General features: G+C 33.5%; 11 protein-coding genes, 2 long non-coding RNA genes and 3 pseudogenes across 25 annotated transcripts; 13 read left to right on the plus strand and 3 right to left on the minus strand.

Moving 5' to 3' along the window:
• The first annotated feature begins 13629 nt into the window (after nucleotides 1-13629).
• Nucleotides 13630-18968, plus strand: LOC133200659 (uncharacterized). The gene is made up of 3 exons (XR_009722985.1): nucleotides 13630-13674; nucleotides 15706-15828; nucleotides 17746-18968. It is a non-coding gene; the product is annotated as an uncharacterized LOC133200659 (long non-coding RNA).
• A 1213-nt stretch (nucleotides 18969-20181) lies between these two features.
• LOC133200661 (tyrosine--tRNA ligase, cytoplasmic-like) lies at nucleotides 20182-27333 on the plus strand. The gene is made up of 12 exons (XM_061336434.1): nucleotides 20182-20324; nucleotides 20701-20876; nucleotides 21797-21926; nucleotides 22160-22240; nucleotides 22789-22840; nucleotides 23410-23592; nucleotides 23907-23992; nucleotides 24442-24574; nucleotides 24940-25034; nucleotides 25495-25688; nucleotides 26578-26716; nucleotides 27011-27333. The coding sequence occupies exons 1-12, from the start codon at nucleotides 20286-20288 to the stop codon at nucleotides 27119-27121; spliced, it is 1419 nt and encodes a 472-aa protein (XP_061192418.1). The 5' UTR covers nucleotides 20182-20285; the 3' UTR covers nucleotides 27122-27333.
• A 3772-nt stretch (nucleotides 27334-31105) lies between these two features.
• Nucleotides 31106-32824, plus strand: LOC133200558 (uncharacterized). The gene has a single exon (XM_061336341.1). It carries the CDS (start codon nucleotides 31106-31108, stop codon nucleotides 32807-32809), a length of 1704 nt encoding a protein of 567 aa, XP_061192325.1. The 3' UTR covers nucleotides 32810-32824.
• A 27551-nt stretch (nucleotides 32825-60375) lies between these two features.
• On the plus strand, nucleotides 60376-72442 carry LOC133200559 (uncharacterized). Its single transcript, XM_061336342.1, has 4 exons — nucleotides 60376-60403; nucleotides 71196-71468; nucleotides 71565-71778; nucleotides 72100-72442. The coding sequence occupies exons 1-4, from the start codon at nucleotides 60376-60378 to the stop codon at nucleotides 72440-72442; spliced, it is 858 nt and encodes a 285-aa protein (XP_061192326.1).
• Nucleotides 72443-86686: 14244 nt separating this feature from the next.
• On the plus strand, nucleotides 86687-88441 carry LOC133200560 (E3 ubiquitin-protein ligase TRIM71-like). The gene has a single exon (XM_061336343.1). It carries the CDS (start codon nucleotides 86687-86689, stop codon nucleotides 88439-88441), a length of 1755 nt encoding a protein of 584 aa, XP_061192327.1.
• Nucleotides 88442-94880: 6439 nt separating this feature from the next.
• On the minus strand, nucleotides 94881-137862 carry LOC133200579 (acetyl-CoA carboxylase-like). 13 transcript variants are annotated; one of them, XM_061336358.1, is made up of 57 exons: nucleotides 137747-137862; nucleotides 129713-129912; nucleotides 124875-124919; nucleotides 123769-123789; nucleotides 123465-123494; nucleotides 121935-122064; nucleotides 121109-121247; nucleotides 120673-120782; nucleotides 119498-119579; nucleotides 119206-119304; nucleotides 118651-118862; nucleotides 117999-118208; nucleotides 117406-117579; nucleotides 116885-117046; nucleotides 116597-116760; nucleotides 115967-116303; nucleotides 115655-115725; nucleotides 115134-115274; nucleotides 114613-114741; nucleotides 114025-114331; nucleotides 113543-113662; nucleotides 112995-113095; nucleotides 111886-111974; nucleotides 111577-111698; nucleotides 111195-111308; nucleotides 109416-109529; nucleotides 109204-109236; nucleotides 108584-108673; nucleotides 108113-108231; nucleotides 107641-107784; nucleotides 107370-107481; nucleotides 107051-107170; nucleotides 106878-106934; nucleotides 106645-106686; nucleotides 106374-106511; nucleotides 104859-104936; nucleotides 104578-104667; nucleotides 104242-104313; nucleotides 104027-104118; nucleotides 103770-103881; nucleotides 102577-102732; nucleotides 102016-102147; nucleotides 101766-101897; nucleotides 101502-101639; nucleotides 101235-101355; nucleotides 101039-101136; nucleotides 100611-100721; nucleotides 100003-100146; nucleotides 99719-99839; nucleotides 99466-99562; nucleotides 99251-99347; nucleotides 98900-99035; nucleotides 98444-98621; nucleotides 97716-97983; nucleotides 96731-96901; nucleotides 96163-96296; nucleotides 94881-95280 (listed from the first exon to the last, which is right to left on the minus strand). In XM_061336358.1, the coding sequence occupies exons 2-57, from the start codon at nucleotides 129898-129900 to the stop codon at nucleotides 95166-95168; spliced, it is 7059 nt and encodes a 2352-aa protein (XP_061192342.1). In that variant the 5' UTR covers nucleotides 129901-129912; nucleotides 137747-137862; the 3' UTR covers nucleotides 94881-95165. The 13 variants fall into 13 exon arrangements, with proteins under 13 accessions (XP_061192342.1, XP_061192345.1, XP_061192343.1 ...); XM_061336361.1 differs by lacking the exon at nucleotides 124875-124919 and having other exon boundaries at nucleotides 94888-95280; XM_061336359.1 differs by lacking the exon at nucleotides 123465-123494 and having other exon boundaries at nucleotides 94888-95280.
• Nucleotides 137863-138282: 420 nt separating this feature from the next.
• LOC133200586 (uncharacterized) lies at nucleotides 138283-154724 on the plus strand. The gene is made up of 8 exons (XM_061336374.1): nucleotides 138283-138330; nucleotides 139715-139787; nucleotides 140065-140346; nucleotides 142510-143364; nucleotides 143510-143751; nucleotides 147306-147373; nucleotides 151051-151116; nucleotides 151436-154724. Exons 2-8 carry the CDS (start codon nucleotides 139736-139738, stop codon nucleotides 154557-154559), a joined length of 4689 nt encoding a protein of 1562 aa, XP_061192358.1. The 5' UTR covers nucleotides 138283-138330; nucleotides 139715-139735; the 3' UTR covers nucleotides 154560-154724.
• Nucleotides 154725-181559: 26835 nt separating this feature from the next.
• On the plus strand, nucleotides 181560-183667 carry LOC133200587 (tripartite motif-containing protein 2-like). The gene has a single exon (XM_061336375.1). It carries the CDS (start codon nucleotides 181560-181562, stop codon nucleotides 183306-183308), a length of 1749 nt encoding a protein of 582 aa, XP_061192359.1. The 3' UTR covers nucleotides 183309-183667.
• Nucleotides 183668-187462: 3795 nt separating this feature from the next.
• LOC133200561 (uncharacterized) lies at nucleotides 187463-190291 on the plus strand. The gene is made up of 4 exons (XM_061336344.1): nucleotides 187463-187526; nucleotides 187664-188675; nucleotides 188819-189372; nucleotides 189561-190291. The coding sequence occupies exons 1-4, from the start codon at nucleotides 187463-187465 to the stop codon at nucleotides 190289-190291; spliced, it is 2361 nt and encodes a 786-aa protein (XP_061192328.1).
• Nucleotides 190292-198422: 8131 nt separating this feature from the next.
• Nucleotides 198423-203373, minus strand: LOC133200562 (uncharacterized; annotated as a pseudogene).
• Nucleotides 203374-205943: 2570 nt separating this feature from the next.
• LOC133200563 (uncharacterized) lies at nucleotides 205944-210894 on the plus strand (annotated as a pseudogene).
• Nucleotides 210895-212497: 1603 nt separating this feature from the next.
• LOC133200613 (uncharacterized) lies at nucleotides 212498-213224 on the plus strand. The gene is made up of 3 exons (XR_009722965.1): nucleotides 212498-212584; nucleotides 212869-212939; nucleotides 213138-213224. It is a non-coding gene; the product is annotated as an uncharacterized LOC133200613 (long non-coding RNA).
• A 12176-nt stretch (nucleotides 213225-225400) lies between these two features.
• LOC133200564 (myb/SANT-like DNA-binding domain-containing protein 4) lies at nucleotides 225401-225829 on the minus strand. The gene has a single exon (XM_061336345.1). The coding sequence runs from the start codon at nucleotides 225827-225829 to the stop codon at nucleotides 225401-225403; it is 429 nt and encodes a 142-aa protein (XP_061192329.1).
• A 4106-nt stretch (nucleotides 225830-229935) lies between these two features.
• On the plus strand, nucleotides 229936-231670 carry LOC133200588 (uncharacterized). Its single transcript, XM_061336376.1, has one exon. It carries the CDS (start codon nucleotides 229940-229942, stop codon nucleotides 231647-231649), a length of 1710 nt encoding a protein of 569 aa, XP_061192360.1. The 5' UTR covers nucleotides 229936-229939; the 3' UTR covers nucleotides 231650-231670.
• Nucleotides 231671-274844: 43174 nt separating this feature from the next.
• Nucleotides 274845-277070, plus strand: LOC133200590 (uncharacterized). The gene has a single exon (XM_061336377.1). The coding sequence runs from the start codon at nucleotides 274854-274856 to the stop codon at nucleotides 276570-276572; it is 1719 nt and encodes a 572-aa protein (XP_061192361.1). The 5' UTR covers nucleotides 274845-274853; the 3' UTR covers nucleotides 276573-277070.
• A 10092-nt stretch (nucleotides 277071-287162) lies between these two features.
• Nucleotides 287163-288358, plus strand: part of LOC133200591 (uncharacterized) — a 1657-nt pseudogene continuing 461 nt past the window's right edge.

The raw sequence follows: 288358 nt of genomic DNA on the forward strand, positions 1-288358 counted from the left end.
TAGAGAGTGATTCGGTTATCATTAAATACATAAAAATAGTACTAATAATTTGCATAAGAACATTTAAACAATAAAATGCTTTCTTTGGTTGTTAGTACTGGAATTAATGTCGCAGCTGTTGCAGAAAAAATACATAACCCGCGTAAGCGGGTTATGTAAATTTTTTTCTGCAATAGCTGCGACATTCATTCCCGTACTAATAAACAAAGAAATTCATTTTATTGTTTATATTTATATCTGAATAAAACACCTTCCATTTTAACTTGATCAATTCCATTTGATCAAAAGCTCTGTGTGGTTGTTAAGTACAAAAAAGACAACTGAAATCTATGCATACTTTAAACACTTTATTTTCCAATTCTTACCAAATGCTTGTTAAAGAAACCATTATATATCTGGCATGTCTTAACAACTGTTTGTTAAGAACACGAAAAATAAGCTGAAGGAATTCTTAAGTAATTGCTTGTTAAATAAAATTAAGTAAAACTGTTACACTTTTATACAGAGTTTTAACAACTGTTTGTTAAGACTACCCAAGGAATTCCCCAAGATATATTCTTAACAACTGGTTGTTAGAAATGCAAAGGAAGACAAACAGAATAAAGTCTTAACAACTGCTTGTTAAGAATACCAAAAGAATTTCACAAGATATATTCTTAACAACTGGTTGTTAGGAATGGAAAGGAAGACAAACAGAATAAAGTCTTAACAACTGCTTGTTAAGAATACCAAAAGAATTTCACAAGGTATATTCTTAACAACTGGTTGTTAGAAATGCAAAGGAAGTCAAACAGAATAAAGTCTTAACAACTGCTTGTTAAGAATACCAAAAGAATTTCACAAGATATATTCTTAACAACTGGTTGTTAGAAATGTAAAGGAAGTCAAACGGAATAAAGTCTTAACAACTGCTTGTTAAGAATATCAAAAGAATTTCACAAGGTATATTCTTAACAACTGGTTGTTAGAAATGCAAAGGAAGTCAAACGGAATAAAGTCTTAACAACTGCTTGTTAAGGATGCTAGAAGTTGGTCCCTGGAATCCTCTTAAAATTTGTTAGAGACCAGGACAAAAATTGACAATGAATGAAAATGAATGAAGAATAGCACAAACAAGTTTAAAGAAATATTCTTAACAACTAGTCGCTAGAGGAATAAGGTTAGGCAACTCAGGAAACATAAGAAAAATGTCTTAACTTAAAAAAAAAAGATTCCTGATTCCTGAATAAGTCTAAACCCTAACAACTGGTTGTTAGAAATGTAAGATAGCTTCACGAAAAGTCTTAAACCCTAACAACTGCTTGTTAAATATAGCTTCATGAAGAAGTCTTAACAAACAGTTGTTAGAATACAAAGGGAAGTCAATTCAGAAAACTGAAAGACAAATGTCTTAACAACTGTTTGTTAAGAATTTCACAATTAAGTTAATATGTTTAATCAGTTAATTGCAAAGAAAATAAGTCTGAAAACAACTGATTGCTAAGAATAGAATATAAAGGTAATTATTCTTAACGATTGTTAGAGAGCCAAGGGAAAACAATTTAGAAAACAAATTAGAAACAAGTCTTGACAACTGCTTGTCAAGAAAATCGGTTTAAGGAATATCGATTAACTGTTTCTAATTTAATTTAAAAACAAAACAGTCTTTTAAAATATGGCTAAAATATGGCTAAAATATAAAAAAAAAATAAAGATAAAAATAAACATATTCATATCTAAAATAACCATTTGTTATGAGTATCATTAACATTAGGGGAAAAGAATCTTTAAAAACTATTTGTCAGAATATCATAAATTAGTTCGCGATATCCTCTTAATTTATTGGTCTAGAAAACCAAGATAAAAATTGTAAATTAATTACAATTTCTAGCAAGTGTCTGTTGAAAACATGATATACAAATTAAAGATGTATTCTAAACAACTCATAGGAGAAACTAGGTTAAGATCAGGAAACAGGAGTAGCTGTATACAAGTCCTAACAACTTCATATTTGCTTCTTATTACGAATATCAAAGGCCACTTTATAAAAAAAAGAAGAAAAAAAAACAAGTTAGAGAACCAAGCCTATTCAGAAAACATTTTAACAAGTATTTGTTAAGTTAAATATACAGCTTAACAAATCATTGTTCTAATTTTTAATGTACATGTCATATCTTACCAAATAATTCTGTCAATAAAAGTTTCTGTCTGTGTTTCAGATTCATATTTTATGGTCAGGAATGGAACAATTTTTAAAGATAGATTCAATAGTAAAATAAGCCTTTTCTTGCTTCTAGGTATGCTTTGATCAATAAGAATCTATTTGAATAATTTTGTATTAAGTTATATTTTTATAGACTGTTTTAATCATTGCAATCTTTCTCTTCTTAAGATGAATTAAAATGAATAAAAAACACTGGAAAATTATTATAAAAATCAAGTAATTCGATTACTTCACTGAAACAACAAAACACATTCTTGTGTAATTTATGCTTCACAGTTCTTCTTAAAAGACTTCTTTCAGGAGTGCAACACAAATGTTCGACTTACCTATTATCAAATATGAATTAATAAAAAAAGTGAAGAGTAGAATACTTCTGGATGACTTTTGATTGCATACAGTGCTTTCCAAATGATCGAAGTAACATACTGGTATCCTATAAAATATACTTTCAACTTCTAATTAGAGTTCATTTAATATTTTTAGTTAGTTTTGTGACATTAAAAGGGAACACCTTGTTTTTAAACTTGGTGTTGACAGAACTTTGAAATTTGGGGTTTTTATTTTAAATTTTACTATTGTCAGGAGTGTAACAAAACAATTTTATATTTATCAATGATCTTTATCTCTCTTCTCCAAAAAGTAATTGCAGAAAATGTTTGAGTAGTTGAAATTGTTTTATCTATCAACAAATGAAAGAGAGTTTTTGATATTTAAGGGCTAATTCACTGAAAAAAAAAAACTTAAAACCATAGCTTAGATATATATAAAAAAGCAAATAATCATTTTTTGAACTCAAGAAATTATAAAGAACTTCTTATCATTTATAAAAAATATCAAAACAACGTACCCATTTACAAACTTTAATTTGAAATTGTAACTGACCTGTGTTATAAGATTTAAAACAAAATTTAAATATGAGGGGAAAAAATATCAGATATCAGGAGTACCAAAAAAGGTGTAAATGTATAAGAATCACTGCGAAGTATTTTCTAAAAGAAAACTTGAATACCAAACTCTTCTTTGTTTTGACTTAGATTTGAAACGTTTACTAAAAAGACAGGATGTTAAATAAAGAAATCATATGTGTATGATATTTCTTTCATATCAAAACTTTTCAAATCATAAAGGAAACAATAAATGTAAATTAAAAATCAAAAAAATTAATTTTTGCACACATACAGAGACAAAAATCAAGATTTAAAGAATAAGAAAAAGAAAACTATAATTATGGTACAATAACCTTTTACATAAATTTCAATTATCTGGTAATTTTTTAAAAAATATTTTTTTGGAAACAATGCATCAAACAATCGATATTTTCTCTTGAGTGAATTTTTTATCATCGACGGAATGTTTTTGTTGTTTGTTAATTTGAACGCATATACCAAGCAAGGTCTAACGTTGACATTGATTACTTCTCCAGTGCCCTGAAAGGAATTCTTTTTTCTTCTGAATATTGCTAGTTCCATTTTCTTCTCCACAGAGGTTGCGGATTTTGCAAACAGAAAGCTTTGTGGTAGATATCTTTGATAGGACCATGCCTTCTTTGTCATATTTTCGCCAATCTTCTCCAAGTTGTTTTGTGAAAACCTGTAAATAGTGTGAAATAAAAAAGTTTCACTTAAACTGAACTGCTTTTTTCACTATATGTGACATTTAAATTTTTGTCAAAATGAAATGTCTGATGGAATAAATATAAATGAATGATTTCATTTTTTATGTTTATTTATACGAGTATATATAAAAAAGGTCTTGTTAAAAAATAAACTCGAAAAAAGTAAAATCATTTGTCTGCATATATAAATTTGTAATTATTGCATGCAAATCAATAAACTCAAGCCCATTATCCGGCATATAGGAAATCATCTAAGATCACTACCCATTCATCTACATTGCTTCTGCTCTCTCTCATACTTTTGATAACTCTTCAGGCAAGCAAATAACGCTGACGTAAAGCATGTATCATTTGCTTTTATTTTTTCAGCCCCAGTAGTAGGCTGCCTTGTGGGTCTAGTCTTTAATACAATGAAAATTAAAAAAAGAAAAAAAAGCTTTCAGCTTTTGAAATAGGCATTGTTGTCGTCTTTAAGTTTGTGGTATTTCAAAGCAAAAAAGGAGGGATGAGGGCGTTTCATCAATAGAAAAAACTGACCCATCAAATTGGAAAACAATTGGCAAAAATCCTATTCTATCAAGATGGGGGGGGGGGTCATTCACATTTTCAGGAAAATATTTAGAACAAAATCATGAGGGATTTCGTCATTGCTAAACAAAAAGAAAAGGGGGATACCAGTCTATGAATGAAGACTTTTATATGACAAAGACAAGAACTTTATTCTCATAAAACTAGTTACAGATGTAGAGAACAATAATTTAGACAAAAATATAGATGACAATGCACATTGCGTGGAAAAAATTAACCAGAACAGCGAACTCTCGAGATAGTTTTTTGTATAAATTTACAGACCCTTATCAACTGTTTCTTTTTGCGATTTTAAACAGATTCGGATTCACAGTATAATAATAAGATAAATATAATGACCTTGCTTGTTTTAATATTGCATCAGTACAATTTAATAAATAATGAAACTCATCACCAATTTCATTACAATTACATAGGTTTCGGAGTCTTAATTCTCTAGGAACACAGTGCCATCTGCTTGTTTAAATAGGCAAACCTAGTGTTATTAATTCTAAATTTCCAAAAAAAAAAAATATCTCAGTAATCTCAATGGTAAAATGTCAAAATATTTCTCAAAGGATAATGTACTTTTAAATAACCTGTAAGTAAGTGTTTTTGGTGTTGGACATTTCACTAGACCATGATTGTTTAGATTGATCTATAAGAGTATGATATAATCTATTTTTTAACCATTTGACATTTATCATATATTTCCACATATATGATAAACCACATTCATTTACGATTTGTTGTACAAATTTATTCGATGGTGTTTCGTTCATATTATTTGACAATGGATAGCTTCCCAATTCACCATATACCATTCAAATAGGAGTAGATTACTTCCACAATTTAGACATGTTTACAAGATTTAAGATATAGTTTTTCAATTAAAAAAGAAAACTCCATATTTTACAACCGTATTGCAAAATTGGTTTTAAAGCTTTATCGAAGAGGTCAAGCTTGCATTTTATAGATAAATCTTGTCCTTTACATTTACTAATTACTCCAGACTTTGCTCTTCTTGCTTTGTCATACTACTCTTTTATATTCATATTAAATGACACAATTTTACAAAATATAACATCAAGATATCTGTATTGACTAACGACTTCCAATTATGGTACTTCATTATATCAAAAAACAATACTGTGATTCACTTTACCTCTAACAAAAATAACAATTTTTGTTAATATTCACCTTTAAATGCCTTTTTAACAATATTTAGAAAAAAATTCTAACTGATGCTGAAAATCATATTGGTCTAACAAGATATACAGTTTCATCAATAAGCTAGTATTCTATTCCATTTTATCTGACAATGTTGTTAAACCATTGACATCATTTACAACAAGAAATTCTTCTAAATCATTGAGATACAGTGAAAACAGAATATGTGACAAGTTATCACTCTGTCTTACCCCATTAGTACAAGGGAAAAAAGTTGAACTCTATTCATTACAAAATTCTTCAGACGTGATATTTTTGTACATATTTTTAATTATTCTAAAACACTTTCCATCTATATTACAAAATCTTCTTCCATAAACCTATATGCCAGAAAGAATCCAAAGCTTTTTCAAAGTCAATAAATGCACAATATAATTTCTTCAATGATTTGTAAATTTCTATTTTAGAATACAAATATAAATGATCCTGAGTGGAAAAATATTTGCAGAAACCAGCTTGATTTTCCAATAAAAGAGAAATGTTTCTGTAGTAGTAGTAGTAGTAGTAGTAGTTATAGTGACATGTGTTACAAGTAGTTCTTCAGAAGTAGATATTTTCCTATACATTCTTTTTTATTGCAGTTCTTCAGAAGTAGATATTTTCCTATATATTTCTATATAAGACTTTGATCCTCCATTGTGGCCCAGCCCTAACCCCGGGGGTCATGATTTGAACAAAATAGAATCTACACTACCTGAGGATGCTTTCACATAAATATGATCAATCAGGGCTTTGCTGTTCCTGAGAAAATTTTAAATTTTTCCTTTATATTTCTATGTAAAAATTTGATCCTCCATAGTGGCCCCACCTTACCCCCGGGGGTCATAATTTGAATAAATTTGAATCTACACTACCTGAGGATGCTTCCATATAAATATTACTTAACATGGCTTTGTTGTTCTTGAGAAAAAGTTTTTTAAAGTTTTTTTCCCTTTATATTTCTATATAAAACTATGATCCTCCATTGTGGCCCCGCCCTACCCCCGGGGGTCATGATTTGAACAAACTTGAATCTACACTACCTGAGGATGCTTCCTTATAAATATAACTCATCATGGCTTTGTTTTTCTTTAGGTTTTTCCTATATATTTCTATGTAAAACTTTGATCCTCCATTGTGGCCCCGCCCTATCCCCAGGGGTATTGATTTGAACAAACATGAATCTACACTACCTGAGGATGCTTCCTTATAAATATAACTCATCATGGCTTTGCTTTTCTTTAGAAGAAGATTTTTAAAGGTTTTTCCCATATATTTCTATGTATAACTATGATCCTCCATTGTGGCCCCGCCCTACCCCCAAGGGTATTGATTTGAACAAACTTGAATCTACACTACCTGAGGATGCTTCCTTATAAATATAACTCATCATGGCTTTGCTTTTCTTCAGAAGAAGATTTTTAAAGGTTTTTTCCTATATATTTCTATGTAAAAATTTTGATCCTCTATTTTGGCCCAGGCCTACCCCGGAGGTCATGATTTGAACAAAATAAAATCTACACTACCTGAGGATGTTTCCACATAAATATGATCAATCAGGGCTTTGCTGTTCCTGAGAAAATTTTAAATTTTTCCTATATATTTCTATGTAAAACTTTGATCCTCCATAGTGGCCCCACCCTTTTCCCGGGGGTCATGATTTGAATAAATTTGAATCTACACTACCTGAGGATGTCTCCATAAAAGTATGACCAATCAGGGCTTTGCTGCTCCTGAAAAGAAAATTTTTAAAGATTTTTCCTACGTATTTCTATGTAAAAATTTTGATCCTCCATTGTGGCCCCGCCCTACCCCCGGGGGTCATGATTTGAACAAACTTGAATCTACACTACCTGAGGATGCTTCCCTATAAATATTACTCATCATGGCTTTGCTGTTCTTGAGAAAAAGATTTTTAAAGTTTTTTTCTTTTATATTTCTATGAAAACTATGATCCTCCATTGTGGCCCCGCCCTACCCCCGGGGGTCATGATTTGAACAAACTTGAATCTACACTACCTGAGGATGCTTCCATATGAGTTTCATCTTTCCTGGTCTTGTGGTTCTTGAGAAGAAGGTTTTTAAAAGATGCTATTAATTTTTCACTAATTCTTTATTATCTCCTCTTGAAAGAGGACTTGGCCCTTTATTTGAACAAATTTGAATCCCCTTCCCCCAAGGATACTCTGTGCCAAGTTTTGTTGAAATTGGCCCAGTAGTTCTAGAGAAGAAGATGAAAATGTGAAAAGTTTACGACGACGACAACGACGACGACAGACAACGGACAAATTTCGATCAGAAAAGCTCACTTGAGCCTTCGGCTAATATGATATAAAGAATTAAATAAAAAGGAATAAATAAAGGGGAAAATATATTTCGGTGTTTATTTTAGAGTGAAGCGATAAACACCATGCGATTTTATGAACATTTATTTTATGAACAATATGTCGGCACGATCTTAATGCCGTCAGCTAAAGTAACCGTATGCGTCTCTTTAAAGCACAAATCTGAATAATATTGATATAATTTTTATTTTACAGACATGTAATATTCTAAATAAAAAGAAATTGAAAGAGATAAGAATGTTCGCTAAACACGCTGAATTTCTTCTATCATGCATTTAACGGGTCAATAGATTACATGTTTAAGTAAACTGTTAATTGCATCATGTGGGTGAATCGTAACTTATTTTTAGTGAAAAAGGTAATTCGCTTTGCCGAAAGTGGTGTGCCAGTTTACATGCATGCATCACTTAAAAAATTGAAAACATTTTATGTATTTTTTTTTTCTTCTGAAAATTTCATTACCCGTGAATAAAATATTATATAAATGCTACGTTTGATTTAGTTTTAAAAAATTGCAGGATTTTCCGATTTGTTTAGTTATTTTTCAATTTTTCATAAGCGTTTTAGCCATTTGCTTTAAACAATGCATATTTAGTGGTTATTCACTACTAAATGTCAATATTTCAATATAATTTATTTATTTTATAATTTATTGTTTTACATAAAGACTATTTTCTGGAAAACTCTTAAAGAGAACTCAATATCTCTGTTTCGTCACATTTTACTATTAATTTTCCAGTCTTTACAGAAGAAAGTGTTATTTGATAGACTGGACGTAATTTATAGTCTTTCGGGGGAGAAGCACCACGCACGTTTACAACAGTCATCACGAGAAGAAAGAACGGGATTTCATTAAACCACTTTGTGTTTGAAATGCCTCATTATTTCACTTTCACATGGGACCGTACGCGAAAGCGCATCGGTATGATAGGATTTTTCACCCGAACTATAGTAAATTTTCCTTGATAAGAGTTCACAGTGAGATAGATATTTAGAGCATTGTGATCTTGCAATCTAAATAACAACTTTACAACAATTTAGTATAATGAAAAGACACTTTGCATCTCATGATCTAATGCTGCACCAGAGAAATATATCTATTTCAAAATGTGCTTCTATTTAATCGCATTACGTGTGTTCTGTGGAGATTTGCAAAATTAGCACTTGTTATTTTTACATGTAAAGATGCGAAATTAATTAACATGATGAATATAAAGAATAAGTTTTGCTATTCATATTACGAGATATACATTTAACTTTTCAACAACGGATTTTGAATTTTGAATTTTAAAAATAGTGTAGAGAGAGAGAGAGAGAGAGAGATGAAAATACTCGTCAACTCTCCGGGCCCATGAAATACATAAATACAGATACATTCGAAGTTTGTTTTTAAATTAAAATTCAGAAGAGATTCGAGACCTATGGTGGGTAGATCAAAACATTTGTTTCTGTTACATTGATACACATAAATACAGTAATTGTCCATCTCTGTGAATCATGACTTAAAAGTGAATGGAGGGCAGGAAGGGGGGGGGTGCTGTTAATCAAAACTTGCATGCTAATTATTATTCAGTGAATTTATTATCGTTAGAGGCCATGTCTCCATTAGAATAGGCTGTTTACGATATCGTAGCATTGTATAAATTAAATGTTATTGTGTATGAACTAACGTTTTTTTTTTTCTTTTAAACTGATTTCTATGTATTAAATTATCCAACAAATATTCCCCTCTCCCCCACTTTTTTTTTTTCAAACATACAAATTTGAAAAATGCGCATATCATGGAAACGGAAAAATCTAGACACTTTGAGAATGTAATTTTTTAAAATTGGAATTATATAATGCATAAGTGATCTATGAAAGGAACTCTTCAGATTTCGCCGGTACAAAATAAAATATGGTGCATATGTTGAACTTTTGAATCGTTATATCAATAAATTCACATTTTTTTTTTTTCAAAAATATATATAATTATATATATTTTCATAACAAATGTACAGATACTAGTATTTTTTGTTCGGTCAAATTAAAACATGCTTATTTTATGTGGGTGTCATGTCATTTCATGACTTTTTATGCCGGGTAAATAAAGAAATATATGTTAAGAAAAGTCTTCGATCCAAAGATACTTCACTATTACCCATCCCGTAGCAACAGCAAGGAAATTAGAAAGTTGGTACAGTGAATATTTATCAGCCGTAGAAAATGAACCATTTCAACTTGCTCCCACTCGGGAAAACACCGTGTATTTGATACTATCAGTAGAGCTATAAAACGAATAGATGATCCATTATTTTCATTCACTTAGGTAATTTGAGAGAATTTATCAATGAGTATGGAACTTTGAAAGTAATTGACTAGAAACTTGCAAGAATGCTGAAATTGCATGATCATTAAATTCTCAGTTGCTTTGACGTGGCATGTAACATTAATAAAGAAACTTTTTAAAGTTGTATGTAACGAACGTCACAAAATTTAGATCTTTCACGCTACTGTATTCTCGGGTGTCGCAAAATGCATGTACATGTTTTGTTAGAAGACGTAAGTATGAAGGATCTTATTTAAACTCGTGTTTAATAATAAATAAATCATTGAAATAATGCAATCATTAATTCTGTAGAAATGCATAAGGTTTTTTTCCTCACATCAAACAGTAACATGTATATATTTTACAGTTATCAAAACTTTACACGTTATATATTTTAACCTATCCCTTTTACATGTAAAAAAAAAAAGTTTCAACATATTTTATCAGTAATTAGCTTAGATTTTTGTAAGTTAGATTGTCCTCTCCTATATACAAAGAATATAAACAAAAATGCTCGTTACACGAAAAATGTAAATAAATATATTTAGAGTGCGGGGTATGAAATGGTTTATAAGAACAGAAAAATATTGCAGAGGGAAGAGGGTTGTAGAAGAAAGAGAAATGATCATCAAAATCAGCAAAATCTTTTCATTTTTTTTTTAGATTTACTTGTGCAAAGCTTTAAAAATGTTTGATATTCAGGCGCCCCACAAATGGGTCCTCATGGAGGATAATATCAAGGGCTAATATTCATTTATTATTTCTTATGGTGTGAAATAAAACGGATCTTAACTCATTGTACATTTTAAAATGCAGAAAATAAATCTCGGTGTTTTCGTTAATTAACCCACAGGAAGACTGCGTTTATCTAAAGGACTTATTTTAGATAAATCCGATTTTATATTTATACATTGATGGTAAATGATAAAGTTTTAGCGTAACAAGATTTCATATTCCTTGAGAAATCGTTTATTTAAACCCAAATATATTTTTATTAAAATATTTTAAGTACGTCTTTCAGATTCTAGCATTTTATGCGATGTCAATTATGCGACGAAAGAGTAACAGTTATTAGCGGAGTACCAAGCTATTCAATGTTAGGAAAATCTGACCCTTTGATGTCTGTGATGAGTGTTTCGGACATCTGTCTATACAAGTTAAAGGCGACCCGTCGAAATGATTCTAGTGCTGCCATTGGTAGAAATTAATGACAGGCTTCAGCCAGCCCATCGTATGCAAAATAAGATTAACATGGTAACATTTCCCGCGAAAACTTACACTCTTTCAGAAATTCTATTATCCTGTGTTCTGTTGGAATCTCCGAACGTTCTCTATACATCAAGGTAAGATATCTTTTAATTTCTATTTTTTTTTTATGTAAAAGTAAATTAGATAGTTCATCGATTCATTAAAATCTCTTTAGTTCATGAGGGATCAAGCTTAAATAATTTTGAGGCTTCAGGTTGTACCACATTATCAAAATTTAGGACATCGTCTTAGCAAAATTGTAGAGCTTTAGATGTTAATTTATCATTTTAAATAGATAATTTAAAACAAACGTCGTGGAAGAAGTACTCCTGTTCACATTTTTTTAAAACAATACATTATATATACATTTGTAGTATATCTCTATGATATATACATGCAGAGAGCAAATATCTTCATTTTCACAGGCCACAGGTCATTACTTGACCTAATCACACTGCGCAATCATGCACGGATCTAGAAGGGGGGGGGGGGGCGGGACCCCTGGAATTTGCAGAGTTATTAAATATATATACTATTCCAAGTAAAATTGACCTTGGACCCCCCCCCCCCGAAAACACGATCCCTCCTCGAAAACGCGGATCTATGTGAAATTGATATGAAAAGTCATAGCTCTCTATGTGAAATGGGTATGAAAAGTCATAGGTATGAAGCTTTAAATGTCAACAAACACGACCCAACCCCACCCCCCACCCCCTTCACGAAATAGGTATTTCACGTTTGGGAAAAGAGTTGAGTTTTTTCTTTTTCTTTTTTTTTTTTGTCTGTTTGTTTGTTTGTTTTTCTTTTTTAAAATATATTTCTTGGATGGAAAAGTTTTTTTTTGAATGGGGTGGGCGGGGGGGGGAGGGGTCCACCCCCGTAAAAAATTCTTGGATCCGCGCCTGGCAATAATATCTACCGGTACATAAAATGACTTGTTTAATTTAACAATGAGCATGCTTTTCATGTATAAAAAAAATAGGGATGGGTATAGCCAAAAATTTCATATCGCGATATATCACTTCAATCCTTATCATGAACTGCCATTTTTTTTACACAAGAAATTTGAAAATCTGTTGGAAAAATCAATGCATTGCAATCAAGCCAGGAACAGCTGACAAACACTTCTGTCCCTGTTTCGGGCTGACACGCCATTGATTCAAAGGGGAATTCGTAAGGTATTTTGCTTCAGCCTTGTTTCGACGTACATGTAAAACTAGGGGAAAATTCTGGTGATTAGTGTTTTACATGTATCTTCACATTTAGAGTAAGATGGGGAGGTTTTCTGAAAAGGGAGAAGTAAGTTTAGACGTTTGAAAAATAATAAAGTCGTCATGGTACGTGGTAATTAGATTCTTGATTTTCCGGCGGGGGGGGGGGGGGGGTCAAGTAATAAATTTGAAATCAAGGTCAACTCAATAGGCAAAAAAGGGTGTGGAGGATCATAAAAGTCTGTGGTGCAGAGTGCCAATATATATTTCATAGGAAACTTGAACTGTGCACATCGAATTAAAATGGACTTATATGTTAAGATGATAGAAAAGGAATAACTTTACTGGTATTTTTTTGTGTGCAATTCTTTTAAGCTTTAATGAAAAAAAAAAAAACCTGTAGAATTTCAAGTTGACACACACTCACCTAAACAACCTCCCACACAATCCCACACCCTCCCTCTCACACACAGAGACACCCTCACGCCCACACACCCACACTCACAAACATTAAAATACCATCTACTGGCCGTTTATAGTACAAACATCTTCACATTAGGTAATATGTAATTATTGTATGTAAATAGATTAGATTCACTTACTTTGATCGTCAACAGTAACTTCTATGTCCTTGCCATCAGTATCACAAAGAGGGAGTCTACTGTGCGTCGCAATTTGTGGGATCTTCTTTATAATAAAAAAAAATTAACAAAAAATCCGTCGGCATAATTGTAGAATGGCTGAAACATATCACTGGAAATCGAAATATTTGCCCTCAATAGTGTATTCGAATTCGATTGGCTATATCCCCAAAAATCACCAATCAAATTAAGAATAACTGTTTGACATGCGCAGAAATAAAGGAGCGGAAGTTAAATACTCATTCAAACATTTTGTTGCAGATCAAGAAAAACGTATTGAAGATGAAGATCTTTTGCATTCAAGTGAAACTGTCAATTCAGGACTAGGTAAGATATATGATTTTGACTTAAAAAGCATGTGCCATTTGTACAAAGTATTTAAGTTTTAAAGAATGATTGAATGTTAAAAGTTAAATGTTCAGCATACATGTATTAAACAAGACAAGATATAGAAATGATAAATAATAATAATAAAAAAAACTTGTAAAAGAGTGAATATATATACATATTTTTGGTCCTTTAATACTGGAAAATCGTAACGTTAAGACTAAAAGGACCGGCATTTCTTTTAAATTATACCAACATTGTACGTACTTAATGAATTTTTTTAATCGAAAATTTATTTTCCTGTAAGTTTTAATTGATTAATTATCAACTGAAATGAATTTTTAAAATCCTATAGTATGCCGTTTTGTTTAAATCTCTAAGCTTCCAAATTATGAAGATATCTAGACTGAATGTGTAACGAGAATTTTTGATTGCGCATTCGATAACTTCGGATAATTCCCGGCGTTACTGACATGAAACAGCCGAGATGTGTCGAATGAGTAATTGTTAATCCATTCCTTACCCTTGAGGTTATTTTTATCAGTGTCCATAAAACAAGAAGTAGTAAGGCTGATTTTTCCCATTAATATAATTTAATCCGCAACCATCGTTCTGTTCGCATCACGGAGTACACACATGTAATGAATAATGGTTCAAGGGATAATAACAACTGTGTAGATAGAAAAGACAATGCTTTCTGCCCTGTTTTAAAATTATTTTCACAAATGCCGCTTTTCTAATTTTAAACTGACAAAATGTCAGAAATACTCAAGCTGTAGAAAGTAGTTACAAAGAAGTGTCATTAATATTCATAATCTAAAGTAAGAAATAGGCTATTAAGTATTTTCACGTGCTTGATAAATATAAGAAAGAGTTAAGAATTTTTAGTAACCTTTTAACATCATACAAAACTTAATATTTCATTAATTATTCTTTTACGGACACACGTCTTTTAAAAGTTATTTTTATTGAGAATATTTCAGGAATATCCGTGGAAGCATTATTTTCTGTTGAACCCGTCCGTTTTAAGCAAATTGCTTTTCCATGAACGTATTTTTATATGCTACATGTATTTATATTATTCAATTCACTTACATGTAATATGTATATCCTAAAGACATAGCAAAATATGATCTATTACACCAGTATTAAGTTTCTTTTTTAAATGAGAACCCCCCCCCCCGAAAAAAATCCCTCAAATCGATTAAAATTGGTACATCAAATTCCAGTCATTTTTCCTTTTTTTTTTCATCATCTTCGCTTTTCTATTATTTCCTTTAAAATAGAAATTTACCAAAAAATCGGCATGCGATGATAATCCCTAAAACTTATGAATTATGTTTTATCGAATACAGCCCGAGAAATTAATAACAGTTCTATGACAGGGAAAGAATTTACGACTTTGTAATATTAAAATATGTACAAAATTGTTGTTACATGTAAACTGGAATAGAGTAGTCAGATCAATACACTGTTTTACCGACGAAAGATTAACCTGTTTCACCTTTCAACAGTAACCAATGAACTCGTCCGTTGACGGTTGTGGGAAATTCTACGAAAAGGAAAAGCAATCGTCGGTAACCAACGGGTGAATCACGTCGAATTTCTCTACCTTGTGGACTGGTTTTGATAATTTGAAATTTTGTTTTGTTTCCTTGATACCTAACAAACGTGTGAATATGTATTCAATATGCCCGGAATAGGTACTCAGAATAATTACCGTGTGTGTTGTGTGTGTGTTTGTGTTTAAATAATTGATGTGTAAAGTTTTTTTTTCATAAATAGATAAATTATTCAGTATGCTTTCAAGTAAACATCATCTGTCTCCCTCAGCCGCGCTTACTCTTTCCTCGCATATTTAATAAGGCCACCTAAAAAATAATGTTCGTTGGACTTCTCACTCAAAATGAAATCGAAGTACCGATATTCTTCACTGTCAACCGGAACTAATCCATTTACTAAATATAAATAACAATGAAATGTAATGATTCATTGAAATATCTCGTAATAAATGTATAATCTTGGTTACAGATTCTGATACCCTAAAAGAATATGAAGCAGTGAATGAAAGAATGGGATTGTCTTGTGGAGTTTTAAAAAAACGATCGAATTTATGTTATACTCGATGGCATCGACTAAGATTAAAAACCTAAGGTAATCTCTCTCTCTCTCTCTCTTTCTCTCTCGATCGACATTAGGTAATCTTTATATATAACGGACTCTTTGATCTGTTATCATGACACAGAGAAAAGATAGGACTGGACAAATATTTCCTCATATTAAGCAATACAAGTTTTTAAAGAAAAATCTGCCAAATCAAGTCTAATGCTCATTGTCATAATATAATAATAGGAAGTGGTGCCATATAAATCTATGCTTTGATTTTTAAAACATATTTACAAATTACGTTCATATGAAAAATGTTTGGTCTTTGTGAGGTAAAGCATTTGAACGCATGTAATTAATCAACAGTGTATTTCATACCCTATAAATGGAATTCGTTACAGGAACTATAATACAAAGTGACTTTACGCCCTAAAGTGGTAAAGAAACAATATTAAACAGCTATTTCTATTGACTTCTTCAAAATTGTCAAATGGACGATTTTTTACGCAGCAACTGGTTCACTAAGATGTCATAATTCTTTTCTTCTGCTGTAATAAAGCTTTCATTTTGTCAATTGAATGAGGATATTTGAAATAATAATCTGCCTGAGAATTATAATTTCATACGCTCATCTTAAGGCAGGGCATATTTTGTTATGGCGTTTATGTTTGTCCATATGTCTGTCTGTTTACTTTTTCGTGTCCGGCTCATAATTTTTATACTATGAGCATAGAATTAAGAAACTTTGTTCGCTGGTACATCTTGTGTAAAAGGTGTGTTTCACTCTAAAAATAGGTCATTGTGACCTTTAATTAAGATGTTATTGTCAAGAAAGGGGAAAATCCTGTTCGGCTCATTACTAGATAACTTTTAGACCAAGAACCGTAATACTCGGCCATTTGATGCATCTTAAATAGAGGGTTTGTCGCATCCTATTTAAAGGGCACTTTGACCTTCATTTAAGGCAAAATTTAAATATATATATATATATATATATATATATATATATATATATATATATATATGTCTTTACATTTTAAATTATACAGTCCCAAAAGATGTAAGAATATTGCAGATATTTAATAAAATGTTTCATCAAGAAAATACACAGTTTTTTTCTCATTGCTAACTTTACAACAATTTTTAATAAATATGATAACGTTTTGCTTGTGTCAAAAACAAGAGAGAAATTCCACATTGGTACAATTATCAAGCAGTTGTCAAGAAGAATTTTAATAACAAATTAGATGTTGAATTAGAGATAAATTAATGAGTTTCCTGTGAGGAATTAACTGGTAGAGCATCTCTGATCAGGCAGATGTTATCTAGATCTCTTGGGACTTAAGCAAAGGAGTTTAATTGCTCAGTCTTGGATAAAATTATCTTGTTGTCTAGCCTCTTTCATAATAAATCCAGTATAAAGTAATGGAAACTAATTTGAAATTGTACAGTGTGATTTTTTTTTAATATTGTCCAGCAAATGACAATGGTATTAATTGCTTAGATAAAGACTTTTTGCAATACACAAAGTCTGGAAAAGGGAACAAATCTGATGGCAATTTTGGCTGCTTAACGTCTATGAGAAATATTTGGGGGGGGGGGGGGGGGGATCTCCTGCAGGGTCTTGGTTTACTCATCTCTGGGACTTGTCCTAACCTCTTTTATTGGATGTTTCCATTAGGAAGTACTGGCTCATTTTGCCACATTTTTAGAAAAAAAAATAAAGATACAAAATGCAGTTCTTTATTCATATTTCTTACCTTTTTTTTAAGTATCTGAGGTCAAATTCCATGTTTACCCCATCACACTTCTCTGCCTAAATCTGTCCAGCATTATGCACAAATATAATAAATTTGTTTGGTGAATGTAAAAATTCAATTAATGGTTTATTTGATAATATATTAGATAGAAAAAAATATCAAAGAATGTGAATTTTACCACTCAAATGATGTATATTTTTTACAGGGTATTACAGAAGAGGAATAGAATATTACACTGTGGCAGTTGTTGAATACTTGGGAGTAATAGAGAAGAACAAGTAAACCTACTGCAAGACTTTTTTAGGAAAACTCGATGAACAATTTATCATGTCTAATATTAATATGAAGGTGGAGCTTAGCTCTTGCCATTTTGCCGGGAAATCTTTCTGATTCAGAATTGAACCTATTTTACTTAAATAAAAGCATCTAAATACAGAAAAGAACCTCCCATTTTTGTGAATATGCATAGGAAATATGGCCAAGTGACAGGTATCCAAAGCTGAATCTCTAAGGTGTCATATATTTCTAGCTTTGGCAGATTTTGTTGTGTAATGGGTTTTTGACTTCTACTATAAAGTAAGATCAGACAGTGTGTGGTATTATTTCAAAGGATTCAGCTCCCTTATTTATTGACCAATTTCTCTGAAAATTGGATGGGTTGCTTCTCAAATGTGTGTTCACAAAACCGTATCTCAGATTTTTGATATCTAGCTTAGTTTTGGAATTATTGAGGAAAATGTTAAATTAGGCTAATAAATTGATAATATTGAAGAGCAAATGGCTGTAACTTTTGAATTAGAAGATTTATAAAAAATCTGAGATACAGTTTTTAAGTTCAATCTTTAATCTACCTTGAGGCAAAATGACCACTTTGAGGGGTTAAATACAAAAAGGTTGATTTATAAAATATTTATGCACTAAAATTTACATTAAAATTTAAATAATTTTTAAATAAGTTATTAATTAAAGTTTAAATTAGGATAATTAAATAGTAAATTTAACAAGCTTTCAAATGATATATACCTTTATTATGTTATCTTTGATAATGAAAGAATTACATGTAAATTAAATTCTGGCATTTGGAAACCTTTGGTGTATCCTTAAAAGAATTGCATTAATTGAAACATAGCTTTCTTAACAAGCAGTTGTTAAGAAAATATCTTGAACATACTCCTAATCTTTTTATTAAAAAGTTAAGACATTTTTCCCAATGTTTCCTGAGTTGTCTAGCCTTGGTCCTCTAACAACTAGTTGTTAAGAAAAGAATATTTCATTAAACTTGTATGTGCTATATTTGCTTAATAATTTTAATTGATTGTCAATTGTCAATTTTTATCCCGGTTTTCTAGCAAATTTTAAAAGGATTCCATGGACCTACTTCTAGCATCCTTAGCAAGCAGTTGTTAAGACTTTATTCCGTTTGACTTCCTTTCCATTTCTAACAACCAGTTGTTAAGAATATATCCTGTGAAATTCTTCTGGTATTCTTAACAAGCAGTTGTTAAGACTTTATTCCGTTTGACTTCCTTTCCATTTCTAACAACCAGTTGTTAAGAATATATCTTGTGAAATTCTTTTGGTATTTTTAACAAGCAGTTGTTAGGACTTTATTCCGTTTGACTTCCTTTCCATTCCTAACAACCAGTTGTTAAGAATATACCTTGTGAAATTTTTTTGGTATTCTTAACAAGCAGTTGTTAAGACTTTATTCTGTTCATCTTCCTTTGCATTTCTAACAACCAGTTGTTAAGAATATATCTTGTGGAATTCTTTGGGTAGTCTTAACAAACAGTTGTTAAAACTCTGTATAAAAGTGTAACAGTTTTACTTAATTTTATTTAACAAGCAATTATTTAAGAATTCCTTCAGCTTATTTTTCATGTTCTTAACAAACAGTTGTTAAGACATGCCAGATATATAATGGTTTCTTTAACAAGCATTTGGTAAGAATTGGAAAATAAATTGTTTAAAGTATGCATAGATTTCAGTTGTCTTTTTTGTACTTAACAACCATACAGAGCTTTTGATCAAATGGAATTGATCAAGTTAAAATGGAAGGTGTTAGATTCAAAATTATTTGGAACAACCCACTCTGTAGTCTGTACTAGAATAACTAGATTTGATGAATTAAGAATGTAGAAAAGCAATGTAAAACTGTTGTCCTTAGAGAATTGCTATAACAACCTTGTTCTCTATAAATCTACATAACTGAAAAGATGTGACAATTTCTAATGTAAAGCCCAAGTAAATAGATATGCTCCTGCAACTTCAGTAACACTATGTTTACAAATCAGTACATGTACACATGGATTTTACTTCTTTTACGCTTCTAAACGTAAATATTGTCTGACATTTTCTTTTTCACAAAATTCACTGACAAAATAAAAATATATTTAAATGCAACTTATAAATGATTCCAATATGATCATGTTGATATACAGTCAAACCTCATTATCTTGAACTCGATGGAGCCAAGAAAAAACTTTGAGCTATCTGAGGATTTGAGATTTTAGCCTTAAGGGTAATATACTTGAAGAATAAGTGGTTGGGACTTCTCAATGACTAAGACATAACCACAGTATTTGATATATCAGTGTTTGGGATACTGAAGTTCAACTGTATTTTGAATTGTTGTAGGAAATAATAGGAGAGGAGAAGCTAACAACCATTCTTAAGGAGAGAGATGTAAAGGTTTACTGGGGGACAGCCACTACGGGGAAACCCCATGTGGCATACTTTGTCCCCATGTCTAAGATAGCCGACTTCCTCAGGGCCGGATGTGAGGTAAGTAAAAGTATCAACTGTTGCTCTTACAACTACAATGTAGTTTGAAGTGCAGTTTTCTGTAAAAGCAGGAAGAATTGGGTAAAGTGCAAATGATATGGTGCTACATAAGCTGATAATGGTTATTTACTTATTTGAATTTGTTGAAAGAAAAGTTGAGGTCATCACATTTATCATTAAGTTCATTTGTTAGTTTGCCATCTGTGTCTTTTTCTAGTAAAACAAAACATGAAAAAGATATGTCAGACTCTATGGTGACTTCTTTCAAGTTCAGCGACATAATTACATGGAATCAATGAATATTGTTAATTGATAAAACATTGTCTTTATTTGTAAACATTGAATTTAATACCTTAATTTCCTCTTTTTTTTTCAGGTGACCATTCTGTTTGCAGACTTGCATGCTTACCTAGATAACATGAAGGCCCCCTGGGATCTGCTGAGTTTACGAGTCCAGTACTATGAGAGGGTCATCAAAGCCATGCTCAAATCTATAGGGGTCCCCCTGGACAAATTGAAGTTTGTGAAGGGCTCAGACTACCAGCTCAGCAAGTAAGTAGATAAGTTCATTGTATAGGAAAGTTTAGTATAGCATTATTGTTAAGATATTTCCCATTTTTAAAATTTTAGAAATTTATAGAAAAATTTCAGAGGGTGAGAAGAACGATTAATGTTTCAACCTTAAATAATGATAAAAAAAAGTGGAGTTTTTTTTTTTTAATATTTTTTTTTCTGATTACAAGGTTGCAATAAACTCATTAGAACTTGACTTTGTCTTGACACAGTACATATGTAGACTACATGAACATGCATCGGACATGCAGATAGGGTGACATCATACTCAAAATTTTTGTATGAATGCAATCAATTATTAATAATGAATCCAATTTTAATCAGATTAATGTATTAGAAATAATTAATACATATGTTAATGTACAATATGTCCTAGGATCACAAAAAAGGTTGATTCAATCATCTTTAAGTTGTCCATATTTAAATATGAACATAAGGAAGTATACTGATTTTGACTTAAGTCTTGTTGCATGGTCTATGGCTAGACGATATTTCTTTTCTGAGAGGTTTCAGCAGTTATATGATTTATCATGTGCTTCAGTGTACATATATAACCTCTACACCAAAAAAAATGACAGGAATATCTTTTAATAATATTGCCATATTTATAACAGAAAAAATAAAGATATGAAGTGGAAACTTTTACAATGTGGAAATGTTGACAAAATTGATGAATTTCTTAAAGTCATCAAAGTTTCATCTCGCCGACTTTCATATTCCTCTTAAAGAGAGCACTGTTTAAATACTTGAAAATTGTCATTTTCTATTTTGCCTTTTTTCTTATATGGAATTTGTCAAATATTTCACAAACCTTCAACAAATTCATTATACCGGTAACCACTTTAATTTACAATATCTCTCTAATATAAGGATGAATTACATATTTATTTTCTCTGCAGAGAGTACACTCTGGATGTGTACAGAATGTCATCTATGGTAACAGAACACGATGCCAAGAAAGCGGGGGCTGAGGTAGTCAAGCAGGTGGGGAATCCCCTCCTAAGTGGCCTCCTATACCCAGGACTGCAGGTATCAGTGCTGACTGTGCTAACAAACTTAATTGATTTACAAAATTGTCTATGAATAAGGCAAATACATGTAATATGTTATTAAATACTGAAATCAGAAATAATGAAATTTAAGTATTTACAAGACCAAATTTTTAACAGACCAAGTGTAGTTTTTTAAGGCACAATTTTATAAATGTAGATTTTCTGGGTAATGTTTAAGTGAAATTTGAATTGAATTTTCATATTTGTTAGGCTCTAGATGAGGAGTACTTAAAGGTTGATGCTCAATTTGGAGGTGTAGATCAGAGGAAAATCTTCACATTTGCTGAAAAGGTTGGTTTGAGGTCTGACGACATGTTGGTCGAATATCTGTTTTGTATTTCTTCGTAAAATACAACAGATTAATCATTATTATCACTTATTTCTGTTTTTTAAATTGTTTTCAAAATGTCTAAGTAGACAAAGACACAAAAAATTGTGATATTGACAATACTAGTGATTTCCAATAGGATTCTATAGTAAATAACATCCTCAGGAGAAGAACTTGTAAGTTGTAAGAAGTTCTTAACACAAAAGGATTAGAAACAAGTTCTTAGAACTTGTTTCTAATCCTTTTGTGTTAAACAATAAAATATGTTCAAATCAAAATCCTCTGGTATCTTGCAAAAATGCCTGGTAAGGTACATTAATTTTTTGCAAGGAAACTTGATTAAGTAGCAATTATTGAGGAACTAAAATACAAATTTTAATGCAAAGAGTGAACCCCATACATGGAAAATTGAAAGGTGAATTTTCTAAAATCAGTGTTTAATGATGTGGTGTTAATCAATATTTAATGAAAAGTTGAAAATGAAATTATTTTAAATTTTATTGTTTTTCAGTACCTACCTCATTTAGGGTACACAAAAAGAATTCATCTCATGAATCCTATGGGTAAGTTAACTTCTGAAACATTGAGTTCATTCTAAATCTTTGTAACAAATAATTTATATACTGTACATGTATAATTAATTACCAGTAACGTAACAGAGAATATGATAAAATTTGAAAATATTTTCTCAGGCTGAGCTTTGTATGCTTGATTGTTATTAAAGTATAAAGATACATTTCACATATGTATTTCAGACAATCTTAAAGTTCTCGGTACTGAACTATGTGTAAGATAAAAATATTGATGTGTCTAAGATTTTTCGTTGATTGAATTTAATCATGGATTAAACTTCTACAACAAAGATTATCAATCTGAAAAGATAATATCATACATAAATGTATAAATATGTTTACTGTTGTATGAGATTTCAAGAAATCCTTATTTATAAGAATTAAATTTAACTCAATACTTGGTCTAGTACAGTTTAAATGAATGCCAGTAAATGAGAAACAAGACTCAAATAAAGTATGGGTATTTATTAATATTCTGAATTTTTGTAGAAAATTAATATTAATTTAAATGAACTTCATTTTAATGTTAATTGTTAATATCCTGTTTTGATTACCCACAGTCCCTGGGCTGACGGGGGACAAAATGAGTTCCTCCGTGGAGGATTCTAAGATTGATTTACTGGACTCCCCCGCTGCTCTGAAAAAGAAGCTAAAGAAAGCCTTCTGTGAGCCGGGCAATGTGAAGGATAATGGCGTCTTGTCCTTCTGTCAACATGTATTGTTCCCACTCAGAGCCAAAGAAGGTATTAGAGTATTGTTAAGTTTTTATGTTGTGATACAATGTATACTAGCCCAAATATCAAAATTTAAAAAATGGCGTGATGGGGTATTAAGAACTTTATTGTGAAAAACTTGGCTGACATATCATAAATGAGCTAGGGAATAGGCTTCTCTCTTGGTTTCAATTTACATCAAATTTACCACCCACTAATGTACCGATACTTGTCTTTCAATTTGAAAATTTTTTTTAAAATTAATATTGAGCGTAGATTATCTCCCTTTAACCACAGTTTGTATTTTTTTCTTGTTGACAATGTTTGTATTTGATATTCTGTAGGTTTCCTTGTAACCAGGAAGCCAGAGTTTGGTGGTGACTCACTGTACACCACCTATGATGACTTAGAAAAGGCATTTGCTAAAGAGGTATAAAATATAAAGAAAGAAAAACATTTATTGTTGATTATATCCAATAGCCTTCACTCACACAAATGGAAGACACATTTTTAGAAAACAATAATTAAGCAGCTTCCTGTAAATTATAGAATATGACAGATTTGGGACAATTGGGGTATACATCTTCATACATACATGTTTATGTTTTCTTATCAAGAAGTTATTCAAAAATATTCAAAGCATTTAAAATTGTTTTCATAGATGCAGTTTACCAAATATTTCAGACTGTTTATAAGAGTATATATCTCATAAATAATTTTAATATTTAAAGATTTCTGGATGTTGAGGATGTCTAAAAGAATTCAATATGTGTTCATGTTCTAGAATAAAGAGTTTTTATATAATTAATTATTCATCACTGAAAAAATACCTTGCAAGAATATTTATAATTGCAAATTTACACATTTTAATTTTGATAGGAAGTGCATCCTGGAGATCTGAAGGTCGCAGTGGAAGGATATTTAAATGAGTTGCTGGAACCAATCAGAAAAGAGTTTGAGTCAGCTGAGAACAAAAAACTGGTGGCCCAGGCTTACCCTGTAGAGAAGAAAAGTAAGGGAGCTTACTCTTGATACATTTGTGTTTTAGGTTTAAACTTAAAAAAAACACAACAGCTTTGTTAGTCAATATACTGTAATTATCTTAATTTGATTTCTCAAATTTTTGGTTATTCTTATAAATTTTACTGATTTTTCTGATTAAAGAAAATGATTTAATGATATCAAGAGATGGAAAAAAACCCATATTTTTAGCAGATCTTTTACGATGATTTTTTTATTATTAAACTTTTTTTGAAGCATTATGGTCAGGTTATATAAAACCTGTGTGATACTTACAGTACTTTTTTGATTGTGGGTGTGGGTGTGTTTCTTTTAATCTTTAATCTTAGATGATTAAATAGTACTTTTGTTTTATAGAGAAGGCAGGCACTCAGCCGGCAGCTGGTGGGGCAGGAGAACTCTCTCCTTCATTATTAGATCTACGAGTGGGCAAAATCCTGGAGGTCAAAAAGGTCAATTGTGTTCACATTTTTCTAGCTTCATTGATCTCATTTTTTTTCTACATTTACTGAAAGTTTTTTAGTTTGAAAAAATAAATCAGACTGAGTATTTTATGAATTGAAACCTAGAAAGTAATTAGTCACATTCTCCTAGAAGTCTTTAAATATGTTATTAAACACAGAAGGATAATAATAAAAATATTTTCTCATAATATTTTTGGAAACTTAAAAAATCATTAAATGTATCTTAAATACACATGCAGTTGTCACTATTCATTCTTTGAGTAGTATCTGGTTGTTGAGTCACTGTACACAAAAAGAAGTTTTTAAAGAAATTGTTTTTCGATAATTATTTTTGATGTTTTTTTCTTTGTGTAGCATGTAGCATCCATACACATACTCTCTGGCAATACATAGAAAAATTTGAAAAATGTTTTTTTTTAAATAATTGTTGATTTTCCCCTGTGTATAGCATCCGGACGCTGAGTCTCTGTACATAGAAACAGTGGACATTGGGGAGGAGAAGCCGCGGACAGTGGTCAGTGGTCTGGCCGGACTGTACCCCATGGAGAACCTGCATGAGAGACTTGGGGTGTTCCTGTGTAATCTCAAGGCAGTCAAAATGAGGGGCGTGGAATCCCAGGCCATGCTTATGTGTGCCTCAGTGTAAGTTTTTACCACATAAATCCCAGGCCATGCTTATGTGTGCTTCAGTGTAAGTTTTTACCACATAAATCCCAGGCCATGCTTATGTGTGCCTTGGTGTAAGTTATTACATAAATTCCAGGCCATGCTTATGTGTGCCTCAGTGTAAGTTATTGCATAAATCCCAGACCATGCTTATGTGTGCCTTAGTGTAATTTATAGCCACATAAATCCCAAGCCATGCTTATGTGTGCCTCTGTGTAAGTTATTACATAAATCCCAGGCCAAGCTTATGTGTGCCTCAGTGTAAGTTATTAAGTAAATATATATAATGAGTGTTTTTTAACAAATGTACTAATTATTTTCACATTAAAGGTGCATATATTTGTATTTGTTAATTTCATGAATTAGTGGAAGAAACTATACATGTGGGGTTTATTTTTGTGGTACCATGACAGCATATTATTAACACTAAAAGAAAGATGTTTAAAAGCATTGGCACATTGGAAATTATTGACTCACTCTCTCTGTAGGTTTTTGTGTCTCATATTTCACATATTAAATTAATCCAAGTGTAATATCCAGGTTTACAGTACAACTGACCTACACAGTTTTGTATCATTTTGAATGTATTCATTATTTATGTCAGAACCAAGCCTGCTCTGTTTTGCACAAACTTTGATTTCAATTTCTAAAAATCAGTCATCTGTCTTAATAATTCAAAAACCATTTATTAGGGGCACATTTCTTGAACTTTTCTGTTATGCCAGCATGCCTTTTCTGCATTGAATGGAATATATACAGCAGAAAAATTAATGTTCTAATAATGCTTTTTTGGTTTAATACAAAAAGTTCCTGCTAAGAATACTAGTAATAAGAAATCTCAAGTTCCCATTTCTTTGTGTTGTAGAGATGAGCCACGGGCTGTAGAACCATTGGATCCACCCCAGGGAAGCACCCCGGGGGACAGGGTTGTGTTTGAAGGATTTGAGGAGGGAACCCCTGAGGAAGAATTAAAGCCCAAGAAAAAAGTCTGGGAAAAATTACAGGTACAGTGTTAGAGTGGACTCATCACAGACTTAATATTGACATGTCGTATTGTAAACAAAATAATATTTGCAGCAACATTTATTCATTTGTAAGTTTTGAACCTTTTTGTGACTAGAGACTGTGAAGAAACATTCTACATAAAGGCACACACAATTAAATATGGAATGGTTAGCAGCAAGAGATATTCACCAAGTAAACAAAGATCGTAAAAACGTGTAAAATATCTCTCGCACATGAATAAAAGTGTATGTCTGAGTGAGATTTTGCTAAGGTAATATTTTCTTTATTTGTAGGTGGATTTGAGAGTGGATGGGGACAGCATAGCTGAATGGCAGGGTCACATAATGAAAACAAAACTAGGAAATGTCACGGCCAACAGTCTAAAATGTGTTCCTATCAAGTGATAGAAAAAAACTTCCTTTAGAGACCACAGTGCTTTGTTATTTATTATCATTTTGTTTCTTTATGACAAAATCAATTTTTGTGAAGTCACCCAATCTTATACAATCTACTTTTTTTTATTATCTCTGGGTATGACCATCATTTCTGCAAAAAATGAGAATTAAAGTGTATTCATAAATTAATATTTTTTTTACACTTTGGAGCTTGTTTTATTTTTGGTGCATATATCGAAGATATTTTGTAGATTTGTAAATTGAATTTTACTGTTTTATTTAATACATTTAAATAAATTTTTTGAAGACCACCTGGGAATGAAGCTTATTGTTTTTGATAGGTTTGTACAAATGAATGTAAGTCAAGGCTTTGGGAGGCAGTTTGTTTAATGTAATGACAGAGTAAAGTATACATGTAGGTAGCACATGTCGTGTTCTTTTATTCAGTGTAAAAAATAAAAAGTCAGAAGACATCTTCCCCAATAATATATAATTTCCACATTGAATTTGTCATTTAAGTACATGTATTGCCACTTTTACAAGTTCTCTCACAAAAAATTAAGGTACTTTATAAGGCATTTTATTTTGTGCATGATACCAGAGGATGGTGTTTTCGACATAATCCTATTGGAAATCACAAATTACCAATATCAAAATTTTTGGCGTTTTTCTTTTTAAAGACATTTTGAAAACACTTCAGAAATCAAAAGGTGATGCTAATTATCAATATTTAATACGTATATAATTTGAAGAGCTCGAACCAAGGGCCTCTGGCGTACTATACAAGTGCTTTAACCACTGAGCTGCTAAGACCTGATATATAGACTGACTTCCCACACTTGTGAACCAGGTGACACTAAAATCCCTAAAACAGCCAAACTTTTTCGTATGTCTCCATAATTCATGTATTTGAGGTTCATAACCTTGTAAATCTGAATGAGAAAGTATTTTGTGTGCTATATGTACTATGTGCATGCTATGTACCAGCATATCATTAATATCTATATTAATGTATTTTTAAAACTCGTCAAAATTAAAGTTTAATTTTTTTCTTATCCATGTAAGTGTGAATAAGAGTGAAGTGGTCCGTAACTTCACAAATCAAAGATTACATAAATAAAATTTGAATTAGACTTCTTAAACAAAGCATATTCTGTTAAATTCATGTATTTGTTGGAAATGTTATACTAGTCTTGTCTATCCATAATGAAATTGATGTTTTATTGTATTTTTATTTTATTTCGATATACTCATGCTATTCAAATTAAGGAAAAACTTCATTGCTAAAATTAAAATTCATTCTCTGGGATAGAGAGTATGTTAGGCCACAGTAAAGGAGATGGGCGAACATAGCGTGCAGAAAGCCAATAGCTTCAAATACATGTATATAAAAATCATGTTCAATTTGTGAAATCAGAGTAAAGTTCTCATTATTGAAATGTATGAAATTATGATAAACAAAACTTTAATGAGGAAAATTTTCTAGGAAAATTTATTCTTTTCAAAAAAAAAAATTAATAATATGATATTCGTGGGGGTTCGAACCCTAGCAATAAAAACCCTGAGTATCATTTTCTTTCGGGACTAGCACGCTAACCACTAGAATACGCAAGATCTGATGAATAGTGGCATTTAAATCATGTTTGTGATATGACCGTTGACTTAATTGACTTCAAGTATTTCTCGAAAAGATGCGAATGATATGTCATAAAAATATATTTTTAAGATATAGTGGGTTGTTGCTCCATATTTTAGGAAACCCAAAAATGCATATTTTTATGCAAACTTCGAGGATTAACTTTCAAAGAAATGGAGCAAAGGCCCACTCATATTCAAAAAATAGTGTTACAGTCTGAGAAAATGACTCTTTTTGCCCTCTTTAGTGTGTGTACAATATTTCATAAGCAAATAATTTCAATCTTTGTGAGATTTTTGCAGATTGTAGAGATTTTACATAAAGTATATTTTAATGTTAGATGAATTATCAAGGAAAATTTTGATATACATGTAACTGAGATTTAATTTTTCACCTTCATGTTTGTCACACTATAGGCTTTTCGCTCGTCATGTTCACCCATCTTAATTCTTTGTTTTACGTCCCTGATAGGTAGGTTTTTCAAAATATCAATTTAAAAAAAATCCCACAAGTTTGTCAATTTTCAACTATTTTTCTACATTTTTTTTTAAAAGTTTAGACAACCGTATCTATTGGTCAAAAAAGGTAATTGAACGTCACATTTTTTTTTAAACCAAGTAAATTGTTTTAATTATATAATAAATTTAAAATTTAAAAAAATAACAATACACAGCAACTTTTTTCTCATTAATTAGTCAAAATTTTGTTTATTATTGAATGTGTTTTTAGATATATGTTTGTTTTTTTAGTTGGACTGGAGGATACCTTATAGAAACATTAAAGGATGTACAATTTATATGTAAATATAGATTACAAAGACCTTACTTGAATCTGCTCGTATAATTAATTTAAATAGTTTTATATTTTTCAGGCCAAAACGAGACGATGTTAATGTGTTCAGTATATGTTATCAGCCCTTTTCTACTCGAGAATGTATGAGGACAAAATATTTCTTGTTTGTTTGTAATGCAAGATAAAGGGAACACTCAAGATCTGCGCTTAAGGAGATAGTTCCTCAACCATAACAAGGATTTGGCTTTAAAAAGATAATTCTATACTTCATAATTGACTTCAAACAAAGGCACTTAACGTTATCATATTTTTCTTATATTAAAAAAAAAATTATCACCGTATATTACCTTTTTTATAAGGTATAGGTATAATTTGTTTTTAAAGTGTATAAGAAAAATTTGTAACTTCAAGTGCCTGTGGCTTCAAATGAATAGCACTGAAACACAAATCTCTAGGCTCACCTGTGTAACTTCTACACATAATTTATGTTACTGAATATTTAAAGTATATTTAGATTATTAAAATACCGACAAGAGTCGCTTGATAGATGTGGGAATCAAAACGTCAAATTTTTAATATATTTATTTATTTAGGTGTATGTAAGCCACATTCATTTGGAATTCGGAAGACACTTTAAACGCCAAAAAAAAAATCATTATATAATGTAACATTTTTGTCAGGTTTGGTACCATGAACATGCGCGCATCTGTTCATTATGAAGAGAGGCAGATCAAGAGAAATGTACAACAACTTCTAAAATAAGATTTTTTCATCATTACTGTCATCCTGTGTATTAATTCCATATCCGGTTTCCTTTACTTACGTGTTGTCGTTCTACACTGTTATAGATAAAAAAAAAAAAAAAAAAAAAAAAAGGGTAAAAATGTCACCCTTCGATTAGAAATAAGTTTTACTTGTTCAGGAAAGTCATGGAAGGAAAATAAAAACCTTCAAACACTAATAGGTCAGGTGAGGTAAAGAGTTAAGAAAAATATTTCCTCACGGAAATCAAAATATCATGGGTTTTATACTTGAAAAGTCTTTTGTATTGAAATTTATCATTTGTAAATAACATAGGACGCGGAAGAAGGAAGAAGTACTTAAAGAAAATAAAACATATTTTGATTATTTTTCACCTGAAAATTTTCACTTCAAGTATTCTTTTTTTCGAAATGAGAGGTAAGTTATTTATCTGCTTTCAGATATGGATATATCTTTATTTGATTTTATAAGATTTCAAGTAATAATCAAAATAAATGATTAGCTCTAATTCTTTTATTTCTGTGCCTATATTTTGAAGACGCTATGTGAAGAAATGGTTCTGTCTTTGAATATTCAAAGATATTTTCGTTTATATGATCGCCCTAAGAATGGTAACTTCCATGTTTTCTCGAGAGATAAGAGTTTAATTATGTTTGAAATAACTAAGGCCGAAAATGGCATTTTCTCTGACAAGTATTTTCTGATACTGATATATATGCCAAATTAAACGAACCACATTTTTGATCAACATCATTAATGAAAATATCAATAATCTTCCATTTTAGATCTGTTATGACAAAAGTATGGAAAGATCCTGCAAGGAAACTCCGGTTCCTCGACCTAGAACCAAAGGCATCGGTGGACGTCTTGGTCAGGGAAGAAAAGGTTCCCAGGAATCAGTATGTTCAAATTCCTTATATGTTTATACACATCGCCGCCGAGCGTCTGAGCCTTCCATCAAAAATGATGTTTTGGTCGAATCTCAGTCCCGAAAAGTCTTAAACACGCCACCTCCATGTCAACATCACCCAAATCACAAGTATGATCAGTATTGCTTTCATTGTGAAGTACCAGTTTGTTTCGAATGCGTTACCTCTGGTGAGCATGACGGACACGACGTTCAAAACGTCTCAATTATGTACGATTCCTTGCGGGAACTTATCACAAAAGATACACAAGAACTTGAAAATTTCATTTCGCCATTTTATGACACAGTAATGTCGGACATTGAAGTGACGCATAAAGTCGTAGCAAACAAACATCACGACAGGAAGAAAACAATATTGGAACTAAGGAAAGATCTAAGGAAGATGGTTGATGATATTACAGAAAGACTTTTTAAAGAAGAGGAGAAGATGGAAGCAGATGACATAAGCAGTCTTCAATCGCTGGAAAAGAAATTCCTTAAAATGCGAAATCGAGTTCGACTGACAATAGAAGAGAATCATAAAATCATGAACGATGCAAATTTTCCTAGACTTATAAATCATCTCTTCCGTTACACATCCAAAAATCAATTTTTTCGAGATGTACCTGAACGATTTGAAATGGTAGTCTCCGATTTCAATCCATCTACACCTAACGAAAACGATCTGTCAGAAAAGATCGGAAAACTGGGTCCCACCATAACCAGGCCAATCCAGAGACAGAGATTGCCAGCTTTAAGAAAAGTAGCTGACAAAAACCCTAAAACGATGGGCTCAACTCATTGTGTTCTTGATCGTGTTAAAACAGGATTCGTTCGAACTGCAAGAGTTTCTTCCTCTCCTCAAACAGATGAGTTTTATGTGTGTGGAGACAACAAAGTGATTAAGCATTTTCGTAAAAAAGAGTTATTGGAAGAAATTTCCACTTTGTGTCAGAATGAGCCTTTTGATCTGACGGTCAACAAAGATGGACACCTTGTTTACAGTGACTACGACGACGGGAGTGTAAACATAGTGAAGAATGGAAAGACAGAGCGCCTACTCAAGTTACTGGAATGGAGACCACAAGCCTTGTGCTGCACTTCTGCAAATGAGTTGCTTGTCACTATGAGAATGGAAGATCGTTCGCAGAGTAAGATAGTCCGTTATTCATGTTATTCAGAGTGTAAAGTAATGCAAGAAATCCAGTATAACGAAAGTCGAACACCCTTGTATTCAAATCCAGCCTTCATAGAAGAAAACAAAAACCTGGATATTATTGTCAGTGATTGGAGTACAAGAGCTATAGTTGTGGTGACAAAAATGGGGAAGTTCCACTTTTCCTACACTGGGAACTTGCAGGCTAACAGATACCGAACATTTAACCCGTACGGTGTGGCAACAGACAATTCATGTCATATTCTGATAGCGGACTTTGACAATAATGTAGTGCACATCATTGATAAGAGTGGACATTTTCTTCTTTACTTAGACAGTTGTCATTTGTACTATCCATGGGACCTCAGTGTGGACAGTAATGATATTCTGTATGTTGCTGAGTGCTATTCTAACGACGTGAAAAGAATCAAATATCTAAAATAATTATTTGTAAATTTATATTTTCTACGATAGACTCTATATTGCAAACATAAGAAATTTGATTCCTTTTAATTTTACAGATTTATTAATGATTAAAGATTTTCTTTGTGGCATTTAAAATGTTTGGAGGGAAGACCCGGAATTACATGTACATAAAGTTTCAGACTAATTTCTATCTACAAGTCTTTATTTTGATTTTCCAATTAGTTTCAGCTTTTCGTAGTTTCCATTGTGAATTTTTTATTTCTGGGATTACTGCTTTCATGAAAATAAGACAGAAAAATTGCTATTTTATAAAATAAAGTGAAAAGGGAAGCTTCTCTATTAAAGAGAGGGGGTGGCTAATTACGTAGTGTTCCATTGAGGTAGCCTTACTAAAAGAAATTATTCTTGATATTTTTATGCCTCCGTAACTTTGATTCGGGGACAGGGAGTTTTTGGTTTGTCCGTCTTTCTGACTGTCTGTCCAAAAAAACACTTTAACTTGGTCATAACTTTTGAAGGTTGGTCTTGGGGCTTTCATAGTTTACATACTTTACATTATACCTTTCTTTTGGTACCAACATTTATACCTCATGACCTCACTTTGAAAATCTTTATCATTGGCCATAACTTTGAATGATTAAAGCTAGGTCTTCATATTTGACAGGTGTATTTCTTGTGACAAAAAGATTTTATGGCAAAAAACATTTTATACTTCATAATCTAGGCCTTAAAGTTTGATCTACTTATGAAAAATTTTATCCTGGTCATAACTTCTGAACGGCTGGTGATATGGCTTCATAATTTCCCGAGTACTAGTATTCTCTTTCACAAAACTTTTCATTGGGTAACAACATGTTTTAACTCAGGGTCCTGATCAAGGAATTTGACAATGTCATACTTTTGAAAAAATCCATTCTCGGCCATGAGTTGCCATACAGAAGCATCAATGTTATACTAGTACTCTTTCTTTCTCGGAAAAGGATTTCCTTATTCTTATCAAAATTAAGATGATATCTAAAATATTTTGTGAAAAGTCAGCTGACTTTTCAAAAAAAAAAAAAATGAGGAAAATATTTAAGTCCAGAAACATTTGGAGACACTTACATATCAATATGTAGTTTAATACAATCTATATCGTAGGGAAGGAAAAAAAAGACATCACCCCTCTTTTTCCCCATGGAAAAAGTAAAAAAAAATATGCCCAACCAATTCCTTTTTTTCCAGAAATCAGTGTGATGAAATGAGAAAAAAAATAATTTTTTCAAAATTGGATGTGCAGTTACTGATAAAATAAAATTTAAAATGTTTTATTTCATCCGATGTCTGAAAATTTCATCTTGTTACTGATGTCATGGGCGGATCTAGATTGTGAGTCGGGGGATTCTGACACCCACCCCTGGAATTAGCAGAGTTATTAAAAGTATATACTTTAGCAAATAAAAATTGACTTAAGACCCCCACCCCATCCTCGAAAACGTGGACCCCACCATCAGCACCACGAAATAGATTTTTTTTTCTCGTTATGGGAAAAAGATAGTAATTTTTTTTTTTTTTTTTTTTTTTTTTTTTTTTTTGGCTTCTCAAGAAATTTTCTTGGTTTAATAGTTTGGGAATGGAATTTAATTTTTTTTTTTTTATTTTTTTTTTTTTTTTTTTTTTTTTTTTTTTTTGGTCATCAATAATTTCTGGGTAGGTTTTTTTTTTTTGAGTGGGGAGGAACCACCCCCCCCCCCGGAAAAAAAAATCCTGAATGTTTATTTTAATTGTTGATTCATCAAAGCCGTATTCACTTAATTAAATAGATTTTTTAATCTTGTTCTTTTAGGGGGAAAAAACTCAACATAAATATCTATCACCAAGACGCGTGCAAATTACAGTGAATGGGGTGAATCAAACGATTTTTTTCTCTTCCACAGATATGGTTGTTTTTATTCGGAACTTTAGTAAACAAAGGAATGTTATTTCATTGAAATTTTCAAAAGGACACCCTTTAACAGGTGTACAGATAATCGTACAGTTATTCCCCTTTGATACTGACTGGGAGTCCAAATTTTAATTAGAGGGAAAACACACGAGGCAAAGAAACTCTCATGACATACAACAAATCTTCATCATACAAATTGATTTAATACAAAATTGTAATTTGATTGATAATGTTGTCCCCCGCTTTCACTGAAAGTGAGGGATATTAATTTGGGTCTGTCTGTCCGTCCGTCCGTCAATATAGTTGTCTGTCTGTAACACTTTCGTTTCCACGCGATATCTCTAGAAGCCTTTGAGCTTTTGAGATGAAATTTTACCTAACAACTCCCTATGGCCTAAAGAAGACCCCTCTTGATTTTGAGGTCAAAAAGTCAAAGGTCAAGGTCGTAAATTCATACATTCTGTCTTTGTATAACACTTTCGTTTCCGGCCGATATCTCAAGAAGCTTCTGAGCTTTTGCAATGAAATTTTATACCATAGGGAGTTATTGTGTATGGTGACGTCTTTATATGAATGAAAAATGCTCAAACGGGACGTACAATTAATCAATCAATCTAAATAGGCCGAGAATACAATTAGCACGCAAGGATAAAACAGTCGTTTCAGAACATTTTCGTATGTATTTTTTAAGTTGCCTGTCGCCATTATAGAATGTTATTATGCACTGTCGCCAAAATCTTATTGACTTCTGTACAGCGTTTTAAATCCGTCCAAAAGGGCACCATTTCGGCAAATTGGTTTATGTTTGATTCCAAAATAATCATTGATTATAAATCTAGCAAATTGAGTAAAATTAAAATTTACATAAGTGTGATATTAGCTTATCTGAACACAAGTTATAACGAATGTGATCTCGCCATTTAAGAGTTTAACTTAAATAATCAATATCACATCAATACCTACACAAGCGTGGAAGAATTAAACTTAAAATTTCCATCTACTATTTGTGTTATCTGAGAAGAAATAAAATAATTTGTAAACAAACAGTAAAAAAAGATATGACAGCCAAAAGTTTTAGAAAAAGTTTAACTTCCGATATCATACTCCGGAATTAGGAATTACGAGAATATTTTGTTTAAAAAAGGATCATCGAAGATGACCTACAGAGGTATACACGCAGACTGATTCCTAAACAGAAGAACACAGCTCGGCAAAAAGATTGAAAAAGTTTTAAAATAGACTCAAAAGACAAAAATTTAAAACACATAGTAAAGACATACAGGGATTGTTCGATCTGCAAAAGTTTCTTGCTCTCCTCGGACAGAAGAGTTAAACATATGTCTGTGGTGTTTAAACATTTCCGTAAAAGGGAGGTTGTGGACGAAATTTCCACCTTGTGTGAAAACGAGCCTTTTGATCTGACGGTCAACAAAGATGGACACCTGCAGGCATGTTCACGAAACTTTCCTAAGATACGTCCTAAGATTGTTCCTAAGATATGACTTAGGAAGAAAGTTAGGAACATCCTACGATCAACTTATGACATATCATAAGATGAAACTCGACGGTATCTTAGGAACATCCTAAGCTAGGATATCCTAACATACAATGAACACTATTGTTTTTAAATACATATAAATCTGGGAGATATTTGCAGCCAAATAAACTTCTATATTACATAACAAAAATTTATACATTTACATGATGAATTCAGTATAATTTTAATGTTTACATCTTTAGAATTATAAAAGATATATTTAATACCCCAAGTAAGTTGCAACGAAACAAGCGATTTTTTTTTTTATCAAAGTGAAAGATTTAGTTTCATTTTTATTTTAAAAACGTTGTTTCAGCAATAATATCTAAAGTATGTTGTATAACTCAAAAGATAAAAAATAATCTTGATCGAATTCAGTAATTTACAACAATGAGGATTATCATATGACGTACACTATTATAGAAGTATGAATTATTTTTTGAAAAATAAACTGATAAAAAATATGAATTGAATTTTCCATGTACTAAAGTATTCAAACAGGGAAATGTTTCATTATTTTAAAGGCAATGCTTAATCCCCGAGTCATGGAATTCTCAACAGTTTTAATTGATGTAAATCAAAACAATATACCCTGATTTACTTATATGAAGGCGATAGGTAAAAATAAGAGAAAATTTTCACTTTTGGTCTCTTACACATAAAACGTGTATGAATGTTTTTATTTTTTATTTGGGAGAGGGGATGGGACTGACCCCTCATTATTTTTCCGAAAATAGTCTCTTACTGTAAATTTAATATGGATTTTTTTAAAGGCTTATCCCCCACTTTCTGTTGCAGTATGGACGGACCCCCCCCCCCACACACACACACACACACACACATTAAATGTAAGGTTTTTTTTTAGCGCGGACAGCTTTTTTTTTTAATGTCAAAGTTTTTCAGGAAATTTTATTTTTTGGCTAGTCAATTATATTTTTCTACCCCTCTCCCTAAAAGTCAATTATTTTCTCTGCCCCTTTCCCAATTTGAAAAGGGGTCTGACGTGCCTGCATTATGAATAAGAAGAGGAAGTGAAATTTTTCATGTGTAAATGCGAAAATTTCCTTAGATTGTTCATAAGAAATTTTCTAAGATTAGCCTAAGATTGTCTTAAGGTGTTTTTCAAAGCTACCTTAAGAGTATCCTAAACTAAGACGTCTTAAATCATTATGACAATGAAATACGCAAAGTTATAAACCATTGTCAGGAATCAGAGAGTGGTCATTTTTGCTATATAATGCTACACGTTATGTAAATCATAATAATGAAAATATTTAAAAGAGTAAAAATTAAAAAAAAAAAAAAAGAATTTAATTTTTTTTTTTAATCTATAAATATAAATGATATTTTTTTCAAAATGATCATCTTCATTCGACAATATAATATTGGTTGTAATTAAAATCAAATAGAGTTCCATTTGATCGTTCAGAATTCTTGAACCACGAAAAGCGCGCCAATTTTCTACGTGGAACTCTTATTCATTGACAATTTCTGGTTCGACAAGAAAACACCCAGCAGTATGAGTCGAAAGAGGAGTCCTAATTTTTCTCAAATTGAAATCGAAATACTGCTTGATGAGGTGGAGAAAACAGAACCATTTTATTTTCAAAGTTTTCAAACGTATCTACAAATTCTTCAAAGAAAAGAGCATGTGAGGCAATATGTGAGAAAATCAACAAGGCAAATAACATCGACCACTGTAGGACAGTAGAAGAAGTGAAGAAGAAATGGTCCTCTTGTATGAGTGAAACGAAAAAGAAGGCTGCGCAAAATCGCAGGGAAGCAGGAAAAACTGGTGGAGCCTCCCCCCCACCCCCCACCCCAGGGACTAAATCCTACGCAGGAAAAAAATGTGGGAATAATTGGTTGTACCCCAATTTCTGGCATAGAGGGCGGTATCGACACCCGTGAGGTCACCGAAAAAAAAACGGTACAGTAATATGTTAACTCTCTCTCTCTCTCTCTCTCTCTCTCTCTCTCTCTCTCTCAGGTTAAGTGAGATTCAACAGTTTTATTTTGTTAAATCATATTATTTTTTTAAATCAAATCATAGCAGGTTAAGAGCCATTCTCTGTAATGACGTGAACTTTTATATAGGAGCTGTGGCACGCATAGTCTCAGAATTTCTCCAAACTCTCTATGATAAAAGTCTTTGATACCGTAAACTCAAATCAGGCAAAAATTGGTTGCTACGTGTCATGGTTACCATAGCAACAAGTCTTAAAGTTTGAAAAATGGCATTTTTCAACATCTTCAGAGTCCCCCAGTTAACGTTTGCAGCAAAGCAAACAAATGGCAATGACTGTTTCTGAAAGTTGAAGGCCTGGTGTCTTAAATGCACGATAAACATGTTTGGTAAATCATCTATAACATACGTTACTATGGAAACAAAGTATTCAAAAGTAATAATTTTGTTCATTTAATTTTATAAAGTTATACACTTAAGAATAAAAACAATTATAGGTTGAAATGTAAGCAAATAATAGAGAAGAGATCATTGTAAGATATACCAAGGACAAAATATGATATTTCTTATAGGTTGGCAATGGTTGCCATGGTTTTAATACCACGAAGGGATTTTAAATTTACTCTCTTAGTGTTTTAATCTTATCCTATCTTTTTAAAAAGCATATTTCTATATAACTGATGATCAATTTTTAAAGGCCTTGGTGTGACCTTAATTTTCACATTTCAAAAATTTCAATTTCAATTCTTTAAATAGTGCGTTGCTATGGAAATAAGGCGAAAAAACATGCATAAAAATCTGAAAAATACTCTGTTTCCTTGGATACGTACCGTTGTATGTAGATTCCCAAAACTTTAATGATTGATATATGTGAACAACTAACCTGACTTTCAATTTTGACTATCACCCAATCTCTAACTGGATGCAAAAAGCTGGCACATAGGGTCTAATGTTGACAAAAAATTAACAAAATCGAACATTTTCTCTTCTTGGTAACCATAGCAACAGTGTTGTATTTTTCAACAACCTTTATCAATATATGATATTCAACTTTAGTTCTACGAGATAAGTACTATTCAAGGTGATTCAAGTAATATTTTTCTTGATTAATAGGTTAGTAAATTCCTAAAGCAGCAAAAAAATATCACTTTTAACAACTTGTACGTTGTTTCCATGGTTACACTGCAAAGTAACAATTAATCTCAATTTTTCTTATGTTGTCGGTGTTGCAAGGTCCTAAAGATGCATATGTGCCAGTCGTGAATTGTATTGTTTTTCCTCACGATAGTAGCATTAACCCAATCATAGCAACAGATTTTGCATGGTGACACAGTGTTACCATGCAACCATGAAAGTTATTTTTAGAATTAATATTGCCAATACCTAATTACATGAGGTCAAATATTTTTCATTGTTTTTCTTACGTTGTTGATTGAGTTTGATCATGTAACATCTATCATTTTTGACTATAGAGGGTTTTTCAGCATATTTCAGCATCGAAAATGTATTCCAAATGTACCCATGGTTACCATATACTTAGAGATAAATTCTAAAAAGTTTCTTCATAGCATAAGTGGCGACAAGGTGTCATGTTTTTGGGAGAATGGTTTGTTTGTTTTTCTTAGTCTTCATTAAGGCTTAATAAAGATTTAAAGTAGCTGAAAATCTCAATTTTTTAAACTTTTCTGGATGTTACCATGGCAACCAAGACACATAGCAACGAAATTTTATTTGATATATGTTTCTGGTGTCAAGTTGTAATAATGGGCAAAGTTTCATCAAAATTGGTGACCATGCGTGGCAAAGAAGTTTAAGTGGTTACAGAGAATCGCTATTAATCTTACTATATTTGTTGTGCATCTGCATGAAGCACTGAATGTCGTAAGAATTATAACAATGAGTATTCTTGGAAAGTACATGCATGCAGGCACGTAACATCGGGGGGGGGGGGGGGAACCATAACTTTTTTTTACACTCTACCATTGAAAATGATCATTGAAAGACCGACCCCCTCCCTTCCCCACTTTTTGGTGCAGTATAGTAAAAAAGGGGTAATATAGTTGTGAATAAAATATGGTACTGAAAGAAGTTGGAACCTACCCCCCATCCCCATTGAAATAGGGTTTTATGAGTTAGGAAAATTTTCTTCTTTTTTTTTTTTTTTTTTTTTTTTTTTTTTTTTTTTTGTTTGACAAGTGTTGCGAACAGTCGCAATTTCAAGAACTTTAATAGAAATTTAAAAAATTAATTTTAATTATGTAAAATCTAGAATGTTCTACATGTTACCTGAATGAATGATCAAGAATTCTCTAGAATATGTGAGAATATGATGACCTAGAATTTTACAGAACTTTCTGTTTCGAGATGTTTCCTTCACAGTATATAAGTGACAGTTTTTGTGATCATAGGATCAGATTGAGAAAAAGTTTGAGATTAGATTGAAAATAAAGATTAAGAAAACATTCTGAATATCTTAGCCAATGTGGTATTGCAATAATTAACCATAGTGGATTTGTTATTTGCCTTTAATCGCCATAATAAATGATAAAGAGGATTTCCGTGTGATTCTGATTTGCCACAACAAGTTTTTTCAGGTAAGTTGAATTCTTTTTTTCTGGCTGCACCCCCCCCCCCCCCACTTTCAAAAACGATTCTACGTCCCTGGCATGTGCAATGCAGTACATGTATAACTGTGTTATAATTCAACATCTGTAGAAAGCAAATTGATGTACATACAATTGAAAAAAAATCCATGATATTCTTTTTTTTTATAGATATATTGAGCGTTGAGCCTACATGTTCAAGTGACAGTATATGTGCTAGTATTGATCTGCAGTGTGATTTGCCAGTTTCACGCGACGAGTCCGTTGAATCCGGACCCTCAAAGAAGAGGAAAAGGGAAAAAGACAGTGAGGATTTTTATGAAAACAAGTTATTGAACATTGAGGAGGAAAAGCTTTCAATCATGAGACAGATGCTAGATATCGAAAAAGAACGTTTGGAGTTAGACAGACAGAGTCTTACTATAGAGACATAGCGTCATCAAGTGTACTTAGCCAAGCATGGTGTTATTTTTGAATGAACTAATACATAATTTGTACAGATACCTACATGACAGTAAACGATTCCTTATGGTTCTTTAAAGTTATTTTTATAATTGATTTACTGGTACGTTCATCATTTGATAGAATAATACACACAGTCTAAACCTTAGAGAATGAGAGAGATAGAGAGAGAGAGAGAGATTTTGACTCGAGTACTCCTATATCACATTGATAAGAACAAGAAATACTGCCTTTTAATTTGTTATACATGTAATTAAATTATTCCTCTTGATGCGAGTCCATTGCAGAAGTGTCTGAGAGAGCAACGAATGACAGCTCTGCATATGAAATTGAGGGGCTGGTGGGGCGGGGGGAGGGGGTAGAGAAATATATACATGTACCTTTTTTAAATGAAGAGAAATAGTGCGCAATATCATTTATTAGTCATAACTGTGTTACATTTGTTTTGATAATTGCATCAACAAAAATTAATTGTCTAATCAAACGTAAAACGAAATCTCTAGTGGTAATTTTTACAGTTGATTCACATAGAAAAACGTCTGTGATAAGACGACCTCTGATTCGAGCACAGTCGTTAACGGTCCTGGCATAATCAGTCCCTCGAATTCTTCCCGTGTCTTGTGGATCTGGGTCTGGAAGGGGTATACGGCAAGAAACACAGATGTTATGCAACAGAACACAGGCTACCGTGATATCGCATGCTTTCTGAGGGGAATATAGAAGACTTCTTCCGCTTGCGTCTAGACAGCAGAAGCGTGATTTTAAAACCCCAAAAGATCTTTCAACAGAATTGCGGATGCGGATATGGGAAGTGTTGTAACGCTCTTCTGCATTTGTTGATGGATTATTTACAGGTTAAGTAACCAGGGTCGCAATGGATAACCACAGTCCCCCAGTAACCATCCTTCTGAAATCCTTCCTGTTTCAAATTAACGATTCAGCGCAGAATTTGACCAAATAAACGCATTATGTGTTCCACCGGGCCATTTTGCCACAATGTTAATAAATTTTAAGTATGTATCACGAACCCCTTGGACATTGATTGAATGGTAATTTTTGCGATTTATGTATAAATGTTCATCAACGCTTGGAGATTTAATCCTAATGTGTGTTCCATCAATACACCCAATGGTATTTGGCATATTTGCAATTAAACTGAATTCATTCATGTTTTTGGCCAATTCATTTGACGTAATAGGCACTCTTATGTGTATATTGGCCACATTAACAAGACACTGGGTCATATCTTTCACTAGTTTGCACACACTCGGTCCTGAAATGTTATGCACATCACCAACAACTGCTTGGAAACTGCATAAAATCGTAATGCAACCATTACCTGCAGTGAGACCGGTAATACATGAGATATCATGGTAGGACGTTGGAGTTCATTTTGAAATTGTTCACATAAATCGTGGATTAAGGGTCTTGAAAGCCTATACCTTCTTATTATAGCTTCATCATCAAGGTAGTCAAGAGAGTTATCAATATCTCTCAATACTCTGTCACGTCTGATACGACGATTTCGTCGAGCCAGCAACAACATGGGCGCGGCCATTTTTGCTTAAGATAGACTTAAGATATGTCAGAAGTTGTCCTAACTTTAAGATAATTCTTAAGAACTTAAGTTAGGATACTCTCGAAAACCCAACTTAGTCTTAAGAATTGTCCTAAGTATATCTTAAGACGTTTCTTAGTCCTAAGATAGCTTCGTAAACATGCCTGCAGGTGCTTTTTGATGAGGTGGAAAAAAATAGATTATCGAACATTGAAACTAATGTTGCAAAGAAGAGGGCTTTGGATAACATTTGTGAAAAAAAATGATTTGTGTAATTCCTCCGTCAGACCCGTAGGAAGCGATTTCAGGGGGGGGGGGGGGACAACCATATATTTTCATTTGAGAGAGACACTATCATCTTCCAAAAATTCCTTTACATGCAAACAAATAGGTCATCAAATGTTATTATTGAGGGGCACAAGCATATGCTTTCTATAATATTCTATATATATCGACAAAATTATTGTGTGTGTGCGTGGGGGGGGGGGGGGGGGGCACAGCTCCCTTAGTCGTGAACATGTCTGCTGGTTAACAGTGACTATGACGACGGGAGTGTAAACATAGTGAAGAGTGGTAAGATAGAACGCTTGCTTAAATTACTGGGATGGAGACCACAAGCCTTGTGCTGCACTTCTACAAATGAGTTGCTTGTCACGATGAGAATGGAAGATCGTTCACAGAGTAAGATAGTCCGTTATTCATGTTATTCAGAGTGCAAAGTAATGCAAGAAATCCAGTATAACGAAAGTTGAACGGCCTTGTATTCAAATCCAGCCTTCATAGAAGAAAACAAAAACCTGGACATCGTTGTCATTGGTTGGAGTACAAGGACTGTTGTGGTGGTAACAAAAATGGGGAAGTTCCAGTTTTCCTACACTGGGAACTTGCAGGCTAACAGATACCGAAATTTAACCCGTATGGTGTGGCAACAGACAATTCTTGTCATATTCTAATTGCGGACTTTCACAATAATGTAGTGCACATCATTGATAAGAGCGGACATTTTCTTCTTTACTTAGACAGTTGTCATCTGTACTATCCATGGGACCTCAGTGTGGACAGTAATGACATTCTCTATGTTGCCGAGTGTTATTCCAACGACGTGAAAAGAATCAAATATCTAAAATAATTATTTGTTAATTTGTATTTTCTACGATTGACTCAATATTGCAAACATAAGAAAGTGGATTCCTTTTAATTCTATAGATTTATTAATGATAAAGATTTTTCTTTTCAGCATTTGAAAATGTTTGGAGGGAAGACTAGGAATTACATGTACTTATGGTTTCCGACTAATTTCCTTCTACAAGTTATTATTATAAATTTCTTTTTATTTTCAGCTTACCTAGTGTCCATCGAAAATTTTTCATTGCTGGGTTTATTGCCTTCATGAAAATAAGACAGAAAATGGCTATTTCATATGATAAAGTGAAAAGGGAAGCTTCTCTATTAAATGGAGGGGGTGGCTAAATAGTATTCCGTTGAAGTAGCCTTACTAAAAGAAACTATGTTTGATATTTTTATGCCTCTGTAACGAAGATTCGGGAGGCATGAAATTTTTGGTCTGTCCGTCTTTCAAACTGTCTGTCCAATAGAAAAAAAAACACTTTCACTTGGTCATAACTTTTAAGGCTTATATAGTTTACATATATTGCATTATACCTTTCTTCTGGTACCAACATTTTTACCCCATGAAAACCTTAGAAGTTTCACTATGAAAATCTTTATCTTTGGCCATAACTTTGAACGTTTCAAGCAATTTCTTCATATTTGCGAGGTGTATTCCTTGTGACAAAAAATTTATGGAACAAACATTAAATTATACCTCATGATCTTGGCCTTAAGGTTTGATCTACTTATGAAAATCTTTATCCTGGTCATAACTTCTGAACGGATGGTGATATGGCTTCATAATTTCCCGAGTACTAGGGTACTTGGGTAACAACATTTTTAACTCAGGGTCCTGATCAAGGAATTTGACAGTCTCATGCTTTTGAAAAATTCTGTTCTCGGCCATGAGTTGCTATACAGAAGCATCAGCGTTATACTCTTTCTTTCTCAAGATAGGATTTCCTTACTCTTATCAAAATTAAGATGATATCTAAAATATTTTGTACAAAGCCAGCTGACTCTCTAAATAAAAGTAATGAGGAGTTTCGAAAATTGTTTAATTTTAGCAAAATCTTTCAGTCCAGAAACATTGGGAGACACTTGCACATCAATTTGTAGTTTAATATATCATTGGGAAGGGAAAAAAACATCACCCCTCTCTTTTTCCCCATGGCAAAAATGAAAAAAAAATCCAACCAATTCCCTTTTTTTGTGCAGAAATCAGTTTGATGAAATGAGTACAATTTTTTTTTTTTTCAAAAATTGGATGTTCAGTTACTGAGAAAAAAATTTAAAATGTCTTATTTCATCTGATGTCAGAAAATTTCATCGTGTTACTAATGTTTATTTTAATTGTTGATTCATAAGAGCCGTAATCACTTAATTATATAGAATTTTTAATCGTTCTTTTAGAAAAAAAAATCTCAACACAAATATCTGTCACCAAGACGCGTGCAAATTACAGTGCATTGGGTGAATCAAACGATTTTCTCTTCCATAGATATGGTAGTTTTCATTCAGAACTTTATTGAGTAGCGGTAATATGGAATGTTATTTCATTTAAATTGTCAATAGGACACATTAACAGATGTACAGATTATCCTACAGTTATTCCTCTATAATACTGACTGGGAGTCCAGATTTTAATTAGATTGAAAACACAAGAGACAATGAAAATGACAACCTCTCATGACATAATACAAAATTTCATCATACAAGTTGATTTAATACGAAACTAATTTGGTTGATTTTATTTTATTAAACGTCACATAAAAAATGTTTATGAGTTCTGATTTTCATGCTTTTAAGGTATTTCCATCCTCCTGTAAAGTTTTTGCAAAAACTGTTATCAATTTAAATTCATACCCAATGGAAAAATATCTTTTAGAAGAATGCTTTTCAATAGGTGTAATGAAAATATTGCTAAGGAAAAGAATTTTTAAAGTGTATATTTTGTTTGTTTAGTCAATTATTCAGTCTTTTAAAAATGTTGCTAAGGGCAATAACTCCTCGTGTATCTTCATTCAGGCTTTTATGTTTTTGTTTGTTTATTTATTGTTTAACGTCCCTCTCGAGAATTTTTCACTCATATGGAGACGCCACCACTTGCCGGTAAAGGACTACGAATTTTGGCCTTTACTCGGCACTCAGGGCCATTGAGCAGTGAGAGATCTTTTTCGTGCCAGTACCTACTGCGACACAGGACCTCGGTTTATACGGTCTCATCCGAAGGACCGGTCTCCACGTCCCGAAGTGGGATTCGAACCCGCGACCTAAGGATCAACTCCTTACTCCGCGACTCTAGAGCGGACACTCTAACTTCTGCGCCATGCAGGCGACCAGGCGTTTATGATACTGTTTACTAAAAAATGTACATTTTTTATATCGACATATACTTCTGTTTATTTGTGTCTTACAACTTAAATAATATGATAATATATATATCATGCAATTATTAGTTAATTTAAACTATATTTAGAGAAAATAAATGCAGTTTTTCTACTTTGAACCATTAAAACTCTATGGGTGGAAATACCTTAAAAGTTTGGAATGAATCAAGAGTAACGTAAAAGTGCTCGCTCCGTGATCGGAAGGTCTTGTATTCGATTTACGGCCTCGACTGACTAAAGTCGATAAAAAATAGGTAGCAACTGTTTCTTCGCCAAGCGCTTGGCACTTTGAAGTGAAGTTTGCTTGGCTTTCGGATAAGACCTTAAAAACTGAGGCCTCGTGTCACGGCAGGCGTTGGCACGATAAAGAACCCTCACTGCTCAATGGCCTTGAGTGCCGAGTAAAGGTCTAAATTTGAAGCCCTTCACCGGTATATAGAGACGTCTTTTTATGAGTGAAAAATTCTCGAACGGGACGTAAAAAACATACAATCAATCATTCAGTCTAAATAGGCCGAATATACAATTAGCATGCAAGGATAAAATAGTCGTTTCAGAACATTTTCGTATATATTTTTCAAGTTGCCTATCGCCATTATAGAACGATATTATGCACTGTCGCCAATATCTGATTGACTTCTATTATATCTTTTTACGAGGAGCATTTCAAAAGTTCTGGCAACTGGTATATAAAATTTTAACTAAGTTACGGATTAAAATGACTCTGATATCACTGTAAAGCTTAGGCAAATATGCATTAGTAGTGACGTCATTTTACATTCAAAATGACGCATAGGTCTGCTAAAATGACGTCATAATTAGGTATACTCTGTAAACTGGGCGTAGAAATAACTGATAAGGAGAACAATTTTTTTGTTGAGCAAAGAGCGTATTGCAAAATTCGCTCATTGCTCGGCTTTACGGCAACAGAAATAAAAGCCGATTTAGATGTAGTATATAGAGAGCATGCTCTTTCATATCGAGCAATAGCAAGATGGGTAGTTCAATTTAAAGAGGGTAGAAAATCAATTGAAGATGACCCCCGTTCGGGGCGTCCAGTTTGTGCATATGGCGAAAAAGAAATCGTCGCTGTTCAAAATACGATAGCTGATGATGCTAGATATACAGTTGAGGAAATAGCAGACTTAACTAACATTAATTCGTCAGCAGTTTTTCGTATTTTAAAGGAAAACTTAAAGCTTAGGAAAGTCTGTGCTAGATGGGTGCCGCATCTTCTCTCGGAAGCGCAAAAGCGCATCCGGGTAGAAATGGCTTCACAGTTACCAACAATTTATGAAGATTGTGACCAAAGGCGAATAAATGAGATTGTAACTGGTGATTAAACATGGATATTTTTTTTTGAACCGGAAACTAAGCTCAATAATAAAGTTTGGATCGGTGAAAATGATACAGGGCCTCAAATTGCACGCAGAAACCGGTCTGTCCGGAGAGTAATGTACGCCTTATTTTTTTATTCTAAAGGCCCTGTTGCTCAAGTTCCGGTTCCAGAACACAGCAGTGTTACTGGTCAATTTTATGCAGAGAAAGTCTTGTCTCAGGTTGTAGAGCACTATAAAACGACCCGACCAACAACCAGTACTAGAGGAATAAAGCTCCTCCATGACAACGCACCTGCCCATAGATCAGAGGTAGTAACCAAATATTTAAAGGAAAATGGTATTGCCGTTTTACCACATCCACCCTACAGTCCTGACCTAGCTCCATGCGATTTTTGGTTGAATGCCGTTAACAAAGAAGCCCTCCGAGGACGGCGATTTGAAAGTCGTCATGCAGTCGGAAGTGCCGTATTCCAGTGTATGAAGCGTATACCGAAAGAGGACTATAGGGTAGCATTTTCCACGTGGATTTCAAGACTGAAAAAGTGTGTCCAGGTCAACGGAGACTATTTTGAGGGATTGATATAATTTAATTTATGATAATGACGCTCATTAATTTACCGCACACCAGTTGCCAGAACTTTTGAAATGTCCCTCGTAAATCCGTCCATAAAGGGACCCATTTCGGCAAATTGGTTTATGTTTGATTCTAAAAAAGATAATTGATTATAAATCTTGCAAATTGAGTAAAATTAAAGTTTACATAAGTGTGATATTAGCTAACAAAATCTTTACACAAGTTATATAGATTACATTCCTTAAGTACAGTACTGTAGAAACATTCTTCCATGTACGAAGATCAGATAAAATTGTCTCGATCAATATAATACTCTGTAAATTATTAGACTTCTGTGTCAAATTTAAGATAGTGATATAATAAAAGTCAACATTTTTATTATGTCACAAATTAAAGATAATTAAATCAGAATGAAATTTTTTAAAAATGCTAAAATTAGTAAAGCCAAAATTTTGTTAGTTTACATGCATGTGTAATACACCATCAGATCTCTTGTTTTGTTTTTTTACCGTTGTACTACATGTATATGGTTGTGGGCAGTGGGTAAGGGATACATAAACTTTAGTTTAATAATATTTCTTTTAATCACCGATATTCGTTGTTTTTTTGACTGAGCTAGACCAGGCCCCAAGACCATAAACTAAGAACAGACTTAAGTCAAAATTTCAAATCTATATAACTTTCGAAATAATTTTGATAATAAAATAAAATCACCATTATACATGTATTGAATTGAAGTGTTTTGCACATTTGCAAATTTTTAATGAAACTTAAGATTTTGAAAATTAAAAAGTTGACTTAAGTCTATTCTCAGTTTATGGTCTTGGGGCCAGGAATTAAGGTGAACAAAGTACTACAAATTCAACTAATGATAGAACTGAACGAGATACATGTAGCTATCTATAACTTTACGTATCATGAAATTATGTTTGTTAAAACCACAGTTTTCATGTCGGATTCAGTTAATTTCAATGAGATAATGAAAGTCCCGGACTTACAAAAGGGCTTGGGGTAAAAAGCTGATTGGTGTGGAGTGGGGTGGAGTCATGGAGTGTCTGTATTATAACAGTACAGAAAGTTTGAGAACAAAACAATTTCTTTTGCATACAATCTCTCCCCTGCAATGTCATTTAGGATTTGTGTAACAAGAATGAAACAAGTAACAAAAGAAATCCATGCAGCCAAAAATACTAATGACCTTTAAATGTAAAACAGAGAATCACCTAGAAATGCTCTTTTTTTTTTAAACAAAGACAAGGTTATACATTAACAGCATCTAAACTACGCTCAGATATATGACCCTGCTGGCCTATCCAAAATAGACAAACCTAGTAAAAGGTGTTAACATCTTTAATATCAAACTGAGAAAGAGTAAACGGCATACTATAAAACCTGGCCTGGCCCCTCTGGCCTGGCCTGGAAGTTGGCCTGGCCTCTCTTTAGGCCTCTAATTTGGCTCCAAACCAAATTTTAGCCTGGCCTCAAAAGTTGGCATGGCCTCAAATTTGGTCTATGTAAAAATTTTTGGCCAGTATTTTGGCCTCACCCAAATTTGATTTCTTTTTCGAAATGTAATTGATTTTATCTAAGTTAAAGCAGATGAATAAGGCAGAATTGGTGATATCTACACAGTAAAAAGTTTAAAAGCATATCGAAATATAGTTACTCAACAACTCCTGTTGTTATTTTCAATTTTTGTAAGTACACATTGTGCATTTTAAACGATGATGCATTACATGTATTCACTCTTCGCAGTACAGTTAAGGCTACACATGAAGATAATATGGTAATGAGGTCATAATGAGGTTTGACGTCATGACAGTTGCTCCGCCTTGATAGATCCATATAAGGAAATAGAGCTCAAAAAAGCTATTTAATGATGATTGCGAGAATTTGTAATGAATGTCTGTATTTTCAGGTTTAAATAAATAAACATTAGTGATTTTCTCTTATATAGTAACAACACGTCTTCGAAATAATTCTCTTTTTATTGTGTCGTTTGGCTGCATTCGGCTTCAGTCAAGCGCTTGCACTCGGTGACACGGAATGTTGTTTACATCTAAAAACGTGGCGACAGCAGCTGAGATATGCAGTGGATAAATGCAACAATCAGGCAATCTTTAAAGAGAATAGGGATAAAATAAGAGACCTGGGCCTTGTTTATCTTTTTGATGAGAAGATGATGACGTTATTTCGGGAAATCATGGAAAACTGAGACGATCCGCACTACCTCCCTAGGTCCCTTTCTGTTCATTAAGGTGTGTATGTGCATAGGTATTAACATGTAGACATAATATTCTTTATATCGATGTAAAATAACCTTGAACATGTACAATAAGATGTATTGTTACAGTCCGTCACAAACTGCAATGCAATGCCTTATGTGCCCCCCCCCCCCCCCACACACATACACAAAAACACACACATTATGAAAGTTGCACACTTTTAAATATGCAATGATGTTGTCCTTTGGCATACATGTAACATAATATAAGCACAGCATGTCATGATATCAAATAGTATAATTTTGATGCAGTCACACTTACAATGTATTTGTGAAGTCAAACTGCACAGTGTACAATGTATGTGCACTGTACATACAAGAGTATAAGACCCTATAAATTTTAATTTTTACCTCTGGCAATCAAAAATATGTGAATTTTAAGATTTCAGTTTTTACCAGTGCTTCATATTTTAAATTCATCATAGAACTTTTACTATCTATATCACTAGGCTGTAAATTTGTAGAATTTCTACATTAATGAAGATAAAATGTTTGAATTTTCATTTGTCTGACTACATGTACATTAAGTCAGTCTGATATGTATATACATGTATTTATGTACTGTTTATATGTATAATTCTTTTGTCATTGTAGCTATCACAGAACTGGTTAAAACTAGCATTTACATCAGACAGAACTATCAAAATAGATGCATCAATTTCTCCACTGGGTATGGTCACACTAAAGCATTTCACATTAATTTTATAGTATGCCAGTGTTAAATATTTTTTTTCAAAATGTTGTATAGGTGAAAGAATTAATGTTATCTCTAGTATATTGATTTTTTTTTACTTAAATTAAGTATAGCTACTAATTCTACTTTTGCAAGGTTTCAATTTCCCAGAAAAGTTTTGTATCAAAAGTTTGTTTCCATTTATTTTATGAATTTCAGAAAATATAGTATAGCATGGTTTGTTTTGTACAATGCAATGTCATTTCATTCTACAATAGTAATCATTATGTTTTTCACTCATTACATATATATTGTGTTGTAGCTACATGTACTCCCAAACAATTTGAACAATTCATTCAGGCAGCAAGTGTTTCCACCAATAAAATAAAAAGGTATGCTCCATATAAGTTCTAAACCATACATATTCCTAGCAAGATTATTGAAATGTTTTTATAATAAAAACAGTAGAGTCATGTATATGCTTTCCATGTTACTCAATGCATTGTTTTGAGTATCACTTTTTTAAAACACCAATGAACCTTCCATAATGGTATTTCATTTTGTTTTCAGAATTGCTTTCATCCAGAAGAACTGTTTGAACTGTGGACTGTTTGAAATATTTTGAACCTGCTCAGAAATCCCTTCACAGCTTGTCTTTGAATTTGAAAGGCTGTTTTTAATTAAATAAATTTTCTAGATAACTAATACTTTGAATTTTTAACAGTACAATGGTGTTAAAGTTTGAAGGCTGTTAAGATTTGAGTATCTTTACTTGCATGTATTCTGACAGGCGCGTAGCTGCTTATAGGCAAATACGCAGGTGCGTACACATCGTTTACAAATTTAAAAAAATGGGGGGGGGGGGGGGGAGAGAGATTTGTGAGAAGAGAAAAAATATCAATACCATCCAGCAAATATTTGTGTGTCAAATTATTTTATCTCATACTGTTTCGATTCAAATTCAAATTCTATATTACCATGTCTTTATAAAAAAAAAAAAAAAAAAAAAAAAAAATATGGTATTGTTTTATTAAATCATTGCCAAAACCAAATAAAACATTCATTAATTTGTAATTCTTCTACAACACATTGATAATTTATTTTAAGATCTTTGAGAAAATATCAACGGTTGAATGCTGTGATCCACTAGAATATGATTTGAAATATTTTTTGTTTGTTAAAAATTGAAATTATTAATTATATTTGTTGCCAAAAGATGATTCCAATATATCTTTTAAAAAAATATTCAGCCTCTACATGTGCAATAAATTTGCACGGAAGTATTTAACTTTTTTTAAAAACAATATTACTATGTCTTGTATTTTCTAAAGAAAATCGAAATGGCATGATTTTGAATGAAATATTTGGTAAAAACCATGAGCTTCCAGGGACTTCGCCCCTGGGCCCTCATCTGGACCCACTGGGGGTCTCAAAGCAGACCCCAGCCGTTCTCTGCGTACATTTCACTTCCATTCTGGTATGCGCCTGTCTGTGCTTTGGGGTACAAGAAGATCTAAATTGCAGCATGTATATTGTGTTCACCTGTTCTTTAACAGAGTATCTGTTTCTGTTTTACAAAGTTTTTACTATGATTATCTTGTTTGCGCATTGATTGATAATTACTCAAAAATATGAGACTAAAGCCCCTCCCCCCCCCCCCCTACGCCAATATGATTTGTGCTACAATACCCAAATAAGTAAAACCTGATGTAAACACTGTTTAATAATTTATTTTTAACATGCCAGTAAGTATATGGTATCAAAGGAGCCAGAGGCAAACTGGTGAGGGGGGAGGGGGTTAGATCTGTAGAAAGGAAAACAGGTTATTAAATACAGGAGTAAGCACCCCAATCCCTTCCTTCTGTTCTTAAAACTTTTAACGTAGTCTAGAATCCATAAACAGTTGAAGGTTTGATAACTAAAATAATCACATATGAAAAAAAAAACTACCAAGTTCTGTTGGAGATATTTTTTCTGTGTGACTACTGAGGAAGAATAAATGTTTAATCATTGATAGGGGCTGTCTATGTTTTATTTTTATTACAAATGACTGAATCTTTCAATATTTTTAACCATGGGCATTTTTCAATTTATTTACATGATGGATGTTGCTGCAAATTTTAGGCGAACGGAGGAAATGCGGTAGGTGTCAAATACGTCTTGTGTAGCGTATAAAAGAACGAAGATATACAAAACAAAGTAATGTCAAAGATTTTTTATGCATACCGATTTGATTTAGTGAAATAAAGCCCAGCGCAGTCCGTAGGTATTTATTTAAAATTTGCGAGGTACACAAACTCTACTAAGTACCACAGAGTTATCTCCCATGCTGGGTCAATGATGCGTTTGAAAACTATATTTAGAACGAATGTGTTAAGATTTCAATTTTTAATCAAATAGTGCAAGGGCAAGGCGACAACCCAAGAGGTAGGTTTATATTTTAAATTCTTTATTTTACTGTATAGTTTTTAAAAAGTGATGCTCATTTCTTTGTAATTCATTAGGCAATTTAAAATTTCCGATTAAATGATGAAAAATACCCTATTTTTGAATACTGGTGTTTGTTTTCAATGACTAACTTAAATATCTCAGAAATCTGACTGAATGAGCATCAGTTTTTCGATAGGATAGTTACCAAGGGACACAATGAAACCTTGTGCAGTTCAAATATTGTTTGCCTTGCCCTTGCACTTTTTGGTTAAATTTGACATTTCATATTTTGACCTAAAATCGGAGCTCACGTGACTTTAGAGGGTCACATGATGACAAAAAATACCGATGTGAAAAGCGATGGACAAACTCTTCATAAAGCCATTAAGATATTTCAGATAGAGTTTCATGCTAAAAAATAAGACGGTTGAACTTTAAGTGTCTCGTTTTTGGTGCCTTTTTATAGAAAATGTTGCCTTAACTGTACTGCGTTAAATTTTTTTACCTTCGTTTATTGGGGAGGGGACTGTACCTGTAATTAGCTTCACCAATATTTAAAAAGTAAAGCTTATAATTATTTCATAAATGTGACTCAAAACAGAAATTATTTATATTATAGTAATTATAAAAACATTTTTAAAAACATATTATTACATTCTTACTGTTGAGTTATTGTTTTCTTTGTACTTTGCCGATCAATGTATCACATGCAGTCTATCGACCAGCAGAGTACATGTATCACTGATGCAGATGTTTGTTATTGACAATGGGGAAGACTTTCTGACAGATCTAGAATTAATTTAATTGGAGTAAAAGAACTTTAAAAGAATGCCGATCTCAATAACGATGCGCTCAAACAGGATGCTATCAACTTGATTCTGTTATTAAAATAACATGGTTTGCTACGATGGACAAAATTGTCAATGGTTTTTTTTTTTTTTTTTTTTTTTTTTTTTTTTTTTACATTACATTAAAATTTATTTTATTTTGTCTTTTTTGTGCTGAGACTGCCAATATCTCCCTTAGTGGGCACAATCTATATCTTATTTAACTTAAGTTTTATTTTCAAAAAATCCTTACATTTACCAGGGGCATATTTTACAAAAGAACTTATGACTAAGACCAAACACTTTAGATGATAATGTAATCTTGCAAAATCAATGATTCTGTTAAAAATTGATTGCATAAAAATAACTATCTAAATTAATTTTTGAAAACATTTTCAAACCAATGTTAAAAGGAAAGTTATTCGCAAAATTATATTTTGGTCTTAGTCATAAGTTCTTTTGTGAAACAGACCCAAGAAGTCTTATGAGTATTATTTGCCCTATTTCGAAGAATGTCTTAGTTTTTCCTGCAAATATGACCATGGTTTGAAATAACCAGACGTGTTATTGTCCATTGAAGAATCAGTTCTCAATTATGTGTTACAAAAATTAATTGTATCTTAATTATCAGTTATTAAATGCTTTTTTTTACTCCAGTCCATGTTTGTTGTAAAATAATAACCCAGTGGGTTTGTGTAAAACACGAAACAAGAAACGCGAAATGAGAAACAATGGAATGTCAGATTCAGCATAAAACACCTATTGACCTTAAAATGTCAACAAGGGGGGGGGGGGGGGGGGGCTTGTGCTTTTGATTTCATTTTGTTAGATAACAGATGCAGAGTGAAATGAAATATCTAACTTAGGTACGTCATATTTATCATCGACCCGCATAACAATCTCTCTCTCTTCCTCTCTCACACACACACACAAAAATAATAATAATAAAATGTTGACAGATTTAATTAATACAATACTATTACCTGAAAGAAATGCTTACTTAGTTTTTATTTTAAATCACTTACATGGAAAACTTTCGTCAACATTTTTTTGTCAACTTATATGTCTTTATTTGTGTGGACATCAGAGAGATTACATCCTACATCTGTAAGCATATGTTTTAGGTGAGAGGAAAACAAGAGGCCCATGGGCCACATCGCTCACCTGGGCACATTGGCTAGGCAAAAGCACAAATCAGTTCAGTATTGAAAAGATTACGGGGGGAGGGGAGGGGGGCTTGACTTTTAAACTACCTGATGATGCTTCCATGTCAATATAACAAATGGCTTTGTTGTACTTGAGAAGATCTTTTTTTTTTTTTTTTTTTTAAAATTCCCATATATTCCTTTGTAAAAATTTGATTGTGGCTCCTCCCTATCCAGGGGTCAGCATTTGAACAAACTCGAATCTACACTACCTGAGGATGCTTCCATATCAATATGACTAAACATAGCTTTTCTATACTTGAGAAGAATTTTTTTTTCTATATGTTCTTCTGTAAAACTTTCAATCCCCCATTATGGCCCCACCTTACCCCCGTGGGTCATCATTTGAACAAAATTGAATCTACACTATCTGAGGATGCTTCCATATCAAAATGACTAAACATGATTTTCTGTTCTTGAGAAGAAGATATTTTCCTATATGTTCCTATGTAAAATTTTTGATCCCCTATGGTTGCCCGACCCTATCCCGAGGGGTCATCATTTTAAGAAAATTGAATCTACACTACCTGAGGATGCTTCCATAACAAACTGACTCATCATGGCTTTGCAGTTCTTCAGAAGAAGATATTTTCCTGTATATTTTTATGTAAAACTTTGATCCTCCATTGTGGCCCCACCCTATCCCCAGGGGTCATGATTTGAACAAAATAGAATTTAACACTACCTGAGGATGCTTCCACATAAATACGACCAATCAGGGCTTTGCTGTTCTTGAGAAGAAGATTTTTTAAGATTTTTCCAATATATTTTTATGTATAAATTTGATCCTCCATTGTGGCCCCGCCCTACCCCCGGGGGTCATGATTTGAACAAATTTGAATCTACACTACCTGAGGATCCTTCCATATAAATATGATTAATCATGGCTTTGCTGTTCTTAAGAACATTTTTCCTATATATTTCTATGTATTGTGGCTCCGCCCTACCCCCGGGGTCATGATTTGAACAAACTTGAATCTACACTACCTGATAATACTTACATATAATTATGACTCATCATGGCGTTGCTGTTCTTGAGAAGAAGATTTTTAAAGATTTTTTCCTATATATTTCTATGTAAAACTTTGATACTCCATTGTGGCCCCGCCCTACCCCCAGGGGTCATAATTTGAACAAATTTGAATCTACACTACCTGAGGATGTTTTCACATGAGTTTCATCTTTCCTGGCCCTGTGGTTCTTGAGAAGAAGATTTTAAAAGATGCTATTAATTTTTCACTAATTCTTAATTATCTCCCCTTGAAAGAGGATGTGGCCCTTCATTTGAAGAAACTTGAACCCCCTTCACCCGAGGATGCTCTGTGGCAAGTTTGGTTGAAATTGGCCCTCTTCTGGAGAAGAAGTCGAAAATGTGAAAAGTTTACAGACGGACTATAGAAAAATGTGATCAGAAAAGCTCACTTGAGCTTTTAGCTCAGATGAGCTAAAAACTAAAACAAAGATCAGTTACCATTTACATCATTAACCATGAAAAGAAAACAAAAACATACACTTATTGATATTTTTTTAATTAAAATTCACCAACTACTAGGTGAAACATTAAATTACTTTTAAATATGTGTTCAACATACAAAATACATTTAATTCATATACACTTACTGAAATTTAATGCACACAATGGAAATTTGTTCACAAGTCAATAAATTAATGTTCAGAATATACACAACTTGGTTTAAAATTCAACACTTATCATATTTTTATATATGTGGGTCAAACTGAAAAACAGGCCGTATTTTCAATAAATACCTTACAGCCAGTGGAATAACGACTGGAATCATTCAGCAGTAATTATTCTTCAATAGAAATATCACCAGGATCATTTACGAATCGTTTAAGACGTGTTTCACAACGAAAAAAAGCCACCGTAATTCTTTAAATCGGGGAGGTGGTATGTTTTAATTGCAATTTCAAATGAGAAAGTAATTTTCGTGAAGGTTGAATCTAAAATTTGCGTTTTCCAGCTTCGGAAAGACTTCAAAATTGGAGTTGATATACGAATTTTACCTCCTTTTAGTGGATGACTTGAAGTACATCAACTTGCACGACTGGATATCGAGTTAGTATAACCCAACTTAAATGCTTTATAAATGAATGAGTTTACATTTTAAATAAAGAATAGTTATTGTAGTATGATTCCAGTTGTTATTTTATTGGTTGCAAGGTATTTTCTATACGAAACGGAATATTTTTTAGACTTACCCCGTGAAAATTCGGGCTGACTTTGGTTCCCTTTTCCTTTTTGTATATATAACGTTAGTGATTACGTAAAATAAAACTAGTATGTTACCGGCCCCTGTATATAAAGAGAGAGAGAGAGAGGGAGAGAGAGAGAGGACACAAACTTTTATCCTGATATACTATTGGTTATAATATTATTATAGATTTCAACCAGCTGTAGGTGGTTGGATCACCTTCTGCGATGTAGAATATGAAACCTGTATAATATATAATTGTAGAGCTCTTCAGAGTGTATATTAATTTGCAAACAACATATGTTACTGATATTGATCTGTCATTATTTGCATCATATGAGTTACATAATTTTTATAAAAGGGTGTAACTTGAGTAATTTCAAATGATATTAAGGCACCATCCTGAGCGATTTATTGAATAACACTTGTCACGAGCGTATGAATTGCTTGTGCAACATGTTTTAAAATATTGGATCAGGACCTGATCATGATGTCTTAAATACTTTAGACTGCATGGTTTTTAATAGGTAAAAAATATTTCATTATCCACAATACTAAATGCGTACATAAAATGAATGTTGTGGGGGGGGGGGGGGGGTTACTTAGGTGGTATAGCTGTTTGAAATGTTCATATATTTACCATTTAAAACATGACAACCTGTAAGCAATCATTTTTTAAATGTCCAAAATTCAGAAGCCCCGGTCTTACAAATGGCAACAAAGCTTCATTTTTTTTTATGAATTCCTTCAAGAAGTACATCAGATGATGTGTTAAATATGGAAGGTAAAACCTTGACACATTGTCAGAATGGATAAAATGTTCTACAAGAAATGAAAAGATAACGAACAGTAATCATACTAAAGATACCAATTAAACAATAGAAATTGTTCACAGAGCAAATTTACACGGACCTTTAAAACAGATGTGGGATCAGGTGCCATGGAGGAGTGAGCGTCCCCTGTCGATCTGTCACATTCGCCATGTGCTCGTTGTTATGATCGGGTAAACGGAGAAATCTGAAGACAATTCACTGTGAAAAGGATGGCCTAACAATTGGTATGAAAGACATCAGTCAAGGATCAACCTTGCGATAGATTGAAGGGGTTCAAAATCCCTCAAGCCCGACGTCTGTGACTTGATAAATTCAGTTTCGGACTCGGCATTTAGAATCGCAGAACTTCCGAGGACTTGGCATTATTGTAATAAATAATTTTATACCCCCAGAAATCTTAAATAGTATGAACATCTCTTGATTATTTCATAAAGGAATAAGAACTGCGAACGATAGTATTGTTCTGCCGCTTACCTACAAGTCAATTTATAAAAGTTAACATCTTTGAATGATTTTTCATATTTATATAGATATTTATGTGAATGTTCATAAAACATGACTTATTTGGGAAAAAAAAGAGAGATAATCTATAATTTTGGTAAAACTAGTGTTTTTCACTTTAGAAATCAACAGAAAAGTATTCTAAAACATTCCCCCTCCTCTCCCCTTGAAACAAAAATTCCTTTTTAAAGGTATTAGCATTAAAACAACAGCTTTACTGAAATAAATTGAATCTATTGCTTTCTCGCTCGCTTTGTTTTTATTTTCTCTCTGGCTCTCTCTCTGATTTAATGAGGCCATTTCAAATATCTTCAAATTATATTTTATTTAATTAAAAGTAAATATCTTGCCATGTGGGATAACATGTTGGTTGCGATTTTAAATAATTTTACTCATATATTTTCCGTACATTCCTTATAGCTAACTGACACAGTCGTATATTTGTATGCAGGAAAATTGGAGGCAATGTACATGTGCTAGGTCATACACTCAGTGAATTATGATAAGCTATTACATATAAATTCTAGAAGTATTAACTATTTAAAGTGCTGCGAGTCTTGTGAAATTTTGAAAATGAACTATTCTATCTGTAATGCAGTTGATCAACAAAAAATTCAGCATATGATCTAACAAATATAATTTTAACAATGAAATAGTAGAATCTATATCGAATCGCAGCACTTTTAACAAACTACAATGGGTGCCCAGAATATTTCATAATATTTTATAAACTGTGCTTAAAATTTTAACTTGGTTATGCCCTTCCATTATCGAAATTTATAGGTGACCATGACCTCAATACTGCAAGTATATTTGCTAAAATTACGTGACTACCACTTAAATTGGCAAGTCAAATAGAAAATCAAATCGCCCTCAATAGTCATATCTACATTTTTTCAAAATATATTTCCATTTGCGGGGTCAACAAAAGGTTGATAGGGAAAAAAGCATTGTTTCTCTTTGCACGACCAAACTTTTGTGCGTTCTGCGATAAATTCAACGTGTTCGATTTTTTTCTCTTTCTTTGTATCTGTAGCACTATCCAGGGGCATTCAAAACACAAAGTCCAACATTTATTTTTAAGTAAAATGACAAAGTTACAAACCTGAAAGTTACAAACGCCTGTGTGAGAATTCTATGGGTTTCCCCCAAAGATGGCGGTCAAGGAACAACTTTTGGAAAGTGTGGATTCAACTTTACGTAGTTACTAACCATATTACGTTTACATTTATTACATGTGTTCGATATTAGTTAGTACTAAAAAGAATCGCCATCCTGATTAAAAATTTATTTTTTATCACAAAAAACTTCGATAATTCCATTGAGCACCTTCATTGAATTGCGTAAAACAAAGTAAAATGGATCGACTACGTTGATAACTATTATGTCTAAATTTATTTTGAGAAATATTGAACTATCTTTCAAAAGATTTGAACAATGTTTCAATGAATAAATCACAGATTTCTAGTTGAGAAAGGTCTTTTAATTGGGGGTGTTGCGAGAGATAATCGAATATGTCTTTGTACATCTAAAGACTGAGATTGATTGTATGTTGTTTTACGTCCCATTCGAGAATTTTTTCATATAGAGACGTCACCATATAACGGTGAAGGGCTTCAAATTTTGACCTTTACTCGGCACTTAGGGCCATTGAGCAGTGAGGGATCTTTATCGTGCCAACGCCTGCCGTGACACGGGGCCTCGGTTTTTAAGGTCTCATTCGAAGGACCCGCAACTTTCACTTCAAAGTGCCGAGCGCATGGCGAAGGAACAGTTGCTACCCATTTTTTATCGACTTAGGTCAGTCACGGCCGAGATTCGAACCTCCCGATCAAGCAGCGAGCGCTCTACCGACTGAGCTACCGTGAACGGTTCTAAAGATTGAGAAAAAAATAAAACCAGACACCTTTTGTGAATCTTAAGGTTTTTTAATACCTTTTCTTAATACTTTTTTCCGAAAATTTAAAAGAAAAATACATTATAATCAGCATTCCATTAATAAGAATTATAAATGATGGCTGTAATACATGTACATGTATGGAGAACCATTAGATATACTTTGATATTATGGAGACACCAATGATATGAATGTTTTCGTATTAGTTAACAAATACAATGTATGTTTATTTGTATCGGCGTATAACCCAGTTGGTCTTTCTCTTAAAATAAAACTTACTACTATCTACTATGTAAATATGGTTTATTTCGAAAGTATTTACAAAGAAATATAACTCTAACTTAGATTCCCCCAGCGAGTGTTTTTAAAATACCGGTAAGTTGCATGCCTCGTTTTTCTTTGTAATAAAAGGAATGTAACTTGAATTCTAGATGAAATGTAGTTGGTGTTTTCTTTTTTATTGAATACTAAAACCTTTTATCCCCGTCGCCACTGATAACTGTATATGAGAAACCTTCAGTAACAATGTGTCTGAAGTAACCATTCACAGGCTTACAGTGCGAACCTCAAGATAAACAACACTCTTACCTTCTTAGCAAATAAAAGATTTATTATGCTCTTTATTCCGTTTAAAATCTCCATTTCATGTTGGAAGCGATACCATTTTTATTGGGGATTTAATACTTCGCCGAAGATATTTCGTGTAACAAATTCTGTTATAAAGTTCATTGTAAAGAAGCTCTGTTCCTTGACCAGATTACTTGAAAAAATCAATTTCAAGGGGTTTTTGAGGACCATCTTAAAAGAAGGTAAAAATGAACACCATATTTACACTTCTTTAAGGGATGAGAAGGTTAAATTGACGCTACTTGGTGCGCCTGTGGATACGGAAGTAAGCAGTGTATGGTGCACACATTGTACACATTGCACAACTCTAATATACCAACTTGTTTTCTTTGATAAAAAAAAAATAGTTGAAGCCTGAGTGAATGGTTTTTAATGGCTACGAAGAAAGGTTGGCTACATCTCATTTTATGACATAGAGGAGTGCTTTATGTATTTATAAGTCACACTTGTGTAGTTACAAAAATAGACTGAAAAATTGCAACAAAGATTTCATGATTTCATGCAAGCATTAGTGTGAGAATTTCTTTATTACACATTCAACAATGGAATAATGTAATTTGTTTATTGAATAAGACTGATATTTTGTCACAGTGTAAAAGAATATCAGAAGTGCAGCAAATCTATCGATTTTCCTTCCTTTCCTTTCCTTCCCTTCTGACATTCTGTTATAAGATAGATGAAGTAAATAAACCATCCTTGCTGTCAAAGTTTTTCCAGATATGATCTTGAACTCCATGTTTACAATGTTTTCAATCTCAAAATCGCTAAGCTATGACATCTCGACTGCTCAGCTTTGAGGTCACAGTCTATGACACCGAGTTTCGAAAACAGAGGCAAAGGGAAAAATCAAAGAAAATGTAATAAACAGAAAAATTAATTCAATATTTTGTAGTTGTGTGTGGAATTTATTTTATGCATGAGACAGGACTTTTTGATATTTTCACTCCTGCTTCGTACTCGTGAAAATATTTTAAAAAATCCTGTTCCGCTCCTGATATTCCATATCCAACTACAAAACACTGAATATCCTCTATTTAGACTATAAAATGAATTCAAAGCAGTAGTGTCACAGTTTTGTCAGCGACATGGTTTGGATTACCAGTCGCGATCTTGAAGCATGTTACAGCCGTTCGTTGCTCGATTACGACTGAGTCAACCATTTTTTTTTTTTGTCACAAGTCATCTACGTATTGACGTCAGTTTCACATTGTGACGTCACAAACATGGAGCAAACCATTACATATGATAAGCTATTTATAGAACATGTGTATGACTATATGTATGCCAAATTTCATTCTGGTCTGAATTGTGGTTTTGTGGGGGGAATCATTTATCACACCCTCTAAAGAGGTTGTGCTGCATCCAGATATTGCATCTCATTGATATTATTAACATATTGGATTTATACTCAATAAGCATGGCAAACCAAAATCACTTGTTCTCAGTTATTATAGGTACATGTACAAATGAAAGTATCATTGATCTTTGATGGCATACAATATTGACTTTGTACAAAGGTAACAATTAAAAATTAAATATTTATTGTACTGAAGTCTATGAAAGGTACATATGCATCAGAAAAAAGTAAACGTTGCATAGTTAATAAGTTCTTTTCCCGAATATGATTACATCATGGAAATGAAACATATTTTTTTAAGTAAGTTCTAAAAAGACTATACATGACTAAAAAAGACCCTTGAGTGCCTAAATTGACCAGCAAAGTTATATAAAAACAACATCTATTGTTGATTATTCTAACTGACTCACCTAAGTTATAGGCTCATTATAATATACAAACAATTATCAGTGTCTTTCTTATATCCGTCATAGATAACTTATGAGACCTTATCTGTTTTAAGGATCTAAATTGTTTATTTAAATTTAGACCACAATCCTATCACGTGGTTTTTCTAAAACCATTTTTCGAACATTCAACAAATGTTCCTTCAGTTTGTAAATACGTTATTGTTTTTGTTGAATTTATATGCACAGTTTTCATATATGTGTATATCTCCTTTGAAACCTGGAATTGAAAGTAATAAGTGTCTGAAGACCTACAAATATGGGTGTAATGTCGCAGTCTTTCCTATCACATGTCTGATCCTCATTATTGATCGTTCTATATGTTTGTGTAGTTATCACACACCTATTACATAAATGCCTGTTAGTAATATTATACATAGGATCAGGATAGGATCATACTATGATTTTTCCAAGAAACTGCAATTTAAGCATTCTTTGGATGTACTAACAATATTTATGGTGAATTTATTAATATATCACGGAATCAAGGCATTACCTGTAGTAATGTTTGTAATGCTCACTCATTCAATATTAGGTGACAAAGAGTTGATAATTAAGTATAATACTGGGACACACCAATTTTACGAAAACCCCTTTCTAAATAAATGTAACCTTTCGATCCACAGGTTAGCAGTTCTTCTAGAGTATCCACTATTTCTACTAGATAAACTTATATACTGCATTATAGACTTATTATTATTATGTGGTGATATTGAAGAAAACCCTGGTCCATCTGAATTATCCACTTCTACATCAGATGTATCCTTTGAAAATTCTACAGATTCTCTCGAACTTCTTTTGGAAAACTCAGTTTCTATAGTACATCTTAATGTACAAAGTCTTAAGCATAAATTAGATATTATTCAAGCTGAGCTTGGGGGATTCGATGTATTGACTTTTAACGAAACCTGGTTAGATAACAGCATTGATACTCAAAGTATACTGTTGAACAGTTTTCAAGAACCTTTTCGACGAGATAGAAAAGGAAATAATTATGGTGGTGTTATAATTTACTTGAAAGATAACATTCCGAGTAAAAGACGATTTGACTTAGAGCTTGAGGAAATTGAATGTATTTGGGTTGAATGTAATATATATCATAGGAAATTCTTAATAGGAACTTTCTATCGCCCCCCAAATTTAGAGACTAGTAAGTGGGATTACATTGCTTATTCCATAGAAAAAGCGAAGGATACTGGAATTAAAAATATAGTTATTACGGGAGATTTTAATGACAACATATATAATACGACTAATTCCAAGGTACTTGATATAATAAAAGACCTATGCATGTCGCAACTTATTACCGAATGTACACATTTTACCGAAAATTCTGAAACGCTATTAGATCTCTTGATAGTTAATAATTTAGATGTAATCGAGTTCTCGGGAGTTGGTGATAATATATTACCGAGTAATATTAGGTATCATTGTCCAATATTTTGTGTACTCAAATTTCCTAAATCATATGCAAGAACTTTTAAGCGTAAAATTTGGTCTTTTTCAAATACCGATTTTCATGATTACCAAATAAATCTAAGTAATAAAAACTGGGACAATTTGATATGTAATGATGTTGAACGAGCTTGTCATAATGTTACAGACGCAATAATTGAAACTGCCACTGAAAATATACCGAATAAAACTATTATTTCCCGTCCAAACGATCCACCATGGATGCACAACGAACTCAGGTTATTTATTAGAAAACGTAAACGTTTACACAAAATTGCCAAACGAACAAAATCTTCTGACGACTGGGCTAAGTTTAGAAAAATGAGAAATATTTGCGTGAATAAAACAAGAAATGCTAGGCAAAATTATTTCATAAAACTAAGTGATCAACTTAGATCAGGTACATTATCTCCTAAGCAGTGGTGGTTAACATTAAAAAGAGTTACCGATTTTTCAAATACAACTAGAAGCTCTTATCCTCCAATGATAAAAAGCGATAACGATTTACCAGTGAGTGAAATCAAAGGTAAAGCTAATTTGTTTAATTCTTATTTTTGTTCACAATCTATAGTCAACGACGCAGGAAGGGAACTACCACCACTCCCCGATGCAAATGAAAATAAGAATGTGTTAAATAATATTATTATTTCCGTTGAAGATGTTTTGGACGTTTTACAACTTTTAAATTCTAATACGAGGGCTATTCATTAAATAATGACACTAAATGTACTCCTTTTAAATTTTACACTTGATTGAATTGGAACATCTCTTGAAATGTTTATTGTCTTCCATACTATTGATTTGACACGTAGTCACAACCTATTTATAAAGCAATTTTCAAAGAAAGCATCTTTTTCGGACCCACCCTGAGGACACTGTTAACATGAAGACAGAAGGAAAGTCCCGAAAGGACATTTTGAACACCAGGTCGTATATTAAGTATCGCTTTCTAATGAATATTACGGGAAAAGAAATTTTCAAAGAACTCGTGTCATTATATGGGAACTCTGTTGTATCTATCAAAACCGTTTATCGATGGATAAAGCATTTCAAACTTGGTAGGGAGGCAGTTGAAAATATCAAACAGCCCGGAAGGCCAAGATCAGTTATCAATGAGAAATCAGTTGCAGCAGTAAAAAAACATTATCGACAGAGACGGCAGACTGACCGTGAAGCAGATTGCCAAGAAGCTGAACATTTCATCGGGTAGCATTTTTAAGATTTTAAAAGAACTTTTAGGAGTCAGGAAAGTATCTGCGAGGTGGATCCCACACATTTTAAATGATGAGCAAAAAAGAAAGCGATTGCAAATTTCTCGAAAACTATTGAAAATTTACGGAAAATGTGATAAAAGACGTCTACATGAAATTGTTACGGGGGATAAAACTTGGCTACATTTTTATGAACCTGAGAGAAAACTGGGAAACAAAATATGGCTCCTTAAACAAAGTAAACGACCTACCATTGCTAAACGCGGCAAGACAGCAAGGAAGGTTTTGTATGCAATCTTTTTTTATTCTAACGGGGTAGTCGCTCAAATTCCAATTAAAAAGGGCAGAAGTTGTTTACGTGAAAAAAATATTGTCTGAGGTACAAAAACATTACAAAAATAGAAGATCAAAGTCAGGAATGAGGGGGATCAAGCTTTTACATGATAATGCTCCAGCACACACTGCAAAGTACACACAAGATTTCTTGTGTGAAAATGGAATACAGCAACTGGATCACCCCCCTTATTCACCAGATTTATCCCCATGTGACTTTTTCTTATTCCCTAAATTGAAAAAAATGCTATCTGGACGGCGTTTCCATTCCCGTTCTGCATTAGGTTCAGCGGTGTATCAGTGTCTAAAGAGTATACCTCTTTCGGAGTATAGAGGCGCGTTCCAAAGCTGGATAAAACGACTTCAAAGATGTGTTGAAGTAAAGGGTGATTATTTTGAAGGAATGTAAATAAAATAGAAAATAATACTATGTTATTTCTTACTGTATTGAAGAAGTCTCACTATTTAATGAATAGCCCTCGTAAAGCCAATGGGCCGGATGAAATAAACCCTACCTTGCTTAAACAAGCTGCTACAAAACTTGCAGAACCTTTAAGTAAACTATTTAATTTATCTTTGCAACAGTCAATAGTTCCAGATCAGTGGAAAATTGCAAATGTAACCCCCGTGTATAAAAATGGCGCAAAGAATGTCGTTAGTAATTATAGACCTATATCTTTACTTAGTGTCCTAGGGAAATGTATGGAGCGATGTGTTTTTAAATATTTATATAACTTCATTCATACAAATGATATTTTAACACCAAAGCAATCTGGTTTCAGACCTAATGACTCTACAGTCAACCAATTGTTGAGTATTACAAGTGATTTTTATAAAGCTGTTGATCAAGGGAAGGAGGTTAGAGTCGTATTTTGTGATATTAGTAAAGCTTTTGATAAAGTGTGGCATAGGGGCCTTCTACATAAGTTAGAAAAAATAGGCATCTCCGGAAAATTGCTTAAATGGTTTGAAAATTATTTATACAAAAGGAAGCAACGTGTTGTAATGAATGGAGCGAAATCGGAACTAGAATATATTAAAGCTGGTGTTCCCCAGGGGAGCATTCTTGGTCCACTGCTATTTCTTATTTATATAAATGACCTGGTAGTAGATATAGAATGTATAATAAAACTTTTCGCGGATGATACATCGCTTTATGTTATTGTTGAAAACGCATATAATTCATCTAATCTGATTAATAGCGACCTTGCAAAAATCAATGAGTGGTCAAACACCTGGCTTGTAGCCTTCAACCCTTCCAAAACTGAATGTTTAACAATATCTAGAAAAAATCGAAAACCATTTCATCCATCGCTTGTATTTAACGATGTTCATTTAAAAGAAGTCGATGCACATAGGCATTTGGGAGTTATATTTGCTAGTAATTTATCCTGGAAATTACACGTGGATGAAATTATAGGTAAAGCTTATAGTCGCCTGACAATGATGCGTAGAGTTAAATTTATACTGGATAGGAAAACGTTACAAAATATCTATTTTTCGTTTGTGAGACCTATACTTGAATACGCCGATATCGTTTGGGATAATATACCAGACTACTTAGTAGATAAACTTGAAGGTGTTCAACTTGAAGCTGCTAGAATAGTTACGGGAGGGAATAGAATGGCAGCTAGGTACTTGTTATACAAAGAGGCGGGATGGGTAACCCTATCAAAAAGAAGAGAAAATCATCGTTTAATTCAATTCCATAAAATATATCATAAAAAGACCCCTGATTACTTAGTAAATATTGTCTCCGAGTATGGCAATCATAGACATAGTTACAACACTAGACAAGAAAACTCACTACAAGAAATCCAAACTAGAACCCAACTATACTATAATTCCTTCTTTCCCAGTACAATACGTATTTGGAATAAATTACCTTTGGTGATTCAAAATAATCCATCCCTTTCAAGTCTTAAATCATACTTAAATTCTAATTTATCTAGAATACCCAATTATTTCTTTGTTGGGAGTAGGCTTGGTCAGATTTTACATACGAAACTCAGACTGGAATGCAGTTCTTTGAATTTACATATGTTTCGTAGAAATCTGTGTATTTCTCCACTATGTTCATGCGGCGAGATTGAAAGTATCGAACATTTTTTCTTCCATTGTAACAATTTTATAAGAGTACGAAATAGAACTATTCTTTCAATACCTCATCACATAACTGTTGATATATTACTTTACGGTTCACAAAATCTGTCAGAAAGGGAAAACCAAAATATTTTTCTTGTTGTCCAAAACTTTCTGATAGAAAGCAAAAGATTTTAAAACAAATCACTTGATATTTTTACTACGAGATATTATTCGGTCTCTTTTTTCAGTTCAAATTTTTATTAGTGATGTGGCATGAATGAGTGAGGTAAATTTTATTTTGTTATGTATAAATTGGAATTTTTGGAGATTTTCAGCGACTTCAATTCCAGTAAACTGTTCACAATATAAATGTATGAAAGTTTTCCATATGAGTGTACTATTTTAGGTTTCATTCACATACAATTCTCTCACTTGTTGAATTTGCAGAAAGAGGGATTAATATAAGCCTTATGGCTTGTTTCCCAATTCTTTTGCATTTATTACTAGTGTATTGTACCATTGTCAATTTCTTCAATAAAAAATATTGTTTAAACTAAAAAAGACTAAAAGACTAAATACTAAAAAAGGAATGCTTTAAAAGGGTACATTTATATAATAATTTTGAATTTCTTCATGCATTTCTTTTAATTTTTTTTAAACTCTGTGGTTTTGAACACAGATGGGCGGACTGAACGCAAAACTTATGGAAAATAAGGACACTTTATTCCAGTTTATTTCGGATAACTATATACTGAGTATAATTACATCTTATCTTGCATAACATGTTGCATGGAGAATGAGGACGTGTTGTAAAGGACACACAATAAGAATCTGGAATTTTGATCTAAAATATAAATAATCTATACATGTATCCTGAAATAAGAGAATTCTCATGTTATGTAACATAAAAAAAAACTGGAAATTTGATAATTTTGTTATCATTTTCTCCGACATTCCAGGGTTCTCCGATTGCTAAGGGCTTAGCTTCGTATTGTTATGTGAAGGTTCTCATGCCCTTCAAGTTATAAACAAGATATTTATATAAAATAATTGCTTGTATTATCAAGCATGGATACCACTAGATATATTAAATTGATGCTTACTTGACTATATAATTTAGCTCAAGGTAAACATTCTCTCACTTTTCTCAATATTGTTTAAAAGTATCAGTGTGTAAAATGATATATTGCATCAGATAATCCTTTGATCAAATGTCCAAAATTTTTATTTTCGTAAAATTTCTATACAGTATATAGTTTGGCAGGTGATATATTTTTATCTCATTTATTTGTAATTTACGTAAGACTTTTCTAAAAGTTTATGCATATCGATGTACTTAAATATATTTATTAAAATAATCAACTGTATAAAATTAAATGTGTATTGATAAGCACAAAAAGGCATTTGAATTGGGACAAGTCTTTTGCATACTGTTAGACACCCTTTTCAATTATCATCACGTCCAATCAAAAATCAAAGGTTAAATCTAACATTAATTCCATACTTTCTTTAAACTACTAGTACATCAAAAAGTCTCACCTTCAACATGACTCATTATACATGATTATACAGTCTTGCTTTGGCATGCTGTTGAGTCTCTCACTGTGTCTTAACTGTTTCTGCAAATCACACTGATTAATTTCAGAAATTGATTTAAAAGTTTACAATACATTGTATAGTGATGTGAACTAATACAGGCAATTGTCCTTTTCCAAATGCATAGTTCTGCTTGAAATGAAGCGGTTTACGAAATTATAAGGTTTTCAATACATATTCGTATAAGCATGAACTACATCATGCAACACTATTTTGATACAGGATACCCATTAAAGAATCATTTTGCATAAAATATTCTTCAGCTGAACTTAAACATTTTGACTGCATGAAAGATATAAAGTGAATCCCAAAGGCATCAAACAGGCTTCAGCATACTATAAACAAGATATTTTTTAAATCTCTGTTTCTTATGATTGATAACAATACATTTATGTTGTAAACATGACATAGTTTTAGATTGCATTGATACGTTTGCATTTACTTTAAAATTCACATCACAATTCTTTTTTTAAAATTATTTTGAACTTATAATTTCTTCTCTAATACTTTAGGATTCATTGACAGGTCAGATGTGATCACCAGCTATGAATGTAAGAAACAGTGCTCAAGATTTTCTCCGATGTGACATGTGTAAAACAAAAGTATTACAAAGTAACTGCGAATTTTGTGACATAAATTTATGCAAAATGTGTGTTGGGGAGCATCTCTCGGACATTTCCAGTAAACATCGGGTTGTACCATATAAAGATAGACGTTCTACTCCAAATTATCCCATATGTCCAAATCACGAACATTAATCTAGCGAACTTTATTGTGAAGTATGTGACCTTCCTGTATGTGCTACTTGCATATCATCTGATGAACATCAAGGGCATAAATTGATAGATGTTCTGCAAAAACTACACTCCAAAATGGAATATTTAGAAAATGAATTGAAAGATCTAGAGAAAAGAGTGCAACCACAATATGAAGCAATTGTAATTGAAATAAAAACTGAAAAAAACAGAGTTTGAAAAGCATTACGAGGAACTCACGGCAGATATCTCAGAACAAGGAGAAAAATGGCACCAAGAGATCGACAACATTGTCAACAAAATGAAATCTGAGATCAAAGATATGAAAAACAAACACTTGTCTCTCTTAGATAAACAAGAAGAAGAAATTTCACAGAATATTTCTGTTATAAAGCAGTACATTGTTGTTCTCAAGAAAATGGTGGCTTACAATGACATTCACTTTGATAATGTTTTTGCATACAAATCAAAAAATGCTGAATTCCGTGGACTACCCTACACAATCGAAGTTATATTGCCATGTTTCTCATATCAGGATATCAATAAAGAACAGATTTAAGAACTCTTCTGTTCTCTGTCAGCATTATTCATCACAACAATTGAAAATAACTGTACGTCAAATGAATCAAAACCCCAATCAACACCAAGGAAACCACTGCTTGATGAACCAAAAATCATCAACACGATAGCCACTCCTTTTGACAAACAATATAATGTTGCTTGCCTCAGTGATGAAGACATCTGGACGTGTGGGTATGACAACAAAATAAAACTCTACAACCTGAAAGGCAAACTATTAAAGTCAATTTATACCAAGTCAGGGAACATTCCATGTGACATAGCTGTTACTCGAAATAGAGAATTAATATATTCTGATTATGATACGGGGACAGTAAACATCGTAAAGAATAAACCAATTAGCGAAATTCTTAGACTTGAATACTGGAAACCTCTCCGTCTTTGTAATACCTCCTCTGGTGATCTCCTGGTTACAATGAAAAGTGCTCCTTTCACACAAACGAAAATTGTTCGCTATTCAGGCTTCATAGAGAAGCAGACCGTACAGTTTGGTGATAATGATAATCCGCTTTATTTTTCTGGTCCCTCATACTTGTATATTACAGAAAACAGAAACTTGGATATTTGTGTGTGTGATAGTTTAGCTAAAGCGGTAGTTGTTGTTAACGAGGCCGGGAAACTCCGATTCAGATACACATTTCATCCCTTAATTGCTAAAAAGTCTTTTAATCCGTGCGGAATCACCACAGACAGCCAGAGTCAGATCCTGACATCAGATTTTAACAACAATTGTATCCACATTCTGGATCAGGATGGACAGTTCCTGCGATACATTGATAACTGCGATCTACAAGATCCGTGGGGTTTATGTATGGATTCAAAAGATAATCTTTTTGTTGCAGAGTATGGTGGAAGAGTAAAAAAAATCAAATATATGTAAAAAGCTGGCTAACATAAACCAATAGTGATCAAGATTCTTATTGTGCTTGACGATAAAACTAATAAGGAAAGTGACATTGATGATCAGAAACACTGCACTGCAGATCACAGTTTTCATACCTCTGCTATTAGGATCTTTATTTTAGACTCAAAAGAACTATTGATTTTTCCCCTGAAATTATTAATTACAAACAAAAATGATTGAATTAATTTTTTTTCATATTCATTGAAATAATACGCATCTAAACATCCTTTTTATTCAAGTGTATTCTATCATGCAACCTTCTTAGTAAAACACAATTTAATCTGTTATATCGAAATATGAACACTCTAGCTGTCATTAGTTTACAATGCGTAGACAATGCATTTCTTACAATAGGGAAAAAATATGTATGTACAAATATTGTCTGCTTTAGGCTTTTTTACACGAGATGTACATGTATATTAACAAACAAAGACGTCAAAATTCCATAATTAAATAAAAAATGTTCTCCGCAATTTTCTTTTAAGAAATGTCCTCACATGAACAAAATCAATAATGTACAAGTAACAATAGTCCATTTTGATAAGTAGGTAGAGTAAGATGACAATGAGAGAAAGAGTGGGACGAGGACGAAAATGGCATTGGAGGAGGATTAACAGTTGAGAGACATGCCAGGGAAGAAAAGGGATGAAGCTTAAGGTAGAAAGTGGGAAAAGAAAAGAGGGGGAAACGTTTGCAGAAAGGGAGTAAAGAGAAGGATATCCTCTTGAACACAGCCACATAAATCCAACGTATAATTTAAATGGCACAATCAAACTTAAATATTCCAAATTTGATGGAAAAGTAAAAAAAAAAAAGGCGATATATTTAAGCGATGACTAGCTATAGGGTGAACCTTGTGACGGTACATGTTGTCGTTTTGTACATATTGTCGTCGGCGACAATATGTACCTACTCTCACTGCACATATTGTCGTCCATCTGTACATATTGTCGCCGACTGAAAAGTTACATATGTACATATTGACATTATGTGCCTCACCCTCACTGTACATATTGTCGCCCCAAGGATATTGATGTTTAAAGATGTCTTTTGCTGATTTTTGGTAGTTTTGTGAATGTAATTGGTGTGAGAATCACACTTACGTGTCTCGTTTGCTATTTCATGCAGCGTGATTGTGACGGTACATTTTGTCGTCCTGTTCATATTGTCGCCGGCGACAATGTGTACCTTCCCTCACTGCGCATATTGTCGTCCATCAGTGTTATTGTATATGTTAACTTAATTATTCAATTATGAAATTTTACCTGTGGACTAAGTATATACAAGTTAAACAAACAGAATTTACCAAAGCAAAAAAAAAAAAATAATAATCAAACCACCAAGCGAGGGGGGGGGGGGGGGTGCTATATCTGCCTTTGGTATTTGAGAAGATTTTTAAAGATTTTCTGTATATATTCAAATGTAAAACTTTGATCACCCATTGTGGCTCACATTCCCCCTGGGGTCATGACTTGAACAAAATTGATTTTGTTTTTGTTTGTTTGTTTGTTGTAAAAATGTGTTGAAATTGACCCAGTAGTTCTTGAAAAGAAGCTGAAATTATGAATAGTTAACAGACAAACGGACGGTCAGACAAAATGTGATCAGTAAAGCTCACTTGAACTTCCAGTTCAGGAGATCTAAAAATGTTATTTTTTGCGTTATTCCTACATTATTATTAACAATAAATTATATTCATAATATTATATCGGCACATGATCGTATATAAGAATTATTTCCAAATAACATTACTACTGAACAAAAAAAAAAATATTCCTGTATTCAATCTCCAAGTATATATTACAAGAAAAAAAGACTAGCTGATTTATCAGATATCTCAAGAGTTACAGTATCTTGATATGTCATAGTGATGTACATCAATCCTGGACACAATTTTCTGACCAAAAAGTTTTCTCCCTACAGTATTGCGAGTAATGCTGTCTGTCTTCCTCCGTGCGTGTGTGTGTTTGTCAATTTCTCTTTCTTTTCTCAAGTAAATATTCGTCAAAACAATATATCGACGACAATATATACCGACCTTGACTGTACATATTGTCGCCGACGACAATATGTGCTGGTGCTTGACTGTACATTTTGTCGTCCATTATGCAGGAAGAAAATAAGGCTCGTCTCGGTACATATTGTCGCCGGCGACAATATGCACCGATGGACGACAATATGTGCAGTGAGGGTAGGTACATATTGTCGCCGACGACAATATGTACAAAACGACAATATGTACCGTCACAAATCTTCAATCTTTAAGAGGATTTAGACTCTCGGCTCACTTTTGTATATCCTATTTTACGATATATTGGTGTTTTGGACATCGAAGTGAAATCAAAACTTATGAGTCATGGTCAGTAAATTCCTCAATAATAAAATTTGAACACGTTTAGGATATTTTGAAATTAGGTATGTGAAAAGTAACCAGAAAGACTGAGCTCGAGTCGTTCAGGAAACTTTACTTCAAGGTTTTACCCGGATGTGTAAAATCTAAACAATCTCAAAAGGATGTTTCAAGACCTACTGTATACTGAACCTCATCTTAGAATATAGTCGTAATGACTTTTTAAATTTCTTTACAAATTAACCTTAGACAACAACAATCTCTATAAAAGGTATTGTTGATGATCGTCTCACTATGTCCATAGAGGAAGATATCCGCCACCTAATGGCACACTTCAACTTGGATTCATTGACAAAAAGTTTGTTCTCAAAAAAATATTTTCTTTTTCTTGCCTTCATTTGTTACACGTTTTCAAAGGGAGTCAAATGATTCTCATGATTTTGACGCAACTGAGCTGTATGTTCAAATAATTTCTGATGATCTAGAGATTTCCATCCAAATGATGGCAAATGTTTGCATCGCATATTTCATAACCAGCTTGCTAAATTAATTTAACATGGCACAAAGTTCCACTAATACAAGGAATTCATTTCTTCTCGATGGTTCATTGTTGACAAGAGGTAGAATATTATTATAAAAATATCTCTTCAAGAAAGACTGCACCAGATAATACACTTTAATGCCATAATAATAATGCCAGGATCTGAAAAAGAATAATGATATATGTATTATTTCAGATGTTTGTATGAAAGTTATTTATTATAAGACTCATGTTCAGCTTCTTCTGAAAGAGAGAAAGATATTTCTTTTAGATGGGATTGCTTAACTTGTTGTTGACCAAAAGTTTTCTTATGGGTATCCCAGCGACTATGATATGTCTTTGGAGTCGATTTTGCTATATTTGTGCCGATTTCGTGTGAACAGATCCAGGAAGTTTCCCTTGTATTATTATGAATGTTTCACAAGTAAATGTGCATATTATTCAAGTGTTTATGGTAAACTATAGTAGTTTACGAGTATACTCATAATACACAAATACAAGTATATATTTGTCAAACGTGAAATGCCAGTTTAATATTTTGTTTATTTGAAAACCTCATTTGATGATTCATATTTTGTCCACCATTTTTTGGATCAAAAATGGCACCAAGTTACTTTTCGGTTTTAAATGAAATGTGAATGGAAGTTCTTCAAGAATCTTTTCCCTAAAAAAAATATCGCAGTTTGTTAAACTTTTTACATGTACATGAGCTTATCTATTGGCTTTTTTGATATTATCATACAATACATCTTACAGAACATTTAGTTAAAAATTATTAATATAAATAGGACTTAAATTTTTATCAATAATAAGGATTTCATTTTCTAGGGCCAGAGAAGACAATGATTCAGGAAAGCATTGTAACCAATACTCTTGTTTTAAAAAAAACGCAAAATCAATGCCAATATGTTTTGAAGCCAGCTCTGATTATATAAAAAATTCAGTTGATTGTAATAGTAATAGATATAGTTACAATTTCCGTAATTCTACACATAAGCTTGAGAAGTTATACCAACATTGTCTTTGTTGAACCATTGAAAATATTAAATTGACACGCAGCACACCCTCCAATAACCACTGACAAAAATGTTCATAGCAAAAACAAAAAGTATGACATTTTTTCATGACACTGCGAGAAACAATCTGATAATCGATCATTCCAGTTAAGATCAAGCAAGGAGGACAGTGGTAAGTAGTCAGGTAATAAACATTTTGAAAGGAATAAACAAAAGAATATAAGTGCATCGACTACTTTTGTTTTGAAGTGAGGTAAGTAAGTAATTTTGTTTTTCGTTTTAAAAATGAAACCAGGTTACAAATTACAGAGTTACAAACCAATTTATGTTTCACTAATACATGTAACATGAATTTGACTCGATAATTACATTAGGTTTGTTGTCAAATTCTTAATTATTTCATCGCATTTTCATTTTAAGAAAAAGGTCAATATTAATGTAATATTTTTCAAACCCTTAGCAAAAACCAAACACAATAAAACAAAACCAAAAAAACTAGAGAAAAGATGATTTTTGATAATTAGAAAGTGAGGCAAGAAAACATTTATAACCTTTAAGTGCTTAAACAGTATCATGGAATTATAGCATTCATTTCTTAAACAGAAGAATACGATGTATTTACTTTTCGATGCATTCAATTCTTCACTATTTTTTAGTTTCCTGTGGAAGAAGGCTTATACCTATTTCATAGCTGTTGATTTCAATTAGAAATTGAAAAAAATGGTTTAGATTTACAATTAATTTTCGCCTTAATCATAGCTAGAAAATAGCCAGGTAACTTATTTACCAAAAACACTGATATTTAGTAGTTGTTTTTTTATATAATTCATTAACTTTCTGAAAACAAATAGTGACATGAAACAAGATATCTTTTAAACATAATTAACCCGCGCCAATGTAGGTATTTAAAAACAATGGCAAGACATTTGGACTTCACTTGCCAAATTACTATTTGAAGACCAAAAACCTTGATTTAAAGGTGAGATAAAGAACGAAGTTATAATTTTATCATATTATTTAACAGGTAATTGTTACGGTAATTTGGGGGGGAAAATGAATACATCAAGAAAAAAGGAATTTAATTTCAAATATTTTAATATTTTATTTAATAGTACTTAAAATTAATAGCACTCTGCATATACTTTACATGATGCAGTAAGCATGCTGAAAACGAAGTGCCACGGACCGACGATTTTGCTTCGTTATAAACGTAATTCGTTATATCCGTAAAGTTCACAGTATATTTTAAAGCCAAAGGGAATGAAAATCATTTCACTGTAAGCATCAATTCATTATAAGCGGGATTGCTATGAGCGTGTTTCACGGTAATGGTAAAAACAAGCACGTAAAATGGAAAGGAGTAAGGCATGTCGATCTGATTATCTGAGTATTTAAGCTCAGAAGTCCATTAAAAAATACAAATTTTGGAACAGAACGAACACGGACCTCTAAAACATCAGAGGTGGGATCAGGTGCCAAGGAGAAGTGAGCATCCTCTGTCGACCGGTCACGCCCGCCGTGTGCTCCTTGTCATGATCGGGAAATAACGGAAAAATCTGTCGATAATTCAGTGTGTAAATAATGGCCTAACAATTAGTATGAAAAAAGTCAGTCAGCATTTGACTTAATGATAAATTGTATTTGCTGACAAGGTCATTGTATCGACCATAGAACTTACAAAATTATGACTTGTTTCAACAACTTGTTTGTCAATAACCTACCTCGTTTTAGAAATTGATCATGTGTAGAGCATGCTCAACTGAGAGATATACACCCCACATATGGAAGTGATAAAGGTTTATTGCTGCATAAGTAAGGGAAGATGACGAAAGAAAAGTTAGTTTGAACTTTAATTTCGTTCAAGAAAAGTTAAAGTAATCACGTTGATCATAAAGCTTTGTTGTTAGATTACCATTAAGTCTTTTTCTAGTAAAATATCCAAATATGAAACAAATGTGTCAGACTCTGTTTTATTTTTTATTTCACGCTCCCCGGGATGTATCGTATCGACATAAGAATGGAAATAACCATTGTTAATTAACAATACGTCGTCGATATATCTAAATGTCGAGTTGAAGGCCAAATCAAGTGTTTTCTTCTTTTCACGTATAAGATTTTGAACAAATTCTGCTTCATATAAATACAAAGATAGGTCTGCTAATAACAGGGCGCAATTGGTACCCATGGGAATTTCAACAGATTGTTGAAAGACCAGGTCTCTAAAAACAACATAGATATTGTCAATCAGAAACTCAAGCATCTTTTTAATATCAACTTCAGAGTACTTGTGTGTACAATCAGAATGTTTGTTTTTTTAACAAAATAATTTTGCAAATGACCAATGACAAGGTAAGTAAATTTACGAGTTCCATTTTTATTGAAAAAGCAGCTGTCAATGATGTCAAAAGGCCTGGATTATAAATTATCGTAGGGAATGGTTGTATATAAAGATGAAAAGTCGTAAGTTTTTATGCTATTGATTTTGGTAAAATTTTGTGATTTCAAATTTTCCAAAAGTTCCTTGGAATTTTTAAGTATCCACATCTGATTTACACCACTTCTCGAATATATTGTTGCACAGTACTCCTGAAGTTTCTCCTTAATTACTGTTAATATTTTAGTGAGGAGTAAAGAAAGAGACTTGTTAGAACATTTACTGAAACTGGCTATGTATCTTTGTTTGTAGAGATTTTATGAAGTTTCGGAATCCAATATAGATTTGGTGATTCACATTCATTTTGGTTGTTGGAAATATTAAAGATATCTAAAACTGACATATGATTTTGAAGAATTTCCTCCTTAGAAAGGGAGCTGTGGGTATAAGTTGGATTACCGCTTGTTGAATTAAATCTCTGTTCCTCTCAAATACAATTTAAACAATGAGCCTTTCAAACAAAAATATCATTAACGGCTTAGCCAAGATCAGGTGCCCATGTTGGTTGCAGATTAACAAAAAAAAATGAAGTCTAATGAAATGTATTACAAGTATGTTCTATGTAACACTACATCCTTTTGGCAGATTGTCTGAAATTTCTGTCCATTTCTGTCAAGCTGTTAAAAAGATTTCACTCTTACTATAATAGAGACCCAAGTGGGCTACGGACTATACATATTCTGGCATAACATGTATCTTTATCATATTCAACTGAACAAAAAAAGTATAAATCAAATATAAACTCTTCATGAAATATTGTCTGAGTCAAAAAATCACATAACTCATTTCCATTAAATTGTTACAATATATAAAAGGCATGGGTAAATTTGTTAATCTTGGAGAGTTTTTCTACTCTTAATATTTGGACATTTGAAGAAAAAATTCATTGAAGTACTTATAATTTTTCTAAAGAAACTTAGATGGGGATGAAAATTTCAAACTTACTTGGTAATACTCAGAGAAAAACTGTGTCAGATATTTTTTGATTGACTATTTTGAGACCTAGGGCTACGGACTATACAGAGAGTATTTTTCATTTAATGATAGACCATAGAAAAATAGTTGCTTGTATCAGTAAATATTTGTTAAAATTATCATCTTGGAGTTCACATGTGTTTAATAAATCCTTTCATTTAGATATTAAATCAATTTATACAAAAATCCTGTAAAATTTAACAAAATAAAACAAAAACTTCCTATAAATTCCCAATACGAGTAAAATATGAATTTTCGGAACGAAATAGTACATGTCAGAATTACATGTATAATCAGTGTTTTGATAACAAAATATAGTCTAAGACAATCTTAATTTAGCATCTAAGAAGGATGAATTTCATGTGAGCACTGGGGCTACGGACTATACCATTAAACATCTCTATTGTGGACAATCATCTTAAAGAAATTTAAATTTCTGGGAATTTTTTTTTATTATTTGGTTTTCTATAACAGTTCACACCACTTAGTTTGAGTATTTATAATATCATGTTTAAAGATCAGTTGTCTAATGTACTGTGTACTTTCAATGCCAAATGAAATTCCAGTTCAACTAATTAAAGCATTATTGGTGTTCAAACTATGATGAATAAAAGCAACAGAAGGTGTAATTAAACCAAGGCATGATTTTTTTTCGGGGGCGGTGGGGGGGGGGGGGGGGAGGGGGTGTTACAGACTATATTGCTTTATATTTTTTTTCGATTTTATCTTAATGTAATACAAACAGCTCAAGATGGTCATTCAAAAGGTGTATCAGTATATAATTTATGATCATGATCATATTCATAAAAAAAATTACAAGACATGATTGACCATTTGAAGTAAAAAAAAAAAAATAATAATAATACAATATTTATCCATAAAGAATCAATGTTTTATATTTTAAATTTTACAATTCAGTGACAAGTAGATTGGATGGAGCAATTATAAGTGTGAAGGTCTCACTTTGTACTTAATTGAAAAGTAAGGAGTTGATCCTTATGTTTTGGGATCAAATCCCACTATGGGATGTTAAGACTAGTTGACGAGAACTACTAAACCATTGAAGCCCATTTTGCAGTAGATACAGGCAGGGAAAATTATCTTGCTAATACAGAAGCACGGTTATATGGTCTGTAAGTTTGCTTAGTTTATTTGTAGAGTCTGTAGCCCTTTTGTAAGTAGGATTTGTGTGGCCAAATATTCTTTTAAAATATTCCAATGCTAATTATTCTTAATGGATTGATAGTATGTATCACAAGAAGGAAAACTTTAACATTTATATTTAAAAATATGTTGTGATCACAAACATAACAGGACAGACTACAGAAGCAAGCCTTTAGTTGAAAAATATTAATTTTCAGACACTTTATCTTTAATTACAGTGGTATTTGTATTTAAAAACATTGCATTTGTTCGAATAAACATATTATTGTATTGTAGATATTGTATCAATAATGTATATGACTTTTTCTGAAAGTTGTAATATTAGGGCTACGGACTATACAGGGCTACGGACACCAATCATTCTTCTATAACTTCTTTTGGTGTTAGCGCAAAAGCTATTCATTACTGTTTTTTTACTTCACTGGTAACTGTGAAAATATTAAACAAGAGCATGATAAATTATACATTCTTTTGTTGAACACAAACTATAATGAAATATGGGGCTACGGACTATACAAAATATTAGACCAGTATGGAAGAAAAAATAAAAAATGTACACACATTTTACCATATAACCATTAAATTTTTCTCATAGTACTTTTCTTCTTAAGTAAAATAAAAAGTGTTAAACACATAATATTTGCTCGTATTTTGCTAGAAATTACGCATTTATTCAAGCATTGATGAATCTTAAATTATATAACATAGGTATATCTGCACAAATTTATTCATAATTTCCACAATTTTTATCCTTTTTCTTTTCTGTAAAAAATAAACTTAACCAGAATGATTTCTCTGTAATAATGTATATTTATTTTGGAATGTTTCATTCAAAATAATTTTAATTAACCATTTTTTATAATGTAAAAAATCAAGTGCAACAGCATAACGCTTCAAAAATTATGAATCTTTGACTTTTTTCTGTTGATATTTCAAAGATGCAGATACTATATATATGATATCATATATCAATGGAAAGTTCTCATTCTGCTCTTTGCAATGCAACAAAAGACATTTAGATTAGATGTAACTGTAAAGAGTTATATCTATATAACATCATTCAGGTGGAAATGGGCACCTGATCTTGGCCAAGCCGTTAAGGGTTTGAATCAGATAGTAGACTTATTACCTTAAACAGAGAGAGTGCATCTGAAAATGTCCAAGTTAGATTAGATTTATTGCAGCTCGAGATCTTAGAACATTAGATTCAAAGGGTTAAAAGTATTCTTTTTAAAGGAATGGCATCCTGATATATCATGTCAGCATCATTAGATAATATGGCACAATATTTTGATATCACTTTGATAACAAAGTGTAATCTATTTGAAATAAAATAGCCAATTTTAATTAAACGTGACTATTTTTTAAATATATTTAAAATATGAAAAATTTGCTTTCGTATTTCATGTTATTTTCAGCTGGGTACGAAATGTAATGAAAAGGCCAAGATAACCATCTGTGGTAAATATCATTGATACTGTAAACAATCCCAAACGTGTTCATAGCAGGGATGGGGTAATTGAAAAAAGTAATTGTAATTGACTGTAATTAATTACATTTTTTGAAGTAATTGGAAGTAATTTGTAATTGAACATTTTTTCAATTACTTGTAATTGTAATTTAATTAATTACCCTGAAAAAATACCATGTAATTTCAATTACTTTTTCAATTACATTCAATTACTTTATATAATACACATTCATGATATATTCATGATATATCGTCACCACTACCTCCCCATTTTACTGGTTTTTATTTTATTGTTAAACATATCCTCAATCCTTCATTTATACAAAATCTTAGGTTAATGCTTACAAAATAATTAAATGATTGGCTTGATAATAATAAACTAGTTTCTTTCTAATCATTATGTAAATTTTGAATTTTTTGATCTATGTTTATAAATATGAATTTTGAACCACCTATCTTAGGTCTATTCAGCTATGAAACACACATTTATTATATTTTAATCTTTGTTGTTTGATCAATAATAAAGAAAAAGAAGGTGTGTGTCATTAATTAAGTTCTCTCTTGTTGGGAAGAGATAATTGCCCTCCAGATCACAGCTTTAAATTGCAATCAAAACAAATCAACTCCTCTAAAGAGATATTCATTCCATGATTTAGAAGACAAAGCCAATGAAGATAATTATTTCAATTTAAAATGCTCCGCTAGCTTTAGAAAAAAAAAAAAACCTTTCAATTTGATAATTATTTTAACATCTAAACAGATTTTTATGAATGAATTTTCTATCTGTACAATTCTGATTTATGAAGTAAAATTGTTCAACATAAATAGCAATTGAGGATGTTCAGGTTACCTTCAAAGGAAATATTTAATTTGAGGGGTTACAGTTGCGATTCATTTCACTCTATTAAAATACTCGCATTTAATCAAATATCATAAGCCATGCAATTTGTGTACATGTAGGTTTTGTGTGGTGGAAACTGCATCAAACTGATCTCGTAGAGTTCTTTAAGGAGATTCTTATTGTTTTGTAAATAAATGTTATAAAATTTAATTAAACCAGAACAATACACAATGCTTATAGCATATTATTTCTTGTACTGTTTGTGCAGAGGCTGAGCTTATATACAAATAAATGATGTTCTGTATATTCATTGACAAAGATTATAAAAATTTTCAAAAAATTAAAAAATGTAACTTGTAATTTAATTAATTACTTTTGCAAAGTAATTGTAATTTAATTAATTACATGTCTTAGAAAGCCTGTAATTTAATTGTAATTTAATTGAAGAAAAAGTCAAAGTAATTGTAATTTAATTAATTACATTTTAAAGTAATTGACCCCATCCCTGGTTCATAGCATAAACCCTGATCCCTGAAAACAAAGCATTGGGTTTCAATGAGGAGTGATCGTACTAAAAGCATTCAATTGCTTGCCGATTCAATTAGGAGACTTAAACACAATATGTAGGTGATAATATAACTACACAAATAGGGAATGTTAACAGTGGAAAAAGCTGACCATCCTTTTTTACAAAGTTGTTAATTAGTTTGCCAAAAACGTCTACAGTCAGTAAAAAAAAGTCCAAATATGAAACAGATGTGGCAGGCTCAGTTAAGTCTTTCATTGAAAGTTCACTGGGATACATCGAGTCAACACACCGAGGTAACATAGTCAGTAAACAATTGTTATTGATAAAACATCGTATATACTTATACATATATGTAAATGTCCGATTGAAAGTCTCATTAAACGATAACAATAACACCAATTGAAAGCCACATCAAGAACTTTCATCTTTTCATATAAAAGTTTTTTGAATAAATTGTGCTTCATAAGAATAGGAAATATCGATCTGATATTTCACGTATGAATATCTGATGACATAATTTTATCGTATTTTTCATTCAGCTTAAATTTCACTGTTCATCAGTACTAAATGACGACATGTTATACTACCCTTCTGGGTATTTTTCCGATAATCTGGGAGAAAACAAAAAAAATTATGGTACAATACTTTATGAGTTTTACATAACGTGCCTTTTGTCCTCGATTAAATATAATATAAAATGTTGAACTTTAAGATTATATTTCTAGAAATCTAATGCTTTTACTTGCGTTTGATAACATTCTTTTTATTTTAATTTTAAGCATGAAAAATGATTTTTCAACTTTCAATTCCATCTATTTAGATCCTTCAACCTTTGATGCCCTAATGTTATAAAGATTTGTCATTAGATTTCATGGTGCAGCAAATGTCAGCAGAAAGGCAGAAATGGCGATCCTATGTGCTCAAAGCACGAAGAGGACTAAGTAAGTAAATAAATATAACGGGGAAAAAACTAAAAATAGAAATATATAGGAGTGAAAGAATCTAATTTTGCATATTTTAATCATGTATTTGAAATGTCAAATTATAAATATATCTGTAAAAAAATACCGAGATCTTAAGAAAATGTTTATTTCATGTAAATTAATAAATCCCTGCATTACTTAAGCATATATATTCATTTGATTGTTAGAAAATTAATTCACCAGCTAAGGAAAAGGCGAAGGTAACAATCGATTTAGTTATTGTGTCCCACGAAACCTGTTTCAAATTCCATTTATAACAATTTTATTTCTGCAAACGGCCTTCTTCCCAGCTTCATACATAGTCTTTGTAACTAGTGTTGTTGTAATCGTCAAACTAAATTCATTTAAGTTTGATTTTCTTAATGATCACTGCTGTAATTATCAAAATCACATTTACCTTTGGCTAAGTAAGGAGAAAGAATACCCCTGTGCATTAAATATTAATGTCGAAAACTAAAATTGCTTAGAGTGTTTGGCATGGATGCACAGAAGAAATAGTAATTGCCAATTAATACCATAAAAATTCTTCCTAAAAAAAATATGAAATTAATTCAGAACGAGATAATGATACGGACAACGTGATACCACTGTCCTGAAATAATAAAGTTACTGTTGTTGACTTTCATTATAGTGTTTATAAACTTGTCTAACAGCAAAATTCAACATATATGACTGTGTTTACATATTAACTTATATTGATACCGGTAGTTCAAATTAAATTTCAATAACTTTTTGATGATTATCTTTCTAAATGAAAATATTTGCTCTAACAATGTCAAAAATCTGACAACTCCTTCATTTATGAGAAGTTAGTTAAGAAAGAAGTAATGATGCAAAAAATATTATTGTGATAAAATGTGTTCAAAATTAATTTAACACAAAGACCTATGGTAAAGTTGCTTGCCTATTTTGCTTATTGGAGAAGATGCATTTTATTCCAATATCTACTGCAGTATGAATTTACAAACATGGACTTTAATTAAAAGCAACTGCAGTGTTCCGTATATTTTTTTCACAATATCTGAGTTTTAGGAGGTTGCTAGTAACTACTACCTTTAAATTTACGGAAAAAAATCATGCCTATTCAGAGGTACAAAATTAAGTAAGAAAGAATTATTTTTTTATTGGAAAAAAAGTCTCGTACGTCAAGTTACTTTCATATCTTCTAAATGTCTTACGACTGGTTGTAGACTCTAGTGTACCCTATATGCGAACATTGGATCCCTTAAAGAATTGAAATTCTTTCTGCAAGTTATAAAATATTCTTTTAAAAACTCTAGTTATGTCAATTTTAAGGTTACAAGGCTAGCAAATCAATAGATCTCGTTAAAACAAATAATCCATTTAACTTCAGACAATGTATATACGTAATGTTCAGAGTATCTCATTGCAGGACTTAAATCACATGACGAAACAGAACAGAAGACAGACACAATAAACACAGTTGTTTGGGAGGCCATGTTGCATTTTTACAGGTAAGAAACAATATTATGTGGATTCAAGATCATAAAATGATATGTTTTTAATATGTTTTAAACAAAAAGAAGGAAAAATATATACAAAACATATATAAAATACATGTATGGATTATTTAAACAAATGATGAAACTTGATAAATATTAAGTTTTGAATTATGCTAAGGATGATTTTAATTCAAGGACCGCTGGAGAATTTGTTTTAATTTTTTAAGATGTTAGATCATTATAATTATGATAGTTGTGAAGATTTATAACAATAAAACCATTGACAACTTAATTCACACAGATTTATTTTTCATTCTGAGGTCGTTTTAGGATTCCTATTTTACAACTCAAATTTTCAATAAAATTTGAAAATCTTATTACCCGGTACCTTCAAAATATTTTTTATCTATTTATGCAGTACAAATATGAGTGTTAGTGACTAAGAGACCACTGATGGATCCGCGGTACAGTGCTCAAGATGTTCTCCGATGTGATCTTTGTGAAACCAAAATATTACAAAGTCACTGCGAACTTTGTCACATCAATCTCTGCAAAGGATGTGTTGGTGAACATCTCTCTGACGTATCCAATAAACATCGGGTTGTACCGTATAAAGAAAAGGGTTCTACTCCCAATTACCCAATATGTCAAAATCATGCCGACAAATATAGTATCCTTTACTGTGAAGTATGTGACTTTCCAGTGTGTTCTAGTTGCATATCCTCCGATGAACACCATGGACATAAATTAACAGACGTTTTGCAAAAGCTAGAGTCCAAAATAAAAGATATAGAAAATGATCTAAAAGAACTAGAGAAGACGCTTCATCCTAGATATGAAGAAATTGCTTTAGAAATAAGAATTGAAAAAGACAAATTGGAAGACCATTATAAGAAACTTACAGAAGCTGTTACCTCTCAAGGAGAAAAATGGCATCAAGAGATAAACAATATTGTTAAAGAACAAACATCCAAAATTGAAGAGATGAAAATCAAACATTTGGCTCTTTTGGAAAAACAGGAAGAAGAAATTACACAAAACATTTCAGAGGTTAAAGAAGGCATTGTAGATCTGAAAGAAATACGAGAATCCAATGCCTTTGCATACAAAGCGAAATCTGATAAATTCAGAAGATTTCTTTCTAAGGTGACTGTTTCTTTTCCGTGTTTTTCTCCCAAAAATATAAATACAGAAAATCTTACTCAACAATTTGGTTTTCTCTCGACGATTTCCGTTACAACACAAAAACATTGGCATGCACTTGAGAGGAAAAGAGATGCATCTGCTTCCGTAGCAGGACAAAGGATTGATCCAGAGCTCATTGATAGCATACATATTGGTCATGACCTCGGAATGTACAATATAACTTGCCTTAGTGATGAAGAAATCTGGACGTCTAATATATTTGCTGAAAATATCATGAAACTCTTCAATTGTCATGGCAAAATACTCAGGTCAATCGATCCTCCTAAAGAATTATTTGGGCTCGATTTCATTGACATGGATGTAACAAAGACCGGTGAACTAGTTTGTACTGCCTGTGAAGCAAGCAGTGTGTACTTAGTAAAAAATGAAAAATTAGAGAAACTGATTCAGTTACAGAACTGGAAACCTCACAGTGTCTGTTGTTCCTCCTCTGGTGATCTCCTTGTTATTATGGAAAGTAAAGAAAACAGTCAAACAAAGGTAGTCCGCTACTCTGGATCAACAGAAAAGCAAACCATTCAATTTGATGACGAAGACAACCTTCTCTTCTCATCTGCACTTAATAGTTACAGATCCATTACTGAAAACAGAAATCTAGATATATGCGTGGCTGACGGTGGAGCCAATGAAGTTGTGGTAGTCAATCAGGGCGGGAATCTGCGATTTAGATATACTATTATCCCTTCTACTACCGGTAACAATCTATGTGCATACGGAATCACTACAGACAGTCATGGTCACATCTTGATTTCAGATGGCGACAACCATTGCATTCAAATCTTAGATCAGAATGGACAGTTCCTGCGTCATATCAGTAATTGTGATTTAAAAGCATCATTTGGTTTTCGTGTGGACTCCGAAATATTTACACCATTTGGTATATGTGTAGATAGCAAAGACAATCTCTTTGTGACTGAGGTTTATTGTGGTAAAATGAAAAAAATCAAATACATCAAGGATAAAAATGATGAAGATAGACATCTTAAATGTGAAATAAGCTAATCAAATTGAACTAAAGGAAGTTGTGTCTTGAAGAAAATGCGTCATTGGCAAATACTAAATAAACAACATGTTAAACAGGAACTATCTGAATTTATAAATACATGTAATTAAAAGTTATACAACGGTACTCTACCAATTGAGTCGCATGCGTGGCACAGTGGTTAGAGCGTTCGCTCTAGAGTCGCGGAGTAAGTAGTTGATCCTTACGTTGCGGGTTAGAATCCCACTGTGGGACGTGGAGACCGGTCCTTCTGATGAGACGCTATAAACCGAGGTGCCGTGTCGCAGTAGGTGCTGGCACGAAAAAGGTCCCTCGCTGCTCAATGGCCCTAAGTGCCGAGTATAGGTCAAAATTTGTAGCTCTCCACCGGCAAGTGGTGGCGTCTCCATATGAGTGAAAAATTCTCGAGAGGGACGTTAAACAATAAACAAACAAACAAATCTACCAACTGAGCTATCTGGCCACTGACGATCGAACACGTCAGTCTTAGCAGACCCCAAGCGAACCCGAATATAAGTGAACCCGAATATGCGAAACAGGAGGTGGTTGGGGTTCTCTTTCTGTTAAGTTGTGTCTCTTCAGTACTGTAGATGAGTTTTTTTTATAAATATATCATGAAATTGTCGTGTCTTTGCATTATATGCATTAGGAAATTTCTTTATGCCTGCAACACAGAGATCATCCATCAACGTCTTGGTGCAACTACAGAGGTTATTCTGACAGAAAAATGCCATAAAGATGACGTTAGCGCATTATTTTCAATCCCACCTCAAATGTACGAGTGTTGTTAATAACTATTCTCCTATAGTCTTAAGACTCCTCTTTCTTGGATTTAAATCCTCTCTATACTTTCTTTTTTTAATGAACACCAATTGGTAATGTTGCTGTTCCTTTAATTGGTTCATATGCAATGACTTGACTTGCAGAAATTGAAGTAAGTTCATTTACATATGTTTTCTGACTTAATCTTAAGTTGAAAAAAAAAATAAATCGCATTTAAAGGTGTAAATTTTGAGTTGGTTTTTTTCTTATTTCATTTTCAGCATATGATACCAGCTATTTACCCCAGGATAAAAAGCTTTGCGCACTGAAATGGGGGAAATACATGTGTCATTTAAGTACTGTATGATTTTATGTAAGGAATGTTGAATCAATTACAAATTGAGTAACACATTTGTAACACATTTCTTCTGAAATCATGCAGGTTCTAAGGCCATAATACTCTAGTTACGTAAAAACAGAAGAAAGATTGTGCTTTTTAAACGTCAAAATTCATAGAAAATTAACAAGTTTTAAGTTTGTTCAAATACCATGTACTTCTCAACCCATGGAACCATGGAACAAGAACTTTTTATTGTGCGGTATTTAAAACCTCCTTAATGTTTGAACAAATCTGAGAATTCACAACATGTAGCATGAAGGTTATCCTGAACCAAATTCTATGCGCATTAGGAAAACCTTATTAACTAGAAAATGGAAGAGAATAACACATGTTTTTGTTTCTCTCAAAAAATATTCTAACTTTCACATTCACCAAATACTTTCTTTCATCATACATGTATTCCAATACAGTAAGTTGTTAGTTTTAAAAACAACTGATAGTGCTAACATTTTACTATTGCATTATAATTAATGAAGTGTTGAATTCAATACAGAAAATTTGCATTCTTTATTTATCAATATACACATGTATTTCAGATTTTTTTGTAACCGCGTACATCTATACACACTAACCGACTGACAATCTAATTAAAATAAGGTGTTTGATCCGCTCTCATACTCGCAACACTAACTAGTTAGTGTAGCGAGAATGCCGCGGATCTAACATCTAATTTTAATTAGATTGACCGACTAATTGATTCTTTCTCTACGGTATGCAATAATTCGTTTTATATTTCAAGACAAAAACATTTTAATTTTCAGCTCTGCAAGGAAGCAGAAAGTTGAAAATGAGTGAATGGAGAGATATAAGCAAACATAAATGGTGCAGAGTGAAGAAAAAAGACATTCAAATAATTAGTCTCGTTCAACCAGACACTCCACTCTGGAGACAGCTGAGTGTCTGATTGCATGAGACTATCAAATAATGCATGAAACGACAAGACCGCATCAACGGTTTCAAAAGTGACGGGGGGGGGGGGGGGATGGGGCAACTTCTCCAAAAAATCTGACAGGCAAAAAAACCTAAACTGACCAAAAACTGATAAAGCGGCAACTTCCCAGAAAAATCTTACAAACAAACAAAAAACTCATTAACTGTCCAAATCCTGGAATTCGCCAGTGTTTATCTTACAACAATAATAACAAGAGACCCATGACCACAATGTTCACCTGAGTCACTTTGACCCTGCTCTTTTGCGTCAGATTTTTTCCCCAACATTCATATATTCCTTAAAGTTTGTATTTTTATTTCCTTTTGTGGCCCCATCCTATACCCAGGGGCCATAATTTGAACAAAAAAGGATCTACACTACCAGAGGATGCTTCCACATTTATATAATTCATCATGAATTTGACGAGTTTCAAAGAATTTTCCCTATATAATTCCAATTATGGCTCAATCCGACCTCCGGGGGGGGCCATGATATGAACAATTTACAATCTATGCCATCTCAGAAAGCTTTCATATAAGTTTCAGCATACCTGGTCCATTGGTTCTTAAGGAGAAGATGTAAAAGACTTTTCCAAAATATTTCAATGTAAAACTTTAATTCACTATTGTGGCCCCACCCTACCCCCAGGGGCCATAATTTGAAAAAAAAAATGAATCTACACTATCTAAGGAAGCTTCTACCTAAGTTTCAGTTTTCCTGGTTCAATGGTTCTTGAGAAGATTTTTACAAATTTTCCTTACATATTTCAATGTAAAACTTTTATTCCCTATTGTGGCTCCATCCTATCCCCGGGAACCACGTATTAAAAAAAATTAGAAACTACACTACCTCAGGAAGCTTAAACGTAAATTTCTAGTGGTTTTTGAGAAAAAGATTTTTCAATGACCCCATGCTATTGTTGCCTTTTCTTAATTATCTCCCCTTAGAAGGGGGCTTGTTCCCTCATTTTAACAATTTAAAATTTCCTTTGCCTATGAATGCTTAGTATCAATTTTGGTTAAAATTGGCCACATGGTTCTTGGGAAGACGTTGAAAAAGTGAAAAGTTTACAGACAGACGAACGGACATCGGGTGATCAGAAATGTTTACTTGAGTTTTCAGCTCAGGTGGGCTAAAAAAAAGGGGGGGGGGGGAACCAGTATCCAAAGGAAAATTTACTATAGCAAAATATTATTCTTAGAATAAGTGGCATAAGTGGGTGGTCCCCCCCCCCCCTAAATTAGAATAATGCTCGCAGAATGTGGAGTTTAAAGATGAATTTTGCCTCAAAAGATTTTTTTAAGCTTGCCAACTTTCTTCAAAGTGTATCAACTTTACAGTACTGGTCAGCACCTTTCACCTCTCTATCCTAAAACAACAGAGTTTCTTACCTGGACACCTAGTATTCCAATAGTCGATAGATTCAATAGTAAACACAATTTTAAGACTGCTGTTAAGTTTGACTTTTGAGATCTTGGTCCTAAATGATCAAATGCATAAAAGAAGTCTAAGAGAGAAAAAAATTTAACATTGATGTTGACATTTTTTTTCTTTCCAAATCTTTAGATTTCTATGTGTAATTGACCTCAAATTTTTGTCTTGATATTAGGTGGGCTACTTCTGGTTGTTTAACATATATATATGACATATATTTTTAACCTGTATATCTAACTTCATAGTTTTACCTATCTCTATATGTCTATATTTGTGTGGTTATCATGAAAATTACATCCTACATCCAGAGTCTTCTGATTTTAGGTGAGAGACCAGAATTTAAGTCTCTATCGAGCTCAAGACTGTAGCTTTACTGGTTTTTACTTATATCAAGGGAAGAGAGAAGTAGCTAGTAGACTTGAAACTTTGCAACTGCAATAAATAGAAAAATGATCTTTGATTTAGTCTCTTTTCGTGGAATGATTGCAGTCAGACTAAAACTGAAGAATTTTACAGAACTTCCTATTTTTAGTAACCTTGGCAACACCATTGATGATTCATTGAAATCAAATTTGATAAAATGAATTATGAATCTTAGTGCAGTCTACTTATGTGCCAAGTTACATTGAAATCAGACCAAAGCTGCGGGAGGAGTAGCGTTTTGAAAGTACTTCAAAGAAATTTCTATTTTTAGTAAACACAGCAACACTGTTCATCGAAATCAAAAACCAGTATAAAGAATTATGTATCTTAGTGTAGTTTACTTGTGTGCCAAGTTATATTGAAATCAGACCAAAATAGGAGGAGTAGCATTTTCAAAAAATTGTTTACAGACAGACAGACGGACAGACATACGGACACTTACTATTGCATAAGCTCTTCTGGTCTCTGACCAGTAGAGCTAAAAAAAACAAGAGGCCCATGGGCCACATCGCTCACCTGAGCACATTGGCTAGAAAAAAAGCGAAAATCAGTTCCGTATTGAAAAGTTTACGGGGGGGTTGGATTTTAAACTACCTAATGATGCTTTCATATCAATAAAACGAATGGCTTTGCTGTTCTTGAGCAGCAGATTTTTTTCCCATATATTCATTTGTAAAACTTTGGTCCCCCATTGTGGCCCCACCCTGCCTCAGGGGGCCCTCATTTGAACAAATTTCATTCTACACTCCCAAGGATGCCTCCATTTTAATTTGACTAATCATGGCTTTTCTGTTCTTGAGAAAAAGATTTTTTCTTATATAATCCTCTGTAAAGTTTGATCCCCCATTGTGACCCCATCCTATCCAGGAGGGGGGGGGGGGGATATCATGACGAACAAACTTGAATCTACACTACCTGAGGATGCTTCCATATAAATATGACCAATCATGGCTTTGCTGTTCTTAAGAAGAAGATTTTTAAAGATATTTTCCTATATATTTCTATGTAAAACTTTGATCCCCCATTGTGGCCCCACCCTACCCCCGGGGGTCATGACTTGAACAAACTTGAATCTACACTATTTGAGGATGCTTCCATGTAATTATGAACAATCATGGCTTTGCTGTTCTTGAGAAGATTTTTAAAGATTTTTCCTATATATTCCTATGTAAAACTTTGATCGCCCATTGTGGCCCCACCCGACCCCCCGGGGGTCATGATTTGAATAAACTTGAATCTACACTATCTGAGGATGCTACCATATAAATATGAACAATCATGGCTTTGCTGTTCTTGAGAAGAAGATTTTTAAAGATTTTTCCTATATATTCCTATGTAAAACTTTGATCCCCCATTGTGGCCCCACCCTACCCCCAGGGGTCATGATTTGAACAAACTTGAATCTACACTATTTGAGGATGCTTCCATATAAATATGACCAATCATGGTTTTGCTGTTCTTAAGAAGAAGATTTTTAAAGATATTTTCCTATATATTTCAATGTAAAAATTTGATCCCCCATTGTGGCCCCACCCGACCCCGGGGGGGTCATGATTTGAACAAACTTGAATCTACACTACCTGAGGATGATTCCATATAAATATGACCAATCATGGCTTTGCTGTTCTTAAGAAGATTTTTAAAGATATTTTCCTATATATTTCTATGTAAAACTTTGATCCCCCATTGTGGCCCCACCCTACCCCCGGGGGTCATGATTTGAACAAACTTGAATCTACACTACCTGTGGATGCTTCCATATAAATATGACCAATCATGGCTTTGCTGTTCTTAAGAAGAAGATTTTTAAAGATATTTTCCTATATATTTCTATGTAAAACTTTGATTCCCCATTGTGGCCCCACCCTACCCCCGAGGGTCATGATTTGAACAAACTTGAATCTACACTACCTGAGGATGATTCCACATAAGTTTCATCTTTCCTGGCCAAATGGTTCTTGAGAAGAAGATTTTTAAATGATGCCATTATTTTTTCACCAATTCCTAATTATCTCCCCTTGAAAGAGGATGTGGCCCTCCATTTGAACAAACTTGAATCCCCTTTACCCAAGGATGCTTCATGGCAAGTTTGGTTGAAATTGGCCCAGTGGTTCTGGAGAAGAAGTCAAAAATGTGAAAAGTTTACAGACGGATGGACAGACAGACAGATGGACAGACGGACAAAATGTGATCAGAAAAGCTCATTTGAGCTTTCAGCTCAGGTGAGCTAAAAAAACAAAGATCAGTGTTAATTCCTATACCATTCACTTCCTTTAACATGAAAGAAAAACAAAAAACATGCACTTTTTGATATCTTTTTATTAAAATTTCACCATATTGCTAGGTGAAGCATTAAATTATTTTTAAATATGTGTTCAATATACACAATACATTAATTCATTTACATTTATAGAAATTCAATGCACACAAATGAAAATTTGTTCATAAGTCAATAAATTAATATTCAGTATACAACTTGGTTTAAAATTCAGCACTAAATTATGATATTCATCATAGATAGAGTTATAATAAATTAAAACAAATATAATCTTTTTCAAACCCTGGCAATGGCTCATATATCATACTGAATTGAATTACAAAACGGATTTATAAATAATTCTAATAATTAAGTCATTATGAATGACAGATATGGATTTCATGTATGCATTTTAATGCAAATATTTGATCCAAATTGCACCTAATGGTTTCTAATGATTTCTTCAATGATATGTTTGTAAATACTGTCAGTGTTGATTCTAATTGTCCATTCTCATCACGTGTCCATGTTGGCCAGAATTCTGGAGACTTCTGACCTTTGACTTGAGGTCATGTGCTGTGTGATGTGGACAATGGAATCCATGGCAACCTCTGGATTGTTTTGTATCAAGCTGTCAACAGAAACAAAGTTTGTTAATTTCAAAATATAGCTGAACTTCTGTAGTTGAAGTGATTTGGAAGTCCTAGGTTCATTTTGTTAATATTTTACCCTCAATATCTTGAGCCCTCATATATCTAAAAGTTTGGGTTTTTTTAAATTTTTTTGTCCCAATGATTTCAAGATAACAAAGTTTGACAGTAAGTTATAAGCATTGGATACATGAATTTATCAATTAAAGGGAGACTATGAAAATCTTATGTCAAGATCATCAGTTTTTAAGCAAACTAAATTTTTCCCATGACAAGCAGAAGACAATTATCAGCATTTTTAGTCTATGAAACAAGGCAATAACTGTTCATAAAATAAACTGATATTCAAATATCTTCATCTCTTGAAAATCAGATTAAAGAAATGACAGTTTTGTAATGAATAGATTAGTATTTTACATGAAACAATTTATACGTCAAGCATTATAAAGTTAGTACAATGCACAAAAAAAATCTCTTAGATGCATGTACGGGTATACTGTTTATCAGCATGTAAAGCCCCCGAGTCATAGAGATGGTCTCCTCTGTTTTATTTTGTTAGTATGCTTTAGTTATGCTTCCATATGATACTATAATAGAGCCTTTAGGCCACATGTAGTAGATTAATATGTAAATCAAGTCAAACCAGACAGTTTCTTTTTTTTGGTTTTTAGTACTATAAATCCCTTTTTTATTCGTGAGACCTTTTGCTTAATTACGAAAGACTGCTTGCAAAAATTTCATTCTCGCATATAACTTTACTAGCAAAAAAGCAAAATTCTTGAATATTTTGTTTCACTTAAAAATACAAACAACAAGGTTTTGTGAAAATTTAGTGAGCTATAGTATGCTGTTTCTGCCTATACCTCCTGACTTGTTGTAGGACGTGCTCCCTCTGTAGACACCTGATGTTGTCTGATACAGCATTGTCAATACTGTCCTCACTGATCTGTTCTGTTAACCACTCCACCATAGCTTTGTCATCCTCCCATAGGTAGGCCTACAATATCAATGAAAGGTCAGGAGATTAACTCAGTCATAAAGCAAGGGCATTCATAAAGAACTGACAATTACCCTAAACTATTTTCTTAGCAATGACTTTTTATTCACAAAGAGTCATTAAAACATGAACATGGCAATATGATATAATAAATTCATTACACCTCACTACAATGTACAGGTGCTGAGAAACAGACACAACTTGCTTGTTCAATGTAACAAAACTCTCAAAATACAAAGTTCATTAATAACAAAATATGTTTCTTTGACTCTTTTATTTAAACAAGAATAAACAGTGTTTAGACAGCCAAAAATACATGTCACTCAATTAATAAAATATGGAATAATTTCCATGAAATTAATTTATTTGCATACCACTAAATTTAAGTTATTTACTAACTATATATAGGTATAAATTATTTACAGCGTACTTACATTGACAGTGCCCCTGTCCTCCACAAACCAGCGGTGTAACATTGAGTTGAGCTCCCCCTCCCCTACATTGTGTGTGAACTGCTTCATCTTCTTCTTAAGTTGTCTCTCCAACAACCGTCTCTTCAGATGCCAGTAGAAGAACTCCCTACTGTTCTGCCATTTAAGTATGTCCTGTGTGACAAACATAAATTCATTCAGTAATTTTATGAATTTGACCTATAAACAGGTACAACGTAGATTTTCAAGTAAAATACATGTATATTAAGGACAGATGATACAAACAAACTTTTATCAAAAATTTTCAAAATAACTACTTTAGTCATGTTTATATAAGTAAAATGAATAAGTTTAACTGTATAGATTATAATTTTTCATATGAAAAGTTTCACAATAATGGGAATTAAAGTGACAAAAATTTGTATACAGTAATAAGAATAGTTGCAGAAAGATACAATTTTGAACATCAAAAAAGTTTACAATTTCTAAATAACTTAGAAATATATTATTTGCATCATTTGCAACCAAAATAGGTCAAAAATTATATACCAATCCAGGCATCCATTTTTTCGTTTGTATCATCTGTCCTTAAATGAACTTGAAAATGATGTTTTGTGCTTTTTAACTTAGTACTCTATTCTTGCCAGTGAGACATACAGAGAAAATATGTAACAAAATGTTGTCATACTTGGTAAGAATATCAAGGCAAAAGTTAAAGTTCTGTTTAAACACATGGTCATGAGGAATGACCAAACAAGAAAGTCAGGCAGACTAAAACTGAGAGCCAATTTTTTTTTTTTATCTCCAACACATGAAAATATTGAAGAATTGAAAGACAGACATGATTTATGAATTAATTTACATCATATTTAAAATATCACTTTAAGTGTAAAATGATCAAAATTTTTATGCACACATATATATAAAAAATGTCATAAAAATACAATGCACGCATAATATTATCTAAAATATTTTGAAGAACACTCACAGTAATAACCCCCATTTCCTCCATCCTACCAGGAGTGTCATGGAGGTCAGCAAACTGTATCGCCACCTGGTGGTACATAGGAAGTAACTTTTCCTGGCGAGCTGCCAACTGCTTCTGGAGCTCTTCCTTTTCATCCGGATTCAGCTGTGGACTTGTCAGTTTCTCCACTATCTGGACACAGGTCTGATCCAGTCTCTGCATGGTCTTCTCCAAATCTTTCCTCCTGAACTTGATTTCAACAGTTCCCTCTGGCTCAAGGACACCTCCCCTGGGATAAAATAATCACAATAACTTACTGTAAACTAACCTTTTTTCGTGTGCGAGAAACATCCGCGAGTTTCACGACCTACTTTAACTCATGAATTTTAATCGCCGTGAACCATTTATTTTGCTTTGTATTTGTAGAGAGTGTTTCCTCAGTCGCGATAATTAATCGTTGCGGATGAATTTAAAACTGATGAATTGCGAATAAAAGATGACACAAATTTTATTTGGTCTACAGTACATGAACATTAAGAAGAAATTCTGGAAGACATGAAATGAGATTTATTTACATATTTTGAATTATTTTCGGTCTCTCTATAACAGTAAATGAAAAATTCGAGTCATCTTTTTTATTAAGATAAACTAAGTTTCCTTTTCTTGGAATCATTGAACAATTTTGTCAAGTTGCTCTTTCTATGCTTCAATTACCAGTTCTCTTATAATATTCTATCAAAATTTCATACCTGCTGAGTTCATCTGCATACATTTCCATATGGGTGGGGTTAATTGTTGGGTCTACCACTACCCAGGCTCCACCCCTCAGCTCTGCATAAGGAGGTATGTAAATCATGATGGGTTGATTATATTCTGTGAGGGCATCCACAATGTATGAGCCAAATTTCAGGACCTGATCGTGCATATCTGAAAATTTCAACAAGATCCACAGTTAACATTGCACAATACCTTTTAACCAATGCATATATTTACTAACACAACTAGCGTCTGATGTTCAACACATATGCATACCGTAAACGTACTTTTTCCACCGGGTCAGAAAAAAAAACTTTGAATATGTCATAAAATATTTGGCTTAAAAAACACATTAGATACAATTAAAATAATTTGATCAAAATACCTGAATTACAGCTAAGTATCAATAGTTAAGTATAAGATCCTGTGACTTAATTAACATTCTGTACCTTTCATTCCCCCAGAGAATCCTCTCCAGTTAGCGAACACCATGAGAGGGAGGTCCTCTCTGTTGAAATCTTTAATGGCCTGAGCTGTCTTATACGCCGAGTCAGGGAACCATACTTGACCAGCTTGTTGTATCACCTAGATACAAAAGTTAATTTAAAAATTCAGAATGTTCATGTTTTTAGTCTTTTTTTTCATGAATGTAGATTTTTAAAAATCTGATGATATTTAAACTGCAAATCAATTTCATTTTGGAACCAAAAAAGTATTTAGATTGTTTTGACTTTATTCTTGTTCTGTTAAAATGAAGTATATGAAGAAAGTAAAATAAGGATTTTAATCTGTGTCATTACTTTGGTCTCCGAGTCCAGATTGGCCGGATCAGCTGGTATGGTCATTTCTACAGTTCTAGTCTCCACACATATCACACCCACTGGGATCCCTCCCAACCTATAACACACACCACATAAAAATAACACAGCTCATGATTTCCTCTTCTTATGATATCCATCTTAATACTTACTGGGTGTATAATTAAGCTACAGTAAATGCATAAAGGGAGACAAACCTTGCACGACCTGTGACCACAGTTTGTGCCCAAGGATGTAGGATTTCATGAAAAGACTTGTGATCAAAGAATCCTTTCTGCCAGGAATTCTTATCATCTACAATAAACACAGCAGTTATTATATTATTATATTATATATTATATATATATATATATATATATATATATATATATATATATTATATTATCCTTTAATCAAAAATTTTAACACCAAATTCAGTGATTATGCTATTAATGAATACATCTAGTTTACCTGGATTTTGTCGGCCATTCAGCATCCATCTGGGATCATAAGGAGCTTTTGTGGGGATGAAGTCTACTGGTCTGTCTATAGGATCTCCTGTGTCTAGTACTGGTAATGGAGAACCCTTACACTGAAAAAAACAATTCAGGTAAAATAAAGACTACCTTTGTAATAGTGCAAACAAAATAAAAATCATGTTAATAATTTTTTCTTACTATAAGGACTGGTTTTTCTAGTAATTACATGTATGTTTCACTCTATTCTCAGGTGAAAGTTATTACACTGGATAGTACCTTAGGCATATATGACAGCCATTTGATGATTTTGTAGACTCCCTCAAAATCGTCTGCTGTAACGTCATGCGTGACTCCATTAGTGTACATGATCTGGATTCCTCCCAACTGATTGTTACTGGTGTATACCTCCTTCCCAAGGACCTGTTTTTAAAATAAATATTTAAATCATAATGTGGAATCATCCTTGTTTGTGGGGGGTGGAGCAATGTACAAGAATTACCATTACCCATGAATTTACATTCCCTACAAACACTAGCTAATTCTGTCAACATATTGATTCAGTGAATCTTCTGACTCTGTATATACAACTTGCCCATGAAATTACCCCCTCCCCCCCTCCAATGAACTAGTAAAATTTTGGTTGCCCACAAACATTGACACTCATGAAATAAAATGATTCCACAGTACAGAGCATTTTTTCTGTAGAACTTCAATTTCTTAAGTCTTATAATGACATCTAGACATATAAACAGTATATATTCAGATTACACAATGTCATCTTTTTTTTAAATCTGGTTGATTTTAATCATAACATTCACTTGAACCAAAAAAACAAAAAAAAACTTAATGTACTGAGCAGACCATCCCTAAAATAACTGCCATACCTTGTTAAGTGCACCTGCACCAGTGAGGATGATGTGGGAGTTCTCCACCTGTATAGTTCTCTGTCCAAGTCTGACCAGATAAGCACCTATCCCTATAGCTCGACAGGTTACCTAAATATAACACCAATATAATTTGAAGCTACAAACAAACCAGTTAGGCACCTATCCCTATAGCTCAACAATGTTACCAATATAATCACCAAAATTATCTGTAAGCTACTAATAAATAAGTTAAATGAGGCCAATAACATGAAAATTTACCTAAATATACAACATTTATTTATATAGTCTTAAACTTGCCTCGATCCCCCTTTTGCATTTCCTTACTTGCTCTTTCACATTTTACATGTAGCTTTTTCATTCCTTAAAATCAATTTCATACCATTTGTAACAGTAAAGCAGTCAATGTTTTAAAATCAAACACTAACCAAATTGATTGTAATTATATCGTTGTAAGCTATAGATGACTCCCCAGCAATCATTCCTGACCCTCTTAAATTCTCTACCCCCAATCCTTCCTCTCTACCTGTAAATGTAAGAAAAATTGAATTTATAGAACATTGCTCTGCCGAACATCAATGTTAAGCTCAAGGTCAAAATGTTAAGTTCAAACGAAATCCTTACCAATGATGTCAATAATTTTATATCTCGGTCCTCCCTCGTCTTCTATAAGTTCGGCATGGACGGAATTCATGGCACTAACTTTCTTGAAATCTACAGGGGTGAGGTACAGGTATTTAAATCCCTAGAAACAAAATGACAACATTGTCTCATTAGTATGCATATGTACAATAAAAATGAAATATACCATAGCAGGGACTTTAGACAAAGTCTATCTAAGTTTATGTACTGATTGACTACTTTGTGGAATTTTCTGATCTATGAGCTTACTTTTTCTATATCTTTGGGGTCATTCCAGGCCACCTTAAACAGGTGCTTGATCTCCTCGGCCAGTCCTATCCTGGCTCCACTGTTAGCGGAGATAAAGATTCGGGGAAGTCCCTCTCTTCTGGCTTTCTCTGATGCTTTCTGAAAAATGATTTTCAAAGGATAAAAATATTGATCTGGCACAGAAATCTTTAATTTTATACAGACAAATAAAATTTTAAAGTAATCATTACATAGTCGAATTAGTTTTGTTACACAAAGTAATACCTTAAACAGGAGGTCCTCCACAGGTCCAAATGAGCCAATCTTATACGTTATGTCATTAGATATTACTATGATATCACGACCCTCAGGGCATTCTGGTGTCTTCAAGGTCATCTGCCAGGCTACCATTCCAATCTGAAAGGTAACACGTCCAACTCTGAACACAGTATAACATTCCAAACAACCCTGATATCCTAACATTTACTTTCCAGATGTGTACGGAAAACAGATTTAGTCAATATTACAGTCCAACCTCGTTTTCCCCTGGTAGTCTGTTCTGTTTACAGAGGTTGTTGTCTTTGTCCAGGACCAGTTCTATACAACTGAAGGCATCAGCAGGAATCTTGTTTTCCTCTCTGTGGTCCTTCCAAAACTTCTGTAAGGCCTGAAATACAGAACAAGAAGGTCATAAGACAAATATATCAACAAATACAGCATTAATCAAAATTTTAAAAATTTTATGCCTGAAATACAGAATGAAAGGGTTATACCAAATACCCTGCTACACAAGCATTCTATTACTACTCATCTTCCTCTCTTCTCATTTTTTTATAATGAAATACAATGAATTAGTGTATAAGCAGAATTTGTGTGGGGATAAAATTTTATTGATTTGCAATCTAAAATGATTTCATAGGGACTTCATTTTGTTGTTTCAAAAATCAAGTGAACATAATAAAATAATGTCTGGTTAAAAATTTTGCTAGGAATTTAATTTCCTTGATTATTTTTTATCAAATTAAATCTCCAATGCATATTTCTGCTTTCACAGTAAGTGTTTCACTTCTAAATATGGCCATGTCTTTTTCAATACCTGAGTGAACATTCCTGGAAAATCATAGACATAAGTTGTTCCGCTTGACTGGGCCTGGAATCTCTTAAGCTGTAGATGGTCCTTTGTGGGGTAAGGGGTGCTGATCAGTAGACCATGAAGGGCTCCTTGTTTTGTTCCATAGGCTTCAAACATCACCTAGAGAAGGTACTCAAGAGCTTGATACACATGCTTAAGTTTACACCTCAATTTAATGTAAAGGAAACCAAGTGTTATAAAACATAAGAGGAGTGATCAAAAAGTTCGTGAACTATCTCTATATTTACAAATTCACAATTCAGACCAGAATGAAATTTGGCATACATATAGTCATATGCAAGTTCTATAAAAAGCATATCAGATGTAATGTTTTGCTCCATGTTTGTGACCTCACAATGTGAAAATGATGTCAATATGTAGATGACTTGTGAAAAAAAATGGTTGACTTAATCGTACTCGAGCATAGAACAGCTGTAAAGTTTAATGTTTATCTTGGAAATTCCTTTGCAGTAGCATATAATAATTTGTGCAAGGTTTATGAAGACAAAAAACATGCCAGAAGTTCAATTATTAATTGGATTGATTGTTTTTGTGAAGGAAGGGAGATGGTTAAAAATGATTTTTCTTCTGTTGCCCAGTGAAAGCAAGCTAGGGAAGAGATGTGTCCTTAGCTTAGCAATTTGTTATGAAAGATCGCCAAGTAACAGTTAGAAAAACAGTTGAATATCTTAACAATAATATAATTATTAAAGTCCTAAAATATTGTTTACTTTAGACTTTAAACATATCAGATATGATAAACAGAAGGCGCCAATACTTTATCCACCCTAAAATATGACTTTGACCTGATATGAAAACATTATGTAAAGTAAAATCTCTAATTTACCCTTAAAATATGACCTTGACTTGTTATGAAGTCTTGATCTTAACAGTTTGCAGATATGAGGTATTCATTTGACATGGTTCATATTGTCAATACAATATTTAGAGAAAATGTAGTTAGTAGACAAACAATACTGAAAACAATTGCCTTTAACTTTTGCAACCATCTACCTACACATCCCATCCCCTTCCCTGATAAATGTTTATTATCTTAAGAATACAGTTTTGGTACAAATTAACATACAATGAACATGTAGAATATGTCATTAAAGTGCAAGCAAAAACTGATAAAAACTATCTGAAATGACACATACTTGTCCCATGTTTGGATCCGTGACTTCTCTATACATGCTCATGTCCAAGTAATATCCACTCTCATTGGTCAGGTATAGACGAATAGGAATGCTTGTATCACTGGATGCAAATCTAAAAACAAACACCAAAACTTGATATATGTGAGAAGTCTTTACATATTTTCATCTCCAAAGTAAATATACATTGTATGTACAACCCAAAAATGTACATTTAACAGAATCCAATGGAAAATTTTAACATCATGAAGTAGTCTTACTTTATTGTGAATTTCAGCTCGGCATTGAGAACTCGCATCTTCATGAGACGACTGCCATATCTCATCACCATAGCTCGGACTGTCTCCTCCAGCTGTCGAGATACAACAATATAAAAGTATTGTGAGTTCACAATGGTAATAACCAGAAATGGCAAAAATACCAGTGATATATATATATATTAAAACATGAGTATATATCGCAATGTTGATTTTACCTTGCCTGGTTCTGGAATGGTCAGAGTTGGTGCAAAGTTCAGGAATATGTGGTTACAGTCAGTCTTCTTGGACTGGAATTATTACACAATATCCATTTAGTACTGTAGACAATGATTCTGATACAAATTGACATTTTTGTTTTTTGTTGTTTCAAGGTATGAGAGATCAAATAATTCATGTCCTCCAGAAAATGTTGAAATTTCAAACTACAGTATCAAGCTTGTTTACAAACCAAAAAAATTAATCCCCATGAACCAATTTTTTCCCCTCAACCAAACAAAATTTAAATCAATAAAAATAAGTGAATTAACAGGACATTATCAAACCTAACTCACCAGTGGATGGGAGAATGCCACTTCTAATGAATCCAAAGCCTCTAGGAGGGTTCTCTCTGCTTCATTTTGTAAGTACTCAAAAGAGGCCTCCTAATGAAATAACACGTACCATCAGAGTTTTGTCAATTCAGTGTAATTTAAATAAGGCCTGTGTTTATTTGAAAAAAACCCAACAGCTCAGGTGATGTCATATACAAAATTACAAATAAAAGACAACTTTGACAAGAAATACTTGGTTTAATTGGAATAACTTTTTCATGCATAATTATGTGTGCATTTACCTTGGTGACGAGGTCAGAGTGCCTGATTATCACTCTCACAAAGAATCTGTAATCCGTCACTTCCTGCCCGGCTGCTACCTGTTACGCAGTAAACAAAAAGTTTATAACACAAGTTACAGAGTTATTTCCCTTTTAAAGTTGTCCGGTACAATATGTTTGGTCAAGTCTCTCCGACTTCATTAAAATTTTCAATCAACTTTAATTTCCCAACAATTTATGTAGTGCAACAAGCTTAAAATAATAATAATGATCACCAAAAAATCAGACATTTTCAATAAGTGATTTTCAAACATTCAAATTGTTTACATAATACGTTGAGGTACCGTATATACTCGCCTATAAGTCGGTTTTTTGGGAGTTAATTTTTGGTCAAAAACTCTACGTCCGACTTATAGGCGAGTCATCAAAAGCTTAGAATTTTTCTGGACGACGCGACGAAATGTAGTATTTTTTACATAACTTCGACGATTATCGTTGAGAAATGTCTGGACGTATCATATTATTTATGTATTATAAGATTATATATTAAGTACAAGTATTTACATGTTTTATTGATTTTATTTTGATCTCAAGTGTATATTATTTATTTGATTAATTATATACAAAAATATTCCTTGAACTAACTTATGACTTACTGTAAATCTATCGTTTATCGGTAAAATTGAATTGCGAACCCGATATAATACGTTCAGCATAAATGTATAATTATATGAACCGTCTGCAATTTTTTTGACAATAGATATAACATTCTTAAAAAATAATTCTGAATATTTTTATGGAGTCTATTATAACTCGATTGTTTATGAAAATGCATCCCTTGTGTGGTACACAAATATCTCGGGGCGCGTGCCACTAAATAAACACGGTGTCAGGTAAGGAGTACAGGTAATTAAGAGACAATAATTGCTAATAATAGATCAAACATAGCGTTATTTAAAACTATAGATATGGCTTGGACATTGAGCACCTCCTGATTAAATATCATCAAAATGTTGCTACACTCGTTACATAGTTCATCACCATGCCAAAGAGACCGAGATCTGCCTATGATCGAGAATATAAATATACAAGACAAGGGATTTAACGCTTAAACAAAACAGTATAAAAAGAAAACGAAAATGGTAGTGGTTTGGTTTGTTGAAAGATGAAAATATTAATTACCGATGTCATATCCTAACGTATTATTTGAACACAGGTAAATACATTAGAGTATTGATATGAAATTTATAAGAGAAGAAAAAAAGAGAGATAAAATATCGGCGTAATTTCTCAAAATATTATTTGAAACACGTTAAAACATTAGAGCATTTATTTGAAATTGTTCACCGATCCTGGCAAAAAGTTGTACCGACTTATAGGCGGGTCAATGGCAAATCCCTCCAAAACAACCTCAAAAATCACAACCGACTTATAGGCGGACCGACTTATAGGCGAGTATATACGGTAGGCAGAAAATATGATTTACGTATACTGTAAGATTTCTCTCCCTCTAATCAGAACTGAGTAAAAATCTACCTTAGCTTTTCCCAGATACAAATGCATCTTGTAGTTGTTGGTCTGTATAGCCTCCAGATCAAAGTTCCGCAGTCTGTTGATCTCCAGCTGGAAAGCCAGGGCTGGTTCCAAATGTCTATAAATCCTGTCCTCACCAAACTAAAAAGTATACAATTTTGATTATCACAGTCTAAAACATTAAAAAGAAAGAGACAATTCTTAAAACACATCACTTGTTCTCATGTGTTTTATTTACATCTTTATAGGTGAATATTTCTAGTTCTCTACTTACATCAAATTTGGCACGATATGTGAAATATTTTGGCGAACTTCTCTGGAAGAGAAATAAAATCCAAGCTTACAACACATATACAATACACATACTCAAATGAAATTGCTTCACATACAGAAAACTTGAAATACATATTGTGACACAATATAGTAATAGTTCATTCACAGTGAAAACATTCATTTCGAGACTTACCCTGCAACAATCACAATGAAAACATTCATTTTGAGACTTACCCTACAGTAGACCAGAAACGTGATTCTTCTGATTGCCTTCTCACACAAATACTGCTCCTAAAAATATCACAGAACATTAAAAATACAATTATCTCAAACGAAAGCCATAATAGATTTATGATAGAGAATTGCAGCTTCAAGCTTTGTTTTGACTTTGTGATTTGAGTCCATACCCTTTCTTTACAAAAGTCCTGGAACTTGACTGCTAGAGCATTGTCGTCGTACTTCTCCTTTTTGCTGAATTTAATTCCTACATTTATGATATGGATTGGCTCATCAGGATCTGAGGAACTCTGTAAAGAAGTTTATCAAAATTGGTTCTCTGGTGCCCTTTACTGATAAATACACCATGAATTTTGCACATTAAAAATGGGTTGGAGCAAGATATAGTAGTGAAACATATGCAACATGAGATGGCAACCTAATAACTTTCCATCATTTTTAAACTTTTTGAATTTCTGCTCTTTTTTTTATATCAGAAGTTACACTCACATGTAGAGAGATGGAGTCCTCATTGCCGGCTGGACTCTTGGCCAGTATAGTTGGACTGCTAGGTGGGCTGTCTGACTCCGTTGTAAAACATTCCAACACCTGCTCAAAGAAGCTATAAAAACAATTTTTAAAAACATTATCTTTTATGAAATCTTACAATTTTTTAAAAATCTTTTTTTACAAGGATGCAGACTTATCAGCTCATATATATAATAATGTCTAGTTGAGATTTTCCTTTCCAAACTTCAGTATGCAGTTCAACACTACTCACATTTCGAATTCTGCCATTGAGTTAAATGACGCCATGATGCCCATTCTCTGACATGTGGGCGGTTCCTCCAGCTGATCGATGTGGGCTTCAGGGTCTGACAGACCAGACACCTTGTCACTGCTGTCATAGCGCATCACCATCAGCCTGAAAGTAACAAAACAAACACTGGTTTTTGTATATTGTAATTATCAAACCAAAGACATGTACATATTCCCCCAGGGTATGTGCATATTCCTGTACCTCCATTGCTCTTTAGATATGTATAGTTTTGAGCAGTCACAAAATTTATAAATGAAGAATATGAAACTGCAATCTGACCATTATTCAAACCTTTATCTCTGACAATAAATGACAATTAAAATAAAGATTAATTCAGAGATATATATATATATATATTTTTATTTTTCATCTAAAAATTGTTCCTTTATCAAGTTTCTCTATATCTTGTATAAATGTCTTCATAATCCTTTACCTGTTGGGGTGTGACCTGGGGAGGAGGAATCTAAATTCCACCATTGACATATCCCCATTAAGTTCTCTATGCTGGAGACAGTTCACCTCATAAGCAATGTATGCTCTCCTAATGTACACCTATGTCATAAAACATTAAAGCATGTACAAAATCATTCATGAAAAGTGCAATGAGCTGTAAAAAGTTCACTTTAAGGTTCACGGACCCTCCGATAAGAGAGATAACTCTCACCCTGAGTTATGATTATTATTCCTTTATAAAATTGTCAAATAGCATAATTTGAATTGCTTTTACAAAGTCATTATCTTTAAAGCAAAATTTCATATAAGTGAACAGAGGGGTAAAGAACCTTAAACTAAACAAATGCAGGAAAAAAAAAAACTTTTCTCAGAAACGAAGTGTAACTTGAAAATGAGTTAATGAAACTGTCATCATGAAAATTTATCCATGACAAAGAATGCTGCTTCTCACCTCTAAGGCAGCAGATCTGACTAGGTTGTTAGGATGCCAGAAGAATTCCTGAAGGATGTCATAAATGGCTGTCTCTGAATGGATGATTTTCTAAAAACACAAATAAATAGTCACAATTAATTGAATTATTTCCCGTAATCCTTGAACTCTCTCCTACTTTCCTGCATCTTAAACTTGGTGCATTTTTCTTTACATGTTCAGGTAAGAATTAAAACCATTTTAGGTGCTGAAATGGATTCAATATACACGTATATACTCTGTAAGTGAAAGAGTTCTTGATTATAACTACTAGTGGCTTTAAAGTTTAATAGAACATAATTGATGATTCAAGTTTAATTGCTACAATTAACTTTAAAAGTAACTGATTCTCTAAATTTTATCCCATTAGGTACAAAATAATATACATTTATTAGTAGACTAATTAGTATATTACTTTTTGTAAATTGTAATAGAATACTTTAAAAAATGTAACAAAATCTTATAATATCAACAATATACAATTCCAAACTAAAAACTAGGAATTTTCATGCAATAGGTATTTCAGAACTATGTGTAGATACAACAAAAATAAATTCCAGACAATCCGTAAAAAAGAAATTTGTTTAACCTTAAAAGCTTACGTCATACAAGAAATCCAAATAAGCCTTTCTTTTCTAAATACATGTACATATGCAAGTGTAAATGTATAAGAAACATTGAACTAGGATGGAATTGTACAGACACAAAATTGTATTAATCTTAAGAGTTTTACTTTCCAATGAATTTTTTTTTCTCAGTGGACTGACAAGGACATAAAAATATGAAGATAAAGATTATGAAAGTTCTGCCAGACCTGTAGATTTTCCGGGTTGAATTCTGGTCCATACATGTCAATGGCAGAGAGAAAAATGGATTCCATTTGATTATGTCTGAGTTCATAAGGGGGAGTGTGAGCAGCTATCAACACCTGAAAAAATTACAACCCAAATCAAACTACATACAATATACTTAAGAAATGAATTTAATTAGCGCTTCATGATAAATATGCCGGCGTGAAGCGTTGTAGTTCATGTACCTCATGAATTTTCAAAAATTAAATTCATTTCTTATATTTACATAATTTTCTGATGAGTTACCATAAAATACACCATTCAACTGTCATTCTTAAAGCAAAACAGTTTGCACTATAGTTTTGACGTCAAGTGCGGTATTATGACGTAACAATGGAGATATTCATGCTCATCCATGGTAGTTCATGAGAAAATGAACAGTCTTCACATTTGCAAAGATTCTTAAGGAAAATTTTTTGGAAATGTAAATATATGTACATGTATTAAAGTATTTATCACAGTAACTAACAAAGTATCAACTCTCAAACATTTGTGAGTGGGGAAAAATATTTCCATCATGTAAAAATTCCATCACTTAAAAATATCATCACCTAAATAAATACTTGACTCCTATGTTTTTAAGAGCTCTATGCAAGAGAAATTGATACACAAATAAAAGAATATTTTGTATGATGATCATAATGATTTATACGAGGGGTTATCAAAAAGTTCGTGGACTAGCGTCATAAAATTAAAACCGCTTTAGGTACATCAATGAATTTTTACACATTTAGTTAGCATCATCTTTTCTATCTATAGAATAAACCATAAGTCATAATTTTTATTTTTTTAATAAATTGTTAGTGTTTTTGTAAGCAAAGGTATGTCCAGGCGGCGCAACCTCTAATACGACGTTTTTTCCTACCTGAGTGTAATGAGAAAAACTCTTCAGATATGAGTATTTGTCATCAAAAAATCTCGTTAATTTAAGCATGTGGTACGACACATTTGTTCAGTAAAATTTGCAATATTTACCCCATTCTGTAATTTCTATGAAATTTTATCGTAAATTTTATATGGAGTGTCCAAACAATTATGGGCTTGAAAATAACGTCAAAAAGGGGGAGGGGTTTCTTTTTCAAACACTCTATAGAGTTTCGCTCCTGGAAAAACTGGTATTGACCTAAGGAATGTTTAAACTGGCTACAGAAAAATAAAATGCATCCAGATTACTTGTTTTTAATGCCCAAAAAGATTCAGAGAGATGAAATATGCACAGTAAGTGTCGATTTGTAGTCAGGGTGTCAAAAGTCAGTCACGTCGAAAAGTGACGTTGATCATGTGTGGTAGAAATTGAACTCCAACAAGCTAAGTATTTTGGCATAATCAAGTGAGGATCTTTCCCCACATAAAGATACATTTACAATATTATATGCATTGAAAACAGCTGCTCATGACATTGTAAATTCATATAAATAAGACGGGTTTAAGTCCTTACTAAACTCCAAGTAATCTCATCAAGATAAGTGTATGAGGTAGAGAGAGCGGACATTAAGAAACGATGACGTTAAGCGGACGTCATGACACTAAACGGCGACAGCGCCGGGTGATCACATAAAGTCTTTTTAATTTTAGAATAATTTGGCAAATTATCAACGTATCGAGCTAAAATTTTCAACATTTGTTAAACTTTTGTTTTTTTATGTTCCGCATAAATTTTGTAAGCAAAGACTACATATTATTAATTTTATCGCGGCAGTCCACGAACATTTTGATAACCCCTCGTATAAGCAATGGAATACCTGTCTGGCCCTGAGGGCTACTTTAGCATTCTCAGCATTGTTCAATGTAGTGAGCTCAGTAAGAATGGAAGCCAACTCATCAGTCAAACCAGCTTCTTTCCTGCACATGTGGTCCTACAGAAAATGTAGCATTACCATTACTAATAGATTTTTGGCTAGTTGGCTACAGTTCCAAAGTACCATTTCTTTTCTTTAATAAAGCTACAATTTATTTATTCACCTTTTCTGGTTACATTTTAAAATCAAGACTTCATAATTATGAAAACAATCATACATTTATTTAACTGACAGCATTCTTATCAAAGAAATATTGTTGAAGTTTGTAATGTCAGCCATTTTATTGAAGTAAAAAACACAGGATTCAAAATTCAATGATTCTTACAATGAGCATGGTGATGAGAATGTTTTTCTTCTGTACAGCCAGATGAGAGAAGATGCTACCAGCGACAGCAGACATATCCTTGGTCTTAGATATCAGCTGAGCTATACATTTATCATAGTGACCTGTCAAAATTAATTTATTAAGCTAAAATGCCATATTAAATAATATTATGTAAAGGTTAAAATTTTCCATATAAAATATTTCATCATAAATGGCTGATGAAATTATGTGACAAAGTATACATTCATCAATTTTTATTCATATTTTTTTTTTTTTTTTTTGGGGGGGGGGGGGGAGGGATGGACTTACCATGTTGAAATTGGACCTCTACTCTGACATACTGTTTCAGTAAGTCCTGTACAACACTCTTCATGTGTCCCCTAATTCCATTACGATATCTGCAATTCAGAGATTACCCTTGTGTTAAACACCGGTGAAAGCATAGTGTTGTTTTGATATTAGTCTTTTTTTTCACCAGAACTCTTTAAATACAATGTACCATGAACTGAACAAATTTTCAGATACTTATTCCTTCTAATTCTTAAAAAGCCGTGTGGGATTCAGTACAACTGTTTATCACTGGGATTATGGTAATAATGAGTTATGGTCATTACAGAAGCACATTTAAAGGAGAAAGAGAGGGGTAGGAAAAGCAATCAACAGGCACATAGACACACAAAAACCACAAAATATAGAATGTAGTTCCTGGAATTACATAGACAAATACAGAACATTTAGGCTGTGGTAACAAAAAGAATAGAAATGGGGTTAATGCCAGAAGGTCTATGAAGAGTGCAAAACAGTTCCATACAAGTTTTCAAGATTATTAATCTCAGTACGGGCTTCCTCCCATTTATTAATCAAAATGTTTACTATGAACCTGGAAACTGATAATAGTTTGAATGCATTGGAAAACTATTTTGATATAAATGAAGCATCAATTAGGATGATGTTTCTTGGATTTTCAAATAAAATTCCCTCGTTTTCAAGTTTAGAGGCGTGCATAATGTATCTGACTATTTCATTAACAAAATGAAAAGAAAATTCAGGAATGTGCATGTACTGTACTAAAAGTATATCTGTTCTGATTGTGAAAAAGTTGAAAGGGTGTCCAGAAATCTTAAAACCTTGCAATTCAATCTACTCACAACCCACTAGCATTACCCCTTAGATCCACTGTCAAAAGAAAATGTCACATGCATTACACAAAGAACATGTACAAAATACATTCCATTAAGCTTTATGATAGAACTGTCATGCAAATGGAAGACACATTCAAGTAATGGTTTCTTTATGAATCTGATATGGTTTCATTGATATGCATGCTTGTCGAAGAAAATATACCCTCTCTGATATGCTTTGAAGATATTTAGACAATTGAGATTACTAAAGGTCAGTAAAACCCTTTGACCTCTAACCTCTGAACTAGTTGAACTATGCCCTGTGTTGTCATGAAGAAGTTTTCTCTCTCTGTTCTTCTTGTAAGTGTGGCAGCATGGCTGTCTATCACATTCGCAATCTAAAATGAAAGTACATGAGCAAACCTTAATTTAGTGACAAAATACACGACTCTATCTTTCACTGATTAGAAAAAAAACTATATCCCTCCCTTCCTAAATATTTTGAATGTTAAAACACTTTATCCAGGCTATGTATACAAGTACATGTATTTTGAATATCAACATATTAACATTTCAACAACTAAATAATTCAGATACATGTGCATAAAAACACATACTGAATCTCTGTGCTTTCTCTGTTTTCATCTGACCCTGTGGTCAATTTTAGTTAGAAGTTTTAAATTCTTGGTTAACTTAATGCATTTAGTTCATAAACTTTGTCCAACCTAAATATTTTTATCGCAGGTGATTCTATTAAAAGTTGTCATTCTTTAAACATCTAGAAAAAAAAATGGCAAGCATACTCCCCCTTAAATTTTTACAGAGTCTATGTTATTGGATTTTACCTGTTGACTTGGGAACTGACTAAGTACAGAAGTGATGTTACTGGAGTATGACTGAAGCTGCTTTTTGATGGCTTTCTCCACTTGTGGAGGAATTCTCCCAGATATCATGGCAACAAGATCCTGACAAATAAAATTATTGTTGTCACTCACACCAGCCACAAATTTCAAGCTGAGAAACACAATTATACTTAGTGTTAGAAAATACTTATAAGTAAAAACAAACCATCATCTATTACATGGAAATCCAATTCACAACAGAGTGAAATTTACCAGTACATGTAAATATTGATTTTTTTTAACAACTTCCAAGGACTAATATTAGAAAGAAAGGTAAATTTGAATATATATGGATCTTTAACAGTCCCCATAAGTGAATCATATCAAGTTGATATCATAATGATATTCAAAATGGTATAATTTTTCATTCAACTTAAATTTTAAGTTTACTGCCAGTTCTCATTTTCCAAATTCTGTATTGTTACCTGCAGCTCCAGTAGAGGTAGTGATGGATCCCTCAGACACTTCATCAGTCTCTCTATAGAGGTCTGTAGTTTAGGTTTAAAGTAAGGATCTGGCAGTGTGTACCCGGCCAGAATATTCTCCAGCTCTGCCCTAGTGCTCTGGAAGATCTGGTGGAGTTTCTCCCCATGTGTGGGAGGGGCCTGAGGCTGGGGGAGTTTCCCTTTGAAGCTCTGGGCCTGCTGGACACGACTGGGGTCATCCAGGTCAAGGTTGGCTACAATACTGCCCCCCTCCAATACTGCTCCAGGCCTCTTTACATAATGAACACTGAAACACAGAGAAAGTTGTGTAAAAATTGTGAAACTTATATACCTTACCTTCCAAGGAAAAGCAAGATTTGATAAATCAGAATGTTGGAAAAGTAAACCTTTATAAAGCCACAAATCCAAGGAGATAAATGACATTAAATTATTCAATCATATCAACTTCAATTTTTTAGATTTTCAATCTCTTTTTTTTCATTTCATTCATCATTTCTGGTTAAATCATTAAAAACAAAGCCCCTTAATTCAAAATTAAAAAAAAAATTTGCTTTTCCAATCCTTTACCATCCATTTTCTGTGACCCTTAGTTCCATGACCATCTTCATGACCTCTATCTCTGCGTACACATCCCCCGCAAACACATGACCACCATCATCTATCATGTAATTCAACAGCTTACCAGCAGAGGGAGACCTTTATAATAAAAGGACATATTAATTTTTAAAGCATTAAGAAATATGCAAGAGAAATAAGAAAACAAGGAAATTTTTGCCCACATTTTATTTTGCCTTCCTGAGCTGTGGGTAGGATGATTACAAATTTAAAAGTTATCTCTCTTTGAACACAAAAATGTCTGAGTGAATTTAAAATGGAGCAAATTGTTTGAGAGCATAATACAGCAAAAATAACCTTGTATATTAAATTATCTTTAATATATTAATTAAAATTTTTTCTATAAAATAAATATCAGCTTTTGTGATGTTATATTCCTTAACTAAAGCATGATAAGTTCTTTGGATATATTTGATTTTAGATTAAATTTTTTTCTTTCAGAGTTCTCTCCCTTTACACAGTTCATAAAATACCTGAGTTTGGTAGGGTCGTTCTCTTTATGTAGGACACAGGTTTTGTTTCCTATAGTAATCCTGTAGCTGCTCACTTGGTCCTTCATGTACGTAGTGAAGCTGGCTCCATCAAACGAGATCAACAAGCCACCATCACTTAGCCTTAAAACAAATTATAAAGTATAAAATGTTAATATTATGAATAATTGTCTTTGTTAACTTAACAAGATGATTTTTTTCTTAATTACATGTACATTATCCTTTATTTCATTTGTTGAAATGTCACACTAGATTTGTAATTTGAATAATCAAACAGGCCCTAAGACCATAAACTGAGAATAGACTAAAGTCAAAATTTCAAATTACTTTTGAAATAATTTTCATAACAAAACAAAATTTTTAACTTATGTTTAAATTAGAATATTTTACAAACCTGCATATTTTAAGTACATATGTTAAATAAAACTCAAGATATTCACAATAAAAGTTTCGACGTAAGTCTGTTCTCAGCTTATGGTCTCAAGGCCTGATCTCTAAATTACCTGTGGGCCTCCACTTCCAGCATGGAGTCATTCATACAAATAAAGTAATTGTTTGGCCCCGTCTTCACCACCTAGGAAACAACACAACAAAACTGTATTCACTGGTTTTTAAAAAAAATTGTCAAAGGCATTATATTACACACGCATTTAATTCTGAAATTGTTTGATGCACAATATTTTCTTTTTCCTTTTCAAAATTGATCCATGTATAACCTAACATTCATGACATGCCATAAATTCTCATTCAACTCTAAAAAAAATTTTTACTCATAACCTTCAAATACGTCCTGTTTCTATTATTATTATGATCACCTTGACATTATACTTGATCCCTTCACTTATAAACTCCACATCCACATGATTTTTCAGTGATGTGGCTGGCAGGATCTGTCCCCGCTCCAGGGAAGTCTGGAACATCTGGAAACACTCCTGGATCTGGTGGTCTCCAATGTGGAGCGCTCCGGATATCACCCCCAGCATGACGTCTGGCTTCTCTGCCTGAACATTCTCAGATATCAGTTTGTCCAGCCAGCCTGTCGTTATCTTGTTGTTCTGGTATTCCTCTGTTTCGAAGAGTTTGATGAGGTATTCCACTGTTGTGCGGAAGTCTCCACGGATCGAGAGCTCCTTCAATGCCACCACTAAATTCCTGTAATTCATTTGAAATGAGGTACAGAATGTTTCCTTCCAAAGATTTTCTGTTCTTTAAAACCTTTACTGTTCATTTTTCATCTAAATCAAAATTCCCATATTAATTATTTTAGATATAATAAGTTGGGGGAACCTTAAATGGTTGGAGAAAATGAATGTATTATAAATTGATTCTTTTTACTCAGAACAAATGCAATCAATTTGAAACATTTTTTTAGCAAACACAAAATATCATGATACCAGGCATTATCACAAATTCCCCTATCCCCCCAACCCTACCCCCACACTCACTCTCTGGCATCCTCACGGTTCTCTCCCCAGGAGAAGCAGTGTCCAAACTGGGAGTCAGCATACTCATGTAAGCCTCCAGTGGCAGACACACTGAAGTACCCCCACACATTCTTACTGCTGCGGAAATTCAACTCCTGGACAGTCCCAGAACTAGGCTTAAATCCCTATGGAAAAAAAACATTTAAATACAGCAATTATACAACTAGATCACCTCTATGACAATGCTTTCTGCAATTATTTTCGTTTTACTGTCATATTTTATCATGTCTATTTGTTGTTTAATCTTACTTCATCCGGGTTTTCACTGGTTATTCTGGCTGCTATAACATGACCCCTAGGTCTGGGGTGTATGGAGGGATTAGAGAAGTCAATAGGGCTGTCCCCCCAAGTATCCACCTCATATAACTGTCTGATGTCCTTCAATCGGTACAGGGGCAAACCCATTGCAATCTGTAAAAGATGGAATATTCAACATACAAATACTGTATGTAACTATATTTGTGCACAAGTTGCATACAATATTTTCTTCCTCCCCAATAAATATCTGGGAAAAAAATACTACAGTCTCAATTCTAAAATTAAAGTGAACAATCAATTTTAAATTTAAATGAAACAAACATGCAGCTATACATGTACACATATTTTTTTTTTATTTTTTTTTGGAGAGACAATTTGCCTCAAGACAATAATTCAATAGATGAATTTTCAAAGGAAATCTATTTTCTAATCTTTATAAACCCTTGCATCTGCTACAGCTGCAAAAATTTGAATATCCAAGACAATTTTGTTGTTCTACATTCTTCTTTTACCTGTAACTGAGCGGCTGGGAGGTTGATGTCTGCCACCATTTCTGTACACGGATGTTCCACCTGTAGACGTGGATTAAGCTCCAGGAAGTGGAAGGTCTCCGTCTCCTCGTTATACAGATACTCCACCGTACCAGCACTGACATATCTCACCATCTTAGCTAGTGTCACCGCAGCCTGGAGAGAATTATAATAATAAATTAATACATTGTAGCTATAATTTGAACTTTTTATGACTAATACAAAATTTTTTGGATGATTTTGACTTTCAAAGTGAGTCAAGGTGAGGTTTAAAACAGAAAGAAGAGATTTCTGCTTTGAGGTAGGTGTCAGTATTTAAATCCTATTTAATTAGTCACATAAAATAAAGATATAACGATTTTGAATTAAAATCATAGGAAATAAAGGTACAACATTACATTCAACTACAGAGCATTGTATAATAGACTAAACAATTCAATTTTCATTGTTTACATAAAAATGTTTAACATTGTTTCTGGTGAACAAAGTCTGAGAAGACTTTACAAAGGTAGTATTAAGAGAAAGATGAGAAAAAAAGATTCTTTTTACAACAATTACCCCGAAATTCTGATTACCTGTTCCATCTTTTCAAACACCTCTGGTTTGGCAATGGAGGCCGGTGCCTCTTCAATGATCTTCTGATGTCTCCTCTGGATGGAGCAGTCCCTCCCGAACAGGGAGATGGCATTACCATAGTTATCAGCCAGGATCTGGACCTCCAAGTGTCGGGCATGTGTGGCCAGCTTCATAATAAAGATAGGAGACCCCGGGACCTCAGCCTGTACCTATATATATAGAACACAGATTTTTCTTTAAGAGCCATCATTATCGAAGAATTTTCTAATAAGAGCTATGAATCAAATTTGATACTGTATACCAACCATTATTCAGGTGCGATAAATATCTGCGAGTTTCGCGACCCTCTTTAACTCGCAAATATTTATCACCACGAACCAATTATTTTGCTCCGTATTTGTAGAAAATGTTTCTTAGATCACCAAAACTAATTTTCACAGATTGATTTCAAACTGCCAAATCACGAATAAAAGATGACGCGAATAATTGTTGGTTTACAGTAACTGTTATATGTTAATAATGTCAAAATTCCATTTTGAAAATCAAATATGTTAAATACCTCTATGTAACCTTTACTCACAATTATAAAAATTTCTCACCGTTTTTTATCTACTTACATTTCATGACAATATTTTTTTTTCTATTTCATACCTGTCTGAAGAGATTGGGGAAGTCGTCAGCGTTTTCTGCCTTCCTGATCCCTTTCCCTCCCCCTCCCTCTGAGGCTTTGATCATCACGGGGAACCCGATCTTGTTGGCTGACTTCAGACCCTCATCTACATCCACGACACACCCCTTCCTGTAAAGGTCTGTGGGCACATTCACAGGCTTGTTGTCACTCTTGGAGTAGTTCAGGGTCAGGCCTGGCAAAAAAAGTTCTAAAGTTATTTTTGTGGTGGGGGGGGGGGGGGGGGGTTGAAATTTTCGTGGTTTGAGGAAGAAAGACTGGTTCATGGGGATTTGGTTTTGTGGTTGAAGAGATGAACATGATCATACTATTGCTTTAAATTTTAACATTTCATGAATGACATGAATTCATGGGTCTCTTCAAACCATGACAACAACTAAAATTACTGTCAGTGATTTTATTGATATTTCAAATATTTCAATATTCCTAATTTTTTTTATAATACTGTCTTTGAAAATGTTATCACTTTAATGATTATTTAAAATCATTAGTGAATATTGAGCTATGGTATAATGTACCTGATCCACTCCATGGCATAGTTGGGACTTTAGCAGTCTGGGCTACAATAGAGGAGGCAATCTTGTCTCCCAGGGCCCACATTGCTCCCTCTGGTGGACCTGTTGGAAAAAAAACAAGTACAGACTTTACACCTTATGTGAAATAAGTTAAGCAAAGATGATGCACCATACAAATATGATTTTATATGTTAATAAAAAATTTATTCTTTACAAAATACATTATTTCCCACAAAAATACATGATACAAACTTTGATATCTGACAATAGTGTCTCTTTAAATTTATCAACTTACCAATAAATATTATTCCATTTTTATGGAGAAGTTCTGGTAACTTGGGATTCTCAGAGGCATGGCCCCAGCCAGCCCAAACAGCCTGTAAAACAAACAAGCTCAATTTTACATGTATGCTTTGAGTCATCTTATTTTAAAAGCAAAACACCAATAATCAACAATCTGATTAGTTTTAATGTCTTAACAATTCATTACTGGGGTGGGGAACACACTACATGTAATATTTATGCTTAAGTTACATTAAACATTTCAAATTCATTATTTTCTGATTCTAATTTTACAGATATTCAACAAAACAAGTCAGGACAAAGCCATCTACATTCATGAACCACAATGTATTTATACATACTTAATACATGCACCTTATAAATAAGAATCTCTTAAATGTGACCTAATCACAAACTAGGTAAAAATATTACCTGTACTTGAGTCCTCTTGGCTATATCCAGTATTTCTACATTGGCTAGGTTATAATATTACCTGTACTTGAGTCCTCTTGGCTATATCCAGGATAAGTTCTACATAGGCTAGGTTATAATATTACCTGTACTTGTGTCCTCTTGGCTATATCCAGGATAAGTTCTACATTGGCTAGGTTATAATATTACCTGTACTTGTGTCCTCTTGGCTATATCCAGTATTTCTACATTGGCTAGGTTATAATATTACCTGTACTTGAGTCCTCTTGGCTATATCCAGGATAAGTTCTACATTGGCTAGGTTATAATATTACCTGTACTTGAGTCCTCTTGGCTATATCCAGGATAAGTTCTACATAGGCTAGGTTATAATATTACCTGTACTTGAGTCCTCTTGGCTATATCCAGTACAAGTTCTACATTGGCTAGGTTATAATATTACCTGCACTTGAGTCCTCTTGGCTATATCCAGTATTTCTACATTGGCTAGGTTATAATATTGCCTGTACTTGAGTCCTCTTGGCTGTATCCAGTATAAGTTCTACATTGGCTAGGTTATAATATTACCTGTACTTGAGTCCTCTTGGCTATATCCAGTATTTCTACATTGGATAGGTTATAATATTACCTGTACTTGAGTCCTCTTGGCTATATCCAGTATAAGTTCTACATTGGATAGGTTATAATATTACCTGTACTTGAGTCCTCTTGGCTATATCCAGGATAAGTTCTACATTGGCTAGGTTATAATATTACCTGTACTTGAGTCCTCTTGGCTATATCCAGTATAAGTTCTACATTGGCATAATTATTGTTGTTTGTACCCCCCTGTACTGGGACATACTGGTCCGCTAATCGGATGTATTCTGAAGTCAACAGATGAAAATTTCACCAAAAAATTCCTTTAAAGTTCAAACTTGAAAAAGAATACATGTATTCTGAAACTAGTCTCCTATGACCTGGCCTCAAGTCAATAAACTGAGAACAAAATTGTGTGAAAATTTCATATGAAAGTAACTTTTGAAATAGTTTTGACAATCAAATAATTATTTTTATCATGTTTGTATTGAAATATACATTAAATAAATTATTCTCAATTGCTGTAAGTATAGTGGTGTTTTTTTTTTTCATTAAGTTCATGAAGGTGAGAAAAAATTGTGATGGCTATAGACTGTATGTTTGCAAAACAGACCTGCATTAGCTTTGAGATCCTCTGGTGTAACCATGACAACAAATCTAATGGCTCGCTCATTCCTGAACATCTCATAGGCCCATCTTCTGACTGACCGCATACACTTAACAGCCGCGATTCCATTGTTAGCTATCAGCACCTACATTATTCAGAAAAAAAAATTATTATCAAAAAAGCTTTTCTCCCTATGCAACAATATTCTGACACAGTCTTAAAACAGTTGTTTTATTTAAACAATAAGTGGAATAGGATTCACAGTCTCAAACTATAGTTCAATGTTATCTTGAATACTTGTTCATCCCAGTATCTCTAAGTTTTTTTTTTTTTTTTTTTTTTTTTTTTTTTTTTTTTTTTTGGTCAGTCCTTTTTAATTCAAGATACTAAGATTTAACTGTTTATCCTTTTTACTGACCATAAACACAGCCATGAAGTAATTATCCATTTATCGCAAGACAGTCTGCTCACTAAAATTTTATTCTTGCATAAACATACATGTATTTGTATTCTTAAACATTTTAATATAGAGCAAAAAAAAAAATTTGTGAAAATTTATAAAAAGTAAATGACTACCTGGCTAAAATAAAGTGTCAATATTTGATCTACAGTTTACACAGTATGACAAAATCTTTGTTCTCTATCCTATCCTTCAGTAGCAAATAACAGAGAACCACTTTTTACTCAGAGGCAAACAGCTCCTGGGCCTGTACCTTATACAATGTGGTCTTATAATGAATGAGTACAGATCGTACCATACATGTATATGTAACATTCTTGACAAATCGTGTAACTTTACATCAGCTTTCCATTTTACAGAACCTAGGCTTACTTTGTTGATGACTTTATTTCCTCCGAACCTCTTGACAAATTCCTCGGGGGTGGCTACAGAGAAGTCCTTGGGGTGGTAGCTAAGTCGCCTCCCCCTGCTATCAAGATTACTGGCCCCTGACATAGAATGCCTACAAATATAGATGTACATTGTTTTATTTATTTTCAATATTAAATATTGTTACCTCAGCATATTTTTTTAACCACCAATTACCTACTTGTTAATAGTTTTTAATAATCATACATATAAATAAATCTTTTAAAAGTTAAATAAACCCTTTATAAATAGAAAAGAAAAAAGTTTGCTTGAAAGACTCTGACTATAAACAAAATATATAATTCATAAAGCATGCACTCAAACCATGCACTTCAACCATGCTAAAAATGTGACGAAAAAATACTGTTTTAGTTACTGTAACAGAAAAAACTTGCACAAATGAACAGTATGTATTTAGTATATCAAACAAACTAGAAGTAACTATTATCATTAACCATGCATTTTTTTACATAATTTTTGAAGCATTTTTTATAAAACAAATCAGCATTTTTTCTGGGAATCCTATCCATAAGGAACCATAAGGAAATATTAAAAAATGTTCATAAAATTGTTTTACATTAATAATGTATTTTATCGTGATTGTCTTGTAAGAATAGAACATACATGAATTTTATAAGCCACCTGGTTTAAATTTTTACATGAATGCATTCTATTTTGACTTAATGTATAATTTAAGTAGTTTGCTTAAAATTTCCTCTTTCTAATGGCTGGCCATTGATACATAGTTACTTTTCCAGGGCATCAAATTGTTAAATATTGGATCACTTCTATGTTTTATAATATTTATGCTCATAATAAGCTACTCTGAACAAACTAAATTTTATTAAAAATTTATTGAATTAATTAAATCAAATTTTAACAAATTAAAATATTCAGTTTTCAGAAGCTCAAATTAATCATGAAGAAACTATATAACAATAAATACTTTTAATTACTTTGTTAATTCCAAATTTATGTAAAAAAAAAATATATATATACAGCAGCTAATTAAGCATCAATCTAGTTAATACTGTTTATAACACAACACAAACAATGGTTAATTCCAGTGATGTAAAATTTCTTCCTGATCTTAGAACCCTTTCTCCAGTTTACCCCTAAACCTCTAATAAAGCATTGACTTCCACCAAATACAGTCTCTCTTTTTCATAGATAGTTAAAAACTTTAAATTCAAGGTTAAAATTGTGGACAGACAAATCAAACCATTACCACATCCCATGCCACTCCCCACCCCACCCCCTCCCCTCCCCAATGCTACCCAAGTGAAAATTTCATTCACACAGTGAAGCCAATTCTACAAAAACTGATTATCTAAAAAGCATATTATGTTAGCAGTCTATGTAGTAATCATTGGCTTTTATCAGCTTTTTTTTTATATTGTTGAAAACAAGCAAACTTAGTTTTTACTATGCAGTTTAAAGATATTATAGAAATGGTTGATATCATACTACTTAAAAGTTTTAAAAGAATCATACTTAGCAGGTATCAGATGAAAATCTAGAAACCTGTAGATTAAAAATTTTTGGTATAAGGAATTGTTTTCAAATTTTTTTTTTTTTTTTTTTTTTTTTTTTTATTGTTTCATATTAAAAAAAAAAGTACAATGCAGTCCAAATTACTCATGCCTAATTTTTTTTTTTTTTTTCAGTATTTGATGCAAGCAAACAAAAATTTATGCATAAGGTATTTATAACTGAATTGTTTAAGTGATTTTAAAAGCAGGTGAATACAAGAATGAAATTCATGATCTATATATACACCAAAACTTTTATTTCATACCTTTTATCTTGGTATGTAAACCTGTGTAGATATATATGTTACCCAATTTAATAATTTCAACCCAAAAACAAATATTTATACATGTATTAAATTTTTTGCAACAGTATTATAAATTATAAGAATTCAAATTCATAATAATATAATTATAAATAAACATTACTCCTTAGTTAAAATTCTACAAAATTAGGGGGGAAAAATTCTAAGCAAGGTTATTTTTTTGCATTTCATAGATGCATGCATTATGAGAAAAGCTCTACATGATTTGCTACAAAAAAAAAAAAAAAAAAAAACTTCTTTAAACTTCTTCTGTAAGTTATACATGTATTTAAATAAAACTACAGTGTATGCATTTATCGTGTTTTATAATGTTGATGGATTATATCTATTTAATGTATGAGTAAGCCATGTATAAGAAGAAAATGACTTGATTTTAGAATCAAAATCACATGTTTTTATCAAAGTTATAGAGACTACAACACTGTATAGATACCATAAATTACTTATCATTCTTAAAACTTTATTTTCGTATGGCAACAGTATATTATATACAAGCAACCGATAATACTCTGCATCCACCATACAATCATAATAAAATACTAGAAAAAAAATTGAAAATGAAGCTCTTACATATAAAAAGCAATTTACACTTTGTTGGATTTTAAAAGTCTATATCATAGAGATTAATTCTCGCACCTTGTATTACTAATCTTCAAAAAAAAAATTAATAGGCCCTCTGCTCCTTCCAAACCCCTAAACCCCACCCCACCCCAAATTTATCTTCATTCAACTATTTTTAGACTCGATAAAGCTCTTTTTACCATTTTAATGCATACAAAATTCCACTTATTTAACATTTTACAAGATACAAGTACTTTTTTTCCATTCAAGGTAGAGATGCCTCCTAAAAGTTTCTCCCCTTTCTTCAATTAGCAAATACATGTAATACTTATAATTTAAAGTTTTTAACAATAAGACAAAACATTTGTGTTAGTAATGAATTTACAAAGAAATCATTAGTTTCCTACATATATGGATAATATGGCTTGACCTGATTAAATACTTTGACACAAAATACTCACATTTACTTCACAAAGTTAAAATTTTACCTATGCCCAATCTGTTTTCCATGGGAAAAGTTGGTGGGCAGATTCCTAATTAAAAGTGTTTAATTAATATAAAATTATATTTTAAAACATATTTTGATATGTTTTAATCATTGGTATTTTGTCAAACATTTTGTCATATGGTCAACCATTTTATTAGTCCCCTACCGGTGAAACCGGAGGGGACTATAGGTTTCCTCCGAGTCTGTCCGTCCGTCTGTCCGTCTGTCTGTCTGTCTGTCCGTCTGTCTGTCTGTCCCTCTGTCTGTCTGTCAGTCTGTCCCACTTGGTTTTCCGCACTTTTCTTCTAAACGCTTGCAGATATTGATCTGATTTTTGGTATATGAGTGTATCTTGATGAGTTACAGATCAAGTTTGCATTTCATTCTGCTTCATTGATTTTTGACGGAATTTATGGCATTTTCAATTTTTAATGGGAACCAGATTACACTTGCCGGTAGGGGACTAGTATTGCTAATGCAATACTCTCAGAATGCTTGTTTATCATTCAATATATCTGATACACCACTGTAGATTCCTTATTTTACGCGAGTACTTTCTATCGTGAAATGGCCCTTAGACGTCAAATCGCAAGAACAAGAATTTGTGAGAAGATGTTTGATTTAGAGATTTTACATGCATTTCAGCACCATAAAAAGAGGGAGTAATTTCATTTCACAAGTGGTGCTTCTCATAAAATTACACGATAATTAATTTCTCGTATGTATTTTTGAATCTACAGTATTGTATCACAATACGTAGTTTTGCTAAATTGTTGCATTAAAATTTATTTTATTTCTTTACCAACATTTATTTAGTATTATTGACTAGAATGCATACTATATAAAGAAATTATGACATGCTATCACCTTTTAAAATTTAGAGAATTAGTGCGTTAATTATGCCTCTCAATGGAATATATTAAAGACTTATCTTACGTACAGGATTCAACTTAAACTAGAGGAACTATGGTATAGCTCACAAAATAATACCCCTGCTGTAAGTGCCCATTTGCAATTTTGTAAATGTGAACTTGAACTTTCCAAAATGACCTTGGTTAAAAAAAAAAAACAACTCCTCTGGTCATAAGTAATCTTTGAGTGAAATATGAACAACAAATGTTTTTCAATTAAAAAATTATAGAACTAACATGATTTTTACACTTGCCACAATGACCTTTGGTTCAGGTCATAAAAACACCTTTAAGACATAAGTAAAATTTGTGTAAAGTATGAATTTCCAGTATTTATACATTAGAAAGTTTTAGATCAGACAATTTTTTTTTTTTCTGCCAGTGACCTTGATCTTGCCAAAATGACCTTTGGTTTAATCATGATACAACCTTGAATCTAAAGCAATTAATCTTTGTGTCAGCTATCAACTTCTAATTAGCCTCCTTTTAAGACTTACAGACAGGACACAGATAAAATACTTTTCTTCTCAGCAACTTTGAACTTGCTGGAATGACCTTGGATCATGGTCAATACATGCCCTCTGATCATATGCAATATTAGTGAGACGTATGAACCTCAAATGTTCTCCATTACAAGATATAGTCAGGACAGGAATTAAACATTTTTCTAAAATGACCTTGAACTTGATCAAATGATTTTGGTTCAAGGTCAAGGCAAACCTTCAGGTCATAAACAAATTTGTGCGAAGTATGAACTTCCAATGTTTTCTCCATAAAAAAGTTGTAGTAGACTTGAAAAGTATTTTATACTTTTTCTGACAGTGACCTTGAACTTGTCAGAATCACATTGGGTGAAGGTTATACACACACACACCTACCCACCCCACCCACCCCAATCTTTACTTTAATTTAGTTCATTCAAAATAATTGGCAGGAGTGAGAGAATTATAAATGGGGTTGAGTAAATTTACAACAAAAATGATCCCTTGTTAACAGTGGTTAATGACTTCATGATGATCATGGTACTCAGGCCCGTAGGAAGCAATTTCAGTTTGGGGGGGGCACAGCCATACATTTTTCAGTTGACATTGAGGGGGGCACTACCAAAAATTTCCTGACAAGCAAAAAAAAAAAAAAAAAAAAAAAACATCAACATGATCAACTACCAAAATTCCTTAACAAGCAAAAAAAAAAAGGTCATTAGACGTTTTCATTGAGGGGGCACAAGCACACATTATCTATGTTTACTATAGTAATCTATATATCGGCAAAATTATTGGAGGGGCACGCCCCCCCCCATCCCCCCCCCAGTTCCTACGGCCATGGTACTCATGTATCCATATGAGAATCATAAAACCCTTGTATCAGAATACATCAACTGGAATATCATCCCAGCCCTAGTGATTCAAATATTAGATGTTTTAAATGAGAATTACATTTATGTCTTATCAATTTTTTAAAAATGAATTTATTTTGTTGATACATTGCAATGCTCTTTTAAAGGGCACAAGTAAGAAATGTTATACAGTAAAATTCTAATGAAAATTGATTAGGAAAGCGGAAATAATTAAGCTTTGAGGTGGGCTCAATGGTACATGTACCTAACCAATCCAAAACAATTTGAGCAAGCTTTTGTACAGAGGTGTTTCAAGGTTGTACAGCCAAACATTATTATCTAGAATTTGATAGGGCTGAGGGGAAAAAAATGAAGGATCGTTATCTGAGATTTCGGGAAATTGGGTTGAATATATAAAGAAAAAGTGGCTGAGATTCCACTCTCTTCGACATATCCATGGTATTTGAGATACCAAAGTCTGGGATACTGAAGTTTAACTGTAATATGTAAAGTTCAACTGAAATTCAATTGTATGTAAAGTTCAACTGAAGTTTACTGTATGTTAAGTTCAACTGTATGTAAAAAAAAAAAATCATTGTGAACAATTTCAGGCTTATTGAGGACTTTGATTTACCATTTTGTATGAAATATAATAATGCCACCACTCTGAATGATGAGGGTCATAAAAACATGAATACAATATTAATTTTTAAATTTTTAAACTCATGTTAATCAAATATTGGTTTAACTAATTTGTTAACATGATGAATTTTAAAGAAACAAGTGTGTTTCTTGAATTGGACAAAAAACTGAAGAAATCCAACTGCATTCTGTTCAAATTGTGGGTCCTGCAATATCTTAGATGTTTATAAAACTTTTTCAGAACAGTATAAAACTCAGTTAGATTTTGGTGCAGCTGAATAGAGCAAATTTTGATATCAACCATTAATTGAAATCTTAATTAAGTTAAAAGCATTGCAAACAAAAAAGATTAAAGTTAAGAAAGATAGGAAACACACATATTCCTTTTTTCCAATTCTAAACATGATAATTAACTCAAGTATTATGATTTAAAGAACTGTCAACACAATTTCTTACAGAAGGGGCTCAATACCAACAGATGAAGTTCTTTGAACAACATCACTGAAACTTGGTCGAACACACCTAAATCAGACAGATCATGTCAAAAGGAACATTCTTTGAGCATTCTAAAATATTCTTAACATATTTAACATTTAATTGAATTCTAAAAAGATGGATCAAAGTCTGCAATAAATAAAAATTCTATTGGTAATTGACATGGCAAATGATTTACCTCCAAATATTTGACACACTATTCTTTTAAAAATATATATATAAATCAACTTTTAAGTTTCAAAACACATATTAAGTGCTGGAAAATAACCTCTTCTTACAAATGTACATAATCTAACATACCCTTTGACATGTAAAAAGTTTAAGGACAGATAAAAATGATCTAGCCTTCTTATCACTGAAAAGGCCTTTAATATTACGAAACGTGGATGCATGTTTGCTTTTGATGATCGGGTGAAGGCTATACAGAGTATACCTGAACTAGGGGGATACAGTTTTGTTGAGTGTGTGAAAGCAAAACTGTCAAAAATGTGCTTCTCTTTGACATAATCAATAAAACACAGGTTTGGAGATTCTAATATTTCTTATTTCAGAATGAGGTAGTACTTTTCTGAGAGGTAGAGAATGAATTATCAAAAAATCTAATTTGAGGAGAAAATGTTCTGAATGGAAATGAAAATGTCATTAATACAATGTCGATCATCTTCGCTAGCCAAAGGTTTCTGATACGCTACTCTCCTCATAAACCCTTGGCATACGGTGCTGAGAAAAGACGGGATTGTTTTCGTCACATGATCACGATTCTAAACAGGTACGCACAGATTGCGTCATCGACAGAAATAAAAAGCATATTTAAATAGATAATGTTTTTTTAGAATAATTAACAAGAATTAAGGTATTGAGTTATGTTGATTTGTTAAACATATTAAAATGCAAATCTACATCTTCAGTATTGATTCTTAATCACTTATTTTGCATGTAGCTTAAGATATTGGATGACACCATATAGCTATTCATAGAATGGCATGTTATCTTACGGATCGTTGTTTACTTGCGTTTTTCATTCCCGATATTAAAGAGTCAAGATATATCCCGAACGCAAATATCGTCATTTACAAAAAACAATTGCTGATTGGTCGAACGATGTCGATCAACTCCAATCACAACTTGAGAAAAAAATCCCAACTTTTTTTAACACTGTATGCCAAGGGGCTTATGAGGAGAGTAGCGTATCAGAAACCCTTGGCTAGCGAAGATGAATGTCAATATAAAAAAAACTATTATAAATTAACAGAAAGAAAATACAGACTTGGTGGATATAGGATGTGGAGGGGGCTGAAAATATGACTCTTATGGGTATGAAAGGATACAAAAACATACACAGCCATTCTCATTATTGCAGCCTTAACAAAATCATACGAACTGTACAAATTAAAAGAAAGACTGAGATTTTGCAGAAATCTTATAGTTACTTTTTGTTAATTCTGCATGACTTACTTGAGCTTTGGTTCTGTGGTGTCCTCTTTTGAGGAGCTGTGTATCAGTGAGGGGACGCTGTCCTTTTTCTCTTCATGATGATCCTCGTGAGGTACCTCAGGGGGATCCACAGCATCCGTAGTATCCTCCTCTCCCTCAGTGTCCCCCAGCAAAAAGCTCACCTCTCCATTTTTCTTGTCTTTACTCATGATAATGTGTTTCTACAAATGAAAGCCTTGGTTCTGAACAAAATTAACCACTGATATTTTAACAAAGATGCATTTGGAACAAATTTTCATATACTATATGATGCTGGCACTGGAATACAATTCCACTCCCCTTGGATTTTGTTCAAAATGTTCCTATTCTCTTCATACAGATATATAACATCCAAAGCATTATGGTAGTTCGTATCCCTACATGTATCATCACAGTACAGATTTACACTTCAGTGGAAATCAACCTGCTCAAAAAATGGAAATGGACTTATTCCAAAAACTTTAATATGACAATTCATCTGAAAAATATTGGTCAGATGTGGACCAGATGCATCATGCCAGCAAGTTTGGTCTAGAGGACGAGTTTTATTCAATTTACTCAAAAAACTTTTGAAATCTGGGATGTGAATCATGCAGATCCTATTGTCACACCTTGGGGTAGGACATAAGCTCTAAACTTCAGTTTATGGACTTGAGAATCCAGTAAATACGACATGGTTTTCAAAAATGAATTTCAAATAAAAGATGAACAAGAGGCCCAGGGGCCACATCGCTCACCTGAGCACTGTGGCTAGGAAAAAAAAAATCAGTTTAGTATTGAAAAGCTTAAATGCATAAGTGGTCCCAACCTACCCCGAAAAGGGAGTGGGGGGTATGATTTGAACAAAATTAAATCTACACTTACTAATGATGCTTACATAATTTTTGGACTAACTGTGGCATTTTTCTCTACAAGTTTGAACTTTCATTGTGGCCCCACCCTACCCCTGGAGGTCATGATTTGAACAAACTTGAATCTACACTATCTGAGGATGCTTCCATATGAATATGACAAACAGTGGCTTTGCTGTTCTTGTAATTTAAAATATATTTAAAGACTTTTCCTATATATTCCTATGTAAAACTTTGATTGTTCATTGTGGCCTCACCCTAGCCCCGGGGGTCATGATTTGAACAAACTTCAATCTACACCACCTGAGGATGCTTCCACATAAATATAACCAATCATAGCTTTGCTGTTCTTTAGAAGATTTTTCCTATATACACCTATGTTAAACTTTGATCGTCCATTGTGGCCCCACCTTACCCCTGGGGGTCATGATTTAAACAAGCTTGAATCTACACCACCAGAGGATGCTTCCACATAAATATGACCAATCATAGCTTTGCTGTCCTTGAGAAGAAGATTTTTGAAGATTTTTCCTATATATTCCTATGTAAAACTTTGATCGTCCATTGTGGCCCCACCCTACCCCTGGGGGTCATGATTTGAACAAACTTGAATCTACACTACCTGACAATAATTATACATGAGTTTCACCTTTCCTGGACCATTGGTTCTTGAGGAGAAGATTTTTCAATAATGCCATTAATTTTTTGCTATTTCATAATTATCTCCCCTTGAGGAGAGAGTTCATTTGAACAAACTTGAATTCCCTTCACCCAAGGATACTTTGTGCCAAGTTTGGTTGAAATTGGACCAGTAGTTCTGGAGAAGAAGATGAAAATGTGAAAAGTTTACGACAACGACAGACAATGGACAAATTTCGATCAGAAAAGCTCACTTGAGCCTTCGGCTCAGGTGAGCTAGAAAGGACTTGCAGACACTGCAATCATAGACATGATAATTTGCAATTATTCAGTGCGAAAGAAACACTGCCAAAATCAGGATGTAAACATAGGTAATCAAAGATTACGAAGCTCACCTCGACGAATGTTATCTACATGTAAGGCAAATTTCACATCATATTTTTTTTCTAGTTAGGGTACATCCCAAGATCAATATCCATGCAAGTTTGATTTAATTATAGACCTGCTCAAAAAACTTTTGACCTGTTTAGTAATCAAGAAAATTTTGGTCAGTTCCAACATCCAAAGCAAGTCTGGAAGTTTTCATCCTTAGATGCACCATCTATGCAAGTTTAATCATAACAGGCCATAATTTTATATAGCTACTCCAAAAAAATTACCCTGGTCACTCTTCTGGAAAATGTACATCAGATTCAGAATCCAAGGCAAGTCTGGAAGTGTCCATCCCTAGATACATCATCCATGCTAATTTGGTTAAAATATGGCTAAAATTCACTCATGTGGAAAATCTAGGTCAGATCCAGCATTCGAAGCAGGTTGGTTAGTGTACATCCCTAGATGCATCATCCATGAAAGGTTGGTCCAGGTAGGGCTTATAGTTACTTGGGAATGAGACTACTCCTAAATCTAAACCTGGTCTCACATGTGGAAAATCTAGATCAGATCCAGCATCTGAACAAGTGTGGTAGTGTCCATCCCTGGATGCATCATCCATGCAAGTTTGGTCCGGGTAGGGTTTATAGTAACTTGGGAATGGACCTGCTCCTAAAACTTTAACCTGGTCACTCATCTGGAAAATATAGGTCAGATCCAGCATCCGAAGCAAGTTTGGTAGTGTTCATCCCTAGATGCATCATCCATGCAAGTTTGGTCAAGGTAGGGCTTATAGTTACTTGGGAATGGACCTGCTCCTAAAACTTTAACCTGGTCACTCATCTGGAAAATCTAGGTCAGATCCAGCATCCGAAGTAAGTGTGGCCATGTCCATCCCTAGATGCATCATCCATGCAAGTTTGGTCAAGGTAGGGCTTATAGTTACTTGGGAATGGACCTGCTCCTAAAACTTTAACCTGGTCACTCATCTGGAAAATCTAGGTCAGATCCAGCATCCGAAGCAAGTTTGGTAGTGTCCATCCCTAGATGCATCATCCATGCAAGTTTGGTCAAGGTAGGGCTTATAGTTACTTGGGAATGGACCTGCTCCTAAAACTTTAACCTGGTCACTCATCCGGATAATCTAGGTCAGATCCAGCATCCGAAGCAAGTGTGGTAGTGTCCATCCCTAGATGCATCATCAATGCAAGTTTGATCCAGGTAGGGCTTATAGTTACTAAGGAATGGACCTGTTCCTAAAACTTTAACCTGGTCACTCATCTGGAAAATCTAGGTCAGATCCAGCATCCGAAGCAAGTTTGGTAGTGTCCATCCCTAGATGCATCATCCATGCAAGTTTGGTCCAGGTAGGGCTTATAGTTACTTGGGAATGGGACTTGCTCCTAAAACTTTAACCTGGGACGCCGACGCTAACGCCGACGCCGACGCCGACACCGACGCCGACGCCGGGGGTATAGCATAAGCTCATCTCGACTTCGTCGAGGTGAGCTAAAAACGGTACAGGTATAGTAGAATCTGTGAATAAGGATAGACTAACCTATTAATCCAGTTAAAATAATTAAGTATTAGCTTATGCATGTTATGAACATGATGAACCTAGAGAGCTTCAAAGTATATAATCAAAACACAGTGTACAGTAACTATCTCTGTAGCCTCACTGATTTTAAAGACTTGTGGCAATGTTGTTTTTTTTTTAAGGTGAAATTTGGAGGAAAATTATCGCATGACAAAGTCAGTGACCTGTGCAATTTTTTTTCAGATGAACTTGGTGGAAAATTATATATGTCATGATCGACACATATTATTCTATCACTACCATACAAAGCCAGACTGGCTTACACATCTTCACTATCTTAACACACAATGATCATCCTTGAACTCTAATGTAAATAGACATTTTCATTACACTGATAGACTTGCACATTTTTATGGCTTATAAATACAACATATGTACAAATATTTTTTGTTTCAGTGGACAAAATTTGTTTATAATTATTCAGCACAGTCATAAAATTACACCATACAGCATGTACAGTGTGGATTATATACTGAATTGCCTTTTTTTAGGAGTTAAGATAAAATATTTTAGGCTAGCTTTCCTTACGTATCAAAGGCCTAGCTTATTGTTCAAGACAATAGCAGTCTTCTCCCTAAGAACCGGCTTCTGGCCAAAATGATTGCAATTGATAAAAATGCTGATTTGAAATAAAAAAAATCAGAATTTAATTCTTGTAAGGTCTACAAAGATTTCTCTTAAACTTCTACCCATAGCCTGTTTTAATTTGATCTCTAACCCAAACGGAAAACACTGAGCTAGGTCATAACAGTAACAGCTATGTAGCCCTTCACTGCTGGCATATGAAAAAGAAAGTTTTGCATATAAGCAGGCAAACAGCTATAGATGATAAACACAACAATAACAACAATTTTGTATAATATAATCATTCATTCAACTTAACTAATGGGGTAATGTGTTCAGTCAGACTGAAACTCAAACCCTCAAACTGCTATGAGACTAAGAGTGGGGAACTCTTACCATTGCACTTCCAGACTAACATCCAATTTAAATTAGAAAACAACCTTCAATGAGATTTTCACAGTTTTTATTTTGCTCTGAATTTTTTAAAGCCACATACAAACCCACAAAAAATCCTTGGATAATTGTTACCAGCCCTTCCCCTGGAAAGTGAGATGTGATATGTAATTATAATCAGTCAGGGGGTGAGACTGAAATCCGTATGTCTGAAATTGACAATTACTAGTCATAAAATAAAATTTTTTATTACGACTAAAACTCATAGCAAAGAAGATGAAAATGACGATCAATATTTCGTCTTTTTACCAAAATGGAGGGTCTGGGCACACTGAAATATCTTTTGCTTGTTTTATGGGGCAAACTACTCTTTATGGTTTTAACTTTTTGTCACGACTTTTCCCTACAAGTACGTATTCTTCCAGATCGTGAACTACAGGTAACTCTCGATACCTCGAAGTCCGCGGGACCGAGGAAAAACTTCGAGAGATCAAGAGTTCGAGTTTTCAAGAGTCCGGAATTTTCCGGGTTTGTTGACAAGTTTTAAAATTAGTCTTACCGGATGTATTGATTTTCATGCAGTGCTAACCTTTTACACGTGGTTTTTATAAAACAAGGATATTTTTTCGTAATTTAGATGAATATTTCATTAAACTGAGTAAGGCAACAATGTATATCGTCATTTCATGTATATTTATTTAATCTTTGTAATACGGACATCATACTACGCATTCGTCAGTGTTCGTTACATGTACATGAAAACGATATTTTACAGCGTCGTACATAGCATAAACTATTCCAAACATGATCATTGAACGCAGTTCTGTAAGTATTTGTCCAATAATAGTCGTCGTATTGACATTGAGGCTGTTTCTGCTTTTTTATATTTCGTTTAACTTTGACACTGACTCGAAATGAAAATTAAATTTAATTTAGTGTTTCGTCTTATAATCAATTACTACTTTTCACTGACACTGCGTCTCTAACTTATCGTAAGACAGTCGATGATAATCATTTTAATAGCAAATAGGCAAAATATGATTAATTATAAATCAATTATCACCTTGCAGCATAAGTGTCACCTGAATAAACATCCCGTTCCTCGAGACCCGCATCTTCTGCCTTGGGCCATTTAAATGTCCAGGTAAAGGTGCTAATTATATAACCTTGTATACACATAGCCACTTCGAGGTATCGAGGGTAAATTCTAATAGAATATGCATAGCGGGACTGCATTTTGACTTCGAGGGATCAAGGGTTTCGAGAGATCAAGAGTTCGAGAAATTAAGAGTAAAATTGCTTAGTTATATAGCGGAAAAATTCGGGACCGCAGACTCACTTCGAGCGATCAAGAACTTCAAGAGATCGAAGTTCGAGCCATCAAGAGTTACCTGTATACATTTTTATAGGGCTAAAAGCGATGTAAATACGGCAAATTAGTTCTACTAAAATTCGACATTTTACCACTTAAATAATAACTTTCACCTTCTGTGTTGATGTTCTAATGCATGTGATGACCCAGATGAAATGAAATTCGCATAAACACTCTTCTTTCAGCAGTAAATTGAAAATTCGCTTTTATATAACCAGGATAGAAAAATCAAGTTGAAAATGAAACTAGTGCTTATTGTAACGGGAACCGTTACAGATGTTCCCCAAACGGCTCCCCAATCCCTTATGATGCCCCATTCCCTACAAGCTTCAATAAATTAGACAATACTTTTGTAATATAGATGGATACTTTATTTTTAAGGGTATTTCATTGGAAAACTACTCCAATAAGCCATATGGGTATTAGCCAATCAAATTTGAGCACATTTGCTTGCACATGTTTTCTACATTTTTCACATTAAATTTCTTATAGTGCCTCACAATACATACATTTGTGTTAAATATTAAAGAATCTCTTTGAAAAATAAGAGAGATGTAACCCTTTAAGTATTAGCCAATCAGAATTCAGCATACGCGCATGCATGGCCTTGCATTCAATTTTGATAGTATCATAATGGAGGAGCTCTATGTGCCTATCCATGTCGTAAATTTCATCCTGTTTTGTTGAAAACCAAGCGAGTTATAGACATTTAAAGTTTCAACCCATCAGATTGCAGCACACCTGCATGCGCGTGTTTTCAAGAAATTTCCTATATAATATGTTGTAGCACCTAATAATATATACTTATATTCTAAATTTCAAAGTATTGTGTCAAAAAACAAGGAAATTATTGAGATTTTTGTATCAGCCAATCAGAGAAGAGCGCACGTGCATGCGCGTGAGTTCACGCTAATTTGACCATGTTATCTTGTCTAGACTTCTAATATATCTTTATATTTTGAGTTTCAAAGCAATTCATCAAGAAATATAAAAGTAACGGCTTCATCAAGTATATCTGTCATTTCACTCATTGCACGCGCGCGCACGTGCATGCATGTGTGCGCAAAATGACCTTCGTTCCGAACACCTACACAACATGCCTATTAACCCTAAAAAGGTTTCATGTCAATCGGATGAGTGGTTCTATGAGAACACTCCTGGACAAAAAAGTACCGGAGAAGAAAGTAAAAAAAAAGAATAATAATAATAATAATAAGAAACAGAGTAAAAACAATATGTTCCCAAACTTCGTTTGGGGAACATAAATATGATGACAGAAAGTCATACTGACAAAAATGATGAAATTATGTAGTTGGTAAACATGACAGTTTCAGTCTCACCCTTGACTGATAATGATACATGAACAAAATAGGAATTGTTCACGAAAAGATTGATATCTACGAAGTAATTCATTGTACCAGTAACTGCAAGTTTTATTGGATTTTTGTTGCATCATGTCTGTCTGTCTGTGCAAAATACATGATTAAAAAATATCTTTATCACACATATACCTCAGTGTTTGAAATAAACATGCGCCCGACCGCCCAAGATCGACACACAAATTTTGTCGCGGGCAAACAGATTTCGCCCTGCTAGATGTGTAAAAATTTTCCATATATAAATATTTAATGAATCCCTCTAAACTCAACTATAATAGTATCTATCGGCAGTAAAGTGTTACAAGCAAACTGGTAGAATTTGTCAGCTTATAAGTTCAGGATCGAAGATGATCTGGTGATCTGGCCCCATTCAAATTAGTGCTAAAATGAATTTATTAAAGACAAATATTTTCTCGGGCTACTCAAATTTTGGCAGGACTGACAACTTTTACTAGTAATCAGCCCTGCATGCCTAGCTTATTTTACGGTGAGTTTCAAACAATGATATACCTGCTGAAACCTGAAACAATGTGAATCCACTCTGTCAGTCTCTGTTCATGAGACCACAGAGGAGTCGGCAATTTTATCATTAACGTGAAAATAAATGGGAAATAGGCATAAATCTTATCAGTAAGCTTCGCAAAGCGTAGCGAAGCTCACTGGTAGGATTCATACCCGTTTCCAATTTATTTTCATTTATTGATAAAATTGCCGACTCCAAACATATAACGTTATCCACTCCACTGCCAAATGTCGACAATTCTTACACATCAAGTTTTAGATTCATTCACCAGGACAGATCATTTTACATCACAATGACATGTATAACACATGTTGGCTTACACCTACCTGCCACAAGAACCCAGTTCTACAAAATCATGTTTCTCGCCTGATATTGCTAAATGAGTGGCGTGAGCTCCCTGACAAACGTAAACTTCAGGGTCAAAGGTTACGTTCGTCATTAAACAACTCGTACGAATGTAACGTAAATTGACTAGTTCTGTAACAAAATCTAATAGCGTTCAACAAATGTTCAAATATTATTTATATTCTTAGAGATATATTTCTTTATTTCAAATATAAAAAGGTTAAATTCCAAGATTTTTACTTCAACTAGAAACTGTACGCAAGCTGCGTTTGTAATTCTTTATTTTACATAGGGTAAATGTCAAAATTAACATTTTTTAACAAAGGTTAAACGATTAAATCTTACCGATTTTAAAGAAAGTTAGCTTCGTACATTCATTTTTCAGTGTACTATACTTTCTTTAGTAAATCATACCATGTCAAATTAAAAGTAATATATATCTATAATGTTCAAGCAAATCCCTATTTCAAAATTATCCGAAGAAGTATTTGCGCTTTTCGAATCGGTGCTGTCAGACATTTGGCGGCAAATTGCGACATTGTTTTCACGGGGAAAATCGTTTGAGGTAAAACACTGAGTATTGCTCCTTATTGTTGCAATTTATGCATGCTTCTTGACTGATAATTAGAGTTTATTTTTGAAAATATGGTACTTTAATTGTTGAAGAGATTAAAAATACACACACAACAGCAACAATAAATGACGTTGTATGCATGGTATGCTATTCTGAGTTATTCTCCATCTGATTACTACTCCGAGTAGTACTCGTTGATGAAGTTTTTTTTTTCTAAATGTTTCAACTACATGATGTTTAAATAAACAGTCTATCAAATCATTGTATGGTTCTTAAGGAAGCTCTAAACACTGCACACTAAAGATTTCTACTTATAGGATAGTTTTATGCAATTAGAGTGATCTGCCCTTAGAAGTAAGATTTAATGATTTACAGTTAATAACACAATTTGTAATAGGTTAAAATATTCTTAGCATTATATTAGACCAAGAATAAGTAACTGAATTCATTATTTCCATTAATTAATTTTCCCAATGTCAGAAAACAACAGTGATTTCTGCTCACGAATAGTCCATTGTCTTTGAACATTCTTACTGCAGAAGTAAGGCAGGTACCCTACATTGAAAATGAATTAAATAGACTCAATATGCACACATTTATCTGATATATTTTTCTCCTAGTCCAAAAAGCACTTTTTGTTAGTGTTTAGAGCTTCCTTAAATAGAGAGCTGTTCAGTGAGGTATGTAATATCCAACCCTGAATGTTCTGTAGACCCAATGTATACTGATATAGTTTGTTGGGTGTATAAATTCAACAAAAACTAGTCCCCTACCGGCAAGTGTAATCTGGTTCTCGTTAAGAATTGAAAATGCCATAATTCCGTCAAAAATTAATGAAGCGGGACGAAATGCAAACTTGATCTATAAGTAATCAAGGTAAAGCCACATACCAAAAATCAGTTCAATACCTACAAGCGTTTAGAAGAAAATTGCGGAAAACCCTTAAAAATTGAAAAGGCCGTAATTCCGTCAAAAATCAATGAAGCTGAACGAAATTCAAACTTGTTCTGTAACTCATCAAGATACACTCACATACCAAAAATCAGCTCAATATCTGCAAGCGTTTAGGAAAAAAATGTGGAAAACCAAGTGGGACAGACTGACAGACAGACAGAGGGACAGACAGACGGACGGACAGACTCTGAGGAAACCTATAGTCCCCTCCAGTTTCACCGGTAGGGGACTAATAAAATGGGATAAAAACTTGCCTCTTGCTTATCTATCTGAAACTATATAATTGATGAACTGCATATCCTGATTGCTATTTAATTTTTTTGCATTTCTTGCAGACTACTGTACATGCTGTAAGATTTGAAATATTGTCTGAATGTATGATGTTATTATAAATATACACTGTACCTTTGTTTTATTTCAGGCTTTCAAATCCCTTGTTACCATGATCAGGGGTTGGATTTCTTCCGTTTCTTCCAAAATATCCAGGGCATTAGGTATGACATCAAGGAATAGATTAACATTTTGAAAATGTATTGCCCATATACCAAGTTACTGACCAGTTCACCACCAATCGGACAAGTGCCCAGCAATATTCACTTGTCCGTATTTTTTTTCACTGGTACGGGACAAGTGGACAAGCATTAATGTCGAGCCCTGAACTTGTAGTTACTGTATTCAAAAACTTGATTTGATGAACTAATCAACAGTATTTTCAAAATGTTGATGATATTGCAGCTTTATGTAAACTTAAATTTTTTTTATGATAAATAGGTGGTGCACTTGATGCTGAGTTGGAGAGTGAAGAAGATGTCAACACATCATCAGAGATAGAACACATTGAGGAGGGGGAGCTGGCAGAGCACACTTCTGATGCCCCAGAGAACTTAACCCCAGAGGAGGGTGATGACAAGGTCCCTAAGGATGTTTTCCCAGGGGAGGAGAGTGATGGTCAGGCAGTCACTACAGAGGAGGCAGTGGACAGTAGAAACATACCACCTGTCAAACATAACACCTCGGGAACTTGTGTGGATATCTGTCCTGAGGAAGTAACTAGTGAGTTTATAGCCTTAATTCACAGCTAAAGACTTTCAAAACATTCCAAGTAAAGTGAGATATACTTGAGGTCAAGATCTTGTAAATGAAAGGAACCCACAGATTTCTCAAATCTGAGAAATATAATTCCTCTACTGATACTTTATAACTACAGCTTGGTCAAATTAGGTGTATCAGGGCATAATTTGTTGGTTAACAGGACGAAAAATCATATTTAAACTGTCATTTTCAATGAAAAATTAAGAAAACCAGTCATGAGTATGTTTTTTTTTTTTTTTATACCCCCGCTCCGAAGGAGTGGGGGGTATACTGTTTTACCCTTGTGTGTCTGTCTGTCTGTCTATCTAGCTGTCTGTGTGTCTGTCTGTCCGTAACAAATTTTGGTCGAAGTTTTCTCAGCAACTACTCATTGCAGATGCTTGAAATTTTAGCACAATCTTTGTTTAGGCATGCCATGTGGTGGGATTCATTTTTGGTACGAATCCGACGTCAACTTCCTGTTTATCTGTGCGTCTGTCCATACCATACAGAACAAATTTTGGTCGTAGTTTTCTCAGCAACTACTCATCGCAGATGCTTGAAATTTTAGCACAATCTTTGTTTAGGCATGCCATATAGTGGGATTCATTTTTGTACTAATTCGATGTCAACTTCCTGTTAATCCATGCGTCTGTCTATACCACACATAACAGACTTTGTTCGCAGTTTTTTCAGAAACTACTCATTGCAGGTGCTTGAAATTTTGAACACAATCTTTGTTTAGGCATGCCATATTTTGGGATTCATCATTTTTGTACAAATCCGATGTCAACTTCCTGTTTATCCGTGTGTCTGTCCGTACCATACATAACAAATTATGGTTGCAGTTTTCTCAGCAACTACTCATCGCAGATGCTTGAAATTTTAGCACAACCTCTGTTTCGGCATGCCATATTGTGGGATTCATTTTTGTACAAATCCGATGTCAACTACATGTACCTGTTTATCCATGCATCTTTCCGTACCATACATAACAAACTTTGGTCGCAGTTTTCTCAGCAACTACTCATCGCAGGTGCTTGAAATTTTAACACAATCTTTGTTTAGGCATGCCATATGTTGGGATTCTTCATTTTTATACAAATCTGATGTCAACTTCCTGTTTATCCGTGTGTCTGTCCGTAACATACATAACAATTTTTGGTCGCAGTTTTCTCAGCAACTACTCATTGCAGATGCTTGAAATTTTAACACAATCTTTGTTTAGGCATACCATATACTGGAATTCATTTTGGTACAAATCTGATGTTTGTTTAGGCATGCCATATGTTGGGATTCATTTTTTACAAATCCGATCTCAATTTCCTGATTAACACTGTGTTTGTCAATAACTGAACTTGTGTATTCACATCAGAGCGGGGGTATTATAAGTGAGCATTGGCTCACAGACTTCTTAATTTTTTTTTTTTTCGATGTCTGATAAAGAAAATGTATCTAAATTGCCTACAGTGTCTCAGAAAACAGTAATTTTTATATGCTGTTAGCCTCTTCTTTGAAATAATATTAAATTGAATATATATAGGTATCGGGATTATTTTTCACATAATTTCAAAATGAATTTCATGGAAATACTTTATTTTCTACATAATTTCATTAGAGCACTAAAGTATGGGAAAGGAAAATTTAAATTGATTATGACATCATAATGGATCTGGCACAAAAAAAATGGCAATATAAATCTCTCTCAGAAATTATTTAATAAGAAATGGAGATAAGACAGAGGACAAAATATATTTCTGTAAAGAAAGATTTAATAGAATGTTTATTTTATTGTTTTGCTTTTTGAGGTAATTGGAAATATATTCCACTGTCACTTTTTCTCAATTTGATTTTTTTCTTTTTTTCAACTTGTAATCAGAAAACATTCTTGTTTAACTGTAAATTTTCTCAGACTGGTCAGTGCTAGTACATGTATTATGAAAAAAAAAGATCTGTAATCTGACTACAGATTATAGAGATAGAAGATAAAACTACATAAAACAAATTATTAATCGATATCAAAAATGTTTTCTGTGAATAGCAGACATAAAATAAGTAGAAATCTTTGATACAGATGATTGATTGTGTAAATGTGTGCATGAATTTTATTTTCCAGCTTACATGCAATGTTGTCATTTTCAGCAGATCAAACTGAGGATGAGGGTGCAGGTTCATTCATTGTGGTGAGGGAGGATGGGGAAGTCAAGAGACCAGTGGGAATGGATAACTCAGCATGGGAAAACATCTCAGTGGTCCAGGAATCCAGTCCTGAGAAAGCTATAAACTCATCCCAGTCGAGTCCTGTCAGAGTGGAATCATCCAAGTCAAGTCCTGTAAGAATAGATTCATCTGAGTTAAGTCCTGCGAGAGTGGATTCATCCAAGTCGAGTCCTGTAAGAATACAGTTGTCTGAATCTAGTCCTGCCAGAGTGGATTCATCCGAGTCGAGTCCAGTTAAAGCAGAGACACCTGAGGCAAGTGAAGAAAAACCTTTGGACTCGTCTGGAAGTATTGAAGTAATACATTTGGAGGACTCAGATTTAGTATCAGAAGGAAAAAATGGACAGCCCAGACAATCCGTGTCTGAGAGTATTGTGATTATTGATGAGGAGGTCGAAAGTCAACCTGAGCCTCATTGTGGTAGTGATCTGGCAGTCACAGCAGCCATGATGGAGTCAGTGTGCCGAGATCTGGATGGGGCTGACTTAAGCAAAACTGAAAAGACAGATAGTGAAGCCGAAGGGAAAGTAAATATAGATGTATTGACAAGTAAACAAGGTTCAGAGGAAAACATGTTTTCAGAGGAAGTGAGGAACAGGAAGATATCAGAGGTACAGGAAGTCAGCATGATTCTGTCAGAGGAGGACACATCTATCAGTGTAGAAGAGCTGTCTCAGAAGTCCTCACAGTGTAAAGATGATGATGAGGGCAGCAGAGAGGAGGAGCAAAATAACAGCAAGCAACAGGATAAAGAAAATGCCTCTGAGAAGCAAGAAGAGATTAAACCAGGTTTGTTGACTGCAGATATATATAATTATTCTCTGTGTGGATAAACTGCTGCTTTAGAGCCTGTTTGTGTGTAGGGTTATGAAAACTAATTTGAAAAAAAAACTTATGTTTGTAATCAAGGTTTTTTGTTAAACATATATTTTCATGAAAACTTTAATTTCCTCAGATCATGAGCCCAAAAAGATGCAGAAAGTAGAGAAGACAAAGTCTACAGATGTAGAACCAGAGAACTATCTGGAGTTTGTTTTACAGAAGACAGCACAAGGGGAGGTAGTCCCAGCCAAACATCTCATCTATAAACTGGGCCTGCTAAATGTGGACCAGAAAATCATTGAGTCTGCCATACTAGACCAGTACAAAATTGCCGTCAAACGCAAGGTGGGCTTTTTTGTAAAGACAGAATGAAAGGAAAGCTTACATGTCCATCATCATTTCCTTCAGAACTTAATATTCCTTCACAGTGTATTTCTGAATATGAAAGGGGGGGGGGGGGGAGAAGATATTTCATGTTCCAAAATCTCTCCAAATTTTTCTTTTGATATGAAAATCACATTATAACACATTTCAGAACATTTGTTGTTTTAAAATTTTCATTTCATTGACTAGATTATTGGATATTATTGAACATTAACCATCTTTTTAAAGCCCTGGAAGAAAGTAATCAGTCGTGTTCTTCTAGTTTCTTTTTTGTCATAATTTTGAATTTGAATTAAGTATGTTTTAAATGATGCTTACAAATAGTTTACTTTGTTTATGGTCTCTGACTCTTTTGACAGTAATTTTCAGTGCTCCAAGTGCGACTAAAATGGTCGCATTTGCGACCAAAAAATTAATTTTGCGACTGGAAATTAAAACTAACTCTCATTTTTGCGACTGAGAATATTTGGGCTGGCGATTGTCTATTTTTATGATCGGGATCGAGATTACTTTTTTCCCCAAAATTCTCTATCAAGAAAATGTTTGAAGACATTCCTAAAACTTTGTTAAGTGTTGAAAAGACTGAGATTACATTATGATATGCCAGCATGCTGTACAGTCAACAGAACGGCTGTCAAAATGTTGTATTCTTTTTAAAACCAGATCTTGTTACAGTCCCTGAAACGTTCTACTTTCCCACTTGAACGGTGAGCGAACGGTGAACGAACGGTGAACGAACGCAGAGCGAACGGTGAGTGAACGATGTGTGAACGCTGAACGCAACTTGGTGAACGATGTGTGAACGCTGAACGGTGAGCGAACGCAGAACGCGAACGGAGCGCAAACGCGAACGCAAAGTGAACGGTGAACGAACGGTGAACGCAAGATGAACGATATATTCGGAATGCCTCTGATCTTTTCCTTGCATTGAAACTATTTTATTGTTTTATAATGTCAGTGCAAAAAAAAAATAAATAAATAAATAAATAAGTAAACCAATAAATGAATGAATAAATAAGTCAATAAAATAAATTCTCCAAAATTGTCCTAAGAAAGACGATGCATGCACATTAAGTTTTAATCACACGATTTTTATTGCATTAAAACATTGCAATTGTTGCCGAACGCTGAAGTGTAAACAAATCAGAGAAAACTTGACTTAAAGCAGTTGTAACATCCATTCATATATCTCCGTGTCAGGGCGATTTCGTGCAAAGTAATGAAAAAAAAATAATTACAAAGGTCAGTGGACGTTTTGCATTTATACGCTCGTATTTTAAATTTTTAATACAATAATATATTATGTGTCATTTCTATTTTTCATGATGATTTATTGAGCAGACTTCTACATGCATATGTAGATGGCCGTGGTTATATTCGGACAAGATAATACAGAGATACATATTCATATTATTTGTTATAAATTCAATTTTCAGAACTTGATATTTAAGTAATATGCTGTTATAGTTTTTATTAAACAGACAAATGAGAGAGAGAGAGAGAGAGAGAGAGAGAGAGAGATTCCGTTTTAGCCCCCCCCCTCCTTTCAGGCTTCACTAAATGCTTGTACCTATATCAAACAAAAACTCTTAATTTTTTTTTCTAAATATATCACACAGTAAAAGTAACTTTCTTTTATTATCAACAAATCATATCCATTTGTTTGACAGTCATACTCGTTTTTATTTTCCTGCTTCAAGTTCACACGAAGTCCACGTGCTTGTCCTGTCAATCAAAATCATTCGACACTGTGCAGGTGTGAAAGTTTCGTAACATCGAAGACGAAGTGCCAGTATTTCCAACAAGTTATAACATTTATTTTTATCATTTCTAGATTTGATCCCAACATTTGAATAATAAATGAATAAAATACATTGGGCATTAACACTTGAATTTGAAACATACTCTCCGCCAATTTCAAATACCACCGCCGACACGTGTACATTTTGAACTACTATTGTTTTGTGACTTTTTTAGATGCATGTTTGTTTTGAGACTGAAATTTTTGTTCTAAAAAAGACCTTACATTTTTTTAAAAAATGTTAATTAAAATATTCTGGAAATACAGGACTGACTAAGTAACCAATCTACGGGGAAAATGGGGGGGGGGGGGTATTAATCATATCGAATGGCAAACCTATAAAGCCACGGTGAAGAAAGAATTTTTTCTCTATAACTATAGACTTTACATATTATAGTAGAGAAAATTCTGCAGTGCAGTACATTTCAACTAAATATTTCCTTTAACCATACTATCAATTTAATTCCAAGCTCCAAAGATAATAAATTAACAGGATATGCGCAGTACTATGTATAACTCTCAGAACTAGTTCTATCATATTTTCTGTAGTAATTGGGGAAAAAGTGTTAGAAATAAATATTTTCGTAATTTTGCTGCGTGATTATTTGACTTGGATAATTATATCACCATTAACGATTTGTCGTCTTTAACAAAACAAAAAAATGTTGCAGTGCTTGAAGTATTTGCACATTGCCCTTAGTTAAATTTAACATTTCAGCATCATTCTACATAGATACAGAATGTGCTTATAACAACATTTATTTTCCAGAGTAATTTAATAAATAATCTAACAACTAAGATGGAATAATAAAAATATATATCGTTGATATTTTTCAGCATGAAATAATGATTCTTCAAACACGATATGTTAGTTATTGAATTAAAAAACCTGTAACTCCTTCCCTACAAAAAGATAAGTCCTTTCACTTCGGAGTTCCGAATGACAATGAAAACTGAACGATAGGTGAACGCTGAACGCAAGGTGAACGCAAAGTGAACGGAACGAAGAGCGAACGCTGAACGCTTTGTGAACGGTGAACGCGAGCGCACGGTGAACGGTGAACGCAAAACTGTGAACGGAGAGCGAACGGTGAACGCACGGTGAACGCACGCTGAACGAACGGTGAACGAACGGTGAGCGAACGGAAAAATGGGAAAGTAGAACGTTTCAGGGACTGTAATGGAGCATTTGGTCAGTATTGCTTGAATATCATCATGTTTTGGCAATATGGACAACAACTGTTTTATATGTTAGGTTAATAAAATAAACATAACAAACAGCTGACGAAATCAGATCTCAATAGTTTATGCCTTATGCACGCATCAGTCAAACTTGCTGCAATTTTATTGAATTAATTTTAATTCAGGATAAAACACTTGTGTTCTTCATTGTACAACTGTGAACTTATATTTCATAAGTGCGGTTTCTTCACCCTAGCAAATTGTTAAGTCACAGTAATAAGTAATCTTTGATAAATTTAAAAAAAGACATTCTAGGTACATAAATGAATTTTACAGTTCCTTGCTTTTACTATATGTTACATGTAAATGTGTTATTCACAAAATGTTTTCACCATGGCGAGTGAAATGTTTGTTGATAGCAACCAGAAATTCTGAAATGGCGACCAAAAAAATTTTTAGGTCACCATTTAGCGACCTGGTAGGAATTGTGACTTGGAGCACTGATTTTAAATGCTTTCAATTGTTCTTTCAGTATGTGGTTTGGATTGAACACTGTAGGTACCATGCTGAACTTCTCTTTTCTCCACCCTGGATAGCAGAGTAAGTGCAAGATTTGGCAAGCAAGGTTCCCATGTTAATTAAGAGTTGATCAATAAAAAACTTAAGTTACAGCTGACTCTAGCTCACCTTTATGAAATAGAGATTAGCTTATGCTAAACTCGGACATTGGTGTTCCTGTTAAAGTTCCAGAGGCAATGGTGTTTTTGTTAAAGTTTCAGAAACAAATCCATTCCCAAGTAACTGTAATCCCTACCTTACCAAACTTTCATGGGTCATGCATGTTGGGTATACACTACCCAGCATGCATCAGATGCAGAATCTAACCTACATTTTATCAATGTGAGACCAGGCTCTGCAGCATAAAACTTGGTTGAGCTCACTTTTTGTCTTGGTGTCACTTTTACTAAAGAATTTTACAGTGGAAAATGAGACTGAAATCAAAAGTAAGCTCTTGTAAGTTTTAATGCCCTGGAGCTTGGTTTTAATTCTTGGAGCAGATATAAGGTTTTGGAGGAATTGTTGTTTTAGGAGCAGATTTCCTTTTAGCTCTTCTGAGCCAAAGGCTCAAAGAGCTAATGCTATGGCCATTTGTGTGGTGTGCGTAAACTTTTTAGAATATGGGCCATAAATCAAGAACCCCTTGGCCAATTATTGTCAAATTTGTCACAGGGTATCCTTGACCCAAGGGCTGCCTTTTATACTAAAACTAGGGTTGTGACCCTTTAACAAGGGGAGATAATTAGGAAAATAGAAACAAAAGTACTGGTTGCTAAAAAATCTTCTTCTCAAGAACCACTGGGCAGATTATCGCCAAACTTACACAAAAGGATGAGGATATGTTGTAGATTTAAAATTGTTCAAGGCATCACCCTGGGGCAAAGGGCCTGGTCTCAAGGTCACTTCAAAGTTGACCAAAAATTACATTTTATTAAAATGTTAATATTTTGCTTACTATAAGGACTAGGATCATCAAATCTTGTCAGTTGATGCATCTAAGGACTTCATATCATGTTGACTCAAAAGTAGGTCATGGTGACCTACTTTTTAAATTTTGCGGCCATTCTTTTTCAAAATGATTTAGAGGCATATTTTGATCAATTTAAGGCCTATGATCATCAAACTTTGTCAGTTGATGCATCTTGGGTCCTCGAAGTACGTCAACTTAAAAGTAGGTCACTATGACCTACTTTTGAAAATTTATGGCTTTAATTAAATATTTCGGGTACTAATTGGCTTAGAATCATCAAACTTTGTCAGTTGATGCCTCTTGGGTTTTTGGAGTAGGTTGACTGAAAAGTAGGTCACCGTGACCTACTTTTGAAAATTTATGGCTTTAATTAAATATTTTGGGTACTAATTGGCTTAGAATCATCAAATTTTGTCAGTTGATGCATCTTGGGTCCTTGGAATATGACAACTGAAAAGTAGGTCACGGTGACCTACTTTTGAAATTTTATGGCTGTACTTAATATTTTCGGGTACTATTTGGCTTAGATTCATCAAATTTTTGTCAGTTGATGCATTTTGAGTCCTCAGAGTAGGTCAACTGAAAAGTAGGTCACTGTGACCTACTTTTGAAAATTTATGGCTTTAATTAAATATTTTGGGTACTAATTGGCTTAGAATCATCAAATTTTGTCAGTTGATGCATCTTGGGTCCTTGGAGTACAACAACTGAAAAGTAGGTCACTGTGACCTACTTTTGAAAATTTATGGCTTTGATTAAAGATTTTGGGTACTTATTGGCTTAGAATCATCAAACTTTTTCAGTTGATGCATCTTGGGTCCTTGGAGTACAACTGAAAAGTAGGTCACCGTGACCTACTTATAAAATGTTATGGTTATAATTTTAAAAAAATATTTTAGGTATTAATTGGCTTAGAATCATCAAATTTAGTTGATGGAGCCTCAGAGAATGATAAGTGATAAGTAGGTCACCTGACCAACTCTCAGGTACTAGTTGGCTTAGAATCATATTGGGTTCTCAGAATGTGAATTGGAATTTCAAGGGTTTATCTAAATATACAGGATACTTAGAGGCTTCAAATAGAAGTGATAGGTTGTACAGTTTATCAGAAGAGCGATTCAAGGCCCTTGGGCCTCTTGTTTAAGTAATTATAAGTCCTGTGGTGACTAAATCTGCATGGATCTAGGGATGTACACTATCAAATTGGCTTCAGATACTGGTTCGAACCTACATTTTCTGTATGAATGAACAGGTTTAAGTTTTTGAAGCAGGTTCATTATAAGTAAGAATATATCCTATGATGAGCAAACTACATTGCAGGGTTCGACACTAATGGTGGACCGGTGGCCAGAGTCCACCAAAAAATTGGAAGGTCCACCAAATGTTCTGGAATAGGTGGACCGGTGGTCCACTTAAAAATTTATACACCATATAAAAAAAAAAACAGTAAAATTCGAATTTCTTTTTCTATAAATCAACATCCGTAAATCAAACGATTAATTCATCCATACTTGTATTTTACAAGAAATAAATATAAAATTTGTTTTAGGTATTAAAGCAGGCAAACCTAGCAACTATATATATTTTACATGTAATATTGATGACTACAATAACATTGAGACGCAAGAACATTCAACACGGACCTTGAAAAAGAAGCATGTAAAATTTGTGCCAAGTTAGCCAGCTTGTTTATTTAATGCACAGAAAGGTGTGAAAATGTACACTAGGTAACGGAAAATCACTTCATACCTGAACACACACTGATGGCCAGGTTTGGAGATAATTAGAATTGATTGACAGCTGCATTTATGCATTGTTTATTTTTTTTTTTATATATATAGATGTTCAAACAGGCCTGATTTATATTTTATGAATACGTTATCAGCAGTCTCTTTTTTTTTCTGTTATACTTTATATCACATACCGTATATACTCGCCTGTAAGTCGGTTTTATTTTTTAAGCTTGAATTAGAAGGAATGACCCACTAAAATACCAGTCTTTTTATGACTTGCGTATAAGTCGGATAAAGAGTTTTGGACGAAAGTTTAACTCCCAAAAAACCGACTTGTATTAATTATATACGGTATTAAAAGAATCATATGATCACAATTTATTTGAATAAATAATAATTTTAAAAAAATTAATAAATACATAAATTTGTCAGTTTTGCATCATAGTAAAAAATTGTTCTAGCCATAGATACATGAAAAATTCACTTGTTTATACATTGTAGATATGATGTTTATTCACCAATCAAGGGCTCTCATTTCAGAATGATCACATATAAATAATATTAAAGTATATTGAAATATGAAAGAATATTAATTATATCTTAGTTAATTGATTAGGATTTTAAATTTCATCTACCTTTGGAAGCGAATTAAATGCAGGTTTTTATCATGATTGTACATAAATGATATTAAAATAACAAATTCGTTTGAAGATGTAGATTGCATTCTTTTTTTAAATATTGGAAATATGTTTAACAATATTGCTGAAAAACTCATGACTAACTGATTTGTTTCTGTTGATTGGTTAAACTTAAAACTTAAGATTTTCATCAGGATGAGCTTAGTAATCATTGATTGCTTATGGTAAAGACATCTTGAGGATAGCTTTTGTGTTGCTCTGGCATCATCAGCATTCAAAAAAATGTTCTTCAAGATCACTGATATTAACTTCATTTAGAAATAGTTTTCTTTTATTAACTATTTTTATATTAAACATCTTTTTTTTTTCACTTTTCAGTCACTTGCCAAAACTTGGTAGTAACAGTTCAAAAGAAAAGAAAAGGTGGCAGGCTAGAAACCAGAGGTACATGTTCAAGTAATAAAGTCCTTGTGAAGATTGTTGTGAAGAAGTAAAAAAGAAAATTCTTATTAATGCAATTCTACTCTTTTAATAAGAACTATCCAATTATTTTAAGGCCATACAGTGCCATATATGCAGTTCTTTTCATTCCAGTTGACTGTAGGTAGATGACAGGTGTAAAGAAACCCTTAAGTTGTTAATCATTCATTAGGACTTGGTCTGATTACACTGTTAATAGACAGATCCCTTTGTGATTTTGAATATTATTTTACATATATTCATAAATGTATAAAATGTTTCAGAAGTTCTTAATTTCTTGCAGGAGGGCCAAGAGATGGGAAAGAGAGGCCAGTGGTATGTGTTGGGATGTGAGATTAGAGAAGGACCCAAGTATTGACATAGTGAGGGAGAATGCTGCCAGTGACAGAGAGAACATTACTGACAAGTCTAGTGCTGACCAAAAGACTGAAATTCTAAGTGAGGCTGATACGCTTTGTGAAGAACAAAGTGAGGGAGGTCAAGTTGAAGCAGAAGAAACAGCCACAGAGGAGGTTGAAGAAAGGGACAGTGAAAGGCCTATTGACAAACTTAGTGCTAATCAAGAAAATGGAGACAAAATTGGAGAAGAACATGATGAAATGGGTCAACATATTCTTGAAGAATCTAGTGCTAAACTTGTAAGTCCAGCTATGGTTGGCAAAGCTGACAAACAGAAGATTGACACACCTAGTGCTGAAGAAGATTTCAGAGAAAATCATGACATGAAAGAAATCTGTGAAACATTTAAAGAAATAAAACATAAGGTACCCAGTGCTGAACAGTCTGATACATCTACAAAACTGAATGAGGAAGGGGGTGAAAATGGGTTCAAACCTGAAGTTGTTGTTGAGCAAGTTGATGTTGTGGTACAAAGGAAGAAGGTATCGCCTTGTAAGAAGGGTAAATCTGTGAAAGCCAGGGAGATTGACTTTTCTGCTTGTAGAAGAGAGGGCATGGAGATGATTGAGGAGAAAGAATCCCATTCTGGAAGAGAAAGGAGAAAATCTGACTTGTATGAAAAAAGGAAGGATAGAGTAGATGACAGTGTGTCAAGGGAGTCCAAGAAACCAAAGACAGAACAGGATTCTGTGATTAGTGAATTGTCAATGAAGCAGAGTAAGGATGAAGAGGACACCAGTTTAAGTACAGACAAACATGATGTATCAGAAAATAAAAGAACAATTCCCAGTGATTCAGAATTATTCAAGGAAGTGGAAGAATATGCTAATGAAATTATTCAGTCCAGCATTGATGCATTGAGCCTTGAAGAGAACAAACCAACAGACACTAATTCAAATAATGAACAGCATCAGTCAGGCTCAACTGGCACAGTAAATGAAATCATACCAAACTTGGTAGAATTGTCAATGGAGTCAAAAGATGCTCAGCAAGAAAACATATTGACAAGTGAAATAACAGCTGATGCATCCTCAAGGCTACCAAGATTCGGTGAAATGAATGAAGCTGGAGAATCGGAAAATCAAGATTTTATAAATCCAAGTATACAGCAGGTCATGTTTGAGGACAAGTCAGAGCACATGACTTCCAGTATATCCAGTTTTACAGAAACAGATATTGACAGTAGTCCATTCCTGAGAAAGGAATCTGAGAGAGAAATGCTGACAACTGCCTATCAGTCACCACTCTCTGAGTTTTCTGATTCCGTATCTAATGAGAAAGTGTTGGAAGACATAGAAAAGAGTTGTGAGGAAAGCAAACCTGAGAATAGCCACTTAGACACAGATCCAGGTACTTTATTAGTCAGCCCAGATTATGTAGTGTCACCAAAATTTGAAGTTCCACCAAATACACCTGCCTCTGGTTGTGCAGAAATTACTCAACCTGCAAAGCTGAAAAATCTCTATTTGATGCAGAACAAAGCTAAGTTGGAAAAAGAAGTGGCTGATTTGTTGTCTGGATTGACATTGAAATTCAGGCATCCAGTTGGGTCAAACCTGGAAGAATTTCAAGCCCATGATTCTGAAGCTGATGCTAATAAAGATGATGAAAAACATAATTCTTTGAAAAGTGACATGAAAGAATCTAGTGATGATGGTAAAGATTTACCAATTCAGACAGCGGACAGTGCCATAATATCTGCCAACAGCTTTGACACATCTGTAGAGGAACTTGAGAAGATAGATATTTGTGTGAAGCATGACCTCAGTGGAGCAGAGGAAGGAAGATGCAGTCCAGAGGAGTACCTGTCTCTATTACAACAGGTGCTTCCTAATGTAACATCCATCACAAAGCTGAAATCTGAGCAGGAACATGGTGATGTTCAATGTAATGTTGTCTCATCTAGTAACAACACAGAGAATGTTCCTAAGAGTGATTCCTTGTTAAGTGAAGAAAGTTGTGCTGAGATTTGTAAATCACCCACAGAGTTTGTCAATGTTTGTGATTTGTCTGTTGCAGAGAATGTTGAAGTTCCCTGTAAGTTACTGAATGACGTGGAAAAGAAAAACTCTGTAGAGAAGGCTACTGAGGTGGTGGAAGAGGAACTTGACGCTGATCAAGATGTGTTTACTTCTAGGGATGATCTTGCTTTGGAAGACAGAGCTATGAACAGGCCAGAGGACCCTCATAATTACTGTCTCAGTCAAAGTGATGGAGCAAGGCTGTTTAAAAGCATGTACGAAGTCAAAAGACCCGAGGATTCTCTTGGTGGCATCTACCATTCTGATGTTACAAAGAAACGCTACAATTCTGCTAAATCTTCCACATCCAAGGGCAGTGAGAGTGATGGACAATTTACCAAACTGAAAATGTCAAGAAAGCTTTCCAAGTCAGATGAAAAATTAAAACAGACCTCAAAACCTCCCTGGAATAGTAACACTAAAGTTGATCATCTGAAGACTGGAAATATTACACCTTCAAGAATACCTAAAGCTTCTAAAACTAAATCAGGGAGTCTATCAAATACAAAACAAATCGGTGAGAAGTCAAAGTCAGTGAAAGGAAAAAGTGAGGATTTACCATTAAAAGCAGAAGTGCCTATTAAACACCATGGTGGAGATGCTGGCAGCACTGATGATGCTAATCAGAAAATTGACAAAGAAAAGCATGGTCATGTTGCAGATGACAAGAGTGCTTTTTCAAAAGACAGCCAGAAAAAACAGTCTGCAATGGAGCGATCTGTCAGTTCAGAGAAAAGAAGGAATGCAGATCAAGCTCAGAAGGTTCTCTCTGAAATAGAGAAAGGAAGATGCGAGATGGATCAGGTGGAGAGATCCCTTGAAGCCAAAATGGATTCCTGTTGTCAGTCAGTCCAAGCAAGTGGAAATGTGGAGGAGGAAGAAAATCAAAAACCTAATGCATCTGTATCCACTAAAGAAAAACCTGTACCCAAGTGGAAGAGCAAGAACTCAAAAAAGAGCAAAGGTCGACAAAAGAATCGGTGGTGAATGTGCAAAGAATCTCTACTAAGACTTTATAAATTTTTGTTTTTGGTGAATTAGTTTTCTCTTTTGGTCAGTATTATTCGAACTTTGAAATGTTTTATTCATGCAGTTTTGTAAAAGAATCTTCATGATAATAAATATATTTTGTGTTAATTTGGTACGTTTAAATATGTTTATACATGTATTTCAACCCAAACATGCTTCCAGGGCATAGGCGTCAGAAGCAAATTGAAAGTGGGGGGGCTAAACCAGCGAAAAAAGGTAAGCCCCAATTTTCAATGCCTATATTATGTCTATCTTTGCAAAAAGCCCCCCCCCCCCCCCGGGTTCCGACGCCTATGAAGGGAATGCTTTTTAAAAAAAAGTCATTGTTTGTCAAGACAATATAATGAATGACGAGGGTAGATGTATTTAATGAGTAGCGTATACATGTACATGTACAAGGAAACAGTTATTGCAGGTATTAGGAGTTTTGAAAAATAAAATGTTTAACTGTAGTTGGTAAGCAGACCTAGACTGGAAGGATAGGTTGTGTGTTCTACAACAAGATTTCAGAAATTCCATGGCGAAGATTTTTAGTCCCTACCTTTGAAATCGGAGGGGACTACAGGTTTCCTCCTCTGCTGTTTGTCCGTCCCTCTGTCAAACAGTCCCACTTGTCTTTCAGTTCAATTTTTTATACGCTGGTAAGATATTGAGCTGAACTCTGGTACGTGAGTGTACCTTAAATTGATGAGTTGCACATCAAGTTTAAACTTCATTATGCTTCGTTTATTTAGAATTACGGCCTTTTTAGCTCACCTGAGCCAAAGGCTATAGTGAGCTTTTCTGATCAAAATTTGTCCGTTGTCTGTCGCCTGTGACGTCGGCATCGTTGTAAACTTTTCAAAATTTCATCTTCTTCTCCAGAACTACTGGGCCAATTTCAACCAAACTTGCCACAAAGTATCCTTGGGTGAAGGGGATTCAAGTTTATTCAAATGAAGGGCCACGCCCTCTTTCAAGGGGAGATAATAAAGAATTAGTGAAAAATTAATAGCATCTTTTAAAAATCTTCTCAAGAACCACAGGGCCAGGAAAGATGAAACTCGTGTGGAAGCATCCTCAGGTAGTGTAGATTCAAGATTGTTCAAATCATGACACCACCCCCCCACCCCCACCCCACCCCCCCCCCCCCCACCCCCGGGGTAGTGTGGGGCCACAATGGAGGATCAAAGTTTTACATAGAAATCTATAGGAAAAATCTTTAAAAATCTTCTTCTCAAGAACAGCAAAGTTATTATGAGTCATATTTATATATTCAAGTTTGTTCAAATCATGACCCCCAGGGGTAGGGTGGGTCCACAATGGAGGATCAAAGTTTTACATAGAAATATGTAGGAAAAACCTTTAAAAATCTTCTTCTCAAGAACAGCAAAGCTATGATGAGTCATATTTATATGGAAGCATCCTCAGGTAGTGTAATTTCAAGTTTGTTCAAATCATGACCCCTGGGGGTAGGGCAGGGTCACAATGGAGGATCAAAGTTTTACATAGAAATATATAGGAAAAACCATTTAAAAATCCTCTCAAGAACAGCAAAGCCATGATGAGTCATATTTATATGGAAGCATCCTCAGGTAGTGTAGATTCAAGTTTGTTCAAATCATGACCCCTGGGGGTAGGGCGGGGCCACAATGGAGGATCAAAGTTTTACATAGAAATCTATAGGAAAAATCTTTTAAAATCTTCTCAGGAACAGCAAAGCCATGTTAAGTCATATTTATATGGAAGCATCCTCAGGTAGTGTAGATTCAAATTTATTCAAATCATGACCCCCGGGGGTAGAGTGGGGCCACAATGGAGGATCAAAGTTTTACAAAGAAATTTACAGGAAAATTTTTAACATCTTCTCAGAAACAGCAAAGCCCTGATTTATCATATTTATATTGAAGCATCCTCAGGTAGTGTAGATTCTATTTTGTTCAAATCATGATCCACGGGGGTAGGGTGGGGTTATAGTGGAGGATCAAAGTCTTAAATAGAAATATATAGGAAGATTTCTTCTGCTGAAGAACTGCAAAGCCATGATTAGTCATTTTGATATGGAAGCATCCTCAGGTAGTGTAGATTAAGTTTGTTAAAATGATGACCCCCGGGGATAGGGTCGGGCCATAATGCAGGATCAAAAATTTTACATAAGAACATATATATGGCACGCCAATTTCACAAAAATTAGCGAAACTTAGTTTCACAGTTGATAAACTAGGTTTATCGACTGTAAACTATAGTTTACAAACCGTGAACTATAGTTAACGATTCGTTAACTATAGTTTTCATCTGTAAAACTATATTTAACGGTTGTTAACTATAGTTTACGAATGCTAATCTAAGTTTATCTGTCTGTAATTAAACGTTAACAATAGATTTTGTTGATAAACATAGATTCACATCTGTAAACTATAATTTACAATCGTGAACTATAGTTAAGAGTTGTTAATCATAGTTTCACAAATCGTGAAACTATATTTATCAGATAAACTATGTTTTACATTCGTTAACCATAGATTTCGGTTGTAAACTATAGTTAACTGTCATTTATACTCACAAACTATATTTAACAGACGTAAACTGTATACTTATCGATCGTAAACTATAGTTTTGAGAGCTAAACAATGATTCACATTTGCCAATCATAGTTTATCGTAATAAACTATAATTCACATTCGTAAACTATAGTTAAGAGTTGTTAAATATAGTTTATGAATCTAAACACCTGTTAACTGTTAACGATAGTTTTCAATTCGAAATTTCGCGGCACCAATCGCGAGAAGCAATAATGGGGTATAGGTTTTATATTAAGGACACGTGTTGGGCATTATCTAAAGCAAAGACCGAGTTACATATAATCAATATTACTTTCTCTATTTAAACAGGATTAATTGTATTTGTTTTAAAATGTCGTGTATATATACATTTCCTATGGGGAAATTTTTAGAAATATGATAAAATTTTAATTTTTTAAAAGACAGAATATAACGAGATTTTTGCTCAAGCAGAGGAGGGTGAAGCGCGTTTTACAATGTGCCAAGCATTTTCCCGCCACATCTCATCACCAAAACAAAGAAACTGAAAGAGAGGAAATGCAGTGGCGGATAGATAGGGTTGTGGGGGTTTCAACGTCCTCCTTTGAATTTAAGAGAGAGAGAATGAGAGAGAAGTCCCAAATATTTGTTGTGTTTGTTCCGTGAAAGGCCACTTTTATTTATGTATGAAGAAAATTCGGTTGTTGAAAAATAAATTCCGCGCCTGCAATGTCACATGTACTGTGTTATGTCTTTATTTACAGATGAATATAAGATATACATGTATTTTATTAATGACAGATCACGCATTTCGGTCTCTATTTTTTTCTTTTAAATCAAAAAAATAAAATTTTAATCAATAATTTTCCAGTCATTTTTCTTTTTATTTCCAACTAGATTTGCTTTAAAATAATAGAACATTTACTTTTATTATACTTTCATGTTAAATACTAAAATCTGATTGGTTTAGAAGCATTTAACAATCCGTAATATTACCCTCAGCGTTAGCAACACACTTGACAACGGGTAACATTACGAAAATATCACATGCGTTCAAATCATGCGCGTACGGTTCACCATAGAATTCTCAAAACGTCGGTTGTGCGTTTGAAAGAAGCCGAATAAACGACGTCAATAAAAGCTTGCGTCCGATGTAGCTTACTTGAAAACAACAAACGACAGACGAAACATCCTTGCGAGTGCAAACTTTAGATGATAAAGGACTTTTTGAGTAGCAAACAAACAATAGAGAGGTTGGTAAATCTTTTCCGAAGCTTTCTTATTGAGAAAAATAGAAGCAGGGAGTTTGAAAGCTTTCTAAGCGTGAACTTAACGACGATCTCCGAATTTTTTTTATGACATCCGAAATCAATAAGACATTCAGTATAATAAAATAAATAGTGCACGTTTTTGAGGGTAACAGTTGAAATTGACACCCCTCGGAAAACCATTGTCAACCTCCGCTGACGCGTCGGTTGACAATGGTTTTCCTTGGGGTGTCAATTTCAACTGTTACCCTCAAAAACGTGCACTATTTATATAATAACGCCAACAAGAAATATACATGCATATATATTTAACAACAATTGTCGTTACATAGCAAAATCTTATAATGCTGTAACTAGGATTAACCGATCTATAATTTACAAAAAAAAAAACTATTGTTAACTATAGTTTTGATCGTAAACTATGGTTTAGAGTAGTGAAATCTAGTTTCACAGAAAATTGTGCATCTCCGATACAAAATAAGAGATTCTGTTCCTAAACTGTGTTTCTCAAGTGTAAAACTATGTTTATCGCATTTTTGTGAATTTGGCGCTTTGTATGTCTGTAAAGTATACTTTACAAAGCCTAAACTATAATTTACATTTGTTAGGTATAGTTTAGAGTTGTAAATCATAGTTTACAAATCGTGAAACTATATTTATCAGATAAACTATATTTATATAATAGTGTTATTATTTGGATGTACTATGCCGAAATAGTAGTCAGGGTTTGACACATGGTGCACGAGCCGGAGGCGAGTGCACTATGTGTCAAACCCTGACTACTATTTCGGCATAGTACATCCAAATAATAACACTATTATAATTATTATGCTGACTGTTGTTTGTATACGACAATTTAATTAAATTCTCAATCCCAAACCTGTTTGCAGACGTTAAATCTAAATGAAAATTTTCTTCAACATTCTTTGATCAAGCGTTATATCAAAAAGCGTTTTATTGACTCCGAAGAACCAGTTCATGTTACGTTGCAATTTTGGTTACTGAAAAATTCGATTATTTGTTAGAGAATTTTTCTTTAAGATCCTTATCAATAATATCAGTCTTATAGAAATTATATTCATTTATTTCTTGTTTTGTGACAAATGTATAAAAACTACGTTTAGATACTTGAAAATACATTCCCTAAAGTAGCGGTGTTTGTGGCGTAATCGTTAACGCGTTTGACTGACCTTCTCGAGATCGTGAGTTCGATCCCCAGCGTGGGTGCTAAATACATTTTCTCTAGAAAAGACAGCCGTGCACTATTTCGGCATAGTATGCTTACGCTATATAAATCCTTAGAACACTATGCGAAAATAGTTGGATATTGATTATATAGAGACAAACTGACAGGAAGCATAATAATTTGCAGTAGCAAATGATTGTTTTCCGTGTTAATTATAGTTTACGCTTGTGAAACATAGATTATCGTGTAAACTATAGTTTACATATGTGAAATATAGATTATCATCGTTAACTATAGTTTACGGTCTGTAAACTATAGTTTACAGTCGATAAACCTAGTTTATCAACTGTGAAACTATGATTAGCTCATTTTTGTGAATTTGGCGTGCCATACATATAGGAAAAATATTTCTTCTCAAGAACAGAAAAGCTATGTTTAGTCATATTGATATGGAAGCATCCTCAGGTAGTGTAGATTCAAGTTTGGTCTAATGATGACCCCTGGGATAGGGAGGAGTCACAATGGAGGATCAAATTTTTACAAAACAATACATGGGAAATATTTTTTAAAATCTTATCAAGTACAACAAAGCCATTGTTATATTGACATGGAAGCATCATCAGGTAGACCCCCCCCCCCTCCCGGTATCTGAACTGATTTGTGCTTTTGCCAAGCCAATGTGCTCAGGTGAGCGATGTGGCCCATGGGCCTCTTGCTTTTTAGAGAATGATTTCCCACACTTTTTTTTTCCTTAACAATTGCATTAGTGGATTTTTTCTCTGCTTCAAGGATGTAGCCATTTTGATTTTTAAAGGGACCTGGACACAGTTTCATTGTTTACATTTTAATTTTTTTTTTTTGTTTTGTTTTTTTTTTTTTTGCTTATTCAAAAAGTAAAACCAGTTGAATGAATTGAACGTACATGAATATTCTTAGAATTCAGTGACAACGACATTCTTCTTTACGTCACATCAGACGTCTGCTTTTTTGTTAACGGGGCACGAGCTCTGTTATTGTTTACGTTTCACCGGGTGTGTTCAATTTGTTAAACTCTGCACCTATCACTGAACACAGACTGACTATACTTGTGAGTTGGTTTTACTTTCTCACATTTCTACTCCGAATTTTCTGGATTATATTTTTCATTAATACACAACAAAATTTCTACTTTTCTTAAAGCTGAACACGCTTCGTAAAAAGAGAGTCTGTCCGCCATATTCGATTGGTTTCTCGCTTTATCTGAGGTCCCTGTATAAAGCCGCTCACTCAGTGTAATCAATCGTCATCGGTGTAGACGGACATATGCTTCACTCTGTAGCGACAAAAAATAACTGTGTACGTCTTCTAATGCAGGAGAGTAAGATACCAAAGAAATTTACAGCAGTTGCACAGGTCAGTGCAGTATACAAACAAACACAAATACACGTAACTGCACTAAAATGTAAACAAAGGTAATGTAAGATAACCTGCACGAACACGTGTTGCCATTCCGCGCCGATATCCTCGACAATAAAACAGTCAAGTGTAACAAATGCGAAGGGTATATCCCGGTGATGGTATCGTAGATAGTATGATCGAAAATGGCGTATAGCTTATTTACGAGTCATGTTCAGCTTTAAGTATTAAGGATAAAGTTTGCTTTGTGAAAGTGCAAAGATATGTCAATCAAACGCATCCTGGAATTCGTAGTTTCAATAATTTCCAGATAAAAGAAGTTTTATGAACACGTTTTTATTATATTTCCGCGTGAAATGCTAATAGTAACATATGTCGTGACATTATACAGAAAATTTGAAAAAATATTAACTTCAAATCTGTTTCCAGGCCCCTTTAAGAGGAAACAGATAATAATAGCCGGTAGGGGACTATAGTATTGCTCATGCAATACTCTCAGAATGCTTGACTGCTTATTTAGCAAAACTTCCCCCGGATTCTTTTACAACATAGGAGATCTTCCCCGTATGTATAAGAAACGCTATGCTGCAAATCTTCCCTCTAGGAAATAACAAATTTACCGGGCTATATCCCAGATCCCAGAATGTTTTGAGATACACATGTATAGACCCAACCAACCCCCCACCCCACCCCATTTATGATTTTATCTGGAGCTTTATATATATATATATATATATATATATATATATATATATATATATATATATATATATATATATATATATATATATATATATATATATATATATATATATATATATATATAGTATGTCTGTCTTAAAGTGAGAAGTATTATGACGTTCATGTCTGTCGGTCTTTGGGGCACTGGTCCCCTGTCTTTTTCGTCCGGCTCATAACTTAAATATATTTACTTCCACTGAACATTATTACCTTTATTTCTTATAAAAACCACTGCCATTAATCAGTCCATAAACAACACTAAGCAAGCCACCTGCATAAATTTCTTAAGCAACGACTGTTCCATCAATTATGCATACAATGACATACACATCATTCTATAATACAATAGTTAACATATTTAATTTACTTAGAATGTTTTTTTTTTAAAAGATATAAATATAAACAATAAAATGTCTTTATTTGTTTGTTAGTAAGGGAATCAACGTCGCAGCTATTGCAGAAAAAATTCACATTATGCATGTATTTTTTCTGCAACAGCATGAGACATTAATTCCTGTACTAACAACCAAAGAAAGCATTTTGACACATGCATGGAGTTAATTATATCGAACTTTGTCAGATGATACACGCACATCTTGGGTTGAATATGTGTTGCACATTATGTTATTTGGACTCTGTGTCTAAAAGCGTTTTCTGAATATTTTGTAGATATTATACATTTATTGCCTTGGTTCGAGGGTGTTGAAAATAAAGGGCAACTTGGATTGTCCCTTTGAAACTCATTCTTAATTAATTTTTCTTTATATATATATATATATATATATATATGATTGCGCCCAGGAGAAAAGGGCCTTATGGCAATTTTTACACATTTTAAGTTCTTCATGGATATTAATAGAGCAAGGTTAGAAGTTGCCAAATCTGAATTTTTATGGCCCTACGTCAACTCTAAGTAGGTTTTTTCTTCATTTATATCAATGATACTTTAACAGGTAAACAATGACGTCACGTTACTTTCGCACCAACGTCAAAAGTTTTCAGAGTGAACATGACTTTCACTTTGCATTGTAATGTTACTACGGTAATAAATGTATGTTATTGAGCATTTCCAGAAACATTTTTGAGTCATTGTCTCTTTTAATAATTGTATAATATGATAATAAATAGTTGTATTAACTATTATCCATCATGCAGTGGTGTATAGAACTATGAGTGTTTGTTCGTTTGTTTGTTTTACATTTCACTATGCTGGAATGTCAGGAAAACCCGAGAAGCAAGTGGCTTCTGTTCAATATCAATTTCTTCTCTCAAAACCAAAGTATTTATCTCGTGTAATAATCGTTTGAGAAACCTGTAGAATTCATTTGAAAATCATCTCATTTTAAGCACGGCTTTCGATAGGACAAGATGTCAATTTTTCTTTCTTTCTTTTTTTTTTGGGGGGGGGGGGGTGAATCCAGTATAAACGATATCTCTTTCAAAATGTGAAGTTAAAAAATATTTCAAAAAAATTCTCGGGAACAACAATAAAATAGATGCTGCTGGGTAGTGAAAATTTGTTGCTTTTTTGTTTTTGTTTTCTAAATATAATTAGACAGAAAATTTGTGAAATGTAGTGAGTTACCGTATACGCTGTACAACAATTTAAGGACATTAAGTTGATACACAGCATGTTAAGCAATATTCAATAAAAAAAATTTCAAACAAAAAATCAGAAGGACTTCTGCCGGCATGTGGTAACAAAACTTCTTTTTTTAAATTGAAATGATACACATTTTTTTCAGTCACAGCAAGGAAATTTTTTGAATAATTAATTTTAAGTAAGCAAGTTGATAAATTATAAACAAATGGATGAATAATAATTCACATGCATTAATGAAAGGAACAGATCCAGGATGACCAGTAGTTGGATTGTTTGGGGGGGGGGGGGGGTTAAATGACAGAAACATGCAATACTTGTAGTTAACATGAGTTTAATAGCATACGAGGGTTGTCGTATTTTTAAAATCTTCCTACATTTTAGGTGTGCAGGGGGGATGCCTTCCCACCACCAACCCCATAACCTCCAAATAGGTCATTTGGTTAGGTTTGAAATACTATTGAAATAATTCCTCAATCTGTTTTTGCACCTTGAACTCTCTCCTTACTTACATGTATATGAGCAGGGTCAAATTCAAAACATACAGCGATCATGAGCTCCACATACCTGGATCTGGAAACTTAACTGCTATCAAATCTAGTTAATCATGAGAAAAATTGCGTCCTAGAATAACGATTTTGTTTGATTTTGTAAAATTAAATGGTTTCAGAAAAACATGTATACACTGGGTATTAATAGATATCGGGTATTTTATTATCATTTCAACAAATTTTATCCGAACTTTGAATGAAATCAATATGTCATTTTTTAAAATTAATATCAAATAGATTTTTCTAAGAAATAAATCATAAATAATTATATATATATGTTGTTGTTATGAATCAATGACGTGCAGATTAATTAATAGAATTTTTTCGGCTGGGGGGGGGGGGGGAGTGTAAAAATTAATTGAAAGTTTTATATATCCAGTCAGTTAAATGCGACCGGTTCATAATATTCCCCGACTGGCTGAGTTTTTAAATGACAAATTTTTACGATGTTGCACACATTAAGTACATGTAAATATTGTTATGTGATGGTGTGTGTAGACCCCCCCCCCCCCATTTCTCGCGGCTTCTTTATCGTATGAAATTCTAATGTTATTGTTTTAAATTGTTATTGTATATGAAGTTTTACAATATTAGAATTCCATTCTGGCCCCATGCCAGAGACTTGGATATGCTTATCCTTGTAAAGCTTTACAGATACACTGTACAGGAGTTAGGTCATGGTAATATATAATGACCCTGGCCCTCTTCCCCGGTCTCCTGCACTGCCACAAAAATAAAAACTTGCAAATATATTCTTAGTCTTTTGTGCAGTATATTTTTAGCATTTAATTTAATTTGTACAGTGCATGTTTAAATACAATTTGATCTTAACAAAATTTATTTCAATAAATCCAAATAACAAAATCAGTCCGTTTACATAATTCAACGGCAAGTTAAGCAATATCATACTAAACCGATAACTGAGATTATTATTTCAATAAGAAAACGAGTTTTAGATTGATAATAGAACTGTAATGACATACAATGCTGAGATTCCATGAATGACAAGGATTACATATATTACATATATTTGACTTTTAAGTAACTAAAAACTGCAGATAAAGCTAAAACCTTTGAACTTTTTTTATGCACACCAACATGTTATATTTTCGAGTTACTGAAAATAAATAGACAGCAAAAGAAAAAAAAGATAGAGATTTCTTTTCATAATACGATATTGTTGTGTTTTTGAAAAGTCGCCTTTTCATTAAAGTTTCACATTTCACATTGTATTAATAAACTGGATTTAATGTAACATCTCTCTCTCACTCTCTCTCTCACACAAACACACACACACACATCAGGTATACATACATGTAAACTTTTTTTTAAGCTAGAACAATTAGAACAATTTTATTTCATTCGGTAGTTTTTGTTTGTTTTCAAGTACTTACATCGGAAGTGGCAACAACAAAAATAAGACGAAACAATTTTTTTTTAAATTTCATTTTATTTTATTTTATTTAAATCTATGATCATTATTACCGGGAAAAAAAATAAAATTCAAGTTATTTTAAAAATTAATTTCATGTTAAAATAAATAGATGCACATGTAACAGATTTAAAAAATAAATGAAAGTCTGGTTCAATGTAGCATCTATTTCTTATTCTATATTTTTCTTCTCTTTCACTTTGACAGCAGCTAGTTCCATGAGCTTTCAAAAATACTTTTAAAGAAAGTATAAATATAATACTTACAATTAAAACGTTTTTTACGGGAGCAAATTTGTATGAGTATGTTGATTTTGAATGGTGTTAAAAAAAAGAAAAAGAAAATCCCTCTCTGGTACCTCTCTAGTATCTCGCTTGTCAGAGTTACCTCTCTTCTTTTTATTTATAGTTCTTAAAAATAATATCACGTCTGTCATTCGTTCGTACTTTTGCTAGATTTTTGAAAACTTACAAGAATACTTTTCTTAATTTTCTGTTGAAAGAAGTGTGATCAGTTTCAAATTTTGGCAATTAAAGCATTTTACAACAAAAATTTATGCACGATGTACCAATGCTTCAATGTTTACCTGATCGATGTGTTGAGAATGGTGGGGCGGATCTTACACATGAAAACGATTTCCTCTGCAATATTTTGATAATATACCCGTGTCTAACAAATAACTTCAATTTGTCTGTATATCAAAATCGCATTCGTTCATCCATATTCAATTATCCAGAAAATCGCCTTGTCTGAAGCTTCTATACATGTATAGGAAATGCATACTCCAACATGCTAGAGGTTCACGGCGAGATACTTTTTGACTTGGCGCTGAGGTATATAAGGAGCGTAGGGACGTTAACCGAGGCTCTTACTTGTAGGAGTAAGGAAATGCATAGCCCAGATCAGAGACGTATAAAGGTACAATAACATGCAGTAAAGAAACGGGTCTCTAATAAAATTCTAAATAATTAATTAATATCAGTGGACTAGAAGATCAAGACGTGAATTAAAGATATAAATGAAAATAAATAATTATTTCAATGTTGAGAACAACGACAAAAGTGAGCTAGACGTGTCAAAACGTAAAACACGTGGATAAAAAAATCTGCGTCGACGCTCACCGTCTGCAACGTCATATCTTTATGACGTTATTTCTCTGTTTTAGCAAAATTGCCATAAGGCCCTTTTGTCATGGGCTCAATCATATATATGAAAGAAATATTGAAAATGATGTATAATCTTTCATTTCTATGCTCACATTTACAAAATTTGCTTTATGAAGTTTTTTATTAACTTGTAATACCATTGTTTACAGAGACGTAGGTGCTATTGTGTCAATAAAGCATTGAGTGTGTTTTTTTCACGTGATTTACATGTACATAGTTTTAGACAGCAGTACAAGGTGCGTAATTGTTATTCATCAAAAAAAAAAATTATGTACACTCGAACATCAAAGCGTTTGCACGGTATTTGAAGCAACTATATTAATCATCTAAAATAACTCAGATATTAAATGTGAGCATGGAACAGTGTCTTCGGAATATAATATATCTTTCAATTTCAGCCTTATAGAGTAAAAAAAGAAGCTTTACGGTTTTTCTGGTGAACAAGTAAATATTATACTGTTGAAACCGACGAAACCACATGTCGCTATTGAATCGTAAACACGTAGTGGACCGTCATGCTTTGCGACTCGAGAATGGGTTTGACGAAAACTTCGTCACGTGTTGAAAAATGCCTTCTATAAAAGGTAGTGTACCCGACCTGATAAATATGCAACTAAATTTGCTGTACCATCTGAATTTGGTAGATTTCCCTACACTTCCACATTGTAAGATTAATGATAAGCTATTGGTATAGATTTGAAAATCTGGTAAGTCTTTTCCACCTTTACAAGATGTATATTGTGAATCCAAGTCACTATGATTAAAAGGCGAAGATAAGAAACCGTGATTGATCTAAAAAAAAATCTATAAAACAATGCAAATCTGCAAAGAGGGCACAAAGGTTCACTTCTATATAAATAGGGATCTGACCTATAGGGCCGGGCTTGGTTTTTTTCTCTACAAAAAGCTTGTCGATTTCCGTTCCGATTAATGACATTAGGCTGAATACATGTAACAATTTGTTTTTCATAAATCTTTATTTCAGTGAGTAGAGGTAGGAGGAATACTTTCATTGATATTCTGAGTTTGTTATTGTAGTAGTGGCCTTTAGTGAAGAATAACACCACTTATGGGTTCATCGTTTATTATTAAACACTTCAGTGTTGATATGGATGGACACAATGATATAATAGTTGTAATTAAGCCCTGTAATAGGAATAAACAATATTGAGCATAAAAAATTAACAATAAACTTACAAGGGAATATGTATATTACAAGAAGGATAACTCTTGCTATCTTCTTAAAGTTCAAAGTACTTTACAAGTTATTTCCCTTGACTGCATTAAAAATATATTAAAAACATTAAAGGTGCTTAGACACAGATTTGAAGTTAATATTTTCTCATATTTTCTGTATAATATCACGACTTATATATTGCAATAGCATTTCACACGAAAATAAAATTAAAAACTTATTTTATCTGGAAATTATTGGAACTAAAAATTCCTGGGCGCGTTTGATTAACACATCTTTGCACTTTCACAAATTTTATCTTTATCCTTAATATTTAAGAGAAGAAGCAATTTTGTTGTGTATTAATGAAAAACATTACATCTATAATCTAGAAAATTCAAAGTAGAAATGTGCAAAAGCAAACCCCCTCATTAATATCGTCAGCCCGTGCTCAGTATTATGTACAGAGTTTAACAAATTGAATACACCCGTGAAACGTAAACTGTTTTTGTAAACAGGGCACGAGCTCTGTTATTGTTAATGTTTACAATTCACCGGGTGTGTTCAATTGTTAAAGTCTGCACACACCACTGAGCACGGACTGACAATACTGTGAGTGGGATTTGCTTTCGAATATTTCTACTCTGAATTTTCTGGATTATAGTTTTAATATTTTTCATCAATACATAACAAAATTGCCACTTTTCTTAAGTATTTAGAATAAAAATTAAAATTTGTGAAAGTGCAAGGATGTGTCAATCAAACGCGTCCAGAAATTTGAAGTTTCAATAACTTCGAGATGAAATAAGATTTTTATTATATTTTAGCATGAAATGCTATAGCAACATATAAGTCATGAAATTATACAGAAAATTTGAGAAAATATTAACTTCAAATCTGTGTCCAAGCACCTTTAATTCTGATAATGAATATTATGCATATACAATATTACTCCATAAATATATACATTTCAATGCAACTATTTCACATTACATTTATCTATGATAAAAGTATTATATTTCATATGCTTATCAATTAGTCACATGTTTATGGAACAAGGCTTAAACTCAATAAGCTGCCTGAATCAAGTCTCGGGTATACTACATATTAACTGTAAATAATAATTTAACTATACAACTTCAGAATCAATAATCAGATCCCATCAATGAAATTGATAACTGATATTTGTAAATTACTAAGGTCGAATGATAAAAGTAAAAGAAATAAACTTGATAATCAAATCAATTGAATTTACTCATGAATGATAGAAAATACATAAATTAGATAATTTACAGAAATATTAAATCAGATATTAATCAAGATAATAAAATATAGAGTGCACTTACTATCTGTCAGTACATCTTTCAGGTCAGTCAGGATAATTAAAATATGGAAGACTTCACATAGATACAGTCACTACATAATTATATATTATAAGCACTTTCCTCTAAGGAATCTAACTTTCTAATGAACAAAGGCAGTTCACCAAAAGCGGGAAAATATATAATGTAAATCTATTGGTTCTTCAAACCACATGACATGTATCACATGTCTGAAAATGACCACATAGGTAAAATAACCATAGGCATTAAATACCAAAAAATCATTAATTGAAGAAGTCAACTAATGATCAATGAATAGCACAATAAAAGAACCAAGGGAGAATAGGGCAATACAGGAATGTGTATCCAATTTTGTTTCAACTAAATATATACAATATATGATGATGTAGATGATGATCAAGTGAAATAATCATAAAACAACAAGAAACACAATATACCTTTAGTATCATTTATTAATCATAAATATATTGAAAATATCACCCTACTACATTATCTCCAAATGTAATAATTGATATTTTTCTTTACTTCTCATTGTATACATAATGGTAATGTCTACTGTCTCTGGAACTCTATTTTTTTTATGTCTAGGCTATTTGTTTTACAACACATTTCAGTTGGATATAATAAAAACATGCAATTAATGTGTGCAAATCATATGGGCCTAAATGAAATCCAAGGGAGTACAGTTACTGATATATGTAGCCCTACTGTTTCAAAACTTAAGATCTTAAAACACTGACTGAAAACAAAAGTACATGTATGTTATTCTAAATATATTAAGCTCAAATAATTCAAGCAATACGTAACATTCATGTACTACATGTAACCCAGACAAGCACTAGTAGCACAGACAGAATAAAAGCAATGTGATTAAATTCTAAGGAATATATACAATTGAAATTCATCGCAGCTCAATGCTGCCGAGAATATCTGTATCGAGTAACACAGATTGAGTTATTCTTGTCCTCGGAGAAAGTGTGCTATACTGAGACTTGTTCCGCCTGACTGACAACTGTATATTGGATTGTTACGATTTGATCTCTCTCTAGTTTTTCTTACATCAAAAATTGGAATGCATAAAGGATAGATAATTGAAGAAGCATACACAAGCCTATAAAAAAATTAAAATAGTTTTTGAAAAGGCAAAAATTTAAAACTATAAAAGTGTGGCAACAGGTGAATTCGAACCCCCGACTTTAAAAATAAAGTACCCACGATATAAAAGTCAGCGCATATATCAAATGAGCTACATCCTTTGAGAAGAATCTCGATCTATTTCTGGTATACATGTTGCTCCATTAAATATCGATGGTATTTGTCGTGATTTAACTTTTGTCAAAGTAATCATGGTGAAATGTTGTACACCTTATTCACGAATTAATGACAACGTGACCGTTGCTAATGAATATTCGTTATTTTTGTGATATCCCCCCCCCCCCCCAAAAAAAAATAATTATCAATCTTTTTATATGAAACATAAATAGTTATTTGATCGTATTATCCCTCATCGTATGACAATAATGAAGTTCAATATATACCCAGGTCAAAAAAACAACTGCATTTTCCCCACTGGGAGTGTTAATTATATGTGATACTTTTCAGACAAAAAATAAATTATCAATCTTTTTATATTAAACATAAATAATTATATAATTTGATCATATCCCTCATCATATACGACAGCAATGAAGTTCAATTTTTTCTCAGGTAAAAAAAAAAATCTCCTCTGGGAGCGTTGTTCACTTTTTCTGAATTCTGTCTTAGTGATTTTCAGTTAAAAAAAAAAAAAAAAAAAACTCATTGCATGTATCTTAGAAACTGAAATTGCAAGTTTCACAACTTCACGCAAGATGAAGAAGAAATCAGAAAATGGCAAATATTTATAAATTTGCTTGATAAAGACCTTGTAAGCCCTTTCACCACATTTTTTTCGACATGAATATCACTGTAATGAAGCTTCGCTTCAGATTTTCACATAGTAGGGCTATAGTAGGGTAAAAAAAAATTGATGAAGAAATGCTCAAGAATAATACGACCTGAAAGGTGTATGCCAGTTAACTGTTTAAGGTTGTTGCTAAAGACGGTCAAGCTTTTTGAAAATTTCCTCATAAACCCTTGGGTTTATGAGCCTTAAAAATCAACTCCCATTAGTACTTTCAGTACTTTGATCATGAAGCGTAGCGGTGTCGGTCGAGGATTGCCGATTGTGTGTCGGAGTGACTGTCGCTCTTCCGAAAGAGCAACTTAGGGGAGAGGCAGCGAAAGTCGGACGGTTTTTCGGACCCCCTCGTCTGCACCTTTGGTAAACGCTCCAAACTCTTCACATATAACCGGAAACTTTTACATCACATAAAATGATGTTTTTACCCTCTTTCTATTCTTAATTTTCATTGGTTAAAAGCTTTGTAATGTTATAAATCAAAACCAAACACGGGAAGGCAAGGGCTGATAAAGTCGGACATCGACAGTGAAAGTCGGACATGTAGAATTTTAAGTCGGACACATACTGGTTTCGACATTTAAAGTCCAATTTTCTTCATTTTTTTTTTAGGCTAAATCATAGTTAGAGAGTAGGACACGTAGTGTGGGGGGGGGGGGGGGACCCCTCACTTTTTTCCCAAGCATTAACTTTTCACTATTGAAAATTTTCAATGAAAGGCTGGTTGCCCCACCACCACCTTTTTTTTGTTGCAGTATAGTCAAATCAGGGTAATCTGGTAATGTATGAATAAAATTTGGTTTTGAAAGAAGTTGGAACCCTCCCACTAACCCCCGAAATTGGATTTTTGAATTTGGACAATTAAACCCCTCCTTTTTTTTTTTTTTTTTTTTTTTTTTTTTTTGCTCGTCGTTTTTTTTCTTCAGGTAAGTTGATTTTTTTTATTTGGCTGCCCCCTCCCCCCACTTTCAAATACGATACTACGTGCCTGGGCAAACTTCGTGAACATTTAAGTGATTATTACGTAATAAACTTAGTAGTCATTGTATGGATTATTTAGATAAACTTTCCATTTACACCAAGAAATTTAAATGAACATATAGTATCTTGCGATCTATAAACCAATGCGTTATCGTGTGAATAAATTTTAGGGTTTAAATTGTTTCCAAAATAAAACCCATTTATATAATGATTATAAGACAGATAGCCGGAAAGGAGAAAACTATATCTTTAAAATTATAAATTAAATTATATTTTTTATATCCCTCAATCTTTAAAGTGGAATCAGTAATCTATGGAACTAATTTTATTTTTCAACAAGGAAAGTTCTTTTTTTTTCAAAATAAACAATGAAACTGAGTGCCGAGTTCTAAACATGAAACTAAAATAAAGCCGTGAAAAAAAATGTTTGTGTTGATTTTTTTTTTTTTTTTCCTTCTTTTATTTTCCTCAGTTCCAATATTTCTCATTTCTCTGTTAAAATTCTTCGAGATGTTTTTTTGGTTTTATAGGTGTTTTTCATTGTTTTTCTGAAATGAAAATTTCTGTAGGTAGATGTATCTTTTTTATTTCTTTCTTCCTAAAAGTTGCAGGGAATGAGCATGCAGAATTTGATTTGCAAAAGCGAAAATATTCTTAAATTACCGGTAAATTATATTACATAATAAGGTTCCGGGTTCAAATCCCATCCCATACCGTATTTTTTAATTTTTTTTTTTCGAAATGTTAATAAATTGTTCTAGTTTTTAAGAAAATTGACAATTAAAAACAATGTATTGTGTGTTGTCCGACTTTAAATTCTCCTCTGTCCGACTTTAAATGACCCAGAATGTAAAGTCGGACAGTTTAATTTTAATGGTTTTTATAAATAAATATCCACCAAATTATTATTATTAAGGGAATAGTTAATATTTATCATGTAAAAGTATGCTTTAATTACAAAATATATTAGCAATCACAGAATACAGACAGCAAACTGAAGATTTCGCCAATGATCACTATGTGTTGCGCATGCGAGTTTTCATCCGGATCCGTGAGATGTGTATGTACCCGACGAATTTTAGAGGTTATTTCAAACATTTTCATGACTTACATTTGAATGACAACCAATAACACCCTGTAAACAGAGATACTTAAGAAAAATACAAACGACACTAAATATAGTAATGATTTTATTCTGAAAAAGAAGAGTGTCCGACATTCGATGTTGTCCGACTTTAGCTGTTCCGCCCCTAACATTCGAGGCGGAAGGATATTCCACTTTGCTGTGACTTTGCTTATACATGTTATAAGGTGATATATATGTGATCAGATGTATTTTTTTATATACTTACACTTCATTGCCTGTACAACATTTCTTTGTGTTGTTGTCGGGTTATACTGTCATGTTAATCGTTAATGTTCTAATGAATTTATGATGAACAGATAAATGTACACGTGTATTTATGATCCCTGAGTACCCTAACACGTGTTGTTGTTACATCGGGGTAGGGCAGGTGTCTGTAACCCAAATGATATTACCGGTATTGAAATTACCAAAAAATTACCCCTTGCCCTGAATGTTCTATCGTTAAAATGATAAATGTCCTACGGACTGTGGTGAGGGCCTGTCCTGAGACACAGTTAGATTATTCTAACTACCCTTGCCCCTCCTAATTACGAAACAATGATATGCTAGGCCTATAAGAGTTGCCTATTGAATTACGGGTTGCATCAGATTTTTTCGTTGATATTTTGCAAAGTAGTTATATTTCATGCAATGCAATATATGTATTGAAAATATAATTTGTGAGTCATCCAAGAGTCTTTTTGTTTTCCAAATTGTACAATTGAACGTACGTGTTTCAACAAGGCTTAGTATCCCCACCTTAAATCATTTCACAGGTGCTTGGGGACAGCCCCCCCCCCCCAATTTATATATAGGGCTTAACTTGGAAAGCCCTAAATATATATCGGGGGGGGGGGGGGGGTCCTGTGAATCATTTTCTCCATTTCCAGGTCATGTGATTTCACGGTTTTGTAATATTAAGGGGTCGTCTTGAAACACGAATTTTATGGAACATACTAAAGACCTGACCTACTAAAGACCTGACTGACCTGACCAACATAAAATTCTCCAAAAATTCAATATTTTGAGTTTTTATGTCAATTTTTTCATGATAATTTCTTAATCATAAGGTGCAATTTAATTGAATAAAGGTTTATTCAATCATTTTTACCAAATTTATTGTCATTTATCAACTCATTTCATGAAAATTTAATGACCTGACCAAATTTGAAATGACCTGACCAAATGATAATCGTTCATAATTGTTATCTTTTTAAAAATATTTGATGTATTTTTAACATATATTCTCTATTATAGTGATTTATAGTTTAGATAAAATGTTTTTAGAAATATATTTACCAAATATTTAGTCTTTATCCATTCATTTCATGATAATTTAATGACCTGACCAAATATGAAATGACCTAACCAAATGAAAATCATTTGTAATCGTAATCATTGTATAAAAATATTTTATACATATAATGTTAGTTTATAAATATTAAGGTATAATACTTTGTAATTAAACATTTCTGACAGATAAACACAAACTTATGAACCTATATATTACATATGCATTGACCTGATGAAACTAAGCCGAATTTACATAAGCAACTTTTCACCAATTATAATTTAAAGTATTGTATGCACTTAAATTAAAAAATCTTATCTTATATTTTTCTAAGCATAAAATTAAATATAGATGACCTGACAGCAATTCCGAGACCAGACTGAGACCATGTGTATACTAAAAACCTGACTGACCATCATATCTATACTTAAGACCTGACTGATCTTATCTACTAAAGACCTGACTGATCATATCTAATAAAGACCTGACCGACCATGCATATATACATATAAACTAACACTGTTCAAAGACATAAATACATTAAAAGAAATCTTGATTAATGATACATGTAATATACACTATCTTTAATATTCTTAATTTTGTGCACTTCTGTATCTAAATTACATTCAAAAGTGCACAAAGTTAGAAATATCAAAGTTTCGTGTATCTTCTAAAATAATATATATCTACGGTACCAGTATTTATTTAACCTTTCCAATATATTTATTATCTTGTTTTTTGCATGTATAACATGATTTGTAAATTATCTCAATTTATTTGTTAATTATGACAACCATGCATATATATAGATCTAGTAATCATTGTGTTTGTATAACAAGGAGAGGATCTATTAAGTTGAAAAAACTGGTACAATAAAAACGTCCAATCCCATGAAACCTCTTGTATGTAATATACAATAAAATATGTTCAAAATTAAATCATTTTAATAATATTTAACTTGTACTTGTAATATCATCATTTCAACCTGTTTGGGAATTTATTATTATTTTTTTTTAATCAATTTTGGATACAGCCAAGTGTATACATATTTACAAAATTAGTTACTTCTAATGAAGGAGTGTGAAAAATTATCAAATGAATTAAAAGAATGCTGTTTAAATCAAATCTATAAACTGTATATCAAATAGTGAAATGGATAATTGTTGATCGGCTTAATTATACTCTGCTAAGTGTCAAGAGGGGCACTGGTCCATTCGGCAAACCTCGGCTGATTCTGTCACCTTCATCAAACCTCTGCTGTACGAGGAAACTTGATATGCGTCTCCGCTTAACATTTGTGATAAGGCTGCCTGTTTACCGCTTAGGGAAAACGTAACGCTTTGAAAACGATAAACATGCATCTGATATACGATAAAAATTTTCAAAAACATTTAGGTAACACTAAGAATAACACTTACCAAGAAAAATGCACTTTGTATCTTAGCATAATCACATGTTTGTTAACGGATCGAATTCAGCACACTGTGCATGTATATGTAGGGCGCAGCCATATTGGGTATAAAGTAGCTTCAGTTCAATGGGGTTGAAGCATTAAAAATGTAAAAACTAGAATTATGTAGGCCCGTAGGAAGCAATTTCACTTTGAGGGGGTACAACCATACATTTTCATTTAGGGGGCACTATCAAGTACCAAAGTCTCTTGACAAGCAAAAAAAAAAGATCATTTGTTATTATTGAGGGGGCACATTGCTGTTTTCTATAGTATTCTATGTATCAGCAAAATTATTATATCCCCCCCCCCCCGGTTCCTACGGCCATGATATGTATATAGGAAATGAATGCCCCGCCAAGGGTTCATTAGTAATGTAACATGAAAATCTGTATGAGTGAATGAATTTTGATGAGTTGGGAGATGGCAAACAAACATTATTTTAAAGATGGCATAATTCCAAGTAAATACACTTGCCACTAGGTTTTGTATATTGAGTTTTGACATGTACCATGTCATGAGGAATCTGAACTGCAAAATTAATAAATCAGTGTAGATTTGTTTGAACTATGATCATTAAGAAAAAGATGAAGGTAACGAACAGTGATTGATCTCATTCAAAAAAAAAAAAATACAAATATGTGAACAGGCATAAAACGAGAACCTCATGGAAATTCTATAGTGGAAATTCTAGTAGGGAATAAGCATCGACTATCGACTGGTCAGACCTACCGTGAACCCTATGTATTGATCAGGTAGACAGAATATTCCATGGTTGTGAAGTATTAAAAGAGAAATATCTTGTTTATAGTTTAGTAAATGTTTCTCGTGAATTATAGCCCGAACCAGAGCATAAGTTTACCTGGAAATATTTTCTATAATACACATGTAGAAGCAGTTCTGCATATTTTTTTCATAAAGTTGGTTTTTCGAAATTCAATACAATATCCAATGCCCCAAAGTAAATCTATTTATAGCATGACCATAGGAACCGGATGGGGAGGGGGGCAATAATTTTGCCGATATATAGATTACTATAGAAAGCATAGCTACTATATGTCTGATGACCTTTTTTTTTTCGCTTGTCAAGGAATTTGGGAAATTGATAGTGCCCCCAACTGAAAAAATATGGTTGTGCCCCTCCCCCCCCCCCCCTCAACTGAAATTGCTTCCTACGGGCCTGTACAGTATGGTATTTTCCATTTAAACATGGTAGAAGGCGAAATGCTATATCTCTTTAGTATAAAAAGGGGCCTTACAATTGGTCTGAAACATGTCAGAAAAAATACGACCCAATGATAGTTTATATATTTGCCAACAAGGTCTGTAACGACTGTAGAATTTACGAAATGCTGACTTTAAAGGAGGTTGTTAAAATCCCTGTAACATCAACTTATCTGTCAGTAGCCTGCCTTTGTTTAAAAACTGATCGTACTCAGAGCATGCTTTGAGTATCGAATAAGTTGGATAACATTGATACATGTACCATATGCAGGTGATATTGGAATATTACTACATTAATGAGGAAAGTTGACGATGGAAAAGCTGAATGTATCATATTTGTCAAACAGTTTAGCTGCAGGGATCGACATTAACGGTTGTCCGATTGCCCGGGGCAAGTAAATTCTCAGTACGGGCAAGTGAAACTGCTGATGTACTTGTCCGATCGGGCAAGTGAATATTTGATAGAATTTTTAAATCTTACATTAGTTTATAAACAAAACAATAATTTGAACATTTGATTTCTACCAGGAATATATGACATTCTTTTTGTAGTCGGAAATTCCTCGGTAGCGCCGTTTATTCAAAAATCGGGTTCGTTATTCCATTTTTCTTTCTGGGTAGTTGACAAAACTGACTTCTTAACATTCTTATTATGAAATATGATATTTAAAAATAGCTCATTTATTTACTCACAGAACATAAAGAAAACCAGTTATTCTCGGCACACGATGTATTCTAATTAGGATATTTATGTTTCAAAACATGGCCAATGTTTTTCTTTAGTGTGGCTTCAGTTTTTCAGGGGGAAAAAAATCTAAATTCACAAAAAGATCATTAAGAAAATAATTTTCAAAAATATGAATTTTATTTAAAAGGAGATATTGCTGCATGGCAGTGTGAGTTTACAAGTATTTAAAATGTAGCATCACCTGCACATCAAGATATTTTTCTGGCACTTAACTTGCCAAATATAAAAAAAAAAATCTCACTTTATTTACAATAATAAATTAAGTTATCGGTTTCCCTTCTTTCTAAATTTTGGGCAACCAAGTTTTGTATTCGGACAAGTCAAAGTTTGAGTTCACTTGCCCAAAGGGCAAGTGAATCTGTAAGTTGATGTCTATCCCTGAGCTGTTAGTTGTCCTTTACTGTCTATAGTCATTAAAACATCCAAATATAAAACAGATGTGGCAGATTTCTGTGGTGTCTTTTATTTCAAGTTTTATAAAAGAAAAATAAAAAAATTTTTAAATTTTTTTAAAAATTAAAAAAAAATTCTTTTTTTAATTATATACCCGCAGTATAATAAACTCTTTAATAATTTTTTTAAATAAAACGTTTATTCTATGTTCTTTTTTTTTTCGGAATATCCACATGGAATACATTGTAAATGCATGATAGAAGAATAATTTATGAAAGAAGATAAATTAAAAAAATATCCTTGGACCCGGGGTGTATATATATTTTTTTTTTTTTTGGGGGGGGGGGGGTCCTGTCCACAAGCACCTATGACATACCTGTGTTACATGTCGCTAGAATGTTCCAAGTTTGGGTTTTATTGTGTTGTATATCAGAGACAGCATGAATAAACATAAAGGAATCCAGGAATGTTTGGTCAGAGGGGGAAGGGGGAACCACTTAATCGTTTAAGCACTCAGGTGACCTATATTGCTGTTTGTTTTCGTCCGTCGTTGTTCATCGTACATCGGTCATAAACTTTTGAACATTTTCAGCTTCTCCTCTTAAACCGCTGAACCATTCAACCAATTTTGGGCCTGAGGGGTGGGGCCAAAATCAAAAAAATTAATGCAATTTTCAAAAATGTTCTCAACCCTCCTAGACAGCAAGCAGTCAAATTGTTGGCATGGTTATAATAAGCAATGAGTCCTTTACCTAAATTGTGAAATTTATGGCCCCAGGGTCAGGAGTTCTGATGCTAGGGTGGGGCTCTATTGATTATGTGGTGAGAATGCATTAATGCTTTGAAAATCTTCTCTGCTCTGGATATTAAGCAAACAAACTAAGTGCATGGTTGTGATCAGCAGGGGTGCCTCTTTCAAAGAACAAGGTTCACTTAGGGCCTTTTTTGGCCCTGTGAATTTCTGAAAAACTGAAACTGCTTAGTTTTAGTTGACAATGCATTAAATTTCATTTAGACCTTTGGTGACTGCGTATCAATCAAAAATGACGTAATTTTCTGGCTAGTCAATGCATTATGACATCATGAAATGCGTCATTTTCTTCATATCCTGAAGAATTCTTCAAAAACAGCCAATTTTTAAAGCTATTTTTCGATATTTGATAAAGAGCGCAACCTTTGTTCTAAAATATGCAACTATTAAATGATAGAACTATTTCTGAGGATTACAAAACATGTTTTATTTTTTAGATCAGAGGGTGTACTCGTATTATTTCTCTTCTGTGAAAGTACTCAAATATACTTCTTTTCCTTAAAATTCAAGAACATTGCAATTCCATGAAGCCTGTTTTCCAAGACCTTGGCTTTAAGAAGAAAATTTTTAATAGGAAATGAAAGCACTAAGTCTCTACTTTATCTTGATGTTTAAAATGGAACATAAAGTGTTAGTCAATAAATTGGTATATCTACATGGCCATTTTATGCATAAAGTGAACCTAGCTCTTTTGGAATTTCATGGCCCCTGGGTCAGGGATTCTGTTGATTGAGTGAGGCTCTATTGATTATGTAATGCAAATGCATTTATGCTTTGAAAATATTCTTCTTTGCTCCTCGGTAATTAGTGGACAAATTAAATGAATAGTTATGATGAGTTAGGGAGTCTTTCCAAAATTGTGAAATTCATGTTCTGGTTTCAGGTTGGGGCTCTATTGATTATATGTTGAAAATGCATTTATTAAATTCTTTTCCTCTTCCCCTGGATATTAAGCAAACACACTAAGTGCATGGTAATGATGAACAAGGGTTTATCTCCTAAAGTTGTGAATTTCAATACCCCTGGGCCGAGAGTTCTGGTATTATGACAGGGATTTATTGATTTTATAGTGAAAGTTCATTTATTATATGAAAATCTTTTCTGCCCAAGCAAATATACTAAGTGCATAGTTATGATGAGTAAGGTTGCCTCTTCCAAAATTTTGAATTTTATGGCCCCTGGATCAGGGACTCTGGTGTTAGAGCGTGGCTCTGTTGATAATGATCATGTATAAAAATGCATTAATTCTACTTGTGGGTATTAAGCAGATTATCTAAGTGCATAGTTCTGATGAGCAAGGGTGCTTCTTTCAAAATTGTGAAATTCATGGTCTTTGGGTCTGGGGTTCTTGTGCTATGGTGGGACTCTATTCATATAGTGAAATTGCATTAAATAAATGTATTGAAAATCCTCTTCTTTGCTCCTGGGCATCTAGGAGGCAATTATAGTATAAAGTTTTAATGAGCAATGGTATTTTTACCAGATTTGTGAAATTCTGAATTACTGTGTCAAGTGTTCTGAGGCTGGACAGGGCTCTATTGATCTTGTCAAATTTGTACTCAACTGAGAGACATTATTCCCCTTTGCTATTCATCTATGATAATTAATCACTGTAAATAATGTAACTTGTAGGCCAATTAAATTAAAGAATTTTACAAGATTTTTTAATGTATAGTAAAAAAAGTACATTTTGTAATTTTTAATGGTCAGGTAGACTTGTAAATGATAGTTAATTGCAAATGAGACAAAAATACCTTATCTTTTACAATAAATATACTCATCAAACAGGCTGATGTGAAAGGAAATGGATCTAGAAGTGCTTAAGCACTATAGTTTTGTTTAGTCTGCATGGTGATAGTGACAAATGGGAGTGCATAAGCACTTGCAAGTACAAAAATGTAAATAGATCTACGATCTACTATGTGTTTAGTTACTGAGTACTAGACTAACTATTTTGTTGATCCCTGATCATCCTTTTTCTCTTGCTTTGGGGCAACGTATCTTTATCTTGCAGTTTTCTTTTATGTTATACTTCTATGGATTTTATACACTGTTGTATTATACTCAGGTGCAATTAAGGCAATTTGGGCCTCTGGTTTGTGTTGTTTGTGTTATCAGGTTTTCAAATCTATATAATCACAAACCAGGAAGTAAATTACAGATCTCTTTTTCTGAAATTGGATGTCCTTTACTCAGATGTCAAAATTTCCACTGATGAGAATAAAAAAAAAAACCTATTGTACATTGTGGACTTATGATTGTGGTGGTATTTTTCAGTTTCAAATATATATAGGTCAATTACCCATTTATCATGCAAACGGTCTCTGAGAATTTCACAAAAAATGTAGAAATCCCTAAAAATTGTGCACTATCACCAATATTTTCTTCCTTAGCATAATATATCAAGTAATTACATGTAAACTCTTTGGATAATAAAATATAATGAAGATAATGATAGAGTTGCTACATAAAATAAATAATTAGAGTTTTAGCAGTAAATTTGTCAAAATTATGCCAGTCCGAATTTTTTTTTGAGAGCCCCCCTTTTTTGTGGAAAATGTTGCTACAGGCCTGTTTGGAAAACTTTCAATTTTTAAAAATACATTTCTTTAATTTCCAGATGGCCGTATCTAAAATGGATATTCCCCGCAGAGCCCAACACTTTTTAGAATGTGACATCGAAGAATGTGACAGGAACTGTGAGTTCTATTGCAACCTTTGTCATCAAAAATTGTGCAAACAATGCAGAGATGAACATCTGAAAAGTCCGGAAAACAAAAACCATGAGGTGGTCCTTTATCAGCAACGTCAAAGACAACTTCCTGTGGAGAAATGCAAGATCCACCCCACTAAAGGTATGGATATGCTCTGTGAAGAATGCCAAGTTCCAGTATGTTCCAAATGTGCCACACAGGGAGACCATCGAGGACATATATTTACCGACCTGGAGACTGTTTATGCAGAAAAATATGCAGACTTTCAAGAGGAAATTTCCAAGATCCATGAGTACTTTCTCCCCACATCACAAGATTTACAGAAAGAAATTAAAAAAGATTCCTCAGAAATCAAAAACATTATGGACAACATTAGAACATCCATGAAGACTGAAGGTGAAATCCTGAAACATCTGGTGGACACAGCCGTTTCTGAGAACATGAAGCAGTTAGACAAGATAGAGCAATCACTCTTAGAAGATCTAAACATCCAAGAGAAGACTATGGATGATTACATCACTTATCTTAATAACCTTGTCAAAGAGCTCCACTTATGCCTGTCCTCGACAGAACCCCAGAAATTATTGTCTGAGAAGAAACCAAAGATCCAATCCATACCAGAGACAACAAAACCAGTCACACCAGGATTTACTGCTGGTCAATACAGCAAAAGTGATGTCACCAAATTACTTGGTAAAATACATGTCCCCAACACTAAAGCAGAGAAGAGAGAAATAAGGCCCATTCAAACTGTCTACAATACAGCAATGAAGCCTAGACATAAACAGATGAAAGAAGACAGAAAGAAATCTGACAAGAAACAAACACTGTCTCTATCTGCCTCTGTCACCAAGGTCAGGGAGTTCAATGTACCAGGTGTGAAGAATGTATTCCACATATCAGTTTATCAATCAGACATCTTTTTGTTCAGTGACAACGAGGGTAATCTTGTCCAAACAGATATACAGGGAAATAAGATACAGAAGATAAAAACCAGAGGTGGAGTTGGAGGTTACCATACAGTCACACAGGATGGGGATCTGATCTTTACAGGCAAATACACGAATGTCATCAATAGGATAACACAGGATAAGAATGTCACTGAATTCATTAAAACTGGAGACTGGAGATCACTCAGCATACACTCCTCTCACATCAACGGGGACTTACTGGTGGGGATGGAGAAGGATGGAAAGGGTAAAGTCACCAGGTACAACAAGACAGGAAAAGAACTACAGAACATACAGAGGGATAACAAAGGACAGGGACTGTATGATACACCACACTACATCACAGAAAACATCAATGGAGATATCTGTACATCAGACATTAATAAAAGAGCAGTAGTGGTGGTGAATAAATCAGGACAACACAGGTTCTCCTACAAAGGTCAGAATCTTACGTCACTGTTAAATCTTTTTTATGAGTTCCGTCCCTTTGGAATCTGTACTGATGTCCTCGGACACATCCTTCTGTGTGAATTTCAGAGTGACTTTGTTCACCTCCTTGATCAGGACGGTCAGTTCTTGTATATATTACTGACAAAACAACAAGGGGTAGAATATCCCCTTAGTGTGTGTGTGGATGATGAGTACAATCTCTTAGTAGGACAACGAGGCACCAACACACTGACAGTGTACAAGTATCTCCAGTGATTCTCATTCTGTCATAAACACACAGCATGATATATTGAACTTAAAACAATAACGCTAATGGTGCTTATAGCCATTATTTTAGTACATGTACTTTATATATCCATTTTTGACATTATACTGTTATATTGTTGGTCATGTGCAGATACCCGATGGGCGAGGTCATGGTGACATGAGGGAGCTACTCTTGTGAGAAAAAAAACAAATATAGTGGGGCTTATTTCGAGTTTAGCGTTTCGTAATTTTGACAATATTGGATGTTAGAGACTTAACTGTAATCAAGTTATTGGCCAATTGAAGGGAAATGAAGTAAAAGGGTAAAATGAAGAAACGAAACACACAGAGGAAGAAATTTCATGTGAGGGGGGTTGGGGTGGGAGGGGAGGTTTACAACCAAAAGAAAGGGTCATGTTATTATTGAGGGGGCACGACCGAAAATTAGCATTGTTTCTAAAGTATATATTTACTTGGGGGGGGGGGGGGGGAGGGGTTCTTATGTTAATATTCCACCATACATACACTCACTTTGTTGTACTCCTGTGTATAATTCAATATTTTTCCTTTCTTTCTCAGTTTAGTTTTATTGTTTATGAACTAGTCTTGTCTCCGTGATCATGAAGCATTACAGATTAACTTTATCAATCTTAATCTATACATTGTGGTGAAATGATGTTGAAGTGAAACGGTTCAATGTAAGAGTTCTCTGAGGACAGAGTTTCGTGAAAGTGGACCCTCGCCAAGATCACATCATGCAATTTTCCTGTAGAATATGAAATTATGATTTCTTACTAAAACAAAATAAGAGCAGAATAAAGTTAAATTTCAATCGTCGTTCAAGAAAATTTGGTCAAACTGATGAGCTTATATAATTAAAACTACTACTCCACGGTCACATTTCTTGTTGTATATAATAAATTTAGGCTCTTAACGACATAACTGCAAACTGTGGATAGTCTTTGTTGTTTAATAAGCGTGCCCGCAAGTACTTGATTTTGGTGGATCAATATATTTTGGCTGTCGTGTACAACAGACGGGGCAAACAATGACAGCAGATTCAAAACAGAATTTCGCAATCGGAAACAGTGGATACGATTTTTAATAAAATATATATTTACTGTATCTTATTAAGCTTCAAATTTCGGAAATTTTTTTTTTTTTTTTTTTTTTGCTGTAAATATTGGTCGTATATATAGTATTTGCTATACGACAGTTACTGAATCAAACTTTTCATTAAGTAGCAACATGAACATGTTTTAAGACGGTCCATTGGTCCTTTAAGAGTCGCAAAGAAGATGGGCGTACTTGGCGTGCGATCTGCAGGAATCTTGTACGAAACATTTATGGTTTAAATGTCCACGATTTGGTAAGCTGACCATTAGTGGACAGACCTTACAAAGTTACACACATAGGAAAATGTTTAGATTTACATTGAAATAGCTTGCTAATTTGAAATAATTTAGTAATAGTTACGAATAACGCAGTAACACTTCTTATAAATAATGAACACCTAACAGGATAATAGGGTTTGATATATGAAATGAAGTTCCAGTAGGTTTGAAAAATTGCTTTCGCTCCCTGTGCAACTGAACCAAAATTTATCTTTTTTTAAAAAAAAATTTTATATATAAAGTAAAATTCAACTGATAAACGACTTGATTGTTTGTATAAAAAAAATTAAAATGTTCCGTGCGAGGATCGAACCAAAAACTTCTCAACTTCTATGTGCTCTGGCCTGGTAACGCATACTACTGAGCTATCATCGCTACAGAAATACAATGACAAAGAAGCAACGCATTTACACATTGGTATTTTTTATGGAAAAAGTTCATTTTTTATAGTCTCTGGGTCTTCTCTCCATTTTTTACAAATGTTTGTTTGAATACAAATGCACACAAATGTCTTTTTTCAAATCGTGGAGAGAAGACCCAGAGAAAGCAAATTTTTAGAAAAACGTGTTTAAGAAATGTAACATTTTGCACCAAATAACTCATCTAGACATGTTTCAAGTTATTTTTAAGGAAATCAAAACACACTATAGGGAAAAAAGTTTCCTTTCTTATTTCATGGGAACATAATACATCAAAAGAATACCAAAAAAAAATTATTTGACAATTCAATAAAGTTTTCACTTTTCAAGTGCACTCTGATTCCTGTCGAATGTCAATCAAAAGCGCCCTCGTTCTTTTGTTTAATTTCCAGCGACGCGGAACGAAAAACGGATTTTTCAGACTGTAAAATATAATGGACCATAGTAAAGTGTTCACATATAATAAAATTATTCCAATTTTTTTGCACAAGGCTTTTGTCATCATAAACTTGGGTTCTTGAATTTGCTGGTTTTAGCATTTCTGAAATACTAAAATATACAATCAAGAAATGAATGCTGTAAGTTTTATTCCTGGTGACCCTCTCAAGCCCGGTTTTATAATTTCTTTTGACAAAAACTTTTGTAAAGGAGGTCATTAATTATCCTAAAAAGCATATAATACGTGCAAAATAAACAGAAGGCGATAGTTGTCGGAAATGACAGCTATCGATACATTATGCAAAGCATAACCCAGCTATTGTTGACTATGAAGATTTTATGAAGAAAAAAGAAAGATTAAAATGATACTGTTGAGGTAGGTGATTTTAAAAACATTATTGCAATATGGAAAAATAAAATTGTGCTAAGTATTATTCACAAAAAATATTGGTCGAAAAGTTATTTAAAGACATTTACCAAAGTCAGAATAATATACAATTATTGCTGGGTTTTAAGGTCAATACGATGATTTAGATCCCGAAAGGGCGAGGTGAATATTGTACTTTGAAGGTGGCTAAATCATCGCATTGACCGAAAAAAGCAATAATTGTTTCATTATATGATTCAATGATTAAATGACACACGCTCATTATGCAATCCATGCCATCTTACTTGTTCACTTCTACTAAAGTACTAGCCGAACATAAGAGAAACGGGGTTAAAAAAAAAACAGTTGTATTATTTTGGAATTTTTAATTCTAGTTTAGGTTCAATATAGAAGAAATAAATGTCAGGCACATATATAAGATTGATTTTGAAAAAGGGGGCATTAAAAAGGAAAAAAATGACATTTTACCTGAAAACAAATCTTTGACTAGCCCCCCCCCCCCCTCCCCCAAGGAAAAAGGAAAAGAATTCTCCCAACTCAAAATTTTATTTAGCGGGATGTAAAGGTCCATAAACGAGGGGAGGAGTTCTTTCATTGAAATTTTTTATCCTTAAAATTTAAATTAAAACTTTACATTCTCAAAAGGTGGGGGAGGGGCAGGCCTTCTCCAACCCCCCACCCCACCCCTCACCCAAGAATCTATGTGCCTTAATGTTATTTTCATATGAGTGGAAGTCAGGTGCAAGTGGAAAAAACTTTCCATAACTACATATGTACTTGCATCAATTTGGAATTTCCCTATCTATTTTTGGTCCAATATAGAATAAATAATTCCTTATATTGACCTGGAAGCTCACGTTCAGGTCAACATAACATAGTATTTTTCTAACATTGTTGGATTTCAGACAATCAGAGAGATGGGAATTATTCAATCATATAATAACAGTTTTTGTTTAAGCTCATCTGAGCATCCGTCTGTCGTGTATATCTGTCGTCTGTATTTTTTTTATTATTATTTTACATTTTCGACTTCTTTTTCAAGAAACAGTGGGTCAATTTCAGCCAAACTCCTTCAAATGAAGGATCATACCCTCTTTCATGGGAGATAATTAAAAATTAGTTGAAATTTTAATGGCGCATGTTTTAAAAATCTTCTCAAGAACGACTGGGCGAGAAAAGAGGAAAAGTTATCTGAAAGCTTTATTGCATAGTGTAGATTAATTTTTTTTCAAACCACGACCCCCGAGGCTAGGGCGGGGCGGGGCCATAATCGGTGATTAGAATTTTACATAGGAATATAAATATAGAAAAATTTCTTTTAAAATCTTCTACTCACGAACAACAAATCCTCGATTAGTCACATTTACTAGTATATACGGAAGCATCCTTATGTAGTATAGTTTAAATTTGTTCAGTTCATAACCTCTGGGGTAGGGTATGTTGTGTTCTCATATTCAGTGTATTAATAAACAACACTATATAGCCGTACAAACAATCCAGTGAACTGTTTATGTTAACTTTACTATGTGTTCGGACATCAGCATCCAGTCCCAGGAACATCATATTGCATTGCCAGACTTAATACTCTGTAAATATGTTTGTATGCTTTAGTCTAGAATAAAATGCTAATCTGTAAAGATGTCTTCTAGTACTCATTTCTAGTGTTAAATAAAAATAACACAAAATTGGCGACGAGGATTTAAAACAATGGCTGGATATATATAGGGAAAATTGAGGCGTTTGATGACACAATTGATACGTGGACAGCGTACACGGAACGTTTAGAACAGTACTTCGAAGTTAATGGAATTACGGGCGGCAAACGTGTCCCTGCGCTCCTAAGTTTGATTGGGGGAAAGACTTACGCTTTACTAAGGAATCTTGCAAAACCAGATAAACCAAAGGACAAGAGTTTTAACGATATTGTTAAGGTTCTTAAAGATCACCTATCGCCAAAACCCTTAGTAATTGCGGAAAGATTTCGTTTCCATAAAAGAGAGCAAAAAGAGGGCGTAAGTGCCAATGAATATGTTGCACAAATCAGGAAACTTTCTGAGTATTATGACTTTCAGGATCTAAATGACACTCTTAGAGACCGATTTGTTTGTGGACTACGAGATGAACAAACCCAGAAGAAATTACTGTCCGTGCAGGGGCTCACCCTGGATAAAGCAATTCAAATAGCGGTCGCTATGGAAATCGCATCAAAAGACGCCTTGGAACTGCAGGGAAAAAGTCGCGAGTCTGGAGTCAACAAATTAAAATTCCAGAAATCGAAAGCAAAGTTGGAAAAACCGAAACCTGTGAATTGTTACCGATGTAACAAAAGTGGCCACAGAGCAGAAGAATTCAGATTCAAAGATGCAACATGTCACAAATGTAAAAAGAAAGGACATATTAAAGCGGCATGTCGTGCAAAGGACCAGTCATTCAAATTTCCGAAGAAAGTGCATGCAGTAGATAAAGACAGTGATTTAGGATTGTACACTGTACATACCGGTAAGCGAAATGAGATAATGGTGGATGTGTTTATTGACGGGAAAATTGTCAACATGGAACTAGAAACGGGTTCCGCAGTCTCCGTTATTCCGGAAAAAGTTTTTACAGAATTGTTTCCCAGGAGAAAACTCGAGGATACAAGCGTCACTTTAATGACTTACTCAGGAGAAAAACTCAGACCTCTTGGTGTAGTTCGTGTAGATTTCTTATACAGAGATCAACAGGAAAAGTTAGAACTGTATGTTGTTTCAGAGGGAAAAGCGATACTTTTTGGGCGTGAATGGCTACGAAAAATCAAATTGGATTGGAATTCCCTGAACAAGTCACACTGGATATCAATGAGTTATCACAGAAATTGGAGAAAATTCTTGATAAACACAGTGCCGTGTTTACAATCGAAACTGGATCCGTCAATGGAATCAAAGCGAACCTCATCATGAAGGAAAGCGCTAAACCAGTATTTGTGAAAGCAAGATCGCTTGCTTACGCTCTGAAACCCAAATATGAAAAAGAGTTGGAACGACTTGAAAGTGAGAACATCATAACCAAAGTTCCGACAAGTGAATGGGCCACACCAATTGTACCGATAGTAAAGAGATCAGGTGATATCCGAATTTGTGGGGATTTCAAAGTTACGATAAATCCGCAACTTGAAATAAAGCAATACCCATTGCCTCGCATTGAGGACATATTCGCTTCATTGGCAGGTGGACAAAAATTCTCAAAGATCGATCTGAAGAACGCATATTTGCAACTTGAAGTAGAAGAGGAATCAAAGAAATTTCTTACAATCAACACACATCGAGGATTGTACCGTTACAACCGACTCCTATTCGGGGTGGCGTCAGCACTTGCTATATGGCAACGCACTATTGACACAATATTGCAAGGATTAAATGGAGTACAGTGCATTTTGGATGACATGGTAATTACGGGTAGGAATGATGCAGAACATTTTGAAAATTTACGCCATGTTCTACAAAGACTGGAGGAATATAACTTGAGAGCGAATAAATCCAAGTGTCAGTTTTCCAAGACCAAATTGAATACCGTGGTCATTTAATTGACAAACAAGGATTACACAAAACCAAGGATAAAAATTAAGCTGTGTTGGACACTCCAGAGCCAACCAATACCACCCAACTTCGTGCATTTCTAGGTCTTGTGAATTACTATCACAAATTTCTTCCAAATTTATCATCTGTTCCACACCCGTTACACAAACTCTTGGAAAAGGAAGTCAAATGGCAGTGGACCAAAGAATGTCAGGAAGCGTTCGAGGAAGCAAAAAGGTTGGTAACTTCTGATCAAGTATTATGTCACTATGATCCAAACTTACCAATCAGGTTAGCGTGTGATGCGTCACCTTTTGGATTAGGGGCAGTGTTGTCGCACGTGTTGAAGCATGGGACGGAACACCTGACCGCGATCGCTTCAAGAACTTTGAATAAGGCTGAGAGGAATTACAGTCAAATTGACAAGGAAGCTCTTAAAATTGTGTTTGGTGTAAAGAAATTCCACACTTATCTGTATGGTCGCGAGTTTACATTGATAACCGATCATCAGCCGTTAGTGTCAATTTTCAATCCTAAGAAAGGAATTTCAGTTACCTCCGCTGAACGAATGCAAAGACATGCAATATTTTTAAGTGGATATACGTACAACATTGAATATCGCAATACAAAACGCCACACGAATCCGGATGGATTGTCAAGAATTTCTCAGGAAAAGGAAGGACTTGAGGCCGAAGACTTAACTGATGTAGCAGATATGTTTACACTCAGTCAATCATCTGTCGTCAGTGTTTGCCATGTTAACATCCATCTGCTGTTCAAGACAGCCAAAAGATCTTGACCCACCAAAATCAAGCGCTCGTAGCACACTTTTTAAACAACACAAACTATCCATATTTTGAAGTTATGTCGTTAAGATCCTATATTTATTATATACAACAAGAAATGTGACCGTGGAGTAGCAGTTTTAATTATTTTAAGCTCAGTTTGACCAAATTTTTTTGAACGACGATTGAAATTTGACTTTATTCTGTTCTTATTTTGTTTTAATAAGAAATCATAGTTTTATATTCAACAGGAAAATAGTTTATGTTTTGGTCAAGACGGAAAACCACTATACGTTAGTAAATGAATGTTATATATACTCAAAAATACGATAAAAATCAGGTCTCTGTCATAGCGAAAAACAACTTTGCCATCTGTCGTCCCAGTTGCATCGGCAGTCCCAGTTGCCGGTAATAGGGTGTGTAAATTGCACTTTATTTACAACACGGGATCTGCAGCGTTATGGTCAAAGACTAAAATATAAAACCATAACGCTACAGTTCTGCAGCTCTTTTGCAACGAAATACAATCATGGACTCCGAAAAAAATAGAACGAAAATTATCTAAATACCGGCAAATTCTAAAAAAAAAAAATTATTAAAAAGATTGCAATACAGTCTTCTACGATTTACCTGTTGTGTCACTAAACGCAATAAAAATCTGAGTGATATGCTCTCCTATAATCTGTACAACAGATGTGTAAATAGGCTCCTGATGATGGCGAATTTTCATATTGCACCGCCGAAACACTAAATTAGTGTCAAGTGATTTGAGGTACGTGGCTGTTGGGAAAGCATCAAGTCTCATTTGAACCCACCCCACTCCCGTAGATCCGCCACAGTCATTTATATTTTTGATATCTATCTTTACTTCACAGTTGATATTCAATTATAAATAAATATTTTGTTTATAATCTACAATGTATATTTGATTAGCGCGCAATGCTAATCAAATATAGCGCTGTTTGTGTGAATTGGTGCCATGTGTTAATGTTTGTTTTGTCACGTGATGTTTCTATTTTTAGCTTACAAACTGACCAGGTATACACAGACTCCTATTTAATAATTAATATACATGTATACTAACTTCGTGCACTATACCTAAGCGCTTATCCTACCAAATCAAATATCTATCAGCTTCTACCTTTACGGTGTACGAGGTCCAACCCTTTCTGTAATGTTGTAGTCATCGAGTTTCATGATTGATGTCTTGAGTCCTTGACTAAACTTATTATATTTAATAATACTGGATGTTTGGTAAGATTTATTTCTAATGACGTAAATACTTTTAAATGAATTTCGATAATACGTAAAATATCTTTATTGGCAGCGGCGTGGATTTTCATGTTGTGTAATTTGCAACTTTGTTTAATGTGCCTTATTTGTCTCCTGTTAATGTGTGTGTGTTGTGAGTGTGTTTTCTAGGTTTCTTTTGTTATCCTCATTAAAAACTTGAACCTAATCCAGCGTTATTTTCCTTAACGACAACCCTGTGACATATGGCGCCCACGTTGATGTTGATGTTACTGTGAGGAAAACCAGGGTACTGATGCAAGTTTCTGGGACAAGGCCAATCTTTTGTGTCATCAAATATATACATGAAAACCACAGTCTAAGTGACGTATTCTTCCTTAAAGGTGCTTGGACACAGATTTGAAGTTAATATTTTCTCAAATTTTCTGTAAAATTTCATGACTTATATGTTGCTATAGCATTTCATACTAAAATATAATAAATATCTTATTTCATCTCAAGTTATTGAAACTTAAAATTTCTGAACGCGTTTGAGTGACACATCCTTGCACTTTCACAAATTTTAATTTTATTCTTAATTCTTACGAAAAGTGGCAATTTTGTTGTGTATTAATGAAAAAAATTAAAACTATAATCCAGAAAATTCAGAGTAGAAATGTTCGAAAGCAAAACCCACTCACAGTATTGTCAGTCCGTGCTCAGTGGTGTGTGCAGACTTTAACAATTGAACACAGTGAATCGTAAACGTTAACAATAACAGAGCTCGTGCCCTGTTTACAAAACAGTTTACGTTTCACGGGTGTATTCAATTTGTTAAACTCTGTACACAACACTGAGCACGGGCTGACGATATTAGTGAAGGGGTTTGCTTTCGCACATTTCTACTCCATGATTTGGAGAATGAGCACAATTGGGGTGATTATTTTAATTAAAAATGCTCCATTAGCTTTAGAAAAGAAACAACTTTCAATTCATTAATTATATTAACATCTAAACAAATATTTTATGAATGAATTTTGTATCTGAAAAAATTTATATAGGATTTAAAAAAAGCTCAACATTAATAGCAATTGAGGATGTTCAGGTTACCGACAATTGAATATAATTTGAGCGGTCTCAGTTGTATCTCATTTACGCTAAATCTTCATTTTTAATTAAATTCTATAAGTCATGTACTTTGTGAACATGTAGGTTTTGTGTGGAGAAAACTGCGTCAAACTGATCATGGATAATTCTTAAATATTTTGTTTTGTTTGTTTGTTTGTATGCTATTTAACGTCCCTCTCGCGAATTTTTCACTCATATGGAGACGCCACCACTAGTTGGTGAAGGGCTTCAAATTTTGTCTTATACTCAGCACTTACGGCCATTGAGAAGTGAGGGATCTTTTTCGTTCCAGCATCTACTGTGATATGGGACCTCGGTTTATACGGTCTTATCCGAAGGACGGACCGGTCTCCACGTCACACACTGGGATTCGAACCCGTGATATAAGGATCAACTCCTTACTCCGCCACCCTAGAGCAGAAGCTCTAATCACTGCGTCACGTGGCGACTAAATATTTTGTAAATGAAAGTGTTTTGTAAATGAAAGTTATAAACCACAAAGATACACAATATCTAAAATAATATTTAATTATTTTATTGTTTGTGTAGAGATTGCAAGAGCTTTACATACATGTACAATGATGTTTTGTACATGTACAATGATGTTTTGTATATATTTTCATTCGCAAGGATTATAAAAATTTGAAAAAAAATAAAGTAATGTGTAATTTAATTAATTACTTTTGCAAAGTAATTGCAATATAATTAATTACATGTCTTAATAAGCTTGTAATTTACTTGTAATTCAATGGAAGAAAAAGTCAAAGTAATTGTAATTTAATTAATTACATTTTAAAGTAATTGACCCCATCCCTGATTTAAAAGATATTATACTTTATATCAAAGACACAGATTTGACGACTCCCTGACTATCCCAATTTTCTGGAGAACTTTTATTTTGTTTCTCTGTGTATCAACTAATCCAAATAGGGAATAAACTAGTAACACAAAAATATATCGCAGTACAGTTAAGGCAACATTTTCTATAAAAAGACACTGAAAACAAGACACTTGAAGTTTAACTGTCTTATTTTTTAGCATAAGACTCTACTAAAAATATCTTTGTGTCTTCTTGAAGAGTGTGTCCTTCGCTTTTAATATTGATATTTTTTGTCATCATGTGACCTTTAGTAGTCACATGGGCTCCTATTTTAGCTCAAGATATAACATATCAAATTCAACCGAAAAGTTCAAGGGCAAGGCAAAGAAAAATCACACTGCACAAGGTTTCAATGTGTCCCCAAATATCTATCCTATCTCAAAAATAATGCTCATTCAGTTAGATTTCTGGTATTATTTAGTTATTCAGTAAAAACAAAGACCGGTATTGAAAAAATAGGGTTCTTTCCACATTTCATGTGAAATAATAAATTACTTAGCGAATTACAGAGAAATGAGCATCACTTTTCAAAAAGTATGCAGTAATATAAACAATTTAATACAAAAACCCACCTCTTCATATGTCGCCTTGCCCTTGAACTTTTTAGTTTAAAATCGAAGTCTTGAAACATTCATTCTAAATATAGTTTTCAAACGCATTAGCGACCCGGCACGGGAGGTAACTCTTTGGTATTTGTAGAGTTTGTTTATCTCGCGAATTTGAACATGTAACATCTACGGACTATGCTAGGCTTTATTTTACCTACTGTATAGGGGGAAAATAACTCGCGGTGTTAATATTCGCTATATTCACGGTGTTAATAAATCCGTGAATTCAAGAAACAGTGAATAAGTTTTCAATAACCTCCGTGTTATATTTGGAAATTTGAGAATAAACTACGATAGGTATATATACGTGTAGTACATGGTCATTTCAGTAATTACGATCAGAACTTGTCATTCAGTTCTTTTAATTATCACGCTTTACTTTAATTCAAATCAGCAGATAATAACCTGTATTTGTTAAAAAGATCTTTTAATAGCCAACGCTACATGTTTCATCAATTAAAACACGTGGGTCGTGGGTTTTGATAACCCGTTCGTAACTATGTTACCACGTGTATTTGTTACCTGCATTATTATGCGTATTAGTTTTTATCGACATTTAAATTTTAAAAAATCATTCAAATAACTATCGAACTTGCTGAGGATGTGGAAGGGAAGGATATTATTTCGTCGACCTACATTAACACATTTCTTACCGTCCAGTGGTTTTTCGCCGCGATGTATTATCCCTTCGGAAAGAATAGGGTGTACATGTAATAGCACATAGGAAAGTCATTCGACGTTTATAGTCAACGACTTTTAATAACTGCACTTGTTTTAATTAATCGTCAATTAATTATTAAATCTAACTATCTTATATAAACCTACCCTGTTTTTCGTGAAGTGAATACATAACGCTGATTAATGTCGTTCTAGCTATGCTATGGATTAAACGGATATAGACAAGGGAGGTAACTTTTATTATATACCAATTCCGCGAATTCAACAAACCGCGATCGTGTCAGAGGAGAGAAAAACGTGAAAATTACAACCCGTGAAATTAAACCCCTATACAGTATTCAAAACGGTATGCATATAAAGATCTTGACTTTTATTACTTTTTTTGTATGTCTTTGTCCTTTTCATACACCGGACAAGACCTTGTTGAATACCTTCCGCATTTTCTCGAAGATCTGGGCCTATATCATGTACGTATATATATAACAATTAAGTTTGTCGGCAATTTCCGCGAAGTACATCATATAAGTAAGATTGAAAAAAATGTCCATTGCTATGTTTCAATCATTTTTGATAAACATGAAGATCTTCCATCCCTCATATAATGAGAAACCATTTCATACTAGAAGAAGAAACCATTTATCCCCCCCCCCCCCACTCACACAGACATATCTACAGCAGAATGAAGTTCACATATGGGTTTTCCTCAGTAGTTCTCCAAAATCTTCCTTTGTTTAAGAGTTCTTGTTAGTATATAAATAACTCAGATATAAAAACCAGGTGAGGGTTATTTACAACTGTTGATATAATTAGCTCTATCCTCCTTTCTGCACATCTAACCCCTTATAGTTTGCTTCTTAGCTCCCTTGGTAAAAGGGCAATGATATATACTTGGGCGTTGTTAACTTGTAAACATCATGATCTGGTTTTTATTTATTAGGATATAGCCATTGCATCTCATTTAGATTGGGTGCTTTCATTTTTTTTTATTTAGAAAAAGGGGGGGGGGTTATCTTTTTCCTGTGATAAAGTTAAAAGCTTAAGGATTGATATTGTCTCAAAAAAAAATGAAAGCACCTGATCTAAATGATATTAAAATGTAATCAGAAAACAGATATAATTATGCCAATATTAGGCTTTATTTGGTACAATGTACCTAAAATACCATGTTCATGCAAGTCTGGATTTTCACATCTTTACAGCCTTAAAAGCTGACATTCATATCACTGTTGCCATTGAAAGATAACATTTAAAGTAATATTCATCTAGTAAATTTATTTAATAACTACAGCTTCTCCCATACAAAGCCAGGCTGTGAGAGTAATTCTGAGCAGATGCATAGTTTTTCCATCAAGACATGTACTCTGGGATAAAGTCCATTCTAAAAATAAAATGAAATATTATTAAGTGCACTGGTGATTAAAACAGTAAAACTAAAAACAATGTAATGAGTAAAATCTAATGAAATCACATAAAAATGTATCAAATATCTGTAACTCTGCTATTTTTTTTTACTAAAATAATTTTATAAAACAAAAGTGTCATGAATATGTGTGCTGTTGATATCATTAAGCATACCTTTTTACTTGGTCCATACACTTGCTGCCTGTGTCAACACTGGAATGGTTTAAATTGTTTGTGAACAGCTACTGTAACATAAAATATACTAAAACTGTAATGAGTCAAATACATAATATTTTAAATGAATTGCATTGCAATGTGCAAAACAAATCATGTAATGAAATATTTTCTAAAATTCATGAAATCTTTTGTTATGAAACTTTTCTGGGATTTTAAAAACTCTGACAATTGCAATAGCAATTTAAGCTTGGAAAATATCTGATTAAAGGAAATAAATTCATAAATGAAATTCTTGCATCTGTTCATAATTGAAAAACTATTATATTGTGAAATATTTAAATAGTGAACATACCATGTTTAGAAATTGTCGCATATGTTTTCTGTAGATACAATGCAACTCTGGGTTATATGCATGCAGCACCTGATATCTACAATGATGAAAGAATTGTACATCATGTAGGCCTATTCAGACCAGGAAAATGAAATAACATAATTTTCAATTTGAAATTTAGAAATATCATTCTACAGATTTAGAGTTTAATTATACAGATATAGAAATACTAAGAATTATTTTAAAATATGAAACACTAGCTGGTGAAAATTGAAACTTTTAATCTATATTTTTGATTTACAGGACTGGGGTATAAAATGCATACATGCATGTATATTGCACATAGGCCTACAAAACAGTTTCACTTTACAGAAATATACACTTTATGGAAGTGCTTTATGGATGTGCTAAATTATCATTTGATATCCTGCTTTCCTTTTTAAATTACATATTAAGATGATTGTATGTCAACATAATTACATGTACATGTTTAGTGAATCTTTTATCAATGATTGAAATTGAACAATAATTAATTTAAATACATTTAACAGCAAACATTTGCCTGCAGATCTCCATGATACATGTATCCCCTCAAAAATTAGTTGAACAACAAGAAATTTCATATTCAGTGCAAATTAAACTGTTGGTGTGCAATTTCATATCTAGATAGAACGTTCTATCGTTAAAATGATATTGTCCTACGGACCCGGCTTGTCCAGAGACACAGTTAGATTATTCTAACTACTTCATATCATGTTTGTGTGTTGGGGGGGGGGGGGCACAGCTACAGCTCCTGGGCACTGTCAATACATCTTGCTACATGTATACATATTATACATACACACTCGATTATTTCATATTGATTTTAAGAACTGTCTAAATCTTGATACCTATGAGTACATAATATACGAATCTAATATGAAAACCCCTGCAGCTGCCCAGGGTAGAGAGGTGGGTGCAATAGCCTCTGTACTCCATGATTTCTCTAAATATCTGCATCATCTGATAAACAAACCATAAATCTGTTACTTTATTACTGTTCTCTTTAAAAGATTTACCTGTTTGCTGTATTTTCCTCTGCAAATCTCAGCTGCTGTCGCCACGTCCTTTATGTAAACAACATTCCGTGTCACTGAGTGCAAGCGCTTGGCTGAAGCCGAGTGCAGCCAAACGACACAATAAAAAGCGAATTATTTCGACAACATGATGTTCTAAACAAGAGAAAATCACTACTTCTAATTAATCTAAACACAAGAATACGGATATTTGTTACAAAGTCTTGCAATTGTCGTTAAATAGTTATTTTAAGCTCGAATTCCTTATATAGATATATCAGGGCGGAGCGACTGTCATGACGTCAAACCTCATTATGACCTCATTACCATAAAAATTTCATGGGTAGCCTTAACTGTACTGCGATATTCTATTGTATTGATACATTTGTTACACGTAAAAAAAACTGCTTTTATATGATAAATCATACGCCATGTAAATTTCCTTTATACATGTACATGTAGCTATAAATATATATATTTTTAATTACACGTATAATCTGTATCATTTTTGGTAATTAATGATTCAAAACATGTTTTTATATATAAAAATTTTAAGTCATAAATTGGATATAAAGCAACCGAAAGGATGGCTATAAACACCATTCACTTTACCGTTGTATGTTTATAACATACAAAATATTTATGACAGAAAAAGAATCACTTGAGAAACTTGTACACTGTCAGTGTGTTGGAGCAAGCTTGACCGACGTAGAGATTGTTCTCATCATCGATACCCACAGTAACGGGACGGTCTACCCCTTGTTGTGGTGTGAGTAATAAAGACAAGAACTTACCATCCTGATCAAGGAGGTGAACATTGGGAATGAAAATATTACACACCAGGATGTGACCAAGGACATCAGTACAGATTCCAAAGGGCCAGATGTCTAACTTTTGACCTGTATAGGAGAACCTGTGTTTTCCTGATTTATTCACCACGACTTTTGCAGGTTTATTTAAGTCTGATGTACAGATATCTCCATTGATGTTTTCTGTGATGCAGTGTGGTAGTTTATATAGTCCCTGACCTTTGTTGTCCCTATGTATGTTCTGTAGTTCTTTTCCCGTCTTGTTGTACCTGGTGACTTTAGCCTCTCCATCCGTGATCATTCCCACCAGTAAGTCCCCGTTGATGTGGGAGGAGTGTATGCTGAGTGGTCTCCAGTCTCCAGTTTTAATGAATTCAGTGATATTATTATCCTGTGTTATCCTATTGATGACATTCTTGTCTCTGTCTGTAAAGATCAGATCCCCGTCCTGTGTCACTGTGTGGTAACCTTCAGATCCACCACTGGTTTTTATCTTCTGTATCACATTCCCCTGTAGATCTGTTTGGACAAGATTACCCTCATTGTCACTGATCCAGAGTCTCTCTGATTGATCTAGTGATTTATGTATACATGTTCAACACCTGGTACATTGAACTCCCTGACCTTGTTGACAGAGGTAGATAGAGACAATAGTTGTTTCTTATCAGATTTCTTTCTGTCTTCTTTCATCTGTTTATGTTTAGGTTTCATTGCTGTATTGTAAACACTTTCAATGGGCCTTATTTCTCTTTTCTCTGACTTAGTGTTGGGGACATATATTTTACCAAGTAATTTGGCGACGTCACTTTTGCCGTATTGACCTGCAGTAAATCCTGGTGTGACTGGTTTTGTTGTCTCTGGTATGGATCGGATCTTTGGCTTCTTCTTAGATTTTAAATTCTGGGGTTCTGTAGAGGAAAGACATCTTTTAAGCTCTTTGACAAGTTATTCAGGTAAGTGATGTAATCATCCATAGTCTTATCTTGGATGTTTAAATCATCTACCAGTGAATGCTCTATCTGGTCTAGCTGCTTCAGGTTCTCAGATAGGACTGTGTCCACCAGACTTTTCAGGGATTCACCTTCAGTCTTCATGGTTGATCTGATGTTGTCTATGATGTATTTGATTTCTGAGGAATCTTTTTTAATTTCTTTCTGTGAATTTTGTGATGTGGGGAGAAAGTACTCATGGACCTTGGAAATTTCCTCTTCGAAGTCTGCATATTTTGCTGCATAAATTGTTTGTATATCAGTAAATGTATGCCCCCTATGGTTCTTAGCGGCACATTTGAAACATAATGGGACTTGGCATTTTACACAAAACATGTCAATATCTTTAAATGGGTGGATCGTGCATTTCTCCACAGGAAAGTGTCGGTAAAGGACTACTTCATGGTTCATTTTATCTGGGTTCTTCAGATGTTCATCTCTGCATTGTCCACACAATCTTTGTTGACACGGGTTGCAATAGAACTCACAGTTTCTTGCACAATCTTCAATGCCACATTCTAAAAGTGCTGGGCTCTGTGGGGAATATCCATTTTAGATTATGCCATCTGGAAACGATAAAAAATGTTGTTGTTTTTTTAATTTGAAAATGTTTTCTAATTAATAGCATGTATTACATACGCTATGGCGTACTAAAACTATAGGTACAAATTCATATTTTTAAAAGAATATATTTTATATAAAATCATAATTGATTTGATAAATTACTGGTAATCCTAGGCAACGAATTTTAATTATCATTTTATAATCTGTGACTTCATATGCATTTAAATGTACCTGATTAAAAAGAATTGAAATGATTATATTAATACTTACAGCTTTATCTGAAAATGAAAGATTTTTAAATTATTAATGACTTCCCTAATAGACTTTTGAATCTCAGAATGATGAGACTTAAACGATCGAGATCTGTATTTTACTTCCTGGTTGGTGATAAATATAGATTTAAATACCCGTCACATACGTTTAATACACGTATCTACTTATTATAACATAAATTTCATTTTTAAACAAATTTAACAACACAAAAAATGCTGCACAGGACTGAGATTGTGTAGTGATGAGCATAACAATACAAAACTGATCACCTTCTACATACAGGTAAGGTAAAAAGTCAACAAAAAATATGCAAGTTTAAGTCCCTAAAAAATCAATGAAAAGTTGCTAAAAAGTTTTCCAATTTTTTTAAGTGTTTTTCTTCTTGGTGGTTTATCTGGCACGTAGTACGTAGTATGGGGGTCGGGGTGGGGGCGATGGTGGCTACCCCACTTTTTTAGCAAGCATAAGCTTTTACTCTTCATTGAAAATCCCCCCTAAAAAAATCTCTCATTGAGTGCATTAAAGTCAAATAAACATAACCTGGAAATGTATCGCGGCCGAGATTCGAACTCACGATCGACCTCCCGATCACGAACAAAATATCGAATGTGAATGAACAAATCCTAACCAAAATACAAATGAAACACTTCCTGTGGACTTTAGTAGAAAGGACAAAGATATCAATTTATATCTATTTACCGTATGGTACAATTAAATATTATGCACATGCCTCAGAAATGTCGTTATTTTTTTATCATTATTAATGGATGATAAATTAAGGATTCAGTATCAGTGAATATAAATGTCATATATATTACTTGGTCCAAAGCGATAAACGCTGTGGTTCCATGCGTATTAATTGTCATGCATAAAGGCTTTTGTTGACCATTTAAAGTTTGAAATGTAGTAAAATAATGTGTTAATTGACCTAAACCACCTGTCTGTGATAAAATATAAACATATAGTAAACAGCATGTTTTGTCATTCGGTCATCGGATTGGACAATTGTTCTCTGTAAGCGACTATGTGCGAAATAATAACAATAGCCATATAAGGTAGATTCCTCGGACATGTATTTCCCTCCATTGTATCAGAGCCCGCCTATTCTATTCATCTTTATTCATAAATGTACACACAGTCACAAACCAGGTCGAATTTTGCTATCATATGATCTAAAAATAGATAATGCAGTATTCTTCAAAATTACAAACAATACGAACTATCGACAATATTCAGGTGTCATTTTCCTTCGCTCTTGTTTGAAAATAACCAGAATGATTGTAGATTTATTTAAGTTCCTCGTAGAAAAAGGGGCCCAAACCTTAGTGTACTGTCTGTGATTATCGTGCTCTAGACACTCATAATAAAAACACGTCCGTTCAATTCAATGCTTCAATTCTAAACTACATAACTAAGCAATTTCACAAACCGCGTGGCTGAGGCTGTCAACATCAATTACTGACTTAGTATTAAGCATATAATATTCTCCTGATAGAGTTCATTCCTATACGTGGGAAACAGAACTTTTTAAGATATAGACATTACATCCCTCTTCACCTTAGACAAAAACAATCTTTACAAAATTTCAGAAATCACATCCTGTAATGCTAACAACTCATCTTTATATAATACCATCCCGGGAACGCAAGCTACCTGCATATCTAAAGGACTATGTGACCATCTTAAAAAAACCCGATCTTTTTATTATTGGACTATACCTTTGTTTTGATGTTCCGTTATCTGGGACAGAACGATCATTATCTAATTCCTTTCCGAATTCTTCCACGCTAATTTCAGGGTCGCGCGATTCTGTTTTGTTTTCGTCGTTCGATACAAAATTCTTTATAGCTGTGCAGTTTTGCTTTATCAATGATCCATTTTCATCTTCGAGAGTTGCTGCATTCCAGCATTTCTCTTTCACAATAAACTTTTCAGGCGCAAACTCGGTTGAAAGCTTGTCGCGCTTAGGCTGACGTTGTACAACCGTGTCGCCGATTTCAATTTCGGACTCCACAGCGCGGCGCCTCTCGTCTGCTCTCTTTTCAAAAGTTTACCTTCTGTCTTGCATTCGTTTCTCGTAATTCTTCGTTCTCGGTTCTTTTACTTATTTCTGGTAGCTTGGTACGGATTTTCCGGTTATACAGCAATTTTGTAGGGCTTTTCCCCGCTGTAGAATGCAGGGTCGCGCAATACGCGAGTAGGAACTTGGGTAGTTCTTGTCTCCAATCTTTACTTTCTGCGTTTGGCGCCTTAATTGCTTTGACTAATGTTCGATTTTGCCTTTCTACCTCCCCGTTCCGTTGCGGCCAGTATGGTGTGGTCGAAATATGTTTGATACCATTTAAATCCAGGTATCCCTTAAACTCTTCCGACACAATCTGTGGTCCATTATCACTCCGCATGGAGCAAGGTAAGCCGTGACTCGCAAATATACTGTTAAGCTGAAGAATGATTTTCTCACTAGTTACCTTCTTCATTATGGCTACTTCCTGGATTCGGGAAAAATAGTCTATGATGACTAAAAGGTATTACCCGAAGGGAAACGGTCCCATAAGGTCTATAGCCAGATCCTGCCATGGCCATGCAGTCTGGTAATACCGTTGTTCGAACTGGTTCGAGCCTATTGCTGTTCGTCAAAAGTTGGCATTTGTGACACGCTCTAACAAATCGCTCGGCCTCTGTATCTTTACCTGGCCACCATACTTTTTCTCTTAATCTTTGTTTCGTGCGTACAATGCCCTGGCCTGGAGGTTATAAAACTTTTTGAGTACGTACTCTGTGCTCAAACTCATACTCCAAATCCATACTCATGCTCCAAAATTCCACTCTAAGTTGTATATAAATATTGACTATGTTTATGGTATCGGAGAACGGAGTATGAGTTTGAGCACGGAGTATGCACTCAAAAATTTTTATAACCTCCAGGCCTGATGTCCTACGTTTGCCAAAGATATTGTTTGCTTCCTCAGGCATTTAGGCAGTATGATGCGCGATCAACGTAATACTATTCCGTCGACGACAGAAAGTTCCACTTCCACAGTACAAATTCTTGTATCCAGACGGCCATGCCCCGTTTTGATCCTCCTCATAATCTCGACGAGTTCTCGGTCCTCTATTGTTTTCTGGCGGACTTCTTAAATGGTAAGTGCTTTTGGCACAGCATTATCTGCCATAAAATGCGCATACTCGTCTGCAATGTGGCGTATTCGGCAAGCCTGATTTCGACTCAATCTCGACAGAGCATCAGCAGCATTCTTTGGTCCAGGTATATAGACAATCTTATATTTATACGGTTGTAGTCGCAATATCCATCGCTCGATTCTGAAGGGGGTTTTGACTTTGGAGAGAAAATGTAGGTCAGTGGCTTACGATCCGTCCATATTTCGAATTCTAGACCGTATATGTACAGGAACTTTTCACAACCAAACACGACACCCACCGCCTCGCGCTCAGTCTGCGAGTATCGTTGCTTAACGTTGGTTAGAGATCGACTTGAATATGCAATTGGTTTTAACAATCCATCTAGTTGTTTCTGTGCTAGAATGGCCCCAAGGCCTACGGGACTTGCATCCACGATTATCCTTGTCTTGGCTTTCGGATTGTAATATGCTAGTGCTTCGGCACTTACGAGCGCTCTTTTAAGCATGTCAAACGCATCCTGGTGTATTTTCGTCCACTTCCAGTGCGTGTTCTTTCTTGTGGGACAATTATCGTTGAAAATTCGGTATGAAACGACCGCAGTAGTTCGCTAGCCCCAATAAACTCCTTATTTCAGAACTGTTGGTCGGTGTCCTGGTCTCTATTATACTGCTTGGACCTTTTCCTGGTCAGGCCAAATCCCTTCTGATGAGATCACGTGTCCAGGGAATACAATTTTTGAAATTTGCACTTATCTCTATTAAAGGTCAGTCCTTTTTCAGCTTATCTGTCAAGCACTTCTGTAAGCGTCTTGTTATGGTCCGCCTGGTCCGTTCCGTAAACTATAAAATCGTTAGACAAATTCCATACCCCTTTAATACCTTGAATGCCTTGCCCAATTAATCTTTGGTAGATCTCAGATGCAGAGGAAATTCCGAACATCAGAGTGTTCTCAAAACTTAATTTACGCTAGGGATACCTGATACAGCTAGACGAGGAATCAAGAGATATTACCATATTTGTGACACATGAGGGCCTATATTGCTATAAGCGCGTTATGGTCCGCCTGGTCCGTTCCGTAAACTATAAAATCGTTAGACAAATTCCATTCCCCTTTAATACCTTGAATGCCTTGCCCAATTAATCTTTGGTAGATCTCAGATGCAGAGGAAATTCCGAACATCAGAGTGTTCTCAAAACTTAATTTACCCTAGGGATACCTGTTACAGCTAGACGAGGAATCAAGAGATATTACCATATTTGTGACACATGAGGGCCTATATTGCTATAAGCGCGTTATGTTCGGAATTTCCTCTGCATCTGAGATCTACCAAAGATTAATTGGGCAAGGCATTCAAGGTATTAAAGGGGTATGGAATTTGTCTAACGATTTTATAGTTTACGGAACGGACCAGGCGGACCATAACAAGACGCTTACAGAAGTGCTTGACAGATAAGCTGAAAAAGGACTGACCTTTAATAGAGATAAGTGCAAATTTCAAAAATTGTATTCCCTGGACACGTGATCTCATCAGAAGGGATTTGGCCTGACCAGGAAAAGGTCCAAGCAGTATAATAGAGACCAGGACACCGACCAACAGTTCTGAAATAAGGAGTTTATTGGGGCTAGCGAACTACTGCGGTCGTTTCATACCGAATTTTCAACGATAATTGTCCCACAAGAAAGAACACGCACTGGAAGTGGACGAAAATACACCAGGATGCGTTTGACATGCTTAAAAGAGCGCTCGTAAGTGCCGAAGCACTAGCATATTACAATCCGAAAGCCAAGACAAGGATAATCGTGGATGCAAGTCCCGTAGGCCTTGGGGCCATTCTAGCACAGAAACAACTAGATGGATTGTTAAAACCAATTGCATATTCAAGTCGATCTCTAACCAACGTTAAGCAACGATACTCGCAGACTGAGCGCGAGGCGGTGGGTGTCGTGTTTGGTTGTGAAAAGTTCCTGTACATATACGGTCTAGAATTCGAAATATGGACGGATCGTAAGCCACTGACCTACATTTTCTCTCCAAAGTCAAAACCCCCTTCAGAATCGAGCGATGGATATTGCGACTACAACCGTATAAATATAAGATTGTCTATATACCTGGACCAAAGAATGCTGCTGATGCTCTGTCGAGATTGAGTCGAAATCAGGCTTGCCGAATACGCCACATTGCAGACGAGTATGCGCATTTTATGGCAGATAATGCTGTGCCAAAAGCACTTACCATTTAAGAAGTCCGCCAGAAAACAATAGAGGACCGAGAACTCGTCGAGATTATGAGGAGGATCAAAACGGGGCATGGCCGTCTGGATACAAGAATTTGTACTGTGGAAGTGGAACTTTCTGTCGTCGACGGAATAGTATTACGTTGATCGCGCATCATACTGCCTAAATGCCTGAGGAAGCAAACAATATCTTTGGCAAACGTAGGACATCAGGCCTGGAGGTTATAAAAATTTTTGAGTGCATACTCCGTGCTCAAACTCATACTCCGTTCTCCGATACCATAAACATAGTCAATATTTATATACAACTTAGAGTGGAATTTTGGAGCATGAGTATGGATTTGGAGTATGAGTTTGAGCACAGAGTACGTACTCAAAAAGTTTTATAACCTCCAGGCCAGGGCATTGTACGCACGAAACAAAGATTAAGAGAAAAAGTATGGTGGCCAGGTAAAGATACAGAGGCCGAGCGATTTGTTAGAGCGTGTCACAAATGCCAACTTTTGACGAACAGCAATAGGCTCGAACCAGTTCGAACAACGGTATTACCAGACTGCATGGCCATGGCAGGATCTGGCTATAGACCTTATGGGACCGTTTCCCTTCGGGTAATACCTTTTAGTCATCATAGACTATTTTTCCCGAATCCAGGAAGTAGCCATAATGAAGAAGGTAACTAGTGAGAAAATCATTCTTCAGCTTAACAGTATATTTGCGAGTCACGGCTTACCTTGCTCCATGCGGAGTGATAATGGACCACAGATTGTGTCGGAAGAGTTTAAGGGATACCTGGATTTAAATGGTATCAAACATATTTCGACCACACCATACTGGCCGCAACGGAACGGGGAGGTAGAAAGGCAAAATCGAACATTAGTCAAAGCAATTAAGGCGCCAAACGCAGAAAGTAAAGATTGGAGACAAGAACTACCCAAGTTCCTACTCGCGTATTGCGCGACCCTGCATTCTACAGCGGGGAAAAGCCCTACAAAATTGCTGTATAACCGGAAAATCCGTACCAAGCTACCAGAAATAAGTAAAAGAACCGAGAACGAAGAATTACGAGAAACGAATGCAAGACAGAAGGTAAACTTTTGAAAAGAGAGCAGACGAGAGGCGCCGCGCTGTGGAGTCCGAAATTGAAATCGGCGACACGGTTGTACAACGTCAGCCTAAGCGCGACAAGCTTTCAACCGAGTTTGCGCCTGAAAAGTTTATTGTGAAAGAGAAATGCTGGAATGCAGCAACTCTCGAAGATGAAAATGGATCATTGATAAAGCAAAACTGCACAGCTATAAAGAATTTTGTATCGAACGACGAAAACAAAACAGAATCGCGCGACCCTGAAATTAGCGTGGAAGAATTCGGAAAGGAATTAGATAATGATCGTTCTGTCCCAGATAACGGAACATCAAAACAAAGGTATAGTCCAATAATAAAAAGATCGGGTTTTTTAAAGATGGTCACATAGTCCTTTAGATATGCAGGTAGCTTGCGTTCCCGGGATGGTATTATATAAAGATGAGTTGTTAGCATTACAGGATGTGATTTCTGAAATTTTGTAAAGATTGTTTTTGTCTAAGGTGAAGAGGGATGTAATGTCTATATCTTAAAAAGTTCTGTTTCCCACGTATAGGAATGAACTCTATCAGGAGAATATTATATGCTTAATACTAAGTCAGTAATTGATGTTGACAGCCTCAGCCACGCGGTTTGTGAAATTGCTTAGTTATGTAGTTTAGAATTGAAGCATTGAATTGAACGGACGTGTTTTTATTATGAGTGTCTAGAGCACGATAATCACAGACAGTACACTAAGGTTTGGGCCCCTTTTTCTACGAGGAACTTAAATAAATCTACAATCATTCTGGTTATTTTCAAACAAGAGCGAAGGAAAATGACACCTGAATATTGTCGATAGTTCGTATTGTTTGTAATTTTGAAGAATACTGCATTATCTATTTTTAGATCATATGATAGCAAAATTCGACCTGGTTTGTGACTGTGTGTACATTTATGAATAAAGATGAATAGAATAGGCGGGCTCTGATACAATGGAGGGAAATACATGTCCGAGGAATCTACCTTATATGGCTATTGTTATTATTTCGCACATAGTCGCTTACAGAGAACAATTGTCCAATCCGATGACCGAATGACAAAACATGCTGTTTACTATATGTTTATATTTTATCACAGACAGGTGGTTTAGGTCAATTAACACATTATTTTACTACATTTCAAACTTTAAATGGTCAACAAAAGCCTTTATGCATGACAATTAATACGCATGGAACCACAGCGTTTATCGCTTTGGACCAAGTAATATATATGACATTTATATTCACTGATACTGAATCCTTAATTTATCATCCATTAATAATGATAAAAAAATAACGACATTTCTGAGGCATGTGCATAATATTTAATTGTACCATACGGTAAATAGATATAAATTGATATCTTTGTCCTTTCTACTAAAGTCCACAGGAAGTGTTTCATTTGTATTTTGGTTAGGATTTGTTCATTCACATTCGATATTTTGTTCGTGATCGGGAGGTCGATCGTGAGTTCGAATCTCGGCCGCGATACATTTCCAGGTTATGTTTATTTGACTTTAATGCACTCAATGAGAGATTTTTTTAGGGGGGATTTTCAATGAAGAGTAAAAGCTTATGCTTGCTAAAAAAGTGGGGTAGCCACCATCGCCCCCACCCCGACCCCCATACTACGTACTACGTGCCAGATAAACCACCAAGAAGAAAAACACTTAAAAAAATTGGAAAACTTTTTAGCAACTTTTCATTGATTTTTTAGGGACTTAAACTTGCATATTTTTTGTTGACTTTTTACCTTACCTGTATGTAGAAGGTGATCAGTTTTGTATTGTTATGCTCATCACTACACAATCTCAGTCCTGTGCAGCATTTTTTGTGTTGTTAAATTTGTTTAAAAATGAAATTTATGTTATAATAAGTAGATACGTGTATTAAACGTATGTGACGGGTATTTAAATCTATATTTATCACCAACCAGGAAGTAAAATACAGATCTCGATCGTTTAAGTCTCATCATTCTGAGATTCAAAAGTCTATTAGGGAAGTCATTAATAATTTAAAAATCTTTCATTTTCAGATAAAGCTGTAAGTATTAATATAATCATTTCAATTCTTTTTAATCAGGTACATTTAAATGCATATGAAGTCACAGATTATAAAATGATAATTAAAATTCGTTGCCTAGGATTACCAGTAATTTATCAAATCAATTATGATTTTATATAAAATATATTCTTTTAAAAATATGAATTTGTACCTATAGTTTTAGTACGCCATAGCGTATGTAATACATGCTATTAATTAGAAAACATTTTCAAATTAAAAAAACAACAACATTTTTTATCGTTTCCAGATGGCATAATCTAAAATGGATATTCCCCACAGAGCCCAGCACTTTTAGAATGTGGCATTGAAGATTGTGCAAGAAACTGTGAGTTCTATTGCAACCCGTGTCAACAAAGATTGTGTGGACAATGCAGAGATGAACATCTGAAGAACCCAGATAAAATGAACCATGAAGTAGTCCTTTACCGACACTTTCCTGTGGAGAAATGCACGATCCACCCATTTAAAGATATTGACATGTTTTGTGTAAAATGCCAAGTCCCATTATGTTTCAAATGTGCCGCTAAGAACCATAGGGGGCATACATTTACTGATATACAAACAATTTATGCAGCAAAATATGCAGACTTCGAAGAGGAAATTTCCAAGGTCCATGAGTACTTTCTCCCCACATCACAAAATTCACAGAAAGAAATTAAAAAAGATTCCTCAGAAATCAAATACATCATAGACAACATCAGATCAACCATGAAGACTGAAGGTGAATCCCTGAAAAGTCTGGTGGACACAGTCCTATCTGAGAACCTGAAGCAGCTAGACCAGATAGAGCATTCACTGGTAGATGATTTAAACATCCAAGATAAGACTATGGATGATTACATCACTTACCTGAATAACTTGTCAAAGAGCTTAAAAGATGTCTTTCCTCTACAGAACCCCAGAATTTAAAATCTAAGAAGAAGCCAAAGATCCGATCCATACCAGAGACAACAAAACCAGTCACACCAGGATTTACTGCAGGTCAATACGGCAAAAGTGACGTCGCCAAATTACTTGGTAAAATATATGTCCCCAACACTAAGTCAGAGAAAAGAGAAATAAGGCCCATTGAAAGTGTTTACAATACAGCAATGAAACCTAAACATAAACAGATGAAAGAAGACAGAAAGAAATCTGATAAGAAACAACTATTGTCTCTATCTACCTCTGTCAACAAGGTCAGGGAGTTCAATGTACCAGGTGTTGAACATGTATACATAAATCACTAGATCAATCAGAGAGACTCTGGATCAGTGACAATGAGGGTAATCTTGTCCAAACAGATCTACAGGGGAATGTGATACAGAAGATAAAAACCAGTGGTGGATCTGAAGGTTACCACACAGTGACACAGGACGGGGATCTGATCTTTACAGACAGAGACAAGAATGTCATCAATAGGATAACACAGGATAATAATATCACTGAATTCATTAAAACTGGAGACTGGAGACCACTCAGCATACACTCCTCCCACATCAACGGGGACTTACTGGTGGGAATGATCACGGATGGAGAGGCTAAAGTCACCAGGTACAACAAGACGGGAAAAGAACTACAGAACATACATAGGGACAACAAAGGTCAGGGACTATATAAACTACCACACTGCATCACAGAAAACATCAATGGAGATATCTGTACATCAGAATTAAATAAACCTGCAAAAGTCGTGGTGAATAAATCAGGAAAACACAGGTTCTCCTATACAGGTCAAAAGTTAGACATCTGGCCCTTTGGAATCTGTACTGATGTCCTTGGTCACATCCTGGTGTGTAATATTTTCATTCCCAATGTTCACCTCCTTGATCAGGATGGTAAGTTCTTGTCTTTATTACTCACACCACAACAAGGGGTAGACCGTCCCGTTACTGTGGGTATCGATGATGAGAACAATCTCTACGTCGGTCAAGCTTGCTCCAACACACTGACAGTGTACAAGTTTCTCAAGTGATTCTTTTTCTGTCATAAATATTTTGTATGTTATAAACATACAACGGTAAAGTGAATGGTGTTTATAGCCATCCTTTCGGTTGCTTTATATCCAATTTATGACTTAAAATTTTTATATATAAAAACATGTTTTGAATCATTAATTACCAAAAATGATACAGATTATACGTGTAATTAAAAATATATATATTTATAGCTACATGTACATGTATAAAGGAAATTTACATGGCGTATGATTTATCATATAAAAGCAGTTTTTTTTACGTGTAACAAATGTATCAATACAATAGAATATCGCAGTACAGTTAAGGCTACCCATGAAATTTTTATGGTAATGAGGTCATAATGAGGTTTGACGTCATGACAGTCGCTCCGCCCTGATATATCTATATAAGGAATTCGAGCTTAAAATAACTATTTAACGACAATTGCAAGACTTTGTAACAAATATCCGTATTCTTGTGTTTAGATTAATTAGAAGTAGTGATTTTCTCTTGTTTAGAACATCATGTTGTCGAAATAATTCGCTTTTTATTGTGTCGTTTGGCTGCACTCGGCTTCAGCCAAGCGCTTGCACTCAGTGACACGGAATGTTGTTTACATAAAGGACGTGGCGACAGCAGCTGAGATTTGCAGAGGAAAATACAGCAAACAGGTAAATCTTTTAAAGAGAACAGTAATAAAGTAACAGATTTATGGTTTGTTTATCAGATGATGCAGATATTTAGAGAAATCATGGAGTACAGAGGCTATTGCACCCACCTCTCTACCCTGGGCAGCTGCAGGGGTTTTCATATTAGATTCGTATATTATGTACTCATAGGTATCAAGATTTAGACAGTTCTTAAAATCAATATGAAATAATCGAGTGTGTATGTATAATATGTATACATGTAGCAAGATGTATTGACAGTGCCCAGGAGCTGTAGCTGTGCCCCCCCCCCCCAACACACAAACATGATATGAAGTAGTTAGAATAATCTAACTGTGTCTCTGGACAAGCCGGGTCCGTAGGACAATATCATTTTAACGATAGAACGTTCTATCTAGATATGAAATTGCACACCAACAGTTTAATTTGCACTGAATATGAAATTTCTTGTTGTTCAACTAATTTTTGAGGGGATACATGTATCATGGAGATCTGCAGGCAAATGTTTGCTGTTAAATGTATTTAAATTAATTATTGTTCAATTTCAATCATTGATAAAAGATTCACTAAACATGTACATGTAATTATGTTGACATACAATCATCTTAATATGTAATTTAAAAAGGAAAGCAGGATATCAAATGATAATTTAGCACATCCATAAAGCACTTCCATAAAGTGTATATTTCTGTAAAGTGAAACTGTTTTGTAGGCCTATGTGCAATATACATGCATGTATGCATTTTATACCCCAGTCCTGTAAATCAAAAATATAGATTAAAAGTTTCAATTTTCACCAGCTAGTGTTTCATATTTTAAAATAATTCTTAGTATTTCTATATCTGTATAATTAAACTCTAAATCTGTAGAATGATATTTCTAAATTTCAAATTGAAAATTATGTTATTTCATTTTCCTGGTCTGAATAGGCCTACATGATGTACAATTCTTTCATCATTGTAGATATCAGGTGCTGCATGCATATAACCCAGAGTTGCATTGTATCTACAGAAAACATATGCGACAATTTCTAAACATGGTATGTTCACTATTTAAATATTTCACAATATAATAGTTTTTCAATTATGAACAGATGCAAGAATTTCATTTATGAATTTATTTCCTTTAATCAGATATTTTCCAAGCTTAAATTGCTATTGCAAATGTCAGAGTTTTTAAAATCCCAGAAAAGTTTCATAACAAAAGATTTCATGAATTTTAGAAAATATTACATTACATGATTTGTTTTGCACATTGCAATGCAATTCATTTAAAATATTATGTATTTGACTCATTACATTTTCAGTATATTTTATGTTACAGTAGCTGTTCACAAACAATTTGAACCATTCCAGTGTTGACACAGGCAGCAAGTGTATGGACCAAGTAAAAAGGTATGCTTAATGATATCAACAGCACACATATTCATGACACTTTTGTTTTATAAAATTATTTTAATGAAAAAAAAAAGCAGAGTTACAGATATTTGATACATTTTTATGTGATTTCATTAGATTTTACTCATTACATTGTTTTAAGTTTTACTGTTTTAATCACCAGTGCACTTAATAATATTTCATTTTATTTTTTAGAATGGACTTTATCCCAGAGTACATGTCTTGATGGAAAAACTATGCATCTGCTCAGAATTACCCTCACAGCCTGGCTTTGTATGGGAGAAGCTGTAGTTATTAAATAAATTTACTAGATGAATATTACTTTAACTGTTATCTTTCAATGGCAACAGTGATATGAATGTCAGCTTTTAAGGCTGTAAAGATGTGAAAATCCAGACTTGCATAAACATGGTATTTTAGGTACATTGTACCAAATAAAGCCTAATATTGGCATAATTATATATTTATCATGATCACATGCATCAAAGAAGTATCTGTTTTCTGATTACATTTTAATATCATTTAGATCAGGTGCTTTCATTCTTTTTTTGGAGACAATATCAATCCTTAAGCTTTTAACTTTATCACAGGAAAAAGACCCCCCCCCCCTTTTCCAAATAAAAAAAATGAAAGCACCCAATCTAAATGAGATGCAATGGCTATATCCTAATAAATAAAAACCAGATCATGATGTTTACAAGTTAACAACGCCCAAGTATATATCATTGCCCTTTTACCAAGGGAGCTAAGAAGCAAACTATAAGGGGTTAGATGTGCAGAAAGGAGGATAGAGCTAATTATATCAACAGTTGTAAATAACCCTCACCTGGTTTTTATATCTGAGTTATTTATAAACTAACAAGAACTCTTAAACAAAGGAAGATTTTGGAGAACTACTGAGGAAAACCCATATGTGAACTTCATTCTGCTGTAGATATATATTTTTTATTATGTCTGTGTGAGTGGGGGGGGGGGGGGATAAATGGTTTCTTCTTCTAGTATGAAATGGTTTCTCATTATATGAGGGATGGGAGATCTTCATGTTTATCAAAAATGATTGAAACATAGCAATGGTCATTTTTTTCAATCTTACTTATATGATGTACTTCGCGGAAATTGCCGACAAACTTGATTGTTATATATATACGTACATGATATAGGCCCAGATCTTCGAGAAAATGCGGAAGGTATTCAACAAGGTCTTGTCCGGTGTATAAAAAGGACAAAGACATACAAAAAAGTAATAAAAGTCAAGATCTTTATATGCATACCGTTTTGAATAGGTAAAATAAAGCCTAGCATAGTCCGTAGATGTTACATATTCAAATTCGCGAGATAAACAAACTCTACAAATACCAAAGAGTTACCTCCCGTGCCGGGTCGCTAATGCGTTTGAAAACTATATTTAGAATGAATGTTTCAAGACTTCGATTTTAAACTAAAAAGTTCAAGGGCAAGGCGACATATGAAGAGGTGGGTTTTTGTATTAAATTGTTTATATTACTGCATACTTTTTGAAAGTGATGCTCATTTCTCTGTAATTCGCTAAGTAATTTATTATTTCACATGAAATGTGGAAAGAACCCTATTTTTTCAATATCAGTCTTTGTTTTTACTGAATAACTAAATAATACCAGAAATCTAACTGAATGAGCATTATTTTTGAGATAGGATAGATATCTGGGGACACATTGAAACCTTGTGCAGTGTGATTTTTCTTTTCCTTGCCCTTGAACTTTTCGGTTAAATTTGATATGTTATATCTTGAGCTAAAATAGGAGCCCATGTGACTATAAATGTCACATGATGACAAAAAAAATCAATATTAAAAGCGAAGGACACACTCTTCAAGAAGACACAAAGATATTTTTAGTAGAGTCTTATGCTAAAAAATAAGACAGTTAAACTTCAAGTGTCTTGTTTTCAGTGTCTTTTTATAGAAAATGTTGCCTTAACTGTACTGCGATATATTTTTGTGTTATTAGTTTATTCCCTATTTGGATTAGTTGATACACAGAGAAACAAAATAAAAGTTCTCCAGAAAATTGGGATAGTCAGGGAGTCGTCAAATCTGTGTCTTTGATATAACGTATAATATCTTTTAAATCAGGGATGGGGTCAATTACTTTAAAATGTAATTAATTAAATTACAATTACTTTGACTTTTTCTTCCATTGAATTACAAGTAAATTACAGGCTTAATAAGACATGTAATTAATTATATTGCAATTACTTTGCAAAAGTAATTAATTAAATCACACATTACTTTATTTTTTTCAAATTTTTATAATCCTTGCGAATGAAAATATATACAAAACATCATTGTACATGTATGTAAAGCTCTTGCATTCTCTACACAAACAATAAAATAATTAAATATTATTTTAGATATTGTGTATCTTTGTGGTTTATAACTTTCATTTACAAAACACTTTCATTTACAAAATATTTAGTCGCCACGTGACGCAGTGATTAGAACTTCTGCTCTAGGGTGGCGGAGTAAGGAGTTGATCCTTATATCACGGGTTCGAATCCCACTGTGTGACGTGGAGACCGGTCCGTCCTTCGGATAAGACCGTATAAACCGAGGTCCCATATCACAGTAGATGCTGAAACGAAAAAGATCCCTCACTGCTCAGTGGCCGTAAGTGCTGAGTATAAGACAAAATTTGAAACCCTTCACCAACAAGTGGTGGCGTCTCCATATGAGTGAAAAATTCGTGAGAGGGACGTTAAACAGCATACAAACAAACAAACAAAACAAAACATTTAAGAATTATCCATGATCAGTTTGACGCAGTTTTCTCCACACAAAACCTACATGTTCACAAAGTACATGACTTATAGAATTTAATTAAAAATGAAGATTTAGCGTAAATGAGATACAACTGAGACCGCTCAAATTATATTCAATTGTCGGTAACCTGAACATCCTCAATTGCTATTAATGTTGAGCTTTTTTTAAATCCTATATAAATTTTTTCAGATACAAAATTCATTCATAAAATATTTGTTTAGATGTTAATATAATTAATGAATTGAAAGTTGTTTCTTTTCTAAAGCTAATGGAGCATTTTTAATTAAAATAATCACCCCAATTGTGCTCATTCTCCAAATCATGGATTGAATGTCTCTGTGTAGGGTTGATTTGTTTTGATTGCAATTACAGCTGTGATTCGGAGAGCAGTTATTTCTAAATAACAAGAGAGATCTTCATGACACGGACACTTTTTATTCTTTAATATTACTGATCACACAAAAAAGAATGAACTATTTCATAACTAAATAGAAGTGTGGTACAAAATTTTAGATAAACATAAAACACATAAATTCTAAATGTATATTTTGAAAATAAATAATTTGCAAACTATAGATTATTAATATCATGCAAATATTTGACTAAGATTCTGTATAACTGATGAAAGAATAAGAATGTTTTATGATTTAAAAAAGACAGAAAATAAGGATGTGATAGAGATGTTATGTTATGAATATATGTTATCTAAAGTAATTGAAATGTAATTGAAAAGTAATTCAAATTACATGGTATTTTTTCAGTGTAATTAATTACAAGTACAAGTAATTGAAGATATGTTCAATTACAAATTACATCGAATTATTTTAAATGATGTAATTAATTACAGCCAATTACAATTACTTTTTTTCAATTACCCTATCCCTGTTCTAAATACAGTTAATTTGAAATTGCTATAGTTTAAAAATGTCACGATTATTAATGATTATTCTACAGAATCATTTTAAGAGCTCCACAAGCCTGAATGGTTATCTAATCCATTTGAGGGGGGAGGGGGGCACGTTATGAATTCCCAACACATTGACAACCCGGTTGAGATGCAGTTTGAAAAATTTCTGACAGAAATAAATTACTCGTATAGGAGGATGCCATAAAGATTATATCTATTTATACAAATTTTGTAGTCCTGTATAATCATTGGGGAGAGAGAGAGAGAGAGAGAGAGAGAGAGAGAGAGAGAGAGAGAGAGAGAGATAAAGGAACACCCAATATATTCCTAATTTTTTTTTAATTTCTACGTAGCTTGCATCTCTGCACCCATGCTTTTTTTTTTCAAAGGATTTATATTAACACAATTCAAGCAAATTAAATGTATAACTTAAGTTTGAAGCTTTATGCCTATTTAATAGATTGATCTTGAAAACAGATATTTAATCAAGTTTTATGTACAGATTTTATTGCTTATTCTAATGAAAATCAAAATAATTGATTTATTCACTGTGGTATTCAAAGATCGCTCTATCTGGATGTAAGGTATGTCACTCGTAAGCTTTTGAGAAAAGTTTGATCAGAACCTCTCACTTCAAAAATATTTATTACAATTCAATCTTAATGAAATATTTGAATTAAACAATGCAAACTTTTCACAAAATTGTGAAGAAACAAGATTTATGGGGGACTATTTCTTGTGGTGGAAGGATATTTGGAAGAAAATTCTTCAAATCTACACATTTCTTGGATTTAATATCTTGGAACTTTAGCACTATATATTTTTACTCGGAGAATTTTTTTTTTTTTTTTTTTTTTGTTATCATGTGCAGGGAATATTAAATATAGGACTCAATTAATATTTTTAAAACAAATTTTACACAATCACTAAACAGACTTTGCCAAAAAATGAAGATATATTTAAGAAGTCAAGATAAAATGTACATTGTTTTTCGCCTGAAAATCGCACATTTTGTCCAATATCTCGAAATTTACATCACTGACCCCACCTTTTTCTTTCTTTATTTTAAATGACACGATACAATCAACGAATCAGCACTTAAGTCATAAAAACTTGATACAAGAAAATATTTTATTGCCTATCTAGATATTTAATACCCCAAATATGATATTTTTTCAGTGCAAAAAGGTCACACAATATTTTACGCGCATTAATTTGCAGGATTTTTTCAACAATAAATATTATTCAGACTATTTTACATAAAATCAGATAATATTTATTGCTATGATTACGTTAGTAAAATATGACTAAGGTAAAAGTGATTAACCTAAAAGTTACAATTTAAGTGCAAAAAGGTCAAGTTAATTGTATTGTTGCGCAGTAAGATGCACACTGACCCCCACTTTTCTTTGCGATTTTGAGTCATGCTATATGAGTAGTTATCTAAAATATACTTCTCCAAAAATCCTTAAAAGCTTTCTAAGTCAGATGAAAAATTAAAACAGACCTCATAACCTCCCTGGAATAGTAACACTAAAGTTGATCATGGGGAGACTGGAAATATTACACCCTCAAGAATACCTAAAGCTTGTAAAACTAAATCAGGGAGTTCATTAAATACAAAACAAATTGTTGAGAAGTCAAAATCAGTGAAAGGGAAATATGAGGATTTACCACTGGAAGCAAATGCAGAAGTGCCCAACAAACACCATGGTGGAAATGTTGGCAGCACTGATGATGCTAATCAGAACTTTGACAAAGATAAGCATGGTCATGTTGCAGATGACAAAAGTGCTTTTCCATAAGACAGCCAGAAAAAACAGTCTGCAATGGAGCGATCTGTCAGTTTAGAGAAAGAAGGAATGCAGATCAAGCTCAGAAGTTTCTCTCTGAAATAGAGAAAGGAAGATGCGAGATGGATCAGGTGGAGAGATCCCTTGAAGCCAAAATGGATTCCTGTTGTCAGTCAGTCCAAGCAAGTGTAAATGTGGAGGAGGAAGAAAACCAAAAACCTACTGCATCCGCATCCACTAAAGAGAAACCTGTACCCAAGCGGAAGAGCAAGAACTCAAAAAAGAGCAAAGGTCGACAAAAGAATCGGTGGTGAATATGCAAAGAATCTGTATTAAGACTTCATAAATTTTTGTTTTTGGTGAATTAGTTTTCTCTTTTGGTCAGTATTATTCAAACATTGAAATCTTTTATTCATGCAGTTTTGTAACAGAATCTTCATGATAATAAATATATTTTTGTGTTAATTTGGTATGATAATTATGGTTATACATGCTTCCAGGGAAGGCTTCTTAGCTCCTTAGCTGAAAGCTCAATTGACCCTTTGTCCATCGTCTGTCCGTCTGAATCCTTTCCACATTTTCAACTTCATCTCAAGAACCACTGGGCCAATTTTAAACAAACTTGGTACAAAGCAGGGATGGGCACGATTACTGAAAAATGTAATCGATTAATAACCGATTACTTAGAGGAATTTTGTGTAATCGATTATTAATCGATTACACTCATTTTTGTCCTGTAATCGATTGGAATCGATTACTTTGGAAGATGTAATCGATTAATAATTGATTACTTCTAAGTTTTTATCCCTTCAAATATCAAAGCAATATTTAAATGGTAATGTTGATGATATCCACTGAAGATTGAATGTGTTCCTGCAGTTTCAGTGCAGATTCTTTTAAGGTTTTATTCTGGCTATCATTCTCACTAAATGCCCAAATGAGGGATTCTCTACCATGGAAAGTGGAGACATGATTCCTACAATAAAATATGCCAAGGAATTAATTATTCCTTTCAACCTTGGATCTGAACCTCCATATTTATTGACTTGTTGCAAAAATTATTTAATATTTTATTGTGAATAACTTCATTAGAAGTATTTGGGCTGCCCGTATGTTGACAGTTAACATTGAACATGCATTCCTGTACGTATCTTCTTTCAAAAAATAGATTAAAACTCTTAGTAATAAACATGTAAATTAAATGTGTCTTTAAGTAGTTAAACTAATAGCACAATTTCATTCTGTATTGAAATAAGTGTTTTGAGAGCTATTAATTGTTTTAATAATATTGTTTGTCTTCAATGGAACAATCAATTATAAAAGTTAAACACTAGGTAATTCACAGTTTAAACCTCATTATCTGCAAGTCAGGGATGTCTCAGTCAATTAATTAGCCAAGATAAGCAAACACAGTGACACTTACTCCCTCGCTTACAGACACTTGTACCCCCTCACTGATATAAAAGCAACCTTACAATTTTGAATGAAAACATGAGAATGATTTTGCAAATTTTAAAGTTACTAAAACACAAGTTTGAAGTTGTTTAAACATTTTCAGATATGAATAAGTATTTCCATCGTCTTTTCCGAGTACAATAAAGTTTATTTACCAAATTATTTATATTTAATACAGCACTTAAATCTATTTTTGCTATTTATAATTTTCTATTACAAGACAAAGTTTTTCAATATTCGAAATATGAAAAAGGATATACAGCAAGAGGACAGTGGCATTACACTAGGTGCCAGTAGATGGTTTATATTTGACATTTATGTGTGACTGACTGGAAATAATTCTCCAAAATAACATCCATTTATGTATAAAATAATCGAAAGTAATCGAAAAAGTAATTATAATTACATTGAAGATTTTAACTGTAATTTAAATTACGATTACAAGTAATCGATAATCTCTTCGATTACAGACTACTGTCCATTACTAGTTAACTATAGTGATATCTTTGACGCTATTAAAACTTTGATTTACTATAGTGATAATTTTGACACTTTGATTTACTATAGTGATAACTTTGACACTTTGATTTACTAAAGTGATAACTATGAAAACTTTGATTTACTATAGTGATCACTACGAAAACTTTGATTTACTACGGTAAAAACTTTGATTTACTATAGTGATCACTTTGACACTATAGTGATCACTTTGAAAACTTTAATTTACTATAGTGATAGCTTTGACACTTTGATTTACTATAGTTAACTATAGTTAGCTATAGTAAACTATAGTTAACATTAGTATTTTTTTGTTAGGGAGGTCACCGTGACCTACTTTTTGAATCTCATTCTATATCTGAATATTTAATGTAATAAGGGGCTTTGAATCATCAAACCTTTTTAGTTGATAGATTTTGGGTTCTAGGAGTGCTTTAACCAAAATGTGGGAGCTTTCATAAGTATTAAGAATAAAATTAAAATATGTGAAAGCGCAAGGATGTGTCAATCCAACGCGTCCAGAAATTCGAAGTTTTAATAACTTCGAGAAAGTGGCAATTTTGTTGTGTATTAATGAAAAATATTAAAACTATAACTCAGAAAATTCAGAGTAGAAATGTTCGAAAGCAAAACCCAGTCACAGTATTGTAAGTCCGTGCTCAGTGGTGTGTGTAGAGTTTAACAATTGAACACACCCGGTGAATCGTAAACATTAACAATAACAGAGCTCGTGCCCTGTTTACAAAAACAGTTTACGTTTCACAGGTGTGTTCAATTTGTTAAACTGTGTACACATCACAGAGCAAGGACTGACAATACTGGTGAGTTGGTTTTGCTTTCGAACATTTCTACTCTGAATTTTCTGGATTATAGATGTAATATTTTTCATTAATACATAACAAAATCGCTTCTTTTCTTAAATATTAAGGATAAAGTTAAAATTTGTGTAAGTGCAAAGATGTGTTAATCAAACGCGTTCCGGAATTCGTAGTTCCAATAATTTCCAGATAGAATAAGTTTTTAATTATATTTTCGTGTGAAATGCTATTTCAAGATATAAGTCGTGATATTATACAAAAAAATTGAGAAAATATTAAGTTCAAATCTGTGTCTAAGCACCTTTGAAGTCAGGAATGAATAATACACGTCGATTGAATTGATCTAAGGTATAACAAATACGTGGTCTGTTACCGTAAAGGCAAAAAAGCTTGGGGTGGGGAATTTGGCAGGTTTCTTACTTTATATAGTGCAGGAGTTAGTAAAAACATGCATAAAAATTAGTAAGGTAAAATCTATTGGTCCATAGTAGGTCACTGGTCAATTGCAATCATATATATAGGAATGCTAAAAATAGAAATCCATCTGTACAAAGCAAAACACTCGCACATGGCTCTCACATACCTGCAAAATCGGTTGTATTTGATTGGCTAAGCGCACCAATCGGAATAGACACTAAATATTTCGCAAAGCATATATTTAATACTAATAATAATTTAATTACTACTGTGACAATAAAATCTTTTTTAAAAAAGTTTAATTTGCATATTTTTGATGTCTTTTAACCTTTTCTATTAGGTGATTACTTGTGCATTGTTATTCTTTTCACTGGACAATTTCAGTCCTGTGCAGCGTGTTTTGTGTTGAAAAATTTGTTCAAACATAAAATCTATGATAAATGTGGATACGTGCATTATATATGCTTCAGGGGCCTGTTTCACAAAGGTTTTCTAAGATATATCGTAAGACAATACTTAAGATATGCCTAAGTTATAATTTAGGAAGTTCCTAAGATTTGTCTCAACTGTTTAACGAAACAATATTATCTTAAATCTATCCTAAGACATTTCTTAAGTTGTGTTACGGACTAATGAAATAACTTCTCCACTCTGTCTACAATTCTTAGCATACTGTTTGGAGGATGTAAGTATGAGTAATTTTTTTTAGTTTGAGTCGGGTTTTTTTCAAGTAAATAAAAAACAGCTTGAAAAGGGGAGGGTCGGGAGGTTAGGGGTTACCGTCCATTTTCAAAGGACTTAGACAGAAGTATGGTTTAACCTTGACAAGTTTCCTACTTAAATTAAGCACTCACACATCCTCAAACACACACACTCTCACACACTCACACACAGTGACACACATACCCCCCCCCCCCCTCCCCCCGTCACAAGACGTGTTTTATTTTAAATTAGTATTTGTGCTATTATATGTTTGCCTTTTATTTTGCTCTGTATAAGGTATCGGAGGTTTGCAATTGTTTATTTTCCCCCTTACTGTATATTTTTCTACTAGTGTGGTTTCAGTTAGGAAATGGAATAAATTTAAACAATAATTGCTTCGAAGGGCAACAGATCGAGGCCTTACTTTCTTTTTATTTCTTCGCGAATGAGTTGTCCGTGTTACTGTGTAATTTGAAATAAGAATTTTTCGACAGATAAGAAATTTCAAATTAGCGACTGTGGAAATGACAACACTAACAGAAAAAAAGTGGAAAAAAGGAAATATATTATGATCTTCATGAATATTTATACCGTGACAAATCAGCCCCAAAAGGGACAGGGGGACCTAATATTCTGTAACACAACATACATTTGTTCAGGGGAAGAGTTGAAAAGAAGTGGAGTCATTAAGCAGAAACAGAGGGAAAATGGTCAAAGTCTTGCACTTCAACGCCTTCTTTCCTCCCATAGGAGATAAGATACAAGCAATGTTTGGAGAAACACCTATATCAGGAGCTGAAGAGAACAAATTTGTTCCCTTATCAAACTATAACCATTCAAATACTAAATATCGATTCAAATACTAGTAATATTAATATTATTAGATTTAAAAATATAAATAATGGTTCTTATATGCAAAGTTTTGTATTACACAGACAAAAGTGTACATAGCGTGGAATTTTTTTGTTTACAAAATCGTGCTCTTTAAATGATGGGGCACATGTGTACCGCCTATTTTGTAGTAACAATGGGAAATCCACGAATTCGTGAGAAATCAAACATTCTACAAGTACACTGTATTTGTAGTTCCAACTTCACCAATGGACATTTTTATATACCTTGACCAGTGGTACAGACACATCTCCGACAATTCTTAAAATCCCTTTATTAGCTTTTACATACTAAGTAAAGCAGTTATAACCTGAAGGGATCACAATCATTCATATACTAGTAGTCCTTTGGATTTTTTCTGTCCCTGAACCTACACAGTATCTCTCACTCTGCAAGGGAGATTGGGTATCTCTCTGTAAGAATCCTTGTACATGTATCTACAGCCGTCATATTTAATTTCTTCCTAAGTCATTGATTTACTTGTCTTAAAGTTACGACATAACTTAGGAATATCGGAAGATAAGACGAGGTTAGTGAAACGGATAAGTAATGAACTTAGGAAAAAGTTCTTTCCTAAGATATAACATAGTCCTAAGTTAGCTTTGTGAAACGGACCCCAGGGGCCCGTTTCACAAAGCCTACTTAGGACTAAGTTGTATCTTAGGAAAGAACTTTTTCCTAAGTTCATTACTTATCCGTTTCACTAAACTATTCATATCTTATGAAATTCCTAAGTTGTGTCTTAACTTAAGGAGAGGTAAATCGATGTCTTAAGAACAGACTAAATATGGCGGCTGCTTATGTTATTAAAAAAACATAGGAATCTCTTTCGACGAGAAAGAATATTTCGAGGCAGAAATGATCCAATGGATGATATGGATGATCATGAGATTATCTCGAAGTTTAGACTCCCTCGCCATTTGATTCAGGTTATCTGTGGGTAGATCGAAAACGATATCAGAAGGCCTAAAAGAAGATCACACTCATTTCCACCATCCCTCCAAGTCATGGCTGCTTTACGGTTTTTAGCCACGGGGAGTTTTCAAACGGTTACTGCTGACTTGCATGGTATAAGTAAAGCAAGCATATCAAGAATTGTTAGGGATGTGTCTGAATCCTTAGTAAAAATCAGTCCAAGATATATAAAAATGCCTACTGATGAGACTGCAATTACAAATACCATGTTCCATTTCTCAAGAATAAGTGGATTTCCAAATGTTATTGGTGCGATAGACGCAACACATGTTGGAATTAAGTCTCCGAGTTTTGAAGAAAATGTCTTCGTGAACAGGAAAAATCATCATTCAATTAACACCATGGCTTTGTGTGATGCCAATTTAAAGTTTCTCAATGTAGTAGCAAAATGGCCAGGGTCATCACAAGACTCATTTGTTTGGAACAATTCTAAACTTTGTCAAGTTTTAGAAAACAAGATAATTTCAAGAGGGTGGCTTTTAGGTGACAGTGGGTATCCACTTAAACCATATTTACTCACACCTGTTCTAAACCCAACCACCGCTAAAGAAAATGCCTACAATAATGCTCATATGAAAACAAGGAACGTCATTGAAAGATGTTTTGGTGTATAGAAAATGCGATTTCGTTGTGTGGACACATCAGGTGGTGCACTTCAGTTCTCACCTAAAAGAACCTGCAATATTATAGTTGCAACTGCAGTTCCGCATAATATATGCATTGACAATAAAGTCCCAGACCCAGTTGGAAGAGCCGTTATTAATGACGGAAACGACAATGTGTATCGTGGGACATTGAATGACGGAACAGAAGTTAGAAGACAATTGATTCACGCAAGATTTTAAGCAACAGTTTCTTCTATTCTTATATGTACATCAACTCATAAAGAGTAACCTGTGACAAGTATTGCGTGTAAATGTGCAAATTTTATCAATAAGAATAAAAAGATAAAAAAAAAAAACAATCACATATAAATGTAATTAAAATTCTAAGGAAAGGTTGGCATTTTTCAAATAAATCTACGCATAAATCCTTTATACAAGTTTATAAATAAAATACCTGTATGTTTAAATTATATCTAATTAATCTATTGACTGTTTGTTTACTTAAAAAGAACAATTACACTGCTGTTTTTTTCGTATTATTATTGCAACAATTATCACGTCAAACTTTAAATTATCTTGTAAATTTAGTAGAAACCAACTTTATCCAGCATTACCTTCAAGAGTGTCAATGCCCCCATCTATTCCAGATATTGCAGTTTCTCCAATAATGGACTGTATTTTGTCCTCCACAGGGGTTACGCTACAATCCGCAGGCAATTGACCACCACCAGTCCTCACTTCCTCCCGCTTTAATTTGGAAATTTTTTCCTTTGTCTCACTACAGAGAACACTCCATTTCTTTTTTAGTTCATCTGCTGTACGTAAATGGGATGTATTAACGGCATTCACTTTTTCACAGATTAAGTCCCATTCCCCCTTTTTTGCCTGGTTGGTCACAGATGAATTCTGTCGGGAAAATATCACGTCCTTCCGTTTCTCCACTTCTTCAGTCAATATAGAATTTCTGCAGTAGCAAAATTTGGGTTCCTCTTTGGTCGAGACATTCTGATTTTGTGGGCGGGAAAGCATGAATACATCTAAGCACGGACTATTTACATGGACTAGACAATGGAATGCACTCATTCATGACGAAATTGAAGACACTTTAACTGCTGACTAGAGTGTTCGATTTAGGTTGCTGAAACCGAAGACCCAAAATTTTTGTTTCACAGCAATTTCTAATTAAATAAATTGTTTTTAATAGTCAATAACTGTTTTTTTTAATACTTCTCCCCCATCGTTTCCTCTATCTACCAACGTAGGTACATGTATAATAATTATAATAATTGTGTACGAGTCGGAAGTACATATCACTTTACGTGCATGAAATGTACGATTGATCGTTGATACTATGTGACTTTTCTGTGCACGTACCTGTATTTTTAACATACATGTTGTAACAATACACCTAATTAAGAAAAATGAACCATATTTCAAAGAGACTACCTATTAACTTCTGGATACGAATTAATTCTTACCTCGCAGTTTTTTGTTTGGTTTTTTTTTTGTTTTGTTTTGTTTTTTTTTTTTTTGGAAGGGGGTGTGTGTGAATCCCGTTTGCTCGTAAAGGTTTTATATAAATGGTTTAAGATGTGTCTTAGGAAAAAAATAAGATAAGAAAGTTTTGTGAAACAGCTATGACAAAACTTAGGAACATCCTAAGTTGTAACTTAGGCAAATCATAAGTTGTATCTTAGGAAATATCTTAGGAAATCTTTGTGAAACGGGCCCCAGATATTTAAGTCTATATTTATCACCAACCAGGAAGTAAATTACTATGGAGGGTAATCGTGTTCAAAAATCCAGACTTGTAAGTTTGTAAATCCAAACTTGTAAGTTTGTAAATCCAAACTTGTAAGTTTGTAAATCCAAACTTGTAATCGTATCAGTTTCATAGTCTACATATGTAAGTAGGTAATTCCTACATCCTAGCATGTAGTTCTGAACATACAACTGTGTTGACTTTGAGTTTATACTATGAATGTGTGTATTTTTGATTAGTAGACTTTGTTTTCCGGAATTTATATTTCCGCGCTCTGTATAAAACACAAAGACAAGTCTTCAAATGTAAAGTCTACACGTTTGTCGAATTTTGATAATGAGAACCTATGGAGGGTCATCGGTGCCACAATTATTTTGAATGGTCTTATTTTCTTTTTAATTCTAACTTTTTGTTTTGCAAATTAAATTCTTCATTTTTTATTTCTTATTTATATTCTTACTTCTTGAAGGCGCGGATCTAGAAGGGGGTCCGGATCTCCCCCCCCCCCTGAAATTTACAGACTTATTATTAAATGTTTATACTAAACAAACTAAAAGTGACCTTGGACCCCCCCTCGAAAACGCTGATCTGTGTTAAGTTGACGACTACCCCTCTCCCTCAACACACACGCGCGCGCGCGCGCGCGCGCGAAATAGGTTTTTTTATGCTTGGGAAAGGAGTTTACTTCTTTTTTTTTTGGCTTGTCAAGAAATTTCTGGGTTGGATTTTTTTTGGACTGGGATGGACCCCCCCCCCCTCCCTTGGATCCGTGCCTGTTCTTGTTTAGATTTTCCAGTTTCATATTTTTATTTATTTAATTATGGCAATTTTGATTCCTTTCCTATTTTGATTCTATCTTAAAATTTCAATCATGTTTTACTTCACCTAACTTAATACTTAATTTTTTTTTTTTTTTTGGTAACAACTATAAGCAAAATCGAAAGTTTGTTTAAGAAAGTAGAACTTACAGAGTTAAACTAAGAAATCCGAATAAAATTTAAACAAAAAGGGGCGCTACGGCCTTTTATGTACAGGTACACAGGGATTTTGGCGAACAGTCTAGCTACGAAACGTAGAAACATTTCCATGGAACATATATTTTTTTCATTTTAAAAACCATATATCATTTTTGCGTGTTTTCTCTCGTTTTCAATCCCGTAGGAAGCATTTTCATTGGGTGGGGGTGGGGATGGAGCAGTGGGTACAAAACAAAAATTTCTTGATAAGCTCCCCCTCCCCCAAATGAAACATTCCTGTTGAGGGGGCACAACGATGAATTAGCCTTATTTCTTTTCTTATGTATTTACCGACAAAATTATTGAGGGGGCACAATCAGATATTGCTTTTTTTATTGGTATAGTATATACTGGCACCCTCACCCCACTTGCTACCTACGGACCTGGTTGGGGGCCATAAAACTTAGATGAGCTCACTTTTGATTCCAATCTCTCTTTTCTACATACTATTAATTCCTTTGGTAAATGTGAGACTGTGATTAAAAATGAGCCCGTCTAAGTTTTATGGCCCTGGTGCAAGATGTTTCAAATATGATAAATATGACCGCCATTTTTGATTGCCCGCTTATGGTACACAAATATCAGGTATCTTTAAATTGATATTGTCATCACATTATTTTTTTTAAAGTAGGACAGAGAATTTTTTTTCACTAACAAATCTCAGGTCCGAAGTAGGAGGGATCGAAAGGTTGGGCTCCCAACTTTTTTGTGTGGAGAATAATCTTTTGCAGCTGTTTTGATATGAAAATTCATTTATAGGCTGTATGCCCAACCACCCCCACCCCCCATCCCCCTTATTTTGCAGTATCATTAAACTCTGGCAAATTCTTGCGTTGGAAAAAAGTTACTGAAAAGTTAAAGATATCCTTAACATCGCCTCCTACGAAGGAGGAGTTTGGGCAGTTTATTTTTTTTCATCGTCAATTTTTTTGGAGCCCCCCCCCCCTGATAAACATTGATACGGATCGTCATCTACTGAGTGGTTGTTGTTTTTTTAATATGATATCATTGCAGTTATATTGGTTCTTAATTAACCGGGGCACTAATCACAGTAGCCTAGTGGTTGGGCGCTAGCGTCGTAGGCCATTGGAGGGTAAGAGTGCGCTTGTCCTAAGTTCCTAGTGCCGGCCGGCAAAATGCAAGACGTTTAACATACGTGTTGGTAATGATTATTCCTTCGGCATTGAAAGTCAAATTGAATAATTTTTCGGTTGACACCTTATAAACCGAAGCCCCTCTAGACCCGCGCAAGCCGGTAAGCGGGTAATGATTCATGTCACATCGTCAAATGAAATAAAATTAAGAAGATAAAATAAAATTGGAACATATAAACAAAAAGTTAGAATTAAAATTAAATAACAAATTCAAATGAAAATATTAATATAAAATTGGAAGTTAGAATAAAAAAAGAAATAAAATCTAAATGATTTATTTCAGTTGGAAAAAGAAGTTAGAATTAAAAAAAGTGGAAAATGTGGCACTGGTGCCCCTCCATAGTTTCTCATAATCAAAATTCGACAATCATGTAGACTTTACATTTGTAGACTTGTCGATTGTCTTTGTGTTTTGTTCAGAGCGCGGAAATATAAATTCCGGAAAACAAAGTTTACTACATCAAAAATACACACATTCATAGTATAAACTCAAAGTCAACACAGTTGTATGTTCAGAACTAAATGCTAGGATGTTGGAATTATCTACTTACATATGTAGACTATGAAACTGATACGATTACAAGTTTGGATTTACAAACTTACAAGTTTGGATTTACAAACTTACAAGTCTGGATTTTTGAACACGATTACCCTCCATAAATTACAGATCTCGTTTAAGTCTCGTCATTATGACATTCTAAAGTCTATTACCATTTAATGATTTATAGAAGTTTCAGTTTCAGAAAGAGCTGTAAGTATTAATTTAAAGCAAAAAAAATCATTGTTTTCTGAATTAATTACATGTAAATGAATTTGATGTCACAGTAGATATGCTAAGTGGCTCAGTTTCACTTTGGTGTATTCTTTGTATTGTGACGTGTACGTGTTTTTCTATGTCTGTCTAGGTATACTGATTATTTAAAAAAAATCGAAAATTTATGTACTAGAAATTCAATTTTTAAAAATGCGAATTTTAGCGATTTTCGATTTTTCTTTTTAATCAAAATGCATTGAACAACACACAATACACTAAATACACTACACAAAAACCGAACCTCTATAAAGTTAACTGCTAATTAGTCTTCTTGTCTAGAAAGAATTCATCAAAATATATTCTTTAAAAAAATATGAAGTTAAAGTCCACCTATTACTTAAGATACACATGTTTTAAAACATTTTTCGATTTTTTTTTTTTAATCATTTTCAGATGGCGTTATCTAAAATGGACATTCCCCGCAGAGCCCAACACTTTTTAGAGTGTGGCATTGAAGAATGTGAAAGTAACTGTGAGTTCTATTGCAACCCTTGTCATCAAAGATTGTGCAAACAATGCAGAGATGAACATCTGAAAAATCAAGAAAACAAAAAGCATGAAGTGGTGCTTTACCAGCTACGTAAACGACAACTTCCTGTTGGAAAATGCAAGATCCACCCCACTAAAGATGTGGACATGCTCTGTGAAGAATGCCAAGTTTCAGTCTGTTCCAAATGTGTCACACAAAGAGAGCATCGGGGGCATGTATTTACTGATCTAGAGACAATTTATGCAGATAAATATGCAGATCTTCAAGAGGAAATTTCCAAGATCCATGAGTACTTTCTCCCCACATCACAAGATTTACAGAAAGAAATGAAAAAAGATTCCTCAGAAATCAAACACATCATGGACAACATCAAAACATCCATGAAGACTGAAGGCGAGTCCCTGAAAAATCTGGTGGACACAGTTGTATCTGAGAACATGAAGCAGCTAGACCAGATTGAGCAATCAATGTTAGAAGATCTAAAAATGCAAGACAAGACCATGGATGATTACATCACTTATCTTAATAACCTTGTCAAAGAGCTCCACAGATGCCTGTCCTCTACAGAACCCGAGAAATTAATGTCTGAGAAGAAACCAAAGATCCGATCCATACCAGAAACAACAAAACCAGTCATACCAGGATTTACTGCTGGTCAATACAGCAAAACTGATGTCACCAAATTACTTGGTAAAATACGTGTTCCCAATACTATAGCAGAGAAGAGAGAAATTAAGTCCATTGAAAGCGTTTACAATACAGCAATAAAACCTACACATAAACAGATGAAAGAAGACAGAAAGAAATCTGACAAGAAACAAACAATGTCTCTATCTCCCTCTGTCACCAAGGTCAGGGAGTTCAATGTACCAGGTGTTGATAATATATTCCATGTATCACTAGATCAATCAGACAGACTCTGGATCAGTGACTTGTATGGTAATCTTGTCCAAACAGATCTACAGGGGAATGTGATACAGAAGATAGAAACCGGTGGTGGACATGGTTACCACACAGTCACACAGGACGGGGATCTGATCTTTACAGACAGAGACAAGAAAGTCATCAATAGGATAACACAGGATGATAATATAACTGAATTCATTAAAACTGGAGACTGGAGACCACTCAGCATACACTCCTCCCACATCAATGGGGACTTACTGATGGGGATGGCTGGTAAAGTCACCAGGTACAACAAGACAGGAAAAGAACTACAGAACATACAAAGGGATAACAAAGGACAGGAACTGTATAGACTACCACACTACATCACAGAGAACATCAATGGAGATATCTGTACATCAGACAATGTTAAAGATGCAGTAGTGGTGGTGAATAAATCAGGACAACACAGGTTCTCCTACACAGGTCAGGAGTTAAGGTTCTATCCGTATGGAATCTGTACTGATGTCCTCGGTCACATCCTGGTGTGTGATCATTACGGTGACACTGTTCATCTCCTTGATCAGGATGGTCAGTTCTTGTCTCTATTACTCACACAACAACATGGGGTAGAGGGTCCCAGTAGTGTGTGTGTGGATGATGAAAAAAATCTTCATGTAGGACAACGAGACAACAACACACTGACAGTGTTCAAGTATCTCCAGTGATTCTTATTATCTCACAAAGACGTGTTAAATTATAAACTTTTGAAAAACAAGAGTTACTTGTGCTTATAGACATTTTTGTTACTTTGTATCCAATTCATGACTCTGTTTTTCATATAAAAACATATTTTGAATCACATTAATTTACAAAAAATAATACCAATTTTTAATTAACTATTATATAGCTAGACATTTGCATGATTGTATTTAAGTAATCTACTGTATATATGCTTGATCATATGTAAGAGGATTTTATTTAATGCACATGTACCAGTACATATGTAAGGTACACAATTTAGATTTTATTGTTAGTTAATCAGCATTGTAACACTTCTAAAACATATCTTTATAATGTTAAGAAAAATTGTTCACTGAATTGTTTGAATCTGATCAAAATAAATGTTTCACAGAAGAGTATACTACTAAACCAACAGTCATTTTATTTGGCATTGAACTTTAGTGCAGTATTGCTTGCAATTCAATCTATCAAAAAGTCCATTTATCTCGTTCTTCCGTTATCTACTTGTCGCTCATGGAATTTCATCAAATCTGAAATATACTTTTTACCTCCAAAAACATAGAGCACAAGCTTGCCTCTATCTGAGATTTTTATACACAATATGTATACTGGTGCATGAAATACATGTATATATATTTGGTATGTAGGCAGAAAAACTAAGAGCGAAATGAAAGATGTAATTTTAATTATATTGCATAGTTACAATTTAACCTGTCATAATAAGAGGCTTTTGAATCTTCCAAACTGACAAAGTTAATGTGCTATATTTTTAACCTATATCTTCTACAGTTAATTCAGGGCAGTTGCCTGGAGGATGTGGAAGGTGTATCTCCTCGATCCTCTAAGCCATTTTTTTAAAACAAAAATTGGCTTTTTGGTGGGTTCTGAAGCATTCTGGAATTCTTTTTATTGAACTACATGTATATCTTGCAGCATTACTTTACACAGTAGAAAACTGAAATTACGGTGTATTTTGTTCAAACATGATATTTTGTAGGGTTTTTAAATGTTTATTTCATTTTTTAAGAGGTGCATTTGCACCCAAGCACCCCCGCTCCAACGGCCAAGTAGTTTGAAATTGCTAAAGTTAGAAAATGTCATGATAATTCATAATCAGAATAGCTAAAATTTAATATACAGAAACAAGAGATCCACACGCGGGCTTTAATAATGGTTGTCTTTTTTTGAAGGGGGGGGGGTGTTATAAATTCTATTAAACGTATAATAAATGTCAAACATTGACAGCCCGGTTGGGATGCAGTTTGATGAAACTCTGACAAACATAATGTATATGATATCTTTTAAATTTTTTATATGTACAGTATTTATATATGCACATTTTCAAGTCCTGTAATCTATAGGAAGCTATAGGATCATCCCATATATTGCTATATATAAAAAATTATTTCCTTCGTACCTTGCATCTCTGCACAGATGCTGTTTTTAAACGAAATTTGTAAATCACAGTTCATGCAAATTAACTTGCATGTACGTATGATTTAAGTTTGAAGCTTTAGGTCTATATACATGTAGTATATAATGAAGTTTTTATATACAGATTTCAATGCTTGTACCAACGGAAATAAAAAAAAAAAATGAAAGAATTGATTTATTCACTATGGTTTTCAACGATCACTCTATCTGGATTTTATTAATTTTCTTTCCAGTTTATGGAAAAGCTTCCACGCGTTGTATGGTTCAGTATAAAACTTAAGAAGATGTTTAGAAATCCTGTTTTGATTTACAAGTAAGTACAATGTATTTTATTATAACCTCCCATTTTTTAAACAAACATGAGTTTCTTTATATAAAACAAATTAATAGGTAACAAGTGGAAATGTGGAGGAGGAAGAAAACCAAAAACCTGCTGCATCCGCATCCACTAAAGAAAAACCTTTACCCAAGTGGAAGAGCAATAACTCCAAAAAGAGCAAAGGTCAACAAAAGAATGGGTGGTGAATGTGCAAAGAATCGATCTCTACTAAGAACTCATTAATTTTTTTTTTTGTCAATTAGTTTTCCCTTTTGATCAGTATCATGTGAAACTTTGGAAACTGTGTTTCTTGATTTCTTAATGTTAAATCATGAAACCATCTTTGCGAGCAGGGTTACGTATTGACTGAAGACGATTCATGTCAGCATCTCCTCCGGTCTCTTGAACCTTCAGGTACAACACATTGACTTATCTATGGTGACAATGCAATTGACTAGCAACTTGTGGATAGTTTTATTTCATTTTTGTTTTGCTTGTGTGAAATAAACCAAAAAATACTTCGGATCAAAAATTAACACTTTTTATGGTGAAAAAATATCTATAAAAGCAAGTAATATTGCAGAAACTGACCCTTAGTATTATCTCTAATAAGCCAAAGGCTCGAAGTGCTAAGGCTATGGTCATTTGTGTGGTGTGCGTAAACATTTTAGAATATTGACCATATCTCAGGACCCCTATATCTAAATATTTCGAAAAAGAAGAGGCTTAGAATCTTCAATTCTTAATAGAAAGAGGCATAGATTTACCTGACTTTGTCAGTAGATTCATCTTGAATCCATGGAATACTTTAACCAAAAAGTAGGTCACTGTGGCCCCCCCCCCTTTTTTTTTTTTTTAGATTTTCACACTTTTGTCTTAATATTAACGATATTAGGAGGCTTAAAATCATCACATTTTGACAGTTGATGCACGTTAGGTCAACGGACTTTGTCATCTAAAAAGTAGGACACAGTTAGTGCTCTTCTTTTGGAATGTCATAGTTGTATATCTTGTGAGTTGACTCGCTACGGTCCTTGTTTGTCCAAATCATTATTCCATGGGTTAGGATGGGACCATAGTGGACAAAGTCATACAAGGAAGTTCCAACAAGGAAATTGTGTTGTCGAAAGAAATGTTGGAACATCTGAATCCAAGATCACAGTCAAGAAGTCAAGAATGGCTGAAGCTTATTGGTAAGAAAGATGGTACGTGATAAAGTAGGAATCGTGAGGACAAGCACATGATGGGATTCCAGATGATAGACGTTTGAGAATTTTCTTACTGATGGAATGAAAAGTGACTTTCCTAATAAAAAAAACTAATTTATAGGATCACAAAAGAAAGCTACTTGTCTTATCAAAGATCATTGAACACTTTGTACTAGCTTTTGAAATAGGCACGTGTAGGAGCTAAGAGTTTTAGGAAGAGGCTTAGTTTTACAACCGACGGCTGACATTTACAATTTAAAAGGATCAATTCCAAATATGAAAAATGTGTAATAGGTGTCTATTCAATAAGAAACTTCAAAACCGTTTGATAAGCGTTAGAAATGTTGATTCTAGTATATCCAAAATTAAAAAAACATTTAAGATTGAAGATGTATCTGCTCGCGTTGAATTGATTCTAAAATATCATAAATTAAATTTATCCATGTATAAAGTGCAAGGAAAAAGGAAAATGAAAGTTTGATTGCTACTAAACACCGAAATCGCCATTTTCAAGATTAATCAATTCTAAATAAAATCTAAATAAATTCCACATGTAAAATAGAAGAGAAATGCCGGGCAGCAAAATAAGGAAACATATCAATGGAAATACGTGCTATAAATGACATCTAAGGATTTGCCGGCAAAAGACTTATTATTCTCTTCATCTGCTCAGAAATATTAACCATTGCCTATTTTTTTTTTTTTTTTTTTTTTTTTTTTTTTTTTTTGTACTTGTCGTTAAAGGGTATGATTATGATGTCTAGGTCAACGAAGCAATGGATTTCACGCGTTTCAGAAAGTTTCTATAAGTCTTGACGACAGTTCCCTAATCTTTTTGTCGATCCAAAGTCTGTTTTAAGATTTGAGAAATATTCTAGATGGCTATTGCGCTGAGAAGGAAGGGGGTTAGGTTGAAAGTAAATAAGGTGACACGATATATAACTTACATGAGAAAAAGATTACAGAAGACCTGAAGGTTCCTAGTAAACTGACTGCATAGAAGGTCAAAGGTCACGGCCTTATCACACATGCTCACATCATTGCCAGAAGCAATTTCTCTAACATTCGTTTAGAACTTAAGGTTTTTACGAAAAAAGCAAAAAGACACAGATTGTCTCGCATCGTTCTTTGCATCCTTAACATATCGGGGGTCCTGAGTCCACTCGTGGCCACGGGTCCCCTGAGAAAGTTCATTCGATTTTTTTTTCGGATCATCTTCTCTCATTGAGAAGTACCAATCAAATTTTGGTTCCCATGAATTAACACAAAAGTAAACAGTAACCAGTTGACACCTCAGTGCATCAGTCGCAACTTCGCGGGCCTATCGGCAAGCGGAAAACCTCCAATGTGTTAAGTAGGTGTCCATGACACCCCCTCCCTTTTTGGGAGTTGATTTTATCAACTCCTCATGGTCAGCGCGCCAGAGGCGCATCAATACATACAAATGACAAACAGCTACCAAGGGGGTGTCCTCGATTAAATGCAGGGTGTTGTGAAAACGGGAGAAAGGTTGAAATTATAGTTTTAACTTACAAATTGAGCAGGATGTGAAGATTTGAAAACGCAATGTATAATCTCAGTAAACGGCAGGCCTAAATATTTATGTAAGAAAATAGATTTACAGATATTGCGCATAAGAAAATAGTACATACATTCTTATTTTAAGATAGGAAACTCGCTCCTAAAATAGCTTAGAAACGTCATTTTCATCAGTTTGTAGGGAAAGGCTGAAGGTATCATACATAAACACCATGCTTCGACAATATGAGTCCAATAATAACGGGATTAATAATCAAACATACGTATGGAACGCCTCAGCTGCCTTATGTGGAGAACATTCATTATATACTGATACTTTGTCATTATATGCTGATACTTTGTCATTATATGCTGATACTTCAACATTATATGCTGATACTTCGACATTATATACTGATACTTTGACATTATATGCTGATACTTTAACATTATATGCTGATACTTCAACATTATATGCTGATACTTCAACATTATATGCTGATACTTTGACATTATATGCTGATACTTTGTCATTATATGCTGATACTTTAACATTATATAATGATACTTTGACATTATATGTTGATACTTCAACATTATATGCTGATACTTTAACATTATATAATGATACTTCACTAAATGGTGCTTTAAAAATAGGTTAAACATCGGGATCGTGATACCAAATCGTCCAAAACGCATGTAACATTGGAATATTGCAGGTTGTTCTACGTATACACGCCTTTTCTCAGCTAAACAGGTCTTTTTGGCCGAATTTTAAACGTTCAAGTGGATAAAGACATTTTGATTGTTGTTCACATTCATCGGAAATTTAACGTTTTATCTTTAAATATGTACGTGTAATGCGAAAATCTTTATGGGATGCTTCAACTGTTCAATGCATTTGTATTAATTCTTTTGATAAAAGTTTGGCAGACCCTTGAACTTAATGTTATAAATAAAAGTATACATGTAAAGTTTGTCTATTTAAAATAAATTGTTAATTTTAAGCAGTCTAAAGGACTCTTTTGATCTTATATATTCATTTTTACTACAAATATTTTGAGTTTATGTTGTCATTGATATCCCCCCCCCCAAAAAAAAAAAATCTTGAAATCCTGTATACGCCTCTGGAATGTGTTTACTGGATTACAAGTTACATGAATATATGTATTATTGCAAAAATAAATAAAGTAAATACATGTATTTTAAAATGCTTTCTTAGATGAATTTATACTGCATGAGGTATAATTTAATTGAAATTTAAGAATTTTTAGTCAAATATATTAGTTGTTTGGTTAAACTATTTATTTATTTTTTTGAGTTTATAACTTTATTATTTTTATTTTTTATTTTAGTGGAAGGGGGGGGGGGGGGAGGAGGGGTGGCAAGATTACAACTGCGTAAATATTCATTAAGTTTCGAACTAACTTCATAAGCTCAGTCTCGGTGATTTTACAGTTTTCCAGAATGATCGCATGCATGGCATTGGATGTAAGACCAGCTAAAATAGTCCAATTAAAATGCAATGGCATCTAGATTCTGGAAAAGGTTTTGAGTCATTAGTAGCCTAAATTACTACGTTACCTCCTTCCTACCGATTTGAAAATTACATATAAAGTGCAGAGCTATCAAGAACTTAAGTGCTGAAGCGTGGTTCTGAGGCCGGAAAGACCATGCAATATGTGTGTATGTGTGTGTGTGTGGGGGGGGGGGGTGTATCATATTATGGAAATTATTAATCTGTCCTTGAAAATTATGAAAATAAATCGGCATGTCCTCCACTGGGATGTCTTTGGCGTGGTGGTAGTCCCACCCCTCTCCCCAAAGAAATAGAGTTTTCGAGTTTGGATAGACTTTTTTGTTCAGTGTATGTGAAAATAAATAATCTTTACCTGGTCGACCTAGAAAATGAATAATCTATCATTCACGTAGTGACATGGAAATAAATAATCCGACTCGAAAAAAAAATTGCACCCCCAAACGAATCAGGTGTGTCTCCTAAATTGTATTATTCTGTTTTGATGTCCTGTACCATCAAAAAACAGCCAAGCTTTATTACCATGAAGAGTTCCTGAACTTCCAAAATATCTTAAAATTTTCGCGCATGCAGTACACGCGCTTCTTGCAAAGCTATCTTTGTTTAGTTCACTCTTAATATATTTACTCTCTATCCCTTCCAAATACCCCAGTATATTCAAGACTGCTTACACGTGCCCCCTTCCCCCTTTCGTCCCATCAATTTGCCAATACATGTACATATATATATATACGCCAATACATGTACATGTATATATATACTAAAACTACGCAATTGAAAACAATTTTTTTGGATTTTTTTCTCTTGTCAAAGAATTTTAGTATGACGATTTCGATGTTTAACATATTTTTTTTTAAAAAGCACCATATTGTGAAGTATCAGAATATAATGTTAAAGTATCAGCATAGAATGTTGAAGTATCAGCATATAATGACAAAGTATCAGCATATCATGACAAAGTATCAGCATATAATGTTGAAGTATCAGTATATAATGACAAAGTATCAGTATATAATGACAAAGTATCAGCAAATAATGTTGAAGTATCATCATATAATGTTGAAGTATCAGCATACAATGTTGAAGTATCAGCATACAATGTTGAAGTATCAGCATATAATGTTGAAGTATCAGCATATAATGTTGAAGTATCAGCATATAATGACAAAGTATCAGCATATAATGTTGAAGTATCAGCATATAATGTTAAAGTATCAACATATAATGAATGTTCTCCACATAAGGCAGCTGCGGCGTTCCATACATACGTTTAAATGCATGTCCGTATATACAGAGAACACAAAATCAGATTGATGTAAACCCCATAATGTTTATGTATATATGCGAGCAAGACTGATTATCACAGCGGGTATTATGTGCCTCCAGTATTTCTAACATGTATAAAGTTCTAAAGCCGCAGATAAGATCTCCAAACTGCAGCAGACGTGACCTACTTGACAAAATTAATTTAGCAGCCTTTTACTTTTGTGCCTGAAATGATAATTATTGATAGTATACACAGGATTAATTTTTATTAGATGTGTAATTGAGATGGCTTGTTTAATATTTTTATTTTGCAGGAATATTAATGCTGTGCATGTAATTGTCTCAACAATTAGTTCACTGTTGAAAGAATGGAATTCGGAGTGGATCCAGAATTTTGTTAATTTGGGGCACATTGAGTATTTTTGGAGTGGAGTGGGGTGTTGAAATAGCCCATTTCCTACTAAAACAAACCGTGTGATTCGTATACATTTGCGAACAAAGACCAAATATGTTACTTTGTGGTTTAATATACCTGTAATGATATATTTCATCTCGCTGCAATCTTCCAGCGAAAAGTAAAAATAAAAAATAAAAATGATACATTTAAAAATGAATTATGCCACGCACTAAGGTTTAATTTATAAACGAACGAAATTTATTTATATGTAAATACACTATTATGTCATATAGTGTATCTAAATACAAACACCTGTGTATCATTTCTCATGCTCTTATCTTTTGCTCAAAGTATATTAACTTTATATAAAAAAAAATATAAATATATAAATTAATTTTTAAAAAAAAAGGAAGAAAAAATTCATAGTTTCAATAAATTTTGACATTAAAACCACTGTTCACTTTTTTGATCATTCAATTAACCCTATTTTAATTATTGTATGCGTATGAAATTTGGATTTATTTTAATCCATTTACTTAAAAAAAAATAGCATTCCTGGCGGTGCAATAAACAGGATGTTATCCAAATCATTCTGTGATAAACTGAAATTTTGCAAATTAATACTTGGTGTACATAAATATGCAATTAGTTTTGCTGTACTATCTGAATTTGGTAGATTTCCCCTACACTTCGACATTGTAAGATCAAAGATAAGCTATTGGTATAGACTTGGAAATCTGGTAAGTCTTTTCCACCTTTACAAGAGTGAAGATGTACATGTATATTGTGAATCCAAGTCACTATGAAAAAGGTGAAGATAACAGACAGTGATTGACCTCTAAAAATCTATAAAACAATACAAATCTGGAAAGAGGGCATATATTTGAGAAGAATTTCTATTTCTGGTATACATGTTGCTCCATTAATTTTCCCATCATCAATATAGATGGTATTGTCGTGATTTAACTTTGGTCAGAGTACATCACATGGTTAAATGTTGTACACCTTATTCATGAATTACATGTAATGACAACGTGACCGTTGCCAATGAATATTTACTATTTTTGTGATATTTTTCCAAAATAATAATAATAATTATAATAATGAATTATCTATGTTTTTATAATGAAACATAAGTAATTATTTGATCGTATCCCTCATCCTATGACAATAATGATGTCCAATATTTTCTCAAGTAAAAAAAAATAACAAAACAAAAACAAAACAAAACAAAACAAAACCTGCATTTTCCCCACTGGGAGTGTTGTTCAGTTTTTCTGAATTCTGTCTAAAACGGGATTTTCAGTTTAAAAGAAAACAATTAACATCTGATTACATGTATCTTACACACTGAAATTGCAAGTTTGACAACTTCACGCAAGATGAAGATGAAATCGAAAATGACAAATATTTATAAAGGATGTATTCACTATTACAAAAGAATTGACCTACATGTATAGGAGAGAACAATATCCCGGAAAAAGTGCCATTTAAAAATCAATCTTTATTTGTTGTTTTCTACCGTATATATGTCTAAATTTTTCAAATTTGTATTTTACAACAAAAATTTATTATTTACAACTATGCAATAAACCTCCAAAGTTGGCCGAAACACCATTTTGTCCGTTAAAGAGTTGATTTTTGCATGAATTTTGGCCTAGAAGTCCTTCAGGGCAGGCCTGCCCCTAAATAAAATTGTGATATTTTGATAGGTTGGGATGTAAGGAATAATTTAAGATAGGATTTTTTAAGGGTCACCCCTGCCCTAGGGTCGAAATTCACAAAAACCTACAAAAAATAAGTAAACTTGATTTTGACAATCTGCTTCAAATTTATACCGTTCAAATTTATAGTCAGAATAGCTCATTTGATATATGCGCTGACTTTTATATCGTGGGTACCTTCTTTTTAAAGTAGGGGGTTCGAATCCACCTGGTGCCACACTTTTATAGTTTTAAATTTTCGCCTTTTCAAAGACTATTTTAAATTTTTTATAGGCTTGTGTATTTTCCTTCAATTATCTATCCTTTATGCATTCCCATTCTTGATATAAGAAACACTAGAGAGAGATCAAATCGTAACAATCCAATATACAGTTGTCAGTCAGGCGGAACAAATCTCGGTATAAGCACACTTTCTCCGAGGACAAGAATAACTCACTCTGTGTTACTCGATACAGATATTCTCGGAAGCACTGAGCTGCGATGAATTTCAATTGTATATATTCCTTAGAATTTAATCACATTGCTTTTATTCTGTCTGTGCTACTAGTGCTTGTCTGGGTTACATGTAGTATGTTACCTATTGCTTGAATTATTTGAGCTTAATAATATTTAGAATAACATACATGTACTTTTGTTTTCAGTCAATGTTCTAAGATCTTAAGTTTTGAAACAGTAGGGCTACATATATCAGTAACTGTACTCCCTTGGATTTCATTTAGGCCTATATGATTTGCACACATTAATGGCACGCCTTTATTATATCCAAAGGAAATGTTTTGTAAAATAAATAGCCTAGACATAAAAAATAGAATTCCAGAGACAGTAGACATTTCCATTATGTACAATGAGAAGTAAAGACAAACATCAATTATTAAATTTGGAGATAACAAACGCAGAATATCAATGAAAGTGTTCCTCCTACCTCTACTCACTGAAATAAAGATTTATGAAAAACAAATTGTTACATGTATTCAGCCTAATGTCATTAATCGGAACGGAAATCGACAAGCTCTTTGTAGAGGAAAAAAACCAAGTCCGGCCCTATAGGTCAGATCCCTATTTATATAGAAGTGAACCTTTGCTTGATAAAGACCTTGTAAGCTCTTTCATCACATTTTTTCTACATGAATATCATTGTAATGAAGCTTTGCTTTAGATTTTCAAACTCGAAATGAACTTTCAACTTTTCGTCATTTTGTAAACGAAAGATTGCATTCCGATACACGACACAATAAAAGATAGAATCAAATGAGGAAGAAATTATTCCGAATTGATGTTTTTTAATCTATGCTTTTTTCCCCTTTTATAATGCATTATACAAAAATCTGCCATATTGAATACAATATGGCGCCTATGCAAATTAGCAAAACGTACACCATTTTTCTATATGTAAATTCAACCTTACACTTAAAAAATCATTTATTCAAAGATTATATGTGTATAGGGGAGGAATCAACAACTTGAATCACATTCTGACTAAAAAAAAAGTCGCTCTGGAACTTTTAATCAAATTTTTGGTAAGGAAAATACCTTAAATTACTGAAAATTTTTGAGCAATGAAGAATTCTTGCACGTTTTTGCATATCATTCAAAAGTTATGATCAAATCAAAACAAGCCTTACTTTTTTGACTTCTTAGATTCGTGACATTTTTTTAGTCTTTTGATACTCGCATACCAAATTAAGAAGAAATAATGTTGTACATAATTTGAAAAGCTGTAAACAAGGTGAAAAACATAAAATTTTATCTGAAATCGTCTTTAAAATCAACTCCCATCAGTACCTTCAGTACTTTGATTATTAAATTAGGGTCTGGAGTTTAACTTCAATGAATGTAAAGATACCACTTAAATATACTACAGAAGGGACACTAAACTCTGCCTATCCATTTCTTTAATAAATAGGAAGCGACTGCACTGACTTTGCATAAAATTTTAACGTCTGTTGATGTAAATACATTCGAGGTGTTTTTCCACGCTTCCAAGAAAGGCCCTAGAAGATGTCGTCGCTCAATGCATGTGTTACAGGTCGTTTGTTACCGAAAGGCTTAACGAGATTTTTCGAGAGATAGGAAAACAATCAGGATTTGTATTTTTTCGGAAAGGCATCGCTGCAGCTAAATCAAATGAAGTTTGTCAGGGTCCCACGACCACGAGTGGACCCCTGACGTGTGAGGATGCCCTCTTGGAGAAGACAAGTGATTAGCGTTAATTGCGCTTTTATCGAGTTCACCCAAAAGCTAGACCAGACAGAATTTCTTGGTACGTTTTCGCATATGTAAAGCACTATTCGTTCATTTTTCATTAAGTAAAATTTATTGATAATTCAAATGAATTTTCAAACGTAATTTTGTTAACTACTTTAAGGCAAATGGCAAATTAACAGACCTAGACACTTATGGAAAAATGTAACTGTTGTTTTAAGCTGTGTATCACATGTCCCATAGAGCGCTCAATAAAAGACAAAGTCAACTTATCCAAATATTTTAATAATGTATTATCAGCCCTAAAATTGATATTTTCTCAGTTTAACAAAATCAAAGCTAATCATATGTTTTGTTGAGGAAAAAGACACCTATTACAACTTTTTCATGTTTGGAGTTGGTCCCTTTAAATTGTAAAAGTAAGCCGTCGATTGTAAAAACAAGCATCTTCGTAAAACTCCATTAGCCCCCTCCCCCCACATTCTCTTTGTCGGCTTTAAATCTATATATTTTAGTAAGTCTCTGGAGTCATTTGGTCTGGAATTTTGATCTATGCAACAGCTCAAGGACATCACATTCATGTTTAAATGTTTAAGAAATATTTATCCAAAATCTTAGGCAAGAAATGAAAAAGAGTCAGGAAAGAAAATTATATTGGATGGTGTGCTGAGGAATGTTGAAATGGAAGTGCGAGTTGATAATGACAGCGATTCTGCAGCTTTGATTTAAGGTGGTCAAGGATTGGTTCAGAGCTTTAAGAACACAGTCAACTATTATGAGAACATTTGGAAACTCTTTAGTCGAGTTTGCTAAAGGAACTAATCATTATGATAAGCAACACTCAGAACAAAAGGGCACCAATCATTTAGAATTAGAGTAGTAGAAAATAGAAACATTCCTCTTCCTACTAACTTTGCTTACCTTAGGAAAATCATTAGCAAAAACATTATTACCGCTAGCTGTGTGTGTGGGAGGGAGGGGGTAAGAGGAGGGTTGAAGATTGAGTAAAATGTGAAGATTAAATTCTTGATATTGTTAAAGTATTCTGCGTTAAAGGGGACAAGTGAAGAAGCAGACTCTAGTTCTTCAAACAGTTTACCGCTCCTAAGTATCCGCTTACAAATCTAGCTGTTGTCATACAAGAAAATCGTATATCGATGTCTTATTTTTGTTCATTTTTCTAGAATTATAGACACCTGTAGATGGCGGCTGGAACCTTTCTACAGCCTGCATTCATTCCTGTTTACGTTGTTTTAGCGATAAATTTGTCTTTTCCAGAGCTTTGGAAACATATATTTTATACTCTTCACTCATTGATATGATGTTATACATATCAATGAAATCTTCCCTGAAGGTGCACGGAGACAACTATGTGTTTATAGCAGGTTGAGGAGAAGGAAAATTAACAGATCAAAAATTAAAAAAAAAAAAAAAGATTTGTCTTTAAGTTGGTAACAAAGACACAGTGTCCACGTAATTCTTCTGAATTATTTAGGAACAATGCCCTTAATTCCTTTCATATGCAACCAAAGCGAGCACAATGCCAGGCACTGGTATAAAGATAGGCAAGTAGTGGAGGCCAACATTACCATGTCTAAACGAAAAGGGATGGATGTTCTTGTTTGTTTGCTGCAAACTGATGATAAGCTAGGCCATTGCAGAGATTTTTTTTCTAGATTTTATAACTAGCAGCTGTACCATCAGTTGTAGAATAGTTAGGTGTGGAGGAAAACACCAATCTGTAGTGTATTGATGTTTGCAAATGTAAAAATCCTAAACAAAGAAGAATGTTAAAACAATGGAAAATCAGAGAAAATTGAAATTCAATGCGGAAACGGCAAAATTTCATGAATTAAAGTGACAATGTAAGTGTTCTATTATCATTTTTATAGTTGCATTACGTTATTAAGATTATCATACATTCCTTCTCCTATTTAAACAACAGTAAGAGATAACTAGAAAAATTGGATGTCCGACATTTTGAATCGCCATTTTGACCTCTTTAACGCCATTTTCATGAAGGCCAGCATATTTTCTTCTGACTCAACATACTCAAATTAGGTTTTAAAAAAACCATGCTGGACCAAATAATAATTATTTGGAGTTAAAAGTATTTTTTTTCCTATAAATCGAACAGACTATAATTAACCATTGACACCTATGACGCTTTAGTGCCACGTGACCCCTATCCAGTTAGTGGAGATTTTTACTTCGAAGACCCTATATTACGGGAGGTTTTGTTTTGTTTGCTTTTCAGTACTGAACTGATTTCTGTTTTTTCCTATCCAATTTGCTCAGGTGAGCGATGTGGCCCATGGGCCTCTTGGTTTTAGTTTGTTAAGCTTTTTCTTTAATTCATAAGATATCATAAATCAGATATAAATGATACTCATTACATTTTCAACTTTTTATAAAATTAAAACAGACAACGAGGTAATTTACAATCAATCAGAAATTTTAAACAGAATTAGGATGTATTACAAATCACTGTATACTTCTGCAGACGCAGAACTTCTCGATATAGATCTGGCAGAAATTATTACAGTTACTGAGGTTCCAAAACTTGATAATCATGTTGCCAAATCACTTGAGGGAAATATTATGGAAAATGAAGTCTTACAGGTGTTAAAAAATATGAAAAACAATAAATCACCGGGAAGTGATGGTTTCACTGCTGAATTTTTTAAATTTTTTTGGTCAGATTTGAAACATTTAATAGTACCTGCCATAAATGATGTATTTCAGAAAAAAGAACTCCCTATCTCTCAAAGACTAGGGATAATTACATGCTTACCAAAAGGTGATAAGCCAAGAGAATTTCTGAAAAATTGGCGGCCTATTACACTTTTAAATGTGTTTTATAAACTTATATCAGGTTGTATTAGTTATATAGATCTGGCAGAAATTATTACAGTTACTGAGGTTCCAAAACTTGATAATCATGTTGCCAAATCACTTGAGGGAAATATTATGGAAAATGAAGTCTTACAGGTGTTAAAAAATATGAAAAACAATAAATCACCGGGAAGTGATGGTTTCACTGCTGAATTTTTTAAATTTTTTTGGTCAGATTTGAAACATTTAATAGTACCTGCCATAAATGATGTATTTCAGAAAAAAGAACTCCCTATCTCTCAAAGACTAGGGATAATTACATGCTTACCAAAAGGTGATAAGCCAAGAGAATTTCTGAAAAATTGGCGGCCTATTACACTTTTAAATGTGTTTTATAAACTTATATCAGGTTGTATTAGTTATAGAATAAGATCCACCCTGGACAATATTATATCAAATACTCAACTTGGCTTTTTAAAAGGAAGATACATAGGTGAAAATACCAGATTTCTTTATGATCTTATGGCTTACACTGAATCTAGAAATATACCGGGGTTGCTTGTACTTATAGATTTTGAAAAAGCTTTTGATTCAATATCCTGGACCTTTGTGTATAAAGTATTAGAATTTTTTGGATTCGGTAAAAACATTATTGAATGGGTAACAATTTTAAATACAGAATTTTGTGCATCTGTTCTTCAATGTGGATTTTTATCTGAACAGTTTAATATCCAAAGAGGATGTCGTCAGGGAGATCCTGTAGCACCATATCTGTTTCTTCTTTGTGCAGAAATTCTTGCAATAATGATTAAACAAAATCAAAGCATTAAAGGAATTGTAATTAACAAGACAGAGCATAAAATATCTCAATATGCAGATGATACCTGGCTTGCCCTTGATGGTTCACCTGAATCACTTTTTGCAGCATTAGATACAATTGATTTTTTCTCAAAGTTCACAGGACTTAAAATTAACAGCTCAAAAACAAAAATTGTTTGGATAGGTTCAAAAAAATTCTCTAATCAAGTTTTTCACCATTCTCGTTGGAAACTTGAATGGGGTTGCACAACTTTCAATTTACTTGGAATTAATTTTTCAGTAGAACTAGATAAAATTATTGATATTAACTATAATGTTCAAATACCAAAAATCAAAGCATTAATTCAACAATGGAGAAGAAGAATTCTTACTCCTATTGGAAGAGTCACGGTGCTGAAAACATTGATTTTACCAAAACTTAACCATTTTTTTATATCCTTACCAAATCCAAATAAAGAAACCTTGTCACTATTGAACAGAGAAATATTTGAGTTTATATGGAAATCAAAATGTGATAAAGTAAAAAGAAAAATTATTACTCAAGATTTTTTACAAGGAGGATTAAAAATGTTGGATATAAATAACTTTATTATCTCTCTTAAGTGTTCCTGGATTAAAAGATTAACAAAAAGCAATCAACCATGGTTTGATATTTTTTCGACAATAAATGGTAAAGACATATTGACTAAACTTTTTGATTTTGGTGAAGAGTTTGTATCTTGTTTGATTGTAAAAAATAATGATTTTTGGAAAGATGTGTTTAATTCATGGCTATTTTACATGAAGACACTCGATAACAATTCATATATGAAAATTAAGTATCTGAATTTACCTGTCTGGTATAATCCCAATATAAAAATGGGAAATAAAGTAATGTTTATAAAAACCTGGTATAAAAATGGTGTTAAAAGTGTTTGTGATTTCTTAAACAATGAAGGAAATTTTTTAACTCTCACTGACTTTGAAAATAGATTTCATTTGTTTAATGTTTGCATTATGCAATATAATACAACAGTATTATCTGTGCTATATCCAGGTATTTAAAAACAATGTCTATAGACAAATCATCTGTTAAGAGACAATGTACACCTTTTATTCCTTTTTATTTTGAAAATATTATTGTATACGAGAAGTGCACAAAAATAATTTAAATATTTGAATAGTAACCTTGTCACTCCTACATCAATATTTAGATGGAACCAGGAACTGTCAGTGTTTTTGGAATCTGATATTTGTGTTCAAGATGTTTTTAAGGTTTGTTTTAGAACAACTATGGATACTTCTGTTCAATGGTTACAGTATAGAATCCTTCATAGAATCCTTCCAGTGAAGTATTATTTGAAGAAAATAAATATTTTATCTGATGACCACTGTACTTTTTGTAAACAGGAGATAGAAACAATACAACATATATTTTTGAATTGCACAAAAATCTCTTCATTATGGAGTAATCTTAGTATGCACATTTTTACAAAAACTTCTAAAAGAGTTGGGTTTAACATGTGTAATATTATTTTTGGTGAAACTCCATTATTTTATCATAACAGGGTGATGAATTTCATTATTCTTTATGCAAAGCAATATATATTTTCCTGCTTGAAGCAAAACAAAATACCTATGATTAATGGGCTGCTACATTTTTTAACTCTTAAGTACAAAATAGAAAAATGCATATCAATTCAACAATTTGAAATGAACAATTTTGAAAACTTATGGTCACCATGGATTAATATTTTTGAGTTATAAACATTTATTAAAGCACCAACAATAATTATTTTCTCAAATGGAATACTTGTACCTCATTGTTAATAATTTTCTTTTATTTCATTCTTGTTTAAAGTCAGAAGGGGAAGTGTGAATGTGTGAAAGAATGTGAAAAAAAGTTTCAGTATGTTACTTGATATATCTCTTTTTTCTAATAAAAAAAAAAAAAAAAAAAAAAAAAAAAAAAAAAAAAAAACTTTTTATAAAATAGTTTCACATAATTTAAAAAAAAAATTAATATATTTTTCCTTTGTCTTAAGCTTCGACCTTTGCCCAGAAAGTCATTCTGATTTGAAAATCAACCTTTTTCTGGCTAATATTTCTTGGTTGTTTGCATGAATTGGGGAGGAGGCGTATCACACACGATGAAGAAAGGAAGAGGAAGGGATGTTGACTCAAATCCAGGAAATAGAAGATTGGCTCAAATTACAGCACAATGACGAGCAAATAACTTTAACCAGAAAGAAATTTCCTCATGAGAAATTTCATAATTTAATACTAATCTCTTTCTAAAAAATATTTATGTATACATGTATTACTGACCTTTTGTTTCAGAAAATCTGAATGGAGAATGTTTGTGTTTGTAGAAGGGGGTGTAAAGTCTACACTTATGGAGGCTACATGTAATTATTTAACCAAAATTCCTGTATTCGCCCCCTGATGCAACTGTCAAATTAAAATTGAAATATTTGTAATAAAGTTGAAAAGTCGCCCGCGTGGCGCAGTGGTAAGAGCGTTCGCTTTAGAGGTGTAAGGAGTTGATCCTTACGTTGCGGGTTCGAATCCCACTGTGGGACATGGAGACCGGTCCTTCGGACGACACTGTATAAACCGAGGTCCCATATCGCAGTAGGTGCTGGCACAAAAAAAAAGATCCCTCACTGCTCAATGGCCCTAAGTGTCGGGTATAGGTCAAATTTTCAGCTCTCCACCGGCAAGTGTTGGCGTCTCCATATAAATGAAAAATTCGAGAGAGGGACGTTAAACAATACACAAACGAACAAACCATACTAAACCCAGTCATTTTATTTGGTATTGAACTTAAGCAGTATTGCTTGCAGTTCAGTCTAACAGAAAAGTAGTTTTATCTCGTTCTTTCTTTATCTACTTGTCGCTCATGGAATTTTATCAAATCTGAAATATACGTTTTACCGCTGAAAAGGTTTATCATTTATTGTTAATAAACAAACAAACAAACAAACAAAACTAAGGTTGACATGATTTTCTTCAATGCACACTCATTTGTTTATGATGATTTTAAAAACATGTGCTGCGGTGGAGTACTTTATTGTTTTATTATCTTAAGTGTTTGGTAAATTTTCCAGATTGGTCACATCTAGGTTTAGTTTTTTTCCGCAACTTGACCATTCTTTGTTTCTTATCAGTCAATTTTGAAAATTTCAAATTTCATAACAGTATTATTATTATAATAATTAATTAATTATAATAAATTCAAATTTAATAGTAGTATGAATTTATTTTGTAAACAAAAAGGCACCGATAGAGTTGTAAAGCTCATTTGACACTGACAGTGCCTTTCGGATTAACGTTAACTTGGAAATGATCAAAATAACGCCTGCTATTTGCAATCTTAATTTACTTCACTGCAGAATTTCTACAATATGAGGTATAATTTGCTCTATGGGCATTCATTCGGTTGATTCTTTTCTGTGGGAGAAGTTTTGCTCTACAATCTAATTTCCTACCGTTTAGATGTTATTTCAGTAAAATTAGTTTAAAACAAGAAGAATCCTGAAATACTGAGGTATGAAGATACCGAACAGTGATCATTCTCAAATATCCATTAAAACAATACAAACTGTGATCATAGCAAACACGGACCTCTAAAAAACATCAGAGATAGTATCAGGTGCCATGGAGGAGAAAGCATCCCTTGTTGACCGCGTCACACGCATCCTCACAACCTCGACCAGGAGCACTGAGTCCACTCATGGACGTGGAACCCCTAAAAAACTTGATTCGATATTTTACGGCCTTGCTTCTCTCACTCAGAGGCACCAGTCAGATTAGGGCTTTATATGTTAAACATAAAACGTTAGCAGAAAGTAAGGTGACACCTCAATTCTCGTGTAACAAGTTGTTTGACATCAAAATATGTAGTAAGAAAGAGTTAAGGAAAGCTATGAAAAGCCAGCGGAGTTCAAAATTCCAAATCTGTAATTCTTAAAATGTACACATGTAAACCCTAATTTTAAATGGTAAATCATAATTTCATGATTTGTCAATTGTTCTTACCGAATTTGTTAATTGTAACTACATTACACCTGCTATAGCGTTTACAACATTTTACAGTATATTATGGAGACCTTCATGCACGGATCTAGACCCCCGGAATTTGCGGAATTCCCGGGGGGGGGGGGGGGGGGCGCTCAAGATCTGCGCATGTACACTTCAAATCGTTATTTTGACAATTTATGGCTGATGAAAAAAATTCGAATCGGAAAGCACTTAATGATTTAAACTCTTAGAATTGCAAGAGTGTCTTTTGGATTGTTGGTTATATGTGATAAGGTAAGAACTACTACTTAATCGAGCTGCGTGTTGTGCTTTGGGACAGGCCTGATCAAGGAATATTTAACTTGAACAAAAGATGTGGTGGTTTTTAATGCATAGAGGACTTTGATGGTGTTCCAATCTCAAAATTCAAAAATGTTGTAGGATTATCGCGAAGAACTATGGGAAAATACAGTTTTATTCAATCCCATCATTTTCTTGTAATTGAATTGAACGATCGCTTCATAGTTGCCGATAGCGCGTTTATAGGGATGTTCCTAGGTACAAATCCCAAACGTTTTGGCGATCGGCAACGATTCTGTGCTATGGAATGGCTGTTCAATCACAGGAGTTACCTATAAATTTTACCGACATTTTCAATAAATAAAAAATACGTAAGACAATATTAATTACACGTCTTATTAAAGTATTACGTATCTTTTATCAGATAAAAATCATTATTATTGTATTACATATTAGATTCAGGGTTGGAAACTCACTGAGAATAGCAGCTGACCACAGGGTTGGCTACTCTTAAAAGTTACAAGCCCTGTATGCCAACCCCTGTGTGATTCAGTTGGTAATAGCTTGCTCTAATGAACTCAATTCAATTCTCTTTTGCCCTCGAGTTGTGCAACTTATCGGGATATCACAAATTGTTACACAAATATACACATTAATTAACTCAAATAAGGCACCTAGTATCCTGGGGAGGGGGGCTGCTTCCTTCCAACTTTTTGCAAAAATAACCTTTTACATTGAAAGGTTGGTTAGCCCCCCCCCCCCCCCCAACCAATCCACCCACCCGCATCCCACACACGCACTTTTTGTTGCAGTATAGTGTATAAACTGGTAATTTATGAACAATATTTGGTTGTAAAAGAATTTGAAAACCTACACACCCCCTCCCCCACCCCCTACAAACACACGCACACAAACATTCACGAAATAGAATTTTCTAGTTTGGGACTATTTTCCCTTTTATTTATTTTGCTTGTCAAAGTTTTTTTATGGTTAATTTGGCAATTTTTTCGCCCCTCTTTTTTAATGAATTCTATTCTGTTGAAATAAAATGTAATACAAAACTGTTATAAGGATAAATTCCTCCTTAAAATTTTTTGTGAGCCCTCAATTTTGTTTTTTATAGTGTCTCCTTGATTTAAAAGTTAACTTTAATTTCTACTTTCCAATGTTTATAGGTCAATTTTAAGAGTTGAAAACGATGTATAACAATGACTGGCTGCCTTATTTAAATGGAAATGTATACTATAAATCGAAATAACACTCTTTGAAAAGAATTTGCTCTGATTTGTCCTATTCTTTTTCATGCGTTTTACGATCGCAAATTCCCCGTTATACGATCCTTCATTTAAGAAATAAACAACGTTATTCAGTGAACATGGCATTATGAAAAGCTATTGCTCTGCTGGCATATTCCATGATGCGCGCTAGCCCATCATGGAAAATATGCCAGCAGAGCTAGCTATTCATAATGCCATGTTCACTGAATAATCGTTGTTTATTACTTATGTTTGCATTCTCAATCTCTACCCTACCGTTCACGGTAGCTCAGTCGGTAGAGCGCTCGCTCCGTGATCGGGAGGTCGTGAGTTCGAATCTCGGCCGCGACAGACCCAAGTCGATAAAATGGGTAGCAACTGTTCCTTCGCCATGCGCTCGGCACTTTGAAGTGAAAGTTGCGGGTCTTTCGGATGAGACCTTAAAAACCGAGGCCCCGTGTCACGGCAGGCGTTGGCACGATAAAGATCCCTCACTGCTCAATGGCCCTGAGTGCCGAGTAAAGGTCAAAATTTGAAGCCCTTCACCGGTATCTGGTGACGTCTCTATATGAGTGAAAAATTCTCGAATGGGACGTAAAACAACATACAATCAATCAATCAATCAATCAATCTCTACCCAGAGTTATTGTTCCTGCTTTGCTCCACTTATACTGTAGCGCAGCGTAATACGCCCTCTGGTGAGAGATTGTTGCATTCTGTGATGTTGTCAAGAATATCACAGGAAATCCTGGCTTACATAAGGGTACGGCTGCTTGTCTCCAGTAAAGAAAAATAACATGACAATAAAATGATAGACCTGATTAATCAACCCTTTCTCAATAAATTACAAATAATATATATGGTATTTGCTTCTCAACTACAGTTATCTGGATACACACCGCGTCATCTTCAAATTCTCGTAATTGTTTTTTGTTTTGATGCAGTTGTGACGTCATCGAAACCCTCTGAGAAAAATTAACAATTTGACAGTATAATGAAAAAGAAAATGTTTTTATATTGATTTTAACTTAAGAATGTTTTTACTGTGTTTTTAAAGTTCTTAAAATTCATTTTTTGAGCTGAAATCGTTCTTAAAATAGATGTACTATTACAGAAATTTTGTTTCATTTTGAACGTGAAACACCCTATCGTGAAGAGTTATCGTTCTTTGCAAAATATGCGCAAATATGAACAGAAAAATAAAGATATTGCAGTCCTTTTCAATCTGTAAAAAGTTTTATTATACAATTAAATACAATGACCAAAATTTATTTTTCAAAGATATAAATCAGCAATTTTAATCATTTTGAATTAATTTTCTTTTTTTCCTGAGAATATTATTAAACACTAACATTTATTCCTTTTGCAGAACATTTTGTATATTTAATTCTGAACGCCTTATTTTAGCGTATTAGCTTGTACTGTGCGAGTGTGAGAAACGAAATTGTATTTACAGCAGAACAAGTTGCGTCTATAGTCCTATAAACGCAACTGTTGAGTGCAAGTTCATAGTGGGAGGAAACAGAGAGAATGCAAATATAAAAGATATATGTCGTTGACGACCGCCTCGTTGTCAAATTTTCCACTCAAAAGTTGTTTTGGTGTCCATGAATGGAATTTTAATTATAAAAAAAGTTTAGTTCATTTAAGAAATGAATTCAATTTTTAAAGATTCATGAGGACATGAACTACGACGCTTCACGCCTGCATATTTCATGAAGCGCGTGAGCGCTTCATGATAAATGTACAAACTTTTCTTAACAGTTTTAAAGTATATTGTGAGCAAAAGATAGGGCTGCAACTTTCATTCACAAAGTAAGGTTTTATTTTGGGGTTTCTAGGAAAAAACAAAGATATTCGTAACTTGTTGGCCTTGTGGATAAAATACTATATTTATACAATGAGATGTTTAGGAAAAAAATTAGATGTCAGACCTGCAACTTCACATATTAAACTTTTTATGAAACTCAGAAATATTTATCATACAAAAATGGAGACAAAGAGGTATTTGTCACCGACTGGAATCAATGGAATCAATTGTTTTTATAAATCTGTTATATTAAAGATAAGAATCAGTCTTATTCATGTATTAAATGAAAATTGAAATACATGATAACATGCCAACTCTCTATCTCCCCCCCCCCCTCTCTCTCTCTCTTAAAAACCACAGTCTGTAAAAATGTTAAACTTTGTATTATATCATATCTCTCTCTCTCTCTCTCTCTCTCTCTCTCTCTCTCTCTCTCTTACTTAAAAACCACAGTCTGTAAAAATGTTAAATTATTAAGATACATAATTATTTCTAATAAACGGTTAATCTTTTTTTTTTCTTTGTTGAGGTTTTACTCATTTCATTGTTTGTTCAGAATAAATGTTACAGTCAGAAGCTAGGTCATGTTGTATGAACCTTATTGACAATAATTAAAATAAATGAGGAAATAAAAAAAATCATGACCTTCAAATGTCAACAATGAAAATAGCTTGTTTGGTTTGGCTTTTTATTTTGGGTAACAGAGACTGGGTGACCCACATGCACTCCCATACCAACAGGCAAGAAGTCTTGACAGAATCAGTTATTGCGTTAGAAGTGCCTACTCACTTGTTGCTTGTAAAACAAATTTGAAGGTCTTTTCCCCCCTGCATAACATTTCATTGATTGTTCCTTCTCATTTTGTGTAACTAATTAAATATCTCCATTTTTGTTATCGGTAAAAAGAAGGAAACACTACAGGAGCTTAGATGTAGAATCATGGTAGCTGAAAAGAATTGATTCCTGTCATTGTACAAAATTCTTCCCCCTTCCCTCTCTCATTTCTGTGTGTCCCAGCTATAGTCACGCAGACTCTTGGAATCTCCCTTATTTCAGAATAAATATTACAAACAGTCAGAAGCTAGTTGAAAATGTATGAATTATATTGATAATGAAGTGAATGAGTAAATGAAAAAATCTTGACCCTCAAATGTCAACAGTTCGAATAGCTTTTGGTTTTGACTTTTTGTTTTGGGTAACAGAGACTGGGTGACCCGCATGCACTCCCATCCAAACAGGGGAGAAGTTTTGACAGATTTAATAAATGTGTAATTTAATAGAAATGCTTACTCAGTTATTGATTTTAAAAACAAATTTGCTTTAAAATGAACGTAATCAAGTGTAGCTGGATTTGTTTTTGTGAGCAGAAAAGAATCTAGAAATACAGCCCGGGCATATTTTATAATTTTGGTATCAATATATCAGAATCAGCTAGGAATTACAGTAAAAATACAATCACACATTCAACACAATTTACTTTTTCATCTTCGACAGCGAAGGGTCATATACATGCAGATACATGTTACCTAATATACATTTCAACATTATTCCGGCATTTCTACTAGGTTATAATTTTATCAGGAAACATGGGTTGTAGTAAGAAAGCTTTATCAATTTTACGCAATATATATTTAGGATTTTCTGAAAATTGACATCTGGTTCTTCTATAGACGGTAACATCTCTGGTTATTTCAAACCATGGGCATTGTCTTATACAACAGGATTTTTCGCAGGAGAAACCTCTTTGACATTTTTTTCGCAGTTTAGCAATAATTGCTAGTAAGACTGCTGGTATAGGTTGGAAGGATTTTTTTTTTTTAAAAATAAAACATTAGTTGAATAAGGTATATATTTTACCCAGTAAGGGAAATATTGGCAGCCTCAGCAACATTAAAGACAAAATAAAATAAATTTTAATGTAATAAGAAACCATTAAAAGATTTGTCCGTTGTAGCAAACCGTGTTGTTGTAATACCAGAATCAATTTGACAGCATCCTACTTTAGTATTCTTTTTAAATCAACCCATGGCCATGGCAAAGCGGAAAGCAGTTATTTAGCAGTTCATAAGCAGATATTTTGGAAAGATTTTTTTTAAACTGGTTGGACAGAGAACTGCTCCCATAAATATACTGTTTATGTATTTCTTGATAAACTGTTAAACTACTGTTTATGTACTGCTTAATCAACTGTTAGGCAATTGTCTATGTACTGTTTAAAAAACTGTCAAGCAATTTCATTTTTAGGACACATATTTCCTGAATTCCTGATAATTATAATTAACAGAAATACAATAACATTAATTGTCAGTCTACACGATCCATTATAGAATACCGATCCCGATGTATTTTAATGGTATTTAAATATACGTTGTGTGCTAACTAGATATCATACTGTTTCAAATTATAGTATCATGAGCTCATAAACATGTATAAATGCTAATTATCAAAATCCAGCCTCTCAATTTCAAAAGTCATAAGTTAGATTAAACTGCCTAGGGTATTTTTGCAAAGAAGGTCAAAGGTCAAGTGGATTGTAATGCTGGTATTTTTCATATGATCTTATGACAAACAGTGCACATACTAAATAGCAAAGATTTACCTCTTAAATGCCAAAAATATGCTGTAAATCAGCACTATAAACTATTTTGAAAAATAGGTCGAAGGTCAAGGGTCACGAGGTCGGTAACCATGGTAATTTACAAAAGCCAAAGTACCAAGTAATATTTGTGCAAAATATCAAATTCATACCTTTTACAGTTCTCGAGATATAGGCTGTGACAGACGGACAGACAGCTAGACAGACAGACAGACAGATGTTCGGTAAAGTGATCCCTTAGTACCGCACTCTGCTTTGCAGGCGACACAAAAATGTGCGAGGAAGTACAATATAAAAGCACTGCTAATACGTTTACATATACACTCTTCGGACACTGTTAAATTAATTCCCCTATGCATTAAATTCATTTCAAGTCCTTTCTGCCTTAGATTGAAAGATGGATTTTTTTTTTCTAGGACTTGCCTCCTCACTAGAGCTGGGCAATAACACCGATATTCCAGTGTATTGCGATTCGTTGACAAAAAGTATCGTATACTGCATTACGTCTTTTTTTGTAATGTCGATATTATACTGGCAAAATACTTAATATGGACTTGGGATTTCTATATTAAAATATAAAAGTTAAATATGACAAAAGCATTGGCGACCGTGTCAAACAGTAAAGCAAAAACTTTTGTATTGGTGCAATTTGGTGCATAACTGTAATTAAATCAACAAGGACTTTTTCTTTTAGCTGTTTATGATAGTGTTATGTACGTTCTGCATATAAATGGAAATTAATAAAATAAAAAAGATCATTTTAGTTTTTATTGAAAATATTGCGATACATATCGCAATATAGTTTAAAATATAGCAGTATATCGCAATACAAAATTTCCAGCCAATACCAAGCCCCATTCCTCACAGTTAGATTTTGTAGCATGGTGCCTAACATATCCTGAAAACAAGATATGTTTGTGAAACACTGGTGCCTCCGTATGGCAACTTATATCGAAGGTTAAACTTTCTCAAATGCAAATCAAATATGTTGGTACCCAAAGTGAGGTCTTGAAATATTAAAACCCTAGCAGCAACAATTGAAAAGATATGGAAAAGGTTAAAGTTTTTCAAAAGTGAGTCAAACATCAAGGTAATGGTCACATGGTCAAAATTAATGGTGCTCAAGGAAAGGCCTTCTCACAAGAAATACACATGTGAAATATGAAAGGTCTGGCACAAAGCATTCAAAAGTTATGGCCAATGTTACAGTTTTTCGATCGAAAGTAGTTCAAACTCCAAGATCAAGGTCAAAAGATCAAAATTGTTGGTATCCAAAATATGGTCTTGTCACAAGGATTACATATGTGAAGTGTGAAAGCCCTAGCACCAACTGTTCAAAAGTGATGGCCAAGGTTAAAGTTTTCCAAAAGAAGGTCAAACTCCAAGGTCAGGGTCAAAGAGTCAAAGTTCTTTGTATTAAAAGGAAGGTTTTGTCATAAGGATTACATTTGTGAAGTATGAAGGCCCTAGCACCAACTGTTCAAAGGTTATGGCCAAGTTTACTGATTGGTAAAATTTTGCAAAACTGGGTCAAACTTCAAGGTCATGGTCAAATTTGATGATATTCAAAGAAAGGTCTTGTCTCAAGGAATACACAGGTGAGATAAAAAAGCCATAGCTCCAACCAATCAAAAGTTATAGGCAAGGTTAAGTTTTTTGCGGACAAACAGACAGAGAGACAGACAGACGGACGGACAGGGCAAAAACTATATGCCCCCGAATCTTCGATTACAGAGGCACAAAAATAATGGATGATTAAAATATCATTTACCATTGGTTAAAAAGCAGTTTTGATTAAGAGTCTACCATACATACCTTTATATCATCTACAGGGTTCTCCATCATTTCAAATTTAACTGTGGCGCAAGACTTACGCAAAATGCCAATATTTGCCTTCATTTTAGGACTGAATTCGCGAAGAAAACACGAAATAAATTGAAAACACACAACGTCTATATCAATAGTATATGAATGGTATTAATTATTTGGCAAATTGATTATATAATGAATTTAATGCTAAAATCAATTCATCGATTTCGATTAAGCATAGTGTGAAAAATAAGGATGTTTTTTAAAATATATGTATACTGTGAAAAAGACCCTACAACATACGTACTAATAAAAAACAAATACTACCTTATAGAATCTGAAAAATAAAAGTACCATAAATAACACTTTTTAAGCGCTTAACCCTATTTTTAAAAAAAATAATTTTGTTTACAAAAGGTAAATTATACACCTTTACAATTAAAGAATAGTGGAAATTCTGGTACATCTAGGTCAACCAATCACGCTTGCATCTATATATTTACAATTTATGGTCTGAAGACTGAAGTATCTTAAAATTTGTGATTCAAAAAAAAAAACACGTAAGCAGTTTAGAGTCATAGAATTATATTTTGGTGGATCTAGTGGTATTGATAATTATTCAATATTACAAAAATACATGATTACGATACACGTACATGTACGATGTTCGACTCGCAGTGCCAATGCAGTTTAAGTGGCGTGGTTATCTGTAGAACTATAAAAGCATGATATTTAAAATGTCATTTGTAATTATTGTGGAGTGTGAAAAAATGCTTTGTCTCTTTTCATTCATGTGTCCAGCGAAGTCTAGAAGATAGTTGATGATGCAAGCCAAACAATTGGCCCTAATTAGAGTAAAGTAACGGTTTAGCGTTAAAAACTGGAAAACGGTACATAATTTGGAGGCTCATTTGATTCATAAATTTATATATTTATCTAACTGACGACGACGATCTTACTGTGGCGCTAATATTTTTACTGTGGCAGAACTATGACCCTAAATCTTTAACTGTGGCGCTAATGAATTTAACTGTGGCCACGTTAGACGGCCCATGGAGAACCCTGCGTCTTCGTTTTGAGCCATATTTACAAAATAAGCTTCTCTTTGCTCAAATATTGGTGAAACTAATTATAGATAGGAATTAAAGCACAACCCCTATCCAAGAACCAAAGATAAAAAATTTAAGTTAGAGAATGATGCATCTGTAACCCGGGGTCTGCGGGTGGTTCAGTAGGAATGGAATGACTCCAAGTAAAGTTTACATCATTTATTGGGAAAATCAACGATACAAATATACAGCTGTTTCATCGGTAAAAGCACAATGTGTACTTACAAAAATTAGGAGTAACAAGTAGTTAAGTATATTTCAATGGATATTTTCTTTTTTATCTTACAACTAATCCTGGACTCTATTAACTCTGATAGATCCAACTGACAAAATAGGCTATACTTCTAGCTTCTGTAGCATTTCCACCCAATTTAACCAGGAAAAGGGAGATTTGTTAATTTTTACAAATTGAGAACCAACAAACAATGGAATAAGATACAGAAAAAAAACTAATGACCTTCAAATATCAACAAAGGGGGTAGCATGCATTTTAATAATAAAACCTTTAAAAATAATTTTAAAAAAAACCTTGTAGTTGAAAATAATTGTGTACCTTTATAATTCACCTGTTGTGGTTCCTCAGTACAGTCGTTTGCTATTGATCTCTTTGATATTAAAGCTGAAAACGATTCGTAAAAGGCAGAGATCTATGTTTGTCCGCTATATTTCTCTGCAAATTTCGTTACCTGTATAGCCCTTTATAAGTCGTTCACTTGGTCACGGTTCAGAGTAATCAGTTTTCACCTGTGTGGATATAGCTATTGTAAAACTCTCGGTAGCGACGAAAGTAACTTTGAGCTTCTTCCATGACAGGAGAGAAAGTGGAAGAAAGAGAGACCAGTGCAGTACAAACAAACAACCACAAATACAAGTAAACTACAATAAAATTTAATCAAAGGTAATGTAAGATAACCAACACGAACACATGTCGTCCATTCCATGCAGGTACCCGTAAAAAGAAAGCAGTGTAACGAATGCAAAGAGTGTACTCGAGTGCTGATAAAGGAAAACTAATATGGCATATGCCTATTTACGAGTCGTGTTTCAGCATTGTTTGTCTGTCTGGGATAGGATCGATCGGATATGTGTAAAACACGAAACGAGAAACAATGGAATGACTCAACATAAAATAATTAATGACCTTAAAATGTCAACAGAGGGGGCAGCTTGTGCTTTTGACTTCGTTTTGTTAGATGACAGATGCAAAGTGAAATGAAAACATCCTAACTTAGGTCAGATTTATCAGCGAACCGCACAACTACTCACACAGAAAAATCATAAAATATTGACAGATTTAATTAATACATTGCTATTACCTGAAAGAAATGCTTACTCAGTTTTTGTTTATAGATGCAATAATAAATTTGTCATCAAATGATACCTTCAGTGATAAACTAATCGAATGTATTTCTGCTGGGGTACTATATAATGGTCCAAATTTCCATGTTAAAACTTTGTCAAAAAAGAATCAACTGTTACAGATCATAAGCTTTTCACGGGCTTTTCACTATCACAATGTCCCAAGACAATCTTGTGATTTAGTAATTCTGGTACATGTATTAGGTAATATTACAATTGAAATTTAATGTCAATGTTATATAGTAGTTTTCCTTACTATATATATATATATATATATATATATATATATATATATATATATATATATATATATATATATATATATATATATATATATATATATATATATATATATATATATATATATATTATTGATAAACAGATGTATCAATATATTATTTATTTTATTTGTTCATTTCTTTGATTGTGTAACAATCAGATGATAATTTGATGTGATATGTCTCTTACCTGTTAATCATGTACTTTTCAGCTATTAATTGATATCTAATTAAATCTCACAATTCTTTATGGATTAGCAGTGTCAGATCACTGATAAATCTTACCTCTAGGTAATGAAGAAAACATCACTGGTAATCTTTTTTTATTTATTTAAGGAAGCTCTAAACACTAATGAAAAATGCTTTTTGGGCTTTGAGAAAAATATATCATATAAAGGTGCACATATTCACTGTATCTAGTTCATTTTCAACATAGGGTGCCTGCCTTATTTCTGCACAAAAAATGTTCAAAGACAATGAACTATTTGTGAACAGAAATCACTGTTGTTTACTTGCATCGAAAATTAATGGAAAGAATGTATTCAATTACTTAATCTTAGCCTAACATAACATTAAGAATACTTTAATTCATAAGAAATTGTGTCATTAACTGTAGATTCCCATTTATACTATTTTTCTTCTAAGGGCAGATCACTCTAACTCAATAAAACTAACCTTCAAATAGAACTCTTTAGTGTGCAGTGTTTAGAGCTTCCTTAATAATAAATTGCGGTGGCCGACCACCGACTTTTAACACCCTTATTTTCTCATGCAAGTTGCAATTCAACCTTTTAATATTTAGTCAATAATTTCAACCAATAATAAAGGCGATTTAAAGAGTGAAACATGCAAACCCTGTACACAAAAACACGGTAGAATTAATTCAATACATTCTCTCGATAGTTTTTAAATAATGGCACTAAACAAAGGATTCATATTTGTATTAAAGGTCTACCTAAGACGTGCAAATGATATACAGTTTAATAATAAATGCATTTTTCACTGAAAAAAAATACTTGATCCGCCTCTCACTGCACATAGAATGCTTCAAATTTTACCATGATGATGTTATGTCGACAAGTGCATTGCGATCAGTGACTTGTCTACATCTTGCTGTGTGGGTATTAAATAGCGACAAAACTGAATGCAGTGGTAAGTTTTGATGTAGTTCATTATTCTTATGCAGTTTTAAATCGCAAATTCTTGCATTTTCTGTTATTGTGAGGAGTTGCTTTATCTGTGTGATGTCACAGTAACATTTCCGTATAAATTAGGCCCCACCCCCTTTTGGCAGACTTTACAGAGCTGTGGAGGATGGAGACTCCAAGATGGAGTGTCAGAAAGTGTAAGGGATGGAGCCTCATGTAAAAAGTGAAGAATCTTGTTGCAATTTTAGCACTTGCATATTAGATCTTTCATCTCAATTTCTAATATTCCGTGAGAATTTGTTAGAATGTCACATTATCTAAACAATTAAAAGGTAATTCCTTTGAAGTGGACTGAATAGATCTATTTTATCCCAAAACTCAATTTTGTTTAGACCAATTGACAATATCTAATTAAGTATGTTAATGAGAAACAGGAAACAGTGAAACAATTAATGACCTTCACATGTCAGCAAGGGGAACAGCTTTGTTTTTTATTTAAAGTTTGACGATAACGAAGACTGAATGAAACAGAAACAGCGTTTCATTCTTTCAGGAAAGATTGATTGACTGTATATTGTTTTACGTCCCATTCGAGAATTTTTCACTCATATAGAGACGTCTCCATATGCCGATGAAGGGCTTCAAATTTTGACCTTTACTCGGCACTCAGGGCAATTGAGCAGTGAGGGATCTTCATCGTGCCAACACCTGCCGTGACAAGGGGGCCTCGGTTTTTAAGGTCTCTTCCGAAGAACCCGCAACTTTCACTTCGAAGTGCCGAGCACATGGCGAAGGAACAGTTGCTATCTATTTTTTATCGACTTTGGTCAGTCGCGTCCGAAATTCGAACTCATGACCTCCCGATCACGGAGCGAGCGCTCTACCGACTCAGCTAGCTACCGTGAACGGTTTTCAGGAAAGAAAATGACAACAATGCACTATAGGATAATTTTGATAAAACGAATTGAGAAACAACAAAATGAGATTCAGCCAATCAAATAACCTTTAGATATCAAAAACAAAAGGGACATGCAGCTTGTACATGTGCTTTAGATTTTTTGGTTAGATAACAGATGCTGAGTATAATGGAAACATCTAAACTTCGGTAAAATGTATGTCCCGCGCTGCTTTCCCACAGAAACCAATGAGGTCTTGACAGATTTAATTAGATTTTAAGGCCTTAAGCATTAAAAGATAAAATAGGCAAATGTGTTGAAATTAATATGTAAAAGGCTCCACCCCTTGCATTCTGTGACTCTCAATTTTGGAACCTCCATCCTCCGCATTTTACCCCAAGCCTACAAAATGTTGTGTGTTCATGCCTAAATTGCATTCATTTGCTGGCACGGTTCTTGGTGGATTTACATTCAAAGAGATACTCCACTTTGCGGTATCCTTGCTGGTGTTGTGATCAGGTAAATTTTAAATGCTTATCATTTTAAGCCTTGATGGCATTTTTTTGTGTTGTTCTATTTGTTCTATTGAATTTATGGTAAAGAGATAAATGTCCATGCGTGTATATATAATCCTTGAGTACCTTAACTCAGTCAGCCTAAGCTGAAATTATTGCGTTGCACTCATTTTTATGCACCGCCTTGAATACTGTATTACCAGGGCATAGGCTTTAGTGCTTGTCATGTCCGTCTTTCTGTCCTTCCGCCTATCCTTCCGTCACACTTTGAATTAAGCTTAGTTTCAAAGAAACTATTCAAGATATATAATTTTATCAAACTACATATGCTGATGCATATTGATAAGAGGCATGTTACAAGCATAATTTAATGACACAAAATCTAATAAACTGATATTATTACATTTTGCGTTGTTACATTTTGCATCGAGACCAACAAAGAATGTAAAAACGCAAAATGTAATTTTACACTTTTGGATTACCGGTATTATATTTTGCGCTATTATTGACCTTGAACATGTTTATTTCATTTTTATTTTTTATTTATTTATCTATTTATTTTTTTAATTTTTTTTTGTTTCCAACATTTTAGATATGATTATTGATTGATTGTATGTTGTTTTACGTCCCATTCGAGAATTTTTCACTCATATAGAGACGTCACCATATACCGGTGAAAGGCTTTAAATTTAGACCTTTACTCGGCACTCAGTGCCATTGAGCAGTGAGGGTGTTTTATTATGCCAACGCCTACCGTGACACGGGGCCTCGGTTTTTAACCGAAGGACCCGCAACTTTCGCTTCAAAGTGCCGAGCGCTTGGCGAAGGAACAGTTGCTACCCATTTTTTATCGACTTAGGTTAGTCGCGGCCGTGATTCGAACACACGACCTTCCGATTAAAACTGAGCTTCCGTGACGGTTCATTTAGATATGACATTTGACACTAATTGTTAAAAAAGTAGTTATCAGGCTTTCATCGCACCATAGACGTAAACGTCTCTGATCAAACCACTTAACTGAACGTACATTACAGTTGTCTATGATACGACCCATGAATGTAACTCGGTTACCTGGACCCTCTACATAATAATTATTTTAATATATAATTATATAAATTAATAAATAGTTTAAGTTACCAGCAACAGAAATTATGATGACTAAGTCTGTTTATAAAATGTCGCGCTAATGTCATCTCCGTGTAATGCAATATGGCAAACAGTAACGTAGCTACCATGAATGCCAAAGCATACACTTATTTTAATAAAAAAGAAAGAAAAGAGGAAATAAAAGCAATCAGAGAGAGAGAAGGGGGATCTGAAATTCTTTAACGTATGTATTCTTCAAAACCTAATTTAGTTTACTGTTCATTGCATCATATCGTGAGAGAAACTTTAAAAAGTCAGAGATTGGAATGTGCGAATTTGAAAATCTAAGAAATTCTATGCTAAAATTCGATTTGTGCTAAAATGTATTTTTGAAATTATTAACATTTTGGACTTATAAAAATTCTGAACTTAAAAACCATTTTATGATTTGCAACATTACAGTCGGTTGATAATTTTAGATTAAAGCAAGCACCTTGTCTAACTAACAGTCTAAAAGGCTTACAATTGTATGCCCCTCATTGCATTGATCTACTCAGCCTTGAAAATGTTACTGTGATAATGAGTGAAAAGACCATGCAGATCCTTACAAATGGTAAAATTTAGTGGGCAGTAAATTGTGTTTTCAACAATGTTTGCAATTTTCTTCCCAGTACTTTGAAAAGTTACAGAAAACATAAAAGTAACAAAAATATAACTCCACCCCAGTCATTCTTTTAAAAATTGAGAAGTTAGAAAATAGGCGAAAATTACTTTTTTGTTAATATTTACCCTTGTAGGATTTTATAAGTTGCCTATGGAGGAATATATTTTTCTCAAATAATTAAACAAACATATGACGCCATAATTGGCTGGATACAAATGAACGTCTACATCATTGCTTGCTTAAATTTATTTCACATTTATCGAGAAGACTGCATTGACATAAAAATAAGGATATATAACAATTTTGCAGCTATTGAATCAAGGAAAATTGATTTTCTCGTTTCCCTTTTTTATAAAAAACGTAATTCTATCGGTATGTTTCAAGATTTAAAGATAATTTTATTTTATCCTCGTAATGCACATTTGAGATTAGATCTAACACTCCTTAGGCATAATTGTAAATTTCTGCAGAGCTTCTGGCCCTGGAAATCCCAACAGAGCAACTTTATAAACATTTCTTACATAAAACAACACGTTTGCTTACATCTAGATGCATACTTCAGGTTAAAAGATATACTAACCACAACAAACTTGCATGAGCATGTAAAACTTGCATGTGAACAGAAATTAGATAAAATATGGGATCTTTGAGATGGTGAAACTACATTATATGTAAATAAAATGGACTCTTATTTTTATGAGTAAAATTTAGAACACTATTAAAAATATGTGAAGTTGTCCATTACACCTGTTTAATAATTACCATACAAATACAGTAAATTCTTCATTTAAATACAATGCGTAAAGACTGAAAGTGTAATTTGTTGCTAGGATATGGGATGTGTATGTAGCACATAAATAAATCCACTTGTAAGTTTCATTAATATTCGGAGTTTTGAGAAATGAATTTTTTTTTCTAACTTATGATCTGTATGCGGCTAATTCATTAAATATTCTCGCAAACTACACAAGAGCAGCTCAGCAAGGGTTCATGTATTACTAGCTAAGTTTAATACGTAATACACAGAAATTAATATTTAACCGAGTTAATAACAGTCTCCTCTGCTTGTGTATAAAATTCAGGTTCGTCTGCAACGAATTGATGATCTACAGTTTTCAATTCTCCAAAGGTTATCTATCTTAAGTGACTCTATTTCCTTCTTATCATCGAAAATAAGCTGAAAAATATATAGATGAAGAGCATTCACTACGCAAGTTCAGGAAAATAAGAATGCATTAAGATTGAAAAATTTGATTAGTAATTCTTATGGTTATGTAATTTTCAGAATTCACATGCTTTATACAAAATTTCAAAATCTGCAACACAAATGAATGGTATAAGCCTAGGAGCATCCCAACAGCAACGACTGGAGAGAGAAGGGGAGCAACCCAAATCATTTTCTGTCATTTTTCTGATCCGCGCGCCCGTTGCACTATGACGTAAGATTTACGTCACTCAACTTGATAAGGGTTGGTTTTGCACATTTTTCGACTGGTTAGGGTTGGTCTTGCACCCACCTGAAAGATTAGGGTTAGTCCTTGCATAAGTTTTCGACTGATTAGAGTTAGTCTCGCATCCATCCGAGATATTAGGGTTAGTCCTCGCACATGGGTTAGTCTAGCATGGTCTAGCATCCGCCTGGGAGAATTTGGTTAGTCCTTGCATTCCATCCGAGAGATTAGAGTTAGTGTCTTGTTCTTTTAGATTTCTTGCATCTGTATTTTTTGCAAGATCTTAATTCAGCTTCAACGGCATCTCGATGGTTTGTTTACACAAAAAAAGCTAAGAACCATATGGAGAAATGGTGTTCATTCTGCCCATTTGCATATCATCCAACATGGAATTATATTTACATTCAACATGTACTTTGATTATAAAGTATGAGGAAAGCTATGGCATTCAAAACACCTTAACACGGACAGGGGGTCAAAAGGTTAAAGTATGCGCTTTATTTTGACGTCACAAACGTTTAATGCCGTGAAAGTGCACGTCATAAGCGAAAATCAGATTTCACGCTCACATTGAACAGAAGCTGTTGCAATGGCTCTTCCATTCAATGTAACTTATCCGAAGGATAATACAGAGATTTTGAAATAAAAAACACCTTTGCAGTCAAGGCAAGTAGGTAAAAAATGTAAATATAAGCATTGAATCATTATTTTTTGAAAGATATAGTCTCATAACTGCAACAGTGTGTGCAAACAAATTTTCATAACGCGCTAACGCGCGTTACTGAATTTGTTTGCACACACCGTTGCCGTTATGAGACTATATCTTTCAAAAAATAATGATTCAATGCTTAAATAATGGCGGCCGATTTCATAAAAGTTTATACAGAGAAAGTACAAAATATCGCAAATTTTTATATCCTAACTATTTCGGATGAAGTTCTTCCGCCGATGGTTAGATTCTTCTTAATGTCTTCTACCGGAAATGACAAGATTGTTGATACTAAAATGAAAGTTGCGACCGCCTTTTTGATTTGAAAATTCGAAGCGAGAGTATATTGTTTTAATGAAGGAAAGAGTACAGAATTGGTGTTTTTATCATATTTGAAATGTAAGTGTTTATTGCAAGTTGACAGGGTTCTTCCGCCAATTAAGAAGTGCAGGAGAGAGTCTATTTTTATAAATTACATATGATTTACCATTTCATAAGGAGTTACGACCCCCTTTTTAATTTGAAAACGGCAATTTCTTGCATCAGTGTGACCTACTTAATTATGGAAAAAAACGGTATACTGAGTGGTCAGCTGTTAATCACACAAAATTCTACTCATATAACTATGACGGAGGCTTGAAAAAAAAAACGAAACAGGCTTGCAGGTTTTAACATGAAAAAATAAAGAAATGGAATTTCGAGTATGTGCAGTATCTTATGAATATTAATGAGAAATAAATCACGTGGAAGCAATCTCCTGAATAAATTGCACACCATTTCTCCATATGCGAAAGAAACGACACTAAGGCAATAAGGCATGCGCCGCACGCGCTTCGTTCACAATTATTTTTGTCTCCTTTTCACTGAATAAACAATATTTATTACTTTTTTTCAGAGAACGAGGTTAAAAACGTCGTTTATTTTAAAACGACGTTTTACACTAAACCATTAATCGTAGAATTCGATTTTGGGGTCAAAAAGGCATAAAACCTCATATTTTTTTTCGATCGCTCATGCGATCTCATATACATTTGTATATTGAAGTCGCCTACGGCTACACTATATTTTAGCACGTTTTTCTTGGGACCGGTAAAGTAATGTCGTCCCTGATTTTGTAAATATAGAGATAGTTCGCGAACTTTTTGATCACCCCACGTACATAGACCCCCCATGATTTATTTCTTTCTGCAGTTTGGATTTTGTTGGTTTAAAAATATACTGTGCTGAACTGAAGTGAAATCGAGCTACGTAAAAGAAAAAAAAAATATAATTCTGAAAAGAGAGAATATGTAATTCATTTCAAATAATAGATAAGTCTTACCTTGGTCGGAATACAAATATTTCTGTAAAATTGTTTTCCTACCATACGATAGTTTGATTCCAATAAAAGTTAATTTATACAAGTAGACTCCTGAAAATCACAAAACCTAAAAAAATGTAATGGCGAGACGCTTGAGATGGAATGCAATTTATTTCCCGTACTGACCATAACAGTGACACACAAACATGGACCGACGCATTTGAATTGCTACAGTCGCTGAAAACCTAATTCTGAAAGGATCATTATGTTATAATTAATTTATATTAAATAAGTGCTTTTAAGTAGAAATACGAGTTTTGTAAATGATTATATCAGCGGTTTTTAAATTCAATTTTAATCATCATATTCAGACAAACAAAAAACTTTAAGGTCAAGATCTAGTAAATGAAAGTTGCCTACAGATTTCTCAAATTTTAGAAACGAGTTCTTTTAATGATCCTTTACAAATACAGCTTGGTAAAATAAGGTGTATCGGGACATAATTTTTTAGGTAAACTCAACGAAAAAACATTTTTTAAGCAGTCATTTTCAATGAAAAACGAAGAAAGTCTGGTATAAATTTCAGAGTTTTTTCCATCTCAGAAAAAGGAAATGTATCAGTATTGCCCACAGTCTCTCAGAAAATGATTTTTCGTATCTTCTTGACCTCTACTTTAAAATGATATTAAATTGAATGTAGGTATCGGGGTTACTTTTGACATGATTTCAAATTGAATTCCATGAAAATGCTTCATTTTCTACAAAATTCTATTACAGCCGTAGAATACGGGAAAAAGTAAGTTTAAATTGATTATGACGTCATAATGGACTTCGCATCAAAAAGACAGTAAAAACTCAATTACTAGATCTTGACCTTAATACACTTGTTATGAAACCGAACCAATTGAACTATGCTAGAAAGCATTATCAATCAAACAAAGTCTTAAAAGTGTTGGGGGGGGGGGGGTAATATTCCTACTCTTAAATGTGTACTAAGAAAATCAATTAACAGGAGTTCACGTATATTATGATCCAACCATATGAAAAATACGATTTAAAGACAGCCGAATTCATGAACGTATACATGTACGCATATTATGAAAGAATTACGGAAAGTCATTATATGATGGGTAATCATAAGCGAATTACAAAGATATATACTTAAACATTAATATTGAGACATAATCCTCAAAAGGTTTACTAGCGACTGCAAACGACGACTGTATTTTTTAGTCCCTACATAAATTTTCAGTTTTCTAACTACCAGGGTTTGCCATTATTTCAAATTTTCAAAAATTCACATTTCAAAATTGGTGCAAGACTTAGGCGAAGTGCGGTCATTTCGCGACCGAATTCGCGAATCCAGGAATTTTTGATTGGCAGAGGAGGGGAAAGGGGGAACCATTTAATTGTTTAGGCCTCAGTTTTCATAACCCCGTCCCATTTACATTCCCTTTGCTTGCGTACGTACATGTAACATGCTACTAGTATTATGCATATGGAGACCATGAAACTGTTTAATGTTCTTATTTAGTTATGTCTTTCTGAAGTTTTGTTTATCTCTCTCTCTCTCTCTCTCTCTCTCTCTCTCTCTCTCTCTCTCGCATTTTCTGAAAATAGTCTTTTGCTGTATGATGTTTAAATATGTAAATTTTCATTTACATGTTTGCCCCCCCCCCCCCAACCTTGTTCCTATAAGGTCGAACATTGGCTATTTCCAGCATATAAAAGATACTGAAAAGATCCTTAGAGAAAGGTCCACCCAACCTCTTTCCCCAAAATAGGATTTTCGAGTTTGGGCAGTTCCACCTCCCCCTTCGCAAGTGAATAAGGGACATACACAACATACCTTACCTACAGATAATTTTTCAAGATATTCTTAATTTAAGATAATAGTGCCATCAGATGTTCGTAGACCAAAAATCAGCATGCATTACCAGGGGTTTTGAAAAGATGTCAATTGATGAAAATTCTTGTATAATTCAAAGAAAAATATACAAAAATTACTGAACATATATTCCAGATGTTTTGTTTATCCAGACTTGTTTTAGAAGAAGTGTACAACAGCATATATAGACACTAAAATGTAGCACACAGTTCCTTTAAGTATTGGAACTCTTCAATTCCAGGGAAAAAGACAATAAATTTCAAACTATGTTGCGTATGTCCTTAAGGCTATGTATAGGCGTTTCTATGCAAATGAGCTAATAAAAATAAAAATGCAGATGTATATTTTTTTATACAGAGAAAGTTTTTTTCTTATAAATACATACTTAGTACCCACAGCATAAGCTAGTGCACATTATGACGTCATTGTTCTTTACCACTCAAGGTTATAAAACACATCAACAAAACAGTCAGTGTAAGTGCATACCGTCTTTCATTTTAAATAAATAATGTATAATATTAAGAAGAATATTCTTTAAAAATGCTGCACAAATCTACGAAAGCCCAGAAGGCTCATTCGAGATTCCAGTTTCGAAATACGAGATTCGAAATTCGAGATTCGAGTTTCGAGATTCAAGATCCAAACTAACCAATCAAAAGACGGTTTAAGATTCAATTACTCCCCTTTGCTAAGTTTTGACCTTCAAGAAATAATTGAATATATTCAAACCGAGGAGGTCATTTGATTATATTACAATGCAAGAAAGAGTGTTACATATATCAGAACGAAATTAGAAAAAATATTGGGTTTTTGGTCTGCAAAATATGCTTAAATTTATATTATAACTTCTTAAATATTATAATAGATTTATATCAAGAATATCTATATCGTATTATCTACTTTGTTTACATGTTCGATGTCATATAATAATAAATATTGTTAATCGGATTCAAAGGGCAAAAGTAGGGGGGAGGGGCGTATTAAGCAAGTGACTACCGATTAATGATAAATAGAATTAAGGGTTTCAAAGAGGATATAGTTTGTAACAAGGTATTAGAAAGTGACCAGTGACTAATACGGGTTTCAAGTGTGCAATAAGACAAGTGACTAGCGATTAATAATAATTAGCAATACGGGTTTCAAAGTGGATATAGTTTGTGACAAGGTGTAAGAAAATGACCAGTGACCAAGTTTGTGAAACCAAGAGACAGCTCCATAAGTACATGTACGGATAGCTGAAATATACATGCTTAAAAAAATTATGATTTCTATTTGTTCAGGCCCGTAGGAAATAATAAAATAAAAAAATCACTGTAAAGCCTCCCCCCCCCCCCCAAAAAAAAAAAAACAAGGAGTTGTCACGGTTATTAGACGTTATTTTTGAAAGGACATAAGGACAAAGTTGCTATGTTTTCTACAGTAAATTATATTGGTAAAAAATATAAGGGGAATGGGGAGGGGGGGGGGCACGTGCCCAGGGTCCTATGGCTATGTTGTTTATTTTATTACAACAGTAGACAAATGTTCGGTTATCAACATTCAGTGTCAATCTTGCTATGCATGGGCAAAATAATTATATATTCGATAATTATTGATAAGGAAACCGCTCGGGTCTCGCAAGGTACATAACCAATCAATACACAAGTTTCAATACATGATGTAATGGCCCTAGAGAAAAAAAGATATGAAAGTATTTAATAATGATAAAAAAATTAATTATTTTAACAAAAAAATGCACCCTCTATACACCTTAAGGACTTTGAAAAAATCGTATAGCCTAAATGAGTACGTACATGTATTAAAATTACTTAGTGCATGTATGCCTTTTTAGTGTACACAGAAAATCTTGAAAGACATCGTAGTAGTGATAAAGAAAAATCGCGTTCGCTTTCCCAATGGTGTCTATTCCATATAGGCAAAAAGGCTGCAGCCTTCATTTTCTTGATGCAAAAATTAAAAAAAAAATATTTATACATGTATTTGATTGAAAAATGGGGGAAAGTTGATCATAAATCTTATTCATTTACCAGTTACTAGAATATATTTTCATCAAATTCAATGAAAGTATTTTTAGCAATCCACACTTTTATGCCTATCCAATTTTTACAGTGTACAAAACTTTAGATTTTTATAGCTGGTTAAATCTAAAATTGAAATGTTACCCTGAAGTCAATATCAGACTATTAAAAATGACATCAACAGGAGTCTACTAATATGTTTGGGTTAGTAGGGAGTCAAACATAAAACATTTTAAAAATTATATTTAGATTATTCAGTAAAGAAGTTTCCATAATTTCCATGCACTGTTTAAGGATTTTAAAATTTCTCAATTTTATTACAAGTGGTCATGAAGATTTTAATTTCTGTATCACAAAAATATGTTTAAATGATTTATAATTATATTCAATGGAAAAATGAAAATGATAGATGTCTCCAAGATCGCAGAAAGTGAACCTCCGACCCCCCCCCCCCTTCTATTGAGAGGGGGCGACTCCCTCCTTGCCTATCCGCAATTCGGCAATAATGCGCTTTAGGTGAAATCTGTGACCTCACATTAGTTTACACATTAGCCGAAGGGAATATACGCCACTGTTTCCCAATATGAGAAAAACATAAAAACTGAGTTTTCAATTAAGGTTTTGAATACTTGAATTAATTAAAAATCATATAAACAATACAAACTGAAATTTATCTTATTCCATATCAAATAGTTGATCAGTCTAACTGCACAAATTCACCCTTACATGTAATGAAATGTATCCGTAATTAAATTTCTGTGCAGTGTGAAGACGATCCTCAGCAATTCATATCAATAATATGTTCCTCCCTCATCAATGTGCATATTAAATAATTTATCGACATACAATCTAATTTCGCAAGTCAACGATAAGACCATATAATATTCTATACATGTATCTATTGTTTTGCTTAATGAGGAAAATAAGATTTTATACATATTTTACAAAACGTTACCCAAAATTCATTTGTATTTTGTTTTGATACATATGACATATTTTCTTGCATTATTAATTATGCAAATGACCCATTTGTTATCAATATATTCAGTGATTTCTTGATAGTAAAAACTTAATAAAGGGGAGTAATCAAATATTGAATCCGCCTTTTGATTGGTTATTTTGGATCTTGAATCTCGAATCTCGAATTTCGAATCTCGAATTTCGAATCTCGTATTTTGAAACTCGAATCTCGAATGAGCCTTCTGGGCTTTCGTACAAATCCTATGCACTTTCTAATTTCATAAAAAAAATTGAAGAAACTTACACTGGACTGTGAATTTTTACCTCGTTTCAACTCAAAACAAATAGTAACTAAACAATTGCACTGTCAATATTTGTGCAGCAATATCATTAATCCTAAGAATATCTTGCTTCTATTTATATCTTGCTTCTGTGAAATAAGGTATGCCCTTGCGCCGAAGCTATTTTGTTGATGTTCCTAATAAAGTTGTGTAGTAGAGAACGATGATTTCATAATATGACGTCATAATGCAATGTGCACTGGCTATCACATGTCGTGTGTACCAAGTTTGTGTTAGAAAAAAGTTTTAGATTTTTCTGTACGTTTGGTATAGTCCTTATGCGTTTAATTAGCTCATTTGTATAGAAACGTCTATAATAAATCTTAACTAACTTGAGTTTTTCTGGCTTGTCAATTTTTTAAGTCCCCCCTTCCTTTGCAAAATGTTACCACTTGCCTTCTTCTAAAACAAATATATTGTTGTATCATTTTCAGATGGCTTTATCTAAAATGGATATTCCCCGCAGAGCTCAACACTTTTTAGAATGTGGCATGGAAGAATGTGAAAGAAATTGCGAGTTCTATTGCAACCCTTGTCATCAAAGATTGTGCAAACAATGCAGAGATGAACATTTGAAAAGTCAAGAAAACAAGAACCATGAGGTAGTCCTTTACCAGCAACGTAAACGACAACATCCTGTGGAGAAATGCAAGATCCACACCACTAAAGATATTGACATGCTCTGTGAAGAATGCCAAGTTCCAGTATGTTGCAAATGTGTCACACAAAGAGAGCATCGGGGGCATATATTTAATGATCTAGAGACAATTTTTGCAGAAAAATATGCAGTCATACAAGAGGAAATCTCCAAAATCCAGGAGTATTTTCTATCCACATCACAAGATTTACAGAAAGAAATTAAAAAAGATTCCTCAGAAATCACACACATCATTGACAACATTAAAAAATACATGAAGACTGAAGGTGAGACCCTGAAATCTCTGGTTGACACAGTCGTATCTGACAACATGAAGCAGCTAGATCAGATAGAGCATTCACTGTTAGAAGATCTAAAAACCCAAGACAAGACATTTGATGATTACATCACTTATCTTAATAATCTTGTCAAAGAGCTCCACAGATGCCTGTCCTCTACAGAATCCCAGAAATTAATATCTGAGAAGAAGCCAAAGATCCGATCCATACCAGAGACAACAAAACCAGTCACACCAGGATTTACTGCTGGTCAATACAGCAAAAGTGATGTCACCAAATTACTTGGTAAAATACATGTCCCTAACACTCAGACAGAGAAGAGGGAAGTAAGGCCCATTGAAAGCGTGTACAATACAACAATGAAATATGAACAGATGAAAGAGGACAGAAAGAAATCTGGCAAGAAACAAACTTTGTCTCTATCGGCCTCTGTCACCACAGTCAGGGAGTTCAATGTACCAAGTGTTGAAGATGTGTTCCATGTATCACTAGGTCAATCCGACAGACTCTGGATCAGTGGCAGGCATGGTAATCTTGTCCAAACAGATCTACAGGGGAATGAGATACAGAAGATAAAAACACATGATGAATATGTAGGTTTCCACACAGTCACACAAGATGGGGATCTGATCTTTACAGACAGAAGCAATAAAGTCATATATAGGATAACACAGGATAATAATATCACTGAATTCATTAAAACTGGAAACTGGGAGCCACTCAGCATATATTCCTCCCACATCAACGGGGACATATTGGTGGGGATGGTGAAGGATAGTGAGGCTAAAGTCACCAGGTACAACAAGACAGGAGAAGAACTGCAGAACATACAGGGGAATAACAAAAGACAGAGATTCTATAAACTAGCATGCTACATCACAGAAAACATCAATGGAGATATCTGTACATCAGATTATGGTAAAGATGCAGTAGTGGTGGTGAATAAATCAGGACAACACAGGTTCTCCTACACCGGTCATGATTTATTCTTCTCTCCATATGGAATCTGTACTGATGTCCTCGGTCACATCCTGGTTTGTGATGATTACAACGGCACTGTTCACCTCCTTGATCAGGATGGTCAGTTCTTGTCTCTATTACTCACAAGACAACATGGGCTACGCTGTCCCCGTACTGTATGTGTTGATAATGAGAACAATCTCTATGTGGGACAAGGTCACACCAACACACTGACACTGTGCAAGTATCTCCAGTGATAATTACACTCGCACTTTCTAAAGAAAGTTCGGGTATATTGTTATTTACCTGGTCCATCTGTCCGTCTGTCACACTTTCTTCTTTCTCAATCTCCTCTTTTATTTAAAGCTGTAACTAATTGATCTTTTGGAATATGATAGGGGGTGTGCGTAGATGTGCAATAACCTCTTGGAATTTTCAATTTTACCCTGGGGGCAGAATAAGGGAGAAAAATGACGTTTTTAATAAATATCTGGTTCATTGAACTCCTCTTACATTTTACCGAACAGCCAAGTCATCTTTTGCGAGATGATTTGTGATGTTCTATAGATGTGCAATAAGGTTTCGGAATTTTCATTTTCACACTGGGGTCAAATGGGGGTTGAAAAACAACGTTTTTTATCTACAAAAACACCCTGGTTCCCAGAACTCTTCTTACAAATATACACAATGGCCAAATTTTCTATTGAAAGATTATTGCTGGTGTCCTATAGATATGCAAAAAGGTTTTGGAAATTTACCCGGGGGGGGGGGGGGGCGGAATCCAAAAAATGATGTTTTTTCAACAAAAAACCCTGGTTCCCCGAACTCATTACATTTTCATTTTAAGCAGAAGCCAACTCATCTTTTGGAATATGAATTGTGGTGTACTGTAGATGTGCAATGAGGTTTTAGGGATTTTTATTTTCACACTAGGGGTCAAATAATGGGTGTCAAAAAAACGACGTTTTTTAACCAAAAAACCATTTGTTTCCAGATCTCCTCTTGTATTCCATGCAATAGCCAAATTATCTTTTTAAAAATAATTTCTGGTGTCTAGTAAATATGCAACAAGGTTTTGAAATTTCATTTTTACCCTGGGGTTCAAATGAGGGTCGAAAAATGATGTTTTTTCTACAAAAATATCCTGGTTCCCATAACTCCTGTTACCTTATGCACAACAGCCAAATCATATTTTGGAGGATGAATGAGGGTCCTGCAGATGTGTTATATGGTTTTGTAATTTTGATTTTTACCCTAGGGGTCAAATGGGGAGTTAAAAAACGAAGTGTTTTCTATCAAAAAACCCTCGTTTCCAGAACTCCTGTTACATTTTATGAAATAGCCTAATTATTTTCTGAAAGGATTGCTGATGTCCAGTTGATTTGCAATGAATTTTTGGAATTTTCATTTTACACCCTAGGGGCCAACTGGGGGTTGAAAACGACGCACAAAAATTGGTGCTCAGTGCATTATATCATGTGTAGCAAGAATATATTTGCTTTAAGGGTTGGAATCAGAAACATTTTTAAGATATTAGAACAATTATTAAATGAGATGGGTTACATGACCATGGGGATATTTGCCCAAGAGAGTCTCTGAAGAGGCTGTAGCTTTACTTTAGGGCTGGGACAATATATGTAAATTGATTGACTCTGTGATTACGATACGCATATTGATATATATGTATATGTAAAAATGTGGAAATATTGCAAACAAATTGTCAGAATTGTTTTTTCTTTGTTTACTTAACGTTTTAGGTTTATGTAAAATGAACTTGTTAAATATAACTATAAATATGAATACATAATAATTAAAACCATTTCTGTTAAAAAATTTGTTTTACTACAGATAAATGCCTTCTATGAATAAATTATTATTAAGTGTGAAGAAATATTTTGCTCATTTCAATACAAAAGATTATATAACTAATTCAAAATATCCTGATATGTAGTGTATTGATACAAATATCGAGAAACATTTCAGTATAGTAGTTGTACCATCCTAGCCCTACTCTACTGGTCTGTACTTATAATAAAGATGTAAAATTGGTGTTTGTTTAAAAAAGGATTCTATTTTAGTAACATGGCAGATATTTTTTGGAAATCATTAACTAAAACAAAAAATGTATCTTGGTATAGTCTATTTGAACACATAGGCTTATTAAAATCAGACCAGAAGTATTTGAGGAGTAGCATTTTGAGAGCATTTTAAAGAAATTTCTATTTTTCTATTTAAGTAACTATGGGAAAACCATTCGTCTTAATCAAAAACTGTTGCATAGAATTATCTATCTTAAAATAGTTAACTTTACTACAAGTTGGATTGAAATCAGACCAACCAGTAAAAGTGGCATTTAGAAAAAAAAAAGAAGGAATATTCAAAATGCTCTCAATTTCAAGTAACCATGACAATACTATTCATTGAAATCAAAAACCGATTTAAGGATAACTAACACAAACTTTTTTTCACAGAAATCAGCAATATTTCTCATAGATTGATATTCAAATCGGTAATATGAATGATATGTTCCAGGTAAAGTGGAAGAATTTTGTAAGATTTTGTCACAATGTCAACTAAATGCTGTCATAAGACAGTAATACCTGCACTAAGATGTTTGTCTCTCAATGCGCTCTCCTTTAAATTCTGGTAACCAGGGAAGATGCACACATTTAAATCAAGCATAAAATGCTCAGGTGAACATGCAGCCCATATGGGCGTCTTAAGTAAATATTTCGTTACCAGTCTGATATTATACAATTTGATAATATAAATTCTGTTAAGATCAAGATCTAGTAAATGACTTTAGACTGTCTTTTTGGTGCTAGATCCATTATGACGTCATCTTTATTTTTCCCGTACTTTACGGCTCTAAAGAATTATGTAGAAAATTTGAAAACATGTGAAAATTAATCCCGATACCTATATTCAATTTGATTTTATTTTAAAGAAGAGGCTAAAAACATACAAAGTACCGTTTTCTGAGAGACTGTAGGCAATCTGGATACCTTTCATTTGTCTGATATGGAAAATCTCCCATATTCGTAACTTGTTTCCTTAATTTTTCATTGAAAATGACAGTATAAAATATGATTTTTCGTATTGTTTATCTACAATTTATGCCCCTATACACCTTATTTGACCAAGCTATGGTTATAAAGCATCATTAAAGGAATTTATTTCTCAAATTTCAGAAATCTGTAGGCTCCCTTCATTTACTAGATCTTGACCTTAAAGAGCATAATTTAGAAAGATTTGTGTATAAAAGGTTTTAAAAAAAATTTTGGCCCATAATTGGAACATGTTGAATTTATTGTCAGTATTTGGGAGAACTCCTTTCCAAACCTTGACCCGTTCAACATTGTCAAAAATCAACCCCCACCCACGATTCATCTGTTTTCCTGTTACATTTGGAATAGATAACACAAACTTATGTAAAAATAAAACAATTTTTATGTAATTATAATTTAAATTTTACAAATGTACGTTTTTTTGGAAAATTTCTAGAGCCATGCATTGAATTACGTCACACTACGAGCACTACTTTTACTGTTATCAGTAGATTGCACATGGTGTATGTTCATTATTACCAGCGGAAGTATTAATATTTAGTGTGCGTTTTAAATGGATTTATTATTCGATGATGTAAACAGTACCTATAACAGGCGGTAAGTACATTATGAATATATTGTTTTAAAAGTTATGTACAGAACGGGGTAAAATAATCAGAAATGAAAATGGTAAGGGGCCTATAGTTGGAAAAGGGTCAAAGATCATTGGAACACCCCAATTATACAATGAGGCAAGTCCCTGGGTGTCATTTCCACTCTTTGGAATCGGAAACAATAAAATAGCTTTCAATAAAGCAAAAAGCCACTAAGTCATCTTTGTATTATGACACACTAAATAGGATATATAGGGTCATGCCCCCTGAGATCATTCCCAACCCCTTAAACTACAAATGAGCATATATCTTGAAAACATTCTCCCCTTAACCATATATAATATTATCCCTTGAGTCATTATGCATTAAATGGTATAAAGGTTATGACCCCTTGAAGTCATCCGCACCCTGAAACTGGAAATGAACACAATATGACCTGCGTCAAAAGTGTGTCAGTGATAATTAATCTGCTTGACATTTCATTCATGACCCCTTAGGGACAGCTCACCCTCCTAGAATTAGAAAATAAAAATCATTCAGAGATATCCATTAAACTTTGTGTATATGTACATTTTTGTATTATTCACTATTTGTTTTATATCAAAATGAGTTATAAATAATTTGTACATAAATACATAAACGGCCCGGGGGCGGGAAAAGGGGAAGGAGTTATGTCTGCATGGTCTTACATGTTGAAAACTCCTAAAATTTGTTAATATTAGCCCGACCGTTTCCCACTTGTCATCATTATTTACTGATCTAACAACATACATATTTATTAAATCAATAGATCATGGACATTTTGGTCATATGCCTAGCTCTCCCTTGAATCAGGAATGGTGATATAAATATTTTAAGAATGATTAAGAATTAAAATAGGTCTTGTACGTAAATGTACATTTTTTATCAATATAGATAGAAGTTGCACTATGTTGACATGGGTATGAATTTAAAATTTTCAGCTTTGAATTTTCTGAAAATAAAGCATGAAAACAATTGCTCTTCAAATATTGTGTCTTCTGAGCATTTTCTATCACAAATTTATAAAGTTTTGCATAGGGGCTATATACCTGGGGTAATCTCTCTCTCTCTCTCTCTCTCTAACATCTATTTGAGTCAAAATTAAAATGGAATTATAAGACATTTTTTTTTAAAATTGATTTAACACTAATTCATACTGCAGTGAGAATGATATCCCTCCCAAAAATGTAAAAAAAAAAAGTTTACGAGCTAGCTTGTCTTTGATCTATATCTACAATTACAAAAGGACACAGCCAGAAGTCTTTTATTGTAGTTTGTTAAAAATTTCACATGGAACTCCTTTTGCTCAATATCAGTATTTGCAACAGGAAGAAATGAACTCGATCAATTATGCTTGAAAAGTACTCACTGTGAACAATAACCTGACTTGTTGAAGACAGGTAAACATATCCCTTAGGGTATAATTATCATACAAACTTTGTACAAAATTGAACAGTCAGGATTAAATCATCATTATCTTAGTTAAAATAACAAGAAACCACTAGAGGTGTGATGAAATATTTAGAAACACAAAGAATTTTATTTCTCATGTAAAATATTTTTTTCTTGTGCAAAACAATTTTTTCACATGAAGGGTAAAACCCTTCTTTTAGGGGGTGATAAGAATGAGAGAATATTTAATGGTATTTTAAAAATCTTCTTCTCAAGAACCACTGGGCCAAAAAAGTTAAAAATTGTCTGAAACTTCATTACTTTGTGTAGATTCAACTTTGCCCAAATCATGACCTTCTGGGGTAGGGTGTGGCCACAATAGGGGATCAATGTACAGTAAAACACGCTTATAACTAAGTGCCTGGGACGGACTATTTTGCTTCATTATGTTTTATTGCTTATATTCATTCAGTTTACAATTTATTTTAAAGACATGGAGAATGAAAATCGCTTCGCTGTAAGCGGCAATTCATTATAAGCGTGTTCACTGTAGGCAGGTTTACTGCATAAAAAAATCTTCTTCTCAAGAACCAATGGGCAAGAAATGTTGAATCTTATGTTAAGTTTCATTATATAATGTAGAAACAAATTTGTTCTTTCAAAACGCCACTCCTTCTTCAGTTTTGATGCGACAAGTAGACTATACTAGTCTACATATTGTTTTTGTCAATCATCTTCTTCAATCAAATTTTGTCCAAGCCGTAACTTGACAACCCTTTGACTTAAAGATTTCAAACTTGGAACATGGAGAGGTGGTATAGAGGTGGGGTTGAGGTCCTCAAACTTTTTTGACTTTGACCTTTTTATACGGGCAAGGTCAATCTTGACATCAAAATATAGTCCAGGCTATAACCTGAGAACCCTTTGACATTAGGATTTCAAACTTGTAACATAGAAAGAAGACATTTATAAAAGATGCACTGCATCAAAATTTTGACCTTGACTCCTTTCTTTATTCAAGGTTAAATTGAAAAAAACACCTCCAAACCATAACTTAAGAACCCTTTGACATTAAAACTTCAATCTTGCAACATGGAGAGGTGGTATGAAGAAAGGGTGCATATCAACATTTTTTTTTTTACGTTGACCCATTTATAAAGTCAAGGTCAATCTTTTACATGAAAATGTAATTCAGGGCATAATCTGAGAAGCCTTTGGCATAATGAATTCAAATTTGGAACATGAATAGAAGACATTGGCACAAGATTTGCTTCATCCTTTTTTTTTACCTTTGCCCTTTCTTCTTTCAAAGTCAAATTAAGAAAAAAGACAACCAGACCAAAACTCATGAAATCTTTTACATTAAGACTTAAAATGTCATTGTTCACCCCCATTTGACCCCCAGGGTGAAAATGAAAATATGGAAATATCAATGCACATCTGCAGGACACCATCAATCATCTTATAAAAGATGATTTATCTACTGCATAAAATGTAAGAGGAGTTCTGGGAACCAGGGTCTTTTAGTATATAAAAACATCATTTGTCGACCCCTATTTGACCCCAGGGTGAAAATGAAAATTCCGAAACCTAATTGCAGATCTAAATGATACAACTAATCATCTTCTAAGAGATGTTTAGGCTACTGTGTAAAATGTAAGAGGAGTTTTTGAAAACAGGGTCTTTTTGTATTTAAAAAAAAAAACGTCATTTTTCAATCCCCATTTGACCAAAAAAAAGTGACTAGGCTACTGCATAAAATGTAAGAGGAGTTCTGGGAATCAGGGTCTTTTTGTATTTAAAAACATCATTTTTCGACCCCCATTTGACCCCCAGGGTGAAAATGAAAATTCCAAAACCTTATTGCATATTTACAGGACACCACCAATCATCTTCCAAAAGATGATTAGGCTAATGTGTAAAATGTAGGAGGAGTTCTGGGAACCAAGCTTTTGTAGAAAAAAAACATCATTTTTGGCCCCCGTTTTGCCCCCAGGGTTAAATTGAAAATTCCAAAACCTTTTTGCACATCTATAGGACACCACCTTTCATATTCCAAAAGATTAATTGAATTCTGTTAAAGTATATGAGTAGTTAGATTAGTTAGATTAGGTAGAAAGTGTGACAGGCGGACAGAAGGACGGATCAGGGTAACAACAATATATCCGAACTTTCTTTAGAAAGTGCGGGTATACAAAAACGTGCAAAATTTTGTATAGAATTAAAATCAAAATTATGCAAAATTTTGTATAGAATATCATAGAAAACGATACAAATTCGCATATCTAAGTACCAAAGAAAACTTACGATTTTTTTATATTTTGGGGATTGATTATTTATGTAATTTCCATTCAAAATCAGTTTAAAAATATATATCATTCCATGCATCAAAGTTTTGTTTGTTAAGTAATGTATCTTAGTATGGCGTACTTGTGTACAAAGTCGTATTAAAATTGCACCAAAACTGTTGGAAGAATAGCATTTTTAACTACTTTTTGTAACCATGGCAAGATCATTTGTAGAAATCAAAAACCCATAAACCCTGTATTATGTTAATTATTATTATAGGCTGATTTTGCACCAAGTCATTGAAATCGAACCAAAACTTTGGAGGTGAAGCAATTTGAATGAATTTCACTAAAAATCTTTTTAGTAACCATGGCAACAGTGTTCAAGGAAATCAAAACCGATAAACAGAATTATGTATCTTAGTATAGTCTACTTCTGCTCCAAGTATTAATGAAATTGGGTCAAAGCTATAGGAGAAGTTGTAAAAGAGCAAATTTGATTCTACATTATGTTTCTGAAGCTTTCATTTGAGTTTCATTTTTTTCTTGCCTAGTGGTTAGTGAGTAGATTTTTGAAGATTTTTTTCTTCAACATTCCCATGAAAAACTATAATCCTCTGATGTGATCACATCCTACCCCTGGAGGTAATGATTTGGACAATTTTGAATCAACACTGTAATAATGTTTCACAAAAATTTTCTGGGGGAGTGGTTCTTGCGAAAAAATATTTTTGAAATATATCATTTAATTTTCATTCATACTTGAAAGAGGGTGTGACTCTTCATTTAAATAATTAACCTTAAATCTCCTTCTTCCAAGGATACTTTGAGGCAATTTTGTTTTAAATGTCACAGAAGATGAAATTGTTAAAAAAAATATGACGAAAACAACACATTTGACACATTGTTTTACATGAGAAATATTTTACACAAAAATAAAATTCTTTGTGTTTCTAAATAATTCATCAAACCTCTAGCGTGTTTTTAACTAAGACAATAATTAGAACTTGCAAAATGATGACTTCAAACTTCAAACGCGACTATTGATATTTTTTGTATCATCAACTTGTTTGTCAATAGCTTTCCTCGTTTTAGAAATTGCTCTTGATCGAATCAGCTGTAAGACATAAACCCCATATGCAGGTGATGAGGGTATATTGCTACATAAGTTCTTATCATTAAACATTTAAATTTTTTGAAAAAATTTAAGTCATCACGTTTTTCATTAAGCTTTCTTGTTAGGTTATCATTAACATCTTTTTCTAGTAAAATATTCAAATATGAAACAGATGAGTGTCATGCTTTTTAAGTCAGAAACTTACCTTTTCTTACATGTTCTTGAGCAATAGGAGTTCCATTTGAAATCATGAGAAAAGACATCTGGCTGTGTCCTTTTGTAATTAGATGTAGATCAAAGACAAGAATTTATTTTTTACATTTCTGGGAGGGATATCAATCTAGCTGCAGTATAAATTACACATTAAAAAATCCTGAAAGTAAAACAATTTAAAAAAAGGAGTATCAATTCGCACGTTTGTTGTTTTGTGAGAAGAGTAAGTAATGATGACAGAAGTTGGGTTAATATTTCCAATATTTTGGGAGTTTTCAACAATTAAGGACATACGCAACGTAGTTTGAATTTTATTGTCTTTTTCCCTGGAGTTGAAGAGTTCCAATACTAAAAGGAACTGTGTGCTACATTTTTAACATCTATATATGCTATTGTACACTTCTTCTCAAACAAGTTTGGATAAACAAAACATCTAGAATATATGTTTAGTAATTTTTGTGTATTTTTCTTTGAATTATACAAGAATTTTCATCAATTGTTATCTTTTCAAAACCTCTGGTAATGCATGCTGATTTTTTGTCTTTGAACATCTAATGGCACTATAATCTTAAATTAAGAATATCTTGAAAAATTATCATTAGGTAAGGTACGTTGCGTATGTCCTTAAGACATGCAGAGATAACTCCTCCCCCCTTCACCGTCCCCCAGTTTGTTCACGTATGCAATCAAATACTTTGTTTTGACATAAAAAATTGTGAATATATTTATGAAAAAGAAGATCTGACACTTTGTCAGAATGGATTAATCATTCAATGATTTAAAGAGGCATTAGTTTTAGAAAAAAAAAAAAACTGTAAGTATGAATTTTAAAGAAAAAAATTCATTTCCTAATAAATTGCATATACATTTAATTTTACACATGAGGTCACAGTAGATGTGTTAAAGGTAAATTTACTGGCGGATTTAGCAATTAAGAGGGAAGCCCAGGTGACCCGGACCTCCCTTTTTGTAATCAAAATTATATGAGATTAATAAATTGATTTTTGTTGTGGGATGTTGCATTATTTTTACATAAAGTATAGCTAAAATAAGTCAAAAACAGTTCCATAAAACTCCTAAGACCTGAGAATTTCCGGGGGCTTAATTCGCCCCAAGGGCCCCCACATCCACCCCCAACTGGTTACCCCCCTTAAGAATCCTGGATCCGCCTTTGGTAATTAATATTCGTTGTCTAGAAATAATTTATCAAACCAATTATAATTTTATATAAAGTATATTCTTTTTAAATCTGTGGACACCTATAGCATATGTTTTACATGCTTTTACTTGGAAAACATTTTCAATTTTTTAAAATACATTTTTCATCATTTTCAGATGGCTATACGTAAAATGGGTATTCCTTAGAAGGCCCAGCACTTTTTAGAATGTGGCATTGAAGACTGTGAAAGAAACTGTGAATTCTATTGCAACTATTGTCACCAAAGATATTGTGCAAACAATGCAGTGATGATCCTCTGAAAACTCCAGAAAATAATTACCACGAGGTGGTCCATTACCAGCAACGTAAATGACAACTTCCTGTGGAAAATGCAAGATCCGCCCCACTAAAGATGTGGACATGCTCTGTGAAGATTGTAAAGTTCCAGTATGTTCCAAATGTGCCACACCAAATGTGTCATATTCGAATAAATTTACCAACAAAAAATACATGCTGCACAGAACTGGAATTTATGACAAATTTGGGCATTTAAATCTATATTTATCACCAACCAGGAAGTAAATTACAGGTCTCGTTTAAGTCTCGTTATTCTGGCAATCCAAAGTCTGCCAAAAGTCATTTAATGATTTATCGATCTTTCAATTCCAGATAAAGCTGTAAGTATTAATTTTAAAGAAAAAGCATTCTTTTATTAGATCCATTTAAATGCATGTGATGAGGTCACTGTAATTATGTTAGGTAGTAATTAATATTTCGTTCTCAAGAAAGAATTTATCAAATCAATTATAATTGTATATAAAATATATTCTTTTAAAAAATATGAATTTGTACCTTTAGTTTTAATCCACCTAAAGCATATGTTACATATGCTTCTAATTAGATAACATTTTCAAATTTCTAAAATACATTTTTTCTTATCTATTTCAGATGGTTTGATTTAAAATGGACATTCCCCGCAGAGCTCAACACTTTTAGAATGTGGCATGGAAGAATGTGAAAAAAATTGTGAGTTCTATTGCAACCCATGCAATCAAAGATTGTGTAAACAATGCAGTGATGAATATCTGAAAAGTCCAGAAAACAAGAACCATGAGGTGGTCCTTTACAGGCAACGGAAACAACAACTTCCTGTGGAGAAATGCAAGATCCACCCCACTAAAGATGTGGACATGCTCTGTGAAGAATGCCAAGTTCCAGTATGTTCCAAATGTGCCATACAAAGAGAGCATCGGGGGCATGGATGTACTGATCTAGAGACACTTCATGCAGGAAAATATGCAGATTTTCAAGAGGAAATATCCAAGATCCATGAGTACTTTCTTCCAACGTCACAAGATTTACAGAAAGAAATAAAAAAAGATTTCTCCGAAATCAAACACATTATGGACAACATCAGAACATACATGAATACTGAAGGTGAATCCCTTAAAAGTCTGGTGGACACAGTTGTATCTGAGAACATGAAACAGTTAGACCAGATATAACATTCATTGTTAGAAGATCTAAACTCCCAAGAAAATACCATGAATGATTACATCACTTATCTTAATAACCTTGTCAAAAAGCTCCACATATGCCTATCCTCTTAAAAATCCCAGAAATTAATGTCTCAGAAGAGGCCAAAGATCCGATCCATACCAGAGACAACAAAACCAGTCGCATCAGGATTTACTGCTGGTCAATACAGCAAAAGTGATATCGCTCAATTACTTTGTAAAATAGATGTCCCCAACACTAAAGCAGAAAACAGAGAAATTAGGCCCATTGAAAGTGTCTACAATATAGCAATGAAACCTACACATAAACAGATTAAATAGAGAAAGAAAAACAATGTCTCTCTCTGCCTCAGTCACCAAGGTCAGGGAGCTCAATGTACCAGGTTTTAATCACCTTTATCATATAACACACGGTCAATCAGACAGACTCTGGATCAGTTACAGTGAGGGTAATCTTGTCCAAACAGATCTACAGGGGAATGTGGTATGGAAGATAGAAACAAATGGTAAAATGCAAGGTTACCACACAGTCACACAGGACGAGGATCTGATCCTTACGGACAAAGACAAATATGTCATTAATAGGATAACACAGGATAATAATATCACTGAATTTATTAAAACTGTAGACTGGGCACCACTCAGCATACACTCCTCCCACATCAACGGGGACTT

The sequence above is a fragment of the Saccostrea echinata genome, unplaced genomic scaffold (assembly GCF_033153115.1).
Source record: "Saccostrea echinata isolate AGI-Se365-2 ecotype Australia unplaced genomic scaffold, CSIRO_AGI_Sech_v1 ptg000040l, whole genome shotgun sequence".
NCBI lineage: Eukaryota > Metazoa > Mollusca > Bivalvia > Ostreida > Ostreidae > Saccostrea > Saccostrea echinata.

Excerpts from the sequence above, each read along its gene's own strand:
- LOC133200661 (XM_061336434.1), top strand. The coding sequence starts at position 20,286 with ATGTCTAAGATAGCCGACTTCCTCAGGGCCGGATGTGAG. Across the intron at positions 22,841-23,409 it reads TCATCTCATGAATCCTATGG|TCCCTGGGCTGACGGGGGAC; the intron begins GTAAGTTAACTT and ends GATTACCCACAG. Across the intron at positions 23,993-24,441 it reads AAAAGGCATTTGCTAAAGAG|GAAGTGCATCCTGGAGATCT; the intron begins GTATAAAATATA and ends TAATTTTGATAG.
- LOC133200558 (XM_061336341.1), top strand. The coding sequence starts at position 31,106 with ATGGAAAGATCCTGCAAGGAAACTCCGGTTCCTCGACCTAGAACCAAA.
- LOC133200559 (XM_061336342.1), top strand. The coding sequence starts at position 60,376 with ATGGCGGTCAAGGAACAACTTTTGGAAA. Across the intron at positions 60,404-71,195 it reads CAAGGAACAACTTTTGGAAA|AGTTTGAAAAGCATTACGAG; the intron begins GTGTGGATTCAA and ends TGAAAAAAACAG. Across the intron at positions 71,469-71,564 it reads ATCAAAAAATGCTGAATTCC|CATTATTCATCACAACAATT; the intron begins GTGGACTACCCT and ends GTTCTCTGTCAG.
- LOC133200560 (XM_061336343.1), top strand. The coding sequence starts at position 86,687 with ATGGATCCGCGGTACAGTGCTCAAGATGTTCTCCGATGTGATCTTTGT.
- LOC133200579 (XM_061336358.1), bottom strand. The coding sequence starts at position 129,900 with ATGAGTAAAGACAAGAAAAATGGAGAGGTGAGCTTTTTGCTGGGGGAC. Across the intron at positions 119,580-120,672 it reads CCAAGAGGACTCAAGTACAG|GCTGTTTGGGCTGGCTGGGG; the intron begins GTAATATTATAA and ends TTTGTTTTACAG. Across the intron at positions 114,742-115,133 it reads AACGACCCTACCAAACTCAG|GTCTCCCTCTGCTGGTAAGC; the intron begins GTATTTTATGAA and ends TTTATTATAAAG.
- LOC133200586 (XM_061336374.1), top strand. The coding sequence starts at position 139,736 with ATGATCAGGGGTTGGATTTCTTCCGTTTCTTCCAAAATATCCAGGGCA. Across the intron at positions 139,788-140,064 it reads CAAAATATCCAGGGCATTAG|GTGGTGCACTTGATGCTGAG; the intron begins GTATGACATCAA and ends TATGATAAATAG. Across the intron at positions 151,117-151,435 it reads TGGCAGGCTAGAAACCAGAG|GAGGGCCAAGAGATGGGAAA; the intron begins GTACATGTTCAA and ends AATTTCTTGCAG.
- LOC133200587 (XM_061336375.1), top strand. The coding sequence starts at position 181,560 with ATGGCCGTATCTAAAATGGATATTCCCCGCAGAGCCCAACACTTTTTA.
- LOC133200561 (XM_061336344.1), top strand. The coding sequence starts at position 187,463 with ATGTGTTCGGACATCAGCATCCAGTCCCAGGAACATCATATTGCATTG. Across the intron at positions 188,676-188,818 it reads CAACAGGAAAAGTTAGAACT|TGCCGTGTTTACAATCGAAA; the intron begins GTATGTTGTTTC and ends TGATAAACACAG. Across the intron at positions 189,373-189,560 it reads GGATGACATGGTAATTACGG|AGCCAACCAATACCACCCAA; the intron begins GTAGGAATGATG and ends TGGACACTCCAG.
- LOC133200564 (XM_061336345.1), bottom strand. The coding sequence starts at position 225,829 with ATGCTTTCCCGCCCACAAAATCAGAATGTCTCGACCAAAGAGGAACCC.
- LOC133200588 (XM_061336376.1), top strand. The coding sequence starts at position 229,940 with ATGGCGTTATCTAAAATGGACATTCCCCGCAGAGCCCAACACTTTTTA.
- LOC133200590 (XM_061336377.1), top strand. The coding sequence starts at position 274,854 with ATGGCTTTATCTAAAATGGATATTCCCCGCAGAGCTCAACACTTTTTA.